Source organism: Parambassis ranga, chromosome 2 (genome assembly GCF_900634625.1).
Source record: "Parambassis ranga chromosome 2, fParRan2.1, whole genome shotgun sequence".
Lineage (NCBI taxonomy): Eukaryota > Metazoa > Chordata > Actinopteri > Ambassidae > Parambassis > Parambassis ranga.
This window is the reverse complement of record NC_041023.1, coordinates 32,592,757-32,826,255: the sequence shown is the minus strand read 5'-3', so window position 1 is coordinate 32,826,255 and position 233,499 is coordinate 32,592,757. Positions and strand designations below refer to the sequence as shown.

General features: G+C 41.7%; 8 protein-coding genes across 18 annotated transcripts; 5 read left to right on the top strand and 3 right to left on the bottom strand.

The window, feature by feature from the left end:
* Nucleotides 1–4,738: 4,738 nt before the first annotated feature.
* On the top strand, nt 4,739–94,063 carry LOC114432536 (copine-8). 3 transcript variants are annotated; one of them, XR_003670285.1, is made up of 21 exons: nt 4,744–5,058; nt 34,776–34,816; nt 36,501–36,547; nt 37,160–37,263; nt 40,192–40,231; nt 44,695–44,771; nt 54,343–54,406; nt 55,825–55,928; nt 56,523–56,627; nt 59,083–59,124; nt 61,506–61,581; nt 62,962–63,015; nt 63,153–63,214; nt 70,345–70,391; nt 71,174–71,355; nt 71,746–71,873; nt 74,202–74,304; nt 76,116–76,173; nt 76,328–76,401; nt 81,694–83,497; nt 94,035–94,063. XR_003670285.1 is itself a non-coding variant. In XM_028400599.1 (20 exons), the coding sequence occupies exons 1-20, from the start codon at nt 4,952–4,954 to the stop codon at nt 81,880–81,882; spliced, it is 1,704 nt and encodes a 567-aa protein (XP_028256400.1). In that variant the 5' UTR covers nt 4,744–4,951; the 3' UTR covers nt 81,883–85,091. The 3 variants fall into 3 exon arrangements, 2 of the variants coding, with proteins under 2 accessions (XP_028256402.1, XP_028256400.1); XM_028400599.1 differs by lacking the exon at nt 94,035–94,063 and having other exon boundaries at nt 81,694–85,091; XM_028400601.1 differs by lacking the exons at nt 61,506–61,581; nt 62,962–63,015; nt 63,153–63,214; ... (6 more) ...; nt 81,694–83,497; nt 94,035–94,063 and adding an exon at nt 60,921–61,473 and having other exon boundaries at nt 4,739–5,058.
* Nucleotides 94,064–95,811: 1,748 nt separating this feature from the next.
* Nucleotides 95,812–98,888, bottom strand: alg10 (ALG10 alpha-1,2-mannosyltransferase). The gene is made up of 3 exons (XM_028398024.1): nt 98,548–98,888; nt 97,701–97,898; nt 95,812–97,611 (listed from the first exon to the last, which is right to left on the bottom strand). The coding sequence occupies exons 1-3, from the start codon at nt 98,710–98,712 to the stop codon at nt 96,550–96,552; spliced, it is 1,425 nt and encodes a 474-aa protein (XP_028253825.1). The 5' UTR covers nt 98,713–98,888; the 3' UTR covers nt 95,812–96,549.
* Nucleotides 98,889–99,122: 234 nt separating this feature from the next.
* On the top strand, nt 99,123–101,375 carry tprkb (Tp53rk binding protein). Its single transcript, XM_028400831.1, has 4 exons — nt 99,123–99,331; nt 99,462–99,584; nt 99,663–99,839; nt 100,859–101,375. Exons 1-4 carry the CDS (start codon nt 99,191–99,193, stop codon nt 100,943–100,945), a joined length of 528 nt encoding a protein of 175 aa, XP_028256632.1. The 5' UTR covers nt 99,123–99,190; the 3' UTR covers nt 100,946–101,375.
* A 75-nt stretch (nt 101,376–101,450) lies between these two features.
* On the bottom strand, nt 101,451–103,708 carry LOC114432667 (L-threonine dehydratase catabolic TdcB-like). Its single transcript, XM_028400830.1, has 8 exons — nt 103,691–103,708; nt 103,273–103,425; nt 102,813–102,990; nt 102,554–102,735; nt 102,348–102,478; nt 102,120–102,268; nt 101,956–102,045; nt 101,451–101,877 (listed from the first exon to the last, which is right to left on the bottom strand). Exons 3-8 carry the CDS (start codon nt 102,988–102,990, stop codon nt 101,636–101,638), a joined length of 972 nt encoding a protein of 323 aa, XP_028256631.1. The 5' UTR covers nt 103,273–103,425; nt 103,691–103,708; the 3' UTR covers nt 101,451–101,635.
* trmu (tRNA 5-methylaminomethyl-2-thiouridylate methyltransferase) lies at nt 103,393–106,937 on the top strand. 2 transcript variants are annotated; one of them, XM_028400828.1, is made up of 11 exons: nt 103,393–103,592; nt 103,764–103,929; nt 104,012–104,118; nt 104,439–104,561; nt 104,686–104,858; nt 104,931–104,984; nt 105,060–105,126; nt 105,311–105,411; nt 105,507–105,651; nt 105,744–105,826; nt 105,909–106,937. In XM_028400828.1, the coding sequence occupies exons 1-11, from the start codon at nt 103,511–103,513 to the stop codon at nt 106,056–106,058; spliced, it is 1,251 nt and encodes a 416-aa protein (XP_028256629.1). In that variant the 5' UTR covers nt 103,393–103,510; the 3' UTR covers nt 106,059–106,937. The 2 variants fall into 2 exon arrangements, with proteins under 2 accessions (XP_028256629.1, XP_028256630.1); XM_028400829.1 differs by having other exon boundaries at nt 103,549–103,592; nt 103,723–103,929.
* An 861-nt stretch (nt 106,938–107,798) lies between these two features.
* Nucleotides 107,799–176,315, top strand: celsr1a (cadherin EGF LAG seven-pass G-type receptor 1a). Of its 6 annotated transcripts, none has more exons than XM_028400824.1 (37): nt 107,799–111,489; nt 136,886–137,241; nt 137,338–137,626; nt 140,258–140,480; nt 141,944–142,059; nt 143,192–143,280; nt 148,927–149,007; nt 155,717–155,874; nt 157,557–157,720; nt 157,813–157,938; nt 159,641–159,807; nt 159,883–160,068; nt 160,155–160,268; nt 160,342–160,516; nt 160,596–160,737; nt 161,588–161,708; nt 161,911–162,094; nt 163,558–163,659; nt 164,454–164,548; nt 164,864–165,073; nt 165,319–165,502; nt 165,580–165,723; nt 165,819–165,996; nt 166,333–166,500; nt 166,622–166,748; nt 166,836–167,036; nt 169,175–169,349; nt 169,705–169,817; nt 170,021–170,100; nt 170,186–170,312; nt 170,391–170,516; nt 170,619–170,755; nt 172,623–172,723; nt 172,810–172,950; nt 173,049–173,318; nt 173,411–173,786; nt 174,895–176,315. In XM_028400824.1, the coding sequence occupies exons 1-37, from the start codon at nt 107,991–107,993 to the stop codon at nt 174,920–174,922; spliced, it is 9,273 nt and encodes a 3,090-aa protein (XP_028256625.1). In that variant the 5' UTR covers nt 107,799–107,990; the 3' UTR covers nt 174,923–176,315. The 6 variants fall into 6 exon arrangements, with proteins under 6 accessions (XP_028256625.1, XP_028256626.1, XP_028256622.1 ...); XM_028400825.1 differs by having other exon boundaries at nt 165,816–165,996; nt 170,619–170,713; XM_028400821.1 differs by having other exon boundaries at nt 165,816–165,996.
* A 9,675-nt stretch (nt 176,316–185,990) lies between these two features.
* gramd4a (GRAM domain containing 4a) lies at nt 185,991–222,629 on the top strand. 3 transcript variants are annotated; one of them, XM_028429828.1, is made up of 20 exons: nt 185,991–186,327; nt 191,151–191,364; nt 195,937–196,057; nt 207,975–208,095; nt 209,089–209,150; nt 211,207–211,345; nt 211,847–211,872; nt 212,021–212,112; nt 213,603–213,694; nt 214,136–214,184; nt 214,291–214,362; nt 214,447–214,490; nt 214,594–214,703; nt 215,472–215,626; nt 216,495–216,512; nt 217,350–217,494; nt 217,584–217,677; nt 218,022–218,112; nt 218,261–218,329; nt 218,730–222,629. In XM_028429828.1, exons 1-20 carry the CDS (start codon nt 186,299–186,301, stop codon nt 218,838–218,840), a joined length of 1,854 nt encoding a protein of 617 aa, XP_028285629.1. In that variant the 5' UTR covers nt 185,991–186,298; the 3' UTR covers nt 218,841–222,629. The 3 variants fall into 3 exon arrangements, with proteins under 3 accessions (XP_028285629.1, XP_028285621.1, XP_028285638.1); XM_028429820.1 differs by having other exon boundaries at nt 216,495–216,584; XM_028429837.1 differs by lacking the exon at nt 216,495–216,512.
* Nucleotides 222,630–223,877: 1,248 nt separating this feature from the next.
* Nucleotides 223,878–225,769, bottom strand: LOC114444510 (F-box only protein 39-like). The gene is made up of 6 exons (XM_028419133.1): nt 225,408–225,769; nt 225,113–225,284; nt 224,722–225,030; nt 224,389–224,613; nt 224,084–224,260; nt 223,878–224,000 (listed from the first exon to the last, which is right to left on the bottom strand). Exons 1-6 carry the CDS (start codon nt 225,767–225,769, stop codon nt 223,878–223,880), a joined length of 1,368 nt encoding a protein of 455 aa, XP_028274934.1.
* Between the last annotated feature and the right edge of the window lie 7,730 nt (nt 225,770–233,499).

Here is a 233,499-nt window from a genome sequence, read left to right as displayed (position 1 = left end):
CTAAAATGCACCTTTCAATCAGATTAACTTCACTTCAGTGCCTTCGTTTTTACAGGGAATTGATTCTGTATAATGTGTGAAGATTGATTTGTATTGCTGTCACAACAATACTTCTGTACATATTCATATGATTTGCATACAACAGAGGCAACGATAGAGCAACAAATGTGGGAAGAAGACAGTTCAATTTGTGTTGATGTTTTATATAATTATGTTAGACCGCTATGTTTGTTAAATATGCTCATTTGCTTAATTGTTAGACATTTGTCAGAACCTGATCCCATCTCTCAACTTGGCTAATTCAAGAGATTGAAGCCATACTCTAGTGGCCACGTGAGGAACTGCGGCCTGTGACACTTGTTTATTGATCATCTTGCTTAAAGGGCTTAAAGATGGAAACTCCTTTATCGACACATTGTGATGTCGCCAGGCAACCACTTGAAGTGCCAGAAAGTCAATAGTGAGGTCAGATGTTTTCCTTTATTTATCAAGCTTTTTGTTTTGCATTTATTGAACTGATTTTAGCTTTGTTTACATCGGACATGGTCCACCTGCCGTGTTTTGTGAGACTGACACACAAATGATCAAATATTTTGAAAAGATCTTATTAGAGAATTAGGGTGTGTGTTGACATGTGTCTCATTTTAAATGTCGGGCTATGTTTTTTAATCTTTTGGTGTGTCATTTAATGGATGCCACATGCCAAGCTGCTCACTCTTTTGGAATCACTTTAAAGGAAATAGAATATTATGAGTCATCTGTCAGTCCGCTTTGTAACCGAGTTATCGACACCCACAGTAAAACTCATTCTTCACTCTTGGTATGCAGACTTTGCATTTGGAGAAGCCAAAGAAAACACATTCCTGGAAATCAACTGCATGTTCTTCTGGATTGTTCATACCAGTTCCTCCAGATGTTTACTGTACACAGCAGATAAGGGCCAAATTACCGGCATAAGCCTGATAATCAGGTTTCACTACCAAGTCAATAACAACTTCTCAGGCAGACAGCGTAGGCTGAGAGTTCCACTTTCAGTTTAATTGTAGCGTAGTGTATGATGAGTTTGGGTAATGTATCCTCCTCTAATCTGCTCAGTGATTTCATTGATTGGTGATGTGTGGGCCTAACCAGATGCCCCTCTATCACAGCTAAACTCTTCCTGAATAATATGATTTGTACAGCTGCAGGAACTGTATGTGAAGTGGTCCTGGATGATTTTGGCCTTCTCTTTATGTGCCTAATGCTCTTCAGTACTGGTGTCATTTACACCAAAAACAGTGAAAGTAAAAGGTTTGGCCTGGTTTACCATATTTTATTTCTTTTAAAGCAGTGTGAGAAGACATGTCTGAAGAGGAAGGCATAGGAAAAGCAAACAGAGACAGCCAAGTGGCGGTAAGAGACGTTTTTTTGAGCCTCATTGCCGCTCAGGAGGTTGGGGTCACCAACCCGGCTCCAGTTTTTAAGTGAATCCTCCGGCTAAAAATACCAACACTGCTGCTTTATGACCAGAACTGATGAGCCGTGATACTGCCTGCCTGTGCGCTCTTAATGTGAGTACAGCAATCAACCTTGTCCCCTCTTTGCAGATGGAGCCAAACAGATTGGGAAGAACAACATTTTTTCAGTCTTAGCATGAGATTAGCAGGCAGTGCCTTCAAAGATCCATGTGTGTACCATTATACCAAAGCCTGTGTGAAATAAGCAGGAGAGTGTGTGTGTGTGTGTGTGAACGAGAGGAAGATAAAGGCGACGTGACAGTGATCAGGTCAAGTGGGTGCTCCTGTTGACTGAATGGAGCTCATCGCTGTAGCTCTCACCATGTTAAGTGCAGAGCAGTATTAATTGTGTATTAAAAGTGTCAGTGACTGTTAAGAGCTCTTCAGTTGAACTCTGTGCAGTGGAGAGTAAATTACAGGTGCATAATCTCCAGGGACGATCTACACAGAGGAAACACGCAGGAAACAGAACGGTGGAAGAGAAATGTAATGTAAAGTCAATTGCATCAGATCACACCTACCTCAAGAGCGTGACATCATCACTGTCACCATGTTAACCAACTGATTTTAAGATTTAGCACCACGCCACAATGTGACATACAATATTTATACCTTGTGTTAAACATGTATAAATATACAAACACGTATGAGGCAGTGACACCAATCTACATCCAGACATATAAAGTATTTATGATGACAGTCATGTTATGATATGAACTTTCTGTGGTGGTCCAACCTAAGGTATTTCATTGACTTAGATGGCCTCAGTGTATTGTCCGCACAACAGAATTTATACATTTAGATATACAACCATGCATGCGAACAGGAGGGACACTGTTCATTAAACATTTCTAGATTTTCCGAGCACACAGAGTATGTAGGTGGGGTTTTGTTTTTTTAATAGAGATGCATTAGCTGATATCATGATTGTGTGTAATAATTACTGAATGTGAAAATGTATTCCTAACAAATGCCTTCATGTTTTATGCATGTTCAGGGACTCGGCAGCTGAGTTATGGGTCAACATGGGCTGAAAAGTTTTGTGTTTATAGCTTTTAGTTTAAGGGGCTTTAGGGTTTACACTTTTATGTGTTAATAAATATTGCTTAAGCATTGAGTGTGTGCTGTGTCTGAAGGAAAAGTACGGGTGAGAATGTGTAAAGATAAGAAATAGAGACATACATTGTTATGCTTTAATTAGGAAATGTGTTTATGCATAGTAGGCGTAAGTTTTATATAGAGTTTGTGTGTGTTTTGAGTTTTCCTTATATAAGGATAAATCATTAGGGAACAGAAAAACAAGGAGTGACTTCATGTGCCCAGAGGCTCGGACCAGCCTGAGCACCAATGAAAGAAACAAAGTCTAAACCACGGTTCCACCCCCACTAACAACCAATGAGATTGTACTGTGAGGCAGTATATAATGTAACGTTGGGCAAAGAACTTCATCTTTTATTGGAAGTTGATTGCTACAGTCTGCAGTTTTCTGAACAAAAAGTCCTTGTACATGCTAACTTATGGTTCCAGTAAATACGAGGTTGTTCCCCTCGTGGTCTTTTTACAAACCATAAAAAAGTTTGACAGTGTGTGTGTGTGTACAGCATGCATCACTGAGCTAGTGTTGCTTTGTGTGGTGCTCATGCTGGTGGTGATGATGTGATGTTTACTCACACAAATGGCTTCTGTACTACGTGCACGTATGTGTGCGGGTGTTTGTGTGTGAATTCATCCAACCCAATCCGCCCCATGTTTGCCCAAAGGTGCTGTAATGGTTTCCACCACTATACCAAACATCCAACCCAGGGGCGTGTCAGTCCATGTGGATGTCTGTGTGTGTGTGTGGGTGTACTTGTACAGCTATCTTTGTGAGAACCAAGTTGAGTGTTAGGCCACTGAAGTGAGGACATTTTGACTTTTGACACTTTTAGACCTTGGAAATGAACAATTCGAGGGTTATGATGCAGTTTTAGGGTTAGGGCAGGGGTTTAGGCTAGGGTTAGTTTGAGTTAAGATAAGGGTTAGGAGCTAGGGAATGCATATCAACAAATGTCCTCACGAAGATAGCTGTGCAGGTGTGTGTGTAAGACAGCTATATTTAGAGATGTGATCGGCCAGTAAATGCACTGACTAATACTGAGATGCGTCATTTTCAGATCCTATGACTCCATCAGCTAAACATCAGATGCAACATAGTATAAGTAGCCACCTGCAGGGAAGACAGGGATATTCTTTTGTGTCCTTGTTCACATGACACATTTCATCATCTTTTACGTCTCTTGATATTATATTTTCTGATAGGACACACACAGACACACAATTTAAAACAGCTCAAAGTTACTATAGGTCTCTTGGAAACACACACACACTGGCAGCACAGTGTCCTCATATTAAAGTGCCTCTCCTCCTTATCCCTTCACATTCATCATGCTGTCATTCTATTCAGTGCCAGCGGAGGGTCTCCCTTTCAGTTAATTAAATCAGATGCTCATCCTCATAGCGTGGAGAGTGAACACAGAGGAGAGAGAGTTATTAATGTTCCATCACAAACACTAATAATAATAATAACAACACTAATAATCTCCTCACAGACTACTGAGACTACATCAGTGTGTGTCTACATGACAAAGTTGGCAGCCAAGTTTTTACCAGTGCACTGGATTAAGTTGCACTTTTCAAAAGTTAGTGATTTGAAGTAGCAGCTAATCATCTAATGCAAATCTGCATGTGTTATATAAGAGTAAACACCACCCTCCCCTGATTTCTGCTCTTAACAAAGTGTAGCTTCTTGACAGGAGGAGTTTTATCTCAAATAATAGTGTCCAATCCTGAGCCAAACCAACCTTAATGACATCAGTGACATCATCAACGGTGCATTCCAGCCCAGGCCCCCAAAAACAGACTACGATGTGGTGAGGGAGGAACTCTGCATTGAATTCAATTAATATGAATTGAGCTGATGTGAATGTGAGTATTGAGGGCAGGGGGACTGTGTGTGTGTGTGTCCCTGACACACAGGAAATACTTTTCATGACAAATTTATTCTATGTGATTGATCGATGATTGTATCATTGTCATTACTTCCATGCCAGTAAATGTGAAGCTGCTGAAGAAAAGAAAGAGACAGAAAGAGGGGAAGTGTGTGACGGCAGAGCGGCATAAAAGGAGGGAAGTGAGGAATACACACACACACACACACACACACACACACACACACACACACACACACACACACACACACGGAGAGAGAGAGGGAGAGAGAGAGAGAGAGAGAGTGACATCACATCTCCCAGCCCCTCTCTCCCTCTCTCTGGCACCTTTGCTCCACTTCTCGCCGAGGAGGCGAACACACACATACACACACACACACACACATACACCACACAGTTTCTCGCTCTCCTCCTTTCATTGCTCGTAAAAAAAAGGGCTGGACCGAGGTGAAGGGGAACCGGAAAAAAATGGACAGAATGAACAACAGTTTCCTAAACATGGCGTCGATAGGCGACTTCGACCCGCTCAACGCGTCTATTCCTGCCACCAAAGTTGAAATCACGGTGTCCTGCAGGTAGGGGAATGTGTCTCTTTAACCTCCTTTTTTACTGTAACGGGGTTACGGGAAAAACACGGAGCTGTGAACAGAGCTAGAAGTCACCTGTGCTCCAACTCTTGACAAGTTTCTGTTTAGTTTGTCTGTGAACGTGAGAGCGCCGACGAGAATAGTGTAAAAATGCCCACTTTGTGTGACTGTTTTTAGCTTTAGCTAAATTCGTTGGGCAATTTTACTCCACTTCATTGCTGCTGTAAATAGTTAGTCTGACTGTCAAAGTAATGACAACATAAACACAAGTCTCATACAGCATCACTTCACGTAAATATGTCAATATTGTAGCGCTAAAAGCGCCACAAACTCGTTTTTTAAGAGAAGTACTAGCTTACTTTGTTGTGTTAGCTTCATGGTTATGTTTATGTTTGGAAATTTGAAGTGTGAACGCCCACAGAATACAGTCCCACAAACCTCATATCAGCAAATACAGGTGTAAATATACACACAAGCGTTTATATGTTCAGATGTTTGTTTACTAAATAATAACATTAAGGTGGCTTTTCTTATTTATTCACATTTTCTAGCCATGTCTCCTCTTGTTTTATTTTAAGTGCTGTCATTGCAGTTTCTGACAGCTGTCTGCGTTGTCAAATGAGAGCGTCATTTTTAGCGTGTCCAATGCATTTATTATTATACGATACAATTGTCACATGCCACGCAGTTATGCTGTGTGGACATCTGTGTTCGCTGACACGATGGAAACAGACAGGAGAAATCAAAGTGGGCAGAGCTGTGTGTGTGTGTATTTAACACCCTATCTGAAGGGGGTATTTCTCCCTCAGGGAGGATTTTCCTTGTTGCATAAACACAGAAAGATGAGATTGATCTCTTATTAGAGTGGTGATCACACTGTTGGCAAAAGGTTGTATGGAGGTTGGACACATTTTCGAAAAGGGTAATTGATTAATTTTTGTGAATTCACTCAGATTTTACAACACAAATGGTGTACAGTGTGATGTCGGATTGTATCTGCACAGAAAAATAAGGTTACAGTTGCACAGATAGATAGAATCTGAGTGAGAAAGGGAAAGGAAGAGTATATGGATGCCCCTATGCAAAATAAGCATTTTTTGGAGTTGGTGCAGCCCCCTGTTATAGACGAACAAAAATGCCTTGTGTTTAAGTTAATGACACATTTTCTTTCTTAATATATTCAGAGAATTGTTAATTTCCTCTTCCACTTCTTTGGCCCTGGGTGAAAAAATCTTTGGTGGGGTGCCAAACCCCTGGTTGGATAAAAAAACAAAACCTTCCTTAATCTTAGGCCAAGCCCACATGTATTTTTTTTCAACATCTCTTAAGTAATGTGAGTTAGTAGAAGCCTGAAAATAGGGCTGAATGATTTTAAGAATACATTGAATTGCGATTTTTCTGGCAAATATTGCGATTTTGATTTCATCCACGATTTTTTTCAAATCAAGTTTTAGTGCACATGAGCATTTGCAAAGATCACAGAAACTTACATCATACCTAGGGGTGGGCAATATGGCAAAAATTCAGGATTCTTTAATGATAAAATCACAATCATGATTTGTTCTCTGTTTTCTGTTTTTATATTGACACTAATTTGCATGTTTCTGTGTAAATGACGTCAGGTAGCCTACTCTGTCACTTCTCAAAAACTCAGTAGATCTAAAAGTAAACTAGTAGTAACTATTAGTTTTCAATAAACATGAAAATTTAAATAACAATTACAGATCAAAAATTTTATTATTAAGGTTAAACAATAAATACAGTATTGAGACTTAAGTAACTCTTAAAGTTCAATGTGATTTAGAACAAATGATCAAACTTTAATGGGAATCATATCTAAGGAAAAACGGAGCTGCTGCTGTCACCTCTGTCCACCGTTTACTAGAGTCCTCATATGGAGCCTCTTCATCAAATGCCTGCGTTATTGTTTTGGTGACGTCATTAGCTGTTGCCTCTGTCTGCATCTGATGTACACACACGGCCCTCACACACACACACACACACACGTAGAAGAGCTGCTGACGGCACAACAGCAGCGAACCTGAATATAACGAGCTGGTAATGTTCAGAGAGGTGGGCGCATACGTGCTCGTAGCATTATAATACATTCGTATACACACGGCCCTTCCACTGCGACACATGTCGCGTGCACACACACACAGACAAAGGCTTAAAAGACGCGCCGCTGCTGCCGGCAGAAACAGTACCGAACATAAAGGTGGAGTTCGTTTTAGGGACCAGTTCCTCCGTTTTCTTTTCGTTTTCAGCTGTAGCATTTGACAAAACAAAACCTGATTCAGTTAGGAGCAGTGCAAAAAAACGTGGCTTTGACGATCTCAAAATCGCGTTGTCTGAGATCGCAATTTTCGAACGATAGATCGTTCAGCCCTACCTGAAAATGCCTGCTGACTCTGTGGGTGTTGACTAAGGTGGCTTAGCCAGAAGCCGTCTGGTATTCCAGAGTGAAGGAGTAGTAGTTGGACGTACTCTGTTGGTGACTGGTGAAATCCTTATTACATATAAAATACATGCATTTTTGTTTCTGGGAATTTCTATATGAAGCTGTTAAACAATTTAACATCCAGTTTTGATTGGAACCTATTATGACATTTATTTGTTTCTTACGAATTAACCTTTATCTTGCACAGATGAGTGCAACAGTTAAGCGTTAAGAAGAGTGGACACAATTTTCTACAGTTCCATACTGTATTTCCAGAAGGTTTTAGTACCCTCCTTTGTAACAGAGAGATCATGTCATCTACCAGCAGAATATATGAACACGTTTGGCTGAGTTTGCTAACGCCTGACTCACCCAGCTCCTCAGCCCCCAGGGGGGAGTGTGTTTTGGTGGCCGTCCTCCCACCTCCAACCTGAAGGAGAGCAAGAATACCATGGTTACCGCCAGGTGCGCGTGTATGCGCTTACTTGCTTTGTGTGAGCTTATATCATATACATTGTTGTGTTCATAGTTATTGTAAGGGGACACAGTGGGCAGTGTAGAACATCACCATGGTGACTACTTTTAAGTTTCCCTCTGTGTGTGTGTAGGGGGTGGTGTTAAAATGAGAGATTTTACAAGAAGAGACAATGGCTCAAGAAAGAGCAATACGAGTAAGTGGTCATTATACCACATTATTTGAATTGTATGACAAATAAAGTGACTTCAGTCTTGTATCTTAATGCTTCATTTAAATAAATCCAAAGTGTTATCCTAGGTGTGTAGTAATGATGAGTTAATTGGCTTATTTTCAATACAGATTCTTAACAGAAGATGTGAAGATGTTGTCAGCTGTTTAGGGGAGAACTGAAGCAGGAAATCTTCCAGCACTCTTCACCTCTTAATTTGAATCTCATACTTACACAAGATTCTTGAAGACAGTAAGTGAATTAAAATAAAGTCCTAAGCAGTGAGTTAAAGAGCGTGAGAGTAGTTAAGAAAGGAAACTAGGAGAGAGATTTCATGCAGATGCTTGAAGTAGCTCTCCTTATGTAATTTTTTTTTAGTCAGTGCTGACATAACAGTTGCAAAGATATTGATCCTCTTGGCTTGGCTCTCTCTAATTTAGATAATGCTCTGATTCTGTGGGGATATGAAGTAAGAGTTTGGCTCAGATGTAGCAATGAGCTGGAGACATTTTTCTGATCGATAGTAGAGCCTGGGGTATCAGCTGGAATCAATGTGCCACCAACGTGGCCTACTGCGTCGCACAAAAGCACACATTCATAAAAGTCTGTTCACACATCCTGTATACCAGGCCGCACAGGAATAATAAATTATTTCTTGATGCACTTAAGCTTTTGCCACCTACATGTCAGAGCACAGGGACAGCGGAGCCACTGCTGAATGGCCTCGAGTCCAAATATTCCATTACAGGCTGGCACAAAGGCTGTTATATGTTTCTTCATTGGTACAATTTTCTGCGGGAAACACTGCTCTCGATTACAAAGCTGTATGTATTTTAAAAGTGTCCACACAAATTGACCATTAAAGCCAGCAGATTACTTAGAGCTTTGAAACTGCACCAGTTAACACAATCTGTCTGTTTTAATAGCTCAGCACTTAAGTGTATGAAATGTTTGATAATCATTATCATTTAATTTAATTCAATTGAATTGAATCTAATTAAAATGTATGCTAATGTATCCCCATTATGAGAATTTTATCCAAGTGGTGCATTGTCTTAATGCAGATTGTTTAGTCCTATGTAGAAGTTCTCATACACTATGATCAGAGCATGTGTTTCAGGGGATTTTTCCCATCTTTAAACCTGCTTGACATAACTTTCTCTTTCTGCCTCTTCCTCTCCCCTTTTCTCTTTTTTACTTGTCATGCATCCCAGCACTGTCTCAGCATGCAAAATAACTGTGGACAGTTGTGACTTTCAGATCCTTGTCTCCTGTCTGCCCTCCCTTCAACACTGAGCTCTGTTGGCACCATATTGGTTATGTTGTAAATGATAATCTGAGATACAACCAGCAGATGAATATAAACACATCCGATTCAGATTGTTCTTGATTTCAGTAAAGACTTTCTTGAACTATAAAAAGAGGCCAACTTTAAAAATAAGGTCGTATTTGTGTAGGCCTGAGGGCTGGGACACATGACTGCTGCGATCCTAATAGATTCACTCAAAAAATGTGTCATCTTATCAGCCTTAAACCCCCAAGTAGGCCTGAGGCTTTTGGTGTGTCTGTATATGAGTAGCACAGTCTAATCTCCTAGGACAACACCAGCCTTTTTTATAATGATTGTTTATATTTGTAGGTATGTTCAAACTTTACTCACTTTTAGTTTATCACTAATTTATCAAATGACAAAGTCTACATTGAGTGAATTTATGAGGCAGAGTTCACTTGTCAAACCTTTATTGTGTGTTGATTCTTTGCTGAAGTAAGGGATTTCCTAATCAGCTGTCACTCCACAGTGTATGGAGGCTTCCCACACAGAGTGGATGATAAGTAGGCAGTGGGCAGTGGAAGCAGTCATATGCCTGTCATAGTGTTGAAGAGGTCGATTGTATTTTGTCTCCTGGTGGAAAACCCTGGCTTTTGTCTAATGTTGAATGGGCTCATTTGGCAGTTTGTTAGTATACATGTGTTGCCAGGCTCATAACAACTGTTTGAAACACTCCGAGAACATGATTGTATGCCTTGCTGTTTTCTTCTGCTGCAGCTGAAGAAAGCCTGAAAACTAACACCTGGATACCTGTTTACCGTATTTACCGGACTATAGGTCGCACCGGAATATAAGACGGACCAGCCAAAAAATGCGTTATGAAGACTAAAAAACAATAGATAAGTGGCACCGGAGTTTTAGTACCAGCGGGCCAGCGAAAATCACTACGTTCTCTTTCATAGCATTCGTTTCGTGTCTCACTATGGGAGAACGCCCCCTGCGTGATCCCGACAGAAGCTTTAATTACACTACACCAGCCCTTGGGGCTGGTATCAGTGACGTCTATGTCAGGAGGGACCGCCCTCCTCCTATATAATAGGCTGACATAGCTTCAGTCGCCATTCAAACACCTCTTCTCGCTTCTCACAGAAGCCTGATGACAACTGTGTTACTGGGTGCCTAGCTAAACTGCCCACTGATTCGAGTGAAAACTCGGTCACCGGGCGCTTGGTCCCACACGACACGGTTGCTTCACAGCTGAAGAATAGTAGAAATACTATTCCACGCTATCGGTGAAAGTAGAAATACTCTTGCCTCAAGTAGCAATACTTGTCACAGCCGAAGTAGCGATACTTCTGCTAACAGCGGGTGCGTTAGCATCGTCTGTAGGTAGCAATACCACTATACAGCTCACGCTAATAATACCCACAGCAGGTAGCGATACCTCATCACAGGCTAGCCAGGAAAATAGCCATATTTCCCTGAACACAACCAGTAGCTGCACAAGCTAACGCTAGCGCCCTTGAACCCTATGCTAGTCATGGCCACGGCTAACAACCCCGCTGAAGTCGGGAAAAGCCCAAAGCTTTGCCCCTGCGGCAATAAAATGTCTAGCTGGGACACTCACCCCGTGTGTGCAGCATGTCTGGGCGTACCTCACGCGCAGGCGGCTATGTCCTCCACGGACGATTGTATCCACTGCGCTGCTTTCCCACGCAAGTTGCTCCGCCGACGGCTAGCTCGCCAGGCTAGTTTGTCCGGCGGTGACCCACTGCTGTCGGAGACAGCCTCGCCGCAAGGCGGGGTGGATATGTCGGGTGGGGCGGCTGAAGCGCTGCCGCCCGGGCTGAGTTGGGCAGACGCAGTTCCCCAGACTGCAGACTCCTGTTTCCCGTCAGAGGAGGGATGGGAGAGCCTTATCCGTGTCGACCCGAGACGAGACGCTGATGACGAGGAGGGAGAGTCTGCCGACTCCGAGCTCCTGTTATCAGACGGTGACGAAGAAGAAACTAACTTCAGCGTCACCGGCGGGGCTGCAAAGCCGGGCGTCGCGATGGGAGAAATCCCTTCGGCGCTTTCTCCCCTGGATCTCGACATGCAGGACATGTGCAAACGTGCCGCTGTAAGGCTCAACATCCCGTGGCCCACGGTTCAAGCCGAGGAAGTCAGGTCTCGCTTTGATGGCAAGAAGCTGCCCAAAGCAAAGAAGACGGGGAAACAAGTGCTGCCAACTTTCCCAGAGCTGCTTGATGAGATAGCGGCTACGTGGAAAGCTAAACCATACAGCGAGAAACACCCCATCTCGGGGAGCTCCCTGTTGGATTGCGAGGGGATGGAGGCTAACGGCATCCGCCAAATACCTCCCATTGAGCCGCTGGTAGCGACACACCTTCACCCGAAGACGTCCCTGTCCTCCTCGGTTTCATCTTTTCCCTCCAAGACAGACCGCTTTCAGTCCAGCCTCACTGACAAGTGTTATAAGGCGGCAGCTCTGTCGGCCAGAGCTCTCAACGCCTCCTCTATCCTGACGGCCTACCAGGCGGAATTAGAGGAGGACATGACGGCTAAACCAGATAACTCCCTGTGGGAAGAAATCTGCGTCATTACGGACCACGTCCTTCGCCTCCACAAGGTGGCTATCCAAGCCACGGGAAGAGCCATGGGTCTTATGGTCCTGCAAGAGAGAGCGCGCTGGCTGGGGCTCACCAACCTCACGACTAAGGAGAAAGAGGAGCTCCTCGACACTCCGGTCGTCCCTCATGGGCTCTTCGGCTCGGCTGTTGCCTCCATGCAGAAGAGATGTGAGGAGAAAAAGAGAGATGATGAGGCGCTGAAACTTTGCCTGCCGAGGAGGGCTCCACCTGTTACTCCCGGCACTTCGCGTCAGTCATATGCTCAGGCTGTCTCTCACCCGGCTCCTGCTTATCGGATCCCCAAGGTGTCCAAGACGCAGGCAGCCCCTCCAGCCCCTAAAAGCGCCGGCAACCCATGGGCTAGGAAGCAGTCTCCCCATGCTCGGCAAGCCGCTCCACCACCTCAACCCGCTACCGCGACGGTGAGGAAGAAGAAGCGGCAGGCCTGACCGCTTCTCCCCAGGTGGAGGGCCGACCCAGGCTGCCCCCCCAACGGGTCGCCCTGCCCTTCTCCAGCTCAGTTCCAGAGCGGGTTCTGCGGGACGTTGCCCGCATAGAGTGCAGCACTTGGGCCGTTGTTCACGTTCGAGTGCCCAACAAACACAGACAGCATTCTCAGTGTTGCACAAGCACTTCTGTCTTGCACTCTGTAATAAAACAGTCCAATGCGCATCCAGGCAGAGAGCCGAGGGCGCTGTTGACTATGACTATGAAAAAAAAAAAAAAAAAATGCAGAAAAAAGATATGTTAAGACACACAACTATCTTCTCTGCTATAACACAGCCCGCGGGGACCAACATCCCCGCGGCTGTGACGCGGTCCGCCCGGGCACCTCCATGCAGCAGGCAGGAGTCACCGGGGCGGATGGGCGTTGGGTGTTACGCACCTCGACCTCAAGAGGGCGCCAACGTACCACATATGACAGAGTTGCCGGTCAGCCCGCTTTCTCTGCACACAGAGAATTGGGCGGCCTGCACACGGTCAGAATGGGTGTTGAGAACCGTTCAGAAGGGTTACAGACTTCAATTCAGAGCCGTTCCACCTCATTTCAAAGGGATGATTTTTTCTCATGCTCAGGGAGAATCCGCAAACATTCTCCTAGAGGAAATTTCCACTCTGAGGGAGAAAGGAGCAATAAGAGTTGTCCCGCCCGAGGAGGCCCACAGCGGGTTCTACTCGAGGTATTTCCTGGTTCCAAAAAAGGGGGGGCAGGGGATGAGGGCCATCCTGGACCTCAGAGCCCTGAACCACTATTTAAGGAAATACAAATTCAGGATGCTGACACACGCCTCTCTGCTGCGTTTCGTGCGGGCAGGCGATTGGTTCACATCTGTCGACCTGAGGGATGCATATTTCCACATTCCAGTGTATCCTCCACACTGGAAGTTTCTCAGGTTTGCCTTCCGAGGGACAGCATACGAGTTCATGGTGCTGCCGTTCGGCCTGTCATTGAGTCCCAGAGTGTTTGTGAAATGCACAGAGGCAGCTGTAGCCCCACTCAGGGAGAGAGGCATCCGCGTGGCCACTTACATAGACGACTGGCTTGTCGCAGCCTCTACACCCCGAGAGGCGGCCCACCATACAGATGTTCTCAGGGAACATCTGGTGAGTTTGGGGTTTCGCCTGAATAGGGAAAAAAGCATGTTGACACCTTCTCAGTGCATCACCTTCATAGGCCTGACTTTGGACTCTCTCCAAGGCAGAGTTTTCCTGTCTCAGGACAGGGTGGTGGCAATGAAAGGATGCCTTGCACTGTTTCACAGGGGCAACACAGTCACACTCAGACAGTGTCAGAGGCTGTTAGGCCTGATGGCCTCGTCTGTGGTGGTGATACCCCTGGGACGCCTGTACATGAGAGGGCCTCAGCGTTGGGTAGCCTCCCTTGGCCTAGATCCTCTCCGAGATGGTCATCGACGGGTGAGGGTTTCTGTGGACTGCTCACTGGCTCTGCGCCAGTGGAAGAGCCCAGGGTTTCTGACCCAGGGGGCTACCATGGGAACTGTTTCGGCCAGGAAGGTGATCTCTACAGATGCCTCTCTCACAGGCTGGGGTGCTACACACGAAGGGAGGACAGTGAATGGGAAGTGGGGCCCTCACATGCGCTTCACCCACATAAACTGTCTGGAGCTGATTGCTGTTCATTTGGCTCTAAAACATTTCCTCCCCTGGCTGCGGGGACACCATGTCCTAGTGAGGACAGACAACTCCACCGTGGTAGCCTACATCAACAGGCAGGGAGGCTTGAGATCTCTGCGGTTGCATGCGCTGGCACACAGACTGATAGTCTGGAGCAATGTGCACTTTCAGTCACTGAGAGCGACTCATGTTCCAGGCGTACTGAATTGCGGGGCGGACCTACTCTCCAGGGGGATCCCTCTATATGCAGACTGGAGACTTCACCCAGAAGTGGTGAAGCAGATTTGGCTGCGGTATGGACGGGCGGCAGTGGACCTTTATGCGTCAGCGGAGAATGCCCAGTGTCCGCTGTTCTTCTCCCTGCACGACCGAGTGGCTCCGCTGGGGATCGATGCACTGGCACACGAGTGGCCACGTGCTCTCCTGTATGCTTTTCCCCCAGTGGCTCTCATCCCTCCAACTCTGGCCAGAGTGAGGGAGAAGGGGCTGGTCGTAATCCTGGTGGCTCCGCACTGGCCAGCGAAACACTGGATGGCGGAGATTTACCAGCTTCTGGCGGGCACGCCTTGGCAGCTGCCATTACGCAGGGACCTGCTATCCCAGGCACGAGGGGAAATATTTCACCCTCACCCAGAGAGGCTGGCTCTGTGGGCCTGGCCCGTGAGTGGTTTAACCTGAACTCAACAGGACTCCCAAACAGTGTCATTGAGACTATTCAATGTGCTAGGGCCTCATCGACTAGGAAGTTGTATGGGGTTAAGTGGCAAGTGTTTGAGAGCTGGTGCTCGGAGTCCCAGGCCATTCCTTTTCAGTGTTCTGTGGGGGTGATTTTATCCTTTCTGCAGGACCTCATTGAGAAGGAAAAATCTTTTTCAACCATCAAGGTGTACCTGGCGGCAATCTCTGCTTGCCATGTTGGTTTTGATGGTAAATCTGTGGGTCGACACCCTCTGGTGTGTCAGTTCATGAAAGGTGCACGACGTAAATTGCCGGTATCTAGGTCTCTTACGCCGTCATGGGACCTGCCCACGGTGCTGGATGCTCTTTCTGGTCCACCTTTTGAACCACTGGATCAGGTGGACTTGAAGGTGGTATCTCTTAAGACAGCGCTGCTCCTGGCCTTGGCCTCGGCTAAGCGCGTCGGTGAGGTTCATGCCCTGTCTGTGCACGAGGCTTGTACCCATTTTTCACCAGGGGGCGAGAGGGTCAGTATGCAGCCTAACCCAGCCTTTATCCCAAAGGTGGTTGGGTCTCTCTCCCCAATAGAGCTGGTTGCTTTTTATCCACCGCCTTACTCCTCTGAGGAGCATCGGCGTCTGCATACGCTGTGTCCGGTCCGTGCACTAAGGACCTATCTGGACAGGACTCAGGGTGTTAGGCAGAGTGACCAGTTGTTTGTGTCCTGGGCTAAGCCGTGTGTGGGCAAGCCAGTCTCAAAACAGTGGCTTTCCCACTGGATTGTGGAGGCTATTGCTCTGGCTTACACGACCAAAGGTCTTCCGCCTCCTGCTGGTCTGCGTGCGCACTCCACTAGGGGCCTTGCTGCTTCCTGGGCTCTCTTTAAGGGGGTTTCAGCCCAGGAAATTTGTGCAGCTGCAAGTTGGGCTTCACCCCACACTTTTGCTAGGTTTTACAAGTTGGATGTTACGGTTCCAACCCTGGCACATTCAGTTCTTGGGGTAGGGTTTTCACGGGGTACAACCCACTCTTCGTGAGGCCCCTCTGGGACAGTTGTCATTTTTACAGGCATGTCTGGCAATCCGGGAGTCAGTATTTCTCCCATAGTGAGACACGAAACGAATGCTATGAAAGAGAACTGGAGGTTATGGCTATAACCATGGTTCTCTGATTAGCATGAGTGAGTGTCTCACCAGACCACCCTCCTTGCTATGGAAGCGAGGAAGAGGTGAGCTTGTTTGAATGGCGACTGAAGCTATGTCAGCCTATTATATAGGAGGAGGGCGGTCCCTCCTGACATAGACGTCACTGATACCAGCCCCAAGGGCTGGTGTAGTGTAATTAAAGCTTCTGTCGGGATCACGCAGGGGGCGTTCTCCCATAGTGAGACACTCACTCATGCTAATCAGAGAACCATGGTTATAGCCATAACCTCCAGTTTTTAGCATAACGTTGCCTCTTGAATTTCTCTTAAGTGGTACGGCTGCAGGACATTGAGAGTGAGAGACAAGCAATTCAACAAGTTCTCGCGCGGAGAAATGATTAGCTTCACCGCACAGAAATTCCTATAAACATCCTTTAAATGAGTAAAAGGCGACTACTGTGCGCTATAGCTGTCTGGAATTAGTGACATATCGGCTCAGCTGCAAGCGTCACCTATGCTCGTAATGCAAAGTGTGGACAAGATAGAGGTGGAAGAGAACCGTAAGAGAGGGACAGACCAGCTATCATTATATTTGTAATGGGCCGTCAAGACACAAGGCTAACTAATTGCATATTTTTTCATAGGTAAGTCGCACCTGAGTATAAGTCGCATACCCAGCCAAAGGATGAAAAAAAAGTGTGACTTATAGTCCGGAAAATACGGTAATATTTGTGATGGATAATTCATTTGGAGGAAAATAGCCTTTGAAACTGTTTAAAACTTGTTTCAGCGTTGGTCAGCTGGTGTGTGTCAGTGCCCTGCTCCGGCTCCAGACTCAAGCATCAAGGTAATAGTGGCTTATACTGAAGGGAAACTGTGAAATGAAAGGGAACTGACTGTGACTAATGCCCTTGTAGACTCCTCTTGCTACTAATCTGTCACTTCTCCGGCCTGACTTAATTTCCACCCAGAGAAAAAGTGTCTTTCTGTCAGCCAGGCTGTCAGTCATTTGGTCATGCTGCCTACACCAACAACAGCACACGCAGGGTCTAAGAACTTTGCATGTGTGTGTGCCTATGGATGTGTATTTGTTTGTTTGATGTAAGCACACATTTTCTCTGTATTATTTTCAGAGCTTTCTGTGTTCAAATCTCTGCTTTTGTGGTAATTCTAAAATTGCATTGTTTGCGGAAAGAATTTGTTTTTGTTTAGATGAATATCTCAGTGCTATACACACAAAGCCTAACACATACAAGTCTGCATGAGCATGGCTGCAATGACATTGTAAAAGTCACTTGCTGCTGATAGTTTTGGGTTGCAGCTGGTTAAAGCCAGTATTTTTTATTGATTTGTAAATGTTAATATTTTACCAAAAATGTATATCAATATATCGATATAAATATATAGTTCGAGAGCTTGAAGCGAGGCATCTGGACTCCTCTGAGCAGCGAGATGTCTTCAAGAAACTCTACAAGTCCAGACGCCGCACTTCAAGTTCCTGAATGAAAATGACCTGGATGACTGAGAATCTTCATTGTCATATCCTGATGTTTTCCAGATTTAATTTTGGTGTATTGTTTGCTAGTGAGCTAATGTTAGTTTATTTTCACAGGTAAGGCATTTAGAAACAACCCTTTTTTAAATTGGTAACTTTTTAAAATGCGTTTTAGCATTAGATCAATGTGTTAGTACTGCTACTACAGGTGAAAGCTTAGAACTACCCAGAAGTGCTGTATTATTTTGGTAGACTTGGAACTTTATTATTTTTCGATTGGTGAGACCTTTTATTTTTGACACGTTAGTATTTCGTGAAGAGGTAGGACATACAATAAAACTTGAGGCAAGATTGACAGTGTTTACATTGTGCATTTCAGTCTACAGGCAATATATAAATATAGATTTTTCGATCAACTGCTGCTATGATTTTCATCTTTATAATAGTTTTGGAACATTTATTGATCTTTATAAAACTTTCATGTGGAAACTGAGTTTTCACCATGGGAAGCAGACAGAAGGAAAATACTAGAAATTATTCGGGCCGCAGCCAAGAAAAGGATGAAAAGTAGGTTGAATGGATGTAGGTAGTGTGAGGCATAAAGGATTAGAAGTATTTAAGTTTCTTTGTGGTGTTTTGCAGTGGCAGTGTATTTTCTTTCTGTTATCTTCATTTTTTTTACTCAATTACCCTTTTTTCTTAAAATAAACCACTATTTTTGCCATGGGAAGGGTCTGTTACTATTTGAAAACAAGCTACTGAAAATATGAGCTGTTAGGGGTGAACCACTTACCCTGCTACCCCGCCCTTTTAACATCACAAGTCACGACTGAACAGCTATCTATTTTCAGGTTGCTCACTCCCACTCCGTCTATGGGGAGTGATTGCGTTGACCTTTTTGGCCCCATAGAGCTCACATAATAGTTCTCTTATTGAAGACGGCGCTGACAACCATCACTTTGAAGGGAAGACAGAGTTTCCTGCTGTGCGGTGGTTCAATGCCAGCAGAAAGCACAAAAGGATGTGTGCGCAATGACGCGGCAGCCGACTTTTTTTCCCATTGGTTTACATGTGGTTTTCAGCAGCAGGGAGTGCAAATGATTTTAGATGAGAGCACACTAGTGCTGGCAACCACTGAGACAAAGCTATATTGAAGAAACTTTTTCTGAAGTTGCCATGAATTGATGCCATTGATGTCTAACTTACTCTAGCTCTATTTCTGAGTGTGTGTTTAAGGCTGCTTTCAAAGTGGGTTAATGTGCATTTGCAGAAGTGTTTCTGTGCGTGCTATATGCCAGAGACTTATTCTGTAATCAGGTTTGGGCTTTTTCTACTCAAGTCAGTAAAGATTTATGCACTCTGAGGAAATTACTATCGACCTTGGCCCTTCTGTTGTAAGAGCATTTTGTAGGGTGGGGGTCTATATAAATCACCAGATGGTTCATGAACTGTCAGAACGTGCATGTCTTTCTGTGTCTAATTGGACTGTACTGTATACCACACATATTTGCTTTATACATCAAGCTTGTATAGATGCGGTAATAAACAGTTTCCCCTAGGTTTATAGCTTTGGCGGGCATGCACAGGGAACGGGAGGGCGCAGGGTTCTGCCATTACCACCGTTAGCTTAGCTTGGTGTAGTCAGTGGAGTTCAGTCTATCCAACTAGCATGTCATGAGCAACCGTGAGCAACACAACACCCACTCTCTATCCACTGGTGGGAATGTTCTCAAGGTATAGACTTGTTCTGTAGGAAAAGTAACCTTGAATGTTATGATCTGGTGCTATGTAGAAAATAAAATGAAATAAAATTGACTTGACATACTAATATAATACCTAATATAATGGGAGGTGAATGGTAGGAGAAACACTGATAAAGATCTGACAAGGAAGAAGAGAAGTCACTGACAAAGGTCAAGGGCTGTGCATACACAGACAGCAGTTATGTACCACTCTACTACTACATGCAGAAGTAATAAGCGCATGTGATGGTCATACTCTCAAGGTTAGACAGCTGTTGGGTTAATTTAGAATACCAGTGATAAATCGTAGACTCAAGGACACACACACATTGAACATCAGAAACTCTTACTAGCTTTTATTCCCTTAACATACCCATCAAAAATCACTTGAATATTTAAAGCTGTTTACCACATTCATGTCAAATAAGATTTTCTATTACATCTCTATTACAAGTCTTGTAGCAGTGACCTGTTGACCTCAGGGTAGGGGTGGGCGATATGGCAAAAATTTTATATCACGATTCTTTAATGATTCTTTAATGATTTTATCACGATTTGTTTTTACATTGACACTAATTTGCATGTTTCCGTGTAAATGACGTCAGGTAGCCTACTCTGTCACCTCTCAAAAAAATCAGTAGATTTTAAAGGCAAACAACTCTGATAACGTGCCCTCAGTATTAGTTTTCAATAAGCATGAAAATTTAAATAACTTACAGAACAAAAAAAAGTTTTATTTCAAATAGGTTAAAAAGAAGACTAATGTAATTCTGTAAAGTATTAAGTAATTAACTCTTAAAGTTCAATGTGATTTAGAACAAATGATCAAACTTTAATGGGAATCAAATCTAAGGAAAAACGGAGCTGCTGCTGTCACCTCTGTCCACCGTTTACTAGTCCTCATATGGAGCCTCTTCATCAAATGCCTGCGTTATTGTTTTGGTGACGTCATTAGCTGTTGCCTCTGTCTGCATCTGATGTACACACACACACACACACACACACACCGAGCTGGTAATGTTCAGAGAGGTGGGCGCGTACGTGCTTGTAGCATTATAATACATTCGTATACATGCGGCCCTTCCACTGCGACACACGCACACACACACACACAGACACAGGCTTAGAAGTCGCGCCGCTGCTGCCGGCAGTACCGAACATAAAGGTGGAGTTCGTTTAAGGGACTAGTTCCTCCGTAGCTTCCTAACAGGGAGGCTGTCATGTTCACATTAAGCGCACTGAGAGTTGGACGAGTGAAAAAAACTCATGCGTCTGCGCGAACATAGAACTGCAATTAATAGAACGTGCTCTATGGACGATAAAACGATCTGTCCGTTCTGGTAGATCGCCGATACGTTCAAATCCTTCACGATCATTTATCGTCAAATCGCACACCCCTACCTCAGGGTTAAACAAGTTTTAAAAGCTTCGCCCAATGGGCCATCAGAAAGACCGCTGACGCCCTTACATAGCAAATTAGTCCATAAATGGCTACAAAGATGTACAGCAGAGAGCCTTAGAGAGCGATTTCATTGAAGAACTGCAAAAGGGCTGGCACACTGTATGTGCACACATGCCTTTAAAAGCATTTAAACTATCATGCATGCACGCACACACACAAAGACATTTGCGCTGCCATCCCTTCCATCAGCCAGACAGCCGATGACATTTTCAGCACAAGGCACACATAAAATACAGTCACGTTTGATGCTCTGACATTTTATTTTCACACTGATTCTTGCCTCCTGTGGGACATAAAGGTAAAATAAAACAAATCAAAACATTTACCATAAATTCTGCCAGACTAGTTAGATCTTTGTGACATTTTGGTTGTGATATCTGGATGGGAAAAATGGCTATATCTGATTATTCCACAAAAGATATATGCAACACTGCACACCAAGCTCTCAGATTGGCATTGCAACAGATTTAGACAGTTTGACAAGTAAGATTACTTGACATACAGTAAATCACTCTCACAACCCTATTTACAGCAAGAGGAAGGCAGACAGAAGGAAGAGAGAGAGAGAGCGAGATGGAGAGAGAGAGAAACTGGCTGGTCTAATGAAGTCATCTCCATCCTGGTCACATAGCACAGAGGCTGCTTGAATTCCTCCAGGGATGCTGCTGCCTCCCTCTCTGTCTGTCTCTTCCCCTCTTTCTCTCTCTCTCTCTCTCTCTCGTGGAGAACCCCCTGGCCTCGGCCTGCACATCCAAGCATGTCACTCCATTTCTTTCACATGCGCAAACACACACTCGGCCTCCTGTTGATAACATTGTAAGAAGGCCACAGTGCACTTGTAACGGAGAAAAAGAAGGTCAATATTGGAAAAAAGAGGAGCTCTAAGTAGCCTCATCGAAACAGTTACACACTGTGACTTGGTTATTCATGCAGATGTGTGCAGCTGCACTCACAAACCACCTGGTAACACACATACACGATTTGGCCGCTTGGTAAACAACATCTGATCATTTATCCCATTTGCTTCAACAAATATGATCTCACCCTCATCAGATCGGGTTTGTATGTTTGACATTTGTCCATATTTAGCAGTTACAATGCCAATGACTTGTGTTGATGGAGGAAACTAGTCAAGTTGGAATAAACTGCACTGAAAGCGGTGACAAAGGCAATTAAGGTAAAATGCCACTAGCACAGATGTGTAGCTGTGTGCTGTGCATTAGTGATGTGTGTTTTGTTGCCCCTGTGTGTGTAAATGGATAGTGGTGTGGCATATTTCAGTGTGTGTGTGCTGAGATGTTCTCTTGGCTCTCCCAGCTCTTGTCAAGAAGAATTAGGGCAGCCCTCTTAGAGAAGCAGAGAGAGAATACAAGCCGCTGATGCTTCCCTTCAATGTGTGTGTGTGTGTGTGAGAGAGAGAGAGAGATTGTGAGAGATTGTGCAGGCATGCGCTTTTTCATTTCTCTAAAAAACAATTAACAAAATTGGATATATCAGTAAAATTAAAAAAAGGGAGAGCACAAAAGAGAGCCAGGTACCTGTAGCATAGTGCTCAGCAACCTGTTGAGAACATCTGAGCATGCCCAGTTGTCTCCTCTCGCTCCACATGTTTCCAAGAATATTCCTGGTCTGTTGCTAAGCATGGCCACTCACATACACACACACAAACTCTGAGTAATGTCTCCTACAGTGGTGAATGAAGTGAATTCATGCGGAGTAAGATGTTAAAAATGGCACTACCAAAATGTTTCACTGTTGGTGTAAAACATCTTTTTAAACAGATATGTAAGGGATAAGCAAAACACAGTTTTTCTCTCAGTCAATAGTCTTTGCATAATAAATCTGTTTTTTCCAGCCTTAAAGCTCCATTAAACATTATTTTTGGCATTAACATTTAATTAGAGGATTGCCAAAAAGGTGAAAAGGTATTCTGTCATGCCAGGCCCTCGCCGCATAAACACTCTAGTCTTTTAGCCTGTTTTTCTCATAAGAGCTAATTTGTTTGTTTTTGTTTCTTGGATTTGTTTGTTAATCAAATGGTATATGACCTCATTAACACTTAGTATCAGCATGTGATCTGTATCTGGACACATCATCTGGATGATGATATCTGCTTCTCAGAGCTCTGCACCTGTCATTATTAAGCATTGTCATTAGCTCTATTCTACCTTCACTGTGACCTGATCTAAATATGCAAATTAGTTATATAGGGGTGGCACATGTGTCAGTGTGGTGCATAAAAGTGGTTTCATTCTTTTTATAAGGGAATACTTGCTAACTACTGTTGCTGCTTTGCTGCTTGTGGCTTATAGAATGAAGCTGACGGTTAGGTGACCTTTATTTCTTAATATGGTCACGCTGAGATTTGACCACCTCTAAATGTCTTTAGGTGGTTCTGTTTGAGTAGTGTCAGTTCTGTTTGGATGTTGTGAAATGTCACATAAACACGTCACATCATGTACAAAAGGCATTCTAAATATAAAATGTGTAGCATGTATACGGATAGAAAAAAACTAAAAAAAAAAATAGTGTGCAACTATTTAATATTACTATTTATTATTATAATAATTGCATGTGAAACTTTGCAGGCTGCTCGCACTTGGCACCATGGTAGCTAAGGAAATGGCACAAACCCTTCTTTGCAGATGGAAAAGTTCGGTTTGAAAGGGCCTGTTTATGATTGTTGATTTTTTTGTTGGTGTGGTCTTTTTACATCAATGAGCCAATGAACTGGATAATCACTGGACCATGCGCAGTCCTTGTGGTTCTCTCTGTGTGTATCTACATATGTGTATAACTGTATCTAGTTCAGTGAGATGCTGTAGCCTCCACAAAGCCTATTCAGGTCACGGTCAAACTGAGAGACAGACAGAGAGAAGGAAAGAGGGAAAGTTATGGGGTAAAGAGGAATTCATGCAAAAGACAGAACAGGGGTGAATGCTCTGGGCTCTCACTGAGAAAACCCCTTCTCCCCTGAGAAGATGACAGGAGACAGTGGAGGACTTAGACATAAAGAATATTGTAGTATAAGTAAGAAAGCAAAAGTATCTGAGAATAATTAAAGGAATACAAAGAAGGGACATGAGAGATTTAAGGAAAAAAAATGTAAACTTTACATCTCTTTGCATGCTGTTATGGCCGGTGGCTGGTATGATTGGGTTTGTTTGTGTTTTGCCTCTCTCTTTCCCTCTCTCGCGCTCCCTCTTGCTCCTCCCAACATCAGCATCCGGGGTTCGGTGCATCCATGGGGGTGCGCTGGCTGGCTGTGTTGCTCGCTCCTGGTGCCAATTGCCAGACCAATCAGCTTGTTGCCCGGGACCTTTTAAGGAGAAAACTGACGTACCCTCGACGGCAACTGTGCAGTCTGCCTACGTGCCTCTGGTTAGAATGTAAGCGCAGTTAGATTGTTTGTTGCTGTTGTAGCTTATAGATTTACTGAGGCACTCGTTATTAGGACCTGTTCACACAGGTTGCTTTGTTAGTCTCCTAGCTGTCTAGTGTTTTCTTTTGCCAAAGGTCTGGTTTGTTTTAAGTTGGTCACACAACAAGCTTGTTCTTCAGTTCTTTTGTTTTATTTTCTTTATTTTACAGCTGACTTGTTGGTTTTTGGTAATTGTTGTACCTTTGTTTTCTTGATTTATTTAATTAATAACTTGCATAACCAATTCCGTCTGGTTTATGTTATTTCCTATTTCCCTATCTGAGTCGGGTCGTAACACATGCTATGTATGTTAAACCATTTCTAGTGCTCTGGTGTTGTGCATGCCTTAACATGGGTTAATAGGACACTTGACAAATATATGTAATTACATAGTTATGTAAGTAAGGTGTCTTTACACCTGTGCTTTGACATAGCAATGTGCAGCGAGAGGGCTATGTTGCTTCAGAGGGTTAAACAGTGTGGCACAGCCATCATGACTTTTTCTCCTGAAGGTAGGGGTGGGCGATATGGCAAAAATTTTATATCACGATTCTTTAATGATAAAAATCACGATCTCGATTTTATCACGATTTGTTTTTACATTGACACTAATTTGCATGTTTCTGTGTAAATGACGTCAGGTAGCCTACTCTGTCACTTTTCAAAAACTGTCAGTAGATGTTAAAGGCAAACAAAAACTCTGATAACGTGCACTCAGTATTAGTTTTCAATAAACATGAAAATTTAAATAATTTACAAAACAAAATTCAAATAGGTTAAAAAGAAGACTATGTAGTCTATGTAGTATTCAACAGTCATTTAAACAGACTGAAGTGTGCCTCCTAAGGTTAAACAATAAATACAGTATTGAGACTTAAGTAACTCTTAAAGTTCAATGTGATTTAGAACAAATGATCAAACTTTAATGGGAATCATATCAAGGACAAACGGAGCTGCTGCTGTCACCTCTGTCCACCGTTTACTAGAGTCCTCATATGGAGCCTCTTCATCAAATGCCTGCGTTATTGTTTTGGTGACGTCATTAGCTGTTGCCTCTGTCTGCATCTGATGTACATGCGGCCTTCCCACTACACACACACACACACAGGTGTAGAAGAGCTGCTGACGGCACAACAGCAGCGAACCTGAATATAACGAGCTGGAAATGTTCAGAAAGGTGGGCGCGTACGCGCTCGTAGCATTATAATACACGCGGCCCTTCCACTGCGACACACGTCGCGCACAAACACACACACACACAGGCTTAGAACACGCGCAGTACCGAACATAAAGGTGGAGTTCGTTTTAGGGACCAGTTCCTCCGTTCTCTTTTCGTTTTCAGCCGTAGCTTCCTAACAGGGAGGCTGTCATTGGTTGGTCGTGTTCACATTAAGCGCACTGAGAGTTGGACGAGTGAAAAAACTCATTCGTCTGCGCGAACATAGAACTGCAATTAATAGAACGTGCTCTATGGACGATAAAACGATCTGTCCGTTCTGGTAGATCGTTGATACGTTCAAATCCTTCACGATCATTTATCGTCAAATCGCACAGCCCTACCTGAAGGCACATCAAATTTAGAAAGAACCACAAAAACATAGAAAAAAGTACTTATATAAAGCATGCTTGTCATGAAACAGACCATTCATTATGCTGTCACATCACCTAAATGTTAATGTGGCTGAAATGTGGTGCACTCTGCCCAGGAATATGTAATCTAATCCTTTTATACTATTAGTACTTGTATTACAATATAAAATGAGATCTCTCTGGCATACGTGACACTGATAGAGTCTAAATAAACCAGCATAGTTGTTTGTAATTGTAGTTGTTTGATTATTAACTGCAAATTTGCATTCAGTTTTTTTTTCTGTTTTTGTAAAATGTTGAATGATTTGACCGCTACATAGGGGGATAGTCTTTTTTAGATCTTGTGTGGCTGGCAAAATGGTAGCATCATAGCAATTGTGGCATCAACCATGCATCTTCCATGTAAAAAAGCCCCAGCTTGTACTTCTGCTGCTACACTGCACCTACTTTTAAACCCTTTTCTCTTTCACACTCTCCCTGTCAACTATTCTCCCTTTATCACAGCCCGAGGTTATGCCTGGACTCCAAATAAAGTCCAGAAAACAGTAATAGAGCAGATTAAGACACGCAGTCTTAAACTCACACACATTCAAGTGTCTTCTTGTTGTCGCACACAGTTTGGGACAGATAATTAGTATTGCTTCTCTTTTGCAGTGTGCAACTTTTTATCTCAACACCTGTAATATCTTTTTTTTCCTCTCCTCTCCTCCTTGCCTCTCCTCCCCTACCCTTCCCAATGTGGTGGGCTAAAAACCCAATTTATTTCTGTAGTGTAGAGGAGGGTTGCACAGGTCCCCGGAGGAAGGGTTATGCTGTTGTGTTGTCAAGGTAACACAGTGTCAGGGACATGGCCTCTCAAGCCAGTCCATAAGCCAATGTCAGTGAATTCATTAATTTAAAAATAGAAGGAGAGAAATTAAAGGAGAGGAGGAAAATTAAGAAGAGGGAGAGAGAGAGAGAAGGAATCGAGGAGACATGAAGGAGAAAATGCTAGAAGAGAGAAGATGTGAGGGCAAAAATATGGCAAGCGTCACAGACACCTTAGCGCTGATGGCATCCCGTTTGTCGAGTCGGGTTGGAAGAAACACACACAACTGTCAGTCAAGTCAGTCAAGTGGCCCCAATTGGCTGTCAGCAGTTGCCATGGTAACTGTCCCCTCATTCCTGTTATCATCCTGCTCCCCCTTGCCCATGAGCAACTGCACAGAGGTGTTTCTAGTTTGTGTGTGTGTGTGTGTGGGAGATAAGCCCCTTCTCTGGCCCCCTCAGTGAGGCTCCATCAGGCATTTCATACAATTGGAGAGTTGCCATCTTAAGACTAATTTTTGAAGTCATCCTGCCCCTGTTTTGTACTTGCACAGAGAGGGAGGATGAAGAAGAAAATGAGAGAGAGGAAGAAGCCTATTTTCCCTACCCATCTAGTATCAGATTTCACTTCCTGTTGCGGAGATTGACAGCTGTCACAGGTGATGTGTCAGAGGCATGGTCAGGATGGCAGGGGGGCTGTACTGGTGTAGTTTTTCTCCAAGGAGGCAGCATAGCTTGACAGCAATCTGAGATCAGCACTGTCATATGTGCAGATGACTTTGTGTGTCAGTGTGTGCAAGCTGGCTGTGACTTCTGCTTGTGTGGGATGATGGAAATGAGTTTTCTTTAGAACTGTGCAGCTGACAGGGAAAACGGGGTTTAAATACTTGTACTGTACATGTACTGTTAAGTGACTCTTTCATTAGTGCTAATAAAAAAATAACATTTTTATTGCTAAATGTTAATAATAAATTAAAAAGTGTATTCGTCATTTTTCAACCATAAAATGTGTGATAGTGTTTTCCATCACTTAACTTGCTTGTTAATTTGCTGTTAATCAACAAAGCATTGCATGTTGACTTTAGTTATGATTGGTGGCTACATATGTAAATTAATCATATAGATGGTGTTTTTAATTAACCCTCTGGGCACCCTTCGATTTTGGCTACGTTCAGACCCCTAGGGCCCAAATGTGTACCTCTCTTAAAAGTGCTATAACAATTAGGGATGTCCCGATCCGATCACATGATCGGAAATCGGGCCCGATTACGTGATTTCAGACTCGATCGGAATCGCACATTACCTCCCGATCAGGACTCGGATATATACTTATTAGGGCTGTCAAAGTTAACGCCGCCACGGCACACACACACACACAGGCCTGTCGCGATAAACAATAAATCAATTAATTGCACGATAACTTTAAATGGGCTCGATAAGTTTTTCGGCCGCGTTAAATTACATTTGCATGCTGGTTTGTTTTCCTCTCTTTCTCTCTCTCTCTCCCTCTCGCTGCCAAAGAGGCTGGATGACAAAAGGCGTCACTCCGGTGCGTCGTAGCGTATAAAGTGTGCAAAGTCCGGCCGTCAGATTTAATATGGCCCGCGGCTTCTGTCTTAAAATGTGTCAAACCAACAGGTAGTTCTTATTTTTTGAACTCATTGTGTGACGTTTACGTGATGTTCTGAGCAGACCACGGTCAGCTCGCTGTCTGCGTCGCCACGGTGCGTCACAGTGCTGCAGGGCTTGGACGTTACAGCAACACAGAGAGCTGTGAAGCTGCACAACACCGGTTCAACACTTCCACACAATTCACCACAAGACTAAACATGCTTATGAATACAACGTGCCATCAGAGAGAGTCCGCGTTGTACGAGTGAAGTTCTCTGCCTTCTCACTGGCGGCACTCGCTGCAGCGCCACCCAGTCTAGTCCTCTTGCCCAGTCCTCTTGTGCCATCTCTGCTATTTTATGTGTTTCTGTCTACATGGTGGCGTTTTTAAAATTCGCTGATGCGCATACACACGCACGCGTGCGCACACAAACACATGTGCGCACAGGTGAGCCCACTCCCAGCAGCAGGTAGAGTGCGTGTTGTTCGACTCTCTGTTGCTCATGACGTGCTAGTTGGTTTGACTTAACTCCATTGACTATGCTCAGATAAGCCATGGTAATAGGCCTACCACTACTCATAATAATAATATTAATATCATTAATAATAATAATATCACTAACAATAATAATAATAATAGTGTTGATAATTGGCGGCCTTTCCAGTGTTAAATGTTCTTTAGAAATTGAAGTTTATTGATCTTTAAAGGGTGTACTTGCATTATATGTCGTTATCATTATGTTAGTTGACAATATTATCGCTTATCGCAATAATTTCTCTTGGCAATTAATCGCCAATCGTTATCGTGACAGGCCTACACACACACACACACACAGGTTTTGCCACAATGAGTGCCTTTATAGAAAGTATCGGATCGGGACTCGGTATCGGCAGATACTCAAAATCAAATGACTCAGACTCAGTCATCATTTTTGTATGTTTTTGTGTTATTTTTGTCATAAAAAACATAGAATTCATAAACAGTAAAACTGAAAATATGCAAGATTTTTAAAAACTGAGGTGCCAAGTGGGTCACTTTATATGAGGAATTTACAGCCTTGACTAAGTCAATAATTGATAACAAAATTGATTTTGATGCATTATTATTATTGCAGTAATAAGCCATTATTCCAAAAACTCACACTCGGACCCCTAGGGCCCAAACGTGTACCTCTCTTAAAAGTGCTATAACAATGCCATATATAAATATTTTTTTTTCTTTTTTTTTTTATTTCTTTTCAGCAATGCCAGACCTATCCATAGATATATGGTGGGGGGGTGTTCTGGAGCCTATCCCAGATAACTTCGGGTGAGAGGCGGGGTACACCCTGCACAGGTCACCAGTCCATCGCAGGGCAACACAGACAAACAACCATTCACACTCACACTCACACCTACAGGCAGTTTAGAGTGACCAATTAACCTAACTTGTCTTTAGAATGTGGAGGAAGTCTGAGTACCCAGAGAAAACCCACGCAGGCACAGGGAGAACATGCAAATCCACACAAAATCGCCACCCCAGTCAGAATGGAACCAGGAACCTTCTTGCTGTCCTCTTGCAGTCCTCTGCGGCAGCACGGTGGTGCATCATGATGCATTTTGCAGACATGGGCCCCGCATTTGGCACAGTAGCTCCACACTGGAATGCATGTCCTCAGGAAAACAAAAGGTTAAATGTGCTCTAGAGGCTGCTGATCATCCTGACCTCAGAGCAAAATGTGACAAATAGACACCTTTGTTCATTAGTGGGAGCATCACTTGCAAGGGTGTAGTAGCATGGACGGAGGGGGCATGTCCCCACCAATAATTTAATCACCTCCTAAACAATAACAGATTCTCATTGGGTGCAGGAGGGGTTAAATTTCATTGGAATCTTAGGCCCCCACCAATGTCAAATGCAAATCTACACCCTTGTCACTTTACCATTTTTGGAACTCCAGTGAAATCTCCAGTTGCTGTCATCCATTTCCTCCGCTTGTTCTTCTTCCTCTTCCTCCTCTTCCTCCTCTTCCTCTTCCTCCTCTTGCTCTTCTTCTCCCTCTTCCTCCCCAGTGGTGCTACCAAGGTCCTCCTCTGCACAAAATTCCTATGCGGATACTTCCTGGCTGTCAGAGGATAATATGTTTTCATCAGTGGCCTTGGGGGACCTCAAAATGGCAGCAAGTGCCTCTTCAAAATTTAATCTCCTCTTCATGGTTGCTCGTGGTGGCATGACTGGCCAGATAAAACTGTACAATGTTCTTCTAGACTTCAAAGATGCACCTACAATAGGAGAACGGACCCTCTGTATGATCTATCTTTTCATCATGTGTGTGCACACACGCGTGCACACACAAAAACACAAAAATGTTTATCTCCCATTGTGTACAACTTGCGAAAGTGGGGACAATTGATTTTTGTAAATAATCATAAAAAAATATCCCTGTCCAAGTTTTGTACATTTAGCCTTTAAACTGACAGAGATATTGAGAACCAAAATACAAAAAAAGCAAAATGTACACGTTTGGGCCCTAGGATGCCCAGAGGGTTAAACAATAATTTAACAGATCATAGATTTAAATAAATATGTACCTTTCATGAATGTATCAGCTGCAGCTAGTCTGCTGAAAAACCCATTAGAAGAACATGAGAAGCTCATCTATACTGTAATAAGGCTATATAAATATTAGGAAATACTGTACCAAGAATGAATGTCATATATCTCCACATTTTGTACACGTCCATTTTGAAAAATTTCTAGTACAAATATTTGCAATAAGGGGACATATGGCTAGTTCTGGCTTGTCTGACGTGATGTTGATATAAAATGTATGATGTTCCATGGTGTACTGTGAGCCACGCCAAATAAAATGACATTAGTTCTGCAGTCATTTTTTCTGGATAAAAATGCTATCCAATTGGTGCAGGTACAGGCATAGTCACCAATACCCAACTGGGATTGGAAATTGAGACGTTTTTGGTCTTCCTGGCCTGCATGGTTTCCTCTGATTTGTCACATATGTCTCGATGTTTGATTTGTGATTACTCTTAAGCTCTGTTTTGCTGCTGCCATGGCCCCCAATAGTCCATTGTCCACTGACAGAGACAGTTTTTAAATTGCTGCTCACAGTATTAACCTGGACGTAACCTTAACTTGATATGTGCTAGTTCTTTTCCATTATAGGAATGTGAACAGGCTAATCATTTAACTGCAGTGATGTGTCTCTGTAGTTTTGCAGTATTTGCCTAAAAAAGCTATGTAAGTAATTGCTCTGTGAACTGTGATGTGTGCTTTAGCAGAAAAAATTGAATTTATTTACAGGCTGTGTTGTGCAGTGTTCTTTTGAAGGCAGTTTTCCCCCTTATTGCCTTAATTTAATCACTACATGAAAAAACGACAAATCAAGCCAATTAAAGGTAGGGTAGGAGATTTTGAAAACTCAGTGAGAGTCAGCCAGATTTTGAAAGTAAACACACGCCCCTTTCTCTCAGAGCTCACCCTGAAGCCACACCTCCCAACCAGTCTGTGACTTCAGCCATCATGCATGTACCTCTCTGGTGCGCGCAGAGCAGGAAGAGAGTGACAACCAGCCAACTATACGCGCAGGGGTGCCTCATAGGATTGGCTGATGTTTTTAGCGTTTTATAGCTACCACAGATGATTCATATTCTTCGTTTTAAAGCGAAACTGCCGAACTAATTGGTTGCTATCGGATTGTAAAGAGAAGTTACACTAATTTAACAAAAAGTGCATCAGAATGAAATCTCCTACCCTACCTCTAAAACTGACTGACTCACACAGGTTTTCAGTGAGAAGAGGAAAATACCTGAAAGAGTGTGTGCTTTGTTTGAATAAACTGTGTTAAAATGAATAAGAGCTAGTAGAAATGTCAGAGGGTGTTTTTGTGAGGAGAGATGAAGGAAGCAAAGAGGGTGCTTGTAAACTTTTTATAAGGCTTGGGAAAAATGTATTGAAGAAATCAATATTTTACAAGCAAATGAGAGGTTCTTGTCACTAACGGTAGAATAATTCTGTTGCCCTCTTTAAGCTGTTGCCTACAGATACATTGCATTGCATTTATGTGGCAAAAAAGCATAAAATCACTCATCACTAGCATAAACCTTTCTGGTACCTTTATTCCTGCAGACCTCTGTGTGACTCGGATGACAGCTTTTAGCTTTCCCCTGCCTGCCTCTGGATGAAAAGAGAGAAGGAGTGAGAGAAAAAGAGAGAGAGCGCCATGACTCATTCACATTATCCTCTGAAGTGGAAATCCTGAAAACGTGTCTTACTCACACATAAAAAAACACACACACGCACACATAAGATACACACGCGCAGGGGAAGCCCAGGAGCCCATTTGGAGTGCCACCATGTGTGATGTGCTTTGAGCAGCAGCCAGTCATAGAGATGTGGAGCCTCGAATTCTCTCTTAGAAGGGGGAAGTGTGCTTTAACTATTCTCCCTAACACACCCCCAACTAAGAGTGGGAAATTACTTCCAGGCACCATACAAATGGAGGCACAGTACTGAGGTGCTGTTAGGATTTGATAGCATAAAGATATGCATTAATCTTTTGATGTCCTGGTTTATCCACCGATGTTTTGCCTAAGTTAGTCCACAATAGGAGTCAAGTTGTATTTCTTTATATAATGGCAATTATACCTGCCTGATTATCCATCCATCAATTTTCTGCCAACAGTACAACCTGCTTTGTACTGTACATGGGATGGGAGTACTATCCCTGTCAATTGACAAGAGGTGGGGACATCCTGGGCTATTTTGTGTCAAATTATTTTATTTTTTCAAGTAGCTGTGTAAAAAGTGGGATGTTTTGTTATAATGACCAGATTGCTGCACATTATCGGCAGCGCTGCACCAGTAATGTGCAGGTAGATGCACTGAAAAGAAGATGGCCAGTGCTTTTTTAAATAATTTTCCAGGCCATGTTGCTTTGACCATCTACATGGACTGAAACCGTGCACTCTAATCATACTTGCCAACATTTAGGTTACAAAACATGAAACCCTTTCAGTTCAACAAATGAGTCAGACCATTGTCCCCATATAAGTCCCCATGTAACAGCCACAGGTGTTGGTATGTGTGGGTGACAAAAATCAGACATGAACCAGCTGTCGCTGTGTAGCAGCCAAGCTCACATCCAACTGACTGATAACTGCCATTTGTCCATAGAGATGAAATAATGTGCTTCTTTTTAGTGTTGATGAGTCTCAGGTAAATTTGATTAGTTATTTATAGGTACTTTGCCAGTACGAATAGAAAGTATCATTTTGTAGAAATTACGCACTTTGGTGGATAAGCATGGTCACACACATGGTTACTAAGTAAATAACTGCATCAGATATGTTAAAAATTGCTCTTGTAAAAACTGCTGCAAGCGACGCTGTAATTTAGAAATAAGTGAGTGAGCTGACAAGTAAAGCCGCAAACAAGCAGGAAGGGCTGATTGGATACTTCAGGTGTTTTTCTTCTGAGAGCAAACACAAGAGAGTGAGAGAGGAAAAAATGCCATAGGTGGTGTTGAGAATGTGGCGAGTTGACAGAAGAGAAAAAAAGACACAGTAAATACAGAAAGATAGAAGCAACAGAAATTGAGTTAAAGCTGCCAGCTTGCAGCTGTGACACCCTCCAGCCACCATTAGTTTTAGGGCTTTCTTTGAGAGCTCTTCACAATCCCTTGGATTTAAAGGATCATGGCGAGCAGTACCCATATTTTCATAGCCTTTCTCCAACCATGGACCTGCCACAAAAGGTTAAGTGGATAAAAAAAAGAGTCATTTAGAAATAGACTATAATTCTTACTGAGACCTGTATGTGATGATTTAACCTCACTGACAACTTAGTTATCCTTTTTATCCTCTCCAATTCCCTGCTTTCCTCTCTAGACCATTAAGCACTATCTATGACACCATCATTCATTGCATTTTTCTGAAATCAGAATTAATGATAAGCTCACTTGCGACTTTAATATGCCTTCTCCTTTCTCTTCTGGGGAAAAGTCCATCTCAGCCTAGTTTCCTGAGACAGAGGGCTGCACTTCTCTTCACTCATCATGAAACAAAGAAATGTAAAAAAGTAAAATTCCCATAAAGAAGTCTGACTCTTGATCTTTTGTGCGTGTGTGTATGTGGCAAGGGGCCGGAATTTTGTTGCTTGGTAGCATCAGACCTACTGAAGGATGACTAGGGCTGAGCTTGTCTTTATGATTTGTCTGAACTAATGCTATGCTCAATTTAATAAACCACAGTACAGTGTATGTACAATGAGAATAAACTACAAGCATTACAAGAGTGCATTTGCAGTTGGGCTGTTCGTTATTACATCTTGAAAATGACCAGCAATTCACAACTCAAGCCTTAGTAAAGCTGTGGCTTTACAGTACAGTGTAGGTTTTTATTGTTTCCAAGAGTTTCACAGCAGTACTGTAAACAGAGCGTGATGCTGACATGCCAACTCATAGCCAGCAGAGTACATAAATAGTTAATGTGTTAAAGTGCTTTCGCTGCCTACGTTTAAATGACAAAATAATGTTTTCCCTTCTCACCGAGGGACTGTGTTTCTAACCACTATTCCCCGTGTGTCTTCACAGAAACCTGCTGGACAGAGACACCTTCTCCAAATCAGACCCAAGTAAGACCCACAACCACATTTGTTTCTGGCAGAGTCTATCTATGTTTTATTTATATAACTCAACATCACCAAATCATATACAAAGTAAGAACAACATAGCATGGTGCAAAAGACAGTTTCAAATAAAATGTTAAGATATAAAAGGTGAACAACTCTGAAAATGATAGAAAATAAGGGTGAATGAATGAATGTCACGAGTCAGTCCTTACTGTATATGTTTTTTCACTAAATGTATTTGCTTGGCTTGAGGCTGCTCTAACTAATGCATAATGTCAGCTGAGAAGCTTCTCCCTATAGATTCACAGGATGGGTGGCAATTCTTCTCTGTTCTCCCCACTTAAAACTCTGTTAGAAGAGTCTTAAAACTCTGTTAGAACTAATATTTGATAAACTAATATTTGATAAATATTCTGGGAATATTCTGGGAATTTGTGGAGTGCATGTGGCAGAATCAGAGCCGAACTTGATTAGTACTTAACAAACTGGGATGTGCATTTGCCGATACTGCAACTGCTTAACTGAGGGGGAAAAAGTGACGTGGTAAGTCTTTTTCCATAACCAACAATTGGAGACTAAGGACAGCACTGTCATTAAAATGAAAAACAAAAAACAACAACCTTAAAAAGGACTTGGAAACTTGCTTCCAGGTTGTTGCTGCTCTTGTTTCTTTAGGCAAAGAGACTTTAACACAGTAATACACAGTGAACTGTGTGTTACCTTCATATGTCATCTCGGGGTGTGTGCGACTGTAGATTTCTGATATCAGGCTGACCTTTTGGTGCTCTACAATGACTCACCACACACATGCAGTCTGGAAAACACAGTGTGTCAGCACATTTACATTAGCATGGGGAAAAAAATGACTCAAGGTGACGATGATGACAGTGATGCACACAGTGATGAAGATGACAGTGATGAGGAGGAGGTAGAAGCCTTGGCTTTAACCATACATTTAGCCATGCTTTTATGCTGAGTGGCACTTGTGATTATGCTGAGTGCTGCGACTTGAGTCTAATGATATGAACCAGACTGACAGAGGGAAAAGAGCAAGGAGGTAAAGGAAGAGAGAAAAAGAGTGAATGTCCAAGTTGCTTGAAGTATAGAAATACCTTAGATATGCCACTTCATAAAAATACCTTAGAAATCTAAAGAGCAGTGATCCAGAAAGGAAAACAATGGCTTCCTGGGACAAAAATGATGGACTCAACAATTTCTAATCCATTAATAGTTTAAATCTGTCTGTTCCCCAAAATATCACCTGGCCCTGGCTGTCAGATGTGAAACTGATGCTTTATGTTTCTGTGTGTGCAGGGTGATCTATCCTGCTTATCTGAAAATAGCATCAAAGACAGCTAGAATTGAAGTACATAATGAGTGAACTCAGCTTAGTAATTTGGCTTTTAAAGCATGTTTTAGAAAATTTCATACTGGCCTGAAATGGCGTTTTTCAGCATCTGAAGACTGGAAATATCATACATATATTAGGTGCTTTCATGTTGTTTTGTTACTCTTATTCATGCATTTATGGCTTATTAGTCATATCCTAATGGGTTCATGAAATAGCATGATGTTTGAGTTTTGAGTCTGATGAAGAAATACTTGACAGCTGTTTTAACCACAATATGAAATATTTATATAAGCATGTGAAGTTAATTTTTTTTTATGTTGTGTGTGTTTTTCACAGTTTGTGTTCTTTACACACAAGGCATGGGAAACAAGGAGTGGAGAGAGGTGAGTGTGTATATTGCATTATGGAGTGTTGCAATTTTTTCCCTTTATTACACTTTAATAGCAATAAGCACTTTTTCTTTGTTTGTGCTTGTAGAAACCACCAGTAGCTTAACAACACCTTTTTTAAGAGCATGTATGCACTCAGGTGCGACTGTACTTTTATCTCCATTGTGTTTTACTGCAGTAATTATTCATGTATGTAAATGAGGGGCCAAATCTTGCAGCCCCAATCATTCTCGGTTATTCATAGTTCTTAGTGGCCCATCATCTGCATGCATTATTAACAGGCTAAGTTAAATGCCAAACCGGGACCTACCTGACCCCCATTGACTTGATACTTCAGCTGCTCTGCATTCATTACTCCAAAGCTGTACGTAATCTTTTGTAACCAGCCTCTCCCCTGATGTGTCTCCTGAGGAAAAACCTGCAGGTGAATAGGTTTTTACATGAGCCAGTGCAACTTCACAGAGTGCTTGTTAAAGCTGAGATTAGTATAACATTAAACATTAGTGAGTTGACAGGTAATATATTGAGGGCATAAAGCTGACATAGTTTTAAAAACCCTTTACTACATTCTTATTGCCTCATTTTTATCTTTGCTTTTTTGTCTAGTTTGGAAGAACAGAGGTGATTGACAACACATTAAATCCAGACTTTGTGCGGAAATTCATTTTGGACTACTTCTTTGAAGAGCGGCAGAACCTCCGATTTGATTTGTAAGTAAGGCCTGTGCGTGTGTATGTGTATGAACCTTGTAGCAACAAAATGTCTAAGACCTTTGTATTTTTATTATGTATTTTTCTTTTTGTTTCATTTCATTGGCAATTGGCCCACAATAAATGTAAGAAAAAGGGCTTAATATGATGCAAACATACACTTTGATATATTATATATGGTGTCTTTACTGGTTGTCATTGTGCGTACATGCATGAACTAGAACATGTCAGAGGATCACATGGTAGACAGACCCTATAATGAAAGCAAAACTGACGTATGCTTTTTGTGTGTGCATGGCATGCCCACATACTGTGAGTGACCACAGTGATGTTTCTCTGTGCATGTGTATGTGCCTATCAGTGCGATTCAAAGTGTAGCCATAACAACCAGAATTCGGTGGGAGGGTGGGTGTAATATAGGAACAGACAGATTTCCTTCAGGGAAATAGAAGTATTTAACCTTTCATATCTGTTTTTTCCAGCTCTGTTTTACACTTACTGCAAGTACAGAATAAAGAGTTTACTTCAAATCCACATTTTCTACCTGGTGAAGGTTAAAAATGAGGGCCCCTTTAAATGCAGAAACACACAAGGTGCATACACTTTTTATGCCAAGAAATGTAAGGACATGTGGCTTCTCTGCCTGCTCATTTGTTGAGATGACCATAAATGAATGAATGGGTGACCCTATGCTACCTGTTTCTTGAGTGGTTCTCTGAATGGAGCTGAGCATCAGAGGAACAAAACAGCACTGGCTTTTTGTTGATCTGCGAGTGAGTGTTGTTATTATCATTCAACGTGTGCATCAGTGTGGGAGAGACATGCATGTGGCTTTGTCTACCAATGTGTTTACATACGTGTGTGTGTGGCCCCAGCTTGCTGCTCCTCTCATCAACAACTGTACAGTACGTAGTCTGGCTCTGCCAGCCTGCAGAGGGTAACACAGTCTGAAATGATAGCAGATGAAAGAATTCTTCCTCCCTCAGGCCCATGAAGATGAGATCTGTGTGAAAACAAACCAGAAACGGAGCAAAGGTTTTAAAATACCACAGCATGTCTGCAGAATATGAATTACTAGATCACACTGTGTTTAATGGAACTCTGTACGTCTGTGTTCCACTCACTATTTGAGTTTAATTCTACACCCCAGCATGGTCTGTTGTTTAGTTATGATAGGGATTTTTGGCTGAAGGAAGAATAATATATTTCTCTCATATGCATTGGTAGCTTTTGTACTTACGATGCAAAAAAATTACTTTTGTGGCATTTATTTGAAGCATTGACAGTAAAAACTATGGATAGAGCTTCCGTGACGTCACCCGTTTGTTTCTGAAGAGCCGTTTTGAGGCTCGGTGGGAGGTTCCGGGACATGATAACCGCCGCCATGTTGGCAGCGTCACGTCCACCAAAACTCCAAATATGGACAAAGAGGGGGAGCACGAGTGGGGTTTAGGGGGGCGGGCGAAGCAGGAAATCCGCGCTGTGATATGGCAACCGTCTTGTCGCTCAAGCGGCAATGCCCATAATTATGTGTAATTTTAAGTCGGAATACAATAGAAACGAGTGAGTTGTAAAAAAATTCACTCCCCGTACAATTGACACTAGAAGAGAACCTATCATCTGAGACCAGAGTGGTTTTTGTACCAGGCTGTAAACATGTTTATTTCTGCTGTGAAGTCGGCCATTTTAACATGGGAGTCTATGGGAAATGACTCGCTGCTGGAGCCAGCCCCCAGTGGTTGCAGCGCGAATTACAAGTTTTGACACTTCCGCATTGGGCTTCAACTTTGAGCCCCGAAGGTTGCCCCTTGATTTGAAGATAGCACTGTCCCCCGCTGGTCTTTGTGCAGTCAGTCTCTAGAGCTGATCACCCAAAGAAGTGGTGGACACTAATGAAAAGTGCTTTTCTTTTGCATGGTAAAGACTAGGTAGGACATGGTAAAGGATAATGAATTTACACATGGCAGAGAGAGCCTGGAAGATAACTCCTTCCTTGGATGCTTTACATTTTCACCATCACCATCAATACTTGGGAGACCATTGACGAGATCTAATGTTTTACTATATTAAAAATGATGTGCTAGATTCTGTAAAATTGTCTTCTTAAACCTTAGGCCACACACTAATCAATCACCCCTTGTTCATAAATGATGGCGACATTTTTTGTTTTAAATTAGGCAAAGTGTTGGTGCTGATGATGCAATATCCTATGATTGCATTTAATCATTTTATAAATTCCGTTATGATTCGGATTAATTAAGAATCCTAATATGCACAGGATGGGCTGTACATCATCCTGAACATTCTTGTAAACTAAATTGCCCCTCATTTGGCCCCCAAAGTATTACCCAGCAAAGGGCAATCCATTTTTAGTGGTGGGTGAAATGACCTGAGCTGTGAAATGACCTGAAATTGCTGAGTGAATGGCTTGTCTGATTGCTTCCTATTCTTTGTAACTGGAGGGGGCTATTTCTAGACAAAATGTTCTCACTGCAAATATTGTATGTATGTATGAAAGGCCTGCAGCTGAAGTGTGAATAATAATCGAATAATGTGATGGCCACCCAGCTATCACACTAATGAGCAGAGATGAATATATGAAAACATACGTATTTACTTGCTAACACAATATTTCTCAGCTTTTGTTTGTTTCTTACACATGCACAAACACACATACTCACGCACACAGTCTTATCTGTGACTGCCAATTAGTCCATTTAGTGTCAGTTTAATGGAGGATGCCCATGAGCCTGAGATGCTGGGAAGCGAAACACCCAGAGCCTCTGGTGAGATCATTGCTGACAAGCTGCTTGGCCCCATTACTGATGTACTCTGTCTGTAATCCCTGTTGTGTTCCCAGCTGAGCTCCTGACACTTTCCATCACTTCCTAATGCACCTACTCTTGCTTTCCCTTTTTTTTCCTACAGGTATGATGTTGACTCCAAGAGCGCCAACCTGTCCAAACATGTGAGTTCCTTATTTATGACTCGGCTGAGGCCCTATTCAATGACATTTATTTTTTCTTACATTTTGTGTTGTGGAGTGTGTTGTAAGCGTGATTGCTTGTCCATGTCATTACCTCCCATTAGCCTCATTTCACCCACACAACAGTAATCTGGCCATTACAATGAGTGTGTTTATCTACTGTAATAGCACCTCCCCTGTGTTTCATGTAGAAATAAAAAAAAAAATGTTTCTATTGATAAATAGATTGATAAAAATTTTCTATTGATAGCAGTCATTACCCTAACAGTAATTAAAAACGATACAGTGTGATCTTTGCTGTTACCTGCCTATTGCATAATATGGATTGTATCTTCAGAGACAAATACTCCTTATTCCCTAATTGTTTATATATTTATTTTAGGAGTCTGAAAGATTATGATTAAAAAAAGGGTTAAATATTATAACTGATCACATGTCCTGAAGGTCTTTGCCTGATTGTTATCTTGTTTGCACCTACAGCTTTACAGTGATATCTGAGACATGTTTGAGCAGGTGGTTGCTGTGGTAACAGCTGACACTTACCTAAGCTGTCACTGTTACACCAATTGTTATTGGGCAAGAAAAAATAGAACAACAGCACAAGAAAAACAGTGGTTATGAGATTTACACAGCCATCTTTCCCCTTGTTTGGAAATATTCATTTAAAACATGAATCTGTGTAATAGGCAGGGTGCAATTGTGTCTCACACGTGGTTTTGGGCCAATTGTGTAAAAGAAATGTATGTATATCTATGTGTGTGTGAGGGGGGAAAAAACACTTCAGGTTAGACTTCTCTGATTTTTGTGTCTCTTTTTGTGTCTCTGCCTTTGAGCTGAGCCTCAGACAGTCCAAAGTGACACACTCTAGCACTCACTTCTTATCATTGCTTGAACTTTACTGTGCAGCCCAACCAGTCTGCCCACATAACACATGATATAGACACACAGTCATGTGACTTTCTGGTGTTGTTAGAAACTGGAAAGGCAATGGCATCACTGGGTAGGACAAAGAGATGAGGAGATCTTATTTATTTTATTTCTTAGGACTGTTGCTTATGACTCTGATATGAGTATGTGGTTCTCTTAAAATATTGTACAGAATTCTTCCTTCTTTGTTCATTTTGTCCCTGTTCTTGATAAACAGCCGTGTGGTTTTCTTATAATGGCTGTAAATGGCAACCACTGGATTTTACCCTCATTTAAGTCCAATCATGTCCTAAAAGGGATGGAGAATCACAGGAGTATGTGTTTATTTAGCCATTTAACTTAACAACAAACACCTGTACGGTTTAGTTATTTGGCATCAAGCTTGCAGTGCGGAAGGAATGACACATTGATTTTGTTGCAGCATTATAGCAGCTGTGGAAACTTTTCCTCACGGCACTGTGTCCAGAAAAAAAGATCTGTCAAAGAAAAGCCAAGGCTTCTTACAGAAGCACCTGTAGTTGAAGTCGCCCCAGTTTCTAGTTTCTAGAGTTGCACCTTAAAAATAGTGAATGAAGGACATCAAATACACTGCTGAGACTTATTCGGCAACACCTGTATGAAACTAAGTGAAGATAAATTGAGCACTACAGTGAGAACCACTTTCTCAAAAGCAAGACCTCGTGCTGTGTCCCTTCAGGACATTTTGTATGTCACTTTGATGTCTTTCTGGATGCTATACCATTCCCGTTTTGCTCTGCTTCTTGTCGTTCCCTCTCAGTATGGCATTCTGTCACCTGTTTATTCTATTTCTTTGCTGTACCCTTGTTCTCTCACTTTTCTCTCATCTCTCATTTCCCTCCTGTGCACTGCCTCTGCTCCCCCTTGCCTCACTTGTTTGAAATCAATAATCTCATACTAGAAGAGACACGCATTGGCTCGGAGGCAGCAAACTATCTCAGTGGCCTTGGTGCTGGTCTCAGGGGGAAAAGCCAACCCATTAGATGGTGTTTTAACGTGGGGGCTGTGGGCTGCTGGCACACCTGGGAAGTTAGTGAGAACAAGTGGGGAATATAGAGGAAAATGCAGAGAAGGTGAAGAGGCACTAAAACACACACTAATTTTAAATGGAGATATGTAGATAAACAGGAAGCCCAGCTGATCCTATGATTTATGTTTTAAATTTAAATTAAAAAACATGAACAACATCTGGATTTCAAAAATGATTATTTGTCTAAATGTGATCATAATTTGACCAAAAGGTTGCTACACTAACCTCCAGTTGATTGTAGCAATATTCAGTGCTAATTACTTGTATGCCAACATGCTAAAATATGATGGTAAATAATGCACCTGCTAAATTTTAGCATGTTGGTATTGTCATTGTGAGGACGTTAGCATTAGGGATGCAAAGCATGTTGAGCTGGTGCACTAAAAACATGTTCTTGTATCTGTGCACTTTAAATTGACCTGCAATGCAATTTTCCACATTATTCCCTATTTTAACTGTTTTTTGGACAAATGGTTACAAAAGTATGGTTATAACTTAAGTATATTTTAAGTTATAAGTATATTTACACTTACACAGTAGCTATAATACATTTTCTTCCCTCCCTGCTTCTCATTCTAAACAGTATATTTTGGCCATCTCAAAATTTGTATTGACTTCAGCCATGCCAGAGAACATTCAATACATGATTAAACTGGCTCTGGCCAAAAATATTATGCATCAATGGTTCGCTTCATGATTTTTGACCAAGCTCTGACATTAGACACCACAGAAGCAAGACACATTGAAGAGTAGATAATGTGACTCATGCAGTTGACTAATCACTCCTAGACCCACTCCTCTTACACACATAGGCCTACACTGGTTGACTTGCTCTGTAGTCATTGTCCAACATGAAAAAAATCCAACTTTGCAGCTCACATATGTGCAACTAGTTGTACAAAATGCTTCCACTTCCCTGAAAGGCATGTTTAAAAATCATAAATATAACCAAGATGCATATGAATTTTGATGATGTTCCAAAAACAGATGAACCTTAAAGTACAAAGCTCAACAGTAAGAAATAAATGTGATTTTATGTAAAGATGTTGGTGTTGACTGAGAAAGTGAAACCTGAGCTGAGAGGGGAAATAGATCTGAAGAGTTAAATTGGTTAAAAAATCTGATTAAAGACACCCGTTTTACTCCAGAGTAATTTCACTAATGTTAATGTCCAAGTCTCCTATGTCTTATCTGTCAAGTGTTATAACATCATAACATTACTGAATGGAGCTACACTCACACAATTATCTTTTTCACATTAAATCTTTTTCTATCTCATGCTGTTGTATATTTAGCCATTAGTGCACCCAGCCAATTCTCTGATGGACCTCATGCTGGTAACCAGCCACAGTTGCTAGGTGATTTGTGACTTTACTGCATCGCCTCTGCTTCATAGACTGGAAGAAAATATCATAAAAAAACATTTTTCCGTGTTACATCAGTACATGTTGTTCGACTGCATGTATGTAGCAGCTGTGTATACGGTTAGAGACAGACTGATTGAGGATTGGAATCAATAGAGCAAAGAGAACGTATTATGTTAGTGCTGCTTGGAGCTGCTCCAGTCAGATATTAGACGATGTGTCCAATAATGACAAATGATCTCACTCCTGGGCAGAAAAGGATTAAGATGGCATGTTTCTATAATAGCTTTCATACATTCAGAGATGAAAGTGTACTAATATATAGTTTGTATCTTAGCATTTGCAGGCTATACATTAAATAGTTTAAGCACATACTTTCCACATATATACATTTTGTTCTCCATCTCTCTGCCTTCCTCTTGGTATCAGCTGTAAAGCTTTAATATACGATGGCTGTTTAATTTACCAGGAAAGTGGCAAAGGGAGCAGATGGGGCAGGTGTGAGGGCTGCTGGGAGGAAGGCTTATTCTAGTAGTTAATATTATATGTCAATGGGGAACATGGAGGTAAATGAAAAGAATTCAGCCTTTGGGGTCTATAGGGATCCATTCAACAGCATCTCATTGTCAGGGTGGTTCTAAAAACAGAAAATAATACAATACAAACAAAACAATATTCACCAATATTCACAGATACACTGCACCCCCAGCTCAGTTGCACATCAGTGTGAGTTACAAGAGCTGGATAGGACAACAGAGTTAAGTTAAGAAAACTTTATTAGTCCCACAATGGGGAAATTGCTTAAGGCAGCCCAGCAAAGAGCGCCATACACTGGAGGCTATGCAGGTAAAGTGCCTTGCCCAAGGACACAGTTGGGCACACACTAGGGAGGAGTTGGGATCAAACCACCAACCCTGCTATACCACTGAGCCACTGCTGCCCACAGCAGTTGAACCAGTCATAAAATGTTCAAATACATAAAAAAACATTGTTTTATATATATATATATATATATATATAAATTATATAAAGTAAAGCGGCTTTATGTCAGTTTTTTTGCCTTGTTATGATCTGAAAGATAAAATGTTTTTTTTTTCCCTCTGCAGGATTTCCTGGGCCAGGCCTACTGTACCCTCGGAGAGGTGGTTGGATCATTGGGCAGTCGCTTGGAAAAATCTCTTGGGTGAGTAGCTGGTGGACAAGTAGCAGAGTGTGCTGATATTTGAGTAATTATCATTACAAAGCTGATCGAGGATCATTAGGGACATATTCTAATGACTCCCAGAACTGTCAGTCATGATTTCCCCATAGACCATATTGAGCAACAGAGGCATTACCTCATTACTGTGTTTAGCAGCACAAACTGTACTTAATGGGGCAAATGCTTGTTTACAAAAGGTCTAGGTCTTTCTTAAATTTCCCTCGGGATCAATAAAGTATCTAGTAATTTTCTGTCGAAGGGGCTGTGTTGTTTCTGTTTGATTAACAGATACTGAAGGTAAGCTTTAATTCTAAAATCCTGTGCCATGATGTAAACATACTTGTGTAATTAAATCAGTGTAAAAGTATCATTATATGATCACAGACAGCATTGTGTCAATGTGCTCTGACAACAAAGGTGTAGCAGGCTCTAAAGACCTGTCAGTCTACTGGAGTCAGATTTTGTCAGGAAAGCAGACACTGGAGAGGCAGATGGACAGAAGGCCTAGCATGCCCTAACCCTTGTTGCAGATTACAGTGTATGTGATGTTATTTTCAGTTAGAGGTGGATATAATAAATCAGACTTGAATAGGTAAGAATAGAAGGAACCATTTATCCTGTCTTTATTATTGTAACCATGGCAAAGATGCCATTTCCAGTCATATTTCCCCAAGCCTTAACAACATATTTTTTTCACAAAGAGGCTCACTTGCCTCTCATACAATTGGATCTCTTTCATCCAATTTGCCTGTTCATTTGAAGCCTCAATAAGCCTCAAGAAAAGTGGTGAACAATGTCAAGGACCTGGCAACCTGTGTGTGTGTGTGTGTATGCGTGCATGTGTTCACTATTCCTCTTCATTTCAAAGCAACACTGCCATCCATTTGAGTAACAATTGCCATGGTGATTGCAGTGGCAGATTTCCCACTCGGAGGAAAGAAGACAGAGAGAGAAAGAGAGAGAGAGAGAGAGAGAAAGTGCACCTGTCTCTGGTGTGATGGTGTGATGTATGGTATGATGTATGAGCTGTGCTTATGTTTGCACCATGGACCACTCCAAAGTGCAAAAATATGTTTGTACTCTGAAAGCTCTACTCAAGAAACCCCTCTTCTACTGCACGTATCCCTAAACAGACGCATGCACATCAGCCATGTTGTAATAGGTGCAATAAAGCAAAACAGTTTGTTTAAACATGCAATAATCTGTTAAAAGGGCAGTTTTCCCCTCTGTCTTTTTCTTTAGATTTTGTTTAAACCAGATACCGAGTTAATGAAGTGTGACTGATGCTTGGAATTTGTGGCTGAGATGACGAACAGTCAAGAGTTACAGATAGAAGCAGCAAGCAGGTCATTTCATCACACCAGATGTTAGTGTGTGTGTGTGTGTGTGTGTGTGTGCAATGTAGTAGAGGCTTCATGCCATAAAAAATCGTTGTAGTTTTTAATTTGATTTAGATTTTTTCAGATGCTAGGATAGAATAAAATTCTATTTTATTGTATTCCACCTGCTTCCCTGTCAGTATTCACATTATATTATTACAATTGGTGCTAAGCTAAAGAAAGATGTATTGTTTCATATTGTTTCTTATTGAATCACTTGAATCCAGAGGGACTGCGGGCTTTGACGCGCTCTCCTTGTTTGCCGTTCACCTAAAATTAGTTTGGCATTACAGATGTTATTCCTCCCTTTGATACTCATTTGGTTGCTTATTCCCTCCATTCCACTGAAACACTTAAAGTGCACCAATTGCAGATGGCAATCTTCCTGAAAGCAATAAATATTCAAATTTAATACATTTGTTTTTGGCTGCGAAATCACTTTAATTTAAAATGCAATAATTTTAGATTTATTGAGATAAAAGTTTGAGGTGTAGAGCACAGAACAAAGTTTTGTAAGGAAATTACACACTATGTACCACCACTCTCAATGTATAGTGCCCTGTTAGTGCAAATGTACACGAAAATACACACAAAATTATTGATGTGTGGAAATTGTTAGATTCACATATGCGGTTTTTGCAGGGTCTTAAAAAGTCTAAAAATGTCTAAAATTTAAAACTTTAAATTAAAGGCCTTAAAAAGACCAGATTTTCCTAAGGTCTTTAATCTTGTCAAGTCTTACTTTTTTTTTTTTTTTGTTCATTCCTGAGAAGTGTCGGCCGCATAAAATTAGAGTAAAGCGCAGCGATCAGAAGCTGCTTTTGCATTGTCTCTTTCTGAGGGGCTTGGATAGCTACCGTTGTTGGTTAGTGGCACTACAAATCCCGCGATAACTGGTGCTGGTCAGTTTGCCGCCATGTTTGAGATGCCTGCGTGTTCAGTCACTTCGCCTTCTTGTCGTAGAAAACATGGGGAAGTGTGTTTTCAACAAGGCTTTGCTTGATAACAGCGATTCTTGCCGCTTGTTGCAAGGGGTTCTCTGCAACCAGCAAGCTCATTGTAAACCTTGAAAGAGGACCATCCAGTTAGGAACCTTGGGTGTGAAAGCACTTGAGTCTCACTCCAAGGCGGACAAACACCAGCTTGCTGTAAAAAGCCTTCAGCGGGCCCCCGCCACCCTCACCTTTGTCAGCGCCCGGTCCCTCTGTACTCCAGTGCAGTGTCACTAACACTTCAACTAACGACCTTTGAGCTACATTTGGTTCCAAAGGGAAATCAAAATCGGAGGTGATTTGGATTCTTCAATCAATTACAAAGCATCTGTCATATAACAGTTATACTGATATTTGCAGCATTTTGTTTCGGCTGTTGTGTCTTGTTGGTCTAAAATTTAATTCACAATGGTCTTGAAAGGTTTAAAAAAGGTCTTAAATTTAACTTACTAAAACCTGCAAGAACCTTGCATATGCCACAGGTATCAACTAATTTGGTGCTGAAATAGAAACACTGTCATGAGTCATTAGAAACATTAGGAACAGAGGCCACAGCTGCTGCAGTTGCTGGGGTTGTCTCTGTATATACATACAGTGTATGTGTGTGTGTGTAGGTGCAGACTTGGACTGACACACACCTGCAGCCTGACAAGACAGGGGAGCACATTAACAATTGTAATGAGTGCTTATTACAACTAATTACATTGTTCAATCAAACTCCAGTGGGCATTCAGGAGTGTGTGTGTGTGTGTGTCTAAAAGAGAAACGGAGAGCAACTAGCAACATGTACACTGACAGGTACAAGCATGGTGCCCTGTAAGGATTTCCAAATTTCTCTTCTTAAATTCACTTGTGATCATCTCTCACAGCAGAATGTATGAAAGAATTAACAACAAAATGACACTTGTGTCAAGAGTTTGTTGAACATTGATCATATATTTTTAGAGTTTAAACAAAACTCCTTCCATGTAAATTTGGCTCAGCTGAGACAAAGACATTGAGGACATTTTGGTCAGTGGGAAAGGGATGATGAGTTGGCAGTCATCACAGGTATTAGCTTCAGCTCCAGTGTGCGTGTCTCCATGTTGATAACTTCTTTGACAAAAAAAATCAGATTAATTAATTCAAGAAGCAACTCAAACTTAATAAAAAGATTGGTAGATTAAAAAATGTAGCTGCCATAACATTACTAACTATGTTTACTGTTGCTCTATCAAATGAGAACAAAACATCATGTCACCCAGAGCCAACCTGCCAAATACAATGATGGTGCACTTTTTACACTGCCGTAACTGAGTCCATCCTAACCCCCTCCATCACCACGGTGTACACCGCTGTAGCTGCCAGGGACAAGGGCAAGCAGCAGTTCATCATCCGCTGTGCTGAGAGGGTGATCAGCTGCTGCCTGCATCTCTCTAGTACACGTGCACCTCCAGGACACTGAGGCAGACAGCAAGATTATGGCCAGCTCCTCCAACCTTAGATATAACATTTCTCAAACACTCTCCTCTGGCAGTGGAAAGAGCAGCTAGCCTCATCCGTTTGTACACTTCAGTGTAGTGCAATGTGGACATCATGTACTTGCATTTAAAGGTGTTGTTTCAAATTAAACATTGAAACTTGCATTAATCAGAAATGACAGTAGAACCATTTACATAGAGATCTAGTCCTTTATAGAACTTAATGAGTTTGATTTGGTCATCATTCTTATCTTAACAGCTTCCCTGGCTGCATTTTGTGTGAGAAATGTACCACATTCTCTTAAATACCAAGAAGAATTTGAGACATCTAATCATCAGCTGCTTCACATGGATATGAGAGCAGTATCAGTCCCCTGAGAAAGCTAATATGCATATTATGTCTAACTAAAAAAAAATGATGTCCATTAACTTGCAAAGACTCCATGGATTCGCTTGTCTCTTTGTGAAGCTCATATTGATTCAGTTACCTCATCATTAATTTCCTTCAGTAAAAATTAATATGAGTTCATAGTGCACCATATTTAAACTACTAAATCCCTTGGGGAGACTTTTAACTTCAGAAATGAGGAACATATTACTCATTGCTGGGTTAAATTTGCATGAGGTTTTGTAAATACCACCTGAGACATTTTGCAGTGAATTTGCATTTTATTAATGATAACATTTTCACTTGAAGTACTGATGCTGATGCTCACTGAATAATTTTAAATATTTGACAAGGAGCTTTATTACTGTATGCTTTATTTTTTTTGTTCTCTATCATTTCCCTGTCACGCTTCCTTTTCACTCTCATGTTCATTTTAAGTGGGTTTTGGGTCGGAGAGAATTCCTGTTATGGAAGAGCAGGGTGAGCTACAATTTTAGATACACAGACCAGGCACACACACAAAAAGCAGATAACTGTCAATACAATATTGATTGTATGCATTTGTAAAAGGAGGACAAAGAAAGTCTGTATCTGCCTCTGGTGTGACATGGATTGGATGTCAGTGATCCTTTTGAGAATTATGTTTATGAGATTTCTTTTCAGAGAAAAGTGTGTGTGTGTGTCGGGGCATGACCAAGAATAGACAGATCCTTGTGTTTTTACAATGACAGCTGATATCTCATTGAGATCTTCCACCTTCTTTGGGTTTATAATGAAAATGACATGCTTGTGTGTGCATGCACGCGTTTACACTGCAGCCCAGAAGTGGCCTAGACTTAATTAGCCGTCTCTCGCCAGACGCTGATTGCAAATCCATGGGCCTTGATTAGAGGATTCAGTGTTTCCTCACACGTACACACACACATGAATGTGCAGAGTGTGAGTGGAGATATTCCTGAAACACTTGTCAACTTTGGAGTGTTTGATACGGTAAAAAGAGGAAAGCAATTTACCTGAGAGCGAGAGTGAGGAGTTATCAAATTGTTAGTTCACTCATGCCCCTCACCAAACAGAGAAAAGTAGTTCGGTCTGATTTTTATGTACATGTACAACATTTTCTCTATTATATAAGTAGAAATAGTGTTACTATAAAAAAAGGTGTTTGAGTTCATCATTTTTCTTATCAGGTTCCCACAGACAGTTCAAATCCACATATACCACCCTGACTTGTCATCTTTTACTTCTTTCATCAGATGTTGTGTCTCTGCATATATGCATGTATACACCAAAAACATGCGATATATTATTTATCCATTAACTATACAGTTTCTACCCACATATCATTTTAGGCCAGATTTCTCAACCAGAATAATGACCATGGATATCTGAGAAATAGAAGAGCGGGAAGAGAGGGAAAATAACAAGCAGAGGAATCCCATTCTATATTCTGCCGTGGGGGCCCAGGCTTCACAGAGTTGCCATAGCGACACAGATTCTGGGAGGGATTCTTGTGTGCGTCTTAATAATTCCTTTCCATATATTGTTGCAGTCAGATAACATGATTAAGACGATGATAGTTTCAGAAAGAACTTCTTGTTGGAAGTACAACTTTTTTTATGTGTTCCATCAACAGTGTGCAAACACACAAATCAACAATAAAACTGAAGGTCTTTTAGGTGAATTTTCTGGTTTTTATTCAGATTCAATTTAATTACTGCGTTACTGTCACAGTTATTATATAGAAACTTTATTTATATCAAGTATGCACTTTTATTTTATTTTGAAATGTACTATTGGAAAGCTGACTGTAGAGGTACACAGGCTACAAGGTGTCATAGAATAGAATAGAATTTTATTGTCACATGTGATACAAGTACAGATATACAAGTACACAGCAAAATTAAGAGTTGGAGTAAGCCTCCGAGCCGCAGCCAACCAGCGCCGCCACAAGTTAGATTGCAGTTGCAGATGCGATACATACCAATCAGCACAAACATAATGACATTTACATTTGATTACAGTACACGTGGTAACGTATATTATGTGTCAAGGACACATTTCTTTATTTAAAATAACAACAGTAACAACAGCTCAAGGACATTAGGTACTTGTAATGCAAATAGAACATAAGGTGGTAAATTGTTTATATTAAAGACCCAAGGTGGTTTGCAACCATGTAGTCATTATTAACAATGCATCATACACATGCATACAGAAAACTGCACCTTTAAAGGTTGTGGAATGTACATATAACGTAACCTAAAATAATAGATGTTATGATTTGCAAGCTTTACTTTGCTGATTGAAAATAATATTAGGTTTAGCACTGATAAAGGTTGATGACACTATGTATACATATACATATACATAGTACACTGCCAACCCACGCAGCCCAGTATCTTTGATTAGCTCTGCTTTTGCATCCATTTTGGCAGTGATCATCTACTCTGCTCATATTTCTTGATGCTGCCAGCAGCAAGTATGTGAAAGAGATCATTTTTGGAGTGTGTGGAACTTCAGAGAGCTGTTATGTAAGAGATAATGAGCCATTCGTAGTTACATTTTATATAATGATTGCATTGTTGCAAATTATTCTGTTTGACATGGTGATCAGAACAGAGGCCATACCAATGATCAGGTCTATATGTTCTTCCATAATTACTGCAGAAGACCAAGATTGACCAACAGAACTGATGCTTTGCTTTTACACTTGTGGTTTAAGACAGTCATGAGCATTACATGTGATAAGATGTATCACATATCCAGGCTTTTGCTGAGTTTGTAATGAAAATGATCTCTTATACAAAGCTCTCTCTAGGTGTTATTACTAGACCACAGTTTGTATTGTACAATTTGTATGTGGAAATAATTTATAATGTGTAAATAGTGCGAATTTCATCACCTATGGTGGAAAAAACAAGCAGACTTTTCTTTTTGATAAAGCTGTAGCGTAAGAAAAAGTGTTTTTACTGAATGTCCAGTATTTATACCTAAATAATTAACAAATCCTGTCAGTATCACCTTATTGATTTTTGCTATAATGCGGCCTGATCAGCCTGTCTGTGCACTAATGCTTTCTGTAAAGATATTTCTCCTGAGAACCATGATGTCTTCAGGGAACTTCTAATACTTGACAGGTTTTACATTTAAACCCTCACACCAAGAACCACAGTTGGTGGTGCAATAGGAAATTTAATTTTTTCTCTTTTTCTTTTTTTCTTTCTTGTTTTTGCTCTTTCAAGTGAATAAGGTTTGCCATTCTGTCTAGATTTCCCTCAGTGTCTCACACATAATACATACAAATGATCTGATCTCACCTTGCTCTGCTGTCTGGATGTAATGATAAATAAGAAAAAGAAAAAGACACATTGTGCTGCTACTTTGTAATGTGCTATTTTAGCATTTCTTGTGATCTGTGATATGTGAGAGAAGCATATTGCTTTTGCAAAGGAAGCCCTCAGCTCCTCAGTGCAATGCATTGGTTCCAGGATCTAGTTTCTTTTTTGATAAAGCATTTTCCTCCCTGTTCCTTGTGCTGGACTAAAAGGAGACTTGAATTACATTCACGCAGAGGTCCTTGACCTCAATTCTGGGCTGTCTAAAATGACTGCCTGAGTCGATTTCTGTCGGGTGGGATTCGCTTTTGTCAGACTGTAGATCCTCTCAAAACTCAAATTATGTGATCTAAGTTTTCCTCCCCGACATGGATAGCTTAACTACTTGCATTGTGATAAGCTGAGATAGTTAAAATATATTGATTTTTATGATAACGTGTAACAGTAAACAGTGCATTTATGTGACTATTGTGTGTATAAATGCTGTCATTTAAACTATTTTCTTAAAAGATCTGTTTTCAAACATCTGTACACCCCATACCACATATTTTACTGCTGTGGCTGATGATTGTAGCAGCTCAAAAGACAAGTCATTTCCACCAGGAATTGGTGAATAAAGCTAAAAGGAGAGTAAATAATTGTCTTACATTTGGTAGAGGGCCAGAAACTAATTTGTCTCCATTTGCTAATGCATCCACTTTTGGCAAGCTCTCAAAATCCCAACCTTTTATCTGGAAACTGATCTTACTGAAAATATTCAGAAAATATTTTCTTTTGTTTGTGTGCACAGAAGTGTGTGAGTAGTCGACGCAGATATTTGAGTCAATGATCTCATCAAGTCCACCTTAAACACCATGATTTAGTGTTGATGGTTATATTCATAGTTGCTTACTCCATAAAGACATCAACTATTCCCACTGATACCACAACATGGGCACACCCAGCCTTATCAGCAGCAGAAAACAATCATACACCCTCATATTTATAGACACAGTTTACCATACACAAACAAAAACACCTCTTTCCCAACAGTATCCCTTTTCTATCTTGGAAATGTTTAAAGACTTACCTGTAATACAGTTTGGTCATCAATGTGACATTTCCAGTAGGTTATGTAAGCTTTCAGTTTTGAGGTTGGGTATAGCTGTGCTTATTTGTTTTACAAAAACAGGACAATTTAAGAGTTTTCAGCACTGATCAGTACTTGTTTTGGACTTCACTAACAGCTAGAATTCATCATGTATGTATGAGCAAAGGTAAAGAAGAGAAATGTCATCAGAGGCCACAGTCATGAAAGAAATTAAATGAAATATCACACTGGTGTGTGGGTGGCTGTTAAATTTATACTGAGCCTGATTTTTATTCATTACTGATGAGTGGAAAATGGTGGTAATAATGTTACAGCTTTCTCTGTATCTCCACTGATTCAGCTTCGTCTGATTAAAATCTTAAATAATTGTGACAAAGCATTAATCAGCCTTTACAAAATAGATCGTGGATACCTGTCGTAATCTAAAGTGTAATTAAACTTGAAAATGGAAAAAATATCACTGGGCTGATTGTGTTAATTTTTTGGAACTTTTTATGTTACCTCCTGTGGTCAACACAATCGCATCAGTAAGAACACAAACAAGGCTGAGAAACAGTAACCAAGACATATTTTTACATTCAGAAAACAAGCCTGTTTGTGTGTCGTCCATGTGCACATGGAGATCTCTGTCCTGCTGAGAGTAGGTCAGTTGTTCAGCCTGAACCCGTGTGTCTGCAGAATCAGTCCAATCGACTGCTCGTCTTGTGTTCAGGCTGCCCTGCTGGTTAAATTCCAGTCAGGAAATTGAAGATATTCTTCTGCTTATTGTCAACTTGGCTTTTGACCGCTAAGTGCAGATGAAAGCAGAGACAAGAGAGGGAAAACATGTGGAGTGAACAGCATGTTCATGCCAAATACACCATCCACACAATGTGATCTCCTGACCTTTTGCTGTTTTGTCATCTACAGAGGCATTCCAGGGAAGAAGTGTGGGACCATTATTGTCAAAGCTGAGGAGCTGAACAACTGCAGGGTGAGTGTCAGAAACTAGTGAGGATAGGCATAAGTTTTTTCGACAAAGCCTGTATCTCTGCCTTTCTGTCTCCATTGTAGCAAGCAGTGTTAATTTTGTTGATGAATCATTTTCATCATAGTTTTCGTTCTCTGACAAAAATGAGACGATAACTAAATATAAACTAACGCACAATGCCAAAAAACGAAGAGGAAAATGTATTGACACCTTCATCAGCGAATAAAAATGAGATGAAATTACTGATGGAGAGGAGATCCAATCCGAGGAAATTTCATTTGTGGAAGGGAGGGACGAATCAGAAAACAGCGGCAGAGAGCCAATCAGAAGTGATCTCTCTGCGTCGTAGGGACCTTACACACACAACAAAAACGTGAAGCGACATTTGCAGACGAGTCATTTTAACATCCGTTCAAAGATACACGTGACAAAATCTATAAATTAAGACACCGCTGTTGATGGTTTTACAGCATGTGCACTTTTTCTAAGTTGTCACTGAAGTATTTTGCTATAGTTATGGAGTATTCATGAAGAAGGTCATGACTGAACAGTGTATGAACATTCAGGGAGAGCAGCTCACTGTTCATTGGTTCTTTTTAGGAAAAGGTAATAGCAAGTAAATAAAGAGATGTTTGTTTCAAATAACAAAAGTTACAGCTGTGCCTGTTTTTATTGCACAATCAAACCTTAATAATTTCATGACAAATATATTTAGTCGACTAATACTAGACTAAAAGTTAAAAAATGTTGATGACTAAAATGTGACAAAAATAAAAACTAAACCAAAAATTGCTGCCAATATAAACACTGGTAGCAAGTAGCTACCAGCGGTAGTGACAGTAGACTGAAAAACTTATAGCAAGATATTAAAAGCACAAACAAATTGATTGTTTGACACTTTAAAAAGCCCACACATCTGATCAATAACTAATACTCATAGCTGCTGTATTTTCATTCTAGTTTCTGTATGTACATTTCTTCTGCCTAGTTTTTGTCCTCAGCGTAGGCTTAATCACTTTTGGGACTCGATTGCAGAGCAGAAACAACATTCTCCTTGTCATCAATAATAAAGGACAGTTGTGAGATTGATTCTGTCTTAATCTCAGCATTCAATTGAAACCTAGATACACTCAGTGTGTCAATTATTGTGAGCCAAAAAATGCTAATGCACCCAGATAGGAACGCTTTAGATTAGATCAGATACATTCCCCAGTCCACAAAATACTTTCACTACCACTGACTGAAAATCAATAATTAATGCTGTAAAATGCAATGATTTATACTTGACATGATGGGCAGAGTAGACCTGTCTATTTGTCTTCAGCAAGCATACAACACAGCATAAATGTCTAAAAGTATGCTTTCCATATTCATTAAACTCATCGTTTTCTCTGTTTTTTTTTTCTGCCTCCGCTTATTAGGAATCAGTGATGATGCAATTCTGTGGAAACAAGCTGGACAAAAAGGATTTCTTTGGCAAGTCCGACCCCTTCCTGGTCTTCTACAGGAGCAATGAGGATGGCACGTGAGTTCCCCTCCCCTCCTTCCTTCACACTCCTTCTCCCCTTTCATGTTTGGTTTAATCCTACCCCGCATCCAAAGGAAATTGGTTTCATTGATTTGCCTCAGATCAAACGCTCTACTGCCTGTTTAAGCATGTGTGTGAATAACATGTGGCCAATGTGCACAAATGTGTGTGTGTGTGGAAGATGTGCCGTGCTGTGGTATGTGTATGTATGTACTGTTTAAAAAGAAGAGAGTTCAATCCGGCTCTGTGGGCACTTACTTCCATCCTGCAGTGTGTCACAAGTCAGATAAGACCTTGTGCTCTGAGGATGGAACGTGCCAAATCCACCTGCAAGCCAAGGGAATAATGAAATTTCTTTTTTTCTGTGTGTGCGTGCATGTGTTTATTTGTCAGGGCAACACTGTAGCTTCCACAAACCTTCCACTTTGAGTGAGTGTAAAGTCATTTCAGTCGTTTTTATTCTACTCCTGTTCCCTTCCTTGCTTCTTAACGCTCAGTCTCTCCACTATAACTTAATTTTTTATTTCCCTTCACTCCCCCTATAATATTTTTCTTCCTTCCCACTCTCTCTACTCCTTTTTGACTGTGCAGGTTTACCATCTGCCACAAAACAGAGGTGGTGAAGAACACATTGAACCCTGTGTGGCAGGCCTTTAAAATCCCTGTTCGAGCTCTTTGCAATGGTGATTTTGACAGGTAGGTCTCTTTTTTTGTAGCAACTAGATATACAGACATCTGAGTCGTCTTTTCAGGATCAGACATTTTGAAAATGTTACAATAGGCAATATGGGCCCCCCTGATTATGTGATGAATGCTCCTAGTTTCTTATGTCCTTTTCAAGGTTCTCAACACAAAACAGCATGGGTGCTTGTGGTGTTATAAACACATATATTTTTTAACACATTATATATATTAGAGTTAATTTGGCACTCAAAACGGCTGGTACAGCTGCATGTGAAAACAGGACTAAAAACAAAAACCGATGTACAAGTCTGTTTGGAGGGACATAGAATTCAAAACAGGATTCTCATGAAGACAAAAAAAATTCCTCATTTTGGTGTGAAACTAATCCTTTACTGATTAGACAGAGAGATATAGATAGATATAGAGCCTTACTGTATGATGAATGATGATGCATTCGGGAGCTCCACAGACTTTGGTTGAGAATCATGTCGTCATAACAGGATAATATAAAGCAGTCAAAAGGCAATGAATTCCCTGACTGCCGGGCTACACCATTTAATTTGGTACTGCAGTAGTAAGTGTCACTCCGCTTTATTTGAGTGCGTGCACACACATTTTTTTCATAGCTATAAAATGTCTGTGATCATAATGGCTTATTTGGAATGAATTTAATATGTTATGTTTTGATTTATATGCAAATCACTTGGAAAGCATGAAAGTAAGATGAAGTAATCTGAACAATTGGCAACAATCTGCATTTGACTGGAGGCAAGATTGTATGTGTTAGCTCCATCAAACATCCACAACATGGAAAGACATTTAGGAGAGATGTTTCCTTAAATTTCAGGCAAGCAGTTGCAGCAGTCGTAAGCAACCAAGTAGGCTATAAATGAAGTTAATACGATGTTATCCATCTGACGGCTGTCAAAGTAGGGATACAGTGACCTGACAGCATGACCCATCTAATATAATCCCTTTTTCATCTGAGCTCAGGCTGGATCATCAGTGATGAAAGGACATGCTCTTTGTGATGCTGCAGGATGCAGATGGGGTCCATTTATGTAATGTTACAGATACAATAATGGGCAGGATTTTCTCTGCAAACAGTATGTTTCCTGGCTTACTCTGTATCTCTGGAAAAGTCTAAATTAGAAAACAAATAGATAAAAGTGTGTCTCTTCTGTCAGCCATGACTGTCCATGTCCTGTGTTGATAGCAGCTGTGTGTTGAAAACTTACCTGATAGCAGCATCGATCTGAAGTTAGCACCTGTAAGCTTATTGAAGGAGCTCAGTCACATCGGGTCTTATCAGTTGGGGACTTGGGAAACTCACAGTGGAATCCCACACATGCAGGTTAAAAACACTCAGACACACATTGAACCTGTGTGTGTCTGCAGTCTGGGCAAAGAGATAAGGAGGAGCTCAAGCTGGGAAACAATGGAGAACTGTGTCTTTCTGCTTATAGTTCTGCTCCAGTTGGGCATCTCTCATTGAAACACACACATGCTGTGTGGCTATAGGATTACCAATTGAAATCACTGTCAGTTTTATGTCACTACATCAGAGTGAGGGGATGTTTTGTTCTCTGCTCAGATAAGACACAATGCTGACTTAATAAGACACAGACCCCCAAAATACACAGACATTTCTGTATTTTTATGAGGAGACATATTCATCTCCTGAGTGGCCATCATTATCAGCCTACCCCTTCCATCTTCTTACCTTTATAGCTTCCTTCCCCCTAATGTGCATCTGGCTCTCTAAGCAGCTCTAAGACCCATTAATGTCGGTTTGTATTTCCACTCCTTCTCATATCACAGGATGATGAAAATGTAAAAGTGCCATTTTTGGCTCTGATTTTAAATTAGGGCCCACTTTAAAAAGCTGTCTAAGTTCAAAACAAATCCATGAAATATTACAAACTTTTACACAGATATATACAGGACTTCCAGATTTTAGTTATCGCTACTGTTTTACTGTCAAAATTACAAACTCAGTCGATAGAGAGCGTGACTTCTACCTCATTTTGCCACTCGGCCGTCTGTACATTATCTCCTCTTCCCCTCACTCACTTTCATTCTCTGTTTTAATTTGCTGTCTCTTCTATTATCATGTTGCCTCTCCCTTTCCTTCCCTATGTATCACTCTGGCTTTTGTCAAAAGTGACCCCTCTGTTGAAGATATTGGTAGATGGAGTGATAGCACAGGATATCTGCCTCTTGCAGGCTGTTCTGTTTTTTACCCCAATTTCCGCCTAAGCTATTATGGGATGCAGAAATAGATGTATTTGTAGATGAGGAGAGTGTTTTACCAGAGGCAAATACTGCGACAGGCAGACTGCTGGAATAAAGACAAAAGAAATGAGCATTCTTCTGATCACATGTTGGACACAACGTGTATGTATAATTATACATATTATAACATATTGTGGCATTGTTTAGCTAAGCTGTATGTCTTTTCCAAAAGAACAATCAAGATAGAGGTCTACGACTGGGACAGAGATGGCAGGTATGTCCTTAATGTTTTTATTTTTGTAATTTAACTGTCATTCATGTTTTTTTCGCTGCTCCTCCAAGCAGCTTCAGCATTTCAAACTGTTTGGTGGGGAAAGGTTTATGTGTGTTAACATGCGGTCTAACCTGAGATGAAAACGGGTACACCATATGGACAAAAACCCCACTGAGAAGCAAAGAAATGTCATAAGAAGCAAAGAAATGTCATACATGCAGCTCAGTAGCAAGTGAGGAATGCTCCGATCTGTGCATTGGAGAAACAAAACAGCCACCCCACAGGCAAATGTCAAAGCACAGGAGAGCCACCTCCAGGACAAGACTCAGCAGTCCATCTACACCACCACCAGAGGACAACAATGTCCACATCTTAGACAGAGAGGACAGTGGGTTTGAAAGAGGAGTCAAGGAAGCCATCTATGTTAAGCTGGAAAAACCTTCTCTTAACAGAGATGGTGGACTCAGACATCATCTTTCTAACACATACAATGCAGTGATTACATCCATTCCCAGGAAGTTTCACTCCAAGTCACATGTGCCCAGCAAGAACAATAGGTCGTTAGCCAGTTGTTAGATACGCCTGAGCTTCAACAGACAGGTAAGTGCTGAGACATTAGAGCTAGTGTGAGTTTCATACAGATCCACCCACAAAGGGGCCTCTACCACATTTAAACCTGTTTCCCCAGAACTGATGAGGCTGCTTGGAGAAGCACCAAATGATGTTAATATACAGGAGATGCCAATATATTTAATTTTTTTAAAGCTGATATTGTATGGAGCATGTTCAAACGTTATTATTTTGAGCATGTTCTTAGCACTATATAATTATTAATTAAGTCAAGTATATAAATGTGTTGTGTGAATTCTTAACTGTTGAGGAAGCCCAAAGTGTTTTGGTTATGATTTGCATATTTAAATATTTATTCTCAAAACAAAATGGATCATTGGCAGAATCAGTATATAGAGACTGATGCCATTTACACACAGGTCTCAGTAGCCATCATGCTATGCAAAAGCAAATCTGGCCATATCCACTGACGTGTATGACAAAGCAGAGAAGAGCAACCACATGCCCTTAGCTGATAATGCTACTTACACCCAGCAGGAAAAAAAATAATTAAAAGCTCTGCATTGATTTTGGCTCAAGAGCCAGTCTTATGGGGATTTCTCCCATCCGAAGGCCTCTTCAAAAATGTCATGCACTCATGCAGATTTCTCCCCCCCCTACGTCATAGCTATTGACTGCCTTTACATTCTCTATCTCGAGTCAAAAGGCAGATGAGGTGTGTCCCCTACTGCACTGGAAGTAACTAGCCTATTAGCTGCCATGTGAATAATCTCAACACAGTACAAACAGAGTGTGGTACTCCAGTGTCAAACTTTCTACCCGTGCAGGATGGCTGATGCTGAAGGCCTTGGCAAAAACAAAATGCTTTTTTGTCTGTCAAAACACAAATTTTTTAAAGATTTGGCAACAGGAACACTGAATCTTACAGTCAGTCACTTTCTTATTGAGACAAATCTGTTCCATCCTGTTTACAGAAGTTTGGAGACACTCAGATATATCTGTCAAAGTGTTATCGAGTTTGGTTGTAGGAATCACATGCACTTGGGCTTATTACGCTGTGATATTAATCTGATGCACTAATAACCTCAGAGCTCGTAATCACTGATAAACAGACAGCCGTGTCTTTTCGTATTTCCTGATTACATTAATATTCACCTTGTCATCTTCCTACGTTATGGTTAATCTGATCCAAGTCACATATAATTAACTCTAGTCTATGTTTTCAGTAGGTGAGTGAGCTGTGCAGCAGCGTCATGGATTGACTACATAATGATGAGTCTGGATTCTGACTGCTGGTAGTCAGACTGAAAGAAAAGGGAGTGACATTTGTCAGGCTGTAGTTGAACAGGGAGTTATTTCTCTATTCTTTATACTTTGAAATCCATTCACTGTCATAATGCGAGGGAACACTGTGACATTTTGGTGTAATGCTTTTCACTGGGACTTTAATTTTAACAAGCTGTTTGGCTAAATTGAGAGTTTGTCTTACCCTTTTTTGTGTTGATGAAAATGTCTCGTCTTCCTCACCCATGGCAGTGTTGCTTTCCTACACACTAACAACAAACCTCACCATGGTTCAGACTGGTGTTCTTGGGACAGAAATCAGATCCATTTTTTTTAGGAACTCAACACATGACAAGGTTCAAAGACAAAATGCCAACATTTTCTTTGAGTTTGTCAGTGTGTTTTGAGTTTTTTTGGGATTATTGTCAGGATTTAAACAAAACAAATAATATGATGTGTATTAACATAAATTCACTGTAGTTTCTCAGTGCTTCTATCATCTGTGTTTTTATATCTGCCTCCTGTAGTCATGACTTTATTGGAGAGTTCAGCACCAGCTACAGGGAACTGTCCAGAGGACAGAGCCAGTTTAACGTCTACGAGGTGAGTTGGTTAGTTAATCTAGTTGTATTCAGACAAACTGCTAGTCTGAGTCAACACTTCTTGATTAACAGGGTACCACACAGAGAGGAAGGCACATCGGACTGTCATTTTAAACAGCTGCTGTTTGCCTAATAGTCTTCAGATGTGTGCATGCATGCAGAGAGAGAGAGAGAGAGAGAGATGTACACAGAATAATTTTGTGATATCTGGCCTGTTTCTTGATCCTTTTTCCCTCAGCCTGAATATGGCATATTAGAACTTATATTTATAGAACTGGCAAATGTAAATGGACTTTGCTGTGTGTGTGTGTGTGTGTGTGTGTGTGTGTGTGCGTGCGTGCGTGCGTGCGTGCGTGCGTGCGTGTGTGTGAGAGAGAGAGAGAGAGAGAGAGAGAGAGAGAGAGTTACAACCACCTTTCAATTCACCTCCAAAGGCAGTTGTGGCGCCCTTGTGGGTACCGATCCAAAGTGAAGGAGAAATGCATTAATCCACACATTTGTATGTTGTTTCCCTGAGGTCCTCTAGTTTAACCTTGGCACAGTTTAATTAGACCATAAAGCCCACACTTGAAAGCTGGTATTTGTGAATCAAAGGTTCTCCTCTGTCTGATCCCCGCGTCACACCGGTGATTGTATTAGTGAGTTAGGCTGTAGAATGAGACATGAAATGAATAAAGGGGCCACAGCAAAAAAAAAAACTCATCTGTTTACAAACGGCAGTGGCATCTCTACAGAATAAGTGAAGCTAATTTAGATGCATGAGAGTCCATTATTTATCTGTAGAAGGGTGTGAATTACTAAAGGCTAAATATTCATCAAACCACCAGCACACCACCTCTGAATTTAGCTCCTTTGGATATGTTTATCATTATTGTTATTGTTTTAATCTGTATTTTATGTGGGGAACGCATCATATTTTTGTGTTAGTTTTTGCCCAAGGTCAGTGTAAAAAAAATGAATATCACCCAGCACCAAACAGCAGACAGAATATTGAGTGCAAAGAGTGACAATTTATCAAGCAGCTGAAGATGTCCTTGAGCTGTTGGTGGAGACCTAAACAAAGCAAGAGAGAGAGAGTATACAAAAGTCAAGTCCTGTCTCTTCTGATAGACCAGAAAGTGCAGGGTCTTCCATTTCTGTTAGACTTACCTTTGTCAGGTGTCGGGAGACACAACTCCAGATGCTACTTCACTTTGTATCTACAGATAGGTAGAACAGTGTAGTAAATCTATCACTGCAAGTTTAGCAATACATACATTTTTATTATGATATAATTATAATAGATTCAGTTCTGTGAGAGATTCTGATATCTGAAAGTTTGAATAGGGTGAAAAAATGAATGAACTGATGTTGAAGGTTAAAGAATCTGATCTTTCTTTAGGTGGTAAATCCAAAGAAGAAAGGAAAAAAGAAAAAATACCTCAACTCTGGAACGGTAAGGCATCAAACCAGGTTTGTAATGCGAGTCTGTGCCATAGTTGGTATATTCTTTTTTTTCTAACTTAATGTAATTGGGATGATGGTGTCAGACAGGAAGTGCCACTGAAATGTGTCTGGTCGTATTACTTCCAGGTAACACTGCTGTCATTCCTGGTGGACATTGAGGTCACCTTCCTGGACTACATTAAAGGCGGGTAAGTCAATGACCGTGCATTCATTGCACTCACAGTGAAAGGCGGGGGTTGTAGTCTTTTAATGAGAATTGACATGTTGATAGTGCTGCTCCCTGTCTCAGTGCTAACCCTGTCATGACTCTGTGTCTGCACTATGCCAAAGATAATGATCCCTCAGTGTGAGGGAATCAGATGGAAAAGTGTACATTTGCAAGTGAGAGGACAAAAGTAAAAGGTGCAGCACGGAGAGAGAGAGACTGACAGATGGGCTGACCTGGAGTCAAGTACACAGGGCTCACAGTCTGAAGTGTGTGTGTGTGTGTATTTTGGGCCTTTGTGTGCAGTTTTGTATTGTCCACCTGCCTGTGCTGTGCGCCATCATGTGTTCTGTGTGTGTGCTGTGTGTGTTGGCACATGTGCTTGTGTATGTTGCTCGGGAGGTTTGACCGTGTGCACCCAGGCATAGCAGAAATGCTTCGCCTACACACACTGCCTTCATTAGACTCACAGAGGGTGGGGGGACTGTCAAGGGAGAGAAAAGAGAGTGCGTCGCACATGCATGTGTGTAAGCATGTAAGTTTGGGGGAAAAAATGTCATTTCTTTGTCCCTGCTGCCTTTGTAGCTGTGTTTTGTTTTTCACCCCTTATGGAATGTCATCTAGCATTCAGATAGATAGATAGACACTGTATTGATCCTGAGGGAAATTCAAGATTCTAATGGGTTTTTATTATGTTCCCTGATTTAAAAAAGAAAAGTCATAATAGAAAAGGACACAATGTATTTTCGAACTAATTTTTATACTAACTATTTTCACTCACTAGAGCTCAGAAGAGTAGGGTAAATATGCAATATGAGATATTGCTTGATAATGAGAAGAAAATCCAAGAACACCTCCCAATCACATGGACGCACATTACCTGAAGACAAGCTGCGGTCTGTGACTTTGGCCATCATGCACGTACCTCTCTGGTGTGCGCAGAGCAGGAAGAGTGACAACCAGCCAATATTCCAAGCAGGGTCCACCTGGAGGATTGGCTGATGTTTTTAGCGTTTTATAGCTTGCACAGATGAATATTCTTCGTTTTAATGAGAAACTGCCGAACTAATTGGTTGCTATCGGACTTTAAAGAGAAGTTACACTAATTTAACAAAAAGTGCATTAGAATGAAATCCCCTACCCTACCTTTAACTGGAGGAGAATGTCCTCCCTGTGGCACCCCTTTTGAACACCCAGTGGATTTCCTCAAAAAACTACACCATGACTGACTACAGATAAGAGCTATCTATAAAAAGCCGTTGTAGTGAATAAGAAAAACCTAAGCACACAAAGAAAAATGATGTTTATGCCTCTTGGTTGCTTTTTGAATGTATTCACAGCTTTTGTCATACCCTTCTATAAGCAATTGAAAACTAACTTTGTGAGTAAGAACTCAGATCAATAAGCCATTAGGCATGCACTTTAATACTGCCAGAGTAAGGAATTAGATACAGCAGTTGTTTATGTTTAATTGAATTAAAAAAGCAGAAGTGTGACAGGCAGCTTCCGTGTTGTGTACCCTTAGTGTGTGTTGTCATTATGTGCCAAGCGTGTCCAGTTTGACCGAATGTTCCAAGCGGTGGCTGTGAAATGCATGTTGCGTGCTCTCACCACGTGTCCAGGCATATGTTTACTTGCTCTGCTTGCTACCTGCTATTGGAGAAATCCCATCATCACATCCTCCAAATGAGACCCGACCATGTTCCTGGCAGTGCTGTAAGTCAGAGAGCACTCTGAAACTCTTAGGAACAGGCTGTATTTTTATTTTATTTTAAGTCTTTTTTTGGCAGTGCTTTGGGAGCGTGAGCTGGGTGCTCTTACACGCTTGTGTGACTAAATGAAGTGCCAAGTGCTGTCTCACTGCTTGAAACCTAAAAGGACTGTAATGGTCCAGTTGCACTTACTCCAATCGCATAATGGGCAGTGTATTTGTGTGCACTCACACATAAAAACTTAAACACATCCATGCTTGGGAGGGCACACACACACCTTTTCTCTGAACTCCTCTATGCGTCTCAGTCTGGTTAGGTACATATGTAGGTATTTTAGTCATCCTGTCGTTTTAGTCATTTCCCTTTCCTCTTTCCTCCCTACCTCTCACTTCTCTTCTGATTGACGGCTCCTCTTGCAGTTTCAACCCAATCAGCTAATTGTTCATTTGGACCTAATTAGGAACATGATCTGCTGGCAGCATTAGCATAAATGACTGATTTGAGAAAGCTCACTCTCAGTCCTCTGCTCTCTTTCTTTTCTCTGCTTCTGATAAAACATTAGTACCACCCATGGATTTTAACAAAGAGGCTGTCTTTGTGTGCAGGAAGATAAAATTATTAATTGTTGGCTATATTTTTCTTTTTGAGTTGTGTCTTCAACGGCAGCGCTGTCACTCACAGTGACAGATATTGTTTCCCCTTGTTGTGGTTTGTGAATTGAGTATTGAAACCAGTATGGAAGCAGGGGGGAACCCTGCCTGTTTTCTCATCATTCTGAGAGGTTATCATTAGTTAGAGGAGCAGACACTCACAATCAGGACCATAATTGTTTAAATACAAAATTAAATCGTTAAAGAGAATCCAGGCATTTGGCTTTGGTTTTATACCCAGCAAATGAAGAATCTCAATATGTCTGCCAATATCAATAGGGTGACCTCTTCTTTCTCCTCTCTTCTCCTCTCCTATCCTCTCCTTTCGACAGATGGGCACTGTCCAACCAGCAACATCTGTTTGCATATCATCAGGAGAGGTCACATCACACAACCTCTGATGCTGTTTTTAGGCCACTCAGTGCACTCATGCATAAATGGCTCCCAGTGGCACTTGCATTGAGGAGTCCTTTCAGACATGTTTTTTCTCACTTTTAGTTAAGAAGAAAACACTTCCAATTACAATAGGGTTAACCTTTTTCTTTCTTAGTTGTATGTTCAGAAAAATACAGATTCGTCTGTAGATTTGTACACTATTAGAGGTGCAATACTTCCCACACAAAACTATGGGAAGGTGCACTTCTGCCCACTGGACAGAAGGCAAATATGGAGCACCTCATTTAGCCAAGGTGTAGTATCATAAGAGCCACTAAGTATTTGTGATATCCACACATAATTATGGCTACCATAGCTGTTGACCAGGGATGGGCAATTATTTTTTTGCCAGGGCCACATAGACTTCCACAAGAAAATCAAAAGGCCACATATTTTCATAAATACTAATATAAATTGGAAATCACTGGCACAGTATCTACCTTTCTAAATATGCTCCTGTGACATTTTCATCATTGTAAGAATCTTTTGCTGTCCTGGTTACTACTCTGTCCTCTGTGTGTGTGTCCTTTGTTTAATATTGTGTGCACGGTCTGCGGGCCGCATTGAAGACGCAAGCGGGCCGGGTGTGGCCCGCGGGCCGTACTTTGCCCAGGTCTGCTGTTGACTGTTCCATATTGTTCTTCTTCACCATGTCTTGATTAGAGATAATTTTAGGATTTGAAAGAGACTTTAGCTTCCAGACTGTGGAGTCTTTTTGGAAAGCTTATTTGAATGTCTTGTGCAACCCCCTCATTAGCCCTCTTGCTGTGCGGTATTTTGTCATATTGGTTCCTAGCTGAGTCACTGTGGGCTTTTAACAGCAGGGGAAGTTCAGTGACTGACAGAAAACCAGCTGGTAAAGAGGCAACCCCGTGTCACCCCATATACACTGTAAACCACACAGGTTTCTTTCTTTCTGCTGTACTCACAGAATTTTAAGGCAAAGTAAAAGTGACCAACATTTGCAAGGTGCAATTAAAGCAAGGCACATAGATAACCATTACTCACTAAACCCATTTACACTGTCATGCAGGCCAGAATGAAGAAATGCAACTGATTGTATTCATCTGTTTTGTGTATTTACATAACTAAGACATACTGCAGAGAGTAGACAGAGTTTTTTTTGCTTTTTTTACAGTAGGAATATGTCTACTGATGCCAAGAGGGAGGACTTAAGCCATTTAGCAGTAGCGGATAAAAAAATCATCATGACATGATAAAGCTGTTAACTGCCCTTAAAAGGTCTGGAGAAGTTACCCTCTGCCTTTAGGACACTGAATGATAAGGTTTAGTTGTTAAGGCAGGCTGAGCTCACATCTCTGCTCACTGTGCTGAAAGTCAGTGATGTGATGCTGTGCATAAGGCTACTGCCTGTGGAAATCCCTTATCATACCTCACAGAACTGTGCCGCTTTTCTGGTTTTAACCTGTGCTGTATTGATGTTTGGTTGCAGATCTCCTGCTGCTGCTCAGGTAGTTCAGGTTCAGGGAATGCATGATTGCTTTAGCTTTAAAACATTCTCGGATGATATTATCCATCATCACCCAGATTTACTTATACAAAGATCTTTTAAAGATTACCATATTAGGTAAAGCTTTCTGTCTTTTTTGCATTAGTTTAAGTTGTTTTGCAGGAGGGTCTCATAGTGTATGCATGTTACCTGACCACCACAGAAAGTATGTCAAACCTGCACCAGGTCTGCATCCATGTCTTGGGTTAATAGACTTGTTGATTCCATCAATGCCGTCAGAAGTGAGCAGCCAGAAACACACATCACATCACAGAGCCAAGTCTTACTCAAATTCTTCTCTGATTAATGCCGATGAAATGGTTGACCTTTAGCATAGTGTCCTATGTTCTGACCTGGATATTAATATTCTCTCTGATGTCCAGCATTAGGCGTGATTTTCCACAAACTCTGACTTTAAACATGCCCTTCTAATGACAAAACATTTTACAATGCTACAGAGCCAAAATAATCACTGTCAGATGTGATGATATCACATTGCTACGATCAATTCTGAAAAGAGCTCTGCCAATACCTCCTATTTGGAAGCTCTCTCCCCCGGTTCTGTCTCATCTAACTTAACACTGACAATTGTTGTGTTCTTGTGCTGAAGTTTGGCAGTGACTTGTTTAATCATGGATTCTCCTCCGTGTCTTTTCCCACTTTGCCGTTTTGAAGCTTGTCTTTGCCAGCACTGGGGAACTGGACCAGAAATCACTCCATCTCTGCCCCTTAGTGTTGTCCTTGCAGCTGTCCCCTGGAAAAGCTACTTTAGGATGTTTTTCTACACGTTTTCATTATCTTGGAAAAAATAAATCACCACATTATTAACCCTGTCATTCACAATTTGTCACTTCTAAAAGTCACTGTGGAGTGCTCTTATCCTTTTAATAAGGGGAAGACAATTAAGAGCTGAAGACATTTTTTACTGGTAGATGAACCATGGAAGTGTGTAATGAATGGAAAAATGTGATTTCCAATATTAAAGCTGTAATGTTTAAGATTTGAAGAGATGCACCTTTTAAATAATAAGATGGTGCCAAAAACCTGTAAAAATGGCAGCTTCTTGATAAACATGCAGCCATGCTAACACCCACACAGGTTTAACTTAGAAGCACAGCAACACAGTAAATTTTTCTAACTGGAGACAATAACATAAATGTGCCTGTTGAAACTACAAATCCTGAATATTTATTTATTTATGGTAAATTTATTATGTCATGAAATATATCATTTAGTTTTCATTATTATGCTAGAAAAATGAAAACATATCTATATTGTAGTAGCAGTGGTTCCACATTCCACATGCATAAAACCAAAATCGCAAAATTAGACCATCCAGGGATCACATGAACGCACAATAAGCACAACAGAGGCCATCTGGAATGCCATTAGTAATGAAGGAACTATTGACAAATTTGCATAAATTCTCATAGATAGAGGGGAATTTGAAGAACTTTAGTAGTCTTGAGCAACCAAGACTCTGAGTTTTAATCAAAGCACTCCTCTGAGTGGGTTCCTCAGTTCAGCTATGAGTTCAGTGACCTTGCTTTAAACTCTTGGACACATATATTAATAACACATTTTGACCTGTAGTGCCCCATGAGGACTACTTGGCAGTTTACATTACATTAAAATATACTGTAGATACTAATTCAACAAGCAAAGAACTTCTGCCACAATAGAACAGTGAGTAAGTATAAATGTGAAATCCTGTGTGCTCTGTTAGTGTAAAGCATGTGTTTCTTTCCCCCACTGTTAATTCCTCCCATTTTTCAAGCTGCTAGAATCTGAACAGGACAGGACAGCTCTACACCTCAGGCATTCTGCTTCACCTGCATTCTAGAAACACCAACCACGTGGGTGGATCATTAAATGTGTCATGAACTTTTCCCTCCCCGCCCCCCGCTCTTTTTCTGTCCCCTCTGGATGGCACAGTGCCTGTACTTCACATGGCCTGCCGAGGTGACAAAGATGATGAGCTACTGGCTGTTTGACACTAGAGATGTGTGTAAGGTAGACAGAGGGGCTTTTGTGCCTGTTTGTGTGTGTGTGGCAGTGGGTGAGGATTGGTGTGAAAAAGCTGTCAGGCCTACAGAGCACTTAACCACATCCTGCTCCTGCAGGTTAACAAGTCAGGAAATGTTTTGATGGAGAGAGACATGCCACTTTCTCATGCTGGGTGTGTTGTTTGTCCCTGTCGTGTTGCATCTCTGTCTCTGATCATGCTTCTCTTTCATCATTGCTATCTTTTGTTTGCCTGTCTTTGGTCACAAATTGCAAAAAGCGGAGCATGAGATGAAGTGCTTTAAAGTTCAGTTTGTTAGCAGGTTTGTACATCCTGTACCATATCAACAGCATAGTAAAGCCTACCATATAAGCTCTTGGATTATAATAACACAATCTTGGTAATGACTTTAAAATGACTTTAACACAGATTTAGCCATAAACTGTATTCCTTTAGTTCTATCCTCAGATAAAAGGTACCTAATGAAAAAACTGTATGAAGTGTATGTGTGAGTGTGTGTGTTTATTTCTACATATATATATATATATATATATATATATGTGTGTGTGTGTGTGTGTGTGTGTATATATACATACATACATATATATATATATATATATGTATATGTATGTATGTATATATATATATATATATATGTAGAATTAATCCAAGGCTTTGAGCACAAGCAACAAGTGATAAAAAATATCTCAATATGTTTCTAACTTTTATGTCCCTCTGAAGATGAATTATAGCACCTTGCTTATGATTTGCTGATTATTGAATCTTGTTTTTTCTTCCCAGGACTCAGATTAACTTCACCGTGGCCATTGATTTTACAGCGTCAAATGGTAAGCCCTTTTGTAAACACACATATACACACTTGTGCTGTGCGCACAAAAACACACACACAAAGTGCCTAGGCAACGTTTATTCAAATATATGCAGATAGGGAATCAAGCGTTTCCTAATGGCCCTCTCCATCACACCTGGCAGCTAAAGCAGCGTGTGAGAACACGCTATGATGGCTTTGATTAAGGACTGTGTTATCCATCTACCCTTGAGCTTAGTCGTAATAGGACAGGCAGTGAAAATTGAGCCAAATCCTATTAGGTCAAATACCAGCTTTCAGCCAGTGGATGCAGAAAAAATGTGATTGAGGCCAAGGTGTACTTGATCTTATCAGCTTATCACTAAAATCTCAATACCCACTTGAGTGCTGTCGGCAGTGATATGAGTAGTTAGACACTGAGAGGTCAAAATAAGCTTCATATTAGCACTGCATTAGTGTACTTAGCAACTGGTTTAGCTCTATCTGTGCAGCTATGACTGATTTGTATTAAACGGTTGTTTTCACTGAGCTGCAAATTGCACTGAACACATCATTTAGAATTCAAGTATCATTGTGATTGTGGCTCTCACAAAGTGCCATTAAGCCCACTCAACTCTCACACTGATGGATGGAGGGACCTGGTCAGGGATTTTGCACCAGTTAAAAAGGTATCTACAAAACCCACATTCCTGACTCTTAATTATAAATGTTACAAGTCAAACTTGTTGCATCACTAAACAACGTTTTCAAGACATACATGTGATATGTCACTATAAATCTGCGTTCTCCCTCTGTCAACAGGTAACCCAGCCCAGCCCACCTCACTTCACTACATGAGTCCCTACCAGCTGAATACCTACTCCATGGCCCTGAAGGCAGTAGGTGAAATCATTCAGGACTACGACAGCGATAAGATGTTCCCTGCGCTTGGCTTTGGAGCCAAACTGCCTCCTGATGGACGGGTGTCCCATGAGTTTGCCTTGGTAAGAAGACAAGTGAGAGATGAGTGGAGAAGCATGAGGAGGAATTAGTAGACATTTAAACAGAAGATCTGTAGTGTGTTTGACAGTAGCTCTGTGTAACAAACCATCCAGCACGTCAGGTTAGGTAAACCATACTGCATTTAAGCTAAGTTGAAACTAACCTAAAACTCTAAGGTAGATCTAGCTAAAACAAATCCAGTCTAAAGTACAGTCCTGAAATAAATTTTGCTTTCACAAGTGACATGATATAAGGGGCATGGTCAGTGTACCCTACTTGTTGAATTTATAGTTCAAAACAAAACCAATAATTAAGTAAAGTAATTTTATTGATTTCACCTAATTTATTGCTGCTGGAAGTAATTGTGTCTTCACCTCTCCTTTCTTCTGTAGAATGGGAACCCTCAGAACCCATATTGTGCAGGAATTGAGGGAGTGATGGAAGCTTATTACCAGAGTCTGAAGTCAGTGCAACTCTACGGACCCACTAACTTCTCCCCTGTCGTCAACCATGTGGCCAGGTAACAGATGCACGCAGAGGTTTAATATAAAGAGTGGAAGGGTTTACACATTTTTGCTTTGAAGTTTTCATTTCTGTTCTACACTTACATATTGGATATCACTGCTTATATAATGAACTTCAGATCATTTGAGTATGTGTGAAAAAACGCTCGGTACATTGCACCCAGCAACTGATGCTCAACATGTGTTGTCAGGTTTTATGTAATGAGTTCTGCGAAGCAAGTGTTGCCAGGTAGCTAACAAGAGTTTGAGAGGATAGGCAGAGAAAAACTTGGGGCACAAACAGAGCTCATTGCATGTTTGTTTGCATCTGTCGATGAGAAGATAATTTATGCTGCAGAGAGTCCGTGCAAGCTTCAGACGAGGCCCTCAAAAAAAAAAGTTATTAAGAAACTATTCATGCAAATATGTAATTAAAGATGTACTCAACTGATGTCTCTCATCAGGTTACTTCATATGAAGATGATAATTTACTCAGATCTTATATTACACATTCAACAGTTTATTTATTCATCCTGTAATGTCACCATCATCCCTTTTTGTTGAATAAGATTTTTTCCACATCAAATTAATTACAATTTCCTGTTTATTTTTTATTTGTTTAATTGCTCGAATATTCTGGGAAGTATGCTTAATTTGCATTTTGATAAGACGGTGTTTCTGCACTTTGTGTTTGACACACACACACTTCTGACTGCAACTGATTAACTTAGCTTTCTATAAAACCTGTAAACAAAAAAACAAGCATGGTTAGGACTAAAATTTTAAATTAATGACTCAGGTAAAGCTGATCAATAGATATATTCTCCAGTTAGTTTGTTACTAATATATCCCAATATATAATTCACTATAGTGCCAGAAATTCTTATGATTTGGGGTTATTAAGATTAGCTATACATTTGCAGCTGAACTCTGTAAATGTCTGTGAGTGCAGAACCTTCCATATTCACATTATATTCACATCACCCACGTAAGATCATATAGTGTACTCAGTAAATGTAAGTCGGGTTCAGTTGACAAACTGATGAGCAGAGTAAAGGGCCGAAAGTAGATATATAAATATGTATTTTTTGATCTGTGAATCATGCAAGTGAAGTCCCAGAATAAAAATAAAGAGCTGCAAATTAGCATAATAATTTCCCTTTAATTACTGCGCTGTAGAGCTGTGGGTGGTGTTTTGATTCCTCCACGGGCTTTCCCTACCTCTGGTCTTTACTGAGCTAACATTCATCCTTCACATTTAACATATATATTTCTGTCTCTTTTTCCTCAAAGCAAACATCACTTCAACTAAACTAAAATTCAAATACTAACACATTTCTGTAAACATGAACACTCTGTAGACCTCTGAGAAATGATTCTGGACTTTTTACTGTAAATAAGGCTTATTTGTTATAAAAGGATCTGAATACTTTTACAATTTTTCAGATGCCTCTCACCTTCATTAGTCAACCTACAGTCGTTAACTTCACAAATTGTCATAATCAATCCCCCTGAACCTCATTAAAACTTTTAAAACTGAAAAAAGCATCTTTCTACAAATGTATTGCCTATTTGTCAAATTTAAGCCTCCTTACAGTTTGTTACAGAGTACAGGCTATTATCATCACGCTGTCTTTCCTCATCCTTTATCTGCAATCCCAGCCTCTACATCACACCTTCTCCTTCGCTTTTCTGTTTATTGACCACCCCCATTTTTCATCTCCTTTATGTTGTACTCCACCCCCACATGCAGCTCAGTAATTAGTATTATTTTGTCTGTTCTCGCCCGGCTTTCTGCCGTTCTCCTCTCATTTTGCTACATCTCAGTGTTTCTCTATCTATGAAGTCGTGATCACCTACAGTGAGAGATGCTTAAATATCAGTCATCATCCGGGTGGAGGGGATATATAGATGCACACACACTCACACACACACACAAAGCCACCAAAGTAATTTCACTGTGTAAATATCTCTGACAGCTCACAACTCACACGGGAAAGGTCAGTGTCAAATCGCAGGAGAAACCTAAAGTCATATCTGTAGAACTGACACAAAGAGGTCACACATCCTACAGATATAAGATCATTTACATGTTTGTTCCTTTCTTTTTTCCTTGTAGAATAAAAACATTGTAATGAAATTTCCTCCTTTTTAAATTTGCCTTACTATACATCACACATGATGCATTTAAGGACCATCAGATTTTATTTTTTTTTTTTGTTTGTCACTTTGATGTTTGGTGTAACTTTGACAAGACCTTTCAAGCTGAGCATGCATGCAGAGTTCTGAGGTTTTTATACTGAAGCAGGACAGAAAAATTAATGTTTGTGTGTGTTTTTCCACAGGTATGCAGCCTCTGTGAAGGATGGCTCTCAGTACTTTGTGCTCCTCATCATTACAGATGGCGTCATCTCAGACATGGCCCAGACCAAGGAGTCTATTGTCAACGTAAGGACAAGTTTAAATGTCACATTGTTTTGAGAAGTATCTGTTGCATACTTGTGTGTTTAATGGTATCATGGATAACTGCACTTGCAGTGTCGTGGAAGCCCAAAGTTCAGTTCACAGGGATTCAGAGAACATGATCGTGTTCATAGCTCACACTTCTTCTTCACAATTTTTCAACTTATTTCTCGGTTCCAAAAATGAACCGTTCGTGTTCTTTTCTTCCATTTTTTAATGAGCTTTCTGAGCTGTTCTTCTTCCTCCTACTCATTCATCTCCACCTCCCAATCATTGGCCAAACTAAGCTACATACACTATAGAATCACAGACACGGATTAAAAGCCAGAGCTGTTGGCTCCTTGTCTTAGACTTGGTTAATGATTTCTTGTGATCATTACTCCCTTACAGATATGATCTGGTGGGTTGCTTCAATTTATTGTGTCATTTCAAGTGAGTTGACAAAGTGACTGTAGGTCAGCCTTTCTCCCAACGATGTGCCATTTTCTCAACAATATCTCTCTGCTGATTTGTTCATTAAACTCTGTTAGAAAGCATATGAACTATGGCTTGCTACATTGTCAAATGTACTAAACCACGCAAGGATACATTTGATTCGATGATTTTTTTCATTTTGCTTTAGGATCTAAAAAACATCTTCCACTCTTGATTCTGTGTGTAAAAAGCTACATTACAAGAATAAGTAAGAAGAAAGCATCTCCATGACATTTGCAATTAATACAAAACTGTATGCTAATGAGCACAACTGTCATGACCTGACAACTAATTACATCTGAGCAAACAGGAATCTTTTTTAAATGCATGCCCTTCTTTGGTGTTTCAGAACATAAGTCTTTAAATGAAAGCTGGAAAACAGCTCTGTCTTTGTTGCCTAATTAGTAGATCGCTGCCAGCTTATAAATGCGTTAACAAAGGAATCACTGCATGGAAAAAAATCACTTATTGTTGTTAATCTACCAGCACCAGCAGTTATAGAACAAACAGACAATATGTGGCTGTTAATGGACATTTCAAATGTTTGATTCATTTCTTATATTGCTAACAGAAATATAATGCAACTCGGGTGCCTTTAATACTGGTATTTGTTAGTGTTTGCTGAGCTGCTCTCACTTCTGACAGCATGTTATTCACCCTCATTCCGTCCTCTCCATCACTGTCAAGTCATAGCATCCTCCTGAGGAAAGGCTGGAGAGCCACGTAGAATGCAAACAAAATGAACAGTGAGTCGCAGCCATTTTTGTGAAGCCGGTGATCCATCTCAAGGAGAAATAAAACGTTATGAAGGACATGGGGAGAGAAGGGGGGAGACATGTGGGGGAAAAGGCCTAAAGAGAATCCATACTGAGGGAAGCAAAGAAAATAAAGATAACATGTTGACATAAGATGTCTTAATAAGATCATCCATCTCCGGGAAGCCTAAGGTCAAAACATTACTCGAATACACTGAACACACACACACACACACACACACACACCTCTTTCTAATAACCGCTCTGTGCCTTTTGGACATACCCCCCCACACACACACACAACACAAACACATGTCATTTGTAAGCTGTCATTGAATTCAGGCTGTGTTGTTGATTCTCTCATCTCTAATATTATTGACTGTGATGTCTCAACCCACGCAGCACTCCAGGAGGTGCAGCAGAATACACACATCAGAGACACACACACATACTGTATACATGCTGCAAGATGTGAACATGAGTCTAGCTCTGCTCAGGACTTCTCCTCATTAAATAAAATGATTTTTTTAAGTAACAGTTAACAGTCTCATTTTATTTTTCTTCAAGGCTTCCTGTCTGCCGATGTCAATCATCATTGTGGGGGTGGGACCTGCAGAATTTGATGGTAAGTCTAAGATCTTTATTTTCAGTAAATTATAGAAGAGTCTTACATTAGCTATTGGTCCCTCATCAGTCAAGTGTCATCTGATTATTTTTTGATTTATTTATTGTGATCAGTAAGAATAAGTAGGAATAATAATAATTATTATTTTCTGCAGCCATGGTTGAGTTGGATGGTGATGAAATCAGAATCTCATCCAGAGGAAGATTTGCAGAGAGGGACATTGTTCAGGTATGTTTATTTGAAATGTGATCTTATACAAGATATGGCTGGAAAAAAATAGTAATATTAATAATTAGCCTGCTTAACCTATGTAGGGCAGCCATGTCTTTAACAGTGACTAAATTAAATTCAACTCAAGGATAGCATGATAACATGTCACTGTGGCTGTCTTTACATAAAATATTAAGCTAAATTTCTTTCATTCTGCCACAACAGAGCCTAAGCTGATTAGTTTCACCAATACTGAGCTTCAAATTATTGTCTCATGATCAAGCTTTCTAAAGCTGCTATGTGCTAATGTTTTCTTTTAGTAAAGACAGCATGTTTCTTGTTGAAACTACATATGTAAATGTTGTGATAGTTTCAACTTTTCTTTTAGTTTACGTTCACCAAAAAAAAAATTTTTTGTTTCATGTGAACAACGTATTTTATATATATTATTTATATATATTTTCATATCTTACTGGAGAAATAAGATTTTAAATATTTGTTATTTGATGTTTTAGTTCTGCCAATCCACAACAAAGAGTTAGCTCAGCTTCTAAGGCCCTTTTGGACAGCTGGTCATTTCAACCTCAATGGTGCACCAGGTCCCAGATGACAAGACACACAGAGACATGTAGAAAGATAATGACATGTTCTCTAGCTGTCTTCGTCTGTCTTTTCTTTAGTCTGTCTTTCTTGTTGAAGTGGATAAACAGTGACCCTCACACCTAACCCCTGTGCTGATGTCCAGCCTAAAAAGTCTGGAAACTGTGGGGTCTGCAGTCAGTCAGTCATGTTGAAGGGATGTGTGTAGTGCACAGAAGTAAAATGATAACATCAAATACACATCAGAGTTCACCTTTTATTCTACTTTTAGAGTCTCACAGTTCCATCCCTACAACAAGCCATTCAGCCATTTATTCCTCACATTCTTTGCCTTTTATTTGTATGTCTGTGTGTACTGCAGTACACCATCACAGTGAGTAGTAGTACTTTTCATATCAATGCCAGGAAATGTGAAGTACTTTAGTGAAGTCACGTTTTCCTCCTACATGAGCATTACACCGCCGCTGTCACATACCCCCCTCCCCCGAGCCACTTGGATGCGCGCTCGTTAGTTAGCTTTTTAACAAGCTAAAGTACACACATGCAGCGAAGTTCCAGGAAGAAATGACCTGGTGAGGGTGCAAAAAACCAACATTACACCAGCTCTGCCTACAGGCTCTCATTATCAGCAGACTAATAACCCCAAGTGACATTGTGAGGCTTACCTTCCACAGCGAGGATTTCCAGTGCAAATTGGCTTCTCACATGATCTTGTGATTGCAGGTGACAACAGCTCATTAAGTAAATAAAACTGCCTCAAATCTTTCCTCGTTTATCTCTACAAAATCTAACTCGTGAAGGTTTAAGACACGTGACACGAGGAAAAGATTTTTGATAATACCACAGCAGGCGGATTGCAGAGGAGGCAGCGGTGATGAGGCGTAAATAGAAAGTTCTAATGTGTACAACGTGTGTCCAGGGATTCTTGGAAACTTGTTTGTGTGGATAATAAGGTCACTTCAGGGCTTCTTTTTGGGGTCAAGTATCATCATATCATGGTGTTTTCTACATATAAAGGAGGGCTCAGGGAGGGGCTTCAGCTGCTCACACTGTGCAGCCTCACCACTAAATGTCACTTAAAGGTAGGGTAGGAGATTTCATTCTGATGCACTTTTTGTTAAATTAGTGTAACTTCTTTTTACGATCCGATAGCAACCGATTAGTTCGGCAGTTTCGCTTTAAAACGAAGAATATGAATCATCTGTGGAAGCTATAAAATGCTAAAAAAAATCAGCCAATCCTCCGAGGTGCCCCTGCGCGTATAAGTGGCTGGTTGTCACTCTCTTCCTGCTCTGCACGCATTCAACATTCTCTGTTTTTTCATAGTTTTTTCATGCATTTTTCACAGATTTGATAATCAATGAGTGTAAAATTGTGGCCTTAAGCAACAAATTAAAAAATGTGTTAATTAATATCGGGCTGCTTCTAGTGCACCTACAAAAGAACCAGCAGATTTTCAGTCTAATATTTGATCCCAGTAATTCCAGACATCTGCTACAGCTAAATAGGTCTCAGTATGTAGCTTCTGGCTCTGTGTTCACATTCTCCCTTTAAGCTTCAGACTGCTCAATTTCACACACCAGCAGCCCCAAATGCCATCAGCCGACTTCATTACTTAGAATTCTCAGTAAAAACATGACAGCGCTAATTTGCACTTTTCTCATGTCTACATTTGTTGCTCATCTCGGTGACCTTAGAGATTGCATATTTCTCTATGTTTTGTTGAGCAGATAGTTTCATATTCGCCACGTTCTGTTCACCAGACAACCAGACAGCAGAGGCTCATTTCAGTGAATCTGCAGCGTCTTAATTAGACTAGACTCTCTTCTCTGTAGGAACACCACTTCCTACAGAGAAGAGTTTCTCAAAAATGATCCTGCAGTTCATAAGTACTCAAACAAGAACAGGGAATATATGATGTGACATCTTTCTTTGAAGTTCTCTTTCTTTATGCATTTCACCCTCATCCCTCCCCTTTTGCCCCTTTTTATTCTTCCTCATTGCTCTCTGCTCTCTCTTTCTCTTATTCCCTTACAAACTGTCTTTCCACTCATTATTTCCTTTATTTAAGAAGCAGGCACTTTCAGACAGAGGTAGACAAAAGCTTGTATCTCCTTCCAAACTGGTGACAATATTACTACTGGCTGAAAGGACTGCTGTCTATTTTATTTAGCTTACTCAGTTACAAAAAAAAGTCAATAAAAAACCACATGAGGAGCGCTAACATTAGCTGGTACAGTAGTGCCAAATGCATTATATAGAGGTACCCTGTCCACCATCTGGACCAATACACATTTATGAAATAATACAGTATTGCCGAGTATAATCGACCTTTATTTACTAACACCAGAAGATATCATTGTGAGTCTTTGTTTTGAGTCGTAGCAGACGGATGTAGGTGTTGTCAGATCTTAGATGTGTCTGTATGAATCAGTGCATGTAGGTTAGACTTCTACCACTGTAGTCAAAAGGTCTCATCTGAGAAAGAAGTGTTTTCAACTGGATGTGCCATACTCCCCGTTCACACTGGAGAAAGTTAATCCAGCTAGAGTAGGATTGTATCTGGATAGTCTTTAAGCTGGATACGTTCAGACCTATTTTCAAATCTGGCTATTACAAACGCGTGTCAGCACTCAATCTACACTGGATCAATGTACACTCAATCATTTTTACAAATGTTAGCACACAACACACCACAATAAAAACAACATTCCAAACCTTAGCTACAGTATAAAACCTCTACTTCTGCAACAATATCAGCTCAAAAACAACACATCAGCTCAAAAATAAGCTGATAATCAACAAACAGTTGATTTATGTTGGATAGACTGGGCCAACCACAGCTGATTATAGACTGGATTGCAGAGGCAGGTGCTGAGGATTCCTCAATGAAATTGACACATAAAGGAGGAACTTAAGGAGTGATGTTTTTGGGAGCATACACATGAAAAGACAAACAAAGTAATGTCTGGACGAGGGTTCAATCTGGCGTCAGCGAGGACGGAATGTTATTGGTAAAAGGGCCACAGCTGAAGTGCCAGGACAGAGAGGGGCAAACATCACAATGTGTGCAGCACTTGGAAATACTGGGTTGATCCATCATAGATGTCCGATTGGACCTACAATACCGAGCGCCTTCTTGCCTTTTTGGATGACCTTCACCAGCACCTGGTTCCAAAGCAGGACCAGGAGGGAGAGAACTTGAGGATCTTTGTCATCACCTGGGACGATGTGGCTTTCCATCACTCTCAAGCCATCACAACATGGTTTGAAGTCCACCCAAGACTGGCCCATCTCTTCCATCCACCCTATTCACCTTTTCTCAATCCCATAGAGGAGTTTTTTTTCTGCATGGAGGTGGAAGGTTTTTGACCATCAGCCACATGACCAGACATCACTCCTTAATGCCATGGATACAGGGACATTGCAGTTGAAGACTGGCAAGCATGGATCCGTCATAGCAAGCGGCTTTATCCCAGCTTTATCCCTGGTGTATCGCCTTGGATGACATCATCAGATGCAATGTTGACCAAAACATGTTGCATATGTTTTACAGGTAACCCCCCCCCCATCCTTTTTGTTGCTGTTTTTTTGTGTGTATATTCAGAATGCTCTTTTATGTTTCATGAATATTTTGTTCACTCTAAGCAATAAAACCTTTTCTGTTCTATCATAAACAATATTTCTACTGTGTCCTGTTGTATACAGTAAAAAAACTGATTTGCTTTTTACTGGAATGCTTTAGAATTTGTCCAATTACATGTGGACATACAGTTCCCAACCAAGACACTTTGCATGTTTTGCATGCAAAGACCTGTAAAACTGAAACATGAAAGTCTATGCAGTTTTTGTAATGCTAACAGTTGCCAGTATTTTTAAGCCTGGTGCACTTTGATTGACTGCATGTGTGAACTGTGACAGAATAATTTCATTTTGATTCTGATTTCCAGTGTTTTGGTGAAGTTTGTGTGTTAGAGAAAGATGTATTGTATTTTGAAACAAAGAGTTAGTGTATATTTAACAAAATGTGTTTTTGAGAATAAAATTAACCCTTTGGCCGATTGTGTTTTGTCGGTGTGTGTCTGTGTTAAGAGTTTAGAAAAAGTATCTAAAGAATGGCTAAGCGCTTGTTAGCAATTGAAAAAAACTGTAATTGTTTGCGATCCTCCAAACCGTAATATACCTAGCCGTTCAGGCCGTGGTAGGACTCCGTGTGTGCATGCATCGTGCGTTTTTTTTGTCCCGCGTCACTCGTTCCTATCGGTTTTTTTCGGTTTAAAAAGGAGTTTATTCCTTTGTAGCCCTGTGGAAAATAAACTCGGGGCAAAGCTGTCATAGTTCAATGGTTGTTTACATACGGCTTTTGTACACGACCTGGACACTGTCCCCATGATCCGGAAGTATCACATCGCTAGCCGGATTCGCTAGCTGCATTTGTGTTTATACCTGAGCCACATTTGAGCCAATCCGGCTAGATCCACGTCCGAGAGGTGGATTGAAATGAAGCTGAGTATATCAGACTCAGAAAAAAACTATTCGGATATATCCAGATACGGCCCAAATCCCGCTCTAGCCGGATTGATTTCCCCAGTGTGAACAGGGTAAAAGTTACATATTCTGATTGTATCCCCGCAGTTCAACATAAGGTGCTTGCTCCGCTCACATTCCTCATCTTTCAGAATGTCCTAACTCACATGTCTTCCCTCTCAGTTTGTCCCATTCAGGGACTACATCGACCGAACTGGGAACCACATCCTGAGCATGGCCAGGCTCGCCAAAGACGTATTGGCTGAGATTCCAGACCAGTTCCTCTCCTACATGCGAACCCGCGGGATTAAGCCTTCGCCGGCACCGCCTCCCTACACACCACCAGGCCAATCCCTCCAAACCCAGATATAAGGAGCAAGGCGGAGGAAAAGGTTTCAGAGTCGGGGTGGGGCTCGCTGAACTTTTCATGCGAAATACTTCCATTTCCTTAAGCCGCTCTCCATGCCTTGCCATGGCGGATCACAGTGGTCTTTCTCGTATTCAGGAAGCTGCATGTCGGGCTGGGAGAGTGATGCTTTTGAAGGCAGGGAAAGCCAATGAGAGTCTGTTTACTTCCACTATCAAGCATTCCTGTTATTGTCTGGATTTTTATTTCATCTTTTTGGCCTAGGAAACCTGGAAAAGCTTCAGAATAGAGTTAGGAGAGTCAATCTGTGAAGAAATAAGAGAAGGAAAAAGGAAGAAGGAGTAATGAAGGACCGCTCTTTGTTAACATTGTAAAGAGAATGTCTCCAGGCAAACAAAGGAATCACTTGATCTTAAACAAACTTCTCCTGTAAATAACTGGACACCTTAACTTCTTTCTCTCTCTTCCTCTTCTCTCAAACTCACTCACTGTTTACAGTTAACTCTAACAAGAATTTTTACTGTTGATACTTTTATATACACATAGTTTCAATATGAAGCTTGTAATACTCTCTCTCTCGCTCTCTCTCTCTCTCTCTCTCTCCTGGCATGTGTGTCAGGTAGCAGCAGTGCAGGTCCTGGTAGCCCTTCTGTACTGTACCGTACCGTGCTGTACCGTACTGTACTGTATTCTAGTGTTTGTATTAACCTTTTTGCATGAGTGTAGCCTCAGTCAAGTGCATGCATTTAGTGGCCCTGCACTACCTCTTCTACCCATCTGTCTGTTTGCTGGGGGTGAGTGTTTGTTTGCCTGTGTTTCTATGTGTTACTCCACCCTGTCTGTCTGTCTGTTTAAACTTGTCTGTCTCTGTTTCTCCGTCTCTTCTTTCTTTGGTACCTCGGTCACTTTTATTAGCTGTGTTTCCATCCAACATTTCTTTGCAAGCTGTAATAGACGAGCTGAATTGAAAATCAATGTTTTTATACTTCCTCATCAAAGGATGATTTTTTTTTATTACAGAACGTAATGAACAACGAAGACATTTTATTATTATCTTCATAAAAGATTCAGGATCAAAGTATTCTTTATTTCTATTAATCTCAGCTTGTCAGAAATAAGCTGTCCGTCTTCTTCAAAAATACAGTATTGGCTTGATAGAGAACAGTATGGAATGTTTACTGTCAATAGCATTAGCGTGCTAATGCACAAAAAGAATGAGCATGACAAACACTAACCGCCTGTGAGTATTGTTATTCTGGGAATAATAGCATGCTGATGCTAACACGCTAAGTTGGTCAAGATGGCCAAGAGTATTCTGCAAACCAATTAGCATGTTAGCATAATTATTGTGGACATGCTAGCCCATAAAACTAACACATTCAGATGGTGAACATTATCCTGTTTTGTAGCTTTGTTATTGCAGCTGTTTTTGCAGGGGTGTGCTAACATATTATGGGTGGAGTTCAACCATGGAAAGCTGCTAGCGTGGCAGAAAAATCTTTATTCAATTCTAACCAGCAATATTAAAATCATTTGTAAGTGTTTCAGATTTCTCCATAGGGTTATTTGACTGTTGAATGGAAACGTAGCTACTCTCTCTCTCTCTCTCTCTCTCTGTGTGTCTCCATCTCTCTCCTCCACACTGCCTTGGCAATAGGATGCCCACATGCCCAGGGGTTTCATCTCATTGTGTCGTCACACTGTATTCCTGCCCCATGTTTTAAAAAACTAACGACAGCAGCTGCTCTCAAACAGAGTTCTGTTTGAGCAAAAAGAGCCCAGAGGTCAAAAATGCAGAGAAAAACACACTTTCCCTATGTTTGCTTTTCTTTTGTATGAATGGGTGTGTGCGCCTAGCTGTGTGTATGTGTGCGTGTGTGTGTTAGTGTATTTTTATGGCACCTTTAGCTTTGATACAGCTTTCTATGTTTGTTTTTAATGATGTGTTTTATATGTGCCAATCTTGTGAAGGAGGATGATCTGTCTGAGTTGTTGACACGTCTTTTGTGTTTGTCATGAATGTGGATGAGGGATTGATGAGTGAACGTGTCAGTGATGAAGATGTTAAATGTGTTGAATGAATGTAAGACAGAATGTTACAAAAGGCTTTACAACATTTATTACATTGTGGCTTAAAAAAGACTTTTAGCATTGCAGTAGAGCTTATAGTGTTTAAAAACAAAATGTTTGAAGTGACCAAAACTTATTTGCCATCTGATTACCCAGCCCAACCTGACAGTATCTAAGCAAGTTTTGTTCAGACTGCAAGCTGAGCACTGTCTAAGAGATCAGATCACATGTGTCCAGACATCACCAGCCTATCTGCATAGGTTGCCCTGGTAACATGACTTTGTGGTTATGCTAATGATGAGACTTTCCAGTGTAGAAGAAGAACGCAACAGCGGCAGCAGTCAGGTTATTTTGATGTTAGCAGCACACCTGCAGCCACTCAAGCACCAAAAGTAAGCCAGACTTTAATATAACTATAAATAATTGTAGTAGATTTTATATCGAGGCAACTGGACTCAAGGATTGTTTTTTGAAGACGTTTCGCCACTCCCCCAAGTGGCTTCTTCAGTTCAGCTACTATTCTGGTTGGGAAGAGAGTGGTCATTCTTTTGAGGATAATAATCAAAGAAGCATCTATGTGAAATTGGAAAAACCCTCTCTAAACAGAGGACGAGGGCTGAGGCATCAGCTCTCACCTGTTTACATCTCTGTCCCTTCATCCCTTCCTAGCAGACTTTACTCACATTCAAACTTTAACGATAGGCTGTCAACTAGTCCTGCACATGGCCAAGACACAGTTTCTGGTTGTTAACTGACCATTAACCAACTATAGGGATCTTAGTCAGGTGAGTTCCTGCAACATCCACCCACAGAGGTCCTGAACACATAAAACTCAGTAGCTGAACTAAAGAAGCCACTTGAGGGAGTGGCGAAATGTCTTCAAAAAACAATCCTTGAGTCCAGCCTCGATTTAAACTCTTGGAAATAAGGACATACAATTATTTAAAGTATCAGCATGGATTCTGTTCAACAGTCCTGTCACTCTAGGTTTGATATCATTGTCACATTAAGTAAAACAAAAAGTAAAAGTAAAAAGTTTTATCCCTGAGTGTCCAGGACTGGACTGAACTGAATCCAGCTGGAAGCATACATCCAACCCAGAACTATCTTTGCTAATAATAATAATAGAGAGAGAGAGAGAGAGTGCTTTGTAGTCTGAACAAATCCCTTCCAGCACAGATTCTCCAACAGTCAGAACTAAATCAACAACCTATTAATTAACTGTTAATTAATACACCAGTAGTTTTACAGATGTTGTATGATATCCTATGTTGTATGACTGCACCACCACCTCCCATCACATGGTCAAACAACACCATGTGGACCCACGTGGTTTGAACTGCCTATATTGCTGCCCTGTCTTATAGTTGCCTGGCATTTGTGCCCCACACTACTGTGCCTGTAGCAGAGTACAGGAACTGCTGATTGGAAGGGCAGAGTTTGTTAGCTAACATTAGCTTTCACAAGCTAAAAGTAGTGGCAGATGGATTGAGATTTTCATCAATGAAGCAACCAGTAACAGGACACATGTAAAGGTAAAATTGACCTTTTTAAAAGCTTTTTCAAATGTTTTTATGACATTTTTTCACTTCCTGTCCGAACGCCATGAACTCATGCTCTTTCAACAACAAACTACCTCCTGCAGTTATACACTCAGCATGGATTCTGTAATGGAGTTACAAGATAGAACTCGTTTTAATCATCACAAAACACATCTTATTACATTTTAGTTGAATTTTTGAACTGAATTTCACTGATCAATAAATTTGTCATATAGTGCAGTTCATATATTTGTGTTTAAATAATTATATTAATATATTCTGTATTTACAAATTCAAGCCAATGAATGAAATGAAATTGTTAGAACCAAAAAGAATTAAATTATTGTATTGTTTTGGGTGGATATCTAAATACTTTTCAATCATCATAGTGCAACCCAAACTTTGCCAAGCCCCACAAAGCCACAAGTGTGTGTGTGTGTGTGTGTGTGTGTCTGTGCGACGTCCATGTGACCATGTGAGGTAACACACATATGATCTTTGTTTACTAAAGATATCCAAATAATATATTGTATGCTTGTCAGATCTTCTTAACAATGTGCACTATGTTTGCATGTACAGTTTTACAAAGGATGCACCAGTTCCTTTTGTTAAAAACTGAGTGTTTTGAAATATACAGATCTATATGAAAATTAACTGTACAAAAATGGCCTTAAATCTTTCACTGATTTTCTTGGAATTGTGCGATGCCTTCTTCAGAAAAACGAATTGTTTAAAGGAATTGATCGTTATCTATTTTGTGTCAGTGTTTCTATTGCTTTCTAGTGTATTTTCTTTGCACAAGTTCAATTATGGAAAAAAAATGATCTTGTACTTTTTTGAAACCGTGATTAATCAGAGAAAGCATGGCTGAAGTACTGATTGTCTGATAATACATATAATAGATGACTATTTCTGTATTGAACTATGGATTTTTAAATAAATATTCATACTAAACCAAATCTGCTTATTGGTTTTTTTTTGTTTTTTTTTAGCATTTTCTGCCTTTTCTGTGTTTGTGTTTTTCTTCTCTGTGCTGGTCTTATTTTCTCATTTTCAATCATAGCTTATTAGGACTAATATCTGGTTTGCTCCCTCTGACAGGATAATTACAGTACAGTAGGTCTACCCACACCAGCAGCACAGAAAGCACATGGACGTGTGACCACTAACATTGAAGGCACCGCTGCAAAACAATGAGAAGCATTCATGTTTGTAATTCATGTTTCATTTCTTCCAACAAAAGTGGAAAATATTTCTCAGTTTTCATGGCACCTGGCAATTAGTGAGCCCGTTAATGCACTGTCACACAGATATGCCCAAATGTGCAGTGTTTATCTGCTGAGTGTTGATAGGGTTCTTCATCAGCACTCAGTAACTCAGCAAGTACTTTGACAGGTGAGCTCTGATTTGTAAAAGTCCTGATCCGACTTGTTTTTGTCAGCATTTTAGGATGTTCAGTCTCAGAGGGGTTACACAGTTGTGCCGGAGGAGCAGTTGTCTTCCTACAAAGGTTAGTAAATGTCACAATTTACCTTCAGATTTGACAGTAAACTTTGGAAAGTAAACACTACATAATCAACAATTATGTCACGTACTATCAGGCCTTAAAAAAGTTAAGCTAACGCTAATGGATAATTGGCTCTACCAAACATGGAGGCATAAAAATGGTATTTAGTCTATATTTTATAACCAGAACATGCAAACAAGTGTTTTTTTTATAATCTGAAAATAGAAGCTGATTATTTTTACTATGCAAAATTGGCAGCTTACCACTATCCACACCAACATCTTAAATGATTTCCTAAAGCGGCTACAGATCCAGGTGTTTTCATATAGCTCTGTATGAACTTTATTCCTCTTTCTAAGTAATATTACTCCCTTCCGCTCCCTGTGTTTTTCTGGCTTGATAACAAGCGTGCTTTTTAACCTTGTGCATGTTGGCTATAGCTGTCACCGTCAGATCTGTCACTTCTGGTAAACAGCATGTTCCATAGAGGCAGACGGAGCATCCAGGACATATGGAAGTGTTGCCAATTATCTTCTTGAGAAGCAGAATGCAGGGTGTCAACAAAGATGTTTCAGAGAAATAATCAGACAACCTGCAAGTACTGCACGTTGTGCCTTTCTATTATGACATAGCGCTGATCATTTTGATGCCAAAAGAGAATCAAAAAAATGAAGAAAGGTGCATTTAATAAACTCTGGTTGGTGGTTTCTGTTTGCACCAAGAGTCTATTCACACCATCAATGCTATTTTCACCCAGGGTGAATAGCTCACATTTGGCCTGCTTAAAAATCAAGCCTGAAATTGTGGATTGGCTACCAGAAGTAAAATTATGGCTCAGAGAAAGTTTGAATATTAATGAATGAAACAGGACCGCAGCAAATGGAGGATTCAGTTTGATTCATTTAATGACAGGTTGGTTTGTGTGAGAGAGGTGGTGTTGGAAGGATTTCCTGTCTGGGTGGTGGTATTGTTTTTTGTGTTTGACTGTGTGCAGGTGAAAAAGTCGCAGTCCGCCTCCCCAATTTTATCAGGTGGCTGCAACTATGGCCCCCAGCTGAGCTTCAGAAATCAATTTAAGTTATAATCTGCATTTTCCATATATCATATCTTCCTAACCTATTATTTTCTAAACACATCCATCTGCTTACATATGTAATTTACTAAAATTGGTGAATAGTGCTAATGTTATGTCTTCTTGGTGAGGAAATGGGAAAGCCTCATGCATGCCTTTAGGTTGCTATAAATAGCTTTATTTTCCCAGCGTCCCTTGAGGTCAGTGGAAGAGATGGTTGCATTGATTGAGAGGTTGAGGAGAGGTAGAGTGAGGAAAATGTGCCAATATCACTGTCAATCAAACACTACTAGGCGAGAGAGAGAGAGAGCATATTGTAATGCTGAATGCAAAACAACCACACTGCATGCAAACGCACACTACAGAGGAATAAGCTCATGACTGTGAATTCAAATGTTGGAATGAGGAAGATACGCTGGAGAAAAAAAACCTATTTATTGGCCATTTGTTGTGTTTATTTATAGGTTGGTGATAAAATCCAGAATGGGTTTTGGGCACACACAACCCTGCCTTTACATCAAACCTTTCACACTGTATAAGAAACCTAAGCTTTGACTCCTTTGCTCCTTAATTGTTTAAATACTTATTCACCAAATAATTATGTGGTAATTAGTTGATACAAAAGGACATGTCAGGTTTTTGTCCTTTAAAAAGACTTGATGCCTTAATGCTTGAGTAAGCCTAATGAACACTGTGGTCGATGTCTGTCAACCAGGGTCATAATTATGTTCGCTTGTCACTTCCTGACACAGTCTGTAGCTTAGCAACCTGCCACAGAGACAGAGCTAAAGTTGGATCTCATTTGAATATTCCTCTGAAAAAAAAGGTAGGAAAAAGAAAAACACAGGTGCTTGGTGCCTAAACCCTGAAAGTAGCATCCGGACACCTCAAGATCACCAGATCAGCTCCCACACATCCCTCTCAAGGCGTCCAACTTTGACAGACAGTGCACCGGTGATATAAATGTGGGCTGGCTGCATAATTAGTTTGACTGCTGCAAGGAAATCAAACTCTTGTTCTTCACTCTCTTTATTTTTAACATGGGAGTTTAAGGGAGAGCCTTCAAAACCACCTTCAACTTTGACATGTAACTAGTTCCACATGCTTTCAGCTACAGAAACTGTTTAAGCTTCATTCTGGGTATCACCATGGGTATTATCACGTTTTTCATTGCAGGAGGAATCAACCTGGAGATATGCAGATCAGCTGCAGAGGAGAAATTCTGCCATTCACTGCCAGTCAGATGTCTACTGCCCGTGTGGACATATTTACAAAGACATGTTCATAAACTCAGGGTCCACTGGCCTGAGCAGCAGAGAGCAGGCCTGCTATTGATACAGACACTTCATGTGTTGAGTCATACATACCTCTCCACTCTTTGGTATGAAGATATGAAATGATATGATATGATATACAAGAACAACAGTGTGCAATTTGAAAGTAATAAAAACCCAAACCTTGTGCACCTAAACCTTTTGAGACAGAGCCGACTCGGACTCCTCCATAGGCCATAAATTTGAGACTTCTATTGAGCTGCGTAAAATACAGTAGGTGCTGTTCTGGCGAGAGCTCATTTTTATTGGCAGGGCTTGCATGTACATGCAAATAAAAGCAGGTTTATCATGTGTACTATACATTACATATTTAACTGTGCGTGCATATACTGTACTTTGTGTTTTATTCCAAAATTACATCAGTGGACTTTCCCTGCATCTGCAATCCAGGGAGTGAGGTAAAGAGTACATGTCCTACATTGATCAAAAATCTATACTCCTTTGTACACTGTATGTACATCTAAACAGATAAATTAGAGATGTGCCTGCTTGGATAATTAAAATTATTTTCTTCTTTGTGAAAAAAAACACTTTAGGTCTTTTGGACAAAAAAAGAAATAATAAATGACTTGATTCCATGATATTTATCCTAATTTGTATGATGTTTAGATTTGTAGATTTCAGGACATTCAGACACTGACTTTGAAAATTGAAAATTTAATAATCTTTCTGTAAATTCAGATGCAAACCAGAGGAGCAAGAAGAGGAAAGCTGAAGATGAGGAGTCACTGCTGTGACTGTCAGTTGAAGCTCGGTCTGAAAAAAGCTGGGAGAAATAAGCAACACAGTAAATAAATATATATCATAAATCATATAATAAATGTTTATTTCTTGAATTTAATCATAAATGATTACCTTGAGCTGCTGGTTGGCTTCCCACAGCACCTTCTTGGTGCAGGTTCTCCTGCACCTGCCGCTGATCCTGCAGCTTCTTAACTTTTGTCTGTTTAATTTTCTCCATTTCCTCCTTTTGCTTCTTGACCTCTTTGAGCTCCGTCTCAAGATCTGAAATTTTGGAGTACAATAAAACAGTCTGTTATGTCCACTGGGGTGTCCGCTTTTGGTTTGTCTTGTGCTTTGTTTCAGACCCAATCAACAGGGACCTCCTCCTGATCACCTGGTCATCTGCTGAGGGTATAAGGGAGCCCTTCTTCCACTCTTCACTCTCTCTCTCAGCCAGCAGGAGCAGAGCCACACCACATCACCTTGTTTATTTCTTTAGTTCTGTTGTAAATTAATTGTTTAAATAAATGTAAAACTTGTTATAATCCACTTGCTCATGTTGTCATGTTGCTACCCCCTGAGCCAGGGTTGTAACATATGGGGGCTTGTCTGGGATATTCTGAAACCATTTGTTCTTATTTGTTTAATACTGAAGATAATTAGGGCCACTGAAAAAATAAAAAAAATGACTTTTTTTTCTCAAAATTCGGACTTTAATCTCAGAATAAATTTTTTTCTGTCATGACAATTTTTTGATTTTTTTCAGTGGCCCTAATCCTCTTCCATAGTTTAAGCATGGCAAGTGTTGCTAAGTTTACTTATGTGGTGTGGTGTGTAGGTTGACCCTCCCTTTGTTTTTTGTGGTAAACCCTGGTGAGGTAGGCGCCGAGTGAACCAGCTGGACTGATCTGTCAGTTCTTCCATCGGCTCACTACTACACTGCCTTTTTTGTTTTGAGGTAATCCTGGGTGGGGACATCAGTTGCCTTGAGCCCAGCACGCCTCACAGAAGACGGTTAGGCATAAGGTAGTCCTGAAAGTTGTCAGGGACTGGGGTTTACCTTTTTGAGTTTTATTAGTACTCCGTTTTCAGTTTTGCTTATTGGGAGGACTGTGGCTGTTGAGTTGAGTGTCTGCAACTTGGCAGGGAGTTCTGCGGCTTCATTATGGTGCTTTAGTTTTGTGTGGCTTCTACCAATTAACTTTGTGTAGCTGTAGCTTTCGTGTGCATCTGAAGATGATTCATGGGCAATTATGCCATTTCTTTAGTTCTGTTGTAAATTAATTTTGTAAAGAAATGTTGCTTTAATCCACTTGCTCATGTTGTCATGTTGCTACCCCCTGAGCCAGGGTTGTAACATGTCACATGCTGTTTGGTTCTGATACAGGATCAGTAGTGTTGACAGGCTCGCTGTGGTGACTATTTTAAAGTAAAATGAAGAAATGGTGCTCTCTGCTGGACTCGTTATTAAATCACAGCTTTTCTATTGATTATGATAAATGGCAGATATTAAGAAGGTTGCACGGTGCACCTGTTGATCAATGTGATGTAGCAGCATAGATCTATACCTGGGAGGAAAGATGGAGTTCAGGATGTCCTGCTTGGCGGCTTCAGCAGCGGTAGCAAAAAGTCCACAGGTGCCTGAGGTTCCTGTAGGGTGTCAGAACCATGTCATGTTTCAGGAATGTGTCTACACCACCATCTGAGTGGATGCTATTGTCCTCATATAGAGATACTGAATTTACATCATACTAAAATAATGATGTCCTCCCTTTTCTAACTTCATATGGACTTCCAAAAGACTCATGATCATAGCAACAATGATGGAATAAGTATTAGGATCAGTTTTTATTAATGCAATGCAGTGACATATGCTAATGTCATATTTCCAGTAGCCTTTATGTTTAAATGTTATTGTAGGAAGCTACGGTATTTGACATGAAAAAGTCAAAGTTTAAATACTGTGTCTGGTATAGTCTCAGAGTGGATGATGTCACAGTCACAGGTACTATATAAATAAAGTTTGATTGATTGGTTGAATGTTTTTTGATCGATGTGCCTGAACCCTAATTGCCAATGATAGTGAGTTTGTGCCGAAAAAGGCCCCATCCCCACTCTCTCCCACCTCAAGTGTTTCTCGTCATTTTTTGTTATTGTTCCTAATGCTTCATGTCCAAAGGGAGCTTATGTACACACATCATGGTTAAAGTTGACGTGAGGTCTCTCTACCACACTTCATTTTTGGACACACAACTAATCACATAACACAAGTATCAGGATTCTCATTCACAGGTCTGTCACATGGACAGAGACAAACAACCAGTCACACCTACGGCCACTTTAGAGTCCTCACTTTACCTGACGTGCATGTCTTTCATATGTGGGAAGAAATTAGCAGAGCAAACCCACACAAGCACGTGGAGAACGTGCAAACACACAGAAAAGCCTTGTTCTTTGCTGGTGTACTTGTATGAACTGACATTTTCATTTGTATCATCGGCACGTGTAGGCCTCAGTGCTAATGAACAATTAGAATAGTGCTAATTATCACTTATTTAGCTCACATGCTAAACTTACTGTATATGTTAAAGATGGTACAGTTTGCCTGTTAGACCTCGGCATGTTTGTATAGAGAGGTTATTTCAGAAGTCAAATAATAATACATGATTTTTACTAAGATAATTTGGAAGTTGAAACAGTAACAGTTTCCTATAAAGGCCCTGAAGTTAGTTTTGTGTGTACAGTAAACAGCGACTCTGGTCATGAGAAAGCACAGGCAGCCCACAGACAAAGCTCGGTCTGTGTTCCACACCAGCTTCCTTCTGCCATCTTTGTTGTGAGATTTAGAGAACAAAGTCATTTTGAAGCTCCCTGGTGTGGTAACCTATGGCATCCTCTGCTGCTCCATCTGCTTCTTTGTGTCTCTGCTCTTTATTGAAGGTGTGATTCTGGCACAAACTGCAATCAGTTACTTAATTAAGTGGTGAAAACAGTTTCCTGTCAAACTATATCAATAATTTGCTTTTGAGTCATAATTAGCTTAGGCGCTGATCATTTACAAAACAAAGCTTAATGGTGAAAGCTTGTGGTGTGATTACTGCATGATAGTGAAAACCTTATGCAGTGTCTAAGTAGAGTGATTTACGCAGTTTGACCTTCTTGTTTCTTTTATTGGAAATGAATCAAATCACACTGAGAGAAAGCGCTTCAGCATCAACCATGTTTCTTGATTATAGTCCACACACAGCAGGGCTCAGTGAGACACAATGCTCCTCGGGCAGTCGGTTAACTAATGGTTTATATTGTCACTGAATTAGTTTAATAGGTACACAGCACACACATGCAGAAACATGCCCTTTGTCTCAATTAGACTACACATGAGGCCACTTGTTCAACCTAACCTGGTTTGGTCCATTATGCATCACAGCTAAGTGTTGGTGTGTGTTAGTGTTTCCACCTCAGCTAGCAGTGCATTATGCACTGGGACACAGGCCCAGTGCATAATGCACTGCTAGCCCATGTTTTTGTAGGGAAAGTGGTGAATTTCTTAGTGTGTGTGTGTGTGTGTGTGTGTGTGTGTGCGTGTGTGTGCGTGTGTTGCAGTGTTGTGGTTTATCTAAACACACATGAAAGCGAATGTACAGCGTGTGCTCGCATGTGAATGCTAATAATTGCTTACACTCTGTGTTGATCATGTTTAACCCTAATCTAATGAGTGTTTACATAGAACAGAAGATACAAGAGATTATAATTGGCTGTACATTCGAATAGCCTCCCAACACATGCACGTACTCTGAAATAGAACTTATAAAAGGACGATCTCATTATTTTTCATGTAGAAAACGTATATAGATCCTGCTGCTGAACACGAGCCCATTCCATATTTAGACAAGTGTTTGTGACTGAACAGCTCTCTCTCTACATCTCTCTGTGTATCTATAATAGGTGATCAGCAGTAATTAGTCACCTGTAATGAAATCTCTTCTGTTTTGACCTCCTCATTCCCTCCTCCCCTCCATCCATCGTTTCTTGCCCTAGGTATTTTCTGCTCTTGTTGCTTTTATGTAACCTCCAAAAATCTGATTAAGTAACCAACTCTCTGATAATATGAATCTATTTCGCCCTTTCTTCATCTTACGCCTCTGTCGTTCTGGAAGGTGTATTTCTAATTATCAGCTCAGGATAAAGAACAAGAGAAAAACAGACACTAGAACTCTGCATTTAGTCAGAAAGCATCAAATCAATACACAAAATGAATTGATAAGGTTATTTCTGGCTGATCATTTCTGTCATTTTGTAGCTATTCACCAGTTTTTCCCAATTAGCAGCTAATCAAGTGACAACTGTGACTGCATGGCAAAATGAAACACATTTGTAAGTGATGCTGCTGCCTCCTTTTTAGCCTCAAAATGCCAGAACACAGTGGCAAGAAGCACTAATGTCTTCTTTCATCATCCCACAAAACAAAAATCAATGAGGCAGTGAAGAGAGGAAAAGAGAAGCAGGGTTTCTACCACGAGCAGTGTCTCCTTTCAGCAGGATCAGAGTGCAGTCACCACATGGAATCATCCCAGTGTGTCCTGTGAATCTGTACGGGTTTGAAGGAGCGAAATCAAAGTGATGCGTCCTTTTTGTCAGACTGTTTATTTGGAGATATGATCAAAAACATAATAATGTCCTTCAACTGTGAATGTTGGTTTAACACAAGCTCATTTTTCAGCATTACTCTGCCGTGAGTGTCTTAAACTGAGTTTTTTGTTCATATTGAATTATGGTTTAATGAACATCCTGCTCTGTCCTACAGCTCCTCCTAGTGACTGAATCATGCATTGCTTCTGAAAATATTTTGGAGAAACATTTTTGTACTGCCAATGAAGCTTATTATTTTTAATGGTGACAGTACTTTGAGTATTTAGTTCTCTTTTGAAAGTTGACTTCTCTGCACCTTAATTAAAATGCTCAAATGTATGTAATATTTTTCCACGTTTTTGGTTGTGAGTGGGCACTGTCGCCTCACAGCAAGAGGGTTCCCGTTTCGGTTCTGACTGGGGCCATTCTGTGTGGTGTTTGCACGTTCTCCCCATGGGTTCTCTCCAGGTGCTCCAGCTTCCTCCCACAGTCTAAAGACATTGCTTGCTGACTCTACATTTCCCGTAGGTGTGTGTGTGAGTGTAAATGGTTGTCTGTCTGTGTGTTGCCCTGTGATGGACTGGTGACCTGTCCAGGGTGTACCCCGCCTCTCACCCATAGAGGGCTGGGATAGACTCCAGGCCCCCGTGACCCTGCACTGCAGGACAAGTGTTGCTTGGCTCTTCATGCTTGGCTTTAGAATTTTGTCTGTTAATCAAAATAATTTTTTTTCATTCATTTTTCTCTAAATTTGATATTCAATGAATGAACTCTGAATCTAATCTGTGTCGAGGGAATTTTGTCTTTTGTCATGTAATCATGGTCGCCCACACCAAAAAATGTCTGACTGCGGTTTCCTAGATCCCTGACTGATCACATGGATTAATGTCCTAAATCTCAGACTCACAAGCAGAGAGATTTAGCAGTGCACTCCTTGTATCTCCTGATGTAAAGACATTTGAAACAGGAATAATCAACTAAGAATAGAGACTATCGTCCACAGATGCTCTATAAACCTGACTAATGACATTTTATTTCAAGATTGTATCCACGTGGGAGCAGCATATGTACAGCTGGATGGACAGTGTAAAGATGAGTAAACACAGAAAGTAACACATACAAGTCAGATCTCTCTGAAATCATAAAGTCACATCACAAAGGAAAAATATCCTCATATGCATGTCAAGCAAGAAATAAACCGCTGAGAGGAGAACACACAGAAGGCCGCAAATACAACAAAAAAAAAACAAAAACATCTCAATTAAAAGTCTGTGACATCATCTGTCTTCAGTGTATCCTTGGTCAAAATATAAATCTAATATGTTCAAACATTATTATAAAGTCTTTTGTTTAATGTGTCCATCAGTGTTCTTCACTGGCAAAACAACAATATGGCTGTCATTTTTGGTCTCTAATCATATTTACAATTTATGATAACAGATCTGCAAAGACGTAATTTTTAAATGTACAGTAAGAAAAAAAACAGTCAGCTGTTAGAAAATGCTGTTTCACAGAAAACTATAAAGTCATTTTTACATTAAAGAGAGGGAGATGCTCAAGCAAAGGTATAAACAACTTTTATATACAGACTGATTTTACAGTGTTTATCACCACAATATTGCTAAAACTGTATTCTTTATTTTTTATGTTCTTTGTCATTCTTATGAGCTCATCATAACTATTAATCTGTTGTGTTTTGTCCATCACATAAAAAAATGCAGGTGTTGTATTTTGTCTGTTTTTGTATCCGAGCCTTTTGTGAATTGTACAGTAAGAATCCGCAATAACGCTTCCTTTCACCACATGAACCTTTGTGTGGCTGTGCTGTCCGGCCAGTGGAAGGTCTTAGTGATGAAGATGTAAATAGTGGCGGCGTTAACGGCTGTGTAGAGGAGGAACTCCATTGTGAGTCTTGGAAGCGAGGGGAGCGGCATGTGCAGGCGGTAGATCAGGTATGGAACAATGAAGTATCTGAACTCCAGAAGCTTCTGGGGGACAGTGGCAAACAGGAGGCATGCCATGAGGGCCAAACTCCAGAACAGGGAGCGAGACTTGAAGGAATCCAAGAAGTTCCACCCGGCGAAGATGTATGGAGGGACGAGGAGGAAGCGCACCAGCTCGTGCCTCTGGAAGATTTTTTTCCACACATAGAAGGGGAAATGGCGGTTATCTGCCAAGAGGTACCTGTGGACAAAAGTGAACTTCCACACCAGGAGTAAAGACAGTCCAGTGATGAAGAGGAAGAAAAAAGGCTGTTTCTTCAGAGCCTGCAGGAAGCGGAAGACGCGACTGTAACACAGAGAGACAGGGAGGGAGAAGAACAGGGAGAAGGAGAAGAAGTAGAATAGTTGGGGGAAGTTAAGGCAGGCCTCATGGCTCATCCTGTCGCCGACCACAATCCCATCATTCAAAACCACGAACACCAGGAAACCCACGCCGACCACAGCATACGGCCACGCCACCAGCAGCACCGCCTTCACGTGACCCGGTGAGGTGAGGAACTCCAGGGTGAAAAGGATGATTTTTTTTGCTCCGCTAAATGACAGCGGGACCTGTGATGGTGAAGACTTCTCATCCCTCTTTTTTGTGTGCTCTGTCTTCCAGGCTTCGTCCATTTTGGCGGCCACCAGAGTGCCCGCGCAGAAGGCCACCCAGATGATGTTGGTCTGCCGGAAGAGCACAGAGCAGACTCCGAGGAGAGCAGAGGCCTTGTGGCAGCCGTAGAGCGTCATGAGGTAGGTGAAGAGGATGAAGAATGTAGATCCAGCGTCGGTGTAGTACAGGAAGTTGAAAAAGTACAGCACAGGGAAGGTGGACAGAGACAACGCTGAGAGGACTCGACGTGAGGTTCCTCGTGTCTAGAAGAGAAGTAACATGACATCAGGGGGGGGGGGGGGGGGGGGGGGGCAAGATCATTTAAATTTTCTCTTAATCATCCAGCCGTTACCTTCTCCCTGAGGTGCAGCTTGCAGATGAGCAGGTAGATCAGGTAAAGGTTGCCACAGTTGAACAGCAAGTTGATGAAGCGCAGCATGGCTGTGGAACACACCACCTCGCCTGTCAGGTCAGTGAGCCACACCATGGGCTTGATGACTCCCACAGAGGCGAGGTACAGGCCTGGGAGCGTGGTGATCATTGGGTCCCACTGCACACATCAAATCCAGGCGAAATGGGGAAAGTCAGTTTATTTATTTAGTACGTCAGTCAATAACATTACTGACTGACTGATATTAGCCTGTCACAGATGTATTGGTAATGGCATATGTATTGTTTGGTGTGACAGAGCAATTAAAAGGGATGCTTGGGATAATACAGATATGGTGTTGCATTAATTAGGCTGATTTAAATAGTCACAATCCTGTTGCATCATGGGAAATGAGGGGATCAGTATCCCTTTGGAACATGACTTAAACAAAAGAAGACTTTAAAGCTGCCTGCCCGTGTAAAATGCTGGAGGAGCCTTCCATTTTCTTTACAATACTCTGATATCGTGACATCACAAAAACATTTATCATATCTATAAACACAGTGTGTAAGCTTTACGGAATTAAAAGGGCTTTACAAGAAATAAAACTGCTGTTTGATCCTTTAAGCTTCATATCAGTAGTAACAGTACAATACATTCAGGCAAACTGCTAATGCAATGCTATATGTCTGATGGAGATTAAAACCTCTACAAGCTGCCACATCATTTTAGACAAAAGCTCCGCTGCTCTTAGCTAACCTTAATCCGCCTTAACAGTGATGGGAGTCATATTTGTATGGCTACCATGACACCGAGAAACCCAATTTACCTCGTTGAATTTTCCCTGGCAGTATTTCTGAGCTTGAGGAATATGAAATATTTCGTCCATGTACGGTTCCCTTTGCTCCCGTGTAACTCTGGAAAACAGCAGGCAGGAGATCAAGAAGTTTACACTGCAGAGAGCAGTGAAAATGTAGCCTTCAAATTTCTCCATGTTTGATGAGGAACCGTGATGCAAAGTCAACTCAGTCCGAAGCTAGCTGGTAAAATGTTGTTTATCACGCATAGTTGTTAAATTCGCATATTAAAGCCACTGAGCAGCTCCAATTTAGGGAGAAACCGGTTGAAATCCGTCCAGCGTTGCTAAACGGAAGAGTTTTGATTTTTGACAGCTGGCGGTCCGTCTCAGAAATACACTCGGTACTGAAATGCTGATATAATAATTAGTTCCTAGGCAGTGCTACACTCTTGAACGTTGCATTTCTATTAAAATAATGACGGCCCTAAATATACACATGGATTTTCATAAAAGATGTCGTCATCAAATTTTGTTTTCATGTTTTGTAGAACATTTTCTCCAAGAAGGAAACTTCTTTTTAAGCGGTGTTACCGTGTTATGGTTCCCACCATGTGAAGCTCGTCCATAGCTGAAAATCGCAGCTTTGTCGTATTTCCTTAAACATTTTTAGAAGATGCATCTGACAAAGGTGCTGGAGCTTTTCCCCGATCGCAGCGTGACTCAAATGCTTTTTAAAGAAGTTAAAAATGCGGCAGAGTTGAGACAAAGTGCCGTGGAGGGGGAAATAAGCGGCGCCTTAATCAATCCAGCAATGGTGAAGCTATATATTTACGTATTTTAGCAACATTTATGTGCATGTGTGTTTTAATAGTACATTTATTGATTGATTTTGGTAACAGCGTGGCCAGTGAATAACTTGAATTTGATTTTGTGTCAATATACAGCTTGTGGATCCTTTTCAAGTGCTGATAGCTGCCAACAAAGCTGTTCATTTACAAACAATTGGAAAAATGAAGACAAGAAGTCTGTACTCAGAGATAATCTTTAACTTATCACCTACTAATAAGGTGAGTAACAGGAACATATGCATGAAGCATATACAGCACATTGTGTCTCACTTTGACTGGAACCTGTTTTGTGAACAGATCTCAGAAGCTTTCAAAAGATTTGGGATCTCTGATGGCGATGACGTTGTCATGGTGGTTGTAGTTCACAACAAAGACGATTTGCAGCATCTGTCGGATATCACAACACGGGTGGATGGACGGCAGATTCCAGTGGAAGACGTTTCCTCACTGTCAGACATTGAAAAGATCAAAAAGGTAGTCTGCATGTGTTTTTTATAACATCAAATGAGGCCTTGATGTGACTGAATGCTTGTAGCAGCTAGGAGGTGTGATTGTGTGTGTGTGATAGGTTTATGGCCTAAGACATCAGTTATGCACCATTCAATACATGCACATACACACATGAGGGCAGAAAGTCCTTACATTTTGTGATATTTCAGTTAATACAAACAGAAAATCACTGTCACTATACAGGAGATCATAGATCAGTTATACATGCCACAGTAACAATGAAAAATATTCAGGCACAGTGTTCAGTCTTGAAATAAAACTGATTTGTATTTTGTTACACAAAGGGGTACTGATTGTTTTGAGAGAATACAGGCCGAGTGTTCACATATATGGACATATTTTTTTTCAAAAGGAGCTTCATGTTCAATGATAAGATTTGGTTATTATATTTATTGGTTCCTCCTAAGCCCAAATAGTTAGAGGAAATCTAAAATGCAAGCCATATCAAAGCTCGGGTCTTAGGAGGTTAACTAGCAACAAAAGGGTACATTGGCACAAAGCTGGGTGTCAGGAACATGGCCATGCACTACAAACTGAGACTGAGGTCCAGTTGAACTAGAGAAAAAAAAAACAATTAAAGCAGCGGATACATTCAGACGAAGCTAAATAGCTGTAGTGATGGCCTTTGTTTTGTGGTGATCAAGGTGCACACTCTTATACCTATAATGCTGAAGGGACATCAGGTCAACAGTCCAGGCAGCTCAACTGTCATACGGGAATTTTACACCCTATTCATCTGACTCGCTACCCTCAGACTACAGACAGACAGTAGGTGCCATGGCACTGGCAATGACAAAGAGTTCCAAGATGAAGAATTCCATAAAGAAATCACATGTGCACTCCACTGGATTACGTGTGTAAATACAGTACCTGACTGTTCCGTTAGGCCATAAACTTATCAATCAGGTCCTTGATGATGACACCCTTACTTGATGGATTTCTGCAGGAGTTTTACGAGTTTTGTGTCTTTTGTTTTATTACAGCTGTACAAAATCACACCTCAAGAGGAGAAATGTGGGAGTCTGCTTGATGCAGTCGTATGCAGAATGGCCACCAAGGATGTCATGTAGATCAGATATTATCTCTATTTTTTACTTTTTTATGACATTGTCTGCATTGTATCTGTTCTCTATCACAGTGACACATGCAGGAAAAGTTATAGAAGGACTTGGGGATGTTGCAGTGTATTATTTAAGCACCATCCCACAGCAGTGTTTCATGTCTGTGCTCTCTTTGAACTTTTTGGATCAGGGTTATTTTAGGCTCTCAAAGCTGAAGGTGGGCTCTGAGTTTTTTGACAGGAGGGGACATTGATGCAAAGCTGGTCTCATGGCAGCAGTGCTGAATAATGAATCCAAAACGCTTGGACCTAAATATCAACTCTGTCTCTAGAGGATTAAAAAAAAAAACACACACTCCCACATCCACAGCACTGACATTAAGTCAGGCCAACCGCCAGCATAAGATGACTAAAATATTAAATATCATGTCTGTCTAAAACATTTGGATGTGTGAATGTTTTTCATCTAAAGCTTCATAAACTTTTACTTCATCCAGAAAGTCATCATTCTCTCATTTTATTACAATTTCTTCTGAGGTTGTAACATTTTGTACACTCATAATTAGATGTTTATTAAGACATAATCTACAAGTGAAAATATATATTGATCCGCTTCACATAGTGGTACTTTCAAATACTGGACATTAGTAAAAATTCATTGAAAAACTGATTCCATCGTGATTCATAATGTGTGAATGTATCAGTCTGGAAAGTGTGTGAGCTCGTCTTTTCCAATGTTCCCACCACTGAGGATGCACACAACGTCTTTCCCCTCCAACTTTGGAATTTTGTTGTTAATGATAGCCGCAAAGGCAGCAGAGCCCGATGGTTCGACCACAAGCCCAGATCTGTAGAGGGTGGAGACCGCTGCCTTGATTTCTTCATCACTAACCAGGACGATCTCCTCCACGTGGCGCTGGCAGAGCTCATACGGCAGCTTGCCTATAATCAAAGAGAAGTAAAACTGTCACCAAAAACAAAACGCGTCTCTATTATTCTTTAAGACAAATGACGTTATACCTGCAAAAGGTGGTGCAAGGCCTGAGGCAATGCTCTTACTGTCCATCCCCACTGGCTTCTTCTCAATGAAGCTTCTGTACATTGTGCAGGCTGCGTGTACACAAACACACAAATTCAAGATTTAGCTGATGATCTGTAAGCAGCCACCTGTTTCTGTTTCTTACCCCCTTCTGGTTCCACGCCGTAGATCCTCGCTTTATGACAACCTGACATTTTAATGGCAGCAGCTACTCCGGCTAGCAGGCCACCTCCACCACAGCACACAACCACCACATCAGGCTCAGGCATCTCCTCCAGCACCTCCAGACCAAGACTGTGCATACATGGTGTGTAGGGGGTAAAAAATGAGGAAAACACAGCATCATATGTCAAATCACACATGCTGAATGTACCTGGCGTGTCCTGCTACAAGATCCAGGTCATCGTAAGAGTGCATGAAGGTCATGTTGTCCTCCCGAACACAACGATTCACGACATCCAGGAGACGGGATGTGGGAGCTCGCTCCACCTCCACCCCCAAACTCTTAAGAATTAAGAAACACACATGTCTAAATGCTACTCAGCACAAATAACTGATAAGGTTTGTGCCTCCTCAGACCTGTATGAGGATGGATCTGGACTCTGGGGCAGTTTCCGGCATCACCACCTTTCCCTTTGCCCCATAGAACTTTGAGGCGTATGCAAAAGACTTCCCATAATTCCCTGCAGACAGTGTGACAAAGTGGCCTCCCTTTGGTCTTCTGGCAAACTGATTGGCCACTCCTCTAATTTTAAAGGACCCTGTCATATAAAAACATGTCACCAAATCAGTGCAGAACTGTGTAAATGTGATAAATCAGAGTGGGATTTCAACCAACCGGTTGTCTGCATGTTTTCCAGTTTGATTTGGATGTTGCAGTTGACCATGAGAGGCAGGGTGGTCTGATGCCAGGCAATCATGGGAGTGTGGATGACACCCAGAGGACTGCTCCTCACTGTCTCCCTGGCTTCTTTCAGCAGATCCAGGGTGACAGAGTCTACACTTACCTCACCCATCTGTGTCAGAAACATAAAGAATATCATGCAGTGTGTAGCAAACATTTTACTCTTTAAAAGGTTTAGATTTACTTCATATAACTATAATTATTTTTGTTAGCAATTCTGAAGAAAACGCAAAGAATACTGCAAATATGTGTAACTAATAACAAGTCACAGTGGACGTGAAAAGTCCAAGAACCCAAGATTTATCAACAGCTAATGGATGGATAATCTGTTACAAGAACAACTACATAAATAAATAAACATGTAGTTATTGTTATAGGTTTATTTTCCGCTGACCTTATTCCTGTATTTGTGTTGTTCCTTTCTATGAGTTTTTGCAGCTGCGTGCTGTTTACAGTGTTACAGCCTTAGTGGTCCGCCGTTGCAGGAAGGTTCCACTTTGTTTCAAATCGGACGCTGCTGCCCGCCGGACCTCAAATATGGCGGCGTCTGAAAATGGCAAGGGACAGCAGTTAGCTAAGGTTTCTTAGTCACACAATAAAGAAAATATAACGTGTTCTAAATTAAAGAAAATATGGGTTTGGTAAGGCACGTGGTGTGCGCCATGTCCGGCGGTGTTGACAGCTCTGTCGCGGCGTTATTATTAAAAAGACGAGGTAAGAAAACACGTGAAATACATCTGCAGCCATTTGTTAATAATAAACTGCACCTAAAGACTAACATTACAATAAAAATGCACATATTATTTCCTTACAGTAAGTTTCAGCACGTGTTTTGCTTTGCTAGCTAAATGTGCTCACAGTCACACGCTGTCCCGCTATGTGAAGGTTACAGTGTGACAGGTGTTTTTATGAAGAACTGGGACTCTCTGGATGAGAAGGGGGTCTGTACAGCAGAGGGGGACTGTGAGGACGCCTACAGAGTGTGCCAGGCTCTGGACGTCCCCTTTCATCAAGTGTCCTACGTCAAAGAATACTGGCATGAAGTTTTCAGGTTAAGAATACTAGCAGCATGTTAAAATTCTGAGCCACAGTTTTATTCTTGTTATTGTAAATGTTACATTTTCCTCTCGCAGTAACATGTTGAATGAGTATGAGAAGGGCAGGACCCCAAACCCAGATATCCTCTGCAACAAACACATCAAATTCAATCACTTCTACAAGTACGCCATCAACACTCTGGGTATGTTGTTTATTCTAAAAGAATGGATGTGAAACATTAGGGCTGCAACAAACAAGTGTTTTGATACTCGGATACTCGCCGATTATTTTTGTGATTATTCGAGTACTTGTATCACTTGTAAATGTCATAGTTTCCCCATAGATATGGCTGCAGCATCATTGCTTAGTTCAGTGCTTAGTCACTAACGAGTCATCGAATACTAAATTAGTTGTCGATGCATTTTGTCCTCGAGTATTACTCGAGTACTAATCGTTGCAGCCCTAAACACAATGAAACAATAGTTTTAATAATTATGACATGACTAGTTGTTGTCGATTAAGGTGCTGACGCCATGGCGACAGGACACTATGCAAGGTCGTCGCAAGAAGATGAAGAGGTTTTCCAACAGCAACACAAAGCGCCACGATCCACACTCTTCAGAGATCGCTTTGAGATCAGAAATCGTATGTTGACTTTACCTCCAATTTATTTCTCCTCTTGTACATTTCACACCTCTCTTTATTGGTTCGGAATTCAGAATTAGGCCATCTTGTCATTATCTGTTTTTTTTTGTCCTCCTTCGTCCAGCTGTCAGGTTGTACCAAGGAGCTGATCTCCTAAAAGACCAGACCTTCTTCCTCAGTCAGATCTCACAGGATGCACTGCGACACACTATATTCCCGCTCACTGGACTCACCAAAGAGTTTGTTAAAAAGATTGCAGCTGAGGCAGGATTTCATCATGTGCTGAGGAAGAAAGAGGTGAGAGGAAAACCACACATGTATAAAGACATACGTAAGGACATATGTGACGACACTGCTTGTACCTTTTAGAGCACGGGCATCTGCTTTATTGGAGAGAGAAACTTTGAAAACTTCATTTTGGAGGCAAGAAGCGAAAAGTTCATAATTATCTGTAAAAAATTCAGATAATAGAGGACCTAAACATATTTCTATTTTTAGTATCTCGAACCTAAACCAGGGAACTTTGTCTCCATTGAAGATGGAGCAATTGTAGGAAAACACAAAGGTAAGATTGTGTTTGTTTGACTTTCTTAAATTGATATAAAAATATATCATTATGCATATGTGGAGCATTAAAAATAAATTTGTCTGTTGGTTTATTGACTTATGTATCCTGGTGTTTGCCCTCTGAATCCCAAAACCTATGATAGAAATCCCCTCTGACATGTCTATTGTCTCTGTCCAAACAGGTTGGTTCACCTTGACGTTGGGCCAGAGGGCGAGGATAGGAGGACAGAAGAACTCCTGGTTTGTTGCGGACAAGGACATTGTGACTGGAGATATGTTAGTGGTAAGGAAAGGCCATCTGTGATTTCTTGAAGCAGGTAGCATCCTTAAAAAGTAAAACTCGGCTCATTCTTAACCTCCGAACCTGTCGTGGGTCAGGCTCCGTCCACCAATCACCCAGCTCTTTTCCGTGACACGCTGCGAACAGACCGCTTCCACTGGATATCACTCGAGCCGCCTCCTGAACTGGTCCGGACCCAGATGTTGGACTGTCACTTCCGCTTCATCCACCAGACGCCACTCAGTAAGTTGTGTTGTCATCAAGGCGTGTGAAATCATCTTTCAGAATAAGCAAACTTCAGATCACCCTTACAGTACCTAAATTGTGTCCTTCAGTCCCCTGCACAGTGACTCTGAACATGGACGGATCTGTGTGGATTTCCCTCTCAAGGTCACTCAGAGCTCTGACACCCGGACAGGTAACCACCATTATTACAAAAGACACTGTATTAGTATGATCAGGACTATAAGTGTGAGTCTAATTTTCCTTTCCTGCTCCAGTTTGCTGTGCTGTACAAAGGGGACGAGTGTCTGGGCAGTGGAAAGATTATCCAGCTGGGACCCAGCGAGTACACACTACAAAAGGGCAGAGAACGTTTGGTAGAAGCTGCACAGAGCAAAGAGCAGCCGACACCCAAACCAGCCAGCTGACATGACCTCCACTCTGTAGGTGCACTCTAGTTAGACCACCTGTCGTTGAAAATAAGATTTGATTTTTAGACTTACAGACAGTATTCATAAACCCCGGGAGCTAAAGGGAGTGGATCTTTAAAATGTATGTATATTCCAAGTCTGCTGCTTAGAATAACCATCTGAGCCAAAGTCAGTTTTTAGAGGAGAAAAGTAACTTTTTTTTAAAAATACTGTAAGTGCATTGACTTTTAATACTGGAAGAGGTTTTGTCTCCAAACAGCCAACCTGCAGTATGTTGTCTGTGCATCTCTTAAGACCTTTTGCCTTGTTTTGTTTCACTGTAATCACAGGAAAGCTGTGAGTAACCAGAAAGAGGGCATTCAGACACGTCTGATATGCATGATCTGCAAATATGCTTATAGTATAATAAGTATAATATAATTTCAAGGGCTGCTGTGTATCTAATATATAATAAGTTTCCTCCTTGGCTTAAGTTTTTGTTCTGAATGTCTGCAAAGACGATAAATTAGTTTTACAACAATTCAGTTTTGCATCGTTCCGTATGTAATGTCACCAAATTAAATATGTGTGTTAAAAACACGCGTTAAATGGTTGCAATCAAATTGATGACGGTGTTCGTAGTTTGATATCTTTAAATAACTTTTCCATTCAGCTCAGTTGTTCTCCATGATGAAACTAAACAATGCAGGAATGACTAAATATGTTATAATGATGTTTTATAATGTTCATACTGACTTGTTGCTTTTTCTGACACCACTGAGTGATAAGAAATGGAACTAAACAAATAAGTGCCTTTATTTGTAGGTCTGGAAGATAAACTCAACTCCAAACTGTACATACTGATATTTGAAAAAGGAAATAAACCTAACATGTGAAGAGTTGACTAATTGATTTGTGGCCCTGCACAGGAAAGGATTAGTGCGCCTCAGCTGTAACCTCACCGATCCACGTGGGGGCGCTGTAATACAAGCTTACTCCTGAGTGTGAACCTGCTATTTTGGGGTTAACATAGACACAAACAACATACTGTATATCTGTTAATGCTAATGAGAGTCACGACATGATCTCATTTTACAAATTGAAGCAAAGAATGAAGAATACATTACATTTTTTGGCAGTTTTTGAAAGGTTGCCCTGTCTGACAGCACTTCTCTCTTTTTTTCTGACAAAAACAAATGTGAGGAGAATCTTTAGGACTCAGAAGCACAAAAACTGATCAGAGAATCAGTTAAAGGCCCATTAAAATCTATACTTTTATGTTTTTAACCACATCCAGCACAACCATCATTTATTCTGAGTGATCATCATCATTGTTACATTAATAGCAAAATCTCACACAATAAAGCACACAATCATAAAAATGAATAATTTTAAACACCCCCCCAAAATGATGATACTGTATTTCTCCAGACTCGCTGTATGACAACTATAGGTCTTTTTATTGCACCATCACTGCATACAACTACTTCAACACACAAAAGTTGAAGAAGGAGCGACACTCAAACACACATTGTGAATTTTACCCAGCTCTCCCCTCTGTTGTAATAACAATGGACTTGTGCGCATTGGTCACCCGGTCGGTGCCACTTTCTAAATCTCCATGAGAAAAAAAAAGCCCCCTCCCGTGAAAGCGTCCCAGAGGGCGAACACAGCAGGTTTATGGTAATAAGCCTCTGAGGAGCAGAGGAGAAGGAGGAGGAGGTGGAGGAGGCACGGAGCCATTTTGTACTCATTTTAAACTCAGTGTGTGTTCACGCAGCCGCTGCGCGCCCTGGATACGCGGATACTATGGATACCAGGCGTCTTTTTTCCATCTTAAAACTTCACAATGCGGGATAAAAGTAAGGCGCGGTGCTGGGAGAGGGAGAGTTAATGCCTTTGTGGAGGAAGTTTCGGTGAAGTTGAGTGGGATCTGGCAGGTTTACAAGCATGGAGCTACCGATGTGTTGGATTTGGGTTTGTGTCCTTTTCGCCGCGCCGCTTGCGGAATGTTTGGAGATGCACCTTTCTGAGAATTTACAGCCCGGGAGCCTTTTGGCGAACCTGTCGCTCGGACCTGGATGGACTTATAAAATCGACAGAACTTTATCCTCCCAATTCATTCAGGGTTTGTTCCAAGTGGGGAGCCACGACGGGCTGATCCGCCTGTCCCACAAAGTGAAGTGTGCGCACACACCGAGGAACCCAGCGCCTGTTTATTTCAGAACAGGTTCCACAACGTCCGAGGACGTTATCCTGACGCATTTTAATGTGTTTGTGCACGGCCAGGACTGTTTTATTAAGTACAAGAGAAAGAAAGCGTCAGGTGTGCCACATATCCATATTAAACACCTTTCAAAACTGGAGACAACTTCCTGCTTACACGCAGGTGAGGTGATTTTGAATGTGACAGAACTTTTGCCCACCTCCACGCGGAATGCTGCCCTTCTGGACACGGAGTGTGCAGGGAAAGACTTTGATGCGGTGCTCAGACGTGGGGATTTGATCCTGGCCAGTGACTTGTGTTTTAAGCACAGGGTGAGTTTGCACTGCGCGCTGCACAGCTCCTCTCCAGGCAGACGACTCTGCGTTCAGCTGAGCCTGACGCTTCTCAGAGCGCACAAACAGAAAAAGTCTGCAAAATCCATCCGCAGGGGGAAGCGACAAGCAAACGCTGCCCCACAGTTTCAGCTCCCAAACTATCAGGTGTCTGTGCCTGAGAATGAACCTGCGGGCACGCGGGTTATTACCCTAAAAGCCACAGACCCGGATGATGGAGAGGCAGGGAGGCTGGAGTACAGCATGGAAGCTCTGTTTGACAGGAGGTCTGATGACTTCTTTGACATGGACTCACAGACTGGAAGCATCACAACCGTGCAGGCGCTGGACAGAGAAGTCAAAGACACCCATGTTTTCAAAGTGACTGTCACTGACAACGGAACCCCTAAAAGATCTGCCACTTCTTACCTCACTGTCACTGTGAGTGACACCAATGACCACAGCCCTGTGTTTGAGCAAAACGAATACCGTGTAAGCATCCGGGAGAACGTAGAGGTGGGTTTTGAAGTGATGACAATCCGTGCCACTGATGGCGATGCCCCCTCCAATGCCAACATGATTTATAAAATTGTCAACGGCGAAGGAGTGAATTCTGTGTTCGAAATTGACCCACGGAACGGCCTGGTGAGGATCAGGGAGCGGCCTGACAGGGAGACCAGGGACCAGTACCAGCTAATTGTCGAGGCCAACGACCAGGGCAAGGACCCGGGTCCCCGTAGTGCCACTGCCACCGTTAACATCTCTGTGGAGGATGAAAATGACAACTACCCTCAGTTCAGTGAGAAAAGGTACGTGGTGCAGGTCCCGGAGAACGTGGCCGTCAACACCAAAGTCATCCAGGTGGAAGCGACAGACAAAGATGAAGGAAACAACGCCAAAGTTCACTACAGCATCATCAGTGGCAACGTTAAAGGACAGTTCTACATCCACACCCCCACTGGTGTCATCGATGTCATCAATCCTCTGGACTATGAAATGATTCGGGAGTATAATTTGCGGATTAAGGCTCAGGACGGTGGCAGGCCTCCGCTCATAAATGGCACAGGGATGGTGGTGGTGCAGGTGGTGGACGTCAATGACAATGCCCCCATGTTCGTCAGCACACCTTTTCAGGCTACAGTGCTGGAAAACGTGGCTATCGGTTACTCTGTGATCCACATTCAGGCAATTGATGGTGACTCAGGGGAAAATGCCCGTCTGGAGTATCGGCTTACTGACACCACACCAGGTTTTCCCTTCACCATCAACAACAGCACAGGCTGGATTACAGTGAGTGAAGAACTTGACAGGGAGACCACTGATTTCTACACCTTTGGCGTGGAGGCAAGAGACCATGGGATGCCAGTGATGTCATCATCAGCCAGTGTCAGCATCACAGTGCTCGATGTAAACGACAACGTGCCCACATTCACAGAGAAGACCTACGCACTGAAGATCAATGAGGATGCTGTGGTGGGGACCAGCGTGCTGACAGTGACTGCCGTGGACAGGGATGTCAACAGTGTGGTGACTTATCAGATCTCCAGTGGCAACACCAGAAACCGCTTTGCCATCACTAGCCAGAGCGGTGGCGGCCTCATCACCTTAGCCCTTCCTTTGGACTACAAACAGGAGCGCCAGTACGTCCTGACAGTCACTGCCAGCGATGGAACACGCTATGATACAGCTCAGGTGTTTATCAACGTCACGGATGCCAACACGCACCGGCCCGTCTTCCAAAGCGCCAACTACCAGGTGATGCTCAGTGAGGAGAAGCCAGTCGGCTCCACCGTGGTAATGATCAGTGCAACGGATGAAGACACAGGGGAAAATGCTCGCATAACCTATGTGATGGAAGACAATGTTCCTCAGTTTAAAATTGACCCAGATACAGGTGCCATCACAACACAGATGGAGATCGACTATGAAGACCAGGCCTCTTACACGTTAGCCATCATTGCCAGAGACAACGGCATCCCTCAGAAATCTGACACCACTTATGTGGAGATTATCATCCTAGATGCTAATGATAATGCTCCTCAATTCCTCAGAGATATGTACCAGGGGAGTGTATTTGAAGATGCACCTGTCTACACCAGTGTGCTCCAGATCTCTGCTTCAGACAGAGACTCTGGCTCCAATGGCAGGGTGAGCTATACGTTCCAAGGTGGCGATGATGGAGAAGGGGATTTTTTTATAGAGCCGTACTCTGGCATCATCAGAACTGCTCGCAAACTGGACCGTGAAAACGTCCCTGTTTACAACCTGAAGGCCTTTGCTGTGGACAGAGGTGTTCCTCCTCTGAAAGCAGCTGTCTCTGTTCACATCGTCGTCCAGGACATAAATGACAACGCTCCAGTGTTTGAGAAGGATGAGCTGTTCATTGATGTGAAGGAGAACAGCCCTGTAGGGTCTGTCGTGGCCCAGATCACGGCCACCGACCCCGATGAGGGCACCAACGCTCAGATCATGTATCAGATCGTAGAGGGGAATTTTCCAGAGGTTTTCCAGCTTGACATCTTTAATGGCGACCTCACTGCACTCACAGACTTGGATTATGAGGTCAAAACCGAGTATGTCATAGTGGTCCAGGCCACGTCAGCACCACTGGTGAGCCGGGCCACCGTGCACATCCGTCTTGTAGACATGAACGACAACCCACCGGTGCTGCAGGACTTTGAGATCATTTTTAATAACTACGTTACCAACAAGTCTAACAGTTTTCCGACAGGAATAATTGGGAAGGTACCAGCTCATGACCCGGATGTGTCGGATAAGCTTCGGTACAAGTTTGAATCTGGGAATGAACTCAGTCTGCTGCTGCTGAATGAAGATACTGGGGATCTGAGACTGAGCCGGGATCTGGACAACGACAGGCCTCTGGAAGCCCCCATGACCATTTCAGTCACAGGTAAGAAAGCTCCTTTCTATCTGTGAGAAAGTCCTGCTTTTGATGTCAGTTTCATGTGTCAGCACATTTAAACAAGCGCATAAAATGTGGTAAAGGTGGAAATTTGAGTCACTGATTGTGTACAGTCAGTGTGGAGTTGTGTGTTGAGCAGGAGCAGAGGCGGGTTTTGGCTGCGGCGTTGACTGTGTGAGCGGTTAAGTGTTTGCTGCAGGCTCTGTGCAGGATCCGGTTGTGCAGCTTTTGTGCCATTCAGGTGATAAATGTATTGTGTGCAAGTGGTTGGTCGGGGTAATAAAAAGGCTTTTTTAGCAGGGAACCCTCAGAACTGAGCCACTTTGTTGTTGCAGGTATGTGGGTTCCTGTCAGAAGTAGGGAGGCACATAGTGAAACTAATGACCTCCCCTCTACAGCATGCATACAGGCTGCACTCTTTGAAGTCATTATTTTTGGCTTTGTGTAGGTGCTTGATAAACATCTTGTGGCAAGATGTTTCCCAGGATTTCACCAACTCTCCTCTCGCTTAGCTTAAGTTTTCACTCCTCAGTTTTGAATGAAAGAGAGCTTTCTGTTCCAGGTCTTTGGATCTGAAAGGTTTTGCAGTTGAACTGCAAAGTCATGTAGAAAGAATTTGCATCAAGGATCTTTTTTTTGGTTCCAAGACAAGCAGACTTTGTTCTTTAAAGTTAAAGATTAGACAAAAGCAAACACTTGAATGTTCACACCTAAACAGACAGGGAAACAGCAACAGCACAAACACACACTCAGAGCCCTGACATTAATCTAATAGTTGACAGAATAACTCCTCTGTCACCTGTTGAAAGCTGGTTGTTCAACCACCTCTTCATCTTTCCTCTTCTTTTCTCACGTGTTGATCTCACAAAGCGCATTAAGCCCTAAAATGGGCAAAACTCCAACACAGCTATCAAATAGCAGCTTGTCATACACAGTGTAGGTGAGCTGCTGTGGTTCATCTGAATCACTGGTGTGCTGGAGTAGCAGTTTCTTACTTGCATCACAAACAATACGTCTGAAGGACTTGTCTTTGTCTTGGACAAAAGGCAGCCTAAGAGTTTTATGACTGTTGTAGAAGCCCTACAGACATGGCTGCTCACCACCACAGGCCCTCATTACCTCTTTCCTGCTTGTCAATAACAGCTGACAAGCCTCTGTGTGTCAGTGACAACAGTGACCTCCTCATGATGCTCCAAGCGGGGGACATCTTCATTACTTTGTAGCACACAAATACATAAATAAATGTTAGCACATGTCCAGGGTTAATTAAGCAGACACTCACATTGAAGTACAGCTCCACTGCCCCCCCCTCCTCGTGCCTCACCCTGATGTCAAGTGTTAGGTAACCATTACCAGTGATGTCTTGACCTCCCGACCTCTGGGCTCTTGGGAAATGAATGCCTAAAGGGGACTGGAGGGAGATCAGCACCTTAACAGGCATGAAGAGACAAAACACTGACAGTGTCCTGGAGCTCCCAAACCAATACAGCTAATTAAACTTTTATTCCAGTCTAGAGGAGTATGCTGACTTTATGCATTGTCCATGAGTGATCAGAGTGCATTAGATTCCTCTTCTCCATTAACCTCAATTTTTATGCCTGATCAATGGAACAAAAGACCTATGATTGATGTGTTAAAGTGAGCATTGATTTGTCTTGTTTGAAGAGGGCCAGCAGCCTCTGGCAGATGGAAGGCCTGAGAACGTTTCTCGTGCCCTGTGCTGAAACACAAGAACGCCCTGATAACTCTGCAGAGATACACTCGCTTAACACACTCTCCTAGTCACAACACTGATCCACCTGTCCTCCCTCTCCCTGTGTGTGATGGTAGCTCTGTGGTTCAGTTGCCGAAGGATTTGTGTTCTCATTGTAAGAGCTCTTATCTTTTCTTGTCACATTTCACTCTTGTTTTCTAGAAAATGAGTATCTGTCAGTTTCTGACTTTCACAGCACACCTTGTGTTTGTCTCTGTGTTTTCTTATATACATACTGTATAAGATAAGATAAGATAAGATAAGATAAGATAAGATAAGATAAGATAAGATAAGATAAGATAAAACTTTATTAATCACGAAGGAAATTCTTGTGCCAGAGGTATCAAGTTACAATATAGTATAGGCATTTGCAGTTCATTAACCAATCAGAGACAGCAAATCAGAAAGGCAACCCTGGACTGAAGAGAATAAACTTTTTATGCTTGCGACGACAAAGCTTGATTTTAATTATTCTTCAATGGAGGCTTCAGCTACATTGGTCCCAAAAAACCATTGCAGTCTCACTGACTTCATCTCATATGTATGCATAGTTAAGGTCTGGAAAGTGCTTGTTTCTATGGTAACCAAGACAAAAACAAGTGGTTTCATGCCAAGAAGTTTGTTCATCAGTCTAATGCTACTCCTGCCTCCTTTTTCAAGATAGCATGGCAGTTTGAAGACCTCTTGCTGGCGTGAACCGGCCCCACTACTCATCAAACAATCCAGGATTTGGCTTGCTTATATGTGTTGCCACAGAGTGAGTGACGTGATGAGAGTGGCGAAGATAGAAATGTCAAAGGTATCACCTGCCTTATAGTGAGGTTTATAATGGCCTGTATCCACAGTCTACAGTTGTATTGTTTAGTGATGCAGGGCTGTTGTTTTTTTAACCACATCATCAGTAGGTTTAACAGGGGGTTCTTCCTTCTTTGTTCATGGCATACAATAAAAGGATACTTGGTGTGTATGGTACTCCTGTCCTGTTCCTGCTCTCATGTCTGATGTCCGTGACTCCGTGTCACTGGAGCGCAGGTGAGGCAGGGTGACCTTTCACTTTTGAGATCTAAGAACATGAGTGGAGTGAAATACCCTGTACACTCCTCTACACAAAATGTATGACCTCAGGCTGATGGATGGGACAGAAACAATTAGGGAAACAAGTACACATTTCTGCGTCAGATCAGTATCAAAAGTGCTGTGACTTTAGCCATAAGTCTGGCGCCTATGTGCGCTCTGTAGCAACTGTCTGTGTGTGTGTGTATCCCAGGCTTGGCATGCTCAGTAACTGATATTAGGAGATCCCATTCATTCCTAAGATATCACACACACTCTCCTGGTTTTAAACTTCTCACTACATTCACATCACTCCCCTCCCTTCTCCCCCTCAATGCTTTCCTCATTGTCTTAAAGAATAGTCCCATTTTTTTGCCGTCGTGTTGTCCTACTGCCACGTGGTTGTCGAGGCTAAATCTGTCCTGAGTGGTTATAGAAAGTTATTAGATTACTGTCCTCACTTCTCTCTCTGTGTTGCATGCCTGTCTGCCTTTGTGTGTCTCTGCTGTCCAGCTGGTGGGATTTCTGCTTTTATGTCCGTGTGCATATTAAGGCTAAAGTGTCCATTATATTTTTAAGTTAGCATCTCAGTTGATGTGATTTTTTTTTACTTTGGTGATGCTAGCTACTACTAATTGATGAGGATGTTCTGACTAATATATCATGTTATGAGTTCACACAATAATCCATCTTTCCAGGCTCCAAAGTATACGTATGTGTCCGAACACGCGGCTGTTCTGACTAATCTGGGTGGAGCAGAGAGAGATGAATAAGAATCAATGTTGCTTGCATTCATGTCAATTAGCATAAAGATCAGACTACATTGTGTTTGTTTGAGCTTCCTGTCTCTGGAATCATATTGAATATAAAAATACAGAAGTGATTTTTAATCTCCCCGTCTGACTCTTTGCAAGAAAGCAAATATTTTCCAGGAATACTTTTGTCTAAATATCTCTCAGCCCAAATCATACATCAGCAGCAAACTGCTTTCTCTGTCAGCATTGAAAACATAATTGCATTATATGATGCTCCCTTGTCCTGAGGCAGAGCTTTGGAAAAGGCAGAGCAGGTGTAATAACAGTGTTCACATCGCTGTTATGTGCTCAATGAGGGAGAAAGGAATCACATTCATGCTTTATCTTGTACACTAACTTTGAGGCTTTAATGTGCGTGTGTGTGCGCGCCTCCAGGCTGTATGCTAGAGTTTGAAGTGTAAATACCAGGGGATCAGGACTGGTCACTGTTCGACTCTACTGATGTCTGAATGCTCAATTACAGGTTAGAGAAAAGGGGGGGGGGGGCATTTAAGGATCTTAGGTCGTCTGCTGATGCAGAAGCAACATGGCCCCTCAAGCTGGATCCATACTCCGCGAGACAAAGAGCGGAGAACGCGCTCCACGGGTGGTAAGAGATACAAAAAAAAGGTCTTTTCCGCACTGAGGTACCATACTCCGCGAGACGCGTGTGTGCAGAACTCCTCATACGGCCCGCCCACTAAACTATAAGGAAAGACTTTACTGAGTTTTTTAACACACCACAAGGACGTGTGCCATGGCAAGAGGGCATTATACAGAGAGGGTGCCTGCAACAGCGTGAGATGTCCGGCGATGAGTTGTGAAAATGCGACATTAAAAGTAACAACAGCAAAGATTCAGTGTTTGTGCCTTTATGACCACATTTGCACATCTACTGTGTTCCAATGTGCCTGCGATACTTCAAACTGTCCGGTGATGAGCTGTGAAGATGCGACATTAAAAGTAACAATAGCAAAGATATACAGACATTGTTAACGAGCCTATTATGCCCGGGTATGTAGGAGTATATAGAATGGTAATAACAGTCACCATCTGGTATGTGTGAACGGCTGTCTGGAGTTATTGGTGACAAATCACCCTGACTTGCCTTTCTTTCTTTCTTTTATTGCTCATCATGCAAACCGGTATGGTCGTATCTAAATCTGTTGAATCAGTGCTGTTTATACACCTACCTATATACCTGGAGAGGCTCTTGCGCTTCTCCACTTTCATCACGCCCACAATAAATTCCGACCAATCACAGCATGGTTGCCGCACAGCCTTGAAAGACAAAGTTCGGCCCGGGCCCTGTGCACAGGAGTGCGGATCAGCGGGCGGTCAGAGACAAAAAATGACGTCATTTTGTGGGCGTAACGTCTGCAGGGGGGGGAAATGTCTTTGTCTCGCGGAGTATGGATCCAGCTTCACTGTCTGCTGGGTAGGTCTGCTGTGAATCAGCCGTGTGTGTCCACCATCTTTCATCCCATCCTCTTAATCCTTTTGTTTCTAGCCGAAATCACTGTGAGCTAGAAAGTGAGGTGTCTTCCCAGCATGCTGCTGTGTTTGCTGCAGGGTTTTCAAAGGGAGGATGTTTGTAGGCAAACACCTCCAGCACAATGTACCTGAGGTTGAAATTAGGAATACAGAGAAAAAAAGGGTGTTTGTTTTACTTATTTTTTTACTTGTCTCATTGTATTTAATTTGCAAATACCCTAAAGGCACACACACACACACTTACACACAGAGAGGGGGGTTATCTCTTATTTACATGCTGCAGGACAGAGATTTCACCGCTCAAACTCCAACAGGTTTTGGGTGGTGGAGGGGTCGTCTTTGATTGTAACCGGACACACCTCTCTCCTCCTTTTTCATTCTCTCTCACTCAGATGACACAATGCTCCTCTTTGTCTCTCTCCACGGGGAGGCAGGGAGGAGGTGGTGGTGGTGGCGGGGGCTCTGAGGCTCGCCAACGGCTCACGAGTGTGACATTACATGCGTCATGATGTGCAATGACCAGCTGCTGGAATGTTAAGTGGGGGAGTATATGTAGCCACTAGTTTTTCTACACATGGCAGAGTGGCTCATACCTGATGTTTGTGGGATGTAACACTGTTTTAGGATAGGTTTAAGAAACATGCACTGACGTCACTATTTTTGCAAAGTAAATGTCCATTTCCCTGCTTTGGTCCTCATCTCCTGTGGCTGTTGTTTCTTCTTGTTGGCCTCAGCTTCATGTGAATGACATGACATTTACTTGTTGTGTCAGGAACCCTGACAAATATAGACTTCATATACCAGTCCCGTGTAGGCCGCATACCATGAGGTCAGATTTTCTGCTGCTAGCTTCTTCTCTTCCATCATAAAACAGGATCAACTTGTGTTGCAAACCTTAATAGAAATCAAGTCAACACTAAAGATGGTGGTTGTATTTCACCCCTTTCTCCAACAGCCAATCATCTGCTTGTTTTTGCATTGATGTTAACACACTGGTGACTTTTAGACTTCCTTGAAGGGTACACTGGATCCATGTATTTGTATGGCTTCATATGGTTTTAGGGTAAAGTTCCATAGAGCTGAGACCACCTTTAAGCCGGTGTCTAAGCATCAGATTTGGCCAGTGGTTCTGAAGCACTGTGAGTGCAGCTATGACTCCTTCCCCATTCATTTGGATAGGGGCTTGGTGATGAAATAACTTCCTGAGAATGTTATCAAGATGGCATCCAAGTGACAAGACTTTGGTTTAACAAAGATATTTCTTGTTAACATGTTTTTTTGAAGGCAGCTTTGAAGGGAGCATAAGACCTCCCATAAAACTTCAACTTGTCAATTTTACAATAATTGCACAAAGTTACTACAGTCCCTCTGAAGGAGCATCTCTGTGTCATAGCAATACACTGGGCTGCCAACGTCACAGCTAATAAGACTTGGCATTGCCACTGACAATGCAGGTATTAGGATGAAATGTCAAACGGCTTAAATGGATTGAGTTCACTGGCACAAACAGACCGATGTCTGTTAAGGTTCTTACCGCTTCTTCCTGAGCAAAGCAAAAAACATGTCCCTCAGAAATCCTTTTTGCAGCAATTATGTGGCCTCTGGTCAGACAAAACAGCAAAAATCACTTTGAAGAAGAAGCTGTGTGGTAAGATAAACTTCGTATTAGAGTTGGATGAACATTTCTCTCAACGCCTTTCCTGAAAACTGACACTTTTCTATAATAGTGTAAAAAAAACTTCTCGATTGAGGCTTTAACACTGATCCTCTATGAGTGTTGATGTTGGACTCCATGGAGGGACTTCGTGCCAGATTGTGCTTGTAGACGTGTCAGTTTTAGTCATTTCCCCATTAGCCAGAAAAAAAGAGCTGGTGACAGGTGTAATCTTGACAGTTAATAGCTTGTGTGTGTGAACTTGTTGATGCACGCTGGGTTCTCACATTGTTGTCCCTTTTTGTCCTGCTGTCTGTCAGATATTTTTGAACAAATATATTTTTCTGGTTACTGTAGATCTGTAGAGCATCTCCAGCCTTTCATTGCATGACCCCCTCAGGATAAAGTGGAATAGATTCAGCTCCTCCTATTTTTGCGCTAATTTGCATTCCTGGGTCAAATTCCATTTCATTGTGAAAAGGTATCAGGTGGTGTAAATGGTAAAGATATTAGCAGAGTGCATACAAGCCTTATTGCTTAATGCTAAATAATTGCTAAAATTGTTACATTATGATTTTTCATGTCAATGTTTGAAACTTTTGAGGCCACTCATATTAGATTTAGTTGTTGCTCACAGGCACTTCAGTGGCCTGTTTGTGTACTGTCATGGCGGGAATTGAACCTTGACTCAGAGCATAAGCTGCTGTCAGCGTTGGTGTCACCTTACATCCTCGTGATGGCCTCTGTTCTGCTCTGACAGTCCCTCTAAGAGAAAAGATGTGCACTTTTTGACACATAAACCAAGTATGAATGTAGGTGTGAATGCACATGGATCAATCAGCCCATTAGACCTCGCAGAGTATGAGCGTATTAGCAGGCAAAGCATGTGCCACACCCTGGTTCACACTTGGCTCTTAGAGGCGGAGCGGCTTAGGTCTCTGTAAGCATTTCAAAGGAGCAGATTTAAGACGTGCGGATTGAAGCTTTGTATGTTTTCTCCTTCCCTCTAGGCCTCGTCTTTTAACAGAGACACAGAGACAGATGTAGACAGACGGAGCTCTGAGGTATATTAGGTTTGTTCTGGCCTTTTGATAATGTGTCAAGATGCTCCTTTGAACTGAGACATCCTCCTGTTACATTTCGGATAGGGTGACTTACGCTCATACTCAACATATAAAGTGTACAGAAGCATGCATATTTACACACACACAGTGACAGTCGCCGGCCATCACGTCACACTCGATCCAGCAGCTTTGGACTTTGCGGCAGCCAAACCTCTTCCCCCGCAGTGTTAAGGCTAAGTTTCACACAAAGATCCCTTCCACCTTTTATACGGTGCACAAAAAGTGCCTCACCCTCCTAAAATGTCTTCAGTTACACTTGTATCAAAGCTATTTTATCCCGAGGAGCGGCTTTCAGACGGCACATCACCTTAAAAAAAAGGGCAGGTTAAAGTTTCCAGTGAATGTTGTCGTCACATTAACGTCAGATTTGACATTGATTTTTGTGAAAACCTTTTTTTTTAACCGCATTGTTTCATGCAATAGAGTTGATACCTTTCTTATGACTAATATGTATTAGATGATTCGCAGCACTCCTGACACCTCTGTTTGGACCAGAACCAGAAACCACAATGCCTCTCTATCTCTTCATCATGTGATGTTTGAAAATAACATACGTGCTGCTGTCTACCTTTTGCAGGCCCTTATCAAATTACATCTTGTGTTACAGTGAAGAGCTGTTTGTGTGTGTGTGTGTGTTGATGAGAAAATGTCCTAACATTGCCAAGAATCTGCTCCTCCTCATTCCTGATGTATTCCTTATGTGATAAGAATAAGAGTGAAACTTGAAAAAAACATGCCAAAACAAACTCCTTTGACCTTGTTGCCCTCTCTTCTGATCCCTTGGTGGATAGCATCATAGCATACAACAAAGTAGGATGCTCCTTCGCTTGTACAAGTGTGTGTGTTAGCCTAGGCCTTTTGCCAACTCCTAACCCTCCCAGAGTGCCGTTGGGAGACTGATGGCGGCACTCAGTGTCTGACCACAGACACTTATGACAGTGTGCTGATAGGCAGCTGAACACTCACCCTATACTCTGCTTAAAACCCTCTTAAATACTTCCGGCACTGATTTCCAAGTCCATACTGTTGCCATCATTTCTTAATACACACACTACAGAGCTTTAATGTTTGTAGATGAACTGCTCTTTACTCTTTCTGCAGCAGTGATGCAGCCAAACAGAAGAGATGGGAGGTTACAGCTCTGGTTCGTAGGTTTGATAAAGCTGAAGCTCTAGTGATGTGGGCCACTGTGGAGCATTTTTCTTAGCTTAGCTCCTGAGCTGCAGGACACACAGTCCAATAATCTGTCACCCATCATCCGCATGCATCATCACCAGTGTTTGTTTGTGAGCGTAATGACTCTTACTTTCAGAAAGGGGAGACAATCCCTGCTGTAGCTGTATTTGCTGCTAGCATAAATAGTAGCGCGTGAAGTAGGACGCGGCGTTTCCTTGTCTGCTGGTATCAATCAAGCGTAGCTTCTGCTGTGCATCTGCTTTCTGTCAGGCTGGGGAAAACATGGCTCTGTGAGCCAGTCTGAAGTTCTTGACCTCGTGTTTTAGTGATCTAACCTTTGACCCTAAGAACAAAGTACAGGGCCTAGACTGTAGCAGCTGGAGGCTTGATGGCTCTAAACAGAGGTCTTATCTGGGTAAACCTCCACTTACTATGGGGTCATCTGCACTGTCACAGCCCTCTGTGTGTCACAGATAATGTCACTCTTTCTTGGGAAACATGGAAAACGACACAAGCGCCTCTCAGCGAGGGACTGCGTTACATTGTTGGGTTCATTTGTCTTTTCAATTGTCGCCCACTCGTGGGTTTCTGTGTGAATCATTCAGTGTGTACTCAGTATCTTCTGCTCTCTAGGCTAGAGTTTCCCATTCCACACACATAACCACAACCTTGTGCAATACTTCCATTTAATTGTTTACTGACTAGTAGTCAGATGATATTTTTGTGGATTACACATTTAAATTCCCACAACAAAACGGTTACTAATAAACAATCATTAACACTTTAATGATTTACAGAGCTGAATGTTTTCTTCTCGCTAAGTCTGGAAAAGATTTCACCTTTTCAGTCTGAGGTAACCACGCCCAGGCCTTTAGACAAAACAAAGGCTCACAAAGCTGACATTCATTTACATTTTATATTCCTGGATCTGTTCTGTGTGTGTGTTAGGATTCAGCACCCTTGCTGAGTTTTAACATGTAAACAGTGTGGATGTATGTGTGCCTTTAAATGCTGATTGCCTCTCTACAGCCAGTCCAGGAGCATTGTGTTGTAGGTGTGAAGTGATTGTTTCCACGTGGTAAAAGTCACACAGGTTATAATGGATTCACAGGAACGGAGCATTAGAGGGGGAAAGGAGAGTTTCAATGGAAGCCTTTCATTAAACACAACAGTTCTGGGAACTGGTGCAAGTCCTCGGCCATACATCTGATACCACATGCGGACTGAAGAGTAGCTCAGCTATGTGTGTGATGTGAGGAATGAGTTAGTTCAGCTCCTCAGTCCAGTCTTTACTGAGCCGGCTCCTGGCTGCCCTCTAACACATCCATCACTAAACCTACACACACATACTGCACACGCACACACACACACACACACAAAAGTGGAAAGCAGAAGTGAAGAACATGTGTGTGGAGAATATGTTTTGCAGATAAAGCTGTTATATTTTTACTTTTTATGAAAGGCTAACACAGTTTAGCAAATGTGATTAAGGTGCTACCATTCAGGGAATAGTTAAATCATAATCAGAGATTATTGTTTGTGACATATGGCACAAGGGCTGCAGCTACAGTGCTAACTTTTGACACAAAGCAGCAGCATTATAACATGTTGTTATTTTATGTTAGCATAGTGAATGATCAATCATAAGATGGTCATAAGCCGAGCAGAAACATAAAGTATACTTTGGATCAGAGGCGCCCAAACTCTGGGTGGAGGGTGGTGGGCCAAAAACAAAAATAAGTAAATGTTTTGTTTAATAGTGAGGACAGAATATAACTGTTCTGTCTAAAAAGTCTTCTTTCCATTCTGTATTTATGTTTGACTCATTTTGCAGTAGCAGACTGTGAAATCTGATTGGCTCATAGATGATTGATGACCGCGACACCACTTCCAGATTGTTCAGCCCTGTAGGAACACATTTCCTGTGACTTGTGTTTGAGTTGCTGGTGGTGTGACTACACAGTGTGCCTTTATTTACTCTCTACAAGGTGTGTTTCAAGGTTATAGAAGGCATGTTGAAACCAACCTTTCTCCCCTACCTTGTTTCTTGTACACATGTACTGAGGATACACTGATATGAGTCAAGGCCTGTCAGTCATTGTGAGACAGAATCCATAAAGTAAGAGAGGGGAGCTGTGGTTAGCTGTTGCGGTTTGTCTTCAGGGGTGAAGTTGGCTTACAGCTCGGAGGATCATCATCATTTGCCACACATGTTCATAAGTACACACTCCAGCAGACTTCCCATCTAGACCTCCTCCTCCTCCTCCTCCTCAGTCAGTGGGGTCCAGGAGGCTGCAGGGCTGATCGAGTGGAAACGGTCTGTTATTAGCAAAGCGATGACAGCACCTATGGCTAGACATCACACACTGACATACCTCTGATATGAGTAAGCAGAGCTGCCTTTTTATATATTTAATCCATCACTAACTTCTTCTGTTCCTGGCCCGCCTCTATATAATAATGTAGACATTTGTCACCTGATAAAATACAGAAGTTAGTGTTAGTCAGTTACAAGTTGACCTGTGCTGTATTGGCCCGACGGTCCTCAGGATTCTTTGTTTTCATCCAAAAACTGGTGTCATGGTAAATCAGGAAAAGACTGATATGATCCAATCAGGAAGTGAGTTTCTGCTAATCCCGATTAAAAGCATGATTTTCATACTAAATTGGAGTCAAACACATTTTCATAAGTATAGTGTTTTAAATGTCTTAAAATGGCAAATGCAAGCTGTAAATGTTTTACTTACATTTGTTTACGGATCAATAGAGAACACACACACACTCACACACTTGTTTTGTCTTACTCAGAGTCATAGTACTGCCTAACAGTTTCAGCATTCCAGCCCGTACCACAGGAATGACTTCACCTGTAAGCAAATCTAAGAAACATGCTCATAATGTGACTGAAAGCTGCCTCTGAAGAAACAACTGAGGTCCCTGATACCACACACACACACACACACACAGCCTGTGGGCCTTTATCATACCACAGTGACCACACTCCTGTGTTCTTCTGCCTACAACCCGTCCCTCATTCCTTTTGAAAGCATCGAGACATGTCATAGCACATAACACCCACTGCCTTTTCTTCAAGAGTGATAATATTCTGTATTTGATGTGATTGCTGAGACCGTAATTCATAGGACTGTTAAAATTTGTCTCTTTGGGGGTCGGCTAAATAGCTCTGTGATGTTGGGGCGTGTCCATGCAGGTTGAGTCAAAAATTTACTGTCTCCCCACCCTAATAAGTCTCCTTCGATTAGCAGTGGGAGGGGAAAAGAGAGGAAGAAAATGAAGAGGGGAGCGGGAGTGTTGTTTAAGGTGACAAGAATGATGTTGTGTCTGAAAAATGGCTGAAGATGATTTTATAGATGCTACTTGACTGTGTGGGTCCAATTCCCATCATATTTCACTCTCTTAGATGCAGAGCTAACCCTACCATGGAGCAGCTTAAAACACCTTACAATCCCCATGGATATGCATTAATTTTTGCAGTTTTCTGTTTTTTGTTTGCAAGTTTCCATGGCAACCAAATTGGTACTACATTTTTAGCTATCCAGACAAGCCCATAATTGGTCACAAACAACACAAGACAATTTGAGATTTGACTCAAAATGACTCTTGATACGCTTCAAGTCTTGCCGTTTCTTCATTACCTAATGTAGTAAGAGAAGTACTGAGAGTGGGGGAGATTCAGAAACTAATACGGCCTCCCTCCTTTTCTTTCCCGAAGCTGACTCATTATCACGCACCCTTCTTGTCATCCGTGTCACCCGGCACAATGCGGTGACATTTAACTGACCCCGTGGAGGAGGAGAGGAGGGGAGAAGGAGCGCTGGAAAGAAGTGAAAAGAGAGGAGAGAGATGGAGTTTAGAAATAGTGGATGGCAGTGCTGGCTGTGATAAGAGCTAAACTGTAGAAGAAACGTAAGGAGAAAGAATTGAGGAAGGAGGTGGATGGGCCCTCACATTCCCTCTTTTACTGACTTCAAAGAAACTCCTGGTGAGAAGGAATTATTCCTCTCCGCTCAACCGTACTGCTTTGTTACACCCCCACCGTGGCCACATTTAGTTATAGCTCCCAAAGATAGGACTGTATTTCTGCTGTCACTTTAACTGATTCATGTTTCTCACATATACTTCTGTTCAGCCTAGAACCACAGAGCCTGCACACACATGGTCTGCTCTACCTTCCGCACCCTCTCTCTACCTTTTTTCTTAAAAGCTGGAGTGAGATGTTACAGATGTGCTTGGTCTAGTTTCGGATCGCTTGGCAGCGCTCGGCCAAGAGAGGATAGAAACATCAAGGGGTCATCTGGCAGCCAGCGTAGCTCCAGGTGGGCTGGCTGAGTCCAAGCTGCAGCGAGACATCTGCGTCTGCATCCACAGTGTGTCGGCCCACTGGCTGGTTTGCTTGGTGACTAACTGATGGACTGAATGCATGAATGAATCAATGAATGTGAATGCTTCATTGGGTTCATTTAAACACTGAATGAATGACTCATTGAGCAAATGCTTGGCTGGACGACCAACTGGCCAGCAGCGTCTGAACAGCTGATGTTACTGCAGGATTGTCAGGGCCATTAAGCCAAACATTCGGACACACACACTTATGATGCCCGTACATTTATGTTTTTGAGTGTGTTTTTTTTAGTTTTAAGGGAAAACGATGTATGTCGCATGCTGTTGTTGCTATTTTATGTTTTTATAGCACATAGAAATCTGAGTTTTGACCTCTACCACCAAACAATGCCACAACAACAAGCGTTTTAAAAATATATCAGATATCAGATTTTTTTCCATATTGTTTTGCATACAACATTAAATTAACTTCAGTTCTGAAATTTCTCTTGCAGGACAAACATGTCCTGAACATTGCACAAGGGTTAAGGGCAGACTAGAGGGTGCAAAGTGTTACTATCTTGGCAAACAGAGTGTATGATCCACATTAGCTGGTTAGCACGCTAACTTCATTTCTGCATTTGTTGTTATTTCTCTCAATCTGTTTGTAATTTTAATTGTAAACGTATTTTAAACTTTTTGAAAGCTAACAATCTGCACATGTTGCCCGTTCAAAAACTTCATTTGCTTCATGAAAACATCTTTGCGCATGCACAATAGATTCTGATCTTTAAGGTCCACATTTAAGCCTCTGATCTGACTGCTCATCATTTGCGGTGCTGTCTTCTGATAATTGTTAGCTTTCACTGTTCCTCTGACAGCCTCAAAGTTCCGGCTAATACATTAACAATTTATAGCGTTTCTGTAGACTTCCTGAGGTTGACAGCAGGTCTTGAAAGCAAGCCCCCAGGCCTGAGTACTCGACAGGAGAACACAGGGTGAGGCAGTTGGGGAGTTTTACCGTGGCTAATTAGGATTGAAAACTAACAATTATAGCTCACTGCTTTTGTAAAGTCACTTTATTCCTTCATTCGCCTTTTCCTGTCTGGGTAGCTTGACAGCAAACATAAAGTGAGGAATGGTAGGTATTCTTGTAGCCAGCAGACATGACACTTGCTGGGGGTGTAGTGAATGGAAAAACAGGGTGGATGTGTCTGATGTCCTCCGGAATAGTTGCATTAGTGCAGTTCAAATAAAAGCAGAAAGGTTTCAGTTTTACGTGTGTTGTTGTAAGTGGGTGGAGTTTGGCACAGGGCCACTATAATGCCAGCAGGGGTGGAGGCAGGATGGGGCAGGGGGGGTGGTACACAGTGGGCCTTCAGCAGGTGTCGATGGGGGTGTCAGAGGGGTCAGTGTGCCTCCCGAGCTTTGTCCTTACACACTTCCACACACACACACAAACGCCTGGAAGATTTGCCTGACTCCATTTAAATTGACACAAGTCTCATGGTTTCCCTGGGCGACCCCCCTCCTACACACAGCCTCCCACCCCCTTCTTCCCCCTTTTTTCCCCCTCCTCCTTTTCCTCTTTGTTGAAAAGAACCAATCGTGCGTTGGCTGGTAACTAGGCACCCTATTTATCAGTAACCAGCACCAACAATAACTGTAACCTGACACCTCCTGTGAGAGAAGCAGACAGAGGAAAGTAGAGAGATCTGAAGAAAGAAAAGGACCGAAAGGGAAATGTATAAGGAATGTACAAAAAAACAAGATTTTTAATCATTTAATTATTAATAGTAAATGGTTATTTTGAATATTCCTTATATTTCTATATATATTTATTTCAGTTAAATGTGCAAATATATAGTATATATTCCTCAATTAGGTGTAAAAAAAAAAAAAAAAACTTAATGAGACACATATTCATGCAGAAAAAGTAAAAAATAATCCAGAATCCAGCCGCCAATAACAACAGAGGCAGAGAAGCTCCGGTGTCAGGGTAATGGATACTCGGGTCCTATTAGGCCATTCATGGCTGGGTAGCTCTTAAGAGAGCGGTGCGGTCCGACCTGTGAGGAGGCTTTTGATCGGTGCGCACCTCCCCACCAAACCAGCTATTTGTCCACTGTTAGCTTATCAAATGAGATCAATGCTACAGGGTGCAGGAGGGGAGGAGTGGCGTGTGTGTACATGCATGTAAATATGGGTCGTGTATGTTTAGAGTGCATTGGTGACTGAGTTTGATTTGTGTTTATTTGTTTGCATGCGCGCCTTGAAATGTGAGTGCATGTGTTGGTGTGTGGGGATATTGTGTGTACAGAGCGTGACCAGCGACCAGCGAGAGTAGACGGTGTGTGTGTGTCTGTGTGTGTGTGTGTGTGCGCGCATTCCTGGTTATAGTTGAGTGACTCTTTCCTCCAAAACAGAGAAAGGCCCATTTGACTTTTCACCTTTCTGTGATCTGTTGAATAAGTATCTAATGCTGCTAATACTAATCAGCTGCCACACACAGACTGAAAGGACTTTCACCATGGTGATACATCAGTGGACACCAGCTATCTTTCTCTCAATGCATATGCATCTCATTGTTAATAACCCTATTAACAAGTGTGGAGCTGTCTGTGCCCAGCTTTTAGACGAGGCTGGACATAAAACACTCCTTATGCTCTATGTAGAATTAATACATGTTGGTGAGCTCACAGTGCCTGTAGGTCTTAACTGGTTTCCAAAGTGAAAATGAAAAACAATGACCCATCTTATTTACAGGCAACAGGATCAGCAGGCTTTAAAGCCTGAAAAGGTAATTGGACCACAATAATCCTCCGGATATATACATGTAAGGCAACAGAGGTAGAGTAGATTTATGTAGACGCAGATTGTTAAAGGTAGGGTAGGAGATTTCATTCTGATGCACTTTTTGTTAAATTAGTGTAACTTCTCTTTACAATCCGATAGCAACCAATTAGTTCTGCAGTTTCACATTAAAACAAAGAATATTAATCATCTGTGGAAGCTATAAAACTCTAAAAACCTCAGCCAATCCTCTGGGACGACCCTGCTCGGAGTATTGGCTGGTTGTCACTCTCTGCTGCTCGAGCTGCTCGCAGACCGCAGCTCGCCTTCAGGTAATGCGTGTCTGTATAAACAGTTGTGACACAGGCTCTGTGTGCACTGTACATCCTGGTTCTGTGACCCTTCACTGTCTTTTGCTGGTGATACATGTTGTTTACCTGAACACACCACTGCATAGAAGGATGATGTTTAGTAACCAGAGACCAGGAGTGACAGCTTTCACCCCAGCTCAAAATGAATGGATTCAAACTGAAAGCATACCAGAGTACGTCTGAACCATCTGAACTACCTGCTGACAGTAACGTACAGTGCGGGTTTGGACTTGTTCTGGAGAATTGCAGTAATGAGATCATCCTGACCTCGATTATATGAAGCTGTTTCTGTACATCTTAGCACTTTGGTCACTGATTAAATTAATGATAGCGCTCAAAACAAATTGTGATACCTGTTGCATGTCCTGTGTGATAAACCTGATCATTCAGGGATCCTGAATGATTCATTAAAAATGACGGGTAAATTACTTTGTGTAATAGAAGTCAACAATTAAACTGTCACAGTTGTCACAGCGGAGGAGTTTCTGGATCATTTCTCGGTCTTGCTGGTTTAACTTCAATCTGTGCGGGCTAAAACCCACATCGCTGCCTGAGGGGATTTTTCTTTACTTTTTTTTGTCTCTGTATCACTTTGTGAAAACAGAGCCAGACAGCACCTGGAAGCTGTGACCTTTGAACCTTTTAATAAGAGGAAGTGGAGAGCTTAAACTTGATTAGCCCGGAGACCGACATGAGAAGGCAAAAAAAGAGGGCTGACACAGCTAAAACAAGTGCTGGAGTGGAACAGCTAAGTGGATTTAAGTGTTTTAAAATCAATTATGAAAGCAGTGCTGCATCCAGAGAGATTTGCCTTTGATTGCCGACACATTAAGAGAGCTTGATAGCGGCTGTGCTTTCTCTATGCCTCGTGTTGCACAACACAACTGGTGCTGTGCTCTGAAATGTTATAATTGAGTTTGTGTGATTCGGGGAAAGTAAGCGTCGCATGACACTCGCCTAATTATGTCGACAAAGAAAATCTTTCTCATTGGTTTATGCAGGTCGCATGGCTTTATTCATTTTCCCACAATGTTCCCCTCTTTCACTTCCTGTCCTCCACTTTTCTCTGTCCCCAGGGTGTCTTCTCAAACGTGTTAAACACCAGAGTGTGATGTATGCTACCAGTTGCTGATTGTATCACCAGAAACCTTGTCAAAACAACAAACTTGATGCCGTTTCGTTTCTCCATCTGTGCTTTTAATCTCGTGTCCACATCTGCACTTCACTGATCAAGGTCTTACTTGTATCCCTGTGATTAATTACCATTTTTTGGCAGTGGTCTAGCAGGCGATGAGCTAACAAGAGCACTAATACCAGTCAACCCTGAGGCACTAAAAATGAGCCAGGCGTTCATTTGGGCTCATTTTGCATTGTCTGGCCTCCTCATCCGGGCTCGTTTAGTATTGTCTGGGCAGGAACAGTGCTTCTATTCTTTTCATCGCCTCTCTCCCAGGGATCCCTAAATGGGACATCGATATTCTAGCCGGGTCGGTTCTTGGCCTTGGCACTTGATGTCCCTGAGTGCTCTTCTTAAGTACAGCCACTAAGGGCACTTGTGGAGGTCTTGTGAAAGTCCATTCTGCTTAAAGGTGAAGGTGGAGGAGAAGTTGATACAGCGCGGTGTAGGCTGCTGAACTCCCTCGTGTGCCAAGCCAAAGGTTTCAGATGGTGCAGGGAGGGTCTGTAAGCCCCAGGCTTACTATGCAGTTGTGTGCAGATGCCTGTCAAAAAAATGAAATGAATCCACCTGTATAAAATTAGCCATCTATTTTTATTCGACTTATATAACTACATTGATTGTGTTGTTGGCTGGGACTGCAGTCAAAATGTGGCTGAATGGATTCAGTGTGGATTTAATGTAAGACGTCTGCTTTAGACCAGGTAATTTTTGGTCAAAAAGTCATGTGTTCCCGTCAGGCATTCTAGCTTGTTTCTTTGTTAAAATGCCAAAACAAGTAACTGAATGAGCTCCACTGCCACAGGCACTTTAATATGTTTTTATATTCTAAACGTACATTTTCAACCAAGCTCTGTGTGTGTATGAATTCAGTACAGATTTAGTTTTATGGATAAGAGAGATCAGTTATTTTTTTATTATATTAATTATAAAACAAAAAGTATAGTTTTGAAGGTTCAGTGGATAAAACCTATAATGCTAAGAGATAAAATGGAGTTACAAATGTAAACAACAAAGCCTTTGTACAGCACGACTCTTGTATGGTGTGGTGTTCCAACTGCTGCAGTATACTGAGGTGTGTCTTATGCTAACATGCTTCCTCTTCAAATGTCCAAGCATGGCTCCCATGCCAAGCAAGGTCTGCCTTGTAGATGAATTATCCATGAAACACTCTGAAATGTGTTGTTGTTGCATCCCAGTTGCTACTACATATGCACAACTAACAGAGATAGGAGAAAAGTGTGATGGTTCACTCCTTAGTGACTTCTATTATCATGTTCAGAAAGGTGTCATTGTGAAAAATATGTTGGCAACTCATTTTGTCACTGATTTGTGTTGACTGTGTTCATTATTGTGAATACGTCATCCAGATACTGCATGTTGTAGTACTTCTATGTTATGCACTCGGTATCAAAAGTACTGAGAAAAAAGTGCCTGCAGTGGGTTGATCCTAACAGGATCATTCCTCAGGTGGGGTGCACTTGATGTAGATTAGTCTTATCAATGACAGATCTGACTCCAGCAAGCCCTTATTAATAGATAAGCTGCTGTGACATGCATGTATTTTGGTTTGGAGCCCAAAAGTTCGGCCTCTTTCTCAGTTTCAGTCACTCACCTGTCGTTCCACCTGTTTGCTCTGTGATTGGTCTAATCACTGATCCTGGTGTCAGCATCTCTGCATGTAATCCCACCTGTTCCCCCCGGCTGTGGGCTGTGGATGTTATCCTTCTGATGCGCCCCCACCCGCCCCCCACCACCACCCAGCACACACCCACCCAACACGCAGGCCTCACCCAAACTCCTCCCCCCTCTTCCACCGCTCAGTCCTTAGCGTGAAAGGAATCTTTTGTGTGACTGCTTCCACTTTTTCTTCTGTAAAAGCTCAAAGGAGGAAAAAAAAGGTAAAGAAAGAGCTAATCCTCCTAGTGTGGTTACTACAGTGAGAGGAGGATGAAGAGCAGAGGAGGAGGGGGGGCTCCTTTGACCTCCCTGAGAGTTGCAGGTGTTGTGTGGAATTTAGACTGGAACAGCTGAGTGTTTATGTGTGAGGGTAGAGATGATATGTAGTCACACATGCAGACATGTTTGCCACTTCAGTTAATCAGCTTCCTGCTTTCTCCCTGCAGTTCTTTATGGACTTTGTTTTATTTTCCCAATGCACAGTTTATCACGGTCTTCCTCCCTTTTCCAAGACTTCACCCCCTCTGACCGCATGTCCATCAGGTTTATCTCCACGTGTGAGTGTTCAAAGTTTAGTCTCTCTGTCCTCGACACTTTGATCAAACGGCGAGATGGGCATACCTGAGAAAAAATATGGCTGACAGCTTGTGGCAGGAGATGAGAGGGGCTTTTGCTGAGTGCTTCCAGATATAAGCGATTGTACAACACACACACACACACATGGCCAGGAGAGTGACCGCAGAGAGAAGCTCTGCAGTGCTGTGTGTAAGCTTACACCCTGTTTTACTACTGTTTTCTACTAGAACCATGAGGATAATCCGAGTTGTGGATCCATTTGTAGCTCTCCGGAAATACATAAATCTTGGACATTTACTCTTTTGTTGAGATTTAGACTTAGAGATGATTGATACCCTTGAAAAATAAGGATATTTATTGTTTTTCTGATATTTCAATGTCACGTTTACCTGCTTGGTTAGCTTAGCACAAAATCTGACTCTGACCAAAGGTGAACATAAAAGCATATAGGCTGTCCTGCAGCCTAGCATTAAAACCTTCAGAGGCTTCCCATTACAGAATCAGGGTCCTGATTTCATCTTGTTATGCTAACAAGTGAACAAACCAAAATAAATGTGCGCTCAAAAGTATTAACTTTCAGATTATGTTCCATATGCCACAATACACATACATTTCAAAACAGCACATGTAACTGAAAGGTGTTGACACTTCATTATCTGATTTGAAAAATAAGCAAGCGTGACGGCGTGGAAGTGGATTTGATGGCAGTACCTGCCACTGCAGGAAGCAGTCAGGACGAAATTAGGTCTACTCACTATGAGTGATGAGGGGAAAATTGGGGCGAGATAAAAGTAAACGATAAGATTTTCCAGCATTATCGAATCAGAAGCTTCATGCTGTTTGAATTTTCATTGGACACTTTTGCTAGATAAACTCCCTAGAGTTTGACCACCTGACAATGGGATGATGTCCACCCTGGTGTCGTGTTTGTCACTCTTTTACCATTCATTCTGCTCTCACAGTGACATTTCTCCCTCATCTCCTGCTCTCACTAACCTGTTTTTCTTTTATTTCTGTCAGCTGGTTTCATGTTGATGGTGCTTTGATTGAGTTAACTGTGGTGTGATTTGTCTGTGATTTGTACAGGATGTCTGCGAGTGTGTCTGCAGGCTGCTGATATGTGATCCGACGTTGGCACTAGTTTCCATGAGAGAAAAATAGAGAAAAGATGAGATGAGACCTGACATTTAGTTGGAATCTGAACAAAACAGATGGAGTTATTATTGGGGGGCAGTACTTCCTCTGAAGAAAAGTCAAATGTTTTAATCGAGTAGGTGCTCGTGAAAAGACATCAGAGAGAAGAGAGGACGAGCTAAAAAATGGGAGAGATCAGTGACGTGAACAGTGATTGTGTTTCCTCCTGGTAGTGGGCTGTTCAAATGGGGTTGTGTTAGATCATTTTGTGTTTGTCCTTCCTCGTAGACTAAAGGTGTTCAGGTGTGTCCAAGGGGGAGGGGCTGTTGGTTGAAATTCTGCCCAGTGATTGGCTGGGAGGCACAAGGGTTACTGGCCTTGTATTGATTCAAATATTTGAAACCTTTTCTTCTAAAGCCGAACTAAAGAGAGGGGGAGAAGAGTTTCCTGCTGTTCTCCCAGAGTTTTCATTGGCTGCTCTGCTGTAAAACTTTAACGGAGCTATAAAAAGGGTTGCAGGGTTAAAAAAAATAAATAAAATGGAAGAGAGAGAGAATGTCCTGTCGTTCAGGCTTCCTGCTTTATTATGGATGGCCTTCGTTGTGGTTGTAACATTTTAAGCTCCTAATTACTATTCTCTTTGGATGTGATACATGTCAGCAGGATGACATTAACATCATCAGCTACTCTAACGGAGGTAGACTAGAATAAGAATGAATATTTATGAATATATGAATAAAGACAGGTGTCCCTTCAAAATCTTCAATATGAAAAGAGGATTAAAATGAAAGCAGTGCCTGAGTTGTACCTTTCTGTGGGGTCTGTGTGTCTCTCTAGTGGGCTCACACCTCTCTGAAACCTGTCAGTTACTAATGTCTTGTTTGTTTTCTGTTGTTTTACTGACCGTCTCTCTTTAACTGACTAAACACTGTTGTTGTTTTTACACCTTGGAGCTGGTAAGGAGGTGGCTGACCACCAGAGTTGAATCTGTGTCTCAGCCTCACATTTATCTACATGCCACACACAAAAACAAAAAAACTAACCTGAAAGTAAAACTTTTGTGTTGGAGGGACATATTTTCAGTCTTTTTTCTTGTGCATATTGTCTGTGTGTGTTCTTACACATTTGTGTGTTGTTAAAGGCTGTGTGTGCTTGTTGCTTGTCACTTGTAGTGACAGCTGGCCACAATGTGTGTCAACGATCAGGGCTAAAAACGACAAGTGCAAAACCACAGACGGAGACCTCTGTGTGTGTGTGTGTGTGTGTGTGAGGGAGTGGGAACGATGTGGTTAGGGAAGCACGCTGACAGTTGATCGACACATTTATAAGCTCTTTGTATGTCTGTGAGTGAGTGTGAGTGTGTGTGTGTAAGTGTGTGGTGATTTTCCTTTACACACAAACACAAGTGTGTCATTGCTACGACTTGCTCCACAGCTCATTAACACCTCTGCAGTCCTCAACACCTGTACTGCAGACCTCTGAATGTGTGGTCCATTGATATCTTTTGCTTTTGCTTTGTCAATAATAAATAAATACAATTGCAAATAAATGTGTCAGCTAATTGAGATAGAGGTATAGAAGATTAGGAACACAGAAAAAGGCTGTTTTATTTCTCATATTTTTTTTCTCTGGAAGTCAAAATTCCTACAGAACCCAGATTCTTGTTTTAAATTTTGATTTTAAACCGACAATTCTGAATTAAATTGTGACTTTTTTCTCAGAACTAACTTCATTCTAACTTTTTTTGTGTCAAATGTCCCAGTTTAAAATCAGGATTTTAACTTTTTTTTCTTCAGAATTCAGATTGGAAAAACTGGACCTGGAAAAAATCTAATTCTAATATTTTTTTCTCATTTTTGAAGTTCAACTGAAACTTTAGAATTCTCAGTATTTTGATTTTAATATATCTAAAAAGTCATAATCTGAATATTTTCTCAAAATTACATCTTTTTTTCTAATCACTGTAAAATTAGATTTGTCATGATGCATTAAGACTAAGTATAAATTGTTCAAATCCTGACTTCCTGTCAAAATTAGGACAGGCAGTTCTAAAAACAATTAAAAAATTCAGTTTGTGAATTCTGAGACTAAATACCTTTTTAATATGATCCTGTTCCAAATATGTTTTTTAAAGAATATTTTGCAGGTGTCCCATTTTCATTAGATCATTGATGACAACAGTAGCAATAAGCCCTGCTGTGTGTGTTCTGGTGTGTTCCTGTTTGTCGGTGCTTGGTATGCACATATGGTTGCCCACTACTTACACACAGAATGTTTTTTTCCATGGCGTCTGCCCGACACACCCTTTCCGTGGTCCAGCCCATCCTCTGCATGTGGGTGATCCCATAGTAGCAGCTGGTGGGCTCTATTAATAGAGGTGGGGAGGGATGACCCTGTGAGTAAAGGAAACAAACAACTATCTGATTAATATTAAAGTATCATTTCTGACTGCTGGTCAGAAAGTCATTTATGTGGAAGAAATCTTTGAGGGATGGCATTTGCCTTGCAGCTGATAAAAACATGGTATGGCTGCTTAGATTACAACTGGACTTGTGTTTCCTTGGTCTTTTCTCATGACCTGTCATTTTTGGATCCATTGCCAGGTTCCTACAGCGATCTGTGGTGCCTGTGGTTCCTCCTCCTCCTCCTCACTGTGCCTGTACAGTTTCATATCCCTCCTCCTCATGTTCCCATTGTACATTAAACTGTAGAGAGAATAGGTGTTGAAGAGTCACGTCGGTCAGTGTGTTTGTTGTGACCGCGAAGGTGTGTTTGTGTGTGTTGCACATAATATTGTGTTTATATAGGCAATGCGTTAACAGTTTGTGTCAGCACCTGCTCAGTTACAGTCATTTAATCACATGACGCCACAATGTGACGTGTGTGTGTGTGTCTGTGTGAAACATCAGGCCATCAGAGTAAAACTTTTTACATCGCAATAACTGCCATTCTATGGAATGGATGTGTGTGTATGTGTGTGTTCAAGTGTGTGCCAGGTGATGGGTCCCTGTAGGATAACACTGTGCTCCCAGGCACACAGGGAGAGAGAGAGAGACAGGTGTGGAATGCTGTAGTAGCCGACACGTCTGTTCGCACTGTGTTGAATGAGCATCCCCATTCCACCACATTACAGCAGCCCAGTACGCCACAGCTGCTGTTTAGTGTCACTGTCTCTCAGCATTTGTATGTGTGCTCTTTGTCAGTCCGTGCCACCCATGTACTAAGATTTATGTCGACAACAGCCCTGAACCAGCAGAAGCTTGGGTACATGATAGTTATTGACCCTCGTGTTTCTTTCCATTGTGAGTTATTGGTCTAGGTGCAGTTGGAGTTGACCTCCAGTCTGGTTAGCGGTTAGCCAGAGGCTAGCTTGATGAAGTGGCCTGTCCACACCCAGCTCTGACAGACTATTTGTCTGTGTGTGTGAGGAGAGTTTAAGGCCCTGAGAAGTGACCTCATATATGCAAGAGGAGTGACAGGGCACCTGCGGCTGAACCTCACTGCGACCTTTGTGCCCTAAACGCACACACACACACATACAGTATGACACACTCAGTATGGTGCCGCAAAGCTCTGCAATCGGACCCATCTCCCAGCGTTACTTCAACAGTATTATCCCCCCTCTGTGAATTTCATCTGGCCTCACCACCTGTTGTCAGCTGTATTTCACTCTGCAGCCTATAGCCTTCTGTTTCCCTTCGCATAGGCAAGAAGTAGGAATAGATCCAGATCCAACACCCCGAAGGGCAGAAACCCTAGACTGATCTAATTACTCCCAGTTGAGGCTTGAATCAGATTGAATCTGTACCGACTGGCAACCACTTAATTCAATTTTAGCGGCAAGAAGTGTTACACCATAAACAAGTCAAGCTGTCAGGCTGCAATGAAGAGAAGGAAGGAAAGATGGGACCAGGTCCAACAAATGTGGCTCAAACATGCACATGAAGTGTATCATAAAGAGAGGATCCAGCGGCAGATGAGAAAGAAAGTGCAATTATGGCTGGAACACTCCACCAGAAGTAGGAGGCTCCCTTTTTGATTGAAAATACCTTTAGTTTACTTGTTGCTTTGTCTCTCTTTGCTGTTATCATTGGGCCTCAGAAGGAATGAGCTGGGATTTCACTTAAGTCATAACCATCTTTGTTTTTACCTGAAAATGTCCTCATCTTTACACCTTTGTGTTCATTCCTTTTAAATTCTGGGTTGCCTTTGTTTACTTTTTCTGCCATATGACGCTCAAATATCCCCTGTCTTTTACTTCCAGATGGTATCCATCGCGTGGTTGCCCTCTGCACGCTGCGTGTCACCATCATCACTGACGACATGCTCACCAACAGCATCACCGTGCGTTTGGAAAACATGTCCCAGGAGCGCTTTCTCTCCCCCCTGCTCAGCCTCTTCCTCGACGGCGTGGCTGCGGTGCTCTCCACCAAACGTGAAGCAGTATTCGTGTTCAACATCCAGAACGACACCGATGTGCAAGGCTCCATCCTCAACGTTACCTTCTCCGCACTGCAACCCGGAGGTGCGCCGGGCAAAGGGACGTTCTTCCCCTCTGAGGATTTACAAGAGCAGATCTACCTCAACAGGACCCTGCTCAGGCTGATATCCTCTCAGGAGGTCAGAATGCACACACATAAATTCATATAATACAGACTTAGAAACAGCAAAAAAGGAGACATTGCTTTATTTACGTATCTGAAATTTCTCCTCCAGGTGCTGCCGTTTGATGACAACATCTGCCTGCGGGAGCCCTGTGAGAACTACATGAAGTGTGTGTCTGTTCTGAAGTTTGACAGCTCCCCTCCCTTCATCTCCTCTGACACGGTTCTGTTTCGGCCCATCCACCCCATCAACGGGCTGCGCTGCCGCTGTCCGGTCGGTTTCACTGGGGACTACTGCGAGACCGAGATTGACCTCTGCTATTCAGGGCCGTGCATGAACAACGGGAGGTGCCGCAGCCGGGAAGGAGGATACACCTGTGAATGCCTGGAAGACTTCACCGGTGAGTTAGTGAGAGATAACTGAGTACTGAAGAAGGTACTTTATGATTTTTGGAAGAAATCATAAGAAAAGAAAGAAAAAAATGTTTTTTATTTGCCTATTGTGTGTGTCCAAATTAAGACATATTCAAAAGTGTATTGTGCGGATGTGGCGGGCTCAGTTATTTCTGACATAGGTTTAAATGGCCTGAACAAAACGGCTAAACCGCACTGACAGGTTTAAAGGCTTCTGCTATTGTTGTAGTGTGAGGTCGACCCCAGTGCATGAAGGAAACGCATGCTTTGTATCCAGCTACATACACACGCACACACACACAGAGTGCAGTATAGTAGATTTATTACTGTAAAAAGGTGTATGGAATGCAGACTACACTGGTCAAACCAGCTTCATCTCAGATAACATTCAACATATAAGCTCCGGCTAATTATTAATTATCAATTAAACAATGCTATACAGCAGTGTTAACACATATTAGACTGAACAGATTAGTGATTATTTTAAACCTGGTGTAATATTTTACTTGTAACAAAGAGGAGTGTGTGTGTGTAATGTGAAAGGAATCTCACATAGTGGCAAATACAGACATTCTACAACAGTCTCTACTGTCATTGCGTGCTCTACGGTGCATCTAAGCATGTTTTAGCTCATCTTTTCTTGACATATATAACAGTAATAACAAGTTCACACTCGAAGAAGGCTGCCAGAAACATGACTGTAAGGGAATGCTGATGCTTCATGTTGCTTCAGTGTGTAGGCTGTATACAGTGTGCGGCATTTCATCATGACACTTGTGATAAATGCAATGTAATAATGCAGTAATTTGAAGCTGGAGGATGGTTGTAGCAGTGTGACAAGAAGTGAAGCAATGTGCCAACAAAACACAGCTAGCTAGGGAGCTAACAGTGTTCATATATCAGTATTAGAAGTGTTTTATAATGAACAAAAATGGATTAGCACACATTTTACGCAATAATTAAATGTACTTTATATACATAAATCACATGTAGTGTACCTTTAATTTCAACTCCAGGCATTACTATGTATTTTGAAAGTCCCCAGACTTTGTGTTATAATAATTCTGTAGACACTCATGCAGTAGATGAGCTCTGGGAAGACTTTGGCTTTCATCGTTCCCGTTGAAATCACTTTGCAAAATATTTCCCAGTGTCAGTGATCTTCCTCTCATACTTCCCCCTTGTACATCTGATACCTGACTGACTGTCTCCGCTCCTCTGTCTCTCCCTAATAGACCCTGCAGGGTCTCTGACAGCTCTCATGCCTCTTCTCTCTCTCTCTCAGTCTCTCCCAACACTCTGCCTACATGCCCTCCCTCTTTCCCTCTATCTTATCTGATGTAATTACCTGATTATACCTGTCTTTGTCACTCACAGGGCTTCTCGCTTCCTTCTCCTGCTGTCCATGTCCGTCTTCTCCACTCACCCATCATATTTCCCTTACCTACATCTGTCCTCTTTGAAGGTCACAGTTCAACTCCAGATAGTCATGGTCCATCAGGGGCCATTATGAGGCTGATGACAGCAGGGGCCCGTTCTGTCCTCCTTGGGTTTCCTACACATTACAGGGAAACAGATCCTTATAATTCTCCCTCGGAATAAAAGATTATGCTGCGGATTGAAGGGCCATTAGGTGTTGGGGGTCTGTGTGTGTGCACGCCCTGGATGGAGAGATCTTGTCTGGGCAGCAGGTTGTATGGGACACAAAGGCACCCATCGCAAATGGTATTACAGTCAGAACAAAACAAGGTATTAGTGAAGGAATTTAAATGAGCAGAGCCAGGAAGCTGTGCCCAAATAGTCATTTAGGAGGAATTCCCCATGCTGTGACCACAGACTGCAAATGAGATAATGTCATATAATGCATTATAAAACCAAAGCAGTGAAGGACAAACTTAAGGCAGCACCCATGATCAAAAAGAATGCAATGTGTTCACAGCATTTCAGAGGATACAAAGGTGTGTGTGGTGAAGCGTGTACACATGAAACACGCCAGCTTAAAATACAGTAGATATACTGCTTTATAACTTCTTAAACCACAAGCTTGCCAAAAAAGGATTTCACTGATTAACTGTTATGTGAACTTTGTACCGTTTAAAAGCATTAGCACAGGGTCAGCCATGGTTTGGACTTAACAGGAATGTTTCAGGTCTCATCCCTGTCTGTATTTGCTTCCTTTCTCCACTGTGACTCCCTTTCCAAGCTCCTTACTCCCCTTTATCTCCCATCCCCTCTCTCTTCCCTCCAAATATGGCCAAATTACCTTGTGGCTAAGACTCATGCTTCTCAGAAAAGACCTATAAACGGGGCTTTGTCAGTGTTCCTAATACTTAGATGGAGATAGGCCTTGCTTGTTTTAAAAAGGACAGAAAAAAACAGACAATTTATGCTGCAGGAGGAGGAGGCTGGGTTAAAAGTGCTTGACTGATAATCAAAAGCATCTTCTTAAAACAGCTGAATTCCAAGCAGCTGACACCTAGTCTGTATTTGAGTCAGCGGTGGTCAACACGCTTCACAGAAAACACAAAATGATGATAAATGGATAAGATAATATGACGCCATGGTAATTCATCATCCATGTGAGAGTTTGTTCAGACACATTTTTATTTATGTTGCAGGTGAACACTGTGAACTGAACGCATCGTCAGGCCGCTGCGTACCCGGTGTGTGCAAAAATGGTGGCAAGTGTGTGAACCGGCTGGCGGGTGGTTTCATGTGCGAGTGTCCACTGGGGGAGTTCGAGAAGCCGTACTGTGAGATGACCACCCGCAGCTTCCCCGGGCAGTCCTTCATAACCTTCAGAGGCCTGCGGCAGCGGTTCCACTTCACCATCTCCTTCACGTAAGATTTATTTTAGTAAAAACACCACAAATTTGTTTTAGAAGAAAAGGTGAATGCCCTATTAATATCGTTGGGAACGAACCAAGTTTATCTGGTACCTGTCACAAGTTGCTATTTATTTAGCTCCACATGCTAATGAAGCTCCCTCACTCAAAACCAACCTAATTTGCTACGTATGTTTAAGTGTTAAATAATATGTTCACTATCTAAATGCACTGTTTTCACAGCACTTAGAAGTTTTGTAAATTTTCTTTATTTTTTTTTTTGGACTGTGCTTTTTTAAGCTGATGCACAAATGGCTAGCTTATGAATGCTAGCTAAATGTTAGCGCCACAGTTAGCCTGGTTTCTTTCTAGCTTACTTAATTACTTAATGCACTTGTAAAAATGCTAATAAAATCACTTTTGGTGGCTAAATACATGATTTAATAAATTAAGCTAGCTAGTTAGCTGTACATGGTCATAATTCTGCAGCAAGGGAAAGTAAAAAGTTGAGATTTTATGACACACACAAAATACAAAGAATTTGCTACCAAATTCAGATAATACATTTCCTTTTAAAAATGTGTGAAATGTAAACTTTGGCAGCACCACCAGTGGATGGCTGTGATGCATGTAGTAGTGCGTGTGTAGTAAACAGTAATTTAACAGAGTTCAGTGAAGTAAAGTGTGTCAGCTAAGGCGTGCCGAGACATGTACACGCTTTTCCATTGTGTCTCAGCCACATCCACCTAGTGCACAGACACACACACAGCAGAAGAGAAGACGGCAACACACCACACATCATCTTTATGAGGTGTGCTTTTCAAACCGAAACTATTTGGAGGGGGGAAACCCCCAGTTCGGCAACTTTTTAGCAGTAAACATTATAATGACAAAAAAGATTTATAGCTTGTTTCTTTACCTCTTGTAGGTAAGATGAGTTTGATAAAGTGAGTTCATCAGTGAGAATGGTTTGTTGTGCGCCGGTAAAAACAGGAAAACACTGTGTGATGAGTTTCCCTTATCAGTGTTTGGGTACGGCCATCCTGACTTCCTGCCCTCTTGGCCTCACCGGCATCTGCCGGCTGACTCCTCTGCCCTCACCTTACTCTCTAAACAGCGACACAACTCTGTACCCACGTATGTGCTGGCTCATTTACCAGGTCTTTGTCTGTCTGTCACACGTGGAAATACTCATGAATCGTCAAAGGCAGGAGAGCTGTTTCCTGTCTAGGACCCACTGATTCTATGCTTCCTGCCTTTCCTTTCCAAGTGACTTTTCCTCAAGAGCTCCTCAGGCTTTTCATCATAAAGCTATCTGCAAGGTCCTCAACCTTTCAGTCCCGGTCTGTTTGAGTTGGATAGGTGCTTGGAAATGTGACAGGAAAAATGCGCTTAGAGCACAGAAAAAAAATCACAAACCTGAATGTTTATTGTTTCATTTTTGGACTATGAAATAAAAAAATAAAATTGTCTCTGCAGGTTTGCTACCAGAGAAAGAAATGCTCTGCTGCTCTACAACGGCAGGTTCAACGAGAAACATGACTTCATCGCCCTGGAGATCATTGATGAACAGATTCAGCTTACCTTCTCTGGAGGTAGGGGACACTGTGCCAACTTTCAGTAATTGGTGCATATCGGTTACATTATAAGCACATTAAGTCAGGTGTAAGTACACTTAATCTAAAGTGACTTTGACAAAGAGCAAGCAAAATAATTCTTATCAATGTGCTCTTTTGTTTGAAGCTGTGTGTGTGTGTGTGTGTGTGTGAAGGTATGAGGGGATGGGTGTGTTTTACTGTTTTAAAAGCAGCTGCCAGGACAATTAAAGATGGAGCGACTCTTCACACAAATTTGACTTTCTTTTTTCCAGTGTCCATGCAAACACTCAAATATACACATTTATACTGACTCTTGTGCACTAAAACACACCCACAATCATTGCTGAGACTGGTAACTTTTGGATTGCGGATCAAACACGCATTCTTTGGGCTGGTTGTTTTTATAAGTCTGTCTACTTTCCCATGGTACCATACAGGGAGAAATCCAGTTCAATATGATTATGGTGGGTGATGCCTGTTTGGGAGAGAAGCCAAGTCCTTGTGCCATGCTTAGGAACTGTAATATGTCTAAATGTTGACTCCATGAATCATCAAATTAAATACTCAGAGCTATGAGTCATGTTCAGTGAGAGAGGAGTCTTTGATTTGCTTGCAGCATTTTTCTGATACTTTGCTTCATTGGTAAAGTAGGGCATCACTTAATAACATCTTCTCCTCTTCACACAAACAGCTCGTGAGTTTACTGATTTCCAGAGCAGCAGATTTTTTTTTTTTTGCCCAGACTGCTCCTTCCCTCGACAAACAGAGTAAACCTTCTGTAAATCTGGTGCCATTGTTCTCCACAATCTTTGCACTGAGAGTCACTGATACCACAAAGTATTTAAGGCTTTCCCAACAGTTGATTTGTGATGTGCGTGTGTGTCTGTGTGTCTGCGTGTCTGTGTGTATATACAACAATATAGGACACAGTTAACCTTTAATGGTAATCGGTGAGCAATAACCAGGTGGTAAACATGCTTAATTTGGTTGATTGTAATTATGCAGAATAATTCAGTGATTGCAGTCTTTGTTGCTTTCATTCATTCCTCTTAGTGGCTATGGCTAATAAAATTACTATACTACTGTATATTTACTTTTTATTTTTTCCATGCTCTCTGTCTCTATCCAGGTGAGACAAAGACCACGGTGTCTCCTTACATCCCAGGTGGAGTCAGTGATGGTCAGTGGCACTCCGTCCAGCTCTATTACTACAACAAGGTAAGAAACATCCTCCTCCTCCTTCTCCTCCTCTTCTGCTTTCAGTAATCTTTACAGTTTACACTTCACACATCCTTTTCAGCATTAGAAACTGGATTATTTGGTGGGCGGTGAGATCATTCATTAATTAACCAGTGTTGACGCTTGGTGAGCTCAGGAGTGTGTCATGGAACTCAAGTGCATGAAATGTGTCTTTCTTTGAAGCTACCATGGCTGTTGACCTTGAGTGCTGATTTGGGAGATTATCCTCTCTATCTGAGGTGAACTCTGACATGGGTTCACCCCTCCGCTTTAGTCTTGGACACAGAATTATTGCTTCTCTGAAAGAAGCACAAGGGCCCTGCAGTAGATTAAAGAGTTCAAAAGTTCAGCAACTTTGCTCACCCTCTGCACAAGTGTGCTGTATATTTGTATAAATACTTACCTAATGGTAAAATCTGCTTTCAGTCTTAATCACTAACAACCGCAAGACATCCTATTTTGTGTCTAATATCATTTTGCAAGATGTTCCCACGATGGTCCTCTTGCTTCTTCTTTTAATTCAGAAAAGAGACAGTGATTATTTCACAAGCTGGTTCATGTATCCACTTCAGCTGTAATATTATATTAAATGGGCTTATATTGCAGTCAGTTGCTGGTGTTATTTTCCAACAAACATCCACAGCCTGCGGGCATTGTTCTTTGACCAGACAGGAAATAAGAAGACACTGTATATCTGAGGATGTATTATGTATGTATTCTATTATATGGCGTCTGTGTGTTTATTTTTCAGAAGTTAAAATTGTCATTTTGACAGCTGGGTGTGAGATTTGAGTGTGTTCTATCCTCATAAACCGCTTTAGTTCATAGCCCTCTAAAGCTAATCTGGTAACAGGTATCCATGTGGTAGGTCAGACCTTCCTTCACTTTCCAGATCTTCCTCAATGTTTGTGCTGTACCATCACTGTCTTGACCCCAGACATACTGTAGTGTATAGCATCACATTTCAGCAGCACCTGTGTTTTGCAACTTGTTAAAGAGAGTACCTGGGTTTCGTGGCCTAACACTTGCCTACAATAGTGCATCTTCTCACATTTCAGAGGTTGTTCACTTCTTTCTTGTCTCTGTGAGCTATAGAGCCTATAGCATACTTGGTTGCTTTGACAAGGAAGTATTCATCAAAGGTGATGAATCAAGCTGCCATACTTTCCCTTGTTAGCTGCAGGGTCACATCTGTACCCATTGTTTGAGGTATGTTTCGGCTGCATGTCCCTCTCTTCAACTCCTAAACAGGATAATGATGCTATAGAGACAATGGCTTACCCTGCTTTAAGGCTCCTCCTGACTGCAACAGGTATTATGTGCAGGATCCAGGCCGTTGGCACTGAAGACTTCTTTATTGTGTTTGTCAATTAGGTTGTTGAGTGTTTGTAAGAGTGTCACCCTGGAAACGAGATTAATGTCCACATCCCAACAGATTTTCTGCTTCATTCCTGTTCTGTGCTTTTCTTTTTTATTTAACTTAACTGATCCAGTAGGCCTGCTTTCCCCAAAACATGCAGATACAAGTAGCATGTGCACTTACACACACATTTTACACCAGTGTTATGTGTATCCTTGTGTTATTATTGTGTAAAGCTGAGGCAGGGAGTGTTCCACTAATGTCAGTCTTAATACACACCAGTGATTTGCAGAGCTGGTGACACATTCTGTTAAATTAGCCCAAGGTCAACTGTAGCACTGACACAGGGTCATCTTTTTTTGCATGTGCTGAATGATCAGAAGTCAGATTGACTGATGGTAATTTAATCCTGCATCAGTTGCTGGAGGGATTAGTGGAAATGTATATGGTAGAAAGCAGCAATGTTCTCACAATAGATTAGGCATGTTGACATGTGGAAGTATGGACAAGAATGAAGGCACATATATGTCTGCCGTGCATGAAAGAGAACACGCACACACACATCTCTGTAGGTAGCATTACTTGCATAGCCCAGAGAGACAAGAGCGAAGATCAGAGCTCACTGCTGCAGGTGATGTAATCCAGATTAATGTAGTGTAGTTCCCTTACTGTGCATTTGTTTTCTTTTGTGGAGCCGTTTGACAGGTTAGCTGGCTAAACAGAGGTATTCTAGTGAAGATGACTCATGTGTTTTTTTTATAGAGGATTAGCTTGTTGCAGTCAGTATTATTGTTCATTCAGCACTGACTAAATTAAATATGTTTAAAAAGTTGCTGCTGTAACATGATCATTGGCCTTTGTTCTTCTTTCTTCTATGTTAAAGTTCTATGTACAGTATCCACTGATTCTGTAAGCACATTTCCCAGGCATTTATGCTGTCAGAACTGACACACCAGGCAGTGTACGCAGTTTAATAATGTCCTAATCTTTAAATATTTTGATATGCGTTTGACAAAAATAACTCATTCTCATAACTCAGAACTCATGTCATTGTTGCCAGTTAATATTATCCTAACATCCTTTGATTATTGGTTGCAGTGTCACAGCATGAGATGCTTGTAACTTTCTCCTTTTGTTTGTTTTTGTTTAAACACTGCAACAGATGGTGCAGCCAGATTTAATAAACACTTTTTGCTCTTTTACAAATCACTCTTTGTAATATATTTCCAAATAGCTGTTGCAACTTAATCCAGGTCTAATTGTCCTAACAGAGCCCAACTTATTGTTTAACGGTCCTAACGGCACACGCACGCACACACACACACAGAGACGGTGGTTTATTGGGTCAGATGATGAGGCCAGTGTTTTTATGGGTGCCCCCTTTTTAAAGCTGCTGTTGCTGTTCTTAGAAGAAACGGGGTGCCTCTGCTAAAAAACAGGGGTCAGAGGTCAGGGGAGGGTTGGCATGACAACAGACGGATTTGTCATTGTTTTGCAATGATCTGGGTCGGTTGGAAAGCTGTGTGTGTTTGCAACTGTGGGGGTGTTTTGTGCATATGTCAGTGCTGCTGTTAGAGATGCTGCACAATAGAAGTGGAAGCATAGAGACATTTCTGAAATTCCAAAGAGCAAAGTCTCAAGGACGATAGACTGTGTCAGCAAATCTAAACAGGATACTCAGACACACAAATACAGATAGAGTGTTGAGAAGAGTATTCTGGGAGCACCAGGAGGTTTTGTTTTGGGTTTTGATGTACAGGAAATGATGTCTCTTGTTTCAGGAAATGATGTAATTTAGCTGGACACGGGGCAGGATGTCAGGATTGTATCTGCCAGGCCACCTGCATGGGTGTTTTTAGTGCAATTTGCTCACAAAAACACTGATATGCCCATGAAAAAAATATTCTTGATCTAAGATATAGTCACAGTGCAAAGCAAATGTGAAGCTTTAAAGTGTCTGTGGATGCTGTCATTCATCCAGGTCATAGTCAGAGTTTAAATCAAGGCAACTGGACTCAAGCATGAAAGTGATTAACATGGATTCTAATATTTATTCTCATGTTTTACCAGCTGTACATAAAAACAAGAAAAATATTCATAAGTGAAACATCAACTGTAAACCACAGCTATGAATACTGTGGATGCATCCACATGCCTCCAAACCCAGCAAAGCAGAGCAGAGCGTGACTGACGGCAGACATGACATACTAGTGTGTGTTTGCATTATTTTTTATAACGCTGCTTTTCAACCGTGATGTAAAACATGTTAATGGCACAGCACAGGCTTATATGGGCTGCGATATTTGCAGCTAGGGTGTGTAGACGGCATTCCCAGACAGGCTTAGCTGGCTCTTATCACCAGTGAGTACCAAAAGTTCACTTTTTTTTCTGTTCCTGCCATTCCTCCCTGGGCTTCACTGGTGCCATTTACGTGGGAAGGGGCTTTAATCATCAGAACATTAGTGCAAATTGCTTCACAGCATAGTGTGAAATAGTTTTTAATGTACAGTGTGTGTATTTCTGCACTCCACCTCTGCTGTACTCAACCACTGAGCTGGAATTAGAAACCTGTTACTAGGTTTTCACACGATAAGAGTAATGGAAACTTCAACAGAAATGTGTTCTGTGGGACGTCTGATGCAGATTAGACAGTGACGTCAAAAAGTAAACAACATTATCATTGTTTTTCGTTACACTATATTGTTATTTAAAAATTACTAAATAAAATAAAATCACAAATAATATGATTTGCTATAAAAAAAGTCTATTGTGTCTACAAATCTTGCACAGTCTTGCAAATACTAGAATATTTTTCTAAGAATTTTATGATTTAATACTAAATGAAGATCGATTTGAAATGTGATAACAATATGCTAAGCATTTTGCAAATGGGCATAGGGGCAACTGCAGACTCCATGGATGCATCATGTAATGAATGTATTTACTTAAGCCCACCAAGAGCCTGTGTTCCAATTATGCACATTAGATGTCCATAGGATAATGTGGTGCCTTGCGGTAACACTTGTGTGAGTCAGAGCAGACTGGTATATGGAAATCGACTCTATACCCAGTCAAAACACAAATTATTTCAAATGTTTTTATGCACTTATGCACTTGGTTTCCATCAGTGAATAGTTCTGGACCGTTATCTCAGCCTGAGCCATAATATAAACAGACTCTTACCCTCCTCTTTGTATTTCTCTCCGTCTCCTTGTTGATGTTTCGGGATTTATTATGTTTCCAAGATGAGCTGATATGACACACACACACAGCCTTACACAGATGCACACAGTGGATAATTGCTTTTAAAAATACACTGCGGAGAGCCTGTAAGTGGCTTTTGGAGTTGTCATCCATCTCCTTTTGTTGCAGTTTGAAGCCACATGTGGTTTTCCTGGGTGGCCGCAGTCAGTTAGAGGGACAGATGCATTCCTTATTAGGACACTCACACACTTCATCAGGGATAAACGGTGTGTGTGTGTGTGTTATGACTTCTATGCCATGTGTTTCTATACAGACCTGTCCAATATTGTGTATTCGCTGCTAAGTGCTTTTTTAGAAAGCTTAAGTAGTTATTTTTTTAGGTGAAGCCCCAGACTCACATTCCCCAGCAGGGTGTGTTTTCAGAGGAAGAGGCCATGTTATTCTTTGTTCTTCTTGATGTGTGTTTTTACAGACCTTGTGATGGACCTAAAGGTTATCATCACATCTAAACACACAGTGACTACCAGGGATCACTCTTTGACTAATTATAATACACAATATTTGTAGCTGTTTAAACAGTGTTTAGTGACTTTAGTGCTAATTGTTGACACGTGGAAGCTGGATTTCAGGGCTTTCACATGCTTGTGCCACAAGAGGCGCCCCCTCTGTTTTTCCTGCTGTAAATTTTACCTGCTGCTCTTCGCAGTGTGGTATAAATCTGCCAGGAACACTTTTGTCAACAGGCAGCAGTGCATGAGTTGTAGCCTATTGTTTGAGGTGGCGGGAGAGGTGTTTTTGAAGTGGGAAAGAAGGAATTTGTGTTTTGCTTTGGATGCTGTTGTTAGACTGGCTGGTAGCAAATGTAACAGTAGATACTTTAGCATGCATGGCTTAGTGCAAATCTCCTGATGTTTCTGTTGTTTTTGAATGAATTAAATATTTTTTGCACACCCAAAGAGGCAGGTGAAGAAATGTGCATGAACTCTGAGCACAGTGATGTGGCTTGGTTGTGGGCTGCAGCTCTAACGCGGTGTCTCTCTCTCACGGTGTCTCTCTCCCAGGACGGGGGGAGTCTGGTGGACTCCACTGGGGTTCTGCGGCTCCCGCTCTATACCGCCTGGCTGGAGCTCAATCATAAGGAGGTAACCTATGACCTCTAGCCTAGTCCCCACTGGTGTTTTTCTTCTTGCTCCCCCCCACATGGGTCTCGTTTAGTCCCTGCTTCTTCTTCTAGAACGGTCTCCCCTGAACTATACGCGCGCAGCTCGGGTACCCAATGGCCTATTATCGTAAGGTGGTAGCTTTGGTGTAGTCTGTGTTTTGCTGTAGATAGTGTGGTTTTGTTAGGAGGTTTTTGTGGACTCCAGTGTGACATGGCTTTCTTTACTATGTGCTACTATTGTTCCTGTTTCCCCAAACCCTTCAAGATGCTTACAGTGCTGCTTTCAAAACTCTGTTAAGTAGAGCCAGAAAGAAAAAATGGGTTAAGTTTTGTCATATAAATTGGCCGCTCTTCTTTATAGGTGTAAATTATACTGACAAACTACAGCTGGCAAGCTACCTTGCTGCGTGGTTATATATTTTAAAGGGTAAGGGCAGTTACATTTCTGCTGGAGAGTAGCTAGAAGCTAACCAGCAAATGACAAATATGCAGCACCGCTTGGATCTCTAGGATGACATTCAAAAACACACCTGCAATAACACAGGTGGTGCCATTTTATTGCTGTGGATGTTTTCTTACTCTTGAGACCATTAAAAAAGCCAATTTTACTTGGGTCACTACTCTGGTCTCCTTCACTGCATTTGTGGTCATATTGCTATTTAAATTATACCATCCCTGTGTGTGTACTTGCTGCTACTTTGTACTGACCTTGTTAATGTTTTAATTTTTATGGTTAGTGCTGTTGACCTAACACATTCAAAGCTAAGAGGCAAATGTTTTTAAAGGACAGGAAGGTTTAGAGGACAGCTTCTCATTGAGACATTGACCTTCTTCTTCTTTCTATCCAACCAGCACTCTGTCCTCCTGTACATAGGTAACTGCTTCGCTGCATTTCTCTTGCTTGGCTGCCAGTTATTGAACTAGTTGTAAATAAGCAAAAAGGACACTGTTGCATCGGCTCATTTGTCAGCTCTCCTTGACTTCTTCCATTGACAGTTGTTCAGGTGATATAAACATGTCTGAACTTTGGCAGGGAGGTAGTTTAGACTCCCATAGAGCAGTGATTGTGTTTTTTTTGGCAGCAGAGTGGCAGGTCGAACCACAGACTCTGTCAGGTTGGATTAATGCTCAGAGACGTCTCTCATAATGAACACGGACAGCAAGCGTCTCTCAGATCCCACGCTACTGTTTAGACTGTCATTTAGAGTGAGGGGTTTAATTTTAACATCCTTAATCTTTTCTTCTGTTTCACTGAGAGCCACACATGCCCTTATGTGCTGGTATTTGGAGAATTAACTAAATAATAGTGAAATATCAGATGAATGGTGCAAAAGTTGTAGCCAACTACAACTTCCACTGTAACAGCTGTGTGCACGTATGCGTATGTGTGTGTGTAGCTGAGAGAGTTCACAGCAGATGTGTGCAGTATTGTGTCATTGAGGAATAGAGATAAATCAGATAAACCTGTCACTACACAACGCCTTCATACACGACTGCTGGGCTCTGTCTCTTAACCCTCTCTGATTTTTACATTCCTCCCTCGCTCTCCTGTGATGTAAAAATGTGTCTCAGTGGAAGGAGGCAATTTCACACACCTCACCTAGCATGACCTAAACCTCTTATTAACATTGAGAGAGACAGACGGAGAGGAATTTTTGTTCGGGTTGGGGGTAGAAAAGAAGTGATAAAACAGCAAGGAGAAACTTTCATTTAGTTTATAGCTGCTCTGTTCTCCTGTCAGTAAATTGTCTTCCTCCCCCTGCCTCTCTTGTCTTCCTCTTATCTTTTTGCACCATATCTCTTATCTCTTATATGATCCCTATCAGGACTGCTTTTATTGAGTCACTGCTTTTTACAGCTAAACATTAGCATCAGTCCTGTTGATCCATAATTGTTTTATACTGTAAGCTGTATGAGTGTGTTTAGATGAGTTTGAGATGGTCATTTTACAGCAGCAGCCTTCTTAGAGGTCACACAGATTTAGGCATTACAGCTGCAAAATATCCAATTCTGATGGGTCAATTATAGCTTAAAAACCAGTTGATCACTCCGAATGGCTACATCTAGTCCACAAAAAGACACAAAATGTACTAGTGGGAAACTCACAGTGACTTAAACTAACAGTGTGTTTTGTTTTGTTTTTAAAGGTATTTTTGAGGCTTTTGTTTTGGTAGTTGATAAATAGGAAGTAATGGTGAGACAAAAGAGAGAGACAACAGGAGAGGGTGGACGACATGCATTAAAGGTGACAACTCCATAAGATTAGATATTTAGCTAAGATATTTAAGAGTATTGTCCTCATTTTGATCCTATTCAGGGTATGGCATTTACATAGAATTGATCATCTGTATACTGTTTTGCCTTGATATCTCAAATTTCAGTGATTAGCAGTAAAGAAGTAAATGTTTGTATGTAGCGCTATCCTGCTTCCTGGGTAGTTTTTCCAGGTAGTATAATCTAGATTTCTTGGTACAAGGATTAAATTATTTTAATGTAAATGAAATGCATGTAAATACACTCAGATCAGCAGCATTATCCACATTCAGGCTGGAAATGCAATAGGTGTGTGAAAGAGGTTAATCTGTAACAGTATTTTGAAACAAAAAAAAGGATAGTTAATCTAACGAGACAAAATCTGCCTGTAAAATGTGCCGTAACGAGCAGTAGAAACGCATCAATCAGAAGTTAATCCCATTGATGTTGGTGTACAGGCAGGTGGTCATGTTTGTCAAGTTGTAGAAGGAAGTTTCTCAAGCTGTTCCAAATAGTATACAGTTACTCTTACCTCACTCTGTGTGTCGCCTGCACATTTGTTTTGCTGCAGTAAGCTAACAATGGCCGCTGTCCATCTGTTAGGCTGATAGATAAAAGTGCGATGAGACGAAGAAGACAACAGTAACATATAGGCTTGAACGCAGGACATCGTAGCCGTGAGTAAAGCCTTTGGAAACTGTATGTGTGTGTGTGTGTGTGTGTGTGTGTGCATGTAAATGTGTGTGCTTGAATAATTCACACTTCTAGGTTTACATAGCCAGAGGGCAGGTGAGGTAATGTGGACATGACAGGGTTTGCTGCTGCCAGAGGGAAGGTGGGACACACTAGCCTGTGCAAGACAGAACCAAAAATCAACCGACACACACACAGGAGATATTGGTTTTGGTTCAGTGCCCATCTTTATTTTGGCTCCTGGTTTTCTCCAGTTTATATATCAGCATTAAAAGCTCTTTTCTGTGGGGCTTTATGATAATAAAAACCTATTCTTTTAATGTGGTTTCAACTTCTCCAACACACACACACCTTCAAGCATCAAGAGACCACAATTTCAAGTGTAGTTTTCAGCCAAGAATCAGAGTAACAATGGCATTTCCTCAGGCGAACGCAAATAAAATAAAAGACTGTGCGCCCTTCTTCCTGTATGATCAGAATGAACCGTGTGGCCGGCTGCAGCTCCACCATCCGCTTCCTGCCACTAGCTCACTCAACACACTTGTCTGCAGACATCCTTTCCATAGTTCCACATGCACAAGGACATAATTACCACTTCTGTCTCATTCTCTGCACACGCACAGACACATGCACACACACATATTTTCTGGTCATTAGTTGCTCATTCTGACAGTGTTTAGGGTGGTTTCTGACTAAGCTGTTGAACTGTGTTTTGCAAGTAACTCAATCTGCGCAGCACGGCTCTTTATCCAGGCCGCAGGGCTAGTTAAGTTATCATGTCAGGTTTGACAGGCATCCCTGTAGTAATAGAGGTGTCAGTGCATTTGTGTGTGTGTAAATGTATGCCCGAACTTTGTGCGTATGTATCCACATGTGTGGCCACTCTGCTCGTGTCCTCTGCACTCCTTGCCTTTGTGGCAAGCTGTGGGGATCAAGTGTGTTGCCATGGCTGCAGCAAGTATATCGCCCCTGGAGACGACACCTTAGAGAGAGGGAATCTCCAACAGGCCCAGAGTTGGGCAGAGGGTACCGTATTTTCACGACTATAAGGCGCACCTAAAAGTCTAAAATTTTCTCAAAAGTCGGCCTTGCGCCTTATAATACGGTGCGCCTTGTGTATGGGTTGAGTACCAGACACGGGGACGTGGTACGTAAACTACGTACGCTGGCAGCAATTCACCAATCAGCTGAACAGTACGTCATACGTACACTAAATAAGAGGCTCTCATGGGGCCCCTCAAACGAGGCCCAAGTGCACTCTAAAACAAGGGCTCAGATGAAGCCTGAAACACTATATGGTTCTGCAGGCTATGTTTGCAGGTTTGCATGAGTTTGTAACCTTATAATAAAAAAAAATAAACATAATTCCTGCTTACACACAGAACATAGACTGTGAATGTGTTTATAATAGTTGTGTTAATGCTCCTTAATCGTCCACATATTACATACACATTACACACATACCCTCAATAGATGTAGTTTAGCGCTGAAGGCACGCTGCGTGGATGTGTGTGTCGGTCTATCATATCAGCACATGTAGCAGCTGCAGCCCCTGAGAATTTAGGTTGCGGGTCTATTATGTACAACATCTCCTGTTTGGCTTCTTGTCTTTATCTCATCTTCTTCACTTGAGTGAACTCAAAAGAGATGATAAAAGACTGTAATCAGAGTTATTGCCCATTCAGACAAACCACCCTAACCCTTTAAAAGGTTTTCTTCACTGCTTTTGTCACACTTTCTCCATTATTTTCAATTTGTAGGTGGCTTGAAAACTAATTTGAGTCAATGTTTAATTTAATTTTATGTTTTGCTAAAAAGCATATGATTCATGACTACAAATTCTGTGTAGATGTTCACAAGGATGCACTTAAAACTAAAAAAGAGAAGGTGATTTACTGGACTTCTTAATCTGATATTTTTTTGGAGGAGTCCCAGTTCACTACACAGTCCTGTTGTACACTTATTGTTTTAATCAAATTCCTCCACATTTTACCTGTGTGTCTGTGATACAGACGGTCCACTTTCTGTCCCCTATATTGACTTTTTATGGCAAGTATTTCCTACTTATTTAGCCTATATGTCTGCTGCTTTCAGAACAAACGTCCCATCTTTGTTTACTCTCTCCAAGAGCACAGCAGAGGTCGTCCCCTGATCCCTGTTATTTTCCAGACCTGCTGAACACATATTATTTGTCAAAACTCCTACACCTACAACTACTAAACAGATTTCTGCTGTCAGTCCAAACAGTTAAAGATTTTTATTTTTTTTTGCTTTTTTTGGTGGGGAAAGGCACCTTTCAGTACCTATATAGAGGGTTAAATGGCTGGTTGCCATTGACAGGGGTGTGGTTTTCAACTGGAATGATTGCATTACAGATTCCACATAGAAGGTGATTATAGGATGCCGCCACACTGAGAAACATTCTGATAGGTTAGTGAGCCTGTACGTCTTATTTATAACAAGCTTTATGGGCACTAATGGGTGAAGACCAGTTGAGGAATAAGTTGACGGTGCCTGTTGTGGCCTCTGGAGCCTTGTCCTCTCTATCTATGCCCAACTGTTTATCTGACTCTCAGCTGTGGCGTCAGAGGTGTTGTGCTTCCTGTATGGAAAGTGCAAACACGTTTTTGCTAGAATCCATGGAAACAGGCCATGTTGAAAGGAGTGGCAGTGACAAATTATACTAAAACACCCTGTGGGTTAGAAAGTATGCCCGGACTGAAGCCCACCTAAGCCAATATAGAAGACAGTGCACCCCTCTGTTACTCTTTATTTTGTCCATTGTCTCATTTTTTTCTTGTCCGTCTACTTCCTTATTTTTGTCCTTTTCTTTTCCTTTTTTTTCCTCCCTTTGTTTGCTGTATCTCTGCCCCACCAGTATCTAATTACTCTAATCCTATTTATGTAGGAGACACACACGAACACACACACTCTTCCTATCCATGCCTCTTTTATCCCTTTTTTTCTTCTATTACATTTCCTTTCAATCAAATCTATATACAGTTGCAGCAAATTTCCTGAAATTTTAAATTTCCTGAAAACTTTGATTCAGTTGTCTTTTATTTTTAACTTGGAGCAGTTACAACGTGCACAAAAGAGTCTGAAAGTCTGTCTTGCTATAATTCATTCAGCCTTATAATTGCCTATGAGCCTTATGTAAACACTGCCCAGTGATCGGATCTGGGATCTGTAGTTCCATTGCTGCACCTTTTTACTGAGGCTTTTGCACTCCCTTGGGAGGCATAACAATGTAAACAACCACTGTCATTTTGCTGTAAATACGTTGAAGCAGTTGAATCATTAAGGAAACGCTCCATTGAACTTCGGTCTCAGGTTAGATATTAGAAGAACTAAAGCGATTTGGTGGCCTGATTTTCTAAGCTGATCCACATTTTCTCAGATCAACATTTGCCGGCCATGGGCCTTGATGAAGGAATTAGCCTACTTTGTAATCATTAGGTGCGAGCTAACGCACAATGGGTTTTATTGTCATATTAGGCCAAGAGAGGCCCGTGCACTTCTGCTCCAAGTCAGCTAGACATTGTTTGTGTATCGCTGACCCGCACTGATCAGGCCTTGCCAACTTTCTTAGATGGGATGAAAAGGAATAAAGAAATAAATCAAGCATAATTTTTTAACCAAATTCAGTTAGTTGAGAAACATACTGTACCAAGACACTGGTAAAATGTCATTTAGACACAAAATGAGACAGTAGATGTTTAAACTTTTATTTCATTTTCCAGCCTAACATTGGGCGTCTAGGCATCCCCCATGGACCCTCTGGAGAAAAGGTGGCTGTGGTTGCCGTGGACGACTGCGACATCTCCATGGCGATTCGCTTCGGGAAGCAGATTGGCAACTACTCCTGCGCCGCCCAGGGCACCCAGACTGGACAGAAGAAGTAAGAACACGTTCACTTTTTTCTTTTGTCCTCGCAGCCTTTTGTCTTCAGTTCCTCCCACACACTGCACACAAACTCCTCAGACTAATCTGCGAATATGTTTTACCTTGGGGGCTTCGCCAAATTGCCTTCATTACAACGGATTACACAACTCTCATTCTACCATCCTTCTGCTTGTATCTTTTAATCTCTGTGTTCATCCTTGTGGCCTTTCTGCTGTCAGACAACCAAAAGCTCATCTCATCACAAGCTTTAAAGGATTTACTGTGTGTTTACCACTCACTAATCAATTTTTATTTTTATTGTGTGAGTTCTTTTTATGAGGCTTTTACAGAGCTGCATGCTGAGACACATTTAGTATGCAAAGGGTGGGGACAGAACGAGAGAGAAAGCTTCAAAGGGGAGTTAATGAGGTTACATTCCTTCAAGAACTTGTTGCACAGGTCACAGACACTGAGAAGCGTTTAGCGGATGCTTTAACCGTGTCACGCTAGAATATTCAAACATACACTGTTATGTAATGTGGTGCAGACCAACAAAAGTTTCACTGTCAGAAAGGTCTTGAAATGGAGTGTGACTAAGGTGGACATTGAGAATCATGTGGGGTTCAGTTTGGGGAAATTTAAGCTTTTTTGAAGCTCAAAACTAGCAAAACTGTTCCTTTTTCCAAGCAGACAAAGATGGTTACACGAAAATGTCCTTTAAAGAGAAATAGTCGACTAAATTCAAATAATCTCTCTGTATTTCTTTAAATGTGGACCAAAATGATAGTGACAAAATGGTCATGATTAGCCTCACTACAACAAAAACATATTTTACATTACAAAACATATACAAAACATTGCAATTGAGGCATTCATTTTTTGCTCATGATGTCAAATGCCCCCAACCACTTCAGACGTGTAAGGTTGTTTCATTATCAGTCATATTAGTTCTGCTGCCTCTTTTTCTTCTTTTTGTCTGCTGTGTTTGTTATCTTGTGTAGTTCTGCACTTCTGCGTCCCGGGTCCCAAAGTCAATCAACCCCTTAGCTTAAAAAAACACAGGCTTCCTTCTACAACAGCCCACTAAACAGCTCATTTGAATTTAGAGCTATAGACACTAAAACAGCTACTTTTGAACTGGTTTTAAACCAGAGGTATGCAATATATTAAGCTGAAATGCATCTTTTAAATGTGAAGTAATATGGGATTTTTTTAAAATAAATAATATATATTTTTTCTCATTTGATTCCTAAAAGACTTTCATTGATCTCTTCTTGTTCCCCACCTAGCAACAGTGTCTATGCTGGGCACATGCAACTTATATATTTAGAGGGGTTTTGAGCACAGCATTGCACCAAGTCTCCTAAAGCCTCTTTGGTGTTTGATGTGAGTGTTTTAGAAGCTCTTGGTGTAAGCAGCTTCTCATATGACGGAGTATGTTAAACCTGATGTCGAGGAGATGTTAGAAATAACCTTTTGACAGCTTTAAGCCTTGAACACAATAACCAGATATCAGAAATGTCAGTCATACTAAGAGTTAATGCCTTACCTCAGCCAGCCTTTCAGGTGTAAAGTGGGGACACAATATATAGTTTACATTGCCAATTAATTGTGAACCCGACTCTATTGTACCATTTTGTACAACGATCAAACAGTTGACATTAAGTTAATTATTTGCATTTTGGATGGCTTCTGCAGGTCTTTGGACTTGACAGGGCCACTGCTGCTAGGTGGTGTTCCCAACCTGCCCGAGGACTTCCCAATCAGGAACAGGGACTTTGTGGGCTGCATGAGAAACCTGAGCATCGATAGCAAACCTATTGACATGGCTAGCTACATTGCTAACAACGGCACTACAGCAGGTTTGATATTAAGTTTTGTCTCAGAAATAGAGACACAGTTTTCTGTCCGACTGACTGACTGATGGTGAAATGATTGTATTATTAATCTACAGGGTGTCCAGCAAAGAAAAACTTCTGCACAAATGAAGTGTGTCAGAATGGAGGCGTGTGTGTTAGCAAGTGGAACACTTACAGCTGCGAGTGCCCTACTGGCTATGGCGGCAAAAACTGTGAGCAAGGTAAGAAACTGACAGACATAGCGCTTTGTTTCTTTTTGCAGAGGACAAGGTCTGTTTGATTGCTAAAAAAATCTATGGGAAAATAGTGTCAAAACATGAATCATCTGCCTACACATATAAACACAACTCTGGCCAACTATACATGTGTCCTCTTGCTCATCTGTGAGCTTCTGTACATACATGTTTGTTTACCTGCTGCATGTTTGTCTTGAGGACTTCCAGGAAAGAGTGTTAGTCTGGGAGATCAAATGGGATAACGAACACCTCCTCTGAGTCAGCCTGACTCATGTAGCCTTGACAATGGAAAGTCTCAGTGAAGCCTCAGCTCTTTATCATAGAGTCAGTGAGCATGGCCTTAGGTTTAAAGTTTTGTGACAAAGACTGCCTCACTCATCAAAATCTAGACTCCAAGGATGAAACAAAGGATGCACACACATGCATTGAGCTTTGGCTGCAAATATGTGACAGGCGGCAGCTCATGTTACAAAGCAAACCAGCATAAAGTGCATATAGCCAGAAACATAGTGAGGGTTTATGAGTTTGGCAGTGTTTTCTTGTTAGCCAATGAACACTGTTGTTATTTACACTCCATAACTTCTCTCATGTTCTTCGAAGGTAATAGGAGACCTTTGATTTCTTCCTTCAGGGCCAGGTTCCAAACAAAGTGTAAAGGTGTGAATACCTGTTCTTGCCCTCTCCTCTATGAGGTAGCCGCCTAGCCTATGCCAGGCCCCAGTATCTAGTGTCAGAACTGGGCCAGGATCACAGCAATCTGGGATGAGGTTTTGGCCACTCTGCTGCTTGTTGACACGTTTGCTTCGAGGCTTCACACACTTTGCCACATGAGAAACAAGACATTTGTTATTGTGCATTTTACTGCCAAAATCTTCCAGACAGGACAAACATTAAAAGTTGTCTGCCTAGCTGTTTTTTCCACTTAAAATAAAACATTTTATTGCTAGACCATTTTAAAGAAAATGAAAATATTAGCTATTGCTAATGGGCTAAACTTTGATAGTGAAACAGGTAACTTGGTAAATATCTGTATGTTATGCACATGTCTAAGCCTGTGCTGCACCATGTGTTAAATGCCACCTAGCATACCCAAGGATGGTAAAATCACCTGTTAAACATCAGAGTGTTATTTATCTCAACCTATGCTCTGTATGTAACACTACTTAGCAAACGTTAACATATTTACAGGCTAAGCTAAGATGGTTAGTGCTACATTCCCACATTTGTTATTACAGCCTTACAGAACAGATAAGTCATAAGTTACTGATAATTAAGGAGTGGCAGTTTTTTGTGTGTACCCAGATAGCTTTTTTTACTTCATGGTGGATTAATCTTTGACAAAATAGTCAGACTAAAGCCTGTGTTAGAACCAGGAGCAAATATGTGCTTTGTCTGATAATTACAGCTTGTGTGTGAGCGTATTTACAAGTGCTTCAGTTGAAATATGTGCCCCGGGGACCAGACAACATGCTGTGGGTTATACAGGAGGAAACACTACATGTATAATCTATTGAAAGTATGACCCTGCTTTATGAAGGGGTGACACTGTTTGCTCTCTAAACATCAGCACAAACAGCTTTTTAAAGCCGGAGTTTTATATGCAATGCAGTATAAGCATGAGATTTTTTTAAAACTAATGAAGCACTAATAATTCTTCTTCCTAATCTTGCCTTGTCCCTCTGTATAGTGATGCCATCTCCTCAGTTCTTTGATGGCCAGGCACTTGTGTCTTGGAGCGAACCCGACATCACCATCGCTGTTCCCTGGTACATCGGCCTCATGTTCCGCACCAGGCAGCCCGCTGGGACCCTGATGCAGGCCAACGCTGGGCCCTCTTCCACCATCAATCTCATGGTAAGACACAAAAAGTACTTTTAGAATTGTAGGGAAATTGTATGAAGCTAATGTCTCCATCTTGCCTCCACCCAGGTGAGAGAGCAGCAGGTCCGTATGGAGGTGTTGCTGAGACAGCAGTTGTTGGCGTCGCTGAGCTTCCCCCAAGTGCGAGTCAATGATGGGGAGTGGCACCACTTGTTGGTAGAACTGAGAAGCATTAAAGATGGCAAGGACATCAAATACATGGCCTCTGTGTCCCTGGACTATGGCATATACCAGGTACAGGGCGTATTATTTCATTATTAGTGACGTTAGTAGATAAAGCTGGAAAATGTTCTCACTTTGAGTTCTGTCTTTTTAAGCAGAAGTCAGTGGAGATTGGCAACGACCTCCCAGGTCAGAAGGTGCAGACGCTTCATGTTGGAGGTCTTCCTGGAGAAGGAAACCATGTCAACAAAGGATTTGTTGGCTGCATACAGGTATGTGTGTTCCTGTTCTTTTTTTTATGCTTTCTTTTCCTCGTCTTCCTCATCAACTTATGCTCTCTATCAGGGCGTGCGCATGGGCGAGACATCCAACAACGTAGCCAACGTGAACATGGCTCAGGGCCTGAAGATCCGCGTGGAAGACGGCTGCGACTTGGCAGACCCATGTGACTCTAACATCTGCCCTGAGAACAGCCACTGCAGCGATGAATGGACCGCCCACACCTGTGTCTGTGACCCAGGTGCAGTAATACAAAAATACAAAAAGACTTCGAGTACAAACTGCATTTTGCTAAGTGTCATTTTTTGTCTGTACTGCAGGTTACTTCGGTAAGGAGTGTGTGGACGCTTGTCAGCTCAACCCTTGTGAGCACGTTTCCACATGTGTACGCAAACCAAGCTCCTCCCACGGTTACACCTGCGAATGTGGACAAAACTACTATGGCCAGTACTGTGAGAACAAGTAAGATTTGTCCTTCTATGGATTTCTGTGTGCATCTAAGAGCAAGAGGGTGCACTGTGTGGACTGCACCTTTTCAAGTCTTAACTCCTCAAAATCCAGATGTTCCAAACAACACAACACAGAGTAAAATGGACTTTGCCTCCCACACAGACAAAGCCCCTCAATCTTCTTTGGTTTAGCTTGGCTGTTGCTCTTTTTGTAATGTTGCCAGTCTTTCGGTGCAGCTTTATTAGTCAGTAATCTGAGCTTGACTGCATGTGTGTGTAAGAGAGTGAGAGGAAAAGATCAAAAAGGAACAGGCAAAGTATCAGCCATCTGTAGGGGAGTTTGTTAAGCGCTGGTGTGAGAGTTCACGTGAATTAGCCAGCCCGGATTGCGAGCCAGTCTTTTTCCCCTGAACCCTGACCCCTATGACACGCATCACTTCCTGTCTTAAGCAGGATGTGGGATTCCCCCTGCATGGTTGGCTGATCCTCCATAGGTATTTAGTCTTTCCTGCCCTCATACTGCCGCTCGTCCCCTATCAGATCACATCGCAGCGATGGAAATCACATCTCTCAGTCAGGAGAAAGAAAGTCTGTGTGTTTGTTTTCAAAGATCTTAGAAGTATAGAGGAAGTTTATTTTAGATTCATAAATTTGGAGATAAACTAAACGGATAATCAGCTGTTTGTTTGTTTTTGGACACCAATTCAGTAACAAGTCCAAACCAGATCAGCCATTACTTTGCTTTGTATGATCCCAGAAGGCATGAAAAGTTAAACAGGTGCATTAGTCATGATGCTGACTGTACTGACAGTTTCTGTTTGCAAAGCGTTCATTCTTTAATGTTCACATTTTTGTGGTGACAGGGTGGAGAAGCCGTGTCCTCAAGGTTGGTGGGGCAACCCCATGTGTGGACCCTGTAACTGTGACACAGACAGAGGATTTCACAAGGACTGCAACAAGACCACTGGAGAGTGTCGCTGCAAGGTAAAGGCATACAGTACATCCATTTACAGAACTATTTCTGCTTTATGTGAAATCTACTCAAGACAGTAACTGGTTTAATCAGCAGGAATGATTGGCTTATGCAACCGACTAAAAGCCAGTTGGTTATTATTGGATGCATTCTGATTGCATGTCTTCTTGAACTTATGTAAGAGTTTAGTTTAATTATTCATGTCTTTTGCAGGAAAACCACTATCGTCCAGAGGGTGACGACACCTGCTACCCCTGCGAGTGTTTCTCTCTTGGCTCTGATTCTCGAACCTGTGACCCCGTGACTGGGCAGTGCCCATGCAAAGGAGGAGTTATCGGCCGTCAGTGTAACCGATGTGATAACCCCTTTGCTGAAGTCACTCCCACAGGATGTGAGGGTATGTAAACAAAATATGTTTTTACATTTTATTAATTTGCCAATGTAACCGTGTTCTTCACACATTATTCTACTAATTTCAGTTTATAAGTAAATTTAGAACTAGAACTAATTTATAGTTTATTTAGTAAAAAGTTTATCAAAAGTTACACGGACAGTAAGAAGAAAGTAATCGTCATCAAAACTTGGTTTGTATTATTTATCTAAATGTTTCGGGTTCACAAAGCTGGCCCGGATGAATCAGATGAAGTGTCAAAAGGAGACAAATAGTGTCGCTCACATCTGCTGGTGTTGCAGTTGAGCTAACTTCACATCTTTGTCGCCACCCAGTCAAGCAGAAGAAGCAAATCTGGCTAGTGGGCTAACTTGGCAGTGGCACTGCACACACACAATACAGTAGCGATGAATAGAAGACAAGGTCCCACAGCAAAATGAATGTCAGTATGTGCTTTCTGTTTGACACCAATATGAAGCTCTGCAGCGTGTTTGGACTCTTAATAGATGTAAACTACTAAATCTGTGGTGACAGTATGGCTCCTTTATGGGCAAACTGTTTGGGTTGAAGGGATTCGAATGCAGAGAAGGAGACAATATAAAGGAAGAAGAAGAGCTTTCTTTGGTTGTTTCCCATGGGTCAATGAGATGTGACCACCCCTGACCAGGCCTCATACCAATCTGTCATCTGCACTAAAAGGCCCGACAGAAAGTCAGTAAATTTGCAGTTATTATTACTGCAGCTTTCTGTGATGATGTGTGTCTAGAAAAAATGACACTCACAATGCTCATATTAATCAAATTCAAACAAGTGCTATGGCAGTAAAGTCCGTAAGAGTTAATAAAACTTTGTGAGATTATAAAGGAGCCACAAACAAGTCTGCAACAGATCCAAACCTGGTTGGTCCTAGACCCAGATATGCTGAAATGAATTATGTACCACAGCTTGTGTAATAACCCTCCAGGATTAATGTGGTTGAATGTCACCATGTTGGTCTGTCTGGCTGTTTCATAAAGTAAAGTGGATCAACCTAGCCGGCGGGTGTGATAAATAGTAAAATTGTTGCGTTACCAATGTTCACATGGAACAGTTGGGATTCTAGAGACATATAAGACCCAAAGGAAACAAACATGGTGGGGGTGGGAGGGTTAGCTGATGGAAGTAAAGCATTACAGATTAATTGTGAAATCTTTTGTCACCCAAAATCATGCAAGACACACATCTCCATCAAAAAAGAATGCCGTCCCTATCATTGCTATACATGCCATCTTAAATATGCCTGATTTCACTATGTGAACAGAGAATATTCTGTCTACATAAGATAATAGCTAATAAAGGCACAGAATATTAGATCATACATTTGTGAGTGAATCCTCTAATGTATAATGCTTTATAAATTGTCATTGAGGAATTGGACTTAAAAAACATTCAAGCTACTTTCACACAAATCCTTACTCTCCTCTCCACAGTGGTGTATGAAGGCTGTCCCAGGGCATTCGACGCTGGCATCTGGTGGCCCAAGACTAAATTTGGACGTCCTGCTGCCATGACCTGCCCCAAAGGATCCCTCGGTAAGTATCAACTAATCCATTTACAACTTCAACTTCAAGTTAAGGTGTTACAGAAATGTTTTGCCATTGTTTGAAGTGAGTCACTTAAAGTCACACAGTATGATTATTAAAAACACAAACCGGTTTGCTGTTCTAAATTGTCACAGTTATTGTGTAACTGCAGTTTGGTTAAGCTGCGTGGGCAGCTGTTGTTGTGAGTTAATGTTTTTAAGGTGTATAAACACAGCAATAAGGCTCTCTGATTGGTCCGTTAATCCAGCAGTGCTTTCGCATCAGCCAGTCATGTTCAAGTTGTGTCTGCAGAGTCTCCTGGAAAATCACCAGGTACATTTAGACGCTTCTCCTCACTCCTGCAGCAATGTGTGTGTGAGAGAGGCTGAAAAGTCACTGCCCCAGTTCCCAGTCAAACAGTTACTTTCCTGGTTACCGGCTTAGTAACTGCTGTCACCATGACGATCTCTGGGGTGTCTCCCTAGACTCACTGGGGAATTTACTTGCAAGCATCACTCCATGCCCTCTCTTAGCTCCGACTGGCAGCCGTTTCTCTCTTTGCAACAATAGCAACATTTTGTATGTGGCCAAAGTCTGCACTGGACCCTGTAGTGTAGCCTTATGTGGAAACAGTTGTGTGTATATCTTTATTGCAAAGAGTCCTGTGTCCATACCATCATGTTTTATTGTATTCACAAAGACATGAAATATTTTCTGGCCCAAAATAGATAATAGATACATATAAGTGTCTTTATGTGCTCATTCTATGTCTGGGAAACGCTCAGTGTTTTTTCTTTCTTTAGGTACTGCCATTCGCCACTGCAGTGATGAGAAGGGCTGGTTGTCACCTGAGCTTTTCAACTGCACCACTATTACCTTCTCTCATCTGAAAAAACTGGTAAATACTGAATACAATTTCACATATTTCCAATCTAAAATCTGTGCAATTCTCTTCTTTTGAACATCAACAGCTGTGCATTTTAAAGGAGCGGGTCTGTGTTTGTGTAACTTGATAATCAGCCTATAGGATATTTCAACTAGTATTTCACCTATTGTGTTTAAACTTGAACCTAATACTCTAGGCTTGAACTTTTCAAAGTCTTACTAATTCTGGGATTGACCAGTTTCTATTATGTTTCCTCACACCCACTCAGCTGTTCCTTGCCTTGACCTACTCCCTTATTTTTGTATTTCACCCCTATCAACCCTCCAGAACGAGGACCTTCGTCGCAACAGTTCAAGGATGGACAGCGAACACTCCAAGGCCATTGTACGTATGCTGCACAGCGCCACTGACAACACACCACACTACTATGGAAATGACGTGAAGACAGCCGCCCAGCTGCTGAATCATGTGCTGCAGTATGAGAGCCGGCAGGCTGGGTTTGATCTCACCGCCATGAAGGATGCAGAATTCAATGAGGTAGAAAAAGACATTTAACATGTTTTTGAATCATTGTCTAGATTGCTAATTTTAATAAATTATTAAAAATATCTTGTGGACCCCAGTTTTTAAACACTGGGAGTGCTGGTGGCACACTGCCCTCCACTGGTTAGTTACTGCTAGGACTGTAAATCTAAGACTTGTTAACCCTTACATGTTTAATCTCTATTTGGTGTATATGCTGCAAATTCTCTAATTCATTTTCAAATTTTGGATCTGTTCAGAACTTGGTGCGAGCAAGCAGTGCCATACTGGATCCTGACACAAAGGATCACTGGGAGCAAATCCAGAGGACAGAGGGAGGCACCGCACATCTGCTGCGCAACTTTGAGGACTACGCCAACACGCTGGCACAGAACGTCAGGAAAACTTACTTGAAACCCTTCACCATCGTCACTGAGAACATGAGTGAGTGGTGGAGACATCATCATAAACTGTGTATCATCTGTGGTTTCACGGGAACTCATCCTTTACCTGTTCTTCAGTTCTTACTGTGGACTACCTGGATGTGTCGGACCCGGAAAAGGCAACATTCCCACGATTTCAGGAGATCCAGGAGGCCTTTCCCAAAGAGCTTGGATCTTCGGTTCACTTCCCACAGTTTAACCTGCGTAAACAGCTTCACAAAGGTAGGACTGCTGCCTTAATTACAAAACACCTGCCTTTTTGCTTTAATGCATCTCAGTGGTCTTGAACTCTTTCTCCTTTCTGCCTTACACAGCAGAACCAACTCCTGCTCCTCCAGCTCAGACTGATCCAACCCTGGAGGAACACACAGTGTCTGACAGGAGACGGCGCCATCTGGAGCCACCTGCTGCTCTGCCCGTTGCTGTGGTGATAGTGTACAAGTCGCTGGGATCGCTCCTACCAGAAAGATACGACCCAGACCGCAGGAGTTTGAGGTACACTTTTACTGACATCTGGTATTTAGACAAACTGTTGCTAGGATTAAATTATTAAGTGTAATCGAGACAAACAGTTGATGTACGTTGAAAGTTGAAATAGGATCACACACTGTATGTGAACTCTAAAAACTCTGCCGTACTGTAAACTTTTGAGGAAACACTATCCCATGTGAAAATAATTCATGTTTAATTTAAATACTTGTCATAATATTGACTGTAAGGAGCCATATTACCACAAGAAGGAAAGAGAGAGTATGACCATTTCAGGTAAAACTGAAATCTGTTTGGCTTACAGTATGTTAATGCACTGAACATGTGCGTCTGTGTATTCAGGCTTCCTAACCGTCCAGTGATTAACACAGCCATCATAAGCGCCACAGTCCACAGCGAGGGGCCTCCTCTTCCTCCCATTCTGGACCCTCCCATCACCTTGGAATACACCCTGCTGGAAACAGAGGAGCGAACCAAGCCTGTCTGTGTGTTCTGGGACCACTCTATCCAGTGAGCTGAACTTCTTGATACATACATAACAGAAGATTTGGTAGTTTAGCATTTATTGTTAGCATTCAGCTTAAAATGTTGACACTGCTGACACCTGTTGTGTGTATGTTGTGCTGCGTAGGATCGGAGGTACAGGTGGCTGGTCCTCCAAAGGCTGTGAGGTGCTCAACAGGAATAACAGTCACATTAGCTGTCAGTGTAACCACATGACCAGCTTTGCTGTGCTGATGGACATTTCCAAGAGAGAGGTAATGTACCTTATTAGAAACATCAGCTAGTTATTGTCTCTCTTTCTCCATGTTACTGACCTGATGTCCTGTTTCTGCTTTCCACAGCACGGTGATGTCCTCCCCCTGAAGATTGTCACCTACACCACAGTGTCTGTTTCCCTGTTCCTCCTCCTCGTCACCTTCATCCTGTTGTGCCTCTTGCGCCGACTTCGCTCCAATCTCCATGCCATCCACAGGAACCTGGTGGCAGCGCTCTTCTTCTCTGAGCTCGTCTTCCTGCTTGGCATCAATCAAACTGACAACCTGGTCAGTGCATTTTTAGCCCTCAAAATTCACTCACAAGATTTGGCTTTTAGCTAGCTTTAGTTTACTTTTATAGCCGTTAGAGGTGTTGTTTGTTAATCTTAATGCTTATGCTTGCTCTGCATCAGACATCTGAGCGAAAAGTCACATATGCAGGTAATGTATGTAAGCAAAGCAAAGCCCGCCTGCAGTACTGATATATCAACTGAACAGGACATAAACATTTTGACAATGTACGGCATAAGATGGTGCATATGATACAAAAACACAAGATGAAGTCACACACCACCGATGGTTGTGGCATGATGCAGCTTGATGCCGAATAAAGATGTTTGGCTCCTGTATTAATGTATCAGAAAGTGTTCTGGTATTTGTTTGGCCTGCAGGCATCCCTCTAACTCAGAGCAAACAGGGGCTTTACCAGACTTAATGTGCCAAGGCCCACCTGAGAGTCTTTCTTTATTTGATAGATTGAGATTTGATGATTGACTAATGAGTGTAATAGTTTGGAATGTGCTGGTTGCCAAACCACTCTCTATGTATAACCTCCTATAAGTTAATTGAATTGACACTCATGGCTGAATGTTACCTAATCATTGTAAACTCCTCCAATTATTGATGTGTAGGCTGAGTTATGATGGTGAGAAATACAAGGAGCCAGTTCTTCTAGGTTTGTAATCTAATTTGGTCTACAGCCTCAGACATGGCCAGAAAAGCACTCACACACACACACACACACATATACAGTAAAGGATCAAAAGGTATAGGATTTCTTTGAAGTCTGCTGACAACAGACATTCGGACTAACACATGCACACACACCCCTCTGTGGGCCAGTAGTGGAGACATGCTGTGACTGGTACCTGTCTCCAGAAGCAAGCCTTAGGGCTGTTGGCCCTGGCAAAGGTTTCTCAAAACAGCTTCTCAATCTCTTGCATGTCTGTAGAACAGAAAACATCATTAATCTCTCAATTGACTAGTGGCTTCTTTCTACTCTAAGTTCTTTAGGATGTACTGTAGCTCCATTAAGAAAGCATTTAGCTTAGCATAAAAATAGGATTCAGGCTGCACCGCTCAGCGCCCATGAAGCCCAGCAGTCAGGCCTTTTAAACCCAAGCTCAGGCCTTGAAAGTACAACATGTTTGAAGTAAATGTGTCAGCTCTGACTCATCTGGCTGAACCAGATGTGTACAGACAAAGACATCAGTGCTATAACACCATGGTGTGTTGTATCTGCCAACCTCCCAGCTGTCAACCAGATGTACATTTTGGCTCAGAGCATCCCATTGGAAGGTAATCAGAAATGAAGGTCTGCATAGTGCTGCATCTGTCTGACATGATTTCATTTACGGCCGCATACTTTTGACTGAAGTCCCATAATGTACAATTGCAAAACAGTTCACCTACCATTGGTACTCACTGGTGGACAGAAAGCTAGATACCTTCCTGCAGCTACAGCACTTATAAAGTTTATAGATCAGTACAGACAGATAAACCAGAAGCATGCAAGTTCACAGGCGCCTGATAAGCTGTGAGAGTTTTGAGTTTTGTTGGTCTAGAAATGATCTGACTCACTGTGTTTTGACTGGGAAGAGGTGGACTCAGAGAGAGGTACATTATCTGCACCTGTATCTATTTTTTTTGTAAAGAGTCTGAATGACTATTTCTCAAAAAGAAAAGAGAAAGTGGGAGTTTATGCTCTTTGCATTTGTGTATGCAAGTCCTCCATCCAGAGTTCAGGTGTCTCAGAACAGTGGAATGCTGTCAGTGTATCCCCAAGGCCATCTGCAGGATGATTTATAACCCTGTCAGCATAGTCTCTGCTGTTTCTCTGATCTCCGCAGCAATAGATCTCTACATTGCTAAAATACAGTACACTGCAACTGTTGGGACATTCCCTCACACACCACAATCTTCTAATATAGCAACAGACATGGAAAATAAGAGGACAGGTTAAAGGAATGTAGGTACAGGTTCAGTCATTACTGTATTACGTAAATTGGTTAAGTTTGTCATGAATTAGTTTGAGTATGCAGAGCACTGCTAACAAGTTTAATGGGTCTATAAAATACGAAAATAGTACCACAGTCCTGAAAGTGACCTTCAAAGGCCAATAAAGATCCTCTTCTTCCCCGTTCTAGTTCATGTGCACTGTGATTGCCATCCTCCTCCATTACTTCTACATGTGCACCTTTGCCTGGATGTTTGTTGAGGGCTTGCACATCTACCGCATGCTGACGGAGCTGCGCAACATCAACCATGGCCACATGAGGTTCTACTACGCCATGGGCTGGGGCATCCCGGCTATCATCACTGGTGAGACATACACACATAAACTCCACACTTAGGGTAGATGGCAGATTGTCAGGGAAGATTCGTGCTGTGACATGTCTGTTCTGAGGAGGCCATGATCCCCGTGGGAAGATTACTGAACAAGACATCATGAAAGATGTTTGTTACTGGGATGTCCACAGTCTGTCAAAATGAGTGTGTGTTACCTGTCCTGCCACACACTCATAACTAATTTATGGATGTATGTGTTTTTTTTCAAATTTGACAAAACTATAGAATACATGAACTAGATGAGAGAGATGGCCGGGAAAGGAAACTTTCAGGTTATCATTTTATAAACAAAAGTGATAATTCTATTTTGTGTTTTGTGCCTTTATAGGTTTGGCAGTTGGCCTTGATCCACAGGGTTATGGAAACCCAGATTTCTGCTGGCTTTCAGTCCATGACACGCTCATCTGGAGCTTCGCAGGACCCATCTTTGTGGTCGTCCTGGTGTGTGCACAAAATATTTAAAAAAATATTTTGCTTCTTCTCAGTTTCCTCTTTTGTGCTTTCTAATTTTGCAGTTGAAACACTGCATTTTTTTTATTTAGAAAATATCCTTTGTCACTTTACACATACAGTTTGCTAAAAGTGGTTCTACACATTTTTTAATATGAAAATAATTGTTTGCAATTTACACATTTTCCTTATAGGTGAACATCGTGATCTTCATTCTAGCAGCGAAGGCCTCTTGTGGGCGCAGGCAGAAGGCTGTAGAGAAGTCTGGAGCTATGTGAGTTTCTCAGCCACATATATCAGAGCTGTTTTACTTTTCTGAATACATTTATTTAGATGTTTGTGTATTTTTCCCTACTCAGCCCTGCCCTACGTATGGCCTTCCTTCTCCTGCTGCTCATTAGCGCCACCTGGCTGCTCGGTCTGATGGCTGTCAACAGTGACGTGATGACCTTCCACTACCTGTTCGCTGTCTTCAGTTGTTTGCAGGTAAAAGCTTTTTAAAATGTCTGTGTATTATTTGGGTTTCAATTATGATGATTCACACAATTTGACTTTTCTTTACAGGGAGTCTTCATTTTCTTCTTCCATGTGATCTTCAACAAAGAGGTGAGGAAGAACCTCAAGAACGTCTTCACAGGGAAAAAGAGTGTACCAGATGAGTCCAGCACCACAAGGGCTTCTTTGCTCACTGTAAGTGAGATATAATTTGGATAATACTGTAATCATCTGAATGGGAGTGTAGTCAAGATACATTTTTTGCTTCTCTTATTTGACTCTTCCTCACATCCCCAGCGCTCCCTCAACTGCAACAACACGTACCCAGATGACGGCCCGCTGTACCGCTCAGGCATAGGAGAGTCTACCGTCTCTCTGGATAGTACGCTCAGGTCAGCCAAGAGCCGCAGCAGCTACAGGGCTTATACACTCAGGTACAACACGCTCACTGACTGCATGGCTGCTTCTACTACTGTGCATGACGAGTGTGTGTGTGGGTGTCTTCTTTCTTTCTTTGTCTGTCTTTCAGCATGTTTGCTGTTGCATCAAATACCTCACACTTACTAACACACACCAAGTTGCACACACATTGTCCCATTCAAACTTCACTTAATTTCTCTCCTCTTGGAGGGTGTCTCTCTTATTGTTTCCCCAAGTGCATGCTGCCACATATGGGCACCTGCAGTGTGCAGTAAATCTGCTGAGATTAGCCTGTGCATGGCGCATGGCCTATGGCCTGTTAGCAAAAACCACCTTATTGGCTACATACATGAAAACACATCGACTGAAACCTGTCAAGTTAAAAGTACACATTAGCTGTCCAACCATCAGCAATATCTAACTATACTGTTGTGTTGTGCTGTATATTGTAATTAAACTGCTAACAGGTGAGATTGCCTTTGTAGAGATGTATTTGAATGTGTAAGTTTATGTTCATAATAATAATACTACATCAAAATTATATAGTGCTTTTCTAGGACACTCAAAGGCGCTTTACAGATGCATTACTCATTCACACCACGTTCACACCACGTTCACACAGAGTGGCAGTGGTAGACTACAGATGTAGCCACAGCTCCCCAAGGGGAGACTGACAGAGATGTGGCTGCCAAGATGCGCCTACGGCCTCTCCGACCACTGCCGATTCATTCATGCACCAGTGAGTGCACTGGAGGCAATGTGGGTAAAGTGCCTTGCCCAAGGACACACATGATGACTAGGGCAGAGCTGGGATAGAACCACCAACCTTCCAATTACTGGACAACCCTGCTCTACCACTGCTGCCCTCAGTTTTCATGAATATTGTTAGCTTCAATGAAGGGTTTACTGCAGTTTAAGCTAGGTGCTAGCTAAATTTTGTGAGTATTTAGTGCTCAAGTTATGCAGTATGGCAACCTAAAGAAGTTGTTAGGCTATTACATTGTATCTGCACTATACTGGCTCATGCTAGCCCATGCTAGTCCAAAGTATAGCAACCTTGTTATACAATACAGCAATAGCATAGCATGTAGCATTGCTCATCGAAGTTACACCTTTGAGAAGCTGTTTTGATATATTTATTCAGGGCTGATGTCTTGTACAGCTGTGTTTTCAGTGTACCAGACATGTTTTCATTGCAGTGGGGTGGTGTTACATTTACATGGTTCTTTTAAGACTTTTACAGAATCAAGGTTAGGTCTGACTGTATGCCTCTGCTTGTAAAGCTGTCATTTGGGTAATGCGAGCCCATACTGGGGTCAATGAGAGCAAAAATGAGGGGAGAAAGGAGACGTGGCGTGCTGCCTGTACAAGACGCTGAGTTAAGAAAAGGGGGAGTGGAGGACAAATGGAGGAGGGATAAGGAAAAGAAAAGAGCGGCAAAGAAGGGGAGATTGTACCTGTTAAGGAGGGAATGTAATGCAGACATGCACACCGCTTCCCTGCAGCTGTTGGCATGTCTTCAGCTGTTTCCAGAAGCTTCTCTTAGATCCGACAGGCCTGAGTCTAGCATTTTTGCCCTTCAGCCAACCTCTCAATTTAACATGAATTAAACGGTTGAGAGGACAGGAGATGGGAAAAATGATTAAGCAACTTAATCTAGAAAAAATAAAAAACTGATCTGTTTGTCTGCTTCTCAGTTTTTTCTCAGTTGGATTAAAGCTAAAAACATATTGCTCCCCCCCTGGTGTTGAACAGTAGTTGTCGAAAATCACGAGTTGGGGCTTGAATTAACTTCCAGCGACGCCTCTCTCTACCTCCTATTTCTTCCCTCATTTCTCTTTCCTTCCCTACTCCCTTTCTCTGTCCCCCTTCTCTCCCTAGGGAGGAGTCTGGTCAGAAGCCCAGCGCCTCTTCAGGGACAGCTAAAGGACACACAGATCTGGATGGAACTCTGTTCCACAGGAACGGCACTAAGGGAGACGGTGAGTGTTTCATATTCCATTTGATAAAACTTCTCTGATCATTTTGTTAAAACAAGTTTCTCAATTCACACCTGCCTCCCTCTCAGATTCCGACTCAGACAGTGAGCTGTCAGTTGATGAGCACAGCTCCTCCTACGCTTCCTCCCACTCCTCCGACAGCGAGGACGATGACATTGAAGTCAAGCCAAAGTGGAACAATGAGAGGCCTCTTCACAGCACACCAAAAGGTGTTATGTTTGATCATATTTATCAGGCTGAGTCTATTTTTCAATATATTGTAAGAAAATATTGCTGATTTTAATATGTCTCCTCATTCTCTTGCCAGGCGACTCCGTGTCCAATCATGTGAAGCCTTACTGGCCAACAGAGGCCACCACAGCCAGTGACAGCGAGGATCCAGGCGGAGCAGAAAGGCTAAGGGTAGAGACCAAGGTGAACGTAGAGCTGCACCCAGAAAATAAGCTCAACCACATCAGTGAAAGAGACAGAGAGCCTCTCCAGGAGAGAGACAAACAGACCCCTAGTAATGCTACAGACACAGCACCTACCGGCCAACCCAACAGCAACAGCAACCACCAACCCGAGCAGAGGAAAGGTGAGACGAGAATGTTTAGAGGGACAGAGCTGTATGAAAGAAGGACTGAATGTAGTCAGAATGTTCTAACATGAATCACTTATCTGATGCAGGTATCTTAAAGAACAAAATCAGCTATCCTCCTCCGCTGACTGACAAGAACATGAAGAACCGACTGAGGGAGAAGCTTAGCGACTACAACCCCCCCACTATCACCTCCCCTCCTCCCAATAACAATAACACCCCCTCCTCCCCTCCGGCCTACGTCAACATCATGACCTCTTCATCCCAGCGGCCTTCGTTGGGCTCCAGTGATGGAGGACGGCCTGGCAACCATGAAAACAGCTCCCTGATCAAGCCACCTGTCGCCCCGCGACCTCAAATTCCCGTTGGAGCACCACCAGCTGGCATCTACCGGGAGACCAATGGAGGGGTGGCCATGCACTTGAAGTCAGGGACAGTCAATGGAGGCAATGACTCTGACTCAGAGTAAGTGAAGCATGTTGGCATGATGATGTTTTAATATCACAGAGCAAACTCTGTGCTAACAAATATTATTCAAATTAATCGCTTTACACTTTTAAAATATGTGTATGCATTTATTGATATATCCACTACACTGCATGCATCCTATTCCAAAGACAATGTAACAGTTTGACATTTTTGAAAATACCGTTATTGGCCCTATAAAAGGTGATAAATTGAAATTGTAAATAGTGAGCCCTGCTGCCATTAGGTCAACTGCAAGTAGCATCAACAGCTAGACATAATACACATGGATCATGTTACCTGGTAAAGTAATATGGCAACCTAGCCAACTAGCATATCACATTAGATACCTATGCAACATTAAGAAGTGCATTTTATCTGCAACTTTGTGGTGTTAGGTGATCATTTTATGGCAAACTAGCCAATTGTGTACATTTGAATAAATTAGATGCTAATATTAACTCGAGAGTGTATTGAGCTATAATGATAGCTAGGAAGTCACATAAGTAGGCAAGCAAATTATAGTTGAATTGCAGAAATGTATTGCCTTTAAATATGAAGCAAGGTCCAGCAGCTCATTAGTTTGAATTTTTTTTTTTACATCTGTGTGCCAATTACAAACAAGTGATGTGCTACATACAGAATAGAATACAGAATGCTGTAGTGTATGTGTTTTTTTGCAACCAAGGCTTTGATGAGCAACCCTGAGAGAAAGCAGCAGCTTCTGGTCATGTAGTGGTTTTGAGGTGCCTGTGAGTTCTATGTGTCATTTTGGTAGATGTTGGATAAAGTTATTTATCTTTTATTTAAACTTTACTTACAGTCAAAGGCAAAAAACAGAACAAGGTTTATCTTATGTATAAAAAACAAAACAAAGAAAAACACGTACGTAATCGTATTTCCCAAAATGTCAAACAATGCCTTTAATCTAGCACAACATACATGACCATCCTGCTTAAATACCGCATGGGAACCTCCTGCATCCTGCACTCATTTTTACCTTGCATGTTCTCCTCTTCCTCCCCTCCTCCCTTGCTGCATCACCCCTCCCTTGTACCTTTGCTCCTGTTAACAGTGGCAGTAACGAGACTTCGATCTGACCTGATAGGAAAACTCAGACCAGCCTGCCCTTGTGAGAGGAGGAGCTGAAGCACACGCTGTACAGGAGGAGGACAAGGAGGAAAGACAAGAGTGGAGGAACAGAGTGAAAGAAAGCTAAAGAGGGGAGAGGTGCTGAAGACTGGGTGAAGAGAAGAAAAAACATTCTCTGTGCCTGCTCTGTCCATCAATCTCCCCTCTCTTGTTTCCTCTCTCTTGGAGAGCAGTATTAATTGCAGACTTTAAGACTGCCTGAGACAGGAAAATAAGCAGGGATAATGGAAAGACATGAGAAATAATAAAGGGAAAGCTGTATCGGACTGTAAAGACATGATGAAGTGGAATCACGTGTGCCAAAGCCACTAGAGCAAGCGGGAAGTGAGAGTCAGAAGATGAATAATGCCCCTAGAATGCATGGCAGGCACTACATTGTTGCTCCTTTCTGGTGGTTCAGAGGAGCCTTTTGGGCTTCTTTATGTCAATGGGCATGAACAATTATCCAGTGAATGTATAATCACTATACAAACTGGTATAGTCTCATTTGTAGTCCAAGAGGATCTGAAGAACTACAAGCCCCCCGAGGATCACACTCAACCTGTTCTTAAAACACTTTGGACTCACCAGTACTGAACGGCACCACCACACGCCAAGTGCTCTTTTCTTCTTCTACTCTTTTTCTATTCAACTCAAAGACAGCCTCCCAGTGCAGTGTATTTAGAGTGTAATTAATTTGTAGATACTTTTAAAGGTGAAGAAGAAATGATCTATTTTGTATTTCAGCTGTAGCAAGGACAATGAAAAATAATTTTACCTGCATTACCATGAGGACACGATCACTTCATATGCTGGTTTACCAATAGCCTGTGTGCCTTCATCCTGGACTGAGGCCTTACACACACACACACACACACACAATAAAAGCCTATTCTATTCTATAAACATAGAACAGTAGGGCTGATAGCAACAGAGCTGAAGCACTATGAACCTGAAGTCTTCTTTCTTCAGTGTCTGCCCTGCCAGTTTGTCTGATTTCCTGGTTACCAAAGTCATGAGATTTAAATGAGCAGATTAGAGTTGGAGTTAAACAATTTTTTTCTTGGAATTGGAAGAAAACAGGTCTTTATATACATAAAAGAAAAGCACAGAAGTCAAGTGACACCAATTCTGATGTATTTTGCAGCTATGATGTTTAGAAGTTACAATGTACAGTGGGGTTCACTAAATGCCTTTATACCTTCCATACTGTACACCCCCCAGTGTTTTTGCCCTCATGTAATCAATGCTGTTGATAAATGTCCTTGTTTTTGTATGATCTGAGTCACTGGAAATGTTTTGTAACATAATGTATATTTATTTTTTATTGTTTCAAGACACTGGAAAAAAAGAGATGATTGTGACTGTAAAATTAAAAATGACATGATGAATTTTTAATTGTCTCCATGTGTCTTTGAGGTGGTTGTTTTGTTGATTATACTGTTTAACTGTGTGAAATGAACAGGACTTGTCAAATTGAGGCCACACACTTTGGTCAATCTACAACACAGAGACCTGGTTCATGCTCAGGAACACAGGGGCCTAGTTTTATAACAAGAAGGAGTAGTGGCCCATGTGACGCAGTGTTTCCCAAACATAGAGGGTAAGTAACTACCAAGTATATTTTGCAACTTGAGTATTTTTATGTAATTATTTTAACCATGCTAACCCCAATCACTGCACACTGAACTCTGAAACTCACATCCACTCTGTTCTTTAGAGGTGTGTATAGCAGATTAGCATTGTGTTGTGTATTGTTGTATGTCTTTAATAAGTGGCCTGATATAAATGCATGTTGTTGCCCATATGTGAGGCAAAGCAGAGCCAACCTTTTACTGCTCATGTGCACATCATGTCAGCAGTCATGCCCGAAACAAAAATCTCACCCTTTTATTATTACCCATGGTCCTTAGCTCTCACCAAGCTAACTAGTGTATTCAATGGTTATCTTGCCAAGTCTGAAGAGTGCCCTCAGGTCAGTGATGAACATGATAATAATGTAATGAATAAAACAAAGTGTTACCAGTAATGTACTAAATCCACTTTGCATGAAGTATCCTGTCATATCCTGATTGTGAATGTCTCCTGTGGGGGAGTCCTAATAAAGGATTATCTTATGTTATAATCCAAATACAGGCAAAAAGATGGAGCGTGAGTGGAGCTGAGGTGGGTGGGCAATCACGATCTGTGCTGAGTGGGTACATCACACAGCTGAGAACTGAAGCCAAAAACTGCAGTTCTGCAAAAGTGAGTCTATCCCCTGAGATTTCTATGTTAAATAGTCCAACTTTACAGCAGAAACAAAACCTTTATTTTTCATATTTAAGAGCCCCAGTGGCTGTTTGGGGAACTGCAGGTTTTGACAGTGGTGCTGGTTGAATGCTGTTGTACAGTATGAAAGTTATATTACAGACAAAAACCTTTACCCTTCTTATTTTTTACAGTTTCACTTAGTATTACTCTGACATTTAATGGGAAAAACAGTGGAAAACATTCCTGTTTCCAAACTTCCTTTGACTGCCTAATTGTTACAGATTTGGATCATCTAATGAGAATTTGCAGTGAAAGCAAGCATGGAGGCCATCAAGTTGTCATGGTGGGGTGTCCACATACTGCAGCCTGTATAGTTCTTGTTATTCATGACACACACACACAGATTATACAGGTTTTCACCTAGAGGTTATTCCACTTGAACGCCCAGCATTTTACTCCCAGCTTTCTTTAATGTCATCTGAAGGAATTTGTTCTCAGCCATATATCCAGATTAGGGGCCATAGTATTAGATGTTGGAAGATTATAGACCTGGGGAGACATTAATATATTTCATTAGGAGTACATATAGTAATTGTAAGTACAGTATGTAAGTGTGCAACCTTGGTCAAATGAAGCAGTGTTTTCAGAGGGGGTCAGGTGCCATCAGGCCCTGGACACACAGGTACAGCCACTGGGTATTGCCAAGTAGATTATTGTGAGCAGGCAGAGTGAAAGGTTAGATGGCAGGGTCGGGTTTCACAAGCCCATTGGGTGTCGAGTTGTCATGGCAACAGAAGCTAGTCCTCCACTTAGGTGACAAAGATACAGACAAAAAGTGTGAAAATGTCACTTATGATTATGACTGTGGAGCAGTCAGCACAGTCATGAAGCCTGTGTCTGCATAAGCTTCACTTCAGTCTGTCTTTTTTATAAAATTAATTTCTATAAGAGAAATTATCGTTGTCAGGAGTCTTATATTTACTTAAGAATAAACCTTCAAACTGAAACCTGAGGAGCAGAGGTGGTGCTGTGTCAGAGCTCTATCAGAGTGACCCGCAGCTTTATCTCTGTCCCATCGCAGCCAGGCAAGCTAAATAATTCAGACTCATGAGAGTCACAGTTGGCATCTTGCAGGAACTGTGGAGAGCAACAGGCAGGAAAGGAAAGGTGCATGACTGGTACAAGTTTGCCATCTACTGGTGAAACGTGTCAATTCACATGTTGACAACAAATACAGTGCTTTAACTGAAATTTCATCCAATCCCTCATCTTTGCACTGTTTACATAGGTTGTAATAACAAAAATAAGCTAATTCGCTCTATTACAGTTGTTTATTGTAATTTAACTAGAAAGAAAATAGCTACTTTTTGTAACGTTTTTCACAATGTTCTTTTTTTAAGCTTGTAGCTTTCATTCTTCTGTGCTGTTGTACAATGGACACACCCCAGCCAGTGACGCTGAAGCAGATGTTTTGCCTTGCAAAAATTCAAATGGGCTGAGATGTATTTAACACCTCCAAGTTATATAATATAACATGGGTGAAACTACATGTTCTCCATTTCAGAATTTGGTGTGAGCCGAGGTGGTTTGTAGTGAGTATTATAGTATATATATAGATAGTAATACAAACAATAACAATAATAGCATCTGAAATAAAATTTCATTATTTATTTGTTGTTTAAACAAACTTGAGCTACATGTTGGTATTTAATCAGTGAATGTGTTTTGGAGCCGCATCATCCATCCTCCTCTTCCTCTCAACTGTTCTATAATTGACTCTGAATGCTCTGCCAGTTGCATAAGACACGCGTGGTTGTGCAACCCTCCAGAAAACGCTGCTTTGGGATTAAGAGGTTTGTTACAGGGAGGATTTGGGAAATCTCAGCAGCAGTACTTTTGCTAGAAGACATCTGAAGAGGATCACAGGTCACAGCCTCCAGTTTGTGTGTGTGTGTGTGTGTGTGTGTGTGTGTAAGTTAAGCATGACTAAGGGGAATCCCATCTAAAAGCATTAGTCCCCTTGTATGCTGCACAATCTGTGTAAAGTATTTACAGATAAACTTTTGCAGGATCAGTTTGAGTTATGCAGCAGCTGCCACAGGAGATAAGAGGCCTAAAGCACAGACATAATCAAGGAGATTTCAGTTATGTGTGAGCAAACTGACATGTCAAAATGATTATGTAATATGGATTAATATGGCCTTTCTGATAGACTCAATATGATAATATTTACATAGTTAAGTGGTTTCCTGTAGAAATAGCATCACTAAAATCTTAAATAAACCTTAAATAAGCTTGGGAAAAGGACAACACTGTTGCAGATTGGGTTTATTAAATAACATTTGACTGGTATGTTGCCATGGTTGTCATACAAGTCATACAAATTTTGTGAATCCAAGCATGCGTGGAACACTAATTTTTCCAACAGCTGCACGTCCATGTTGTCCCACGTGAGTGTCCACAAGCTTTTATTAGAAAACCAAAGCACTGAGCTGAAAGACACTACTACATGTAGTTTTCAGTCAGGTTGTACCTGTGGATTAACACATTGCTGCAGTGTGATAGCAATCTAAGAGTCTAAATATACTCATAGTCATAGAAGCGCTCATTCACTGGGTATGGAAAAGCATCTCTGTCAGCGCCGCAGTCATTTGCCTACACAAATGGGAAGTTCATCTAAATGTGCACCATCTGTTTTTGCCTTCAGTGGCAGCTTAAACCACACAAACAGAAGCTGTACACAAAAGGCGATAAGACACAACAACAACTGCAGAAAATAGTGATTACACCCAAAAGTTTGATTGTTTATGAAGGTTGGAGACAAACAGCATGCTCGTGGATTTGTTTTTGTGTGTGTGAGGGTGGCAGCACAGCAGCTACAGGACAACCAGGACAAATCTCTAGTGAGGACAGCACTACAGTGACCCTCACAGGGCTCATTGGTAGTCTGACAGAACGTACTTGTGATTACTTCCCTGCAATCTACAGGCTCATCTCAGGGGTCAGGAGTCAGTTGACTCCCGTTTCTTTCTCACTTTCTATTCCCTACTTTCTTTCTTTTTGCTCATTTGAACACAAAGAATAAGGAGAGGAGCGTCAGAGCATTTGTTAACTTAAGACTATGGCTGAGCAACCAAAACAGTCGGATCATTTCACTAAAGAATAACTCCGCTTGCTGTCTGATTCTGTTGCTTGCAGAAGCCAAGGAGAATAAGACAGCTGGACAGGACAACATGCAAAGGTTAGTGTACAGTTTTGATTTTCTTTATTAAAGTATTATTATAGAACTTGTGGAAATTATATTATTTCAAAGGACAAAGCTGTTCCTGCTTAAGTCTTCCCTGAACTCAGTGACTTATCTGAGGAGGACAAACACAGAGCAGCCTGTAGCTACCACAGAGAGATGGTAGAGGAGTTTGATTAAGTTGCCAATGCAAGTATGCAATGTCCAGTGTAATGTCCAGTATTATTATTATTTTTTTTAAATATATTTAATATGATTTAAAATATAATATTAAATGTGCTCTTGTTTCTGTAATATACTAGATGGAAGAGCATTCCAGCCAAAAATCAAATGTAGGCATTAAAAAGGGGTCGCTTCTGTGTTTATTTACATTTGTATTTATTAATGTTTCCATTTTATTTCAGATATCTGAATTTAAATGATTTCATGTGTATTGCCATCTTTCTTCATCCTGTGTGAAGGTCCGTTTTGAGTAGAAACACAAACGTGCTAAAAGAAGGTGGCGGTTACACTTTCTGAACACAGACCCTCCAATGCCCGATGTACAGTTAGCATGCTTGTTATAGTACAATTTGCCTTTAGTTAGGTAATGATATCTACTTCATCCACTGTCCTGAGCAGTGGTGGAGGAAGTACTGAAGCTTGGTACTTTAGTAAAAGTACAAATAACCAGCAAAATATATACTTAAGTAAAAGTAGAAGTGCTACATCAACAATCCTACTTAAGTAAAAGTCTTAAGTACTTTTAAATGTACTTAGTATTAGAAGTAAAAGTACTCATGCACCAAATATATATTATTGATTCCCATTGCAAAGGATATCTGAACAGGTTAAAATAATCAAAGAAATCATCTTCAAATTAAAATGGACAATGTGTAGCCCGTTTAATCCCACCGGCAACATTTGTTGCCAATCATTTGTTTCAACTTCTGGAAGCTCTAAAAATGTTGTTTTGGCTTTGGGCAGCTAATGCAAGCTTTAAAATGAAAGAATAGACTCTTCCAGTAAACTGTATCAATTTCATGAAACTAGCCTTAATGGTGACATGACCAGGCCTCTTTGTTTCCTGCCTGCACCTTTCGAAGGAAATGTCTGTCTCAAACTTAAAACTTGTGAAGTGTCTACTACTGATACATAATGAGAATTATATGCCTGCATGCATATTTTAATCATTAGAAGAGTAAATGTAAGGACGGCAACATTTGTTGCCGCTAGCATAAAACATAGTCATAATGTTAGAGGTAGGTGTCAAAGGTTTATCTTCTACACAGCTTAAATCTATCACAGGTTTTGCATCTTGTTGGCTTAAAAGTGTCATGAGCCTGGGTTTGACCCTTGTCTTGTTATTATATTGTTTATTTTGTTATTTAGTTTTCAGTGTTTGTCCTCCTTCTCTGCTCCTCCTCAGTCCTTCCCTCTCTCCTTCTGTTCCTCTGCCCTGATTATTAGCTCCTCCCTGATTGTGTTCACCTGTGTCTCACCCTCCTTATTTAAGCCTTGTGTTTTCCTTTGTCTTTGTCGGATCATTGTGTTTGTCATCCCCGTGTGCTGTACTCTGTTGTTCCTCCATGCTTCTCTGGTTTACCCTTCATCTACTGGTTAGTTTTGATTTATTTTTCCCTGATATTTACTTTGTACCTTTTGAACTCTAGTTTGCCTTATAGACTCGGCTTCAGTTTTTAGGAGCTCACCTTTTGCTCACCAGCTCCCCTGGACTGTGTTTTGAGTTTGTACAGTTTTAGCTTGGAATAAAGCTCCCCTTTTGTTCTACTTTGATTTTTGTCTGTGTTTGGGTCCTAATAAACACATCACATGACAAAAAGAAGGTGATGTTTGCTACACCCCCCAACCCCCCACTTCTAAGTTCAAACACTCTCCACTACAGTTGGTATGGTTATATATCTAATAAAGTTCTGATCACATTTCTAACTGTACCTACTTATATACACTGTTTAAAAAAATAAAGGGAACACTAAAATAACACCTCCTAGATCTCATTGAATGAAATATTCCAGTTGAAAATCTTATCTCATTACATAGTGGAAAACGTTGAGAACAGAATACCATCAAAATGATCATTGCAAATCAAAATTATTATCCCATGGAGGTCTGGATTTGGAATCATACCCAAAATGAAAGTGGAAAAATCACATTACAGGCTGATCCAACTTGAGTGGAAGTTCCTCAAGACAAGTCAGAATGAAGCTCAGTAGTGTGTATGTGGCCTTCACATGCCTGTATGACCTCCCCACAATGCCTGGGCATCCTTCTGATGAGGTGGCGGATGTTCTCCTGAGGGATCTCCTCCCAGACCTGGACAGTCTGTGGTGCAACATGGTGTTGGTGGATGGAACAAGACATGATGTCCCAGATGTGCTGGATTGGATTCAGGTCTGGGGAATGGGCAGGCCAGTCCATAGCATCAATGCCTTCATCATGCAGGAACTGCTGACACACTTCAGCCACATGAGGCCTAGCATTGTCATGCATCAGAAGGAACCCAGGGCCCACTGCACCAGCATATGGTCTCACAATGGGTCTGAGGATCTCATCCCGGTACCTAATGGCAGTCAGGGTACCTCTGGCTAGCACATGGAGGGCTGTGCAGCCTCCAAAAAAATGCCTCCCCACACCAATACTGACCCACCACCAAACCAGTCATGCTGGAGGATGTTACAGGCAGCAGAACGTTCTCCACGGCGTCTTCAGACTCTCTCACATCTGTCACATGTGCTCAGTGTGAACCTGCTCTCATCTGAAGAGCACAGGGCGCCAATGGTGAATCTGCCAATCTTGGTGTTCTCTAGCAAATGCCAATCGCCCTGCACGGTGTTGTGCTATAAGAACAAGCCCCACTTGTGGACGTCGGGCCCTCATACCACCCTCGTGGAGCCTGTTTCTGACTGTTTGAGCAGAATGAAGAGGGATGAGAGCAGAGAAATGGTCTGTGGTCAGCACCTACAGAACCTCTCCTTTATAGGGGCAGTCTTGATAACTGCCTCTCATTTCCACCTGTTGTCTGTTCCATTTGCACAACAGCAGCTGAAACTGATTCACAATCATTGTTGATCCTAACTGGACAGGCTGATTTCACAGAAGTGTGACTGACTTTATATTGTGTTTTTTAAGTGTTCCCTTTATTTTTTTTAACAGTGTATTATATATTATTTCAATTTGTATATGTGTAAATTGGTCAAATACTATAACTTGTGTAAATTTAGACTATGCAGTTACCCACTGGCAACAATTGTTTCCAAGCATAAAACCTCAATTTTCACCAACATAAACAACATGAAATTAAAAAATATGTACATATTATGTGTTAGGAAGGTCTAAGCAATGAGATTCATGCAGTTATTTTGCTGGGAAAAATTTCGGATTAGTTCACATCTGAGGTCTTCCTTCAGCATATCTTTAACCGCATTAACTTTGTTGAGTTTTGACTGAAGAGTTTTGAGTTTTGACTGAAGAGCGTCTTTTTCCTGTTCCTTTACTTTTGGATTTACTGCGGCATTCTCTTGAACTATTTTGGCATTTTGTGTTTCCAGCTCTTGATTGACAAGACTCAGTCTTGTGTCCTCTTGGCACTTCTCATCTAACTTCTTTGTAGTGTCCAGATCGTCCTTAAGACCTTTAATATTTTTTAGTTTTTTCTCATCTTGGTAAGACATTGTGGCAGTTATATTGTTTGCACACAAACCGCACTGTCTTTAGACAAATGGCATGGGGAGTTACAAACAATCTAATTAATAATAATTGCCTTTATTTAATTTTAAACCTTTATTAGTCCCACAATGGGGAAATTGCTTAAGACAGCAAAGAGCACCATACACCAGTGAGTACACTGGAGGCTATGCAGGTAAAGTGTCCAAGGACACACAACAGTGACTAGGGAGGAGTTGGGATCGAACCACCAAGCCCTGCTATACCACTGAGCCACTGCTGCCCTATGACATCATAATGTCTTTATGTTGTCATAATGACATCATAACATCATAGTGAGGAGATCAATGAAGTGTGATGTGTCACATGATCGCATGTGTGTGATGTTACATGATGTGACGTCACCCGCTTGACCAATCAGCGGGAGGACCGCGGGAGAACTTAGGCCCCATTCACACTGGAGAAAGTGATTCCAGCTAGAGTAGGATTGAGCCCAGACAGCCTTTAAGCTGGATGCGTTCACACCTATTTTCAAATCTGGCTAGCACACACTTGTGTCCGCACTCAATCCGGCTTCATCCAGCGTGTTTGCTGTTCTCCAAACCACTAGGTGGCGCCTCGTAATATGGCTAATAATGTGGCAAGCCGGATTCGCTAGCCACATTTGCGTTCACACCTGAGCCACATTTGAGCCAATCCTGCTAGATCCACTTCTTGAGGGTGGATCTAGCCGGCTTGAAATCAAACTGGATTCAGCCGGATTGGAGGTGTTCACACTCGGAAAAAAACACATCTGGATTGATCTGGATGCGGCCAAATCCTGCTTAAGCCACATTTTTTCCCCAGTGTGAACGGGGCCTTAAAGAAGACGCCGGCATTCCTTCGAGGCGGCCCGAGCGCCTCTCGTCTGTGTGTGCCAAGTAGTTACGTTGTGTGAGTGCCTGCCAGGCTATTGTTTGTAACCAGTCAGACTAGTGTGTGTATGTGTGTGGCTAAGGCTTAGTTTTTGTGCTTTTGTTTTGCATCTCGTTTAGCGTTAGCCAAGGCACTCGTTTAGTTTCAGTTATTCCATGCACTCGTCTGATTTGTTCATGGATTTGTTTTATTTTTGACATTAAACACCTTGCTAAACCAACACCATCTGGTTGTTGTTTGCGTCCCCCTCCAAGAGCAGAGCTGGGACGTAACAGTGTCATGAGGCAGGCTGTGGGCATCAAGTGAACAGAGAGGCTGCTAATAGAAAACAGGCATTCCTGCTGTAGATTCATGTTATGATTCATGTTAACCAGACATTATTGGATGGGCTTGTGTTAGCAGACAGTAGCTAACTAGTTAGCTAACTGAGCCAGAGCACCGGAGCGGCAGCGTGACACCACCTGACCTTTACTTAAGTAGAAATACATAAAACATTACTTAAGTACAGTAACGAAGTACACATACTTACTTTACTTTCCACCACTGTTCTTGTATAGTTTTTAACTTAGTCTGTGAAATTATTTAGGTATTTTGGCAGCTATTGTATTCCATACCAAGAAACCATGCAGTGTTTTTGTTAGTTTGTTGATCTTATGATGACTTTTGAACTTTTGAATTTAACAATAAGTATCTCTAGGCGCTCAGATATGCATTCATTCATTTTCACACACAATAAGAGAAGATATAATTAAGTAACAGTAGGATCAGAGCAGGAAGTTCTGCAGGTCTTTTCCTTTGGTGTTAAATTACAGTGATGCTTAATTACATTATAATGAGGCCATTGTTTACCCAGCTGTTTAATAATTCATCACTACATGATAGTGGCAGCCACAGGGCGGTAGCAGGGAGAAGCTGTCCGCGCTCCGTCACCAGCAGCGGCCCCTTTAAGGAAGCAGCGCCGCGCACTGACGAAATGTCCTCGGCCCAGCTCCCAGCCCGTTTCTGCGAAATCAACAAGAGACGAGGAGGCTAGTGTCTGCGAGCTCCCCGGGTCAGGCAGCTCTCTCCAGGGAGGAGGAGGGGGCGCAACTGGTATTTTTTTTCTCCTCTCCGTTTCTGCCTGCCTACCTGCCTAACCGCTCAACCCTCAGCAGGAGACGGCATTTAGTCGGTGTTCAAACGGATGTGGTTGGGATGGATGGATCAAGTGAGCGGTATTCGCCGTGAGACTGGCGCTAATTTGGACGTCCTGAGCAGCAGCAGGTGTACTGAAGGATAAAGCAGACTAAAGGCAATCTCAGTGTTCATGAAACTTTGCTACGATTTACGTGCTGGGTAAGATACACGACTTATTATTTTTTATTATTAGTATTATGTCACACAAAATGACAGCGTTTTATGTCATCCATCTGTCCCCACGTCTCTTCCTCAGGGTCACCAAAAATGCGGATTATTTGCTTGGGTTTTATGTCTCCTCGTGTTACTGGCGCTAAAAGGTTTATTGAAAGCGAGGCCTAACTTCAAACTCCACGGTTTAATTAAGCCGCTGCCTCCACACATGAAGTGTAACGGGCACGTTTGTCGCTGACCTAGCTAACATCAAACTGAGTGTAGCGGTCGACACGGTTCAAAAATGTACCTTACCGCTTTCACTCTTTATCTTTAACTTAACTTTATGTTCTCGTTTTATCAAAATAAACCTACCAACGTTAACATTACACATATATTGTTTTACTCAAATTATGTAATTGTGTACCAGAAATGTTTATGTTAAAGTGCTCCTGTGGTGTGTTTACTTACAGTAGGAAGCTTGGACATCTTTGAGATTTGAAGGTAGTGTTTGATTTGTATTGATATCAATAGGGACAGGCAGCTATTGCCAATCAATTGCTGCCTCATTCACCTGACACAAAGGTCACAATTGATTACATTTTGATCTGAATTACTGCTGTGCATCCAATTCTGGAAGCCAGAGAGTGGGGATTGACCAATTCTTGTGTTGTGGAAGTATTGATTGTTTATTTACTTGTTTATATAACTGCATGATGAAATAACAGCAGTAAAATAGGGGCTGTTGAGTACACGCACAGAGATGTCTCATCATTTCCAGTGCCTCTTTTACATAAGTACTCATCATTTGCACGTTTTTGTTTGCATATCGGTGGTTTTAGTGTACGTGACTTTGACCGATTGTGTCAAAACACAAACTGACAAATGGTAGCTTAAAAAAAAAAAAACATGCCATAGCTGACGTTTGTTGTTGTTCAGTGAGCTACGCATTGCCTAAAGGGGTGCATTAGTGGGTTAGATAAAAGCTTGTGTATTCTTCTTGTTCCTACTATTATTCTTGTACACTCACTGCTTTCGCATGTTTCTCTATTCTCTTGCCCTCCATTACAAACAGAGCAGAGTGTGTCTAATAGGTCTAATTAAGGTTCATTGAATCTACACTCTCAATCCCCCGGGTTGACATCAAGTAAAACAGAATAATCTTGATAAAAACATTCAGAGTAACAAATGTGTGTAAAGCTTGACAACAGAAAGTTTGTATTATTTCTGTCCCTTTACAGTGGTGCCTGGCTGCGTACTTTGTTTTAGTTTTATTCACCATGGCAGTAGCCTGATGTTTTGTTTTTTCTCTCTGACCATCTGTCGCCTCTCGCTTCATTATAAATGCAGGAAAGTGAGCGAAACAAAAAGTTGCAGCCACCGGTTGTTGGAACATTCTAGCCTGTTCGTGTAGATGAGATATTTAAAGGTCATGTTAATCCTGCTGTCTGTGTCTCTGAGTGTCTTATGAAACTAGTAAAAGTTGAGAGTAGTGTCAAAGACAAGAGCTTCACTCTATTCAACCTTGTTTCTACAGAAACCAAACAGCATAGCTGATGATGACAGGATGTCCTTACATGGGTTTATGCAACACGTTAAAAAAAAAAAAAAAGGAAGAGAGCTTTGCATCAAAGCAGAAACACTACACTGTAGCATTTTTCAACTAACAAGTGGTTATTATCAAACCTCACTGCCTAATGTCCCAGAAAATGCGCTTTCACAGAAAGTGGCCTACTTGTGTGTGTGTGCTCAGGCTGTCGTGTTCAGTATGTAGCTTTATAGCTTGGAGAGTGCCCCCCCCCCTTTTTTTGTTCATGCATGGTTGATAGACAACAGGATGTAATTATATAAAGAGCTACTCCCATCTCATGTGGCTTAAGCATGACAGTAACATCCCCTTATAGATAATAGGAAATAGCCCAATACACCTGAAGCGTTATCATAGTCAGAGGAGTACTCTACAGCTGCGTACAAGTGGATTCATTAGCCTATCATTCATCGATCCGATATATTGATACCCTGGTACCCTGGTACAGAAACATAAGAATTTGATGACTAGCGTAGCTTATAAAAAAAAAAAAAAGCATTTTACTTGTAATCAGCAAAGATGACTAATTCACACAGCTGCTCTACTAGAAGTAGAGAGACTGATATAATAACTCAATTATTTTTGCATTATGTGGGCTCTTGTAATTTGTACATCATTAAATTACAGTATTATGTCAGTGAAATTTTTAGTCCTACTGATATGGTGTCATCTGTAGTTGCCATGGTAACAACAGGTTGGGTTGCTATTAGCTAGAGAAACCAGCATCTTATGTTGACAATGCAATCTCAAGGACTTGCGCTGTTTTTTTTAAAGAGTTAGTTTGACCTTACATCCTTACATATGTGGGTGTTTATTGCACATACATATTACTTGATTTAAAAAAGACATTGATTATCAGAATAGTTGCTGAGCTAATTCTGCTAATCCACCAGTCACATGCAATTCAGAAACATGTATGTAGGCCAAAGGGTATTAGACTGCCTCTCACAGCCTGATTTCACTGAATGAATGTGATTGGCTGTTGTAGTGTGACCAATAGTAACCTCAAGCTACTGTGGTTCATTAGCAGATGCTTACTGAGAGAGACACACTGTAAGCATGCACATGCATGCATGCACACCTAAACACAGTATATTAGGCTTGTACAGGGGATATACTCCAGACAGTATTGTTGCTCTACGATGACTAATGTATGTAGTGATATAAAAACAGCTTGTATCTGTTGTCATTTTGTTTTATGTAGTTGTCTGCATATCTTTGTTGCATTGTTATATCTTACAACCAGCATCTGCCCGAGCGTGTGTGTTAGCAGTATGATTAGGTAAAGGCGTATGGAGGTGTCTTTGTGTACACAGCAAAGCAAATGACTCAGAGGACTGTGTGTGTGTGATCAGACCTTGAGCTGAAGCCCACCTTCCACCACCTCCTCCTCCTGTCCTCTCTTTTCATCGTCGTATTTAAGATGTGGTTGAAATTGGACCAAAGGAAAAAAAATCCTTAAAAAAAAATGAATAAACTGGACGTAGCCTGAAGAACACTGCTGTGGAGTCAAAGAATAGCATGGGGTCACGTCATGTGCTCTTAAATAATAGATTGTACACCAGCCTAATGTTCAGGCTAAAAAGTGTGTGATATAAACATATCTATTAATATGTATCTAATACTTTCATCTGCTTTGAAGGCTAGACCCTGTGGTAGGTCAACGCAGGCACTGATTGGGCTTTTAATCAGAGTCTGCTGCACATGGATTGTGATTATTGTGAGAACTGATTTCATTGTGACAGGTTTCTTGACAAGTGGTGGGAAGTGTTTATTAACCTGCCGCTCACCGTGTTTGACTTCAGCCCTTAGTGGAAGAAATATAACCCCACCACTCACATCTGTAATTTCCACCACATGTGGGGGGGATTGTGAGAGAAATGCAATATGATTATTGGTTTGTGAAATTTTTGGTTATGCACAGAAACTTTCCACTGGCTATACCTGTCTGTGTTGTTTCTAGTGACACCACAGTTTCCTTCATTGCAGCCATTTCCCATAATGTGACTCTTTTTTTTTTTACCAGTATTCATACCGGTGCTATAGAATGAGAACAATCATGGCAACGTAGTTGTTGCAGCACTCAGGTGACTTTATTTGATTTAGCCTAAACACTTTACAACATGCATTATATTTATTTGAAAAAAATGTTTGGTTTCTGTATGTTTCAGTGTGCGGCTTGTTTGCTACTCCTCCTCTGAACGTTTCAAAATGGAGGGAGTCTGAAAATTAGACTAGCTAGAATCTGACAACAAGCCAGTCAGCCAATCAGCTTATCAGTTAGCCTGTCATTCACAGAAGTCAGACAGATAACCATTCTGTCACCTCGTGGTGTGACAGCTAGTCATTCAGTCAAGCAGATTAAGTAATCCTGGAGAATGATATCAAGAGCTACTCTTAATCCTATGTCAAAAAACAAACACAGCAGTCAAAACACAACAGAAGCAGTTTGGTCCTGTCTGAAATGGCCTTGTAAAGTAGTACTACAAGGGGAGCCTGCTGGTGTTTGGAAGTGGTGGCTGAGATTACAGTATGTGAATTTACAGTATAAATATATCATAATATTGTGTATCTCTGGTATCATACTTTCATAGTCCACTGTAGATGAGCTGAATGTAGTGACCTTGTAGCCTTGAGAGATGGAATATATCAACAGTTTAGCACCTGTTGTGACTCCTATTGGATACGTATCATGATCTAGAGCACGTTTGAACTGTAGATGGCTTCATCAATCCTGTCCTGTTTTATTACTGTCAGGGGATTTTACTCTCTGTTGTAATTCTGTGTAGGATGATGACTCAAACACTCCCCGTCCCTGTCATCATTATATCTTAAACCTTGACACCTAAACACAACCTTAATGGTTCACAACCTCCTACAGCCTCCCTCTAACCAATGCTACTGCTATGGACATGAAATCAATAAATGGGGTCAGCAAATCTGCTGCTGTCAACTGTTTTGGCAGAGCAGTGAAAGATGTGGTTGTCTATCCTTCCTATGTAGGGCAAACGGGAGAGGAAAACCCACACAGTGACAAGGTTAAAACGTCAGTCGTATTAAAGGTTCTCAGAGGCTAGCATTTTTTTTTCATCTGCACCTCAGTGGGTTTCAGGTGCTACATGCAGAGCTAATATAATATATGCTTAATACGTTTTGTGTGTTTTGTAATACAATTGTTTTACATATGTCTTAATTTTTCACACAGGTTCTTCATTTGTGTTTGTCTTCTGTTCTGTAACAGGGTTGCCGTCCGCCATGTTAAGGTAAAGCCCAGGTGCGCGGTGTTGACCATGCTAAAGCGCCTGGACAAGATCCGCTTCCGAGGCCCAAGGACGAGAGACGACTTCCCGGATCTGGCCGAGTCACCACCTGCCTCTGATAACGAATGTAGCGACGACATGCAGCTCAAACCCAGAGCAGCTCTGCGGGACACAGATGATGCCCTGCGAGACCCCGTAAGTGCTCACCAGGTGTGCGTGTGTTTAGAATAATACAGATGACCATGTGTCACAAAGAGTGATGAATTTCTTCTGCACTTTTTCTTTTACCACTTGTTTTTTGGGCATCATTGCATCTGTGTTTATCATCATTGCTTTGCCCTTGGTCAGCCCTGACTGTCTGTGGCTCTAACTATTTTTTACTCATGAATTAGTTGCTGTGACTTCAGTGTGATCTAGAATAATTTCACAAACAAAGCCAGGAAGGTTGAAACAGCCACTGTTTCACCTTTCTTTTCTAGTACTACATTCCAAGCCAGCACGATTGTTAGGTAATACCAGCACCATGTTGTTTGTAGTGAAGCCCACTTCTTTCTGCTGAATTGAAAAGAAGAATGATTAGAGTGCTTGTCACAAGCAAGAAAAATGGATGTGATGGTGGTTGTAAAGATTTTCAAACTGCCGACATGACATCCACAGCAGACAGGAACAGAAATAGTGAAAGCAAAGGTGAGATTAACAGATATTGGATAGCAGGGAGAGGATGAAAAATGGAAGGAGAGCAAAGATTAAAGCAGTGGAGAGTGATGAAGGAGGCAAGAGGACTGGAATTTAGCCCCAGAAGATTGAACATCAAGATGTCTAGAGGAGAGGACGTACATAAGATGCAGAGGAAATCGTAAGAAGGACAAACTCACCCCACCCACCCACACCCCCCTCTGATATTTCTAGATCCTGTTCATATTTCATTAAATTCAAGCCTCTCTCTTGTCCTTGCTGGTGACTGAAAACATAACTATTGTCGTCATCACCATCGTTGAGAAAAAAGACACTCAAATTAAGTACACAGGGTTAGTCATCATTCAGGAAATGATCGTATCATTGCCTGGCTCAGGGGATCTCTGTTTTTTCATTTTTGTGTGTGTGTTTGTGTTCAGACAGATAGTTGATAAAACTGTTTCAGGGGAGTCTTTTGGAGGATCATATACCAGGGAAAACTGCACAAAGCATGGTGGCGGTCAATGAAACAATTCTTTGATCTATCCAACAGCCCTCTTAGTATACCCTGGGTATGTGCAACATGTGACAATGTTTGGCTGCACTTATGTTTTCATGTGTGCACCTGTGTGTCTGTGAGCTGGTGTTTGCCTGTGTGAGTAGCAGGCTACAGGGAAGGCGCAACACAACACTGATGAGTCACGCTCCATAGCCCTAAAATAGATCGAGCTAGCTTTTATCCCTGCTGGGACACACACACACACATGGAGCATGCACTTTCTCTCTCAAAAGATGCCATAGCAGTCAGTGTGCTCGGTGGAAAGCTCATGTGTTGATTGTGCCCACCCAGACTGTGACAGTGTTTATCTCTCCATGAGATCACATGACCTAAACCACACCTTCATTACCTCATCTGTTAGAAAGAGGACAAAGTGTGCCCTTGGGCTGCAGAATACATGCACTAATACTTTTTGACACACTAACCTGCCATCCATATTAAATAGGCAGAATGTCTTGGGCAGATGGTGTTCAGGCAGTGCACTGATGACTGCATGTGACCTCAGTGGCCTCTCCTTACTCTTCCCTAGCACCATGTCAGCAGCTTTGCTCCTGCATTTGGCATTCTTTGCGTCATATATAGTACATCTACAGTATTAATTGTTTTATTGTTTTATCACTATTCCCACAATATTTTGTTATGTATTCCTATCATTATGTTGAACATTATCTATTCATATTCCTTCTAACCCAGGTTGTTGTCAGTTAGAAAAATCAACCTGTTACTGAAGCATCACACCTGCTGCTAAAAATAAAAGAGTTGGTGGGCTAGGATGACAGACACAAAGAATCACAGGCGGAGTTTTTTTCACCTAAAAAAAACTGGCTGTGCCAGATTGCTCCAAAATGTGGCAGGCACTTGGTAACTAAAGTGCACTACAAATTGAACCTTTGTCCTGCCAATTACACAGTTGGTTCAATTATTATTTTGCATTTGTTTATTTTAAAACACAAAAGACTCAGGTAACTCAATGAAAAAGCTGTCATGTTCATTACCAAAATGACATCACCTCCGTGGATCTGATTTGGTTGTGTGGTAAGAGTTGAGATGCTTCTCTGGTGTAAGCATGCCTCTGAGCTGAGGGTTTTACTGTTCATGATAGCTCAAGTATCTTTTAGACAGTTTTTGAAACTGACATGGTTAACAGGAAATCAGGTTGGGTAGGGAGGATGGTGTATGGTTTCGCTGGAAACATATAAGTGAAAGTAGCACATGCAGCAATGAGAATCTACTCTGTGCATGTCTGTCAGGAAGAGTTTATAGCTATACTGTTACACTGTCAGAATGTATAATCACATTTGAAACAAGCCAGTTCATTTGCTACCATTGGTCATTGCAGATCAAATAATAACACTGGCTGCATGTGTTGTCATGTGTCTATGAGCATAACATAGATTTAAAGTCACACTCTCTGTGTTACTGTGGGACTAATCAAATGTCATGAGAGAGTTGCAGGCTTAAAATACACAACAACAAGAAGACAGATAGTATAGTAGTATGTAGATGCACGTGAGGTCCCAGGAGCTGTCCAGGGTAAACAGGGACGTGTTTGTGTTGGTTCTGTACTTTGGCAACAATGCAGTTCATGAGAATGTTGATATTTAGGGTGAGTACAGAGAGGGGAAGAATAATGAGTAAGGAGCAAAAACGACATAAGGAGATGTACACCAGATATCTGCTAGGCTGTGGGGATATTAATTAACAGATATCTCAAAACAAGAGGCAAAGAAAGAGGTGGGGTGATATCAAGGCTGACTTCATTCAGCTGATAAAATAACAGGAGCAAATAATAGACAACCACGGATGGATGGAATGGAAACCACGCTGAGAGGACACTCACTGGCTGTGTGATGAGTTTAAGTGGGTTAAATATGGGCCCTGACCTAGCTTACTGCCTCACTTATCCAGTCCATAGAAAATATGTAAATCATGGCCAAACCAGCATGTACACAGTACAGTACCAGCATGTTTTAGTCGATCAACAAGTGCCTGAAGTACAGTGTAGCAGCTCACAGCATGTGCAACATGGCATGATGGTTTCAGGCTTTGTGTTTTCATTGTGGTGTAGGATCCCCTGGACTCATTAGAGTGATGATTTCTTTCCTCATCAGTCCATTTCTGAGTTTTCCAGCTCTTCTTTATTGTTTTGGTGCTGTTACCTAGCAGAAATCGACACAGGATGTACAGTTTCATAATATTAAAGCTTTAATTGTGTTTGGCTTTATCTTCTTTCTTTATTTTACACCAGAGAACAGATCTCAGTCCAGTGACCAGTGCAGACAGTGAGTGAAAGTACTGCAGGATTAAATATATCTGTTGTTTGCTTACATATTCTGGTAATGTCTTCTTAGAAACAGCATAATTAATCATACAGTAAAATATGGATGTTTATTAGAGCAGTGGACAGTGTGAGATTCCTAAGCTCACGTCAGCCTGTCATGAAGGAGGGAGAGGGGAAACACAATAATTAAACAGCCAATTATTGCTCAGTGTGACGTCAGGGTTTGACCTACTTTTGACAACCAGGAGGTGCTGACAGTAAATGGATGGCTGCATTCAAAATTCTGAATATGTTATTACTCTGTGCAACATCCATGGTGGTGAAGAAACAAAGGCTAACCATATCTTCTTCCTCGCATCTCCATTTACTTTTCTTTTAGTCAACATCCCTTTTCTTCTTCCTGACACACTTCTAGAAAAGGGTTTGTTTTCTTTTGAAGTACGTCCTCATTTCTGTATCTTCGTCTCTCCACCCTTGTGTCTTGTTAGACTTTGGCTGTCTCCCAAAGCACATTTTTCAGGTCACTGTCAGTTTTTGTGCCATCTCTCTCTCCTGTCTTTCTCTCTATTGCAGTGAGCATGTCAGTGAGATACATTGCAGTGTGTCTATGCAGGCACACACAAACTATGCTTGTCGGGGAGAAACTGCTGCAGCGTGTGTGTGTGTGTGTGTGTGGCAGGAGTCTCTTAAAGGACCCTAGCTGTAGCTGAGCAGTGATGCTCAACCTGCAGTGCTCATCACCCGCTAGCACAGCCATCTCTCCACCTCCTCTCGCTCTTTCCGTCTTCTCCCTCCATCACCCACGCACCCCTTTCTCCCTCAATCCTCTCGTCTCTCACACAGTCGTCATCTCTCAATCATTGTCATTCACCTCCTCCACCTACACACGTTGCGTTGCTTGTTGTGTGTCAGGGTTAAAGTCCTTAGTCTGTGGTGTTTGAATCATCAGTGTTGGTGTTGTCAGAAGAGGGGGGGGAATTCTCCTTTTTTGTCTTCCTCTTCCTTTCTCGCTCCTGCTGAACCGGGGGAAACATTAGTGTGAGTCATGGCACCATGCTAATCTGGGTGTATATGCGTATGTGTGTGTTTAAAAAAAACAGGGATATCCCTGCTTGTATTGTGTGTTATTATGTTATGTTTATACGCTTATATTCTAAAACGTCTTTCTTTCTTTCTTGTCTTGTTTTGTGTATGTGTATGAATGTGTATTTGCATTGTATGAATGAATGTGTGTTTTTGTACGCATGCACAGGCTGGTTCGGGGTCTCCCACTATGGCTGCAGCCATCCAGGAATTCCAGAGGTCGGAGTCAGACCGACTCAATGAAGTCAAAGGTCACTTGGAAATTGCCTTATTGGAGAAACATTTCCTACGTGAGTATGCACAGAACATTTTGATAGACACCCTTTTAAGACCTTTGCAGTTGTTCAAATACAAACGTCCTTGTTGGGTTTATGGCCGAGTAAGTCTCTGTGTTGTTCAATGTTAGGTAGCTTTGCCCACTTTTATAAAGTCCCAGATTTTGTCTCTTCTTTTTGCAGCAGTAAGCATAGCGAGGATAGCAGCAGAATAAGGCAAATGTGTTTTGATTTCATGAGATGGATGTTCTAAATAGCTCTTACTTATATCTCATTTCTGCAAAAGACACTATTGTGTCACAGCAAAGATGTTCTTGTAGTTTTGTTGTTAAAAGAGATGTGCAGTATTTGGCAACATGCAAGAACTCATATTGTTATATTTCCAAGGTTCAGCCAGATGATTCAAATGTTATGTATCTTGATCTTTGATGTTGCTGGAATCTATTGTTAGATGGCAGTCAGGTAAGTTTCTGTGCACTTTATTTACCATTTTTTTATGTCCCACAATGGGGAACTTGCAGCCCAGCATAATGAATAAATTGTTGCTTGATTCAACATAAAGGGTGACTATAAAATCCTTCATCTGTTTGCAATTCCCAGTGCCTTGGTTTGCAGTACAGGGCTCTATTATATTGTCATTAAAATTTTAGAGCTCTCTGTAAAAGCAACTTTTCTCTTGAAGCAAGTTAGCTTCAAATGATGAAGAAAAACACCATCACACAATCAATCCAGCTTAGATAACTAATTATTAATCTGATATTTAGAATGGGCAGCGACAAACATCCTGTTTTGGTAACTCTGTTAGCAACCCTGAAATTACACTGAAATCATAATGGAAGCAAGTGGCTGCTGAGCTAATGTTAATCAATTCAGAACACTGTGTGGTGGAATTATTAACAGCAGTGCACCCTCACTCACCCTACAAAGCATTATTTTACTTTTTAGGTCTGATTATTATTTTATTATATAAAAGCGTCACACTAATATACATCAATACATGCTATAAAATGTAGGGCTCAGTGGTAGAGCAGGGTTGTCTAATAACCGGAAGGCTGGTAGTTCGGTCCCAACTCCTCCCTAGTCATTGTTGTGTGTCCTTGGGCAAGGCACTTTTCCCGCACTGCCTCCAGTGCGCTCCTTGTTGGTCATTGTATGACACTGCTTGGCAGCAGCCTTAGGCAATTTCCCTCTGTATTTAAAGTATTTAAAATAAAATAAAATGAGAGGTTGGATGGATCAAACCAACCATGGTTTGTAATTTGGATATTCTGGGTGCTGTATTTTTAGTTTCTTGACTGACTGCATAAATTTGCATTAAAAAATCCCTGCTAATGAATGGAATCCATTTTCCTTACTGTTTGTCCATAAAGCTGTGCAACCACATGTGCATCTCCCTTGATGTAGTGGGCCATCAATTAGAATTTGTGTAACTGCTGTTCTCAGTGTCAAGAATGATTGGCTAAAACTGAAGGAGTTCTGTATGAAAACATTCACCGGACTCCCACGCATGATGCAGGAGCCACCAGCAAGTTCGTTTTCAGCTCTAGAATGAACATTCCTCCAGTAGCTGCTGCTGACAAAAGTAACATAACTATCCCACTGTTCCTATCCAGACAGTCCACCTCTGATAATGTCTGGTAATCTAAGATTTGAGATGTGATAGATTTATCCGTTCTGATCCATAAAATAAGGATTCTATAGGTTTTTTTGCAGAGGCATGCTGAGAAAGTGAAAAAGCAGAATACCTGGATGGTGCCAATCCACCCACTCATCTCACACACATTTATAAGCTTGTCTAACCTTGTGTGCAATAAGAGGTACTGGTTGTCCTGTACCATTGCAGCACGTTGTCAGTCCCGTGGTGTGTAATGGACAGTACAGTTTTTTCCCCCTGTCCCATTGCCTTATGCCTGTATGTCTATCAGAGAGAAAATGACAGACAGCAAGAGGGAGTGTGTGAAAGAGAACCCCTCAGGCTATGTCCTCGTCCATAATGCCTGTGCCTGAGCTTAAAGGGCTGGATTCATTATAACACTGTCAGGATGCTAGCTAGATGAGCTCTCCTTTTATGGACCTCTTTTCCTTCCCGTTTGCCTGTTCTTTACTTCGTTCCTTCCTCCTTCCTATTTTGCATCCTCTTTTCTTGTCAAGGAAAATCCTGCAGGACTTTCTCTTGCTTTTTTTCTCAGTGTCCTGCTGAGCTGCTCTCAGATCCTTCTCAGTTTTTTTGTCTTCTTCATACTTCTGTTTTCTATTTATCCCTGTGTAACGCAGCAGAATGGTTTTCCGAGATCTGACAAATGCTTGTGTATCATGAACTTTGTAAAGGGAACAAACCCGTAAAATACGTGTCCCGTCATTGATCGCGATAAGGTAGTAGTACCTCCAGGGTGATGTGTTGATTTTCTTTCTAGTATTACTTAAAGCACTTGATGTTCTCCCTGCTTTCTCCGCTGCTTTTTCTTTATTCCTTTCTCGCTCTCTGGTCATTCATTTGTCTCATGCCTCTCAGTCTCTTGTACCATCTCTAGCCGATGTTATCATACTTCAGGGAACACTGAAGCATGCCAATCCATTAGCATCTAATGGAGTCCTGAGCTCTCTGCCCCGCATTGTACTTATTGCAAATTCTGTTTCTGCTTTGTTCCCTTGCACTCCTCTCTGCGTTGATGATCTTCATGTAGTCACATTACAATTAACAATAGACTTGAGATGCAGCATCGGTTATGTGAAACAGGAGAAGGTAGACACGTATATGCTTATATAGTTTGTCTTTAGTTGAAGCTAATAAGATTAGTAGGGTGAAACAAAAGAGTCCTTGTTTCAACATGTCATGGCTTTGTGTTGTGTAATGGCTTTCCTGGGTCATGGATAGTATAGAAAAGCAACATTCTATACTGTGAGAAGACTAGCGGTATTATAGTGTGTATCTCAATTTGCAAAGCCTAATTATCCTTGACATTTTACAGCTTGTTAAACATACTGTTGCTCTTATCCAGCACATTCACTGCTGTTACTCCGTCAGTGCTGTCAGAAATGCTGGAAATGATCACTCTGTTTTTAAGACTGATGTCACACAGAGGTGTTTGGCATACATTTAGTCACCGCCACATTTATGAGGCAGAAATCTATGCAGCAAGAATGTGCAAAATATGGCTTCGACCTCGTTGTCATTAGTGCATGCTTTTATTGTCACTTTACAAATGAATTATTTGCCTTATTTGCATTCTGAAGGAGGCAGACTCAGAAAGGTATTAAATTAAATAACAAAAATCAACAACCTGGACCCAGTCAACTGCTGTTAGCCAGTATTTTCCTGTGGACCGTTGAGAATAATGTACTGTTATTTTTCGTTTTGGACTGTTAGTCAGACACAATTCAGATATTTAATAGATATATCTCATCTTATATTTACATTTATTTGAAGTTCTTATTTATAGTTTAAAGGACTTGAAGGCATCACAGTCAGCACATCCCGCTTATTAAATTTGAGTTACTCGAGATGAGACCATCAGCTAAACATCTAAAATATGGATGAGCTCTACTTTAGCTGCTGCTAGCTTTTTAACTCTTGTCTCCCCAGGGCTAAATTAAAGTTTCAGTTTTAAATTTGTGGTTTAGTTGTTAAAGAACCATAGCATCTATGACCAGAAGAAAAAAACTGTAATTTAAGAGGTGATGACAAGAATGCAACATTAAAATGAAATAAAACAGGTGGTTTCAAATCATGTGCCTGTCTTGGTTGGTGTTGTCTGTATTTTTCCTGAGGTGCATCAACACTTTAAAAAAAAAAAGATTTAGTCTTCTTGAAAGTCTTTTACATTCAGAGTGAACCAAGTGTAGGCGTGTTCTCTCTCTCTCTCTCTCTCTCTGACGTCTTTCTCTCTGCTGCCTAAAATAAAGCTGGAGCCCACGCTGTATGCTAAAACAAACACATTGCTTAAGTGTATTGTCTCCTGCCTTCACAGGAGGCATGAGTTTTCATTCCAGATGGTGTGTGTGTGTGTGTGTGTTTGGATACAACTCATGCTTTTTCCCCTTGGCAGTTGTTGTGATTGGCCTTTGCTATTCTAAGGACCCCAACGTGGTTAATTTGTAACCATGTTTCCGGGCGTGTGATCACAGGGTCCTGATGGCCTTCTGTTGCTTTTAGTTCTCTCTCCTCCTCCTTTCTCTCTCCTCTGCAAGTCCTTGTTTATTCCTTCCTTCTCATCTCCTCACTTCTTAAGTTTTATGCACTCACACACCTCAGCATATCCTGTGTGGTACATACATACTGTAACTAGAGTGACAATTTTTATTGTCTTGTGAGCAATTTCCCACGTCAGAACACAGTGTCTGTTTACACTTTTCATATCATCCAACATGTAAGAAAAGCTCAATGTCACTTAAACATGTCATGACTGAAATGCATCTGTCAGCTTACAGGGAGATGTTCATACAGTGGCAGCTGACTTTTTAGTCTCTGAGTATTGGACCACTGTAGCCATCTTCTAACTGAGATTTGCATCATGCCAGCACTGGATTAAGACAAATGTATCAATTTGAAGAATTATCTAATTTGCAAATTGGCAACCCCAACTATCAAACATATGTGATGTTAAAATACTATTATTTATTTAGCATCACTTTAGGGGAAAGAGCAAAAACTAAAAAAAGTATTTATTTTCCCTTTCTGCAGAGTCTGTTTGGAGATTAATAGCAGCAACCACAGTAGGCAGAGTGTACCAGTGTTTTATCTTATAACAGTGTATCAACACATCATATCTGCAGACACCATTGCAGGAATATACTTTGTACATCTGTGCTATTTAGTGTAAATTTGTGGTCTGCACATGCTGCACACCATGATTTACGATAACTGCTCGGAAGACGCCGCTTCCTTGAATGATAAAGCTGTGACAGTTGTATGATTATTATAGTAATGGATGTAAAAGCAGGGGGATATATAGAACCTCTTGTCTGTCCTGTGGGTAACAGCTGAGCTGAACTGACCCTCCTACTCAGGGTAAAATGGCAGAGGATAGGGCCAGTGAAAATCACCTCATGTCATTAAATGAGCAGGCTTAATGTACTAAGCTGTTATTTCTTCTTTTGTCTCTCTCCCCTCGGCCTCTCTTGCTGTTATGTATCTTCTCTTTTGCTTCTACCAGACTTTCTGTCTTTGCCCTTCTGCTTTTGTCTATTTCTACTTTTTATTCTTGGCTTCGTATATCTAGTTTCTGTTTCCAACTCTCTTTTTCAGATGATAGAAGACCTTATTTGGAGCTGATAGAATATTGGCAAACTAAAAAAAACACCAACACATGTAGCAACGTTGTATACAAGCCAAATGGATAATCACACTGAAGCACAGATGCACTGTGGTTTTTTTTTTCTGTTGACATCCGTCTCTTCTGGCAGGCTAAAGTGTGCACATGTACGTCTGTATTCTCGCATTGCATCAAGCAATAGAAAGGCCCTCCCTTGTGGTTTATTGGTTCTACCACTCGCAGTTCCATAAAACTCTAAAGTACTATGTAGTGTGTGTGTGAGGGAGTGAGGCTGTGTGAGGTCGTGTATTGAAGGTCACTGCAGGGGAACAGGCCATTCTTTGTGCTCTACAGTGACTGGCTGATCAATACAGTGTCCTAGCTGCTGCCCTACTTCACGCTGGCCAGCAGAACAAACACACTGCTACACACAAACATACACAACACGGCAGCATCAGGACAAGTGAAAGTTAATGGAATCAGAGATGAATGAGGTCTGCGGTTCAGTCCTTTGTTTGCAATACCACCTGGTACATGGTAAAGCCACCATTAGTACTAAAAGACCTGAATACGTATTTCTTATCTACAGATATAAAACGAGTGTCCAATAAACCACTAAAGGGCCACAAAATAGATACACATCTACACACTCATACACACACTTTTAGTACTTACACTTATAGTACAGGCTTGGTGTCTACTAGCATCTATAGACACAATACCTTAGCTTGTTATATAAATGTATTTTTTATAGAAAAAAAGGTGAAGGTTGAAGGTTTATAGAATGGATATTGTTCCTTCTAATGCACAGTTGGAGAAATACCAAACCAGAAAACATGTGTTTTTTGAGTTGTTATTTAAGATAGACTAGAATGACAATACACAGGAGTAAGACACCATAGAACAGCCCTGCCTTTTACAGTATTCATTTAGGAGAGAAATCAGAAAAGAAGGGATTTAAGTAATTGATGTGTATATTGCAAATTTGGAGAGTTGGATGTAATCAAATCTTTGTTTAACATTCTTTGAGATAATTATGCAAGTGATTGAGTATTCTGCCACGTTTCTGCCTCATCAGTTTTTACTTGTAGTGCGTGACGATGATTCATTCTGCTCTAAAATAAGCAAGAGTACATACTGTATGGTAATGGAGACGTCTCTCACGTGTCTATTAAGTAGATTTGTCATCGGCAGGAAAATGAATCAGAAAACTAATAAATTATTTTGCAACAGTTCCTCAAGATCATGGAAGCTGTAAGTCTGTGTCAAGTCTGTGGAGATGGTGAAGATTTTAGGGTCTGGCATAAACAGAGGAGATGATGTCACACACAGTTGCTGGGTTACTGTAGAGGAGAATGTAAACAACAAGCAAGATGGCACAGATGTGTAGTGTGAAGATATATAACTTTTCCATAGCTTCTCTCATTGTGCTGCAGTCTACATTGCAGTTCGTCCCTTTAAATTTTGTTGTACCCTCATGATAGATACAGTAGTGTTTAGTCATCACTTAGTGGCTATAGCTGAGTGTGTGAGAATGCAACAGGTGGCAATGTGGGTAGAAGTTCACAAAGTGGAAATGAACAGACTTACTGTTTTGTCAGGGCAGCATGACCACCGCCAAGTTCTGCATGTCTCCCCTCAGAGTGCTTTTAAGGGAGACATTGAAAGCAGTAGCTTTATCATAAGTTAAAGGGAGAAGTACACTTTTTGTGGTTCTCTAGTCTACTGTGTTGATGGTAATTAAAGTCCAATCTAGCAACAGCATTTTCAGTGTTGACAAGCTGACTATGTGTTATCCAAATGGACAGGACTTCTCTTGACACATCAGCAAGAGTATCATTAGTTTCTTAGCCTGAGCCTTGTTAAAACCCTGATATGAGTACATAGCAAGAAGGCTCAAGTTTGGCAAAGTGATCATTCAACAGAAGCTGTAAGGTGCTTCTAAGTCCTCCAAATCAGCTGCATGTAATCTCTCAACAATCATTCATGTTGCCCTGAAAGCACTCGGTTCCCACTGGTGAGAGGAGACTGTAGTCTCGACCAGATATCGGATGTAATGAAATCTAGGATGTGATTACCGTTCTCCAAACAAGCAGATGGTATCCTCTCTGCTGACACAACATTAGATTATGGAACACTGTTTATGATTATTTATTGCTTGTTTGTGCGTTCTTGTGTAAATATTTAAGCCCTTACACACTCCTTGATACACATACACTGCCTGTCAAGGGTCTGTGCTATGTTAACATGGGGTCAGTGATGATGACATGGCACATAAAGAATGTGTTGTTGTCGTGATGTTGTGGGAAGAACTGTAAAGTTTGAGGTTTATCCATGAAGTCAAGCTAATGTTGTAGTGTGGAAACCATGTGAGTGAAATCTGGGTCATGCTGAGATATCAGGGCCAACGTGGAAGGAGGCCACTGAGAGGAACGAGAACTTAGATGGATAAAATATGGAATATTTGTACTCTGTTTTGTCCACACTCAGCCTATTCTACACTATGATGAGGACTATTCAAATTAAATGCAAAATCTGAGATGTATATGAATAATGATGAGTCTTTGAATAAGTCATTCAACATGTAGTTATTGGGTGATTTAGTTTTGTAAATCATTCAAACACTTCTTGACAGATCTCCTGTTGTGAACTTGTGATAGCTGAGGACCGTGTTTAAAGTGTAAACTTCAGGTACAAAGTGAAATTTAAACCATGTGTCACATCTAAAAATATGATGCTGTCTCTGTTATACACACATAAATAATAATACACAAATTATTTTCCCAAATCTATTGTTGTTTATTGTTTCTGTACCCCAGCACCCCCTTCTCTTTGAGCTCTGTCAGTGCCCCTGAATTGTTTGTTAGCATCTGCAGATGTTAATACAACCTTCCTGTCTGTTCAAGTCGAACAGTTCTGTGGCAAACTCTGTAGTGAATGGGAACAATGAGAGGCCAATGTGAAGCAGCTGATTCTGTCTCTCCCTCTCTCTCCCTGTGAACCCCCCTGTGCCCCCACCTTCTGTTAATGAAAGGAGCCATTGTCTCTGGCCTGGATTGAAAAACTTGCACAGTACTTTTCCTTTCGGGTCTTAAAACTTTGCCTGCTCAGATGAAAGGCAATTTGCTTCACTTGCGTAGGACAGTACTCATGCATAGCCTCTCACACAAGCTTCCACTACACATATATAAACGAAAACACTAACAAAAGTAACAGTTCCTCAATGACACAATATGTACACACATGTATGAACCTGTGCTGATTCATGAACATGCATAATGTGTGTGTATCTGACAACTCTAGTGCACTCGGAAATCTCAGATTCCAGGCCCTCTTAGTGTGCTGGCCACCCAGCAGAGCCCCACCTCTCCCTACCTCAGCTGCCCTCCTTCTCTTTTTACCCAGAGCCTAGCACACTCAGACCAGCTCTGACCATCACTTTGTTGGTGGAGGCTTGTCACAATAGCCTGTTGTGTAGCTAGTGATAATTTAGTCCAGGAGAACCTGTCCCTCTTTTGCCTCTGGATGGAACATGTAAGCATGGAGCATGCATCTAAGCGTTGACAGGCTCGGAGGAGTTTTGAGGCCATCATCTTACTGTACACAAGGGTCTTGGCTGGACGAAAGGAACCTGTCACCATGGCTCAATTTCAAGAAAGAATCAAAGCTGCCACTCTGCCGTCCCGTTCCTGTGGAAGTGTCCCAGGGACAGGTCGTTTGCAGAGACGTATGGCCGTGTGCAAGTTGGAGGACTGCACCTTTGACAGCTTTGAGTTGCTTTATAATGGAACTGTCGATAAGATCAAAAGCCATAAAAGTAACCTCAACCTCAGTAAGTTTGGACAATATAATATAACTAAAGCATCTGTTTGCTAGTCTGCCTTGGTCGGCAACACAAGTTCTTTTTAAAACTATTTAACTTGGAGGATATTATCAACCCCCATGAAGGTATGCGCTGTATGAATGCTCAGATATCAGTCAATTGATGTCTCTGGATGTCTTACAAGTTGTAAACGACTAACTTCAGCTAGTTGTTATCATATCTGTCTAGTTAAAAATAGCAACCCTCCCACCACAGAAGAAGGCCACAGAAACTGCTATTCAGTGGGTAGAAACCAGATGAATCTAGTTTGAGTAGTTCCTGTGTTGATTTTGGTGTTGTGTTGCCATGTTTAGGATAATAAATGAAGTTTATCAGATGGTTGTTGTTGCTGCTGATATGATACTTCAACTATAAATAGGCTATATGCTAGCACATTGTTGTGTAACAAATACCTCATAATCTTGTCATTTCTCTGATTCGTCCACATTAACTGTATCTGGCACAAATCAAACAAGACCACATAAGCTACTTTAGCTGTAGTTTTCATCTTTCACCCATTCACTTTCCTCTCCATCACCAATATTGTGATACATTTGAATAGAATTTCAGGTATGCAATCAGATCAGATCAATTAGATTTAACTTTAAATAATTAAAATCCCCCTGTGTTACAGTTAAGTGGTAAGTTGCTAACCTTCCCAATGGCCACAAAGAGCCTGTGATATGGTAACCCAGGATCAAAATTTATATATAGACGACAGCAGTCCAATTTTAGAAGCGGAGCAGGCATGTTGACAGTATTATTAATACTGATGTGCAGAGCCTCTGTGGAACAGGAACATGATTGTACTCTATCTCTGTGTCTGACATACATACTGTAGCACTCTGCTATGCTGTGTAACACTCTTGTGGATCTTATACACTGTTGTGTACTCTTGGAATGTGGCATCTTCTTCTGGTGTTGAGGAAGGATATGGTCAGTGTGGAAGGAAGGACATTACAGACAGGATATCTGTATAGATGATCATAGAAGTTAAAAAGAGAGGAAATGGTGTTCACTATAAGGGCAGGAAGCTGGGTTAGATAAAGCAGGCTGTAGTAGAATGGTGAGGGTAAATCTGAACAGGAAAGTATGGAATATGGAAAGTTGAACAATTTTTGATTTTGATGAGTGAATTGGTGACAGCAGTCATTTTACAGCCATTCTAGGTGTTGTATGGACATCAATTTAGCAGTTAGTAGGATAAAAGTGTTCAGCTGTATCCATAGAGAGCTACCATTCCCTGTATAAAGAGTTTTAGCATCTTTCAGCTTACTTTTTTTCAGTCTGTGGCTCATTATTAGCCGCAATAAATGTTATCTACCCGCTAATATGCACATATTTCCCTCGGGAAATGTGGTAAGATAAATTCTAAAGCTCCAAACAAAGAAACAAAGCTCCAAATAAATGCACACTGTAAGTTGTCTTATATATTGCTATGTGTAGATATGCATTTGTCATCTTGTTTATCGTATCAACATTAATAGCTATGTGGCACATGTTAATATTGTTTACACCTTGCTACACACCCAAGTGGGAAATTTGCCTGTAACATTTTCAACTTTCTTTTTAATTAGCAGCGAGTGCAATAGTGTATTGTTTGACAGGAAAAACAAATTATTAAGTAATGTTTTGTCTCTCTGTTGCTCATACACCACCAGGTAGTACAGCTGCTGCATCTGCTAGCCATTTGCATATGGCTGGCATAATAGGTTTAAAGTTGGCTGTGGATCCTGGCACGGGGCAACTTAGTCAGCGTTAAGCTGCTTAGACTGTTGCAACCTTTGGCCAGCCTCTTGCTCACTCTTACGCACACAGATGCAGTCATGCTTCGTGTCCTGTTTACATGTGTAAATACTGTACCATAAACACATTCTAGTATTAGAAGAATGGGAGATATAGATAAACTATGTTGCACTGATGAAACCATGATAGTATTGCAAGAAGAATATGCCGGGCAGATATAATGTAGTGGATGTAGAGATACAGTATAAATCACCTCTCAGGAACAGCACCCCGAGCCTGTGCTTCAGCTCCAGGAGGTGCTTGCAATGAATGTTTTATTAACACTAATGGAAAGAGGTAAAGGACAAGAGTGAGATATGAGATTAGGTGATGAGAAACAGAAAACGGTGGCTAGATTCTTGTAATATAAATCTTCTACTGCATATGCAGTAGAAGATTTATATTTTAATTAGCAGTGGGTCCACACCTTTTATCACCTTCACTGTCAGGACAGGATGGGAAGTGCAAGGTTTATGAGATCTTTCTTGTGTTTGTGGTTGATTTGATATCTATGTAGAATGGCATCAAGTTATTTAAAAAGTTTTGCTTTTAGAAATATATCTATTTGTGTGATTATTTATAAAGATTTCACATTTTGTGTGAGTGTCTACGTAAGTATAGATACATTGGTGCCTCTGCACACGTGCACACTTTTATTGCCTTCTCTCCTCCAATATTCATGTGTGCCTTTAGTCAGGGACAATAGGCTGAGAGGAAACACTGCTGATGTTGCACCCCAGGCATAGAAAACCCTGATACCTGAAACCCCCTGCTGCTAAGAGCTGATTGACAAGGAGGAAGTGTGGGGGACAGGTGAAGGTGAAGGATATAGGTGGAAGGAGAAATGAAATGAGAGATGCACAAATAAGCAGAGGCAAAATCTGAATTCAGAATTTTTTCATGCATTAATATTGTTTCAATTGAATGTGTTTTATTTTACTTATACTTTAGTGGCCTTTTTCATGTTTGTGTCCACTCTTCAGCATTTTGATCATACTTTTGATACTGATCTCTAGTCTTTTCTACTTTCCAGAGGAGGAGCTGAGGAAGTTACGGGAAGAGACCAATGTGGACTTTTTGCGGCAGGAGCTGGAGAAAGAGCGAAGCAAAAGAATAGACCTGGAGCAGAAAATGAATGAGGTGCTCAAAACCAGGTAAGGCAGGAATGGAAAGCGGAGTGAGGAGTATCTGTATCTAGCAACTGTGTAAAATGGGAAGTAATCATGAAGAAAAGGCAGGAAACAGTGGCAGTGCACTGTGTAACATTTCAGAGCAGCTGGGTTTACCATGGGTCAAAAGTCATATTGTGTGTGTGGGTGTATGCTACCCAAGATTTTTGGTATAAATAGAAGCATCAGCAGCTTGGTAGGTGGAGAATTCCACACTGAAGTGTGTTCATGTGGAAAGAGCGCAAGAAAAAACAGTCGCAAGTCACGCGCCAGTCTAAATCTCCAAATGCACCCTGTGACACAGACACTGTGCTGGTTTCAGGAGAAACCTGCATCTCTTGGCACCCACAAGCCATCCTGAAACCCAGGGTGTGTGACTCTCTGTGTGAACAGATGATGTCTCTGACTGCCAAAAGGAAATTCCATGGGTGATCTCCAAGTGATTACCAGCACAAAAACATGGCCTCAGGAATGTCATAGAGAGTTTAGCTGTTTGTAGGAGGTGAAGTGTTGTATCATGACCTGGGAATTTTCCACAGTTAAATCCCTTGACAGCAATGAAGCATTAACTGACTAAGTAAACATTTCTTGGCCATTACCAAGAAATGTAATGGCTATTTAACCATTAGAAGGGCAGCAGGTTTTCCCAAGCTATGCATGTACGCTATTCATTTACATCAGTGTAAGTAGATTCCTCACTCTCTTTTACCTTTTGTTGTTTTTGTTTTGTTTCAACACTGTAAAAAGCACAATCTCTAAGATTGTCACAGTGACATTACCCAGTCAGCACATGCAGATTTAAACTGAAATAACCCCCAGCCAGCCTGTCTCTACATCTTGTGATAGTTGTTGATTTATCCAGCTCTCCACATATTAACACATGATGATCCTGAGACGTTCGCAGCTCTGACAATGCAGAAGTGAAACTGACAAATCTTCCCCCATTTCTCTCTCTCTCTCTCTCTCTCTAACCTTCAGGCTTGAGGACTCTCCACCACAGCCTCCCCGAAAACAGCAGTCACCCTCAAACAATGGAACAGGTAGGACCCCCAAGAGAAGGAGAGTGAGAGCGAGAGTGGAGGAGCTGTGTGGGAGTCTGGGGAACACACAGGAAATGAGTAGGAAAGGAGGTCTTTGACGTCTTGTGAGTGTGGGAGTAAATCATGAGTGTGTGTGCATGTGCGCCAGGGTGGTGGGGATGTAGGATGTGCGCGGCAGAGTGCTAGACAGGAAGAGAGTGCGTCGGAAGTGTTTGCAGGTTATTGTAGGACATAGAGCAGCGTGTAGTGTGCATGACAACACTTGCAGTTCGCAGTATCCAATTAAGCAACACAACAAACTGCATTAATGCATCAAAAGCTGTGCACTTCTGTAGTGGTTATTCACAATCATTACTCATTAGTCATCTGCACTGCCTGTGCCAGTGTTGTAGCAATGTGTGTGTGTTTACATACATCAGCAAGAGATAAGAGGAGCTCATTAGTTCAATAACAGTCAGATATTATTTCAAAAGTGTGTGTTTTGTTTTTTTTCTGGCTCAATAACAGATTTTGTCAGTTTGACTTCCAAAGACCCAGTGCCGTGTGTGTGTGTGTGGAATTAGACAGGGAGACTATGGCAGAAAGGCTAATTTCGGAAAATGGGTTATGATTGTAGATCACTTCATATAGGACAGACATGCCTGAGCTCTAGCTGGCACTGAAGGTGTGTGTGGGTGTCACTGTTTTTTTTTTTCAGGATGGATTAAGAATGTGTGTGTTTGGGCTTGTTTGTGTGAATAAGGTGGCAGAGAGAAAGTGAGTATAATTGAGAAAAAGAGAGGGACGGTAAATTGTGCTGATGGGACAGTGGTAGTTTGGTAAACTACAACAAAATGGCTTCATTTATTACACACACACAAAAACAGCACTACAAAGCTTTCACTCTGCCATAAATGCATTGACTGTGTATTTATTCTCACAGGGAAATCTGACTAAGCACTCAGGCTATTAGTCTCCTAACTACTTAATACCACAGTGAAGTAGCATACACTTAGAGGTTACACCACAGCTGCTGAGGGTTTGCTTTGGGGCACTTCAACATTAGCTGAAGCTGCCTTGTGACAAGATTTTTGTTCTTCAATGACACATAGTTTACAATAATACTGCTTCCTAAAGGATATTGCTATATATTATTCTAATAATTGAGCATTCTTATTTCAGAAAGCATGGAAACAAAACTGAAGCATTCGATATTTTGTATATGAAACCTATAATGTAAGCTATTGACCACCAGTTGTCCTTTATAATCAATACTACAGAGCACATTATAGTAAGCAAAGACGTTATCTGGCTGTGCTTATAATTGAGGCTTATATTACAGTAGAGCAGAAACACACAGTTACATTTTTTTCTGTCTTTTTAGTGCTCCAAATCTTTCATTTGCTGGATGTAGACCAATAATCAAACAAAAAAAATTCAGACTAAGGGTACATCATACAGAAAAAACTCACAGATGCTCTTCTTTCTAATCTCAAACATGCATAAACTGCAACATTTGAAAGAACAATGCCACATCTCACTCTACAGGATGTTATTAAGGTTATTATGCTAGAGGGAGCAATGAGGGCGCAGCATACCACCGCATATGATGGACAGATTCTATGGTGTTATGTTAGCGATGCTTAGACATGTTGTCAATTTGTTCAGCAGGAACTGGAAGTGAGATAGAAACTAGGTATTTTTCCTGTCTCTCAGCAGCAGTATGCAACATAGCATTGGTTTCAGTGGCTGTCTCCTTCCATGTCTGTTGTCGATGTACTTGTGATCATTTAAACTAAATGTTTGACATTATCTGGACAACCCTGACCAGTCTGCAAAATGTTGAAGTGAGGCCTCCTGATTGTCGTAAAGAGTGACAACAGGCAGGAGCGTGCCGAGCGTGCAAGCTTACAGTTGTGTTGCTAGAATTGGATAATCACTATGACAAATCCATCGGCCTAATGATGACAAGATTAGCCCACCACATGGCTATTATTTAATTTGAACAACACATAATTGTTGATGCACAGGATGAAAAAACACAAATTAACTTGATTTTTTTTCCTGCTTTCTTCAGCTGACAAACAGCAAAAGGAGGTCTGGAGTTCACGTCTGCAGAAGTGGCTGTACGAGCGCTTCGGCGTTTACATCGAGGACTTCCGTTTCCAGCCAGAGGAAAGCACTGTGGAGGCAGAGGAACCGCTAAGTGCTAAAAGGTGCAGAAGATGTGCTGTTTTACAGAATATGAAGTGTCTGTCCTCAGGTATTGATTTTGTGGTTGTGAATCAGACTTTCAGTGCAGCAGGGGGAATATAAAGGTGTGCAGACAAACAGCAAGATTCTGTCACAGTGCTCAACACAACACATATTTTTTTATATTAGAGATTAGAATCTTACTGTAGACCTTGAGCAAACAGTGGAAATCATAATCGTGCACCTTGAACAAGTGCTGTTGCTTGACTCACTGTCTCTTTGTTGGCTAGAAGATGTCTTTATTTTTTAATTCGCACCGAGAGAGGAGAGAAGAACATTTATATGTCTCTGCTCCTCCTTTCTCTCTACCTGTATAAAGGAAAATGAGTCATGGCAGACTGGTGAAGGATAAAGTGTCAGCACCTGCTCTCACACAAAAAGCAGCATTTGTTTTGTGTGTGTGCTTATACGTGAGCATCTACGTGTTTTCTGACCTTCACTTTTATTGTGCACTTTCCATCCAGGTTGACAGAAAACATGAGGCGACTCAGTGAGTACTTTACAACATAAGCACAGCCTGAATTAGACATTGTTTATTTGTAAAGCAACTATGCAAACAAGTAGTTATTGGATATTAATCATCTGTGCTGTCCAGTACTTGTATTAAACATAAACAACACGTCTTTTTGTTGTTTCAGAGCGAGGAGCCAGACCTGTCACCAACTTTTTAAGGAACCTCTCCGCCTTATCTAATTGGCACTCCGTCTACACCTCAGCTATTGCCTTCATAGTGAGTGCACTACAGTACTATGTCTTTATTGTTATTTATAAAATCCTAACCTTATTAAGTTTTGATAGAAAAAAATGCATGCAATATAACCAGTTTGTGTGATCCCATTATTTTTCATTATTAGTATTTATGTAAGATGAGATTATTTCATCAATAATTTATTTTATTTTGAAAAGAAAAGGGAAGAAAGAAACTACTATTCATTAATAATGGTGTTATTTAACGTGGCTTAAGCACAAATGAGGTCGCACGCCACCTGTTAGGTTGTTGCTATGGCAAATGTGAGAGAAGAAGAAGAGATGTTAAAGTGTCATGGCTGCTATCAACAAGCTTCCCAACGTCTCTCTTATGACCCACACCCGACATAGTTTTAGTTAAGTGATGACAGGTTAGTTAGAGAAACCGTGTCATTACGCTTATATAGGCCAGGTGCTTGACCTGGAAATTAAATAAATTGCATCACAGTGACTCAGCCAAAGACTACAGAGGTCTAATCAAATCTTCATTAATGCCCTGATTCTGTGGTTATACTAAATCATTCTAACTCATTGATTTGCTGTAATGCCAAGACCACCCTTAGTATATAGAGTTGACACTGATTTAGTGATGTCAGGTAACTCTGTTAGCCTCTTCCACTGCCAATACATCACTTGAAATGAAACGCTTCCTGTCAGAGTTTAGAATGAAAGTCACACAGTTGGCTTAACCAGATGCCTGTCAAATGAAACAAGTGAATATAAAGTAACACTTAGTGTAGAAGCCTGTGTAAACCTTTTGCAACCATGCAAAAATGAGTTTCCTGACACCAGTGATAAGCTGCGGTTTTGATGAAATAAGAGTCATTCCTTTAACAGACTAAATACAAATTTGTCAGCGTTATTTACTAAAAGAATCACAGACTTCAATGCATATTGATCAATAATCCTAAAATTATGTTTTATTTGTGTGGTAAAGAAGGAGCTGAGCCAAAAGGCGAAGCTCTCGATTTACCAGTCAATCTACTTTCCTACCCTCACCTATGGTCATGAGCTCTGGGTAATGACCGAAAGAATGAGAACACGTATACAAGCGGCCGAAATGAGTTTCCTTCGACGGGTGGCTGGGCGCTCCCTTAGAGATAGGGTGAGAACTTCGGTCACCCGAGAGGAGCTCAGAGTAGAACCGCTGCTCCTCCACATCGAGAGGAGTCAGCTGAGATGGCTCGGGCATCTGTTTCGGATGCCTCCTAGACGCCTCCCTTGGGAAGTGTTCCAGGCATCTCCCACTGGGAGGAGACCCCAGGGAAGACCAAGGACGCGGTGGAGAGACTATGTCTCTCGGCTGGCCTGGGAACGCCTCGGGATTCTCCCAGAGGAGCTGTTAGAAGTGTCTGGTGAAAGGGAAGTCTGGGTGTCCCTGCTTAGACTGCTGCCCCTGTGACCCGGCCCCAGATAAGCGGTAGAAAATGGATGGATGGATGTTGTTATATTGTGTTTCCTTTTTGCCCCCAGATTTACATGAATGCTGCTTGGCATGGCTGGGCCATTCCCATGTTCCTCTTCCTGGCTATCCTGCGCTTGTCCTTAAATTACCTCATTGCCAGGTAAAAAAACAAAACAAAAACATGCATCATTTATTTAGCAGACAATCCTACATCGGTGTTAGAAAAACATTCAACTTTTATCTCACTGAGTCAATTATTATGCATGAAGTAAACCATGTTGAATGAAACTACAGAGGCAAGTGGTGAACAGATGTACACAGGACAAAATGTTTCACTCATGCTCGTAGTGTATATTGATGCTACAGAGGTTTTTAACATTACATTACATTTTAACAGTGTTTCACTTACAGCTCCAGACCAGCACAATCCCTATAAGGTTGGGTGTTTGGGAGAACATTATGAAATGAGGGCACATTAGTAATTGTCAGACACTTGTCTGGTCTCAGACTATCAAAGTAGGACACTTGGTCACCTCAAAAGTGATGCAGAGGTTGGAGAGTTGTTCATGTTGTTTTTTTCCATCTTTTTACTAATGTCCAGAGGTTGGAGGATCCAGTGGAGCATTGTGCCTGAGGTTTCTGAACCCATGGTAAGATAACTTCCCATGTCCTGTTTCACTGCTTCCTGTTTGTGTGTGTCAGAAGGAAACATATCCAGGATTTGAAGTCATTATTTTGTCTCTTTGTTTCGTACAGGAGCCTCCAAAGGAAGACTTGACTGTATCTGAGAAGTTCCAGCTTGTACTAGATGTTGCACAAAAAGCACAGGTATTAAACAGGTTTATATCACTCCACCAGTCATTATACAAATGTAAGGAAAGGTTCATGTTGTACCTCTGCTGTCTTGTACAGAATCTTTTTGGGAAGATGGCAGATGTGTTAGAGAAGATAAAGAAGTAGGTATTTTATTGTTTGCTACCGTCACATATGCCATTCACACATATACAACATATTAAACACTATCTTATCCTTCCATCTGTGTGTGTGTGTGTTTGCCAGCCTGTTCATGTGGGTGCAGCCAGAGAGCACCCGCAAACTTTACATCTGCCTGTGGGTAGCTTTCATCACCTCCTGCGTGCTGCCATACAAACTGATGGGCTTCTTAATCGGTAAGAGACGTACACAAAGATTCTTTATCTGTCGGGCATTCTCTACATTCTGTGCTTTTAGCCTTGAATGAGTGAAAATACTTTTAATAAATCTAGTGTACACAAACAACTGTATTCATGGAGAACGTGTATAACCATCCCTGGGTTTTCCCAGTTTTTTAGAGGGGCTTTCTGTGAGGCATTTATTTAAAAAGGACATAAAGAACAAGATAATGTCACTAGCCAGTCTGCCCTGTGACCTAATTTAACACTAGGTTAGCATGCAGTAAGTTATTGTAACAAGGGAGGCTTTTTAAACAAGTTAATCTGAGATATACTTATGTAATGCCACCTCTGCTACTGTGCTGTCTAGCATTTATACACCGTAGCAGCGTGCTCTCAGTTGGAGGAGCTGTGGTGGAGCTGTTTTTTAATGGGGAGAACCCTGCATTCTCCTCGTGCCCGTGAGGGGCAGCTGCAGGCTGTTGGCATCCTTATCTGTTAATAGTTATCTAATTACAGCTTTTTTTGTCTTCAAACCACCGTGGGCTCACATTTCATTGGAAGGTGTTTAGAGAGTAAATAGAGAGTACTGTTGACACAAAGGCGATGTTTATTCAAATACAGTAGGCACAGTGTGAGTTATGAATATACTTTTATTCTACTCAAAGTTTTATCCGCTCTGCATAACAGCCTACAGCTAGCATTACTATACACTGTCCACCATAGGGCCACGCTTCTTTTCTAGAATGGCTTTTTTCACATCTTTGTTGGTTTTCCTCTCTGCAGGCCTGTATGCTGGTATCAAGTTCTTCATCATAGACTTCCTGTTTAAAAGCTGTCCAAAGCTTCGGGATAAGTACGACACACCCTACATCGTCTGGAACAGCCTTCCTACCGACCCTCAGCTCAAAGAGAGGACAAATGCCACTGTGTCGCGGCGGGTAAGGGAGCAGAAACACACATCTTTACCGCTTCTTCTTGCAGGTTCTTGTGTTGCATAACTAATTCCTAAATGGCACATTAACAGATGATTCAAATAACTTAAACTGGAACCTGTCAGAATATTTCAGTTGTTAACCTTTAAATCAGTATCGCCTTTGTGGACAAAGACCAATTTCTGCATCTAAAAAGATCCTTTAACAGGAAAGCTGGTGTTTTAAATGGCCCAATTTGCCCATATGCTGGCTCTAAATTATTAAATGGAACCAAATGTTTGAAAGCCCACAATGGCAATGCCATAAGTGTCACAACATAGAAAAGTTACACTCTCTGTACTCTAGTTCTGTAATGTGAGAATTTAGAGTAAGACTTCTCATTTTGAAAGAGATGCTGATCTCTCTCTGCAGGAAGGAAGAACCCTTGTAGTTGCTGGATATAGTGTTTCTGTGTAGTATTGGACCATTTCCAAACATTTTTGTGTCTTCTAAATTGATGTGATCATTTAATAGCGACACAAAAACATTATGTATTTATAGCCATTTAGTGCATTGTAGAAATTAAGACCTTCAATAAATCTCAGGTTTGTATCCTGTCATGCTGTGGGAGTACTCAGAGAACCATGCATCAGCTGATAGACAGGCTCAGTCTTTCATGTTGTCAACCCACTAATGTGTCAGTCCACCTTCCACTGACCCCATGTGATGGAGCACAGAAAAAAAAGGATCAATAAAGTAAAATATCATCCCTCCCTGTCAATAATACATTACAGCTCAGCCACAGTCGTATGTTCCTGCTGTGTGTGTGTGTGTACCTGTCCTGTCTTTGCTGTGGCCTCAGTCACAGGTGTGCTCTGTCGTTTCTCTCTCTCAGCTCTCTGGCATTGAGAAGGTAGGGGCTCTGGTGTGTGTCTCCCCTTTGGCTCCTCTACCGTGCCTGGGTGTGCCGCCAGCTCACTTAAAAGTGTGTGTGTGTGGGTGCAATGTGTGACACTCCTTGGGTTTGGCCATCAGTGATTGTGAACAGAATGGATCAAAATGTCCTGATTTAAAAAAAATAAATATATATTTATAATTTTATAGTGGATTTTAAAATCATTACTTTATTCTTATCTAACATCCAAGTGAATTGTGTAGACATTTTTGATCCATTGACTTAGATGCTCTGTGAGATGTAGTAATATTTCAAGTAGATAAGATGCATAGAGTAATTATATTTAGTTCATGATATCCTTCCCATTTCCCTTTAAACATAGTAATTAGTGACTTTGCTTAGTTGCCTGTTGATTGGATTTATTGTTTTATTTTTAAGTTCAAGTATAAAAATGTAAATAATTCAAGTAAAGGAAAAAATCCCTATTTTTCACCTACTAACAATTATTTTTGGTCTGTTATGAATGCTGAGTGAATGATGGCCTCACTCTGCTTTGCACGTCACACCTAAGCCTGCTGCAAAGAAGTGCACATGCAGAGATGCAGCATTGAAAATTGAAGAGCTGTTTTAAGTTTGGCCACGTGACTGTGCCGTTCTGGGAAGCTGCACACAAATGTACACATTTACAGATGTTAAATATTTCTCCCTCTCTCCATCCTCTGTAATCATCATACCCTCTTCCATGCTGTCCTCCCTTTCTGTCTCCTTCATTGCCTTTTTTCCCACTTCTGTTCGTCCTCCTGTCTTTGTTTCCCTCCCTGTCCCCTCCTGTTTTCCTCCTCCGTCTCTCCACAGGTTCAGCCCGTGGTTTCTCGGGGCAGCCTTGCCACCATTCCATGTGGGGTGAGCAGAGAGGAGGAGACGGGTCGCTCTCACAGTACCAAGAAGGGAGCTTTTCATGAAATCTTCAACCTGCCGGAGTCAGAGCGCCCTCTGGCAGGTAAGGGGGCTTACTACATGTACAGGATGAAGTCTTCTTTTCTACCCATACATTAGTTTTACACTGGTTTCTTTGCTGTGTGTTTTCAGTGTGTGAGAACGGCTGGAGGTGTTGCCTCATAAACAGAGACAGGAAAATGCCCACAGACTACATCAGGAATGGAGTGCTTTATGTCACAGAGAAGTAAGTGGAACATCAGTCTCTGGAGATCCTATTTTATCATCAAATCTTCAGGAAAGAACAAGAAGTTACTCTTAAATGTGGAGCAGAGAAAACGAGCAGGGAGTTCTTTTAGTCCAGTGAGTTTTAGGTTACAGAGCTTTTCCCCTCTCTGTTCCACCTTGTATCTGTGTCAGTCAGTCAGCAGAGCATCAAGCAGGACAGCCCTCCTCCTGAGAGTATGTCTGATCTGAAAATCTCTTTACCTCATTGGGTGTTTGACCAGATAAGCTGTCCATTCAGCCTGTTTGGTACACTTGTGTTTTTTTTCACAGAACCTTTCACTCATCTCTCTATCTTTCTGTCAGTTACCTGTGCTTTGAAAGCTCCAGCTCCAGATCCAGCTCCTCCAAGAAGAATAAAGTTATCAAACTGGTTGACATCACAGACATACAAAAGGTAATCCCTCATTAAGCCAGTAGACTTCTTAAATAAACAGTTAAACATGCAGTTAAAGACATAATGACTTGTAAATTTTATGTTGTAAATAGATAGTTCTGAGCCTTTTTGAGACCTGTATATAATAATATGTGTTTTTCTTCCACAGTACAAAGTATTGTCAGTCTTACCAGGAAGTGGGATGGGCATCTCTATAGCCACTCCTTCCACTCAAAAGGTAAAGTTCAAGTATTTAAAACCAGAGAATAGCTTTCACACCTTTACAACAGTCAGACACAACCTTTAAACCAATCACAGGGAAAGACATTGACTATCTCAGTACAACAGCACCTCCCCAGGGGTAGAAGAAGATATTGGACAGTTCAGTTTGTTTATTATTTGTTGCCAACCATGTTCATGGCATTAGGCAGGTGGCTGAATGTTGTAGTAAAAGCTACAGGAAGTTCAAAACCTTCCAACTGTTGAAGCGGTGTGCCTTTTCCTTTAAAATCTCTGTGTGTCTGCATTGCCCTGCTTTTGTCTTGAACATTGTTACAAATACATAAATAAATAAATGTATAAAATATTAAATGCTTCATAATCTTTATAATCATCATGATCATCTGTGTCTCTTTCAGCCATTGGTTTTTGGAGCCATGATCCACAGAGATGAGGCTTTTGAGGCCATCTTCACCCAGTACATGAAGATCATGACCACTAGCAAACCACCGGCCAGCGCAGAGCTCTAGACGGCCGGCATGCCTGCAAACACCCGTCCACACTGAACCTGACGTCTGTGGCTGGGAGCCTTGTGAGTTTCAACGTGACTCGAAGATCATTTCAAACACCAACACACTCCTCTGCTGTGCGAGTCGCCTCCTCCTCTTGTGATGAGTGCGGTCTGCCTGATCGATGGTCACCGCCTCACTTTGATTGGTGGATTTCCTGTTAAGGCCACATTGGAGAGGAACTGTGGGTGTAGTTAGTCACATGACACACTTACGGTGGGTTGTGAAAGACGGAAAGCGGTCAGAGGTGGTTTTTATCAATCAGCAGAAGGCGGGGAAAGGGGGCTGGTCCTCCTCTTCCAGCTGACTGAGCAGCTGACAAGCTGACTGGTTTCCTGATCTACTTGTTTCTGTGTTTGCATATGTGAGTGTGTGTGTGTCAAGGTCTTAAGTTGCGTGAAGTAGTCCTGTTTTCTCCTCAGTCAGTGGAGCGACGTGTTGATTGGAAGTACTCAACCTGGATATGAAAATGAATATCATAAAAGAACTAGCAGGTACTTTAGTGTTTCTTTAACTGCCAGAGATGGGTAGGAACAAATATATAAAGCTTAGCTTCACAAATCACAGCAAAAAAAACCCTTAATGTTGAAATACACCATACTTACACCATAAACTGGCTGACTGGGTGCCTCTTGGAATAGCCCAACAACAATCCTGTAGGAGTGAGTGTCTGTTGTTTTTTTAAATGTATTATTAGCTGTGAGAAATGTCAGATTTGACTGACACAGAGCCTTTCTGTTAGTTTACATTGCTGCTGTTTTTTTTTCCAAACACATTTCAGCAGCAACGGTACATTTTTAGTCACTGTCAAGCTAACAAACAGAAAAGGAACCCTGCATTCAGCCTCCGCTTCGGTGTTTGTACATGTATAAAACCTGCAGTAATGTTTTTTTTTCTTTTCCAAAATGCCTTCTTTTCTGTGTGTCTTCATTTGTTTTTGGATGAGTGACTGAAGGTCCTGGAGCTGTATCCAAGACAAGAGCACAACACTGGCAGCCATTATGAAATGTGGCACAGTGAATGAACGTAGCCTCCCATGTCTGCACTTCCCTTTTCAAGGCACAAACTGTACATAGAGAGATTTTCTTTACTGGTATTCTCCCCGCACTTTAGAACAACCATCAACTGGAATTATTGACACTTGTTGTGGTGAATATACTTAAAATGCTCATTACTCCAGCTCATCAGTGTTAGTAGTAGTTTCTAAGCTACCACTCAAGGTATTTCGGTTTTGTCTGACTGCTCGAGTCAGCATTGGTTCTGGGTTAAAACAGTGAGGCTGACAAGCTCAAAACAATCGTAAAAGAAGAAGATACTTTGACTTGAAAGTGAAACCAGTGGCAGAGGTCTTACTCACAGCTCAGCGTTTAACACTTAAAGCTACAGTGTGGAACTTATGTGTCAATGTACAGACGTTAGATAAGTAAATATAATAGCTTCATAGCCCACAACAAATCTGTGTTAACTCAAACTCCCAAGATACACCACAAGAAGTGGGCTGGTGTGTAATCATGGTGGATGGACAGAACATGTTTGCAAGCTAGGTTAGCATAGCAATAATCCAATATATTCTTTATCAGAGACAAGTTCATCTGTTAGCATGTGACAAACAAATGTGTCAACAGTCTTTGTGTGATAACTCCTTACTGCCACAAGGGGGAAACAGACATCCCACACTGTAGCTTTAACTTTCTCAGTGTTTCACACAAATGTCACCAGAGCAGAAACATCCACACAACGTCTGCTGGGGTGATATTGATAAATCTGGTCAGGATGTTTGAGGTTAGATAAGCAGTGATATAGATTCAGGATTTGTCCGAAAGTCAGGATTATGTTCTATAAAGACTTATTTGTTTTCTGTAACATCACACTGAGTGCTCCTTATGTTCCACGTCCTCCTTCTAAGGTGCAGATATTTCACCTTATCACTTCATTTTAACATGCAAGAGTGAAGCCGGTATTTGCTCTTGCAAGATAGCTCCATATGTAGAAATATAATGCCAAACTACATCAGACACTTTATTGTGTTTTTTGTGAGACGAGTGGAGATACAGGTGAGGAGGTTGTGGTTTCAGCAGAGTGTAGAGTAGCTTTTCCACACTCACTCCAGCAGCACAAGCTTCAATTTTCCTGTAAATCTTTCAACACAGCACTGTTAAAAGGGAAACCTTGACATTTAAGTATTGACTTCTATTCTGGTCATTTGCACTCGTTTGTACTGGTTTCACCGATCTGCATAAAAAATGATTCTTTTTTTCCACACTGCCCCTCAAAACCGCCCTCACTCAAAATGTCAAGGCTTCTCTACACCATGTCATCATTATGAAATAATTAGACTTACCTAGACTGGATATGAAGTTGCCAGAATGGCAGCGGACCAGTTGAAAGAATCACATTATAATTTAAACTGATTAAGGATGGATGTTTTGGCCTATCGTTAATAGGCTGCCTTTCCAGACATGATCCATGAACAGGGACGTCTGAAATGAGTAGTCAGTGCTGTCTCACTGTGTGATCGGATGACTCGATGTTGTCATTGTCTTAAAGCTTTTACCTGAAGCCTTTTGTAATCTGTTAAACTCTGAGCAGCAGCTCGCTGCCGCACTCAGATAAAGCACAGAATGTATCACGTTCTAAATGTCTAAAATTTGTTTTTCTTTTGCCAAAACCTTTAATTTTCTGTCTGCCATATTCTGCCTACGCTCATGTTTACAGAAGGTTGTACAAAAATGTTCTTTTTATTTTACTTTTTTTTTTTTTACCCAGTTTGAATTCCTTTGATTGTGGAGTTATGAAGACTGGAATGCTCTTTGATGAATTAATGTCTTATTGGCTGTACACATGACCACCTCTGCTCACCAACAGGAAACCATAGTGACAATAAACAGCAGTATTTTATTCACGCAGCATGTAAACATGTCATATCCAACGTCACAGTACTTGGTTATTGTGTAGTGGAAGTTGCTGTAAACGCCAGGATTCACATGGAGCAGAGATGGTCGCAGTGGGCTGAAAGTGGCAACATCTGCGTTTTTGACGTTTAGTTGTGACAGTTGTGACAAACAAAACCTCTCTGCTTCTCTGACAGACTTAGATGAGAAAATTGATGTCACTACTTTAATTATATGGTTAATTTTATTACCTTTGCACACAGCCTGACTTGATAGTCTTTCGGTAAGCTAAGCTAACTGGCTTTTCAAGCTATGTTGAGTACAAACATAAAAAGTGCTTCTAAAACCTCCCAAAATCAGGCTCGTATGTGGTTGACTATATTTGTGTCCGGACTATTGAAACTGTTCCCTTCCTACAATTTGAAGTACTTGTGTGGCTGTTTCTGTGAGCACTTCTGTGCATTGTAGGCTTAGGATTAGCCAACAGTGGCTCTAACCTGTGCCAGTTTATCTCAGTTGCTTTTACACACACACACAAATGTTGCTTACTTTGCACATTGGATGGACCTGTGTTAGCAGACAGTAGCTAACTAGTTAGCTAACTGAGCCAGAGCACCGGCATCATGATTGAGGCTCATTATAGAAACACAGCTGGCAGCGTGACACCACCTCCATGCAGAGTCTGACCTCACATCAGTCCAGCACTGTGTTCTGTATTCATCAAATGTAACAACTACAAACATAATAATTGAAATGTACAGTGATGAAAACAAACCACTGAGTTTTTAAACGGACATCTCTATTGTAAAGGATAATGTGATGTACATTTTTTTAATTTAAGTAAATGAATTTAAGGTATCGCCATGCCTCTGTTTTTTTTTTTTTTTTTTTGCAGTTCTGAGCTGCGGTTCCTCTCTCTGTCGCCACATGGGGTCACTGAGACTTAAAGAGGAGACAGCTGGGAGCATGCGCTCATTCTGCCTTCTCTATTAGGGGCCACATAGGGAGGTCAGAGGTCAGGATTAACTGTCAGGCCTTCTCACTTGTTGACTTTGATGTTGACGGGGTCCTCAGCATATAGGAGGACCCCGTCGAGTACGGTTGGTGCTGCGTGGTGGTTGCAACGTCACAGCACGGATCAGTTCAGTCAGCTCAGCAGCCTATGCTGGCTTCTCCTGGCCCGGTCACTCCCTGCAGTTACTCCAACAACCTCCCTCTCCAAGGCTAGCTCCAGCGCCTCCTGCAGGGTATGGGGATGTGAGAGTTGAGTCTGTATTCGCAGCTCCGTAGGTGTTATGGCACGGATGAACTGGTCTCTGGCCAGCTCACTCTGCACTTCGCTTAGCATGTGGGCGTATGCTCTCCTAGTCAGGGTTTCAATGTCATTAGCCAGTACGCGGACTGGTTCACGAGTCAGTTTCTGCCAGCTCTGAATGCAGGACACCTGGCTGGTTACATTGTCCAAAATGTAACCAGCCATTTACTCTGATATAGTTGAGTGAGGTCCTTAGAGTCATCCTGATGTGCAGCAGTTCTTCCACAGTCTGGATGTCCAAAAAGCACTGAGTCTCAGCTGCTCTAGACACTCGCACTCCTTAACCAGCAGCAGCAACTCCTCGTCCAGTGACTCATTGCAGTTGTACAGATGAAGGTTCAGACGCTACAGGCAGATAACATGATAACTCTCTAAATAGTTTTGCATCATCAATTGGAAGCTAAAAACGGCAGGTCATTTGTGCCCGAATCTTACTTTTGCTTGCAATGATAGCCGTCATCACCTCTGACAAGTCCATGGGTGCATCAGCAGAGGCCGAAGCTTTAGCGGCCTGGTCGTTACTGGGTTTGTTTTTAGACATGGCGTCTCCTCAATTGTTGGCAAAGCAGTACAAAAATTGCAGGAAGGGTGTCGTTTACTAAGGTGAAGGCCGGTTCTGGGAAGTGTTGACCCAAGACGAAAACATTATATTATTATGTACAAAAAGTTCGCCCTTGTAGGGAGAGCAGGGAACACGTCTTCACATGTTGCCACTCACTAGTGCCCCCCCCCCCACCCTGTATTTGGCTTTTTAATGTAAGCTACAATCACCCCTGCATGTGTCTACATGTGTCAGTGACCGCAGAAGCTGGTGAAGAATTTTAGCTCATGTGGGAGATGCGGGTGGGAATTCAGTATTTGCTCCAGCTGCTCTTCACGATCTCTGGTGTTGGTGTCTGAAGTGTAGATTCTCACCTGCAAGGCAAATAAAACTGGGCATCATATGTATGTATATCCCTATTTGTGCAGAGTCAGGCAGTATCAGCGTTTTTATTTACTCTGATATAGTTGAGTGAGGTCCTTAGAGTCATCCTGATATGCAGCAGTTCTTCCACAGTCTGGATGTCCAAAAAAGCACTGAGTCTCAGCTGCTCTAGACACTCGCACTTCTTAACCAGCAGCAGCAACTCCTCATCCAGTGACTCATGGCGGTTGTACAGATGAAGGTTCAGACGCTACAGGCAGATAACATAATAACTCTCTAAATATTTTTGCATCGTTGACTGCTAAAATTTTAGCTTTTTGATGTCTCATCATATCTCCTCCATTTTGCATTATAGCAGAGTTTGCTCAGCCTTCTCACCTGCAGGGTGTACCTGTACTGAGGCAGCAAGTCACGGAGTAGAGGTTTGGCGCTCCAGTCATCTTCAACGAAGCAGTAAGCTGATGTTACATATTCTGCCATGGGAATACCAGGCTGCAGCATCCTAATGAGCTCATCTGTGTTGGTGACATGGTTCACTCTGAACTTGACTCTCAGATCAGGACAGGTTGATGCCAAAGATGCCCATAAGTCTCCACACACCACCTTGGCAGGAAATATGAGACACAAGTGAAATGGAAACCTGAGATGCGTGTATTCTTCTTGACTTTTTGCTATTTCAGTATTCACTCCCAGCCAGGACACCCAGCCTACCTGTTGATGAGGCTCATTTTCATAGCAGTGCAGTGTCAAGGTCTGCAAGGTGATCCCATTTCTACTAGAGGTCTGGCTCTGTTCTGTGTGGCGTTGCTGGAGGGCTATCAGGAGCTCATCTGACAGGCAGGAGTAACTCAGTGTCAGGTTGGTGAGGCCTCGCAGTTTTCCCAGGATGTGGGCAACAGTGGGGTTACGGTGGACTATCACAGTAGGAGAGAAGAAATTCACCAGGTCCAAAGAGGAAATATAACACTGTGGGTACGAACGCCTGTCAGCATTTAACAAGGCCTGAAGAGTCGGCAATCCCTAAAGGTCACAGACATTTCAAAATAAGAGGCAGCGCCTTGTTGACACATTAGCTGAAACGTTGTCTTGTATTTACCGGTACCTGAGTCATGTTGTTATGCATGCTGTTCAAACTAACAAAAGTGAGCTTTGAGGAACTTCTGTGGAGGAAATCAATAAGGCAGCCAACCAAAGAGTTCCTTTGCTTTGAAGTCCAGGCATGCCGGTCCAGCTCTAATCTGACAAGGGTAAGGGAGTGCAGTGTGGGGTTTACTCTGTGGAGACAATATAGGGTCATAGAATGAGCTGTTAGTTATACTGTGAGTGAGCCTATTTTGGGCCTGATGGGCGTAAAACCTGGATCAAACAGGTTTTCTTCAGGGAGTGCACTCCTCTACCTGATAAGCTCAGAAAACAGCCTAATGATGCTGTGGCTTATTCGGCGAGCCACAATGGACCTCTGTGGAGGACACACAGACACATCCAGCCTGTGCAGGTGTGCTCCCAGATGGCGGATGTAGCCTACAGCATAGTTGAATTTGGGAAAAGGACCGTTGAAGTGAATGCAGTAGGTGCGCCACAGAGAGGCCGAGCGCATGACCTTGTGCCAATGATGACACACCAGAGCTGCACTCACACGGTCAACGTTAGAAAGAAACCTGAACACATGCTGCAAGCACACATGAGGAAGTAACATCCATCCACTCATCGTCTCTGAACCGCTGTCATCGCTCTCCACACTGAGACTCCTCTCCTCCATTCTGTCTTCTGTCATCTGCTACAGAAAAGCCTTTTTGTAGTTTTTCTTGCAGTTTTCTTGTTACAGTGAATGCAAAAAAATTGAGGCCTCAAAAGTAATGCAGAGACAGAGAGAGGATGTGTAGCTAGAAACAGTCCAACAGTTAATGTGACTTTGGCTTTGTAGATCCTCAATAGACTTGTGTAGTTTGTTTATGTGTCTCTATGACAACGCCACACAGTGTCATCAATTGTAGTTTTTTATGTTATATTTATAGTTATATGTTTATTTACCGTGTCTTCTTTAATTATTAAAGAATTTCCTGAGACATTCCTATTATAGATCATTTTAATTGTAAAAAAAAAGAAAGTGAAGTGTATTTCTTTGTGTTCCTCAGGCCCTCAAACAGCAGACACCATCCATCTATTTTTTACTGCTTATCCGGGGCCGGGTCGCGGGGGCAGCAGTCTAAGCAGGGACACCCAGACTTCCCTCTCACCGAACACTTCCTCCAGCTCTTCTGGGGGAATCCCGAGGCGTTCCCAGGCCAGCCGAAAGACATAGTCTCTCCACCGCGTCCTGGGTCCTCCCCGGGGTCTCCTCCCAGTGGGACATGCCCGGAATACCTCCCCAGGGAGGCGTTGAGGAGGCATGTGAAACAGATGCCCAAGCCACCTCAGCTGACTCCTCTTAATGTGGAGCAGCGGCTCTACTCCGAGCTCCTCTCGGGTGACCCTTCGAAGGAAACTCATTTCGGCCACCTGTATTCGCAATCTCATTTTTTCGGTCATAACCCAGAGCTCATGACCATAGGTGAGGGTAGGAACGTGGATTGACCGGCAAATCAAGAGCTTCGCCTTTCGGTTCGGCTCCTTCTTCACCACAACGATACAGCGACTGCATTACTGAGGAGGCCGCACCGATCCGCCTGTCAATCTCCCGCTCCATTTTTTCCTCACTCGTGAACGAGACCCCGAGATACACAAACTCCTCCACTTGGGGCAGGAGCTCTCCTCCCACCCAGAGGGGACAAGCCACCTTTTTCCTGTCGAGAATCATGGCCTCAGACATGGAGGTGCTTATTTGCATCCCAGCTGCTTCACACTTGGCTGCAAACCGTCCCAGTGCACACTGGAGGTTCCGGCTCGATGAAGCCAACGGGACAACATCATCTGCAAAAAGCAGAGATAAACTCCTGTGGTTCCCGAACCAGACCCCCTCCGGGCCCCTGCTGCGCCTAGAAATTCTGTCCATAAAAATTATGAACAGAACCGGTGACAAAGGGCAGCCCTGCCAGGGCTGACAGCCCATAACAAAGGGCCACGGACCCCATACTCCCAGAGCACCTCCCACAAAATGCTGCGAGGGACACGGTCAGGATGAAAACCACATCGCTTCTCCTGAACCTGAGGTGCAACTATAGGCCGAATTCTCCTCTCCAGTACCCTGGCATAGACTTGCCCAGGCAGGCTGAGGAGTGTGATAGTTACAGCACACCCTCTGGTCCCCGTTTTGAAAAAAGGGGGCCCACCACCCCGGTCTGCCAATCCAGCGGCACTACCCCCGATTGCCACGCAACATTGCAGAGGCGTGTCAGCCAAGACAGCCCCACAACATCCAGAGACTTAAGTTACCTAGGGCGAATCTCATCCACCCCCGGTGCCTTGCCGCCTTTTCGACTACCTCGGCAACTTCAGCACAGGTGATAAATGAGTCCATAAATGAGCTGGACGGTTTGCCAGAATCTCTTCGAGGCTGACCGATAGTCCTCCTCCATGGCCTCCCCGAACTCCTTCCAGGCTCCAGCAGCACAAGCTTCAATTTTCCTGTAAATCTTTCAAAACAGCACTGTTAAAAGGGAAACCTTGACATTTAAGTTGACAAGTAAATGTCAAGGCTTCTCTACACCATGTCATCATTATGAAATAATTAGACTTACCTAGACTGGATATGAAGTTGCCAGAATGGCAGGGGACCAGTTGAAAGAATCACATTATAATTTAAACTGATTAAGGATGGATGTTTTATTCCATTTGTATGATTTGGCCTATCATTAATAGGCTGCCTGTCCAGGTCTACTTTCCCTGAACAGGGACGGCTGAAATCAGTAGTCAATGCTGTCTCACTGTGTGATTGGATGACTCGATGTTGTCATTGTCTTAAAGCTTTTACCCAAAGCCTTTTGTAATCTATTAAACTCTGAGCAGCAGCTCACTGCCGCACTCTGATAAAGCACAGAATGTATCACTTTCTAAATGTCTAAAATTTGTTTTTCTTTTGCCAAAACTCTTAATTTTCTGTCTGTCATAGTCTGCCTACGCTCATGTTTACAGAAGGTTGTACAAAAATGTTCTTTTTCTTTTTTTTTTTTAATTCCTTTGATTGTGGAGTTATGAAGACTGGAATGCTCTTTGATGAATTAATGTCTTATTGGCTGTACACATGACCACCTCTGCTCACCAACAGGAAACCATAGTGACAATAAACAGCAGTTTTTTATTCACGCAGCATGTAAACATGTCATATCCAACGTCACAGTACTTGGTTATTGTGTAGTGGAAGTCGCTGTAAACGCCAGGATTCACACGGAGCAGAGATGGTCGCAGTGGACTGAAAGTGGCAACATCTGCGTTTTTGACGTTTAGTTGTGACAGTTGTGACAAACAAAACCTCTCTGCTTCTCTGACAGACTTAGATGAGAAAATTGATGTCACTACTTTAATTATATGGTTAATTTTATTACCTTTGCACACAGCCTGACTTGATAGTCTTTCGGTAAGCTAAGCTAACTGGCTTTTCAAGCTATGTTGAGTACAAACATAAAAAGTGCTTCTAAAACCTCCCAAAATCAGGCTCGTATGTGGTTGACTATATTTGTGTCCGGACTATTGAAACTGTTCCCTTCCTACAATTTGAAGTACTTGTGTGGCTGTTTCTGTGAGCACTCGTGCATTGTAGGCTTGGGATTAGCCAACAGTGGCTCTAACCTGTGCCAGTTTATCTCAGTTGCTTTTACACACACACAAATGTTGCTCACTTTGCACATTGGATGGACCTGTGTTGGCAGACAGTAGCTAACTAGTTAGCTAACTGAGCCAGAGCACCGGCATCATGATTGAGGCTCATTATAGAAACACAGCTGGCAGCATGACACCACCTCCATGCAGAGTCTGACCTCACATCAGTCCAGCACTGTATAAATACATAAAAAATAAGTACAGTAACAAAGTACAAATACTTAGTTACCCTCTGTCACCACTGCTCTTTAAGAGTTGTATTTTTTAACAATGTACGTAATAAAAATCAAGCTAATTGAACTGAAATCTATGAGGTGTGGAAGTCTCAGTCAAGAGAAGCGTTTTAAAATGAGTATACTGACCCTGACGGATACTGAACGAGTTGAATCTTCCACTCATTAAAGTGACATCAGTTGTCTTCATCTAATTTGGCGGAAAAGATTGAAACCTTTCCCTTTGGAGTTCTGACAGCTAATCTACACATAACTGCCATGTAAGAAACAGAAAAAGAAACAGTGATGTTGTCTCTTCAAGGCCCACTCCATTCAAGCTGGTGTCCTCACTGTTGTATTAAATATGTAAATGTGTAAATGTAAAATCAAAGATCACAACTGTACAAGGGCTCCTCTCTTAATTCAAACTGTGTCATGGCTGCAAACCAGCCTGAATCTAAAAAGAGGATTCAGTTTTGTTTTGTGGACTGAGACTCATAATGTTTGGTCAGTTAACTGCAAATGAAAGCCCGCATGTTATCGCAGGGAAACCCTGCAGTCATTATGAGTAATTAGTTTGTCATCTGTGACAGTGGCTGTAATGGCTTCCTCTCTTTCTTTTCTTTATTTTGTGCCAAAGAGGAATTTGTATGAAAATAATTGAAATGTACAGTGATGAAAACAAATCACTGAGTTTTTAAACAGACATGTCTATTGTAAAGGATAATGTGATGTACATTTTTTTTAATTTAAGTAAATGAATTTAGGTATCGCCATGCCTCATGTCTGTTTTTTTTTTTTTGCAGTTCTGAGCTGCAGTTCCTCTCTGTCACCACATAGGGTCACTGTGAGACTTAAAAAGGATGTCTGCTTTTTTTAAGTCTCACAGTGTGAGAGTGTGCTCTCCTTCTGCCTTCTCTCTTAGGGACCTTGTAGGGAGGTCAGAGGTCAGGGTTAGCTGCCAGGCCTTCTCACTCAAGGATGTTTGAGGCAGTGCAGGAATACGGAAGCAGCAGGTTTGACATGTTATACATATCTGACAAATTTCACTTCATTTCTATGATAATTGGATGGCCAAGGGATCAATACGGAGGTAGATGAAGGTTTGTTTGCTTTTCAAGTTGCTCCTCAGTGTTTTGCAGCTGTTTCTTTTGGTAAGTGACCAACATTTGATATTTTTCAGATTTTTTTAGGTGTTTAAATTCATCATCTACACATGTGTTACTTTTCAATTGAACATTTTTCAGTTTGACCTAACAGGCACCCTGTTGTTTCTCTGTGCCACAGAGTCCGTATGCTGGATCCAGGCTGTGAAAATGACACATCTGACTGTGAGTCCTGATTACAAGGTGACATGGTGCAGGTAGAGGACATGACTGCACTGAGCCACGCTCTTATCGTACGTGGAACACTGATGGCATTTTAATCACGACTTTAATATTGAAATGTGATTCCATGTAGTAAAGTAAGTGTCATATTCCAAGCTGCTCACTTGTGCCTTAAATTGCCTTTATTGATAAATAAAGTTTCCTGAATCTAAATCTGAATATAAAATATACAGTGTAATCAATACGATACGTAGCATGAACAACAATTTTATTTGTTTGTATTGAGGTTTTTCCTGATGTGTTAAGCTTACTGTAGTAGAAGCTCAAACTAGTTTTAGTAAAAAATCAAGAAGATGTTATTGTTCTTATTCAGAGGAGCGAACATGCATCTCTGGTGGTGTACATCTCATCCTGCGGAGAACTTGTCAGAGCTCAAACATAAACTGTTCCTGAACCCAGAGACAACACAACAGAAGCAGTGTTATGAACTTTCATACAGTTTAAAGGCAGTTTGAAGTGACACTGTGTAAATGACACCTCTGAGTTGCTCCGTCGGCCCCGCCGCTCTGCTTGATGGATTCAGTGTATTTTTAGTCTGCCCGAAAGAGACATCGCCAAACATGCCGCCATTTACCATTTGTACGTGGTGACAAAATGGTGACACGGTTTGACAGCTCGACTCAGTCTCCTTGTCTCAGTATGGGTGTGTGTATACACACACACACACACTTTTAGTCAGTGCAGAACTGTTTAACTTTAGCTGTGACATAAATGAACCATGAAACTGTAAACATGCTAACAGGATATTACTGGATGATTTGGAGTCTCCTTTAGCTGTTACCTAGCCTACTAGCTTAGCATGACCCTCTACAACAGGGGTGGGCAATTGTTTTTTTTGTGAGGGCCACTTAGACTTCCATTAGATAAGCAAAGGGCCACATTTGTTTCATAAATGATAATATAAATTGAATTGGAGATCACTGGCACAGTATCTACCTTTTAGAAATATGCTCTTGTTATATATTCATCACTTTAAGCAGTGTTTCACACAGACCAATGTGTGGTGGCATCTCGGTGTCACATCGGTCGGCGAGTTGGTTTCTTATGTGTGTACGTGTGTGAATGTGTACGGGAGGGAGAGAGAGAGTTGCGCGGAGTCGAATGAATGGAAAGATAGCTATATTATAAAATCGCATTGGCGAAAAAAAAACACAGAATCAATGTGTGGCGGAGGGTGTTGATGATGTGAACTGGTCTGTGTGTTTAGTGCTCACTCCTCTGTCCTCTCTGTCCCCGCTCCATTTTCCCCTCACTCGTGAACGAGACCCCGAGATACACAAACTCCTCCACTTGGGGCAGGAACTCTCCTCCGACCCAGAGAGGACAAACTACCTTTTTCCGGTCGAGAACCATGGCCTCAGACTTGGTGGTGCTGATTCTCATCCCAGCCGCTTCACACTCGGCTGCAAACCGTCCCAGTCCACACTGGAGGTCCCGGCTCGATGAAGCCAACAGGACAACATCATCTGCAAAAAGCAGAGATGAAATCCTATGGTTCCCGAACCAGATCCCCTCCGGTCCCTCGCTGCGCCTAGAAATTCTGTCCATAAAAATTATGAACAGAACCGGTGACAAAGGGCAGCCCTGCCGGAGTCCAACATGCACTGGGAACAGGTCTGACTTACTGCCGGCAATGCGAACCAAACTCCTGCTCCGGCCATACAGGGACCTAACGGCCCTCAGCAGAGGGCCACGGACCCCATACTCCCAGAGCACCTCCCACAAGATGCCGCGAGGGACACGGTCGAACGCCTTCTCCAAGTTCACAAAACACATGTGGACTGGTTGGGCGAACTCCCATGAACCCTCCAGCACCCTGCGGAGGGTATAGAGCTGGTCCAGTGTTCCGCGGCCAGGACGAAAACCACATTGCTCCTCCTTAATCCGAGGTTCGACTATAGGCCTAATTCTCCTCTCCAGTCCCCTGGCGTAGACTTTCCCAGGGAGGCTGAGGAGTGTGATCCCCCTGTAGTTGGAGCACACCCTCCGGTCCCCCTTTTTAAAAAGAGGGACCACCACCCCGGTCTGCCAGTCCAGCGGCACTGCCCCCGATTGCCACGCGATGTTGCAGAGGCGTGTCAACCAAGACAGCCCCACAACATCCAGAGACTTAAGGTACCCAGGGCGAATCTCATCCACCCCCGGTGCCTTGCCGCCGGGGAGCTTTTTGACTACCTCGGCAACTTCAGCACAGGTGATGAACGAGTCCACCACGAGTCCATAATGGAAGGCGTGTTGGTGGGATTGAGGAGACCCTCAAAGTACTCTTTCCACCGTCCAACCACCCCCTCAGTCGAGATCAACAGCTCCCCACCTCCACTGAATACAGTGTTGGCAGAGTACTGCTTCCCCCTCCTGAGGCGCCGGACGGTTTGCCAGAATCTCTTTGAGGCTGACCGATAGTCCTCCTCCATGGCCTCCCCGAACTCCTCCCAGGCCCGAGTTTTTGCCTCTACAACTGCCCTTGCTGCAGCACGCTTGGCCTGCCGATACCTATCAGCTGCTTCAGGAGTCCCACAAGCCAACCAGGCCCGATAGGACTCCTTCTTCAGCTTGACGGCATCCCTGACCTCCGGTGTCCACCACCGGGTCCGGGGATTGCCGCCACGACAGGCACCAGAGGCCTTGCGGCCTGCACAGAGCAGAGCAGCACAAATGATGTGAAGGTATTTTGTCAGAAGAAAACCATTAGAGTTAAAACTAATTTTAAAAACGATCAAATCCCAAAGCTCTGAAAGTTGGCGAAGATCTGAGCTTTTTTTAGAGCAGATGACGATGTCGGCTGCAGCACCGCGGTAACGTCTGAATGCGCTGTGGCGTTTCTTCACGCTTTACATTTCAGCATAGTCGCGCGTGTCTCTCCAAAGAGTAGATGGGATGAAGCAGTACAGCAGCGTGGAAGAGACTAGGAGGGTTGGAAAGACATTATCGGTAATGCCGTGCTCAACAGCTGACTTTTGCTGCCTCCTTTTTTTTTCATCTATTGTGTGTACGATCCGCGGGCCGCATTGAAGACGCAAGCAGGCCGGATGTGGCCCGCGGGCCATACTTTGCCCAGGTCTGCTCTACAACATGGATTTTCTGGTTAAGAATAGATCTGCTAAGTATTTTAGCATCTTTTAGTGAGTTGTTTT

Excerpts from the sequence above, each read along its gene's own strand:
- alg10 (XM_028398024.1), bottom strand. The coding sequence starts at position 98,712 with ATGGAGAAATTTGAAGGCTACATTTTCACTGCTCTCTGCAGTGTAAAC. Across the intron at positions 97,899-98,547 it reads GCCAGGGAAAATTCAACGAG|TGGGACCCAATGATCACCAC; the intron begins GTAAATTGGGTT and ends TGATGTGTGCAG. Across the intron at positions 97,612-97,700 it reads AGCTGCACCTCAGGGAGAAG|ACACGAGGAACCTCACGTCG; the intron begins GTAACGGCTGGA and ends CTTCTCTTCTAG.
- LOC114432536 (XM_028400599.1), top strand. The coding sequence starts at position 4,952 with ATGGACAGAATGAACAACAGTTTCCTAAACATGGCGTCGATAGGCGAC. Across the intron at positions 36,548-37,159 it reads GAAACAAGGAGTGGAGAGAG|TTTGGAAGAACAGAGGTGAT; the intron begins GTGAGTGTGTAT and ends TTTTTTGTCTAG. Across the intron at positions 76,402-81,693 it reads CAGAGAGGGACATTGTTCAG|TTTGTCCCATTCAGGGACTA; the intron begins GTATGTTTATTT and ends CTTCCCTCTCAG.
- gramd4a (XM_028429820.1), top strand. The coding sequence starts at position 186,299 with ATGAAACTTTGCTACGATTTACGTGCTGG. Across the intron at positions 213,695-214,135 it reads TTAAATTACCTCATTGCCAG|AGGTTGGAGGATCCAGTGGA; the intron begins GTAAAAAAACAA and ends ACTAATGTCCAG. Across the intron at positions 217,678-218,021 it reads GTGCTTTATGTCACAGAGAA|TTACCTGTGCTTTGAAAGCT; the intron begins GTAAGTGGAACA and ends TCTTTCTGTCAG.
- tprkb (XM_028400831.1), top strand. The coding sequence starts at position 99,191 with ATGCATCTGACAAAGGTGCTGGAGCTTTTCCCCGATCGCAGCGTGACT. Across the intron at positions 99,332-99,461 it reads CCTTAATCAATCCAGCAATG|CTTGTGGATCCTTTTCAAGT; the intron begins GTGAAGCTATAT and ends GTCAATATACAG. Across the intron at positions 99,840-100,858 it reads ACATTGAAAAGATCAAAAAG|CTGTACAAAATCACACCTCA; the intron begins GTAGTCTGCATG and ends GTTTTATTACAG.
- celsr1a (XM_028400821.1), top strand. The coding sequence starts at position 107,991 with ATGGAGCTACCGATGTGTTGGATTTGGGTTTGTGTCCTTTTCGCCGCG. Across the intron at positions 160,069-160,154 it reads TGGACTATGGCATATACCAG|AAGTCAGTGGAGATTGGCAA; the intron begins GTACAGGGCGTA and ends CTTTTTAAGCAG. Across the intron at positions 166,749-166,835 it reads TGGACATTTCCAAGAGAGAG|CACGGTGATGTCCTCCCCCT; the intron begins GTAATGTACCTT and ends TGCTTTCCACAG.
- LOC114444510 (XM_028419133.1), bottom strand. The coding sequence starts at position 225,769 with ATGGAGGAGAGGAGTCTCAGTGTGGAGAGCGATGACAGCGGTTCAGAG. Across the intron at positions 225,031-225,112 it reads TGCATAACAACATGACTCAG|GGATTGCCGACTCTTCAGGC; the intron begins GTACCGGTAAAT and ends TGTGACCTTTAG. Across the intron at positions 224,614-224,721 it reads AAAATGAGCCTCATCAACAG|GTGGTGTGTGGAGACTTATG; the intron begins GTAGGCTGGGTG and ends TTTCCTGCCAAG.
- LOC114432667 (XM_028400830.1), bottom strand. The coding sequence starts at position 102,990 with ATGGGTGAGGTAAGTGTAGACTCTGTCACCCTGGATCTGCTGAAAGAA. Across the intron at positions 102,479-102,553 it reads CCAGATCCATCCTCATACAG|AGTTTGGGGGTGGAGGTGGA; the intron begins GTCTGAGGAGGC and ends TTAATTCTTAAG. Across the intron at positions 101,878-101,955 it reads CCTTGCACCACCTTTTGCAG|GCAAGCTGCCGTATGAGCTC; the intron begins GTATAACGTCAT and ends CTTTGATTATAG.
- trmu (XM_028400828.1), top strand. The coding sequence starts at position 103,511 with ATGGGTTTGGTAAGGCACGTGGTGTGCGCCATGTCCGGCGGTGTTGAC. Across the intron at positions 104,985-105,059 it reads TTGAAAACTTCATTTTGGAG|TATCTCGAACCTAAACCAGG; the intron begins GCAAGAAGCGAA and ends TTCTATTTTTAG. Across the intron at positions 105,652-105,743 it reads CATCCACCAGACGCCACTCA|TCCCCTGCACAGTGACTCTG; the intron begins GTAAGTTGTGTT and ends TGTGTCCTTCAG.